This window comes from Thunnus albacares, chromosome 5, assembly GCF_914725855.1.
Source record: "Thunnus albacares chromosome 5, fThuAlb1.1, whole genome shotgun sequence".
Taxonomy (NCBI): domain Eukaryota; kingdom Metazoa; phylum Chordata; class Actinopteri; order Scombriformes; family Scombridae; genus Thunnus; species Thunnus albacares.
This window is the reverse complement of record NC_058110.1, coordinates 30,677,837-30,966,194: the sequence shown is the minus strand read 5'-3', so window position 1 is coordinate 30,966,194 and position 288,358 is coordinate 30,677,837. Positions and strand designations below refer to the sequence as shown.

General features: G+C 38.7%; 7 protein-coding genes and 3 long non-coding RNA genes across 21 annotated transcripts; 4 read left to right on the top strand and 6 right to left on the bottom strand.

The window, feature by feature from the left end:
• The first annotated feature begins 96,006 nt into the window (after positions 1–96,006).
• On the top strand, positions 96,007–109,800 carry xkr7 (XK, Kell blood group complex subunit-related family, member 7). Its single transcript, XM_044352799.1, has 3 exons — positions 96,007–96,202; positions 102,529–102,748; positions 104,391–109,800. Exons 1-3 carry the CDS (start codon positions 96,082–96,084, stop codon positions 105,202–105,204), a joined length of 1,155 nt encoding a protein of 384 aa, XP_044208734.1. The 5' UTR covers positions 96,007–96,081; the 3' UTR covers positions 105,205–109,800.
• A 10,570-nt stretch (positions 109,801–120,370) lies between these two features.
• On the top strand, positions 120,371–136,199 carry ccm2l (CCM2 like scaffold protein). 2 transcript variants are annotated; one of them, XM_044352983.1, is made up of 11 exons: positions 120,371–120,623; positions 123,356–123,523; positions 123,607–123,690; positions 124,557–124,740; positions 126,316–126,965; positions 128,512–128,641; positions 129,832–129,895; positions 130,674–130,830; positions 132,677–132,815; positions 134,663–134,810; positions 135,754–136,199. In XM_044352983.1, the coding sequence occupies exons 1-11, from the start codon at positions 120,594–120,596 to the stop codon at positions 135,887–135,889; spliced, it is 1,890 nt and encodes a 629-aa protein (XP_044208918.1). In that variant the 5' UTR covers positions 120,371–120,593; the 3' UTR covers positions 135,890–136,199. The 2 variants fall into 2 exon arrangements, with proteins under 2 accessions (XP_044208918.1, XP_044208919.1); XM_044352984.1 differs by having other exon boundaries at positions 120,372–120,623; positions 135,757–136,199.
• A 3,241-nt stretch (positions 136,200–139,440) lies between these two features.
• LOC122982001 (CDK5 and ABL1 enzyme substrate 2-like) lies at positions 139,441–174,711 on the top strand. The gene is made up of 10 exons (XM_044350927.1): positions 139,441–141,628; positions 160,012–160,107; positions 164,424–164,501; positions 165,340–165,448; positions 165,550–165,718; positions 167,203–167,300; positions 169,439–169,545; positions 169,653–169,772; positions 170,749–170,833; positions 171,885–174,711. The coding sequence occupies exons 1-10, from the start codon at positions 141,027–141,029 to the stop codon at positions 172,029–172,031; spliced, it is 1,611 nt and encodes a 536-aa protein (XP_044206862.1). The 5' UTR covers positions 139,441–141,026; the 3' UTR covers positions 172,032–174,711.
• Positions 174,712–178,294: 3,583 nt separating this feature from the next.
• Positions 178,295–186,332, bottom strand: LOC122982004. Of its 3 annotated transcripts, none has more exons than XM_044350934.1 (6): positions 185,997–186,332; positions 183,897–184,055; positions 182,938–183,036; positions 181,708–181,736; positions 181,433–181,597; positions 178,295–179,406 (listed from the first exon to the last, which is right to left on the bottom strand). In XM_044350934.1, the coding sequence occupies exons 1-6, from the start codon at positions 186,178–186,180 to the stop codon at positions 179,209–179,211; spliced, it is 834 nt and encodes a 277-aa protein (XP_044206869.1). In that variant the 5' UTR covers positions 186,181–186,332; the 3' UTR covers positions 178,295–179,208. The 3 variants fall into 3 exon arrangements, with proteins under 3 accessions (XP_044206869.1, XP_044206868.1, XP_044206870.1); XM_044350933.1 differs by having other exon boundaries at positions 181,699–181,736; positions 185,997–186,331; XM_044350935.1 differs by lacking the exon at positions 185,997–186,332 and adding an exon at positions 184,698–184,779 and having other exon boundaries at positions 178,306–179,406; positions 181,699–181,736.
• Positions 184,386–234,184, top strand: LOC122982006 (CDK5 and ABL1 enzyme substrate 2-like). Of its 6 annotated transcripts, none has more exons than XM_044350941.1 (4): positions 184,395–184,927; positions 188,971–189,079; positions 189,183–189,351; positions 208,257–209,207. In XM_044350941.1, the coding sequence occupies exons 2-4, from the start codon at positions 189,035–189,037 to the stop codon at positions 208,331–208,333; spliced, it is 291 nt and encodes a 96-aa protein (XP_044206876.1). In that variant the 5' UTR covers positions 184,395–184,927; positions 188,971–189,034; the 3' UTR covers positions 208,334–209,207. The 6 variants fall into 6 exon arrangements, with proteins under 6 accessions (XP_044206872.1, XP_044206876.1, XP_044206877.1 ...); XM_044350942.1 differs by lacking the exon at positions 208,257–209,207 and adding an exon at positions 233,932–234,184 and having other exon boundaries at positions 184,397–184,927; XM_044350940.1 differs by lacking the exon at positions 208,257–209,207 and adding an exon at positions 193,250–193,407 and having other exon boundaries at positions 184,400–184,927.
• LOC122982008 lies at positions 193,274–194,768 on the bottom strand. Its single transcript, XR_006403371.1, has 3 exons — positions 194,519–194,768; positions 194,178–194,262; positions 193,274–193,318 (listed from the first exon to the last, which is right to left on the bottom strand). It is a non-coding gene; the product is annotated as an uncharacterized LOC122982008 (long non-coding RNA).
• Positions 197,759–200,253, bottom strand: LOC122982009. The gene is made up of 4 exons (XR_006403372.1): positions 200,114–200,253; positions 199,126–199,224; positions 197,953–197,990; positions 197,759–197,851 (listed from the first exon to the last, which is right to left on the bottom strand). It is a non-coding gene; the product is annotated as an uncharacterized LOC122982009 (long non-coding RNA).
• Positions 211,268–230,089, bottom strand: LOC122982003 (hepatitis A virus cellular receptor 1 homolog). 3 transcript variants are annotated; one of them, XM_044350932.1, is made up of 8 exons: positions 222,352–222,402; positions 219,135–219,242; positions 217,129–217,476; positions 215,019–215,192; positions 214,253–214,351; positions 213,053–213,090; positions 212,787–212,951; positions 211,268–211,479 (listed from the first exon to the last, which is right to left on the bottom strand). In XM_044350932.1, the coding sequence occupies exons 2-8, from the start codon at positions 219,172–219,174 to the stop codon at positions 211,399–211,401; spliced, it is 945 nt and encodes a 314-aa protein (XP_044206867.1). In that variant the 5' UTR covers positions 219,175–219,242; positions 222,352–222,402; the 3' UTR covers positions 211,268–211,398. The 3 variants fall into 3 exon arrangements, with proteins under 3 accessions (XP_044206867.1, XP_044206866.1, XP_044206865.1); XM_044350931.1 differs by lacking the exons at positions 217,129–217,476; positions 219,135–219,242; positions 222,352–222,402 and adding exons at positions 228,072–228,413; positions 230,037–230,089; XM_044350930.1 differs by lacking the exon at positions 219,135–219,242 and having other exon boundaries at positions 222,248–222,514.
• On the bottom strand, positions 223,348–245,375 carry LOC122982002. Of its 2 annotated transcripts, none has more exons than XM_044350928.1 (7): positions 245,189–245,340; positions 240,974–241,309; positions 240,494–240,670; positions 226,645–226,743; positions 225,421–225,458; positions 225,155–225,319; positions 223,348–223,937 (listed from the first exon to the last, which is right to left on the bottom strand). In XM_044350928.1, exons 1-7 carry the CDS (start codon positions 245,223–245,225, stop codon positions 223,740–223,742), a joined length of 1,050 nt encoding a protein of 349 aa, XP_044206863.1. In that variant the 5' UTR covers positions 245,226–245,340; the 3' UTR covers positions 223,348–223,739. The 2 variants fall into 2 exon arrangements, with proteins under 2 accessions (XP_044206863.1, XP_044206864.1); XM_044350929.1 differs by lacking the exons at positions 223,348–223,937; positions 225,155–225,319; positions 225,421–225,458; positions 226,645–226,743 and adding exons at positions 236,807–237,198; positions 237,927–238,091; positions 238,193–238,230; positions 238,768–238,866 and having other exon boundaries at positions 245,189–245,375.
• Positions 233,889–235,191, bottom strand: LOC122982007. The gene is made up of 2 exons (XR_006403370.1): positions 234,808–235,191; positions 233,889–234,000 (listed from the first exon to the last, which is right to left on the bottom strand). It is a non-coding gene; the product is annotated as an uncharacterized LOC122982007 (long non-coding RNA).
• Positions 245,376–288,358: the final 42,983 nt, after the last annotated feature.

Here is a 288,358-nt window from a genome sequence, read left to right as displayed (position 1 = left end):
AGCTTATGTTGCGGTGGGGGTGGATCCCCCGCAAGGCGTGTGTGCTCACTCATGCATCATGGGCCTCTTCATGCCCCTTTATTTGGTTTTATCTGCGCGACTCGTCCGAGTCCTCCCTGACTCACTATGTATTGAACATGCTTTACAGCTGGTGACATGGAGGTGTTCCTCTAATTTCATCATCATGGATTACTGAGTTGTGCTGTCCTTTATCACCTGCTCTGCTCGCGTTGGGTTGGGTGCATAATGGTGCAGGTGTGTTGTGTGAAAGGAGTGTAAAGTTTTTCACTCTGACTTTTCACACAGGGCTTGGCATGGACAATGACAATGGCACAGTCTATGCTTTTTATGTTATTACGCACTCTGTGGGGTTGTGTGTGTATCTGCTTGTGAACTTTGGTGTCACAGTGGGGCTTTGACTATATCAGCTTTGCCCTTAACTCAACAGCGACAGCTCTTAAAGGATGACATAGGACATTAGTTACATATTGTAACTCCAGATTCTATGAGTATAGGCATAGCCCTCTAACATTCAGGCCAACTGCTCCACTGGCGTCAGCTGAAGAAAAAGCTAGTTATTGGGAGAAAAGCTCAGGTCACAATGGTATTATATTCCGGAGATGAGGACCTGAGGGGGGCAACTGTGCGGCTGCACATGCGCGCAGGAATAAACAGCAACAGCTCTTAGATGGCTACACCTATACTCATCGAATCCGGAGTTATGATACGGAACTAATTGTATCTTTAGCAAAAGATGGTCACTCACCAAGACAACCACTGGTTCCTTCACAACACAATTCAGTTTCTACCAGATAGCCTGTTCCTAGTCCCTTGGACACTTTGCAGATGCGGTACTGGGTACGCCAATCTAAAAGTTGATTTTTAAATGTTTGAACACAGCTGTCTTTTTTCTGATAGAAACGGTGTCTGTGTATTAGGATTCAAAATCTTGGAAAAGGTAATTTTTAAAACTCTTTTTTTTCAGATCTTGAATGTCTAAGCCATTTGTGTTTTTGTGAAGACATTAAGTATAAACCAGTAGCGATTATCTAATACTGGCCAACAGTATTGATACTTTTTTTCACAACAGGTCAGGTCAGTCATATCTTACATTGCTTAACATAACTTCACGCTACATTTATGGTATTCTACTACAGGGGCAAGACAGACGGGCAAACATAGAGTAGTTTCATGAACATCAAACATGGCTGTATTTTGTTGTTACCGATGCTGCAGTGAAGACCTGTCTCTTCAACTGGACAAATCACTCTCAAGCAGAAAGACTAGCATCATCCCTGTTCATACTAGGACTCAATGTCCTGACAGGCTGAAATTTGTGCAGTCTTAACAAATGGTAAAAATGCTGAAATTAAAAAAAGCTAGCAAAAAAAAAAAGAAGACTGACTTTTCCTACACTTAGCCAAACTGTTTTTGTTGACTACACTTAACCTAAGCCGTACTGGCAAATCAGAAAACAGTTAAGTCAAGTACAATAGTACAAGTGATCATTTGGGTAATTTTGGTATATGCCATTTAGGTACAAGTATTTTTCAGAAACACCAGTTAAACACCATTCTTGCTTAAAGGTGAAGATATGAGACCTATGTGCATGCTAATAGCAGCTAATGCTAATGCTGACAGTGCTAGTCACAGCTGCAAAATGCTACAGTTTAGATATTCAGGTAGGATACTCTGAAAGCCCTAGAAAGACTACCTGCATATATATGGCTGTATTACTCTGTCTATGTGTTTAAGAGACATTTAAAAAAATAGAATATGACAAATAAGGACATCAGACATTGTGTTCAAGTTCAAGGGAAATTAAAATTTTATAATGTTAACTTTTTGCCCATTTAGAGGAGAAATACATTACTTTACAGAAACTGTTGAAAACAGTGAAAATATTCAGTGTTGTCATCAAGAAAAAATGGGAAAACTACCAACCTGTATCCTGTTTAAGAAAATAAAGATATCAATTTGAGTTACCTCATGATCATTTAAGTTCATCAACATTTTCCTTGCCATGTCATGCAAATGAATAAAGATTGTCTTTTCCCTCTTATTTCACTGTATTCAGTCAGCAGACAATCAAACCTCAAAACTTCAGTAAACAAAGCCAAAACCATCAGCATGGCTATAAATACCACTAGGTGGGAAATGAGTTTTTGTAATTTATGTGAACAGACTCCTTAATTTGTTTTGTGATGGGTTTAACACAGAAATGCGACTATATTACCCAATTAAACAGGTATCCTTTAAAAGAAACATTTTACTATGATTTATTTGTGTACTGTGAACTATTTCATTAAAAAAAAAGTTTGAAATTGTGGATTTGAATCCAAACTGCTGATGAGAAATTCTCCAAAGAAGCCAAAAAGTATTGTAAGTATATATAACAGTAAAAATAGCCCTCCACCCTTCCAATCCTCCATCTTCTTCCTCTCCTCTCTCATCCTTCTTGTTGCAGGCCCATTAAAATCATAATGAGACTGTTGCCATTTTTGGAGACAGACACTGTAAGAGTAATTCATCCTCATTGCTGAAGCTAAATAATTGAAAGGATGAAGGAGTTTTGAGAAGGAGGCTGGGGTGGATGTTTGGGCTTCAGATGGTATACAGTTACACCGGTTTGGAGAGGATAGTTATTGTCATTCAAAAATGACATTTTTCTTCACTGTTCAAAGTTTCTGCAATGTGTACTAACAAAATAAACTTTAAAAGTTGTTGAAATGAATTAAAAGATGATGTTACCAAGGGTGTAAATCTCATGTCAGACTTACTGGAACAACCTGATCTCACAGAAATACGTGAAATGACGACGACCTCTTAACAACACAATATGTGGTGGTGGAACCTGAAGGGCCCTATCTTACGCTTGGTGCAAAGCGGCGCTAGGCACGACGCAAGTGACTTTGTTAGTTTAAGACAGACACAGTTGTTATTTTCCCGTCCAGCATCCACGTTGTTTAAATAGCAAATGCACTTGCACCCAAGGGCGTGTTGGTCTTAAAATGAGGTGTAGTTAGGCGCATTGTTGGCACATTGCTATCTTGAGGCAATAGAGAGAGCGATTGCACTATTAACCAACAAAAACCTGGTCTGAAGTCAATGGCGCAGTGTTTTACTGTTATTTTAAGGGTGCATTATCTATATTATTTGACCAAATCATAGCAATGCACAGAGGTATTTAAACAGACGGGCAACAACAGATCACACACAGATTGACTTTCCTGCTGCATCAATACATGATGACATGAGGAACATATGAGGAAATAAATGAGGTGACAACAATGATTAAACTAAAGAAGGAAATAAATCTGCACAGCTTCTAGCTGCTGCCAGCAGCAGGATCAGCACCTTGGAGAGCTGATCAAGTCCTGATAACTGTGTTAATTATTCTTTACATGATTAAAATGAATGATTTAATTATTGAACAATATTTAACAAATATTTTTTAACATTTTTGACAGTACAGTCATCAGGTTTTCATACTTTCAGCAATTAAAACCCTGCTGATTTGACCTGTTACTCCATGACTGAAGAAAATGATTTTAAAGAAACTGAAGAAAGCTGTAATAAAAAATAAACCTTTTCAAAAACCAAACGAAAATACATTTGCAAAAAATTAATGAACAGGATCTTAAACTGGTGGTCTGGGGCCCACGGGAAAGTCCAGGAGCAGCAGGGACCAATGTGCTCGTTATCCGTTTCCTCTATAGAGAAGTGTCCCTTCTTACTACTTGGCAAATGTGCCATCATAAGAGCAATCCGCCAAGATGCAAGTGCACCTGGCTTTTAAAGGGAATGGTAGATGACGCTCTGACTGGTTTATTGCGTGTTACGTCAAAAACACACCCATGATTAATTAGAATGAAGATGAGTTATTAAACTGGACTTTCACATTCCTCATTAAATCCCTGCACTTGTAAATATTTATATATTTAATCAAACTGGACTAATTCAAGTATTTATGCTTAAGTCACATTTTATCTTTGCTCTTTTCACCTTCATATATTTCATACACTTTCTTTGTCCATAGCACAGTCCATATGTCCTCTGTACAATCAATATTTCATTTCAAGTTTATTTCACTATTATTACCTCACTTTTGCATTTGTGGGAGCAAATGTCAAAACACATTCTTTGTATGCTTGCATTGGCTAATAAAACATATTCAGATTCTGATTGAATGGGCTATGTCATGCTGATATATAATCCCCAAACCAAGAGTCATAAAGATACAAAAAATCTCCAGTTTTGTGTGAATAGCCTATTCATACCTGTCAGAAGCCTACTGAGTATGCTTATATGCTTCAGCATCTTTGCAGCCTGGTTTCTTCCCTTAACAATAATTAAAATCATCATAATGCCTTACACACTGATACTGACGTTTCTAATTTGATAACATAGCCTATGGCATTTTGTTCACAACTGGCAAAGCAGGATAATAAAGTTCATAATAATAAATGATAGAAGTAAAGTCCATGTACAAATCATTCTTTCATCCTGCTTCTCTTTGTTTATTTGCACACAATTAGAATTAGAAGCACATATTGTATTCCAGATGTTTATAAAACAGGTTTGTCAGCGGTTCAGGCTTTACAGTACCCTTGAACCTCAGCCACCGTTGCTATGGAGAAGAAGCCAGTCCATAATGTGAAATGATCACTTTTAAGGTGAAATTATCTATATTATGGCATATTAGTACAGAGGACATGATTAAACCTAGAAATTCTCATATGTCACAACTGAGGTTGTCTTTTTAACCTGTATTGTGTTGTTATTGTCTTGGTCTGTACATGTGTTGTAGGATTACAGATAAATGTAGCATGTTGCTTATGAAACAAGATGTGAGAAGTACATTTGTATATTAATTGCACATATTGTGCACAGATGTTTATTAAAGAGTAGCACCATAACTGAAGGTCCTCAGCTAATAAAGTGACGGCAGCCATTGTTTGTAATTTGCTGTTTATAGCTTGTGTGCTCTGTGAGGTCACCTTTAATTATCTTCAAGGGAAGAAACCGTAATCTGCTGTTCTAACAGCCTCCACTTTTCTAGTTTCAGTCTTTACACTAGCCTTTTGAGCCTGGCTGGAGGGATTTGCTCCCATTCGGCCACATGAGCATTAGTGAGGCCAACCGCTGATGTTGGGTGATAAGGCCTCGGCTCTCAGACGGCGTTCCGGTTCAGGAACAAAGGTGTTGGATGAGGTCGAGGTCAGGGCTTTGTGCAGGTCAGTAAAGGGTCGCACCAAACTGACAAAAACATTTAGTAATGGACCTTAATACAGGGGGGATTTGTCATGTTGAAAAGGAAAAGCTTCCCCAAGCTGCTGCATGAAGCATAAAAATTTCCCTTACTCTGAATTAAGGGGCATAACCCAAATTACACCAGCTGCAGAACAAAAATACACAAAAAGTTTTAGGGAGATCTTACAAAACTGCCTGTAGTTTTGTCTAAAACATCCAAACTGCATGCTAACTCCATAATGACTGTGTGGACTTTAAAGCAGCACAATGTGATGAAATTAGCTCTGTGACACTTGTATTTATTAGTCACAATATCCTTTTTCTTGATATTGTTGATATGGGATGATTTACCTGACACACCCACCTAACTACAGTACATGCAAGCTGCCCAGTGGCTGGTAGTCCCTTAGCTATTGTTCTGAAGTTGCTGAGAAAGGTGTGTCCGGTTCATATTAGTTTAAATATTCACTACATGTAATCGTTTTTTCAGAGTTTGTGCCAATTTAACAACATTTTTAGGGCAGTAGTTGATGTAAAAGTCTATGTAAAGACATAGATTATCTCACAGTTGTCTCTCAAACAATGTTGAGAGAACAGAATGACGAGATGTTTACAGGGTATGCCTCAACATAAAAGCCTATTGGTAAGTTGACTCAAAAAGTCACAGAATAGACCTACTTTGCCTGTTTGAGGTGGCTATATAAAGCCACTTTGTCTACAAATGACTCTGACCTGATTGATTTGACAGCTGTGAAGTTTCTATTTGGTTTAGATATGACAATGTTGCAAGTTTGTCTCATCACTCCCTATCTTTTCTTACATCTCATTTCATTTTTAAGGAGTACATGAAGTGCTGTTGACAAAAGAGTGGGACTTAAATCATTTGTGGTGCAGTACAACAAGGCTGAAGAGTTTAATATGGGATCAGTGCTGTGAGCCAGCGGTGGCTCTCAATCACAGAGTTCCCCAGTGGAAACATCAATCAGCTTTTAGACATTGAATGATGGATGTAGTGAGAGTTTAGAGTTTACACAGACAAGCTGGGCCTAGATTTATTGAGTACAATGACAAAAGTTTGAGAGAAGGAATATACTAAAATATATTTCACTTTAATTGAATTTGTTAGTTGTCATCAGCAGCAGACTGGTTGCAGCTAAATAAGACATGTAACAAAATGAGTGAGAGAACGCCATTTGTCCCAATTTCTATTTCTTACAAATAACATAAATGGCCATGTGTGTTTGTTTGTAGGGCCACAATTCCATGTTTACTCTGTAGCAAACAAGTATTGTTCGATTTCAGTTATGCTAATTGTTTTAATCAGAGTTTTCATGAGCTAAATTCTAGGTTTTGCTTGCTCTAATTCATACTAATTTATAATTTATGTACTTACTTATGCTGCTTTGAGGAGGTAGAAGAGGCAGGAACCAAACAGTTTCTTCTTTTATGTCCTTGCTGATGTCATTGTCGATGTCAAGGTATAGACCAAATGTGTGAGAGGGGTAATAGATATGTTTATGATTTGGTTACTTTGTTTAACGTACAAAGTTCGCATGTAGTGTAAGTACTGAAATCTGTTGCTTATACTGATGATGTTTAAAGGCACAAATAAAAAAGAAAGGTGAGAAAGCTGTACACATCTGAGGGAAAGATGGTCCCACCGTGGCTAAATGTGCTCTGGATTGATGCTACATTCACATCGTATGGGATGGTTGGTGAAAGAGAGTCCCATGTTTACAATTTATAAGCGTTCTCATTACTGGACAACTCAAGACATTGTTGGTTGAGTGAGGGTTAAAAATACAGTAATTCATTTTTATGCACCTCTGTATTATGAAGCACCAAGTCGGATATATCTGAGCTTTTCGGGAAAAGTCTCCCAGTAATTATGGCTTGGATGTTGACGTGAACATGTACAACCCAGTCGCCAGAAGAAAATTGGCATTGAATGTTTCTGCAACATTTCTACAAACGTAGCATATTAACATTTCTACCTGTTGAATAATGATGTTTTATGGTGTGACAACGCTGTGGTTAAGGTCTGGTTAGGTTTAGGCACAAAGACCACTTGATTAGGGTTAGGGAAAGATCATGGTTTGGGTTAAAATAAAAATAAAAAATAAAATAAAAACGGCTGACGTCTCACTAAAAAAAGCTGGTTGTCTTGCCAGAAAAAAGGCTACAAATGTCCTGACATCTCACTAAAAACACCCGCTTTTGTCGGTTGAAACGGGAAGCGGACATTGGTTTCGAGGTGGTCTCGAACCGTGTTCTCTGCTGATTTCCAACTTGCTGCCAAGAAACTTACTAACCATCCACCTGCCCCTCCTCCTGCTATATAGGAAAGATCAACTCATATAGATCACATGTGAACTACATCACTGTAGAAATGTTGAGATGATACATTCTGTTGACATTTTGATATGCTACGTTTTGTTGAAATGTAGATATTCAACGTTTCTGTGGTTTGCTGAAACGTACACTGCCAACGTTTTATTCTGGCAACCAGGCTGACATGTAACTACGATACGATAGCTAATTATTTTAAAGAGGAAAAAATAAGCCCTCATCCATGGGTGGGGTGTGGAATAAAAAATCCAATTCAAGACACTCAAGTGGATAATTAAAAGTAAAAAGCCTATATTGAATATGAAACATATGTATCAGCACACTTGCCTCTCTGTTAAATTACTTTGATATGAGTTGAAGTTTTCTTTTAGTAAAACTTAAAAGCATCATGTTAAGTTTTTGACCACTCGCAGCACTATGGAGCAATGTTTTTATGAATGGTGACCTGTTTCGATTATATTGCATTTGAGGACGCACATGTGCACATGCATGTGATTCACATCCTGCCATTGGTTCCACGTTACTCTGCTGATCAACAGTTGGTGGCCATAATGTGCCAACAAATGCAGCAATACACCAACAAAAACCGCTGGCAAGCAAGCCTGGATGTAAATAATGCATATTTTAAAAAACAGTCAATACTAAATGTAAACATAAAAACCAAAACTGTTAGCCAAAAGAAACAAGAAGCACCATAGATTTGATAGATACTGCAGACTTGGGTGATTATCCAGCTTTCAGCTTTCACATTACACTTAGTCATTGGAGCAAATCAATGATTTAGCAGTTCATTAAAAACTAAATGAAAAATAAACAGTTTAAAATGTTGCTTAAAAAACGTAAAATTGTGAAGAACAATTCCAGGAGACATTTCAGCCATCATAGATATAAAGCATTTCTTTCTGCTGTATCCCCAGATTCTCTTTTTAAGGCTTTTTATAAACTCAAAAATCAATGTGTTCCTTCCTCTTTTATCTAATACTGTTGTATATTTACACCTACACACATAAAGGTACCCGCAGATATTCTGGCAAGACAGGCGCGATATCAAACACTCATTCAGCACTGTTCTGGGAGACTTCCAAGTATGAAAGTGTTAGTGTAGGAATGTAAAGCAAGGTGTTTCTGGAAAAAAAAAAGTGTCTCTATGCTTGATCAGCTTTTCTTTGAGATCAAAACATTTATGAGCAGTGTAAGTTGCTCCTTGTCTTTATGAGGTACCTCATGTTACCTTCTCCCCGGTGGATTAAACCTTTCTCCTCTGCACCTCTACATCCCCCCCGTCTCTTCCCACGCTAATTTTCTCCCAAGTCAAGAAGAAATTCCACTTTCCCAAGCTTCTTTTGACTGAAGATTTGTCAAAATTACTTTTTACAAATGGTGAAAAACAAGGATGCGTGGGCAAGGTTGCTGTTTGTGTTTGGAGAAAATATAACTTACATTGAAGTTGTGGTCATGTAGCACTGCAGTTCTGACTGGCAAAGGTCAATAGCGTTGCTTGGAGTCGTGTTTGCATCCATTTGTATTTGATGTAAATCCAGTATTCACTCTTTTCTTAGCTATTTTTGAGCTTGAGTTGCTCTTCATCAACTCCTGAAGGTGATATCTTGCTTCTTAGCTGCTAAATGCACCGCTGTGTTCACCAGCTAGACGCTAACTTTGTCTTTCTGCTGTTTGAGTCTGGGAAGTTAGTGTACTGTGGATTTATCAGAACTATACTTTTTACTCAAAATAGCTGCCTGCTGCATCTAAAAATGACACTGATGAAAGTGCTGCGAGTGAAACAAAACATTATACAACAGTATAAAAACCCAAACAATGAGCAGAAAGATTGTTAAGGCTAAGGTTGCGTTGGACGCAAAAGCAGACACAGAAACAGAGAGAGATGGATAAGAAACGATGGTTTTAATGAGCAAACTGGTTGTGGAGGGAAGAAGGAGGGAGGGGGTTGGGGGGAGGAGCGGGGTACCTCATGTTACCTTCTCCCTGGTGAGAGTCAGAGCACATCATTTACAATAAACATACCTGTTTCCATACAATTTTACAATTTTTCTCCTGATCACAGACTTGATTTTGATGGTCCTGATTCCAGACTTTAATATCAGACATGTTTAAAATAACATCAATCAAAAAAATGCATTCAATAGCCGCAGCAATCTTCATCCTCAAATCATATTTTCCATTCAAGTTCAAGTTTATTTCTATAGCACAGTATCATACAAAAGCAATCTGAAAGTGCTTTACAGAGCGCATAAACAAAGGCAGACACCCACACACACACACATGCACAGAACTTATTAAAAGCTAAATTAAAAAGAAATGTCTGGAGCTTATTTTAAGAGAAGATAGCGTCGGTGCAAACCTCAATTCAGCAAGTTCCAAGTTTTAGGTGAATAAACACTGAAAGTGCTATCGCCAGTTATTGATTGCATTCTGGGGCTTCTGAGGCAAAATTTGTCCTGTGACCTGAGAATTGTTGTTGGATATATAGTCTGGAACTAGACCATTCAGTGCTTTGTAGACCAGAAGCTTATAGTCAGTTCTGAACAGGTTGCATTTAATAGACTTAATCTATATAGCGCCTTTCTAGTTTTCCGACCACTCAAAGTGCAGTTGTTTAAGAATTGGGGTGATATGATTAAACTTTTTTGGTCCTAGTCAGGATACCGGCAGCTGTGTTGCAGCTTGAGCGGTGTAACAATGTGATTTCTGCTATAAACTGTAATGTTTTAATGTTATTGTAGTAGTAAATAACTGTAGTCTTGACTGAGAGCGTGCTGTGATAGACATAAAACAGATGATACTCTCTGCATCTTCCAAGCCATATTGTACGTTTTCTCTACTCGCTTTCTGTTCAAAGTAGAATTGTCAAATTTTACTTTATTGGACTTGTGAGTGCTGGAATCATACAGACAGTTTCATGAAGAAAGGGTGTGTAGTTCGATTTAATGCAACATACATTCATTTGTATAGTCTGCCAGCCTTATTGCCTCATCTTCCTAATCCTTTTCCTGCTCTGGAAATCCTTATTTTTACGCAGAATGTATATTATTTGCATTAATGTCATTGTGTCCATGTTACAAAATGTAGAAAAGACAGCCTCTGAAATCCATAATTCCCTGAGTGTGTAAACGCACCCGTTGTTTTGTCTTTGTGGATGTGTCTCTGTAGCTCTGCTCTTTAGTCCTCTCAGCCCTCCAGCGAGTCTCAGGAAGAACAAAATCCTAATGAAGGGCTGAGTAATTACTCCTCTTAATATAAACGTTATAATGGGATTAAAATGATCCCACATCCTCCCTCCCTCCCCCCCCCCCCATCCCCCCCCTGTAGACTCCCAGTCGTACTTCTCTCCGGAAGTCTCTCTCTCTCTCTTGTGTCCTCATGTGTTTCTCTACCTCGCTCTATCCTCTGTGTTTGTTGTTTATTTCAGGCTGTCTTTGTGAATCAGTTGTTGAGACAGTGAGCTCTCGAGGGCCAGTCAGCCGGACAGTATATGTGTGTGTGTGTGTGTGTGTGTGTGTGTGTGTGTGTGTGTGTGGTGTGTGTGTGCTTGTACCAAACAGTGTGTTTATAGTTTGTACAGTAGGTGATTGTATTTGAATGTTTCTCTCTCTCTCTTTTTCTCTACAGATTTTGTGTGTGGAGACTTGTTTTGTGTGTGTGTGTGTGTGTGTGTGTGTGTGTGTGTGTGTGTGTGTGTCGGTGCATGCATGCATGTGTGCAGGAGTGTGTGTGCATACATCTAAGGAGTGGGAGTTTGTGCAGCATGGCAGCTGCCATGTTCACTTTCTGTTGTTTAGTCACATGCTGCTCCAAGTGCACATATACACATAGACTCTAACACACACAAACGCACATACACATTTGTAATAACATACTTGTGAGGACCCTCATCGACATACCGCAGCACTGTCCTCCTTGTTCATCATTTGAACCTAGTTCTAACTAGTGCTAAAACAATAAATTGATGGATAGAAAAATAATCACCAACAACTCTAATAATCAATTTATTACTGAAAACATTTATCAAGTCAAACATTCTCTGGTTCCAGCTCCTGAAATTTAAGAATTTCCCGCTTTTCCCTCTTTCATGACTGAATATTTTTGGATTTTGGATTGTTGGTTGGACAAAACAAGTGAGATGTCCTCTGGGAAATGTTTATGGCACGTTTTCGCAACGTTCTGAGATTGTATTAAACAATTTGATTGTGAAAATTTGAGCTGAAACAATCAGCCGAATAATTGATTAGTTGATCAAGATCCAGCAGGTGAGCGTAGCCGTGGGGACAAAGGTTTCCATTCCACTTAGTGTCCTGCAGCCTGTGTCTTTATTGCAAAAATGCCAAACATGACCTGATTCCAAATGTAAGAATGTGCTGCTGTTTTTCACCAAATGAGATAGTGAACTGAATATTTGTGGGTTTTAGACTGTTTGTTAGACAAAATGAGCACCATGAAGATATAAACTCCAGCTTTAGGATATTGTTATGGGCATTTTTCACAATTTTCTGACATTACTTGATTCCAAATGTGAGAATTTGCTACTTTTGTTTGTCATATATGATAGTAAACTAAATATTTGTGGGTTTCGGACTGTTTGACAAAATTAGCAATTTGAAGGCGTAACCTTTAGCTTTAGGAAACTGAGCACTGGGCATTTATTATTTTCTGACATTTCATAGACCAAGGATTAATTGATCAACTAATCAAGAAAACATATAACAGATTAATCAGTTACAAAATGGTTAGGGTTAGCGTAATCATTAGGTTCAGTCCTAATTCTGATGTTAACAAGAACCAAGAACTCTAACATTTCTTTAAAATACTGATGATCAAACAAAACGTCCTCACTCTCCAAAAATGAGCTCATCAGGTCTAAAACTAAAACCTGTCCTCACAAAGATATAAAGACCTGAGCGCGCATACACACATAAACACTCTCAGAGGCTACTGTACTTGTGAGGACGCTGCTGTGCTGTACAATCAGCTCACCTCACTCAGCATGTCTAACCTTAACATTAACACTGTTACTGGGCTTCCTGTTCTCTCATCTGTAGCTGAGCATAATGAGCAGTGAAAGAGTGTAGTTGTCACTTCACAAAAAAACAAGACTAGGTCATAACCTAGTGTATGGCTAGTGTGTGAAATTGTGGCCAGCTGCTTGCAGGGACAGTCAATGGTAGTGTCTATAATGTGAATTCCCTGAATATTAAATCTGCAGTTTTATGTAGTGGTCCCAGTAATATTTGTTGTTAAAGTGTACTGAAGTAGCATATGATGTGAATCAAAAAGAAGGTTATAACTGCAGTTGTAAGAACGACACTTTCCACTAATATCTTGGGATGTTTGATTTGAATTTTAATTATAATTATAATTATTCTAATTATCTGTTAACTCCCTCTGCTCTTTCATCTGTTTCTATCCGCGAATGTCTCGTTTTTCTAAGACTTACTCCGTATTGACTGTTTCGTCAGAGTGATTGTTATTTGGAGAGCATGGAGAGCTGTTTTTCTCTCCCGCTCTGCTTGTTCCAGCTCGGATGCAGCCTGAGCCGCGCAAAACCAACATCGGAGGTTTTCTCGTGTACAGCAGCCCCAGGCGCACCACCGAGTGAGCTCCCGACATCATCCCGAGGAGCGACGTGACGCTCCCTGCCGGCACTGAGGCCGCAGACCTCACGCACCGGGTCAGCCGCAATAACGCCTCCACACGGTCCTCCGACAATTGTGCAATCATGGCGTGGGATTATCGAGACGAATCGTGACCCGAGGGAGGGCATCCTCTGGCTCGGCTACAGGGGTGATAGATTATGAATGAGCTGCAGACAGTTTAACTGCTGTAAACGCCCCCCCTGAGGACATAATAGTAAACTTAATTTTGCATTGGGGAAACCCCACCACTCGGCTGGCCAACCAATGGTGTAACTTCATCACTCAGTGAGTCAGTCAGTGACGGACAGACGTTTCCATGTGTAGGGCTGACTCCGCTGTTTGGCTGCGGTCCAGCCAAAAAAGGAAGTTATGGTGACGATTCTCTTTCACAGCTGTTACTTAAGGAAACATTACTTTCTGGTACAACAGCATTGGAAGTAATGGTGGAGCCGTGAAGGACACTGTGTTTGGTTTGATATGATCATAAAGTCTTAACTTTGAAGCCACTTGTGAAAACATTAAAGAGTAAAATAAGGTTTTAAGAGATTACCTGTCACTTCAATTGCTTTTTAATTTATTACCATGAAAATATTTTGTTTTTTTTAGTGATTGTTTTTGTCCTGATGTCATCAGATTGATCTGTCACCCCAACGTTTCCATCCATAGCAAGATATCTCAACATCCACTAGCTGGATCGACATGAAATTTGTTGTAAATATTCATGATACTCAGAGGATGCGTCCTTTTTTTAAAAATGATTTCCTGACTTTTTCCAACCACAACCATCAACGACAAACAAAATCATCCTTGTCTTCTTTGACAAGGCATTTAAAAAGCAATGGAAATTGCTGTGGATATTACTTTCCAGACAGAAGATAAACAATTTGGATTTTGATTACACCTCGGGTCAATTTAGACATATTTTGCTCTACTTCTGGTAAGGCTGTACAAATAGCTAAATCACCTTCACCTTATGTGTTCTCTTCAACGCTCTCACAGTCTGGATTGTAATGAAAGCTGCAGTCTTGAGGTGCAGCCATTAGAGAAGACTCAGACTGTTGGTATAGATAGATAGATATAGAACTTGCCATTAATTTATGGTAATACCTTTCATGGAATATTCACAACAAGTGAAATGATAAAACCAGAGTCATCATTCTAGATGTTGTCAACAGTCACAAGAACTAATCATTCTTTTATGTTACCGTTATACAAGAAGGAAATACAACACTTACTGTATACTGAATCATTAACTTCAGGTTTTATTTTGTTAAATGGATTCACCGTTTTAACTGTAATTGTTTGTTTATTTAACAGTGACAGCAGGTAGAGAGCATCAATTGGTGTTCTTGAAACCCATCTGTGTTCCCAGGACAGTTTCAGAGAAAACAATCACAGACTGAATCCCTCGAGATCCAGATTTCTTTCTGTCATTTCTATTCTCTTTCTTACATTGTCTACCTTTCTATCTTTCTTTCTTCGGTAGTCTTTATGTAAAAATCTGTGCTGTTGTCCTCTCAGTCTCTTCACACTCTGCTGTTTGCTGTGTCTTCTCTGTGTTGTTTCATCCACCTACGGCGCTCTGCCGTGAGAAATCATATTTATAACCCTGTTAAAAATTAAACGTTATTGCCTCCAGGATAGTGAAGTCAAGTACTTTTTCCACCACTAAATGATTTGTAGACCAGGAAATGTCTACATTGTAGTCATTGTGAATAAGTGTGTATTGACTGATTGCAGTCCTGCATTCATGCTCATATTTACGATGTTGTTTTTAGTCTGTTACCAGATGCATAAATGTAGTATTGTCCATTTGCCCCAAGGTATGTTGATGTTTGCTTGTGTTTGTGCATCCTTTCATGCATATTTAGGTGTAAACCTTTTGCATGTGTGTCTCTGTGTGCAACACAAGGTTAGTTAGAGTAAAGGTTACTATAAGTACAAAATGAGTTTGTTGTATGTTTGCTTTCCTTTCAATGTCTCTCCAACACCGTTCACCTCATTTTAGCACAGTTACTCTTTAGTTTTAGTTTGATTTAGGGGTCTGATGTGGAGTACCCGACACAATTCAATGTCTCTATATAAAGCAAGGAATCTCTGTCTGTCTTTTCCGTCCATATGTATGTTTGTCCTTTACATATCTTGAGAGCCATTCATCCAATTCACTTCACACTTGGCAGGTGTGTTGCTGGGGATACAAGGGAGTGAACTGTTGAAATTTGGTGCAATTTGGACACGCAACATGTTTAATATTAATAAACTTGGAATAAACAAGCAGCTGCAGGACGGGGCTTAACATTAAAAGTTAAGCTTTGTTGTGTGTTTCCTGACTCATTTTAAAAAAGACAAGAGAAAAAGAGAGAGAGAGAGCTGAGAGCACAAGCGAGTGACAGGCTGGTAAGCTTTCTCTGAGGGAGAGAAAGCCTGTGAATGACAGAAATACAATTATTTTCTTGATTGTTTCACAGCGGTTATGTTCTAAAGAAGAAATAAACAGCCATCAAACACTCAACAGGTGGTTTACTGTGGAGACAGATGCTCTTTTGGTGCAATTTGGACACATGACACTTTTAATATTAACAAACTTTGAATAAACAAGTGAACAGCCAGCTGCTCAGCTCCAGTGCAGTGTGAGAGTGCAGTGGGGGGCTGTTTGATATAAACTCCGTCACATCACAGCAGGGTGGAGCTTCTGGGCTATGACTTGCTGAGCAGAGCAAAGGCACGTGCCCCGTTCAGTTAAACTACCCGAGAGAAAAGAACAAGCACACACAGGAGACAAAAAAGAAGCAGAGGAAGTAAATCTAGCCAATAGAAGCGCAGTCACATTTGATTGGCAGCAGAATCAACCAATGGAAGGCCATAAACTGCATCTACGGTTCAACCTCAGTTTAGTCTCACTGGTGAAGTTTCTGCCTGGATTAAAACCATTTAATTTGGTAAATCCTAATTGTTTTAATTGATATGTTTGCAATTGATACATATATATGTGGTTCTTGAGAAATAATAAGCAATCGGCCTGTTCTGAACAGGCATGTTTTGAACCAGCACTGCACTACTTGAAACAAATGAAAAGACTTTTAGGCATCTTTCAACAAAAATTCAAATATGTAAAACTTTAGAAATAAAGGGCAACACATATTGGTGGTGTGTGACACACATCTACAAACCCTCACCCATTGTTTTCTATGGAAGCCCACATACACTGGCATCTTACTGTAATGCCGTCATTATGGGCTGACATGCCAACTTGTCGGGATATGCCACTGTCCTATTTCCCAGTACATTCAGCTACTGCACTTTGACTATATCCTCTGGCTTTATTATGCTTTTAGTGTGTGTTACACACTCTTGGTACACGTGAAATGGTGCAACAATTTATGACACCACTGCTGTGTGTTGTACTTAAGACTTTACCATCGGCAGAGGAGATGATGCAATGCCACAGCTTGTGATTGGCTAAATGGGGCAGAACCCATAAATGTGTCTGTTTTTATGCACATAAATTTGCACTTAAAAAACATGGAGTGGAAATGCAGGATATTTAAAAAAAAAAAAAAAAAGTTGAATTATTGCAAATTAAAACGTTTAGCTGAAGTGGAAAAGTTGATGTATCAAAAAAAGAAATGTAACAAAGTGCAATGAAACCAGACTTATCAAGTAAATCATGATTTACATAAAGTATGAAACTTAAATGTCACTGAAGCTGAGAAAAAAAAAACACATCAGATCTGTATGGAGTGATGAGGAGACTGTGATGTTCCTCAAATGAATAAATAAAACAAAAATAAATGTCATATGTCCATCATGTGTCTAGATTTTCTGGATATTTGGTTAAAATTGCGGCTACATTTGAATGGTTGTTGACAGCTGTTGAGGAGGTCATTTCCTTCCAGTCAACACTCAGGGAATTAAAGCCTCACAGTAAAACAATACCTGAGCCACCGGAGAATAAAGTAATAGAAATATAAAGGTTATGTTTAGTGCTGTTAGATAAAGCCTGGAACAAATATGCCTCTGTGTATGTGTATGTTAACCCACCAACCACCTTTATTTTATTGATTTTTTTTTTTTTTTTTTTTTTTTTGAGAAACCTTTAAAAGCAATTTTCTGTCTAACTGCTGTTCAAAAAGACTTGACTTTTGGCATGAAAAAAAACAAAAAAGAAAAAACCAGTCAGACTTTATTTAGTCATAGTTTGCAAAAAGTAGCAGGGACCAATCCCAAAAAGACACCCTAATGTTGAAATGTAATTTAGTTCTTTTAGGTTTGCAAGAAAAAGCTTACATTGTATGTTTGTTTGACGGAAACTAATAACATAAAAGCTATAAGAAGAGCAAGAAGAGGAGCCAGAAGCCTGCTCAGGATGTTCCCTGATGAGGAAGCAAAAAAAAAGTCTGGAGGATGGATTTATGAGGGTGAAGGGGCAGTAAAGAGCTAAGCTAGCTGATGGGGCTAATGGACAGCCCACCACTCAGCAGTTTATACAACATTCACATATTGCTGGCAGCTGGAAAGCACGTAACACAACCACCAGCAGCCGCATGCTGGAAAAACAGACTGCTTCATTTCATTAAAGAATATAGATTTTTTTTGCAGAATTGGAAGATTTGTATGATGGTTTATGAGTTGAGGTAAAGCTCACAACCAGTGAAACTTTTTTCCAAAGATTTTGAAATGTGCTCTAATATCTGTATCAACTTATCCTGTGCATGAGTCTGATGGTGGAGCCCCAACTGAACCCCAACTCTGACATCATATACTAATAAATGCTTTTGCCTTCTGTGTTTTAGAGGAGACATAATTGCAGCCTGGATTATATTGATGGTGTTTTGTTTTTTTTTCAGTCCAGGGTTTGTTATGTTCTTGCACCAAACAGAAGTCTTAGGGAAGTGGTCCAGGGAGGATGGGTGGAATTTTAACGGCAGAGGATGAGTTTTGTGCTACTGGCAATGGAAAGTGAACTTATCCTGTCTTGTGTTTCAAGTAACCAACTTTTTAATATTCTTTGCTACCATCTTGGTAAATAAAAGCATTAATCATGCTTTAGTTGCTCCAGTATGAGTGGATATGAAAACAAATGAAATTCATTGCCAGGTTTTCCAGACGTGTTCAGTGTTTGCAGATATGTTTATTAAAAACATTTCCTCGTTATATTAAAGATAAACGTTGTCCATGCAACATAATGTTTTTTTTCTGTTGTAAATTAATTGTATATAAATGATTTCCGGAGGTTGGGCTGTGAATCTTCAAAATCTGCCAGTTGAAATCAAATTTTACTTTTCTTGTTAAGTTGGAGGTGATATTTAATGTGTACAATTTTCGTTCACATTTAATTAACATGTGATTGCTTGCTTAACCTTAAGAAATATCCCCAGTTAAAGCAGCTTGATTTGCTAAAATATTTTTAGTTTAAGTGTTAGAATCTATTAGGGGTGTGCCCGAATACGAATATGTTATTCGGCAAAGCACAAATAGTGTTTTTTTTTTTTTTTTTTTTTTACGAATATTTGTTTCATACAAATATTTTAAAAATTATTTGTTTTCGGGAAGAAAAAATAAAACATGTTAAATACCAGCGTACAGGTTGGTTACATCACTATCTCAGTGTCTCTCCTCTGCTCCGCTGTTACTATCAGCAGGTCTCAATGAGGGGAGTCACATCCACCTGCTACATGACGCACATTTCCTCATTTGGACGTCACTCCCATAGTTGGGGGTGTTCCCCAGAGATAAAGCTGAGCTACTGATGCATTTGAAGTGCTCCCAAGGGAACACTTCATGAACGCTTATTGTAACACTTACATTTTCTAAAATTAAAAGCGTAATAAAAACAAAAACAGGATTTTTAAGCCTCTTTCCACTTTTATTTGAATACAAATACAAATAATTTTGATGCCTCAACAAATACAGATACAAATACAAATACTGGGCCCTCTGCACATCCCTAGAATCTATGTACAAGCCACATGGTACAAAGAAAGACCACTTTCTGTTCTTAAAAGGGCAGTTTTCGCTAATTTCCTACCATTACTTATGTTTTAATTAGTAGAACCATGGAGCCAAAATGTACACATGAATAATTTTAGTGTGTATGATAATCAGGAAGAGCTCAGGAAATCTGCATCTTCGCTGAGACTATAGAGTTATAGTTTTTGTTTTTTTTTTTTCTTCTGTTGAGACATGGTTTGATCAGTTTGGTTCACACAGAGCCTAAAGGCATTTAAACACACCAGTGACAGTGATGGGATTTCAAACATCCATGGTTAGAAATACAAAATGAAGCAATTTTGTGAGAAAGTTGACATTTTGGGATACTGGAGGATCTCTCAGATCAGTGAATAGGCTGCTCAACAGACTTTGTGTAATTCTCCATGTAATAAATCACTTTAAAGAACTGAGTTTTTATGGACTTGCTTTCCGTTAATGACTGTGAGGAAGTTTCTCTTTCCTCTTAATCCTCTGACTGATGTTGAAAGTGAAAGCTTTGGGCTCTTTAGTCTGCTTATCTGACCACAGAACCTTTACTGTTGGCTAATCAGCATGTGTGCTAAGTGTGTTGAGTTTTTTTTTCTGTCCATTTTCTTTGGTTTAAGCTTCCTATTTTCAAGATTTCTTATCTTTCTTTTAAGTTTTCAGAGGGTTTTTTTTTTTGCTCTCTTTCTTTCAGTCTCTTTATTTTCCATTTCTTTCCATTGAACTTTCTTTTAAATTGTATGTCAGGCTTTCTTTACCTCAAGATTTCATTCTTCTCAGCTGCTTTCTTCCATCTTCAGCTTTTCGTTTCAAGCTGTTCATCTTTCAAAGTTTCTTTTTTGAGAGGTTTATATCCCGCTTCTTTTCTCGTGAATTTCGAATTCAAATTTCAAATTTATTTTCTGGTCTGTGTATACAAATTCATTTTTTATTGATACATAAACACCTGAAAAAAGAAAGATACTTAAATAGAGCAGCTCAAAATAGCACAATAACTGCAGTCCGAAAAGAAAAGGTGTAGACTGAAGCTGCGGCTTATAATGCCGACGCTTTCAACACGTTATGTTTGATCTCAAAAGGTAACTTCAAACGACAAAAACAAAAATCAAAACAAGACATAAACAAAACTATCAGAACAAAACAATACAAATCAATAACACCTCACATATCCTGTATCCTGTGCTTCTATGCCGGTCTGTCTTTATCTGTTTATATGCTATTTTTAACCGTTTGTTTAAACTTACTAAGTGTTTTACATGTTTTCAGTTCCTCACTGCAGTTGTTCCATAAATTAACTCCTTTGACTGTAATACAATGATATTGTACATTAGTCCTTAATAATTGTTTTTTGAATATACAGATTCCTCTAAAGTCATGTTGACTTTCTCTCATTTGAACAACTTTTGGATAATTTCAGGTACTAATTAATTTTTAACTTTGTACATGATTTGAACCATTTTAAAGTTGACCAAATGTTTAAATTTCAGAGCGTTTAATTAATGAAGAGTGTGTTTATTGGTTCTCTAGGAGTGGTTTTGTTTACAATTGTTATGGCTCTCTTAAGAAGGATGTAGATTTTATTGGTGTTTGTTTTATATGTATTTCCCCAAACTTCCACACAGTTAGTTATATATGGGACTATGAAAGAACAGTATAAGGTGTATAACGAAGCTTGATTTAGAAGATCTTTAACTTAATAAAATATTGCAATGGACTTTGATATTTAATGGGTTTAATGGATTTAATGCACTGGGTAGTCCGATAGACTTGTATTGAGCTCCCACAACGTCTGAAATAGACGCTATGAGACCGATGATGTCTAAATAAGGTGACAAATTCCGGCCTGGTCGCCAGAATAAAATGTTGGCATTGTACGTTCCTGCAAACCACAGATACATTGAATATGTACATTTCAACACATGTAATACAGAGCATATTAACATTTCAATAATACATATCATATCAACATTTCTGAAGTGACGTAAGTTACTTCACATGACATCTATATAAGCTGACTTACTTTCTTATTAGGAGGTGGAGGCGTCGGTGGATGGCTTGTAATGTTGTTGGCACAGAGTCAGCACAGAGCACGGTTCGAGACCACCTTAACGTTTTTATTTTGTTTTTTATTTTAACCCAAACCATGATCTTTCACGAACCCTAACCAAGTGGTTTTTGTGCCTAAACCTAACCAGACCTTAACCACCGTGTTGTCACACCATAAAATATAATTATTTTTTAACAGAGACTACCGTGATACTGCGCGTTGAAAAACAACGCTAAAGGGGTAGCTTGGATATGTGACGAGTTAGGAGTGAGAACGTGTTGTAATAATCCATTTTGCTGCTTCTCCTAACACTTGCCAGTTTGTTTTTATATGCCTTAAATGTGTGTTCAACTTCTTTTGTTCTTTTCTTTAAAAATTCTTTATATAATACATTTTTCTTCTTGCATGCATTTTGAATGCCTTTAGTTAGCCATGGCTTTTCAGCAAATTTTTGTTTTACTACTTTCTTCACTAGGGAATTTTTTGTTTTTTTTTTGTAGAGAGTGGTTGTTATGGACAAAAACGTCTCATAGGCTTCCTTTACAAGCTTCACTCTCAAGCTTGTCTTCCTCTGACAGTCTTTAAATTGTGCTTTCTTTTCCAGCTTTGTTCAGTGTTTCTTTTGATCAAATGTTTCTTTTAGAGTGTTTCTGTTGAACTGTCTTGGTTGCAAGATTCAAGATTTTGTTCTTTTTTCAACTTTCTAGCATGTTCTTTGTGTCGTACTGTATGTATTTACATGTTCTGTAGCACATCTTCTGTGGCCCAGAAGTAAATAACAGAAAAAAAAAACTAAAGTATTAGAGAACTTTATATTTCGAGTAAGGAATGAGAAGATGAAGCAAAAAACTACTGTTTGTTCACTTAGCCTCTGGAACTGCCGGGAGTCTGCCGAGGGGCAGATTTCAGAAGCTGGCCAATCAGAACAGAGTGGGCTCATGAGACAAGAGCTAAAACAGCCAGTTTCAGACAGAGACTGAACTGTGGGGCTGCATAAAGGGCCAGTACAAGATAAATACGAAGTTTTTTTTGAACTGTGAATCATGCAAAGATATTCCAGTACAGACCAAGGATATAAACCTATATAGACCTGGAAATGTGCATGATACATAACATTTAAATGCACTTATTTTAAACTAAGTGTCTGCCAAATGAATGTAACAATGTAATGTAAAAAAAATAAAAAATACATTCATGAAAGACATTGGTATACAGCATCCTGGAAACTCAACAGACTCTAACTGTACCACAGAAGCATAAAGTTGCTGCTTTGAAACAAAGCACCGCTTTCATTATTCGACTCTCTCTCTCTCGTCTTTTCTGTCACTCTCCACTGGAAATTACAAAGCAATTCAAGATATACAAATCATTATTCTGAAAACAGTGGTGGACTGGTGCAGATGTTCTAAAAGTCCCTCTGAAGCTTCGGAGTCTGTGTGTATTCACCAAAGTGTATCACAGCAGCGGCAGCGCTGATCTGAGACCTCTAATTAGCTCCCTGTGCTCTCAAACTCATAATGACCCTCATTTGTCAGGAAATGTGCAGCTTGTGAATGATACACAGAGAGAGTGGGAGTTAAGGTGAAGCAGGAGGAAGAGAACTGCAACTGATGATGGCGCTAATTAAAGGTCAATTTTTTTTTTTTTTATAATTCAACATGATATCTCAAACACAGCAGGTTTGATTGGGGAAAAACTGGAGTGATGATGATATTTTACAGCTGATTTTTGATTTGAAGATATTACAGTAATAAGCCAGAAGGGGGCACTTTAAAAAAAAAATTCTGCTTATAATTCCTCTTATACATTTCCCTTAATCACCAATTTGGCTTTATACAGTTTTAATTAAAGTTAACGTTCATACATTTTTAAATCCAAATTGATTTCTCAGATACCACTGGGTGTCTGAAAAACTGGATGAATTTGGAAAAAAAAACCCCACCAGATCTATGGTAGTAGATGAAATAAAGAACATAGATGTTTGAATATAAAATAACCACAAGCTTAATGATTGGGATCTCTAATTAGCTCCCCTTAGTCTCAACTCATAATGGCCATCATTTATCAAAAAAATGATTCAGACAAATCTGTGTATTTCTAATATATGCTGTGAAACAAAAAACAAAACACTTCCAGCTTTGAATTATACAGCAGTGAGCCGTTAAAAACCATCTGGGAGTACAGTACTCCATTTAGGGTTTTTTTTGTTTGTTTCTTTGTTTTTTTGTCTCTGTTGTTTAGACCATTTCAATGTTTGAAATATGTGGATGTACAGATTTTTATCAGTAGCTGCTGTCCAATTAGAAGAAACCATGGTATGAAATTGAGCCTTTCACTAAACTGTCTCAAACATAGTAGGGTAGTCAGGGCTTCATCCCTCACTCATAAGTTAATAATGTATCTTTCAAATCTAGACTGTCCTCCCAAGAAAAACGACACAATACGTTGTAATGTCAGTTGCCACAAAAAAAACCAATATACAGTTGTGTGACGTGGAGGAGTGGCGCAGTTCAGATGCTGTATGTTGACAGTTTTCTTCATTCGGAGGAGGAGGGGTGGATGGAGGCATTAACCCGACAGTGGATTTTGCCACAGGAAACAGCTGTTCATTTCCTGTTTCCATCCACATGTCAGGACAGTTTTTTTTAAAAACCATGACTATAATCATCCCCTATTAGTGTATATTATTAGCCATGATGACAAAATCATTTTAACCAAGTAGTTTTTGTGCTTAAACCTAACAAGACCTTTACAATAGCACTAAAACATAAAACATCATTATTTTTTAACTGTAATTTGTAACAGATTCGGAAATTATGACAAATGATGTCCTGCCGATTACTGCCAGATTAGAAAATGGTCAAACAATGTATTTGATTGTTTAATTTGGAGGACTTGTTGCAAATTTAAAATAATCTGAAATTTCTAGATAAAGTTTTCATGATACGACAAGATTTTGAAAGTAGAGTTAGAGAGTTTCTATAATATGGCGTCTTGTCTCCATCTCAGGAGCTATCATGGCTCATCATGCATCTTCACCCATTAGCCAAATCATGTTAGTCTCCACATCAGGACCAAACAGCACCAGAACCCCAAACCACAGCAGATCAGACAGTGCAACGACAGCTTCAGATGAACAAACTGGGCTTTATATCCTGTTACACAGACATTTTGGATTGACCCCGGCTCCAATAAGCCCCGCTTGGCTCCAATGTGGAAACACGGTGGCTGATTAGTTTATTGAGAGCAGTGAAGCGCATAGCTGTAGCTAATTCACCAAAGAGTTTTATTGCCTATTCTGCTCAGAGTTTATGGGATCTTTTCAATTAGTATGGTCACTGTTGTAAACAGACCAGTTGCTCTGTGTCTTGTCAGCTTCATGCATCACTGCCTCGTTACAATCAGACAAATGCATTTTAAAGGCCCTGGTACTAAAACAGTGGCAGCCTATGTGGTTAGTGAGCTGCTGGTCCGAGACCAGCTGAGGAAGAAAATACTGTGAAATAATTTCCCCTCCTTTAACAACTGGTGCTGATGTTCTCTTAAAGAACAAGACTGGTGTTATTCTACATTTTTCTTATTGTTTTAAGACCAAAACCAACAGTGAACTGAGACAGGTATTACCTAAGACACCTAAGTACCTAAGACATGGATTGTCTGTCTGTCTAAAGCCTCATGTAGCTTATTCCACTGTCCCATAGAGCTCCATGGTGCCAAACTGAGTGACATGTTCCTCCATTAGTAGTTTATTTTGACTCAATCCCACACACACTGTCCCACTGCTAGAAATACTCTCTAGAGCACCAAATCTGTATTAATCCGCTGCTGAAAATAGTCCCCAAAAAATAGTACAGTTTCTTCCTGTTTGAGTAACGTTTGTTAAAAACAAGAGTGGCCAGATGTTTGAGGAAATTAGCAATCCTTCTTTAAGAATTAAACCATATATTTGTGAGCCAATTTTTCAGATTTTTCTTTAGTAGAAACTAATAGGAAGGTATAAGTTGGAAAGTATTAAGAGACTGAATAACACACACATATGGTACAATGAGAAAAATATAGATTAAGGTCAGTCTTCTCCCTTAAGCAGCTGGCCTTTAAAAGATAAATATTTGCACACCAAAAACTTCACAGACTCCAGTGATTAGTTGGATCGGTGTTTTCTAATGAGCTGTCATATTGAACACCTTCAGAATTATTTTTTCTCTGTGAAACTACATCATGTCAATGTTTCTTAATTTTTAAATAACCCTGGTAACCTGAAAAAGATAAAACTGCAGTATATCTACATTTGAGGCAAGAAAGAAACTTTCACAGGCAGATAAATGGAAGTAGTAGAAAGGCACTATGTGTTTGCCTGAGACTGAAAGGTTGAAATTGGTAATTGACCCCAGAAATAGGCCAGAAACATTTTTGTCTATTAAGTTTGTCTGATTTGTTTGACATTTATTCTACAATGCCACCAGCACGGACAATTTTAATGTCATATTGACCCTTAGGAAAAATCTTGTGTCATGATTTTAATGTTCCTAAAATAAATTGCTGATATATTTGCCTTCTTGATGTACAAAAAAAGATAATAATTACTATAACCTTAATCCTACCGACTGGGGTACCTGCAGACCCCAGAGGTATACTTTTTTGTCATATCTCACAGGTGTTTATTCTATCATTCCCATTATTCATGATTTGCCAATCAATTTTGTTTCTAATGACTTCATGTCATTCTTTTCTGTTTCTGTTTTAATTAATGCTTTTCAAAAACACCAATGTCTTGGGGTCCTGGGGGACCCTAGTCAAAAGCACCCAGTTCCACCTATGCAGTTTTAATAGATGGAACTATTTATTGAGTTCATGTTTGCCATGGGCCCTAATTTAAAGTATCACACACTATCAGGAGGGAAGGTGCATTCTGTCAGTCATTTTGAAGGAGACAGACACAGATGCAGCAGACAGATTTCCTGATGTTCTCTGGCAACGCCCCTAAATCCTGCTCTTCCCACGGGTGTCCTGGGAAAGGGTTAACCCTAACCCTAACCCTAACCTTAACCCTAAAATAATAATGATCTGTTTGTTTCATATGACATTAATTGTATAACTAATAATGTTTTGAGAAGAAATAAGTTAATGATGATGATTGTTTCTTACAGTTTATTGTTGGGGTCCACAGAGACTCCAGTCAGTAGTTCTTGTATGTTTAATATGTTGGTATGATGAGGGTTAAACACGTTTTCTTATCAGGATCTTCTGAACTTTCTTTTTTAATTCAAGTATAGTAAGCTACAATGTTATTCATGTCATTGCTCATCAAAATTCATACAGCACTGAAACACTTCTTATGTTTAATATAGATGAGTTCTTTCTATGTTTCTCATACTGGGCAAGCATGAACATGGAGACAACAGTTTCCTCTTCTGAAGAAAGGAAGGAAGAAAATGAGCCCTTTACATCTGGAACTATGCCGAGTGTGTGCAGAGGGAGAAGAACCCAGACTGTGATATCACTCTTTAACCTTTCTGCTCCAGTGAGACAGCAGAAGGTGGTTTTACTGAAGTGCTCGTATAAATTTATAGAACGGTCTGAATGTGAAGCAGCGAAACTCAAAACTGAAAAATATCACAGTGAGATTTTTATCAAGACTGCTAAATCTCACTTAGGAATACATTGCCTCACAAAGTTGCATATCTCTTACTAAAGGGTCATAATCACTGGGTAACCCTTTGAGTCTCTCCACAGAACATTTAATTTCGCCTGATATCAGACAGAATTGTCAAATTGACTTGGTGGAGTGGGCGGATTCAAAGGTCTGGACCCAGGCAACATTTAATTATTTCTTGTCTGGAGGGAGATTCATCGTGCAGGACCAGCACAGACAGCAGCGAACAGGATGCAAAACATTCACCAGTTTACAGCATTCATGTAAAATGATGAGTCTTCTCACTGCCAAGTCAGAAACTGATACTCAGCATGAGCAGCGTATAAAACCGCCTTAATATGAGTTTAACAACAGTCTTTTCATGTGCAGCAGACTGCTGCTGCTGCTGCTGCTGCTGCAGAAGAGACAGGCTCGTGTAACTGGGATAGATTTAATGATAGAAATGAAAAATAAAGACCCTGCAGGTTATAATTGTTTGCAGAATTGTCTTTCCGCACACTGTATGTCCTGAAAACATCGCGCTGGTGTCACGGTGTTAAAAGCGCTGTTAGTAATGATGCCTCACAATTAATTGGCTGATGATGAGGCTAGTTATGATGTAATCTCTCTCACTCTCTCTCTCCTGCACATAGCAAGCCCCCTCCCTTCTCTCTCTCCCTCTCTCTCCCGTTTCCCCACCTCTTTCTCTGTCTTTCTCTCCTATCCTAACCAACATGGCCGCTAAGTCGGATGGAGCAGTAGTGTCTGTGGAAGATGACAACACGCCCAGGAGCCTCTCGGAGCCGGGGAACCCCGCCGCCCGGCCCCGGTGCACCGCCGCCGGCGGGAAACCCTACACCCTGCTGGACTGCTGCTGGGTGCTCTGCGCCCTGCTCGTCTTTTTCTCCGACGGCGCGACCGACCTGTGGCTGGCCGCCGACTACTACCTGAGAGGCAACTTCTGGTGGTTCGGCTTGACGCTCGTCTTTGTCGTGGTGCCCTCCGCGGTCGTCCAGGTACTGAGTTTCAGGTGGTTCGTGTATGACTACTCGGATCTGAACGGCGGGGACGGAGCAGCGAGCGGAAGCGGGACCGGCGCGGCGGCGGCAGGCGCAGCAGGCGGAGCAGCCACGGCGGGCGACAACACTTTAAGCACCAAGGACAGCGACCAGCGCGGTGGGAGCGCGGCGGCGGGAAACGCCGCGAATGCTACCCCAGTTTACATGTCCTCTGCCCCGCCTGCGACGGCAGGGAGAGTCGGGGGCCCCCAGAGATGCTGCATCGTCTGCATGTGGGTCTTTCAAACCGTGCTTCACGTCCTGCAGCTCGGGCAGGTCTGGAGGTAGGACCGCTGGAGTGTTGTGGGGAACAAGAGGGGTGTGCGTGCGTGTGCGCGTGTGCATGCATGCTGATGTGTGTGTTTTGTATCTCATGTGAGCGCGGTGCACATGTGTGCCTGCCTCCCATCCCAACGCTATCCTGCTCTGGAGATGTGTGCGCGTGTGTACGTGCTTGCTGCGTGTGTGTGTCTGCCTGCGAGTGCGTCCGGGCCCGTTCATGTGCATGTGTGTGCGTTTATCCCCTGAAATATTACATTTCTTTCATTGTCTCTTGTGACAGAAATTTGCAGAAATCGACCATGAATGAGCTTCTTTTGCCACAAAGCCGAATTTGTAATATTCACTTTCACACAACAGTTATAACAGTAAAAGTGAAAATACTCACACAGGAGCCTTTTTATCCATCTGCCCGTCTTCTTCTGATTTTGACAGAAGGTGGACGGTTGTTCAGTCGCCTTTGCGTAAAGGTGCACTTTCTCTCCCTGATGCTTTTGTCTGTCATGGTCCTGATATGTTGACAGGAATATTATCAAGGCTCCGTGGCTCAGACCCCGCTGCTCCTCTCCGCTGGCTTCTTGTCATGTTAGTGGTCTTGAAACTGAAGCTTTTTCCCCCCCTCCACAGCGAAATTGATAAAATGTAAAATGAAAGGATGCATGGGCAAAATCTTTAAAGGAGCATTCCACCCACCACACATCCAAAACCAATGTCCTATCCTGTGCTTTGAACTGTGTGTATTCCCTGTTAGATATGTGCTTTTGCTTTGAAATTCCTCGCTCACTCGATGTGAAACAACATGCTGACTTGAATATGAAACTGTTGTAAAGCTTTAAGTTCCACAGCATCCCAAGACTCTAGAAATTAATCTCTTCTTCAAGCGTTATGAAGCATGATTCACGTCCTGCTTCTTCGGGTTGTCACATCAAGTTGTCAGTTTATCACAGGTGTTACGTATAATGAAATCACACAAAGATTAAACAGTTATTCAAAATTACAAGGGAGCTTCTCAACAGGCTTGCAACTAAAACAACATCTTGATGTACAAAAATGTTTACTAGTGTTTGCCATAATCACAAGAAATAGGTATGATATGCAGCACCAGGGCTGTAGTCCAGTCCACTCTAAGTCCAGGTCTGAGCAGTTTTTAAATTGAATTAAGAAAAAGTCAGAATGCGAGTCAAGTCAAGCCCGAAAACTGTAAAGTAACCTAAATCCTTTGGATTTAGACCTCTTAGATGGTTTCATTTAGGATCAAGGAGGAAACACTCCAATATTTCACTAAAAGAAACTAAGATTAGAGGAAATTAAAAAAAAAAAAAAAAGAACACAAATTTGTGTAGCAGAACTCATTTTTTTCACCTTTTTCATCCCATTGATCTTCTCTTGACCTCCACATTTATCTTGTGACCCTATAGAGGGGGGGTGACCCCTAGTTTGGGAACTACTGGATCACCATCTACAACAGTAAAATGCTGTTTGCACATTGATGCAACATTAACAGTCTAATAATTAAATAAAATATGAAATTTGAATGAGTCAATTTCCTGCTGAACCACTACTTTTACACTTTGCTTCTTTACTTTTACTCAAATTGCAGAACTTTTAGGTGTAATGGAGTATTTTTACAAAGCTGTTTTGATACCTTTACTGAAAAAGAATCTGAAGACTTCTTCCATCATTACAAGCTATCTATGATTACAAGCTATCTATGAAGTATGATATCTCTCCGCATACTAATACATATAACTACATATCTAAATTGAGGATGCTTACATTGCAAAGACACGCTAAAGAAAATCAGCTTTAAGCAGCAGACTGACAGTCCGCTATTAGAGCAGGAAAACCAAAACAAACGAAAAAGAAAAGAAAAGAAAAAAGCAAACTGGACTCAGTCAAGATGAAAGACTGCAAAGTAATATAAGTAATAAGTGAGACTGGAGGCTGAAACAAGTCAGAGTCATAACACTCATGAGACTGAGACAAGTCTGAGATAATTTAAAAAATGTCCCGAGGTCGGATTCGAGACTTGAGTACCGCGGCGCTAATATACAAGTGTTGCAAACATCATTGTAACATCCTGTTGTAACAGAGAAAAGCTTTCAAAAACACACACACACGCGCTCTGAAAATAGTTTTAAATCTTTGTTCTACCCTGCAGCGCCAGACAGAAAAATCTTGTGCAGTAATGAAAGAAACTTTTTATTGAATGCAGTATTTGCCAGCACCAATAAGACTCCTGGTTCACCAGTAAGCTTTTTTTTTTCTCCTTGTTCTTGTTGTGTTAATGTGGGAAGTTGTTGGAAGAAGTTGTGTGTTTGACCGCCCCACCCCTACTTCAACAAAGAGGTCAAAAGACACTTTAACAACAGACCACCTCTCAGTTTTCCCATGAGCAGAAAGGTGTGGTAGACTGAACCTGCTGAAGTGCCCTTAAGCACGGCGCCCCTTTAACTACCAGCTCCAGGGCTGCAGCTGACCTCTGACCTCACTGTCAAGGTAGAAGAAGGTAAGAAAAACAGGGAGAATTCAATCAAGATTCACATTGCATCAACTAATTCTGAGACAGAGTATGTGGGAATTCACACGAGTATAATTACATGCAGACTCAGTAATGAACTGCATTAATGAACAACAATAAGATGCTGAGAGCCGGAGAACGAGTTGGTTTTAATGTGATAGTTGCAGCCGGGAGAGATGGAGGAGGCTCGGTGTGACTTGTATTTGAGTCTGATTTCAAACTTGATGAGTTGAGATGTATTCAGTACATATGGAAATGGTTCACCTGCAGCTAAAAATTTCCATTTCAGATTTTTTTTTTTCCCCCCTTCCTGTGTGTGTTTCAGATCTGATCCTCGAATCAATGTGAGTGGTGAAAAGGTGCATGTTTTCTAAGTTCACATCTGGATATCACAGCGATTTGTTCTGCTAAATCAAATCCCGGTGTATGAAACCTGCACGTGACACGCATTTTAATTCTCAAAGATGGAGTTTGTCAGCTCGTGTCTCGTGTCAATCACCTGAGATTGTTTTCGTCTCTCTCTCAGCGCGGCGGCTTAGCGGAATCAGCGTGAGGAGAAGATAATAAGTCACACATGATGGAGAGAAAGAACAATAGCTGGAAGAAAGATCTGTTAATTTGACTTTGTTGTGCGGTAAAATAATAGGCTGCAACTTACATTTATTAGCAACATAACACAAGAGATTTCAGGTATTTTTTTTGTGACTTACCAATTATTTTCAGTTCACAATTTTCTGCCCTCTGTTCTGCCTGCCTTGTCCCTCGCTGCCTGCGGTTATTTTGTGTTTTGTGGAGTCTTTCCTCGCCACAAAACAACAGCTTTAGTCAAACGTGAAATACTTAAAATTACCTATGTTCAGGTTTTCTTGACATCTTGGAGTTGTGCCAATGACAGTTCTCTGTTAGAAGCAAAGGTGACATTGCTGAGGCATCACAAAAAGTATTATGGCGTGTAAAGTTTCTCACTTTTAAACCAGATACCGCCTTATAAAACCAGTTATAATGGTTGTTTGAAAGGCGTTGACACACATGTATGTCGACACCTGATTATCACAGCCATATGTTATAGTCGAGCATGTCTTTCCAAAACCATAGGCAGGAATCTGCTGCTGCTATAACAGCCTTCTGCTTTCAGACTTTCCACAATATTTTGTGACCTGGCTGCAGGGATTTGCTCCCATTCAGCTACAAGAGCATTAGTGAGGTCAGCAAGTGATGTCGGGCAATAAGGTCTGGTTCACAGTGGGCATTCAAGTTCATCCCAAAGGTGTTGGATGCGGGGTTGAGGTCAGGGCTTTGTACAGGCCGGTCAAGTTCTTCCACACCAAACTGAGAAAACCATTTCTTTCTTTAAGAGAGAAGAGACAAACACAGATTACCAACAACAAATTAGTTAGAATTAATTAGACCAAATGTACAATGAAGTATAGAGCGAAAAGCCCACAGTGTGACCAAAATGTTCCTGTGTCTCTGCAGTGTGACTGTAGTAAAGCTGACAGTTAAAGTATCAGATGCATCTTTAATCTCTATTTAACATTTCATTTCATCCAGAGGAGATGAGCAACACCTTGTGTTTCTGTCTGTCTACCTGCTGCCTTAAACAGGTTTTTAATATTCAGAGTGAATGCTGACCTTAAAGACTAAGAGTTCTTTGTAAAACTCCTCCAGGGTTTTGGCAATTTTTTTTTGATGAAATGAAATGAAATTAGTTTCTAAGTAAAGGGCTTCAGCAAACATCCACTAAACCATTGTTTTTTAGTTTTTAAATCAATGGATTAAGGGAAGATATCCTTTTGTGCTGACTTTATCTTTCTCTGTCTTTGTCTAGCTTTTTCTCTGTCAGACATTAAAGGATGTAAATCAGTCTAAATACAGATGGAAAAAACAGTAGAAGCTAGAGCCAATTTCAGTCTGTTTGGCATCTTTTTCTTCCTGAATATCATTATTGTTCACAGATATTTCCAGCAGCAGTTTGAGAGATTTTTCAATGATTTAAAGCATCAGGTTTTGGTGTCAGTCCCTTAGTTGCTGCAACAATAAACATGCAGGGAAACATCCATCTCAAAAGGGATTCAGATACCAGTATCCTCAACCACAAGAGCAGCACAGAGCCCAGAATGCATTGCAGTATGAAGACAGGTTGAGGTTTGAATCAAGGTCGATTCACCTTCTCTTGAATGGAGACTCTCGCTCCACTGTTGATATCGCTTTCGCCATCTACACATTTAAAATCCAAAGCTGAGAAGCAGCAAGGTCACACCTCTTTATCTGGGGTTTGTTGAAAGGCATTCTGGGAATTGTAGGAAATGAAGATAAGACACCGTAACATAAAATAACTCCTGATTTTGTTGAGCGTTATAAACTTATGATGTACAAAATGTTGACTGATGTTTTACTTGAAAGCTTTTTAACTGATTACAAAGAGATATTAATATGTTTGTGTGTTTTAATACATACATTTATACAAATAAAGATTATTACATATTGTTAACTATTGAATGGATTATTAAGAAATTTGACAGCACATATTCATGCCCCCGTCTGGATGAATTGTAATAATTTTGGTGATTTTGTAACTTTTCATCCATCGCCATCATCATCAGGTCAAAATTTGAATATGTACAATACTTTGGTTTATGGCCAAATACCTGCAAGACTAATGACATTCGTATCGGCTCTGCTCTGTGTTCAGTGCTAATTAGCAAATGTTTGTATGCTAACATGCTAAACTAAGATGGTGAACATGGTAAACATTACGCCTGCTAAACATCAACATGTTAGCATTGTCACTGTGAGCGTTAGCATTTAGCTCATAGCACTGCTGCATGCAAGTACATCTTCTTAACTTCTGATGTTACAATCTTTCTTGTCTCCTGGATTTTACTCTACTACATTTTTGCTTTTATTTGTAACCACATTTAGTAAGCTGTGTGTTTTTTAAAGAGTAAGAGTAAGCAATTCAGACATGACACTTTTCTTGGTATTTGGTATTTGAAGGTATATCTTCACACTTATGGTAAGGAGACAGATTTTATGGACAGACAGACTTCAGCTTCAGTCCTATTCTGAGTTCAACGGTCGACTAGCGTTGCAGTTTTTAGGACAATCCAATTGGTTCCTCTCTGTGCCAGACCAGATCAATCAATCTCAGAGAGAAGTAATTGAATTGGTTCCAAATGGTCACTCAGCTCAGGTGGTCTGACTGTTAGCCGTGTCTGTTCGGCCACAGCTGATAATCAGCCCGAAAGGCTAACTGGCAGCCTGAATGTAGCTCAATACGCTGAATCATTCAAACCTGTGTGTGTGTGTGTGTGTTTGTGCGTGTGTGTCTGCATGTGATTTTGTGTGTGTGTGTGTGTGTGTGTGTGTGTGTGTGTGTGCAAGAAGGGGTTGGCTCACTGTTCATTCACAAATGAAGTGACTCTCAGTGATTATTGCTCTTACTTTTCATTTTAATTTTGGGGCCTGTCACTCAGACTCTTTAAACAGTGGTTGCCGGGGGTAACAAGGGATTGGCAGACATGTTGGTAGAGAAACAATAAAAGGAGAAAATGTGAGCCGGTCCTTTTTTTCCAGATCTTTTACCCTCATAATCTGCAGCCTTCTGTAGATTTATGAAACATTTTTACAGACCTGGAACCTATTTTCTCTCTCATAGACGCAGGAAGATGAAGTGCTTTGGGGGCCTAAGACAAACAAGTGTGCGGGGCCTTCCTTATCATCTGTTCTTGTTCTTATCTATCCCTGTTTGTCTTAACATTAGCCCTTTTTACAGAGCCCTGCACCGCTAAATCAATTATCTGAATCTCTAATTTCACCCATTAGAAAAGAATCTGGTATCGGTGCTGAAGTTTGTGCTTCTCATCTACTCATTGTTTTTACAGATGACAGTTTTGATTCCCAGTCGAGACACTGATGATGAGAAACGTCCCAGTTCCAGATTCCATGCTAATTGTAAGCAGGTTTTCAGACTGTAGTGTGTTCCCACTGCAAACGTTACAAAATAAACTACACTCAAAAAAGCCAGTGAATCAAAAAAGAAAAAGAAAAAAAAGAAAAGTAAACAATTATTTCCTTTGCGTAATTCACTGACGGTAGCGACACAGCTCCAGTGAGATTCCAGACAACTAAAAATAAATACTAAATATTTTAAAAAACATTTATTTTGTGAAGTTTAACTGGCATTCCCAAGTCAGTTTGATTTATGTCTGTCTGTGCACATATTGCATTTCCCGCTGGCACAAAATGTTAAAGTACATTGATTTTTTGTAATCACATTACAAAAGTGCTATGATAATAAGTATAGTGCACATACAGTTCACCATATTATAATTTAATATGGAAATGGGAAGCTGTCTTAGTTTATTTTGTCAGAGCAGGGTGTGTGCAGGGAGATCTTGCAGGGTCAGAGATGACATCATAGTGGGGGAGGGGTCTGACTGTTAATTACCCGCTGATGCGACACACCTGGAGGGAGTCGGAGAGGTGGCTGGATGTCAGTGGAGCTGTTAAGAGTTTGTGCCACACTGAGATCATTGTCTTTGATTTGGAAAATTAGAAACTTTGTCATCTTTTATCTTCTGCCACTAAACAATACTTCAACTGACTGCAACGAGGAAGCGAGCAGGTTAGTCTAAAGTCAGGAACAGGCTTTCAGCATATGGGAGCAAATGGAAGAATAGGTATTTTTTAAATTTTTAATGCAGTCTTGCAATACGTATCATGTAATTAAGATTCTGATCTGGGATTTTGTTGTATGTCACTTTGCTTCCTCTGTTCTGTTTCTTTTCTCATTACTGGCTATTGTTAATATAAAGACCAAAAAGTCATTAGTAGAATAAAAATTGTTCCTACCTCGTTAGTACAGAAATACTTTTCATTTTTGGTTGGCTAGTCTTTTTTCATCTTCAAGAGAATCTCAGGGTTTACTGCATGTGAAACTGATTGAGCATTTGTTCTCTGTATTTCCAACTGTGACCCACTCCTTGACCCAAACAAAGATGGCAACAGGAAGTGAAGGCTGCTTTGTTTTCTGGTTGACAGTCAGGATCATGATGAATCTGAGCACCATCTTCGATGATTTGGCAGAAAATAGGAAATAGCTCCTGCTTCCATCTCTGCTGGGGAGACAATAGAAACACTATTGAGACAAGACAATGTAAGACAGACAGTAGGTTGTCAAGTAAATTTAACTCTGATACTATGTAGAGCATGCCTTTGACAGCATGGTTGTACAAAATGCACATTGATTCTTTGATGCTTATTTGCATTTTTTTTTTAACATTCATCTTTAGGTCTCGACTTACTGTGCTGTTCACAGTTTCCTTCGTAAAGTCATTTGCTCTGACAGCTTTGGAGAGTTTGCTTTACAGTTTTTCTGCATTTTATTTGCCCTTAAGGTAAGATCTTGCAGCATCCAACAGCCTGCAGGGAAACGGAACGAGTGATTCATGGAAGTCAGACAGAAACAGAATCACAGACAGACAGATGGTGTGATAGACTTTGTAGAGAGGCAGATAGACTCAGATGTAAGAAACCAAACCTCCTTTTCAAAGCATTTTTTTCCTGTGACCGATAATCCCACCACAACATTTTTCAAAAGCTGTCAGAGCTACAATCTAAACATTTTTCAATGTGACGTCATCTTTAATCCAAAATTTAGGGGACCTTGGATTCCTCTATCAGTCTAAAATCAAATTAAAATAGATCACTAACACTGAATATTTAAGTATTATGAACTTCTTCATATTTTTAAGGTGGAAAATGAGAATTCTGGCACTTTGAAGCTCAGTGAAGCAAACTGATATAAGCAAAATCTAAACCTCGTCTGCAAAACGTCCATTACCATCAGTTAAAATATGACGCTATTGTTAATATGTTTGTTTATTAATTCATATTTTATCAGAAGTGATAAACAAGATCCAAATATGCATTTTTTTTATCTAGTTACTCAAACAGACCCCAGTTTTCTGGGAAAATGCGGCCAACAGGTTTTTGCAAAAAAATGCAACACACTTTGCTAACATTTAAAAGTAGAAATATTGCAGGAAGAAAGACATACCCTGATGAAGGCCACAAGCTGAAATGCGTTGGTCAACTAATAAAGTTGTTCCTCATACTACAAGTGTTGTGGGAGTTCTAATCTTTCTAGACTTATTTCCCTTCTCTGTGCACCTTGGAAAGTAGGTGAAGTTGTGCCAGAGACCCTCACTCTGCATCTACAGGGAGAAAGACATAACCATAACATGTCAAAAATAATTTGTAGCTGGTGTTTTCAGATAACCATAATAATATGCAGCCTCAAATGCATTGAGCACCAAAGTGAATCCGAGCTTCAAACATGCAGTTAAACCAGCCTTTATTCAACACGGCAGTTTCCTGAGATGACTGTAATATTGGAAGGTAAATGTAAGCTTTTCACGGGCTCCTGTATAGTAATAGCTGGTGGTCTGTTTTGTTGGGACATTGTGCCCTCAATTCAGCCTGTCAGGGGGTGTTTACTCCTTGACTGCATGAGTACCGCTCTCAGCAAGCTCCATAAATTAAATGGTTTGTTGGAGATATTATGTTACTGATGGTTCAGTTTAGTTAGAAGTTAAAGTGACAGAGCTAGTTGGGCACGATAAGACAGCTTGGCAGTAATGGCTGCCTGAGAACCTGACTTTAAGGGGGAAAAAAATCAGTCATATGTTTGAATTGATTTCACTTGGAAAGTAACAGCAATTTTCAACTAGTGCAGTTTTTCAACATTTACAAGAACAGAACAGGTGTAATTCACCTTTATTATGTGTGCAGGAGTTTGTTACCAACTGCAGTAATTTGGCCAAACTGCAGCTTCTCAGCTGAGCAGTGCAGTATGTAAAAGTGATCCACCAAGAAAGAAAAGCACCTGCAGCTCAAGGCTTTTTCATGGTAAAAAAAACCTTGAGCCATAATCACTGCCCCTACCTGGAGGACTTTTACTGTGAAGCGGCAGCAGGATGCGGTTCAGCTCTGTGAAAAACAATGCACCGTATCTTTCAGATGGTAACAACCGCTGTTAGCTGATTCACCATTTTAACTGGTTGTAACACAGAAAACTACAAGCTGGTTTTTTGTTGATCTTGTATGTCAGAGTTGTAACTTTTCTCCCTCCTGGAGGCCAGCAGCAGGTGAAGAAACACCACTGAATTTCAAAACAGGTCTCTTTAAGAATTTAAAATCCCTGGACTTTAAATGCACATAGGTTTATGTAAAATTCAATAGAGTTATTGATTATGAATAAAAATATGCCTGAAGGGAAGTTTTGATGATCCACAGCCTTCTGCTTGTCTGTATGTCTCTCTGTCTGCCTGTCTCACTCTCCGTCTCTGACTGATGTTCCGTCTCTCTGTATGCACTCCTGTCTGTCGGTCCGTCAGACTGTGCTGAATAATTCACTACCGGCCTTGAGGGAGCTGTCAATCACATTCCCAGTGCGTGTCTATGTGTGTGTGTGTGTGTGTGTGTGTGTGTGTGTGATCCTGTGTGTATGTGTGAAGGGATCTAGCATTTCCTGCTAGCTTCGCTGTCAACCGATCTGTCCCTGTCACTTTCTCTCTCTCTCTGTCTTTGTTTATAGTCTCTCTGCTTTTGCTCTTAGTTGTTAAGCTAAAACCTATACAGAGGTTTGGGGGATGTGGTGGCCAGGTGGGGTTGGGGGGGTGGGGGGGGGGCGGGTTTGATTGATGTCGCATTTAAAAGTTTGAAAAGTCTGACATGTGCTTCTCATCCCCCTCTTCAGCCTCTGAATGTGTCTGTATGCTTTATGTAGGACAGCACATGCTCAGTTAGCTTTGCTGCAGTGATGCATGTTATTAGCATGTGCCCTGCAGGTGGGCACACACACACACACATATTGATGTGCCTATGTATAGATAATGAATTCACAGATTCAAAACGAAAGCATCCACACACACACCGAAGCTCATATATATATATATATATATAATTTTGGTTGTGTAACCAACCAACATCACATCAGTTCCTAAACCGAACCTGCACCCATTAAATTGACAGATTCTGTTGTTCCAGCACTAAATTAGATCTAAATTAAATTCCAAACAGCAGCCTACACACTTACCTACACGCTAGTCATTCTCATTTCATAATATGTAATCAGTTATTTGTTGCGTAATCACGGCAGGCAGTATAATTCATGTGACCCTATTGGTGCTTTCAGACGGTGAGCAGTTGCCATCACAGCCGCCGCCTGGCAACATTGATGTTCTGTATGTTCAATCGGCGGCAGAAGGGCACCGCAGCTCCTGGCTACCCCAATCATACCAGCCTGTAGGCTAAACCACAAGCTGCTGCTATCCACCCAATACAATCTCATCACACTGCTAAATAGAAAGGGTTGTGAATCAAAATAGAGAAAATGGTGAGCAATACAGGTTTTTCTAACTAGTATGATAAATGTCTCTCACACAGGATTATCAGACTTCAAATACTGTTTCTCTTCATTGATCTGTGTTTTACCTGCTAGTGAAGAGGGAGCCTACGTACTGTATATCATTCAGAGAACTCACATAGCTCCCGTATCATTTCCCAAACTGCAGGCTGCAGTGGCAACAGCTTGTTTTCTGAAAGCACCTTTAACCTCCTGAAACCATAGTTATCACCAGTGAGACCAAACAGCCTGTGTCCATGGTTGATATTTCACATAGAAACAAAAACAACTCAGCTGATAAGTTGCAATAAAGCAGAGTAAAGGCAGAGTTATTCTGTAAATATGAAATTATTTAACAGAGAATTCGATTTCAACCGTGTTCCAACTTTTTCCGCTGTTTTTCGCCAGAAAAACTCTGTAAAGCAATCAAAAGCAGAGTTGTGTGCAAAACAAATTGAAAAGCCAGACTAATAACACCGTGCACTTCTTTTATGAATTTTCTGTTTTTTTTTGGCTGTTAACAAAAGTCAGATAAGAAAGAAAAGCAGCAACATGACTGAAAAGTTATTAGTAGTGGTGGTCATTTAGCTTTAAACTAAATGTAGTGAGAAAAAGTTTGTAATCATCCTCAGCAGAGAAATGTACTGTAATATCTTCTATTTTCATAAGACACTAATCACAATGTGCAGATGTTTGTCTCTCTTGCTGCAGCAGGAATACAATTAAATACTGTACTGTTACATTTTAGGCATTTTCCTTATCGAGACTGACTTTCAACAATAATTATCATTCTTCTTCTGCTCACACTACAACCCAAATACTACACAGGTATAACACACATCTAGTCCACATAATCCTAACTCCCCATGACAATGTTTAGTGTACGAACATCCACAGCCGAGTTTTCAGCCTCCTGAACACTGAACCATCTCGTTGCTTGCTCTGAGGCTCGGAGTGGCTGTAATGACCCAGTTTCCCTTCAGGGATCAAGAAAGTTCATCTTGTTTTACAGCCCTTTGCTCTAAATTAACTTCTCAGTCAGAATATTTCCACTTAACCATTTGAATTAGATCTTCATCAGCTGATGGACAGGGAAAAGCAGATTGTGTTTTAACATTATTGCTGGTGAATGGAGGGTTATTGGGTTTTATGGTTTGAGTCAGTTAAACCAGACTGATGGAAAGTGACTCCGTCCCTCCTCAGTTTTTATGAGATTAGGGCTGGAGAGGTCCTGTGTGCTTTTTGCGCCAGTTTATGTGCTCTTTCATGCTCAGCTGCAAACCTTAACAACTAGTGTACATAATTGTGGCTGCCTTTTGCAATTTGGAAATTCACGGCTGCACCAACTTGGTGTGGATCCTTGCTGCTGATTAGTTCCTTCTCAATGGGTGGCGATTTAAGGGTCCATTTTAGGACATATGTAAAACAAATGGCACATTATTCTGTACCGGGCGATTAACGTCCAATGTCAACGTTCAATGCCGGCGCAGGAAGTCATGGGTCATTATTGTTTAGTGCGGTGGATGAGCATGTCTGTCATCACAGACCTGCAATTTATCTTTGCCTTTTTTGTGTTTTTAACCGCATCTGAGTATATGGATAGAAAATATACAGTATATATGTCAAAACAAACTGAAATATCATACTGGTGATGATAAGATGTGCAAGCTGCAATTTTGCTGATTGTTATGTTTACAAATGTCTCAAAATCAAATATATCAACTTTCTTCCCTTGTCTGGTGATTGGTTTGAAATAAACATGAAGTTGTATACTGGTTGAATTGTAGTAATTGACTCTTGGCGACCCAACTCTGGGAATTCATGCTGTCAGAAAATTATATCTTACATTTCAAAAGGCACTGAAGTGAACTTGGTTTTGTTTATTTAAACAACAGCACAAAGGAATCTATAAGTTTACCTAGTCAAAACTGGATTTATACTTGTGCGTGAGGGGGTTACAGATTAAATTATGAACACAGCTGTCATAGACTAGGCTGTAGCTAAGACACCTCTTCAAAAATATAACTACGCCTCACTGTGAGTGTAATTAAAGCACAACACGACCTGATCAGTATGTACATAAAGCATGGCAGTGGTGGCATCAGTGGTTAAAATCTGAGACTGAACTAAAAATCAAACCTTGCACCAAAGGTTTCAACAGCAAACTGCCATTTACTGCTTATGTCACGTTTGCGCAGTTGACAAATCTACAGCAAGGTTTATACTTTAGTGTCAGACTGCAATCAATACTAAAAGCTAAAACCAAATGCATCACCATTGTGCAGACAGACCTCTACTTATTTATACACCCATAACACAGAGACATGTAGAGAAGAACTTCAAAGGCAATTCTTGTTTTGCACTTTCCATTTACTGATTATTTTTTTGTAACCTCACTTTGTGGAAAGGAGAAGGGGAACAACAGGCTATGGAGAGTCCCTTGAAAGCACTTCGCTTGTGTCAGCAGCTCAGCTTTGTCTCTGAGGAACACCCTCAACTCCAGGAGTAATGTCCAAATAAGGAAATGTGCATCATGCAGCAGGTGGATGTGACAACCCCTCATTGAGACCTGCTGATATACATAACAGCGGAGCAGACTGAGATAGCGATATAACCGACCTGCATGCTGGTATTTGACATGTTTTTTTTTTTCTTCCCAAAAACAAATATTTAAAATATTTGTACGAAATAAGCGTTTGTAAAAGAAAACACTATTTGTGCTTTGCCGAATAAGGTATTTGTATTCGGGCACACCCCTAGTGGTGAGGTTGCATATTGCAACCAAATGAATACACCTCCTCTCACCTTCCCCTTCCAAGCGTGTAGGAGAATCTACAGTGGCCGCAAAACTTGCGAAAAACGTAAAAGGCATTTTCCAGAGCCAATGTTTGGTTTGTCTATTCTGGGCTACTGTAGAAACATGTCAGTGCAACATGGCGGCCTCTGTGGAAAGGGACATATTATATTCCATTTCTTCCAAGTCTGTTCCACTAGATGCCACTAAATCTTACTCACTGGTCCTTCAACTGAATTAAGTCAATCACTAATATATCCAAACTTCAATAGGACCATTGGCTAAATGGCAGTCGTGGCCATTCAGCCGTACATGGATGGATGGATGGATGGATGGATGGATGGATAGATAGAAGGTAGATAGATAGATAGATAGAGTAGAGTAATCTGGGACAGCACATGGATTCGGGCCTGCACAGGGTTTGTTAGTTTATCTCTGTGTGCGCTTCAGTGGTGCATGTTATTAGCGTGTACCCCGCAGGTGTACACACGCACACACACACACGCACACACACACACACACACACACACACAGATTCTTCTTTCTCTTTTGGTCTCTCTCCTCCTTTCGTTCATACAAACACATTCAGACACGTTCTCCTCGAGTGTGTGAACTTTATGTTCAAAGCCCAGAGGAACGGTTGTATCACTGTGGATTCTAGTTTTGTCTCTCTGAGCTCTCTGAACTCACACACTCTCTGATCTGTCTCTCTGGATTTTCCTCTATACAACTGTGTGTATGGCTTTGTGTGTGTGTGTGTGTGTGTGTGTGATTTTGAGAGGAAAATCCTCCAAGCGTGAGGACCTTTTGTCTTTCCATACTAAGACACATCAGGGACCATCCATGAAAGCATTTCCATTTGGTGCTCTAACACCCGCGGTCTGGTAACCGTTTCTGTGACCGTTTTATTTTTCACTCGGTGTGGAATATATCCCGCCTTCACGTGGATGTTTTGAGTTGTTTTTTGACATGGGAAATCAAGTATATGATACACTTGGTAGCCTTGGTAGCCTACAATTGATTAAACATGTGGGAACACTGTTGCTATGCAACTAAAGACATGGAAGCCATAAGATTCCCCAGTATTCTCTCTTAAAAATTGTGCTTTTCTTGTTTTGAGTAACAAGAGTAGATGAGGAGGGTAACTTCCATGAGTTCTGCCATTTTTTCTTAAAATTTTTTTCTTTCTCAAAATGTACTGCCTCCAGCCACACCTCTTTGTCCACCCTCAGCTACATTCGCTTTGATGTCACACAGAGTTGCCATAACTACCAGTTTCAGATTTGCCAACATTCAAGACATAATTCCAATTGGAAACCTCCTGAGAAAGCCCCAGTATACCTTAGTTGGTAACATGAAAAAGAGAAACAACCTAAAAAACATTGATATATACAGTATGACCTTGTGAGTTGTTAGGGAAAACGTGTGACTTACACATCCAGCAGATACTGAGCAACATTATTTTCCCATTTGAGTCATATTTGTGTCCACCTGATGAATGTAAGTCCAATATTCATTCTCATTTTGGCTCTGCTTTGGTCTCTACCAAATCCTGAGAAAAATATCTGGCTCTTAAAACACTAGACATGCTAATCGCTAATTTTGTCTGGTTTTATTTTCTTGTTTTATTATTATTATTTCTCCTTTATTTTCTGACTCTGCAGACTCAGATACAACACAGTCGCAGTTCATTTTATTGCTGCTGACTGACTGTCTGACATAAACAGGTACCATTTCAATATCACAATGAACCCCATAGCAGTAGCCCTAAATCACAGTTTGAACCAATCTGTTTCATTTTCTGGGTAATTACACATCGCTCTTGGTCTGCTGTGTTCAAAAGTATAGTAGACTGAGAAATAAGAGTTCTGCAGCCTGTTAAGCCTAACCTGTGGAACCCTGAACCATCTATTAGATTGCATAAGTTCTTATTTCCCAAATAAAACATGAGAGGGATCTGATGTAACACTACCAGCTAGATTCAAAGGTCTTTTTGTATATGCAGCCTGAAATTCTCACTCGAGTGTTTCGCCCGGAGTCTTTGAGCATATTCTTAACAGTCTAGACAATTTCGCTTTAAGCGCTGCAGAGAGGGAGTCGTATAAAATGGTGATCTGATTTTTGCATTACAACTGTATTATAGTTAAGAAGAAAAGAAACAAAATCTATCTGCCCCAAGTGACCTCCGTCTCTTGAGAAAATGAATCTGCTGTTGTATCTGGTTGTAGATGGAGTGCATACGGAGATTCCTACATTTTTATTGGAGGAAACATGTTTGATCTGAAAAAAATATCTTGTTTAAAAAGATTTACAGATTTCAGCTGCAGCAAAACTACAGCGTGTGGCTTTAGGAATGGTAATACGAGTCTGTCTGCCAGACATATCTCAACATCTATTGGAAGGATTTCTATGAAATTTTGTAGAGATATTCATGGAAACCAGAGGATGAATCCTCATGACTTTGGTGTTCCCCTGAATTTTCAAGTAGCCCTTCCAGCAAGTCAGAATTTTCAAATACTCTATCTAGTGAAATATTGTACAGTATATATCTCATAGATTGGTGATGCAAAAGCACATGTTTAACCACGATCGCAGGGCTTTTTCTGTGCTTCATATCGGCTACTTTATGGTGCTGATGTGCAGCAGTCTTTTGCCCATTAGCCTGGAGACTCCCTTCAAAAATCATGCAGTTTTTTAATTTTTTTGAGTTGGGAAAACTTTATGTTCTTATAACAAATTAAGTTAGTTATTTCTTCAGGGTAAAAAAAAAAACAAAAAAACATTTAGGCTAATCCTAAACTGCATACCAGGTGTTTTACAAAAAGCTTCAGCATGATATTTTCGTGACCTTAAGTAGGTTTTTATATGACAATAAAAAAAGTGAACTGCAGTAAAGCACACTCCCACATACAGTATAATTAGAACAGCTGGTTTCAGGCGCACTGGGTGAATGAAAATGTCCAGTGTCAATGATGGCAGCAAACGGTTTCAGCTTCCATCACTGCTCCTCTTGGTGGATAATGCATTGTTACTGGTTTCCACACATGACGTTAACAAGGTGGCGTCGCATTCATATGCAAACCAAGTACAGAGTAAGGATCAACCATGGATCTCTCATGGCCCAGCTGGCAATTTTAGACTACCTCTGTAAATGTCTACTGGCTGGACTGGTAAAAAATTTGGTATAGATATTCACGGCCTCCAGAAGATGAATCCTCATAACGTTTGTGATCTACTGACTTTCCACTATTTTTACTGCTGACATTTGCATTTTGCTCAAAGCACTGCTGGGCCTGCAGTAAGTGTTCTTACCCTTGTTATGACTTCTAATAGAGAGCTAATGAGTGAGAAGTGGTAGATATTAATTCATAATATGGAGAAATCGGTACCATTACTCTGTTTTAAGCTGATGTCTAAGTGAGGCAACAGTGCTTCTGTGGACAGAGACATCTGAACGCAGGTTGGAGTCGTTAAGTACAACACCGCCGCTCACTTCTCGCTTTCTATGATAATTCCCAGTGAAGTGTTAATTCTTGCAGAGAAAATGTGCAGGTTTTCTGTATTCTCAGGGGGTTGGTAAACTTGCAGTTCTGGTGCGGAGAAGCAATTTTTAGAAAATCTGATGCCATTAACACATGGTTATGAATAAGTTAAATATCAAGTCATTCTGATTGAAAGATACAAAACTTTAGAACATGAATGCTGCAGTGTCACTTCTAATACTTCCATTCAAAAAGTGACTTGTTCCTTATTTTGTTTTCTTTAGTAAGATGCAACACAAGAAGGATGTAAATCTAAATTAATCAAATTAATTAAAGTCTGTAGAAGGTTGCAAGCAAAGGACATGTCCGAGAGTGTGTTTATGTGTGTGCATTTAAGTGGGGCGGCTTGAAAATATTTTTACCCACAGAAGGGCGGCCCCGGCAGAAATAGTTTAGGAACCGCTGCACTAGTGCATGACAGGGTTGCTATTTGAGATACACAGGGAGTAAGAGTTTTCCAGGAGGGTAAATTGTTCATTTTTATTGCATTTTTAAATAATTTGGGAGTATTCTATTTTTATCTAAGCATTTTAATTCAGTGTCTAATTTGAGAATGAATTGATTGTTGCATGAAAGTCCTATTCTGACAATCATCTTTGTACATCAATTTGTACATTATTATTTCGTCTGACATCATGGTTATTTTAGGCAGGTAGTGTTATTTTGCTGTAGCAAGTGACGTATCTGCTCCACTGACACTGTTTTCGGTTGACACAAAGGCTGCGGTAGTGGTTGTTAGGAGCAGGAAACATTTTTCATGACACTTTAAGAAATATGTTGATTCAAGAGTTGTTATTTCTGTTAGACGCCATATAGAAACCTGCACAGCAGTGTTCAGAGATGTTGGAAGTAGGGGTGGGATTACATCTGTAGTGATAATGACTTGAAAAAGTTTAAGAGACTTGAGCTCTACTATTAAACTGTGTACTGTGAACAAAACTTGTACGTTCAAGACTGCAGGATGTCTCAGACAGGTTTTGAATGGGCACTGCAGTTCATCTAACTACAAAGCAAGGAATCTCTGTCTGTCTGTCTGTATGTATGTTTGTCCTTCGCATATCTCGAGAATTGTTCATCTCATCAACTTCACGCTCAGCGGGTGTATTGCTGGGGAACCAAGGACGTACAGTGTCAAATTTGGTACAATTTGGACAAGTTTAATATTAATAAGCTTTGAATAAACAAGCAAACAGTGAGCCACTCAGCTCTGTGTCTGACTGTTTTTATATAAATGCCGTCACATCACAGCGGGGCGGAGCCTCTGGGCTTCTGAGAAGAACGAGCATACACGGGAGAAAAAACAGAGGCGGAGGCAGTAAAACTAACCAATAAAAGCACTGACACATTTGATTGGCTGCAGAATCAACCAATGGAAGGCCGTAAACTGCTGCTATGGTTCAACCTCTGTTTAGTCTCACTGGTGAAGTTTCTGTCTGGATTAAAACCATTGAATTTATTAAATAAATATCGTTTTAACTGATACGTTTGTCAATTTATAGATACATATGCGGTTCTCAAGAAAAAATAAGCAATCGGCCTGTTCCAAACAGGCACGTTTGGAACAGGCACTGCACTAGTACAAAATAATGAATGAAACTGTCTGCAGTCAGTAAATCGTACATACTACTATGATGTGCATATACAGTCTGATGTGGTCACGTAGACGTGTACACACAGAGCAATTTTTGTATGTTAGAACTGTTAATGCGTGAGCACATTGACCAGGTTAGCGCCTGAGAGACAGAAATGACAGCTGACAATAAAAGTGCAGTTCTGAAAAATGCAAGGTTCCATGCACCAGCTGAGCTAACTGCAGGTACCTATTTTTCTATTTTCACCTACTGTCATTTGACCTCATGTTCTGTTTCATGCAATTTATTTATGAGATACATATATGACTACATGGAATAGCTAGCCTTCATTCAGAAGTGGTCTATCATTCAAAGGGATCATCACAGCTACAAATATTTGTACCTTCAAGGGCCTGTGATTTACCAAATGACTATTTTATTTTGCAGGATTTTATTAAGGTTTCATGATTGATATAAGCATGCATGACAGAGGCTATGTCTCTTTGATATGAACTATTTTTTTACTGTCATAATAACAAAGATACTTTGCCAACATCTAATTCTTACTTTCTACTTTTCTTAATAGCTGTATATGTCTTATTTGAAGTTAAAGCCTTGGGTTTGGCTCAGTAATAGCTCTGTTTAATTAGCACTGCTGTGTTAGGCAGCGCTATCCAGGGTGGGGTGCCATGAAAGAAGTGATAGCAGTGCAAAGGGTGAAGTAGCCTATGTGCGACAGGTGAAGCAGTTCGTGCCTCGTGCAGTTTTTCCTCTCACCATTTTCCTGGGTCTGATACAGGAAGATGATGTCCTCTTTCTTAATCCAGGCCACAAAGCACTGATTGGTTCAGTTGTCTTTTGTCGAACAAATCATAAATACTGGCAGCAACTCGGAAGCATAAAAAAGTATAAAACATAATACACATTTAATGAGCTACAGGCAGCGTAAACAGACTGTACACAAGTACAGTTATTTTCGCCTGCAGTCATGTGAACTGTACGCCTTTGTGTTTGTGATGGTGATGTACGGTCGCCTCTGATCAGCCCTCTCCTGTTTGTAGTGAGAAATGAGGCTCTAAGGGAACAGGCCTGATAAATCAATCACTAACCTACCCACAGTTCAAAGCCTCTGCTCTGTTCTGCCGTTGTTTCTCTCCTCACTCGCCGGGCCTCATCCTGCCCTCTATTCGCCTCGAGCATGACTATAAAGGAAAGAATAGATGTTAGGGGGTTTTTTCTTCAGGAGGGGAAATAATGAATTACACTGGATATGCCACATTTTATTTATTTCTACTTCATGGTGTTTGAATTTGTCTTGATGTTTTTATCATAGAACTCACTAGGATTGTAGTTGTCATACACCGTCTGCTTCTCACATTTTCTTCCCAATCAAACAGAAGAGTAATGAAAATTCTTAAGAGTCTATTTAAAGACAAATTAAGTTCAATGTTTAGCATTTTGTTTCCATTCTGGAAGGAAAACATTCATCAACCGTCATTCATCATCCAGAGTCTCTGAAGTAAATGTAATCCAGTGTGTAAAGTCTATTCAGCTCAGAGTCAAACAAGGACATATTTATACATTTCTTACTTTAATTTAAAAAGTATGTGACTTGTCAATTATTCAGGAGATTTAAGTGTTACTTTTAGTTTTTCTCGCCTTCTGAGAAGAAATTCTAGCCTCAGGTTTGACGTCTGAGCTGTTGGAAGTTTTTTAGATATTTAGTATGAACTTTTGACTCATGGTTTTATGGATTAGGGATTATTTATTTGATTTTCTGCTCAGATGACACTTATATCATAAATTATAGCAAACACTGCGCATTCACAATTCAGGCACCAAGGCCAAAAAGGCAGACTTCTACTTATTTCTAATCAGGGGAACTCTGCTGATGCTTCGATGCTCATCAAACTTAGAAAAATAGATGTTTTTATTGTCCAGTTACTAAAAACACAGCTAAACAGGATCCTTCGCAACCACCATGCACACGTTAAAGTGTACCCATGAACAAAGCCATAAAGGTCCATTAAGATATGGTTTTCTCAATTTGATGTGGAAAAACCTGACTGGCCTGCACAGAGCCCTGACCTTGACCCCACATCGAACACATTTGGGATGAACTGGAATGCAAACTGTGAGCCAGGCGTCATAGAGAGCCGAGGTCACGATGTCATGTCCAAGCTAACTTCTGTTCTAGTAGCTTCTGTATTTCTTTTTCTTTTTATCAGTCTTTCTAAAAAATAAAGCCTGTTCCTGAGGTTCAGTTTTCTAATTCTAGGATAAATTGACATCCACTACAGCACTTGTTATTAGAAGTTGAAACCTATAACTAAAGTTAAACAATTATTTTTTTGCACTCAAAAACAACACCTCCCATGAACATTCACTAGCATGACAGCACAGATACTCATGTCATGGTAACTTGGTTTGATCTGTATCAATACAATTCACAAACACTCTCATTTAAATTCAACTTTCCAACTTTTTAGCTGTAATCTCTGCTGTCTAAAAACTTCTGAACCATTCTCCTGTTATTACCTCATGCAGTTCGTTCATGGACTCGCCTCTTTTGCTGTCTAAGGCTTCTGGGAAAAATAGTTGATTAAAGGCCACTAAAAACAGAAATATAGATTTTTTTTTTAAGTACAGCCCTATTCTAAACATGTGGTGTGAACAACACAACATACTGTTGAATAAGGTATTCTAGGGCTGAATGTCTAGATACTTGCATTACTACAAATGTCAATTGGATTTTAAATTAGGGTTTTTTTTTATATACTTCTGGAGCAAGTTCCAGTTTCATTTTGGCTCTCTATCGTCCAACATCAGTGGCCAATCTCTCTAATGCTCTTGTGGCTGAATGGTAGCAAATTCCTGCAGCCGGGTTCCAAAATCTTGTGGAAAGCCTTCCCAAAAGAGTGGAAGCAGTTATCGCAGAAGATTAATCCCTGCCAATGGTTTTTGAGTGAGATGTTTAACATTCAGATAAGAGCGTAACGTTCAGGTTTCCACATACTTTAGCCATATACTATACAGTACATTTTTTAAATGGCTTTAACTCAGTGGTCATAAGTCTGACCTCAATTAATTTTTTTGGGTGATGTTCCAAGACTGTCACTGTGTGTCAACTGATGCAGATCAACAACGTTTCTATCAGTACAATTACACATTTAGAGGATTGTGCAGTCTCAGAGGAGGTTGAACTCTCTGCTTTCTAGTTTCTATTGTTTTGGCTGTTAAACAACAAGTTCCGCCCTCCCCTCCTGTCAATCAAAGCAGCCGTAGATTGGAAATCCTGACATGCAGACAATAACATCAAATCTGACATTTTCATTCTGTCTTGTTTTTTTTTTCTCCCTCTCTCTCTATCTACATGTCCATCTGCCTCTGACTCGCTCTCACCTCTGCCTCCCTCTCAATTTTTCTCTTCTTGTTCCCTCGTGTTTTGTACTTTGCTGGGTGAAAGAGAGAGAGGAGACACGTCTGCAATTGACAGACAAAATACTTCTGTTGAGATGTTCTCTCGAGAGTCCGTGTGTGTGTATGTGTGTGATTTCAGACATCCCTTCATTTAAAAGAGAGAGAGGTAAAAAAAAAAAAAAAAAAGAAAAATGTCGTGTGAATGTGTTGCTAATGAAGCCTTGTGTTAACGCTTTGTAAACGGGTGTTGGGGCTGGGGGATAAAAGAGAAAATGTTCATAATCATCAGTGGAAATGACTGTGGAAGAATGAAAAGAATGAAGAGTATAAGTATAAGAGTATATAAGGGAATATATAAGAGATAATATGAGAGGATATAAAGAGTATAAGTATAAAGAAAGAAGACAGAAAAGGCACAAAGACAAGAGAGCAGAGACTTGGACGTTTGATGTTCTCTTAAAGAAAAATCCCATAAAACAATGTTCCATTAGAACAAGAACAGAGACAGAGAGAGAGGAGGTAAAGAAAGAAAAAGTACAGAGGGATTGAGAGAGAAGACAAAAGAGTAATGAGACAGCAAGAAAGAGGAGAATATGCCCAAACTTAGGGCTTAACCTCTTTTTGGTTCGTCCCAATGCATAGCCTTCTCTGTCTCTCCATTTCTTTCTGTCTGGGGATTGTGCCTCACTTTAGAAAAGTTGCACTGATGTCATTAAAGGACAAAAATATCAAAAAACTACCATAAAAATATTATATATTAATATCATTTTCCACTTTCACTGAGATAAATCTTTTAACCAACTTCTGCACCGATCATCACTACCAAATATTCATTCACTTTCAGAATTTTAACCCTTCAAATGCCAGTTCTTGAGGGAGAGAGACTGGGGGGGGGGACTGTGACCTTCACTACCATATAATTTCTATCTCTTGCATACACATGCACAGGCACACACACTCACACACACTAATTTCTCCATGCAAAAACACACACACCACTCCCCGACATCTATATCAACACACACATCATTTTAGTTGCATACATTTGCTACGTTGGGCTGCAGTGCTGTAATAAAGCAGCAATGCCCCTAATGGAAACCAGGAAAATAGCATGTATTTGCACCATAAGGCAAATGTGAGAAAATGGCCCAATCTGGTGGAAAATAGTAAAAACTACAGATTTGAAGCCAGGGCTCTAGATTAAAAGCCTTATATAATAGAATGCATGGTTTTATGCTGTTATGGTCGTGGGATCAAAAATTATGGTTTTAATAAGTTTCAATGGGGACATTTTTGTCCATAAGGATATGAGTGTCTTTATTTTGGCTACAGAGTTTAGATTTATTACAGGAGCTGACGTTGAACTTCCCAAATTAAAAAAAAAAAAAAAAAAATCTACATCCATGTCAAGATGTGTGCCATTAACACAGCCTCACATCCATCCTCCCCCCCTTACCTTAAGCCTCACCAGGGATATTTTTGCTTTTTAATGTATGATTTTTTGATCATTTTGGTTAAGAAGATGAGATGCTAAATAGGAGACAATGTGAAAAAAGGGTAAGTGATGGGCATACAGAGGGACAGATAGGGTATGTTAATGGCAGTGTTGAAATTAAGTCACATTACTGAGAGTCTCATCCAGCTGGATTTGAGTTTGTACAACAGTGTTTTGTTTTGCTTTAAATGTTTACAGTCATTTATGAAGTCACAGCTATCAATAACAACTTATTCTCATATTGTAATGACATTTAGTGTGTTTACATGGACTATATCCTCGGTATGATCTGGTTTTGATAGTATCTCGGTTATGTCTTGCACATGCACATGTTCACATCATATCCTAAACCTTGATAAGCCCTGTTCATAATTAGCTCTCCTTCTTTAATTGTGATACGCCGTGGTGATGACTGTGGGATTAATGTCTGCCAGGTGCATTGAAATTATATAGTAAATCACAAAAAAGATCTACTGTATACACTAAAATAAAAGTATGACACCAGTTATGCAAGGGAAACATTTTATTGTCGCTCTTTTCTTATTTTCTCTCCGTTCCTCTCCTCTTCTCTCTCCTGTGTCCTCCTGCTGACAGCTTGGTTATTTCTTGCCCTTTTCCCGTCATTTCTCTTTTCTTTTTTGTCATTCCTCTTCCTCTTTTTCTCCTCCTCTCTTCAGGGACACAAAACAAGAAGAAATAGGTTTGAGCTTCCTTGCTCTTCTCACCTCTCCTCCTCCCTCCTGTTGCATCAATATTTCATATCTGCTTTTTTTTTTTTTTTTTTTCTCCTCTTGATTTGTTTTGGTCTTGTTGTAGTCGTGTCTCCTCTTGTTTTTTTAACTTGTGTCTGCAGGGATGTCCGCACAGAAACACTAAAACATGTTTGAGCTCGAGGCTTGTCTGTGTGTGTGTGTGTGTGCATGTGTGTGTCTATTTGTACGTAACATGTAGTGGTCAGTCTATTATTTACACACATATACAAACAATAAAAGAAGCCAATTACATTAAAGCATACCTGAATGCATATAAGCTCACTGATCCATGCAGCAATAGGGAATTCAGACACTCTCTCGCTCTCTCGCTTTCTCTCTCTCACACACACACACAGGTTAATATAAACCTGCTAACCTGTAATATTGATAGTCTCATAAATACAGACCACCAAACTTACAATCCCATAATCCCTCAAATCCATTTATAACACAAACAGAGTCAGATGCCTCATGAATTAAAGGCTCACTGCAAAAAAAAAAGTGTCTGCTCTACAAACCTGAAAACATCTCAGGGTGATACAGCAAGAGATCCAATGAATACAAATAAAAATATTAAATATCACCAAATATAAAAAACAAAACAAAATGAGCAAGAATATCAAATAAAACACCAAACTGTGGTTGGCAATGTAGCATTTCATTAAAAAAAATGTTATGTCTTTATTTGAAAGTGTTCAATTGCAACCAAAAACAAAACCAGAATAGAATCAAGTGAATCCACACAGAAATGAAGCATCAAGTTAATTAACAGCAGAGTTTAAATCCCTCCGTTTTGTGTTTGGATCAAAATCAGATGCGCAGATAATTAACTGGGAGACAAATAACAGCTACTGTTGCTGCAGTAAAAAGTAAGCTGACAAACTTTAAGCCAAATTTAACAAATACTAAATACAACTCACAGGCTTAAAGCTATTAAATGCTGAAAACTGGTATTGATTGATTAACTGTAGATCGATCAATCAAGTCATTGCTTCAGCCCTGTATTACATTGAATTAGAGCTATATTTGAAACATGCAAGCTACAACTTGCAAGTAGAGATCATTTCCTCTGGCGTTAATTTTGACACGTTGAACTAATCTAAATCAACATCATACTTCCTCTGCACGCATGAGCATGCAAAATGTAATTTGACGATCATTTGTGAGACAAGGTTCTGGCACTATTTGCGATCTGTTTGTAAGCAGTGCTTGCAAATGGCTTTTGTGAAACGGGGCCTTGAATCGCCACCAACATCTCCACTTTGTTCAATAATTCAAATGTGTCTGGTGTTGTGCTCATTGATGGCTGTTCTGCTGGTTTGAGAAACAATCCACTGATGACTAGAACTGCAATAAATTCTCCAACCTAAACAACAAAATACTGTATGTTGTTTGTCATGACCTCCCAAATGACCCATGTTAGTGTTTTCTGATCGGCTGCCCCTCGCAGGTCTGTACTTTCCCAAATGTATGTGACCCTAACAAACATATTTCATAACTGTTTCCTGATTCTAAAACTTCTTTTTTTAAACTAATAATTTATTTCTCTTAAAGTATTCATAGCAGTTTGCAAAAATGATCTTATGAATGAGACAAAAACAAGCAAAGCAGAACAAACTTGGGCTATGCAAATATTGTAGGCATGGTTAAAAGTCTCAGGAGTGAATACTGACCAGTCTCTCAATTTGGAAAGAATCTGTTTTTCCTTGGCTCCACTCTAACCTTACCAAGTCAAGGGGATTTACATTTTGCTTTTTGTAAATTGTCTTTAAAGGGGACATTTCCCGGTCCATATTTATATTCTGGGGCTCTGCTGGAATATCTTTGCAGATTTACAGTTTAAAAAACTCATTATTTATCTTATACTGGTCTTCTATGTAGCCCCTCAGTTCAGCCTCTGTCTGAAACAGGCTCCTGTCTCTTTAAGGCCCCTTCTGATGAGCCTGCTCTGTTCTGATTGGACAGCCTCTGGACGTTGCCCCATGGCAGATGCAGATGAAGAGTAGTAGTCAGACTTCACTTATTTTTCTCATTCTTTACTCAAAATATCAATTTCTCATGTATGCGTGTATGTTACAGGTTTGAGCCCGAATCTGATCTGAAGTATGCAAGCGGTCAACATGAACAACCGATTGCGCAACCGTAGCAACAAAGGTTTGCTGGCATGCGAAAACAATCTGATGTCATCATGAGGAGGAGGTGGAGAGCAGGCTAAACATCTGGCTTTTAATGTTCAGGGAGCATTTCTACAGATGTTCACCTCAAGTTTTGGACCTTCGACCATGTTTAACACAGACATCCAACATTATAACTACGGTTGAGTTGAATACTTGGATGAAACGAGTATCCGGTACTTTTTACGAGTGCGAGTATCATCCCAGTAAAATGTGTCAATATCCACAGTTCCTTCCCTACACAGAGCCTGTACAAAGTACTGCTGCTGCACCACACAACACAATCTTGCCATTGTCACAACCACTCTGTCCACAGGGATTAACAGCTCTCAACTTTCACTGCCTCTACACCTGTTACTCATGCATTTGACTTCATACTTCTGTGGGCAACCAGCCATCAGAATCACATCACCGCCCACCTGTCAAGAGTTAATTCATGTTTTCCCACAGTTAACACCCACAATCTTCCAATAATCCAATCACAGCCCCCCCAAAAAACCCGCGCAGTGTGAAATCAACCTCCAGGAAATCTATCAGCGTGTCTCAGAGCTGCCAGTGTTTTTGGTCAGCGGAGGAGAGATACACCAGCTTTACCCTCGACATCAGATCTTGTTGTAAAGTCTGCGTGATCGTAGCCAACTCGTGGTGAATCATAAGCCTTTTCTCTGGAGACTGTCAGGAGGAGGAATAATCTGGTGGATGTGTGTATTTCCCAGTCGGAGTTTCTCCAGGAGTTGCCCATCTTGGCAGAGCTAAGGCAGACTCTGCAAACTGATAGACTACTGACAGACTGAGTGTAAATAATCACTATTACTGAAGTACGAATACAGACGCTGCTATATCATTTTGATTTCCTGGTTTGTTTTGTTTTGTGGGGACAAAATCCGGAACGGTTGGCTTTCTTTTATGTTTGTGAAACTGGGTTGACCTGAATATATCGACCAATTGCTTGCTTGGTTTAATACACCTATTGAAAACTGAAATGAGTTGTGGTCTATCTGTTTTTTGGTGACATATATTTCATTACTACTTGCTATCCGCTTTATGGTTTTGTGTGGTTTGACGGAGGTATTTTCTATTTTATGATTATTTGTCAGATGTTCTCTTACTCTTGTGATCAAAAACATTGATCTGAGGCTCAATTCTAAGGCTGTTCTGTAAATAGTTTTCTAATAAACAATAAATATAGCATCTTCTGATCAACCTATGTCCATTTCAGGCTTAAAATACCACTGCCCACATCTGGTTTAAGCCCCGCCCATTCCGAGTACAGATACAGATACAGATCGTTAATTGGTTGAACAGATACAGATAATAATGTACTCGCTAATCTCTAATTATAACAGTATAAAAATAACAGAAAATCATCAAAAGCATGATATGTCCCCTTTAAACTTGCCCAACATTTGCATTTTCTGACATTCTTCGTCATAAAAAATTCATTATGCTTTATTCCTCATAATCAAAATGCCACCAAATGTTCCCGACCATGTAACACCTGCTGCTTTCATGAGTTGAATATTTCACATCCTTTAAATGAAAGCATCCAAAGTGGGAGGCATTTAGGCGAAGTTTCCTTTATTTCCTTGCTGCAGTAGTTGTTGGTATAACTGAACCCCGCTGGGAGTGCGCGCTGAAAGGGAAACAAAGGTCTCCGCAATTTCCTCTTATTTTTTATCCTACTGCTCTGTTCTCTTTTTATATACACTCCTTACAATAAAACCGGTGCTGATAATACAGCTGGCAGGGAGTCCAGGCTGACTGTGTCCTCCTGTGGGCAGAGCAATTAAGATAGGAAACGAGGGATGACGGTGAGGATGAGGAGGAGGAGGAGAGAGAGAGAGATGGATGAAGGGAAGAGAGGGAGACACAGAGAAGTGGAAATGGTGAAATAATTAAGATAGGGAGTGAGGGATGGATGGGATATGAGGAAACAGGAAGAAGAGGGAGAGAAAAGGGAACAGGAAGAAAAGACGGGAGATGAGAGGGATGACAGACAAAGAGGAGACAAGAGTAAGGACAGGAGGGTGAGAAAAGAAGACAGATAAAGAGATGATTGAAGCAGAAACAATAAAATGTCCCAATTTCCCATAATCCCTTGCAGTTGTAAGTGCCCACAGAGTGATACGAGCCAGTAAGACTTTGGTCTGTGCGCTGCGGGTCCCGATGTTCCCATTTCTTCTTTCTCCTCTGTTCACTCGGAGCTGAGATAACAGAGCAGCAGGCAGCCTGAGCCTGCAGCCTGCAACTGAGGGCGACAGCAGCCCAAAGGTCAAGGTCACAGGTTCAAATCCCCAGAGCGGCGCTGGGAAGAAGAATGAGTAATGCTGGGCAACTGCCCCGGAGAAAGACAATTAAAGTGATGTTGAACTGTGGGTTGTACATCTTCGTGGACGTGAAATCAGAGCAAATATTGTCAGTTGTCTTTATCAGCTGCTCGTATGCAACATTAGACAGAAATACGCTCATTGTGCAGCGAAACAGGTCAAAAACATACTTTCTGTATGTGAATGAGGGGAGAAGAAGTGTTGTCTTCCAATATAAAGTGTACTAATACATTTTCGGTAGAGCGAAATGGCTCTTATGTTGTATTACGAGTCTGTCCTCCCCAGAAAAATGTTCAAGTGATAAGGAATACAAAAGGAAATCAGATGATGTTACATAGCGGCAAAGTCGGCGTGGATGGATCGCTGTTCATTTCCCCTTTCCAACTGTGAGTCAACCTTGTTTTTTAAAAGCCGTGATCACAACAGTCACCTTACTTAAACCACATGGTTCTTCTTGTAGCCATGACGACGAACCTTTCTTAAACTTAGGACGTTGCACTTTTAACCCAAACCATGATGTATCATTAAACCTAACCAAGTGGTTTTTGTGCCTAAATATAACCAGACATTAAAGGATTTTCTTATTGTCAACAAATCTCATGTGCAGAGAACCAAACCAGCAATGAATCAATCTACTTACAAGTATTATGTGTGTATCCGAAGCCTGATATATCTTATTCCTCTGTGCTGCTGTGCTTGTCGTGCTACATATCACAGCCTCTTGTTATTTACTACGTACAACGCAGTACAAGTCAAGAGGCTGTGATATGTGGTCTGCCTTACATGGAACTACTCTCCTGAGACTGAAAACATGGTTGCTGTTATTAGTGTAATGTGTCCAAATTCTTCACAGCAACAAGGAACATGTCATCCAATGCCACGGTGCGGCTCATGTTGCATGTCATGGTGTGCACATGTTTTTAATAGTATTTGGACAATAACTGAGCTCTACGGCATAGAGGATTAAGATATATCAGACTTTGGATATACGCATGATACTTGTAAGTAGATAAACTCTTCTGGTTTGAGATTTTTTGACAAAAAATATAGTTTCTACAGTGTTGTCACATCATAAAAAGTATTTTTCAACAGTTATTTTTAATGGTTTTGGAAGGCACAGACAAACAACGCATTTTGACGTTTGAAAAATCTTTAGATCCTCCACTAGTGGATTAAAAAAATGTAAAGTTTGTCCTGAGGGCAACTAATTCTAATTCAAAGTGTAATACACAACAAATCCTCCATATTATCCATCCAATATTGCTGTTTGCTGTTGTAATTAATGTTACAGCCTCATGGGGGCGCTATTGTGGATAGTAGTCTTGATTCATATACAGAAACTAACACTACACACACAAACACACTCGTACACGCACATACACAGAAGGATGGTTGTTGTTGGCGACATCACAATATTCCCAGTGGAGTGCTCTCTTCCCTCTCTCCTCCCTGGGCTGTTTGCTGTTTAAGCACTTTTACATCTCTGACACACACACACTTCACTGTTATTTCCTTTTTTTTTTTGGACACAGTGCTTACACTCGTGCACGCTACTCCTGACAACACACACACACACACACACACAGAGGAAATGATTCCTGAAGCATCTATATCACTCAGTTGTAAGATGTCAAAGGTTTGGCTCACACACTCTGCTCTCTCTTTTTCATTATCTCTCGTTCTCTCTCTGTGAGTTTATTGGACCGTCAGCATGAAAACATCCTTACACCTTAAAGCTTTCTCTCTCTCTCTTTCCATCTGTCTGTTGTATCCTCTCTCTCTCTCTCTCCTCTGTAATTGCTGCCCTTCTGAGCCCACTCACTGGTTCTGTATCAATCAGTGAACAGATAAAGGCACCGACACTGCCTGAAGGTTGTGGGTTCGATATCCAGTTTGGACAGGAGCATCTCCTGTGGCCGAACTTTATCTCAGCTACATGTTGCACCAAGCCCTGATAAGAGATACAATGACGAGAATCATCCCATCAATAAAATCGTCAATGCTTAAGTGGTTATACACACTCGTTGGTGACATAAATGCTGCTAATTAGCGTCACTGGCTATAAAGCTCAACAGAGAGATTCAAGTCTCTCTGTTTCCTTTAGGTCCCTCATAAAGTTTAAGTATCATAAAACTTACTTTTGTCATGCCTTATTAGGTTTTTATCAGGTGTCGAATCTATTTCTTTCCACGTTTTATTTCACCTCAAACACAACTGTCACATCCTGCCTGGATTTTATTTATTTTTTGGACTCTCTGTGTTTTTGTGTTCTTTGGGGTTTCCTGTGTTACACTTCTGTTGTCAAGTCCTTCTGGTCATATGATTTTGCTTGTTATGATTTGGGTGGTGAGTTTAGAGGAGTTTATGTAATTCTGGGATGGTTTGATTTATGCTGGGTTGTGATTTAGAGTATTGGGTTTTTTGGGGTTTTGGTTTTCTGTTACTCTGTGTTTCCCTTGTGTGTTCTTGTACTCCTCTTTACACCTGCCCTGCATTCGCCCTCATTAGCCCTGCCCTTGTCTCAGTGTTCTTCCCCAGTCTGCTGTCACCTTCACACCTGCCCTATATCGGTCTCGTCAGCTCTGCCCTGCTCTAAGTGTCTTCCCAGTCTATCAGCTCCCAGCCCGCCCCTGTGTCTAGTCACCTGTTCCCCAAATCCTTATTAGTTCAGTTAGTATTTAAGTCTTGGTTTGGGAAGCAGTCTTTGTGGGATCATTTGTTCTGTTTGGCCCTGTTCTGTCCTGACCATCGCAAGAATAAAGAAGGTTTTCGCCAACCTTGCGTGTCAGTCTCTGCGTTTGGGTCCATTCCTGCTGCTCCACATGACAACAACAGTTTAAACCACCTCAACTGTCAGTTTAAAGTTGATCAATTCAATTCAGTTCAGTTTCATTTATGTATAGCCACAGAGAAGCAGAATAATAACAACAATAATAATAATAAAGATATGACTAGCAATAACAAATAGGACACCGACAGGACCGCGCCACCATCCCTGCACCATTCCCACGGCGAAGGCCCACAGTTTGAATTCTGGGGTTTCCTGTGAGATGAGAGAGCACAAAAAACTCCAGGGAAGAAGCCAAGTTAGTAACATGCCTTAATGGTACATGAATGCATACAGATGGAGAGGAGGAGGAGGAGGAGAGGAGGAGCTCAGTGCATCATTGGAAGTCCCCTGGCAGTCTAGGCCTATAGCAGCATAACCAAGGGCTGATCTAATGCGAGCCTGGTCCGCCCTAACTATTAGCTTCATCAAAAAGGAAAGTTTTAAGCCTACTCTTAAATGTAGAGAGAGTGTCTGCCCCATGGACTGAATCTGGAAGATGTTTCCACAGGAGAGAAGCCTGATAGGAAGCCAATGCAGTGAAGCTAAAATGGGAGAAATATTATCTCTTTTTCTAGTTTTAGTCAGTACACGTGCAGCTGCATTCTGAACCAGCTGGAGAGTCTTTAGAGACTTGTTAGGGCAGCCTGATAATAAGGAACTGCAATAATCCAGCCTAGAAGTAACAAATGTGTTGTGTTTGTGTGTGTTTTATGTGGGAGTTAAAGGACATATCTTGATCAAAGATAACTCCTTACAGTGGAGCTGGAGGCCAGGGTAATGCCATCCAGAGTAGCTATATCATTAGATAATGTGTTTCTAAGGTGTTTAGGGCCAAGCACAATAACTTCAGTTTTATCTGAGTTTGGTAGTAGAAAATTGCAGGTCATCCAGGTCCTTATGTCTTCAATGATCATAGTTTTCGAGTGATGAGGCTGGTCTCAAACTGAGATTTAAAGATTTGTTTCACTGTCATTCTGTCGACTTCAAAACCAGATTCAAAGCTTGGGAGCTTTACAAACATAAATCGATCCAGGTCCGCAGTTAATCCAAATTGTTCGTACTGAAAATAAATGTCAGTCTCCATTTCAGATCACTTTTATAAGTTGACTTTAATGGAAACTGTCCTTTTTATTCTTTGGCTCAGATTTATAAAGTTCAGTAAAAGTCATGACAATAAATCTGAAAACAGCACCGAGACCATGTGCCACAGTAACCGGAGCTATTAAAACTGAAGCCTTAGACTGGAACACCATAAACCAACAGTGACTCCAAAACAGCATCATTGAACTCAAAACCAATTGACAGAAAAAACTGTGAAATAGCTGAGACATTCAACGACGCGTTACTTGAAGAAATAGTTGAATATTTTGGGAAATGCACTAATTTGCTTTCTTTCTGGGAGTTAGATTAGAAGATTGATACCGCTCTTGTCTATGTGATAAATATGGACCTGGACCTAGACCGAGACTAAACCAGGAGCCTGGCTCTGTTTAAATTTCAAAGAGACACATACCAAGTACTAACAACACTAAAGCTCACTAATTAACATGATGTATCTTGTAGGGGTGTGCCCGAATACAAATACATTATTTGTTAAAGCACAACTAGTGTTTTGTTTTGTTTTTTTTTTAAGAATATTTGTTTCATACAAATATTTTAAAAATTATTTGTTTTTGGAAAGAAAAAAAAAAAAAGACATGTCAAATACCAGCGCTCAGGTCAGTTACGTCGTTATCTCAGTGTCTCTCCTCTGCTCCGCTGTGACGTCTATCAGCAGGTCTCAATGAGGGGAGTCACATCCACCCGCTACATGACGCACATTTTCGTATTTGGACATCACTCCTGGAGTTGGAGGTGTTCATCAGAGATAAAGCTGAGCTACTGACATAAGCGAAGTGCTCCCAAACCTGTTGTTCCCCTTCTCCTTTCCACAAAGTTAGGTTGTAAAAAAATAGGCAATAAATGAAAAGTGCAAAGCGCAGTCATCTATGATATGGAAGACTCCATTTCGAGACCCGTTGTAAGGTAGTTTATTCATGAACACTTTATTGTATATTATTGTAACACTTTAATTTTCTATAATTAATTTGTATTCAAATGCAAATACAAATAATTTTGGTGCCTCAACAAATACAGATACAATACAAATACTGGGCTCTCTGCACATCCCTAGTATCTTGTTTGTTTCATCTGTACACAAACAGAAATGTAAAAATGACAATTTGTGTGTTTTGGCATTGGGGGAGGATTATAAATTTACATGGTGAGTTGTGACAGAGAGGGAGCGTCCAATGTAATAGATAATAGATACTGACATATTTCACAGAAAACTTTGACCTACTGGATTGTATCCTGTTGCGACAACAAAAATGTTCTTAAATTTCTTGTCAATCCATCCTCTGAACCACAAATGTCAGCCTCATGTTGGCGCAAGAGGAAAAATCAGAAGATCACTAAAATCATAAGAATATATCTTGTAGGGACCTTGAATATCTGTTTTAAATTTCATGGCAATCCATCCTATAGTTGTTGTGATATTTCATTCTGAACCATGAATGTCAGCCTCATGTTAGTGCTGGAGGAGAAGTCACCAAAGTCAGTGGGATCCACCCTCTGGGGACAATGAATATCTGTGTAAAATTTCATATCTATCCATTTTATAATTGTTGAGATAGTCAGTCTGGACCAAAGGGGGTGGGCTTACCGACTGACTGAACCGTTGCCATCCCTCAAGCGATGCCGCTAGCATGGCCAAAGAGCAAACATTAATTGCAGAGCTGTAAAGGGATATGATCTATATTCTCATGCATTAGAGTCAGATTCACTTTATGATCCACCATTTTCCGCCTTGCTACATAAGGGACTACTTTATTTCCCGCAGCTCTTTAATTCCTTGGACTTTGGTGAAAAAAAAAAAACTCGTATGATGATGTGATGTGAGCACAGTGACTTTTCTCTTTGGGTGGAAGCCCTGAGAGCAGTCCAGGGAAACCCCTTTGATTCTGACCTGAGGCTTTATTAAAGCCAGTATTGTCATGTTCGCTCTGAAGCCCATCTTCCCCTGCAGAAACACGACCTGACATTTACATTTCCCTCATCAAACCCAGCCGTCTGCTCGTTGATCAGAGGAAGAGAGGGAGGGAGGGTAACATGATGAAGATGAAGAATAAAATAATAGTGGAAAAGAGGGATTACAAAAGCCAGAAAAGAGAGCGACTGAGGTCGATGGAACAAATAGAAAAGGAGAAAAAGAGAGGGAGAGGAGAAAAAAAAAAGAAGAGATTGAGAGGGAGATACATCCAGAATACAAAGCAGGAGATCAAACAGGAAGATGAATAAAAAGACAGCAAGGAGCAGGACGGGAAACGAGCGTACGTGATTCACAGAACGACATAAAAAAAGTGGAAGTGAAGAGATAGATGAGTGAGAAGTGAGGAGAGATAAAGTGAGGACAGGAAAATAAAGCAGGAAGATGGACTATAAAGAAGACGAGAGATGAGAGAGTGCATGAAAGAATGTGTGTGTGTGTGTGTGTGAGAGAGAGATGAAAAAGAGCGGAAGGGAGAATATAAAACAGAAGTAAATAAAAGATATGGTCGACAGTAGAGTGATAGAGGGAGTGTATGTGTGTGTGTGTGTGTGTTTGTGTAACACATGTGTGTGTCCGTATACTGTATATGAACATGTGTCTTGAATGAATATGAAGTGTGTGTGTGTGTTGCAGGGTCAAAGAGTGACATTTTCAGTAAGGATGTGACTCCTGGCTACAAATACTCTACTGTCAGCAGTATCGCACACATGGTGACACACATACAGCATTCCACCCCGGCCTATGTATTATATGTACTACTTTTTACACACATTTTTTACTTTTACACGCACACACATCTCACCTAAAGAATAAATAACAATGAATCTTACATCTACATCTGTAGTGTTGCATTGCATTTGCCTGTAAAGTGTCTCCAGTATTATGTGCTATGTACATAAATACATAAATTTAAGATTCCAATAAATCATTTCCAAAGCAGAATTTTTAACCAAAAACTGAACAAATACTTACTGTAATGAATGAACCATCCACAGCAAGTTTCAGGTATCTGCAAGCGGAAATGAACTGAAACCAAACAAACAGTGCATCAAATGACAGTGTTTAATGTCAGAGGTGTCATTTGTAGTGATGAAACCACAAGAATTATCACCTCCGCAGCTCCCTACGAGCTTTATAGTGAGTTTCAGCTCATTGTTTAGCTGTCTGGTTGCAACTTAACTGTTTTGATTCACTCTCAGCGTTTTCATAGTGTCGTTTTCAGCCGCAGCAGGTAGCCATTTTCAGAGAAAAAAAAAGCTCTTAAAAACCCACTGTACGCTACCTGCTCAGCACCAAACAGCAAACAGACACAGTTAGTGATTAGCTGGTGAACATAGTGGAGCATTTAGAAGTTAAAGAGCCAGATACTTCCCACAGGAGTCGGTAGAGCTAAAAGAGAGTGAATATTGGATTTACATTCACCAGGTGGAAAGAAACACGACTCCAACTGAATGATAATGTCGCTCCTTAACTGCTAGGTGTGGAAATAAGCAACCGTTTGCTAACAAGCTCAAAATATCAACTTATGTCAGTGTGTCCAAAACCAGTTTCCAGCCTTGTTTCCCCTAATGTGGCCAAAAAAACAGTTAATGCAGGCCATTATTTTTATATTAACACTGGATCAAATGACTGTGTAATGTGAAAGGTGTCACCCGTAATGACAAAGCTACAGAGAATTATCACCCGACTCTGCAGGTCCCCGCTGCTCTTCGCAGCCTTTTAATCTTTTTTGGATCATTGCTTTACTCATCCGGCCTGCAAGTGTGCTTTCATCAACCTCATTTCAAGCAGCAAGAGGGCGGCTGCATTTGGCTAAAAAGCTGTAAAAACCCACTGAACAATACCTTCCTTCTCAGCACCGCTGTCTCTGACGTATTTTGTGTTTTATATGAGCTTGCCGGCGGGGTTTTTAGCGTAATATCTTTACACATTTAGCAATATGGTTTATTTTCATGTTTGTGTTTTACCCGGCTGCAAGATAAATTCCCTCTTGGTGAAAATGAAAGTTAAAGTTGAAGGTTAAAGTTTAAGGTGCAAGACATTTCTCTTGAGGAGTTGGTGGTGACAAAAACCAAGACAAAAAAGTGTAAATATTAGACTTACAGCACATTTGTTAAGTGGCCAGAAACACGACTTCAGATGAATGCTAATGTTGTTCTGTGACTGCAGGATGTGGAAATAGGTAGCCATTTGCTAATATGTTCACCATTATGTTGATAAGGTGAGAAGTTGTCTTTTTCAGCTTTTTCTGCAGCCCCCCAAGTAGCCAAAAATCAATTAATGCAGCTTTAAAGATGCTTTAATTTACTTTTTTGGCCACTAAGGCAAAGACACACAGCCCTGACATATTATCACCTTATGGCTTGATGGTACAACATCCAGTTGACACAGCATGAAAGTTCATTCTTGATCTTGGGATTAGTGTCTATAAGTGCCAAATTCCCTCTCTTTTAGCTCTGGTTTGGTCTCTATTGAGAGACTCCTTTCACATTGAATGTAGTCATTTGATTGTTGAAACCGTCCCCTTCTTTTCTGTATGATCAACATTGTTTCATTTCACCACATTAATAAACACATTTATTCAGATTCATCTGTAGCTTTGCGGTGAAGAGATGCAAACACCAACCCACCCATCAAACTGTCAGTCATCACAAAGAATTTCAACCCACTTCACTGAGTTAAAAATGTCTGCAGAGAGCTCTGAACAAACAGGACGCCTCAAATATACAAATGTATATACGCACACACACACACACACACACACTCACACACACGCACTCGCACACATCAGGGAGTTGAGTCATAGGAGGGGAGGAGTGACTGTCAGAAAGATGGATGGATGAAACAATGAAAATCAATGAACTGTGTGTGTTTATGTGTGTGTGTGTGTGTGTGTGTGTGCAAGAGAGAGACATGTTGCATCCATACAAGTGTATATGACAGATGAAGAATTGCAAAGTGAGACAGAAGTATGTGTGTGTGTGTGTGCATGTGTGTGTGTGTGAGAGAGAGAAAGAGAAAGAACAGAGCCTGAAAATAGGGTGGGCGTGTCTCACTCTTAGCAAGTTTTTCTTTTTAATTACCATCGTTTGACCACGGTTTGTTTCCTGGGAACACAGCCAGAAAAACCCTTAATACACTCACACACACTCAGAGGAATACCACATTTGGTGATTGGATGTAGGTGGACTGTGAATTTCCTCTTATTTAAGCTTATAAAAACCATTTTCATTCATGTATTTACCACAAAGTTCTTTTCTGCTCGATCCATCAACTTTAATATCTTCCACCCGATTTTCATTTTGTGAAACTTCAGTTTTACGAGTTTTTCTTCATGTTCTTTATTCTCTGTTTGCATAATCCTGTTGTTAACGGTGTCAGTCTCACTCTCCCGGGTTCTGTGAGATGTTGGTGAAAGTCAAACCCTGCATTAACACTGAGAGCAACCTGATAACCCAGTTGGCACGAGTCTGTTTGTTTGTTTCCTCTGTCGATGTGAGGAGGAAGCCTCAGAAAAACTTTTCATGATCATCAACTGTCAAATGTCAATTTCAGATTTCTGCCAGTCTACAGCAGTGTTTGCTCAGAGCTAGAATTACCTCTAGACTTAATATGATTTAGGAATTTACCTTTTACTATTGTGCTGCCAGAGCAAAGTTGAGTAGTGTGGAGGCAACACACACACAAAACTCCACCTCAAATCAATTTTTTTGAGTATCAAATACTCACTGAACTCCCACAAGGGAGGAAACAACAAACCAAAGACACATTTCTACATTACTTCACATTAGCAACACTTTAGAGCAATGAAAAGGCAATAAAGTGACACAAAACATAATGTAGCTCTATAGGGTGTGGGACAATCTGACGTAAACCAACAATGAACTGATCTACTTACAAGTACTAGATGTGCATCCAAAGCCTGATTTATCTTACTCTGCTGTGCCGTAGATCTCCCTTGTAGTCCAAAAACTATTAAAAACACATCAGTGAGCCATATCGTTGCACTGGGTGACATGTTCCTTCATTGCAAGAGTTTGAAACGTCTCCAAAGGCAGTGAGCGCATTTTCGGTGTAGTTCTGTATAAGGTAGACGCTACCGCCTATGTGTGGGAACATGGTTACTAAAGTTATTTACAATGTAAAAGGTAGTGCGAAGTCAAGAGGTTGTGATAGATAGCACAACCATAGACTGTATAAAAATATGGATGCAGTTACCGTGACGACACCCATTGATTTCTGAAGAGCGGTTTTGAAGCTCAAAGCGAGCCGCTTCGGCCGTCGCCATCTTGACAGTGTGTGACTCTGCCTAACTCCCAGCCAATCAAAAATGGGCAAAGAGGCGGGCCGAATGGCTGAAACAAGCCACCTAGCGGCTGGCGGACCTGTCACTCAAAGCAGCTATGTCCTTCATTATGCATAACTTTATGGCTTAATAAAATTTAAAGTTGTCAGTTGTCATGAAAGGGGAAATTTGCTATAGAGACCAAAACCGTTTTTTGTACCAGGCTGTAAACATGTTTATTTCTGCTGTAAAGTTGGGCATTTTAACATGGGGGTCTATGGGGAATGAATCGCTTTTGGAGCCTCAAGTGGCCATACAACGAACTGCATTGGATACTTCTACTACTACTGCATACTTCCACATTGGCTTCATTTTACAGTCCCGGAGGTTGCTGCTTGAGCACAACAAGCAAACAAAGCTCTGCAGAACTACTCTCCAGTGACTGAAGTTGGAGAAGTTTCTAAACAAACTACTGTGACCATTATCTTCATGGAACATGTCACCCAATGCAGCGGTGTGGCTCATTGATGTGTTTTTAATAGGTTTTGGACTATAACGGAGCTCTGAGGCTCAGAGGAATAAGAAATATCAGGCTTTGGATACACACATAATACTTGTAAGTAGGATCAGTTCATTGTTGGTTTGGCTCTGCACGTGAAATATGTAGATAAGGAGAAATATATAGAAAACCATCAGCCTTAGCCTTTAAATCTCTCATATCAGAGGTGGATGAGTGGTTGATGGTTGTGATATTTCATTAAAGTTTTTATCCTGAACATGTAACACTGGAGGCAAGAACGTCAGCAAAAGGAAGGATTCGGTTAATGACTTTTTTTTCCATGATAATTATGAACCAGAGAGGAAAACCAGACTGAGTACGGTTCATGTTGCCTTAGTCTTCTTTTTTTTCATCATCCATCTTTGCATTTAGAGCTTTAAATTGGTCTCTTACATAACAGGTCAATGAATAATTTTGGGGTTTTGAATCAATAAGTGCTTTTTTTCAGATTTAAATGCGTTTCCTGTAAAGTTAATTTCAGCATCTCTCTCTCTCTCTCGCTCTCTCTCTCTCTTTCCCCCCTTCCTTTTAGTCGTCTCTCTCTCTCTTTCTCTGATTACTAATTGTGTTTATTCATACAGGAAAACACGCGCACACACAAATGCAGCATTCACAATGACGCACAACGACACACTTGCACACACAAACATACATTTACAGCATTGCATCCTGGCCTATTTATTGTGTGTGCTACTTTTTACACACACACACACACACACACAGTCTCATCCCGGTCTATTCACGGTGTGTATTCCTCATTAGCGTTATTCAGAGTTATTATAATGATATGAATGGAGTGGCAGCTGCTGCAGCGATAAGTACTCTTTCCGGCTCATTCGCTTACCCAAGTGTGTGTTTTTTGTGCATGTGTGTTATCAAGTGAGGACGAGTATGAGTTTGGGGGTATTTTTTTTTTGTGCATGAGTGGATGGAGAGGAAAAGGGTGAGGAACGAGGGAGCGGGAGAACAGTGTTCCTGCAAAAGGTTCGTTATCGTTCCTTCTCTCGCATTCCTTTGCATCTGTCGTCTTTTTTGTTTTTACACCGAGTCGTCCTCTCATTTGGTTTTCTTCACCTGTTTCTCCACAAGATCCTTTTTCATTCATTTTGCCTCTCAAATTAGAAACCCCTCCTCCTCACACAGCACTCCGCTCCTTCCTTCAGACACGTGCCCCCATTTCTCATCTTCCCTCCCTACCTCCCTACCATCCTGCATCTATCCATCCTTTTATCTCGCCATGTAAAAAATCTAATTCTGTAATTTTTTTTGGGGAGACAGCGTTTACCTCCAGCTGTGATCTGGCCATATTTCAGATGCAGCACAGACAGCCTTGTGGTTGTGAAGGAGCTGCAGCGGGAACGGCTGAACACAACAAGACATGGAGAAAAAAAAATGCACATAGTTGATTCTAACTGATGTTCTTTTCTGAGATCTTTGTGATCATGCCGGTGAAAGGATATTTCTGTTTTGCTTACAACTTAATGAACATATTTTTGTGGGTTTGGACATCATCTCTATCAGTTATGATCAGTTCGCTTCTATCAGTTATTATCAGTTATGAACTTCTATTGGTTTTGAACATTTTGCTCCCCAGAATAATAGCTGAGATTATGGAAGATGACAACATACAACTAAGTCTGACAGTACCAGAAATTCAAAATGTAGAGTGTAGACAAGCCAACAGTTTATCCATATTATATAAACCTTTTTATTTTCAGTTAAACTGTGAGCATCCCCAAAATGTTGCTGATTGAAACTGGAAAACTATGTGTGCACAACTACGATAAAAAAACAGCAGGTCAAAGTTTTAGCTGGACTAATAAATTATTTTACAGTTTACACCTTTGTTTTCATTTATATAAGTTTGATTAATTCTCTGCAGTCGTATTGGTGAATACAAAGCATAGACCGTATATAAAGATGGACGTAGCGAGGTGTGATGTCACCCATTGGTTTGCATCAGAGCCAGTTTGAAACTCAGAGTTGCAGCTGATGGTCAGTGCCATCTTTTCCATGTGGAGCCAGGACCCAAATAAGGAGTTTGTGGTGTTGCCTGTCATGCTCTGGAAGCACGCCCGGCTACCTCAGGTGGACACAAACGCTAGCTTACCTGGACTTAGCTACTTTGGCAAAATTATGCTAACATGGCAGGTATCGTTAGCAAGTAACATTAAACGTAATGAAATATTGCAACAACAGTCCGATTCAGTGCGAGATGAATGCACTGTCAATCACAGCTGTCAATCAACGCCAACACGACAGACATCAAAGCCGCTATAAGTCTTCAAATCTTAACAATGGCGCAATAATTTCCAAAATGACCACCAGCACACTTATAAGAGGGTCTGAACTTAGCAATTATAACCATAACGACTCTGTGAAAAAGATGATTGACTTAGTATTTCTAGAGAGAAGTTGACACTTTTTGAATGGGAGTCTACTGGAGCATCTAGTGGCTGTTTGTGGTATTGCACTTTAAGGGACAACCGCATTTACTTCAGCCTCAAGATGTGGTAGTTTACTGCTTGGTACAGTGTTATTATTACTGATACACTATGAACAATACTTGCCAAAATTACAAAAATGAGACCCAAGTTGTAATAAATTGGAATTGAAAAAAACATGCATCATCCAGTTCATTCTGCTTTTCATTGAGTAACTGCCTCCATCCATAATAAGTTGTGCTGTATGGTTGTATTGTTCAGAATGTTGAATGCTGAGGAGAAGCTGACGGCCAGTGATTTCATTATATAACTGACATCTCTCAAGGTAAGTTCAGTACTAAATAGTATCAGATACAGCCTTATATATATATACGCATATAACACCAGATGTTAGATATGTATATACAAGGCTGTATCTGATACTTGTATTGAACTCACCTTGAGAGAGTGTGGTTGAATGTCAGTTATATAATAAAATCATTGGAGTTTAGTGTGTATATGATACTGTAACTTGGATTGTACCTCATTTGTATGTCGCTTTGGACAAAAGCACCAAATGAATAAATGTAAATATGCCATTGCCATGACCAATACCTAGTTTTGGTGTGCATGTACCAGACAATTGCTGATTTCAGGATGTCAGTTGCACCATTTCAAGCAAATACTCACAAGAGCAAAGCTTGTCGGGCAGATTGTGGTAAAGATATGATTGTGACCACTGATCGGATCAAGTTGGATCCTGTCTGTGTTGACAGTCAGCAGATAAAATCATATAGTGTTGTGTTGTTGATTGATTTTAGTCATTAGCCTTCTCATTTAGTTTCTACCCATCCTTCTCATGATTGTTTTCAATATGTTTGATTTTTTTCGTCTGGAAACTGGAACATCGATATCACGTGTGAGCAGGAGACTGAAAAACGTTGCGTAAATGGTAGAGAAATGAGAGAATATTACTTCATGATCCAGTTCATCAGGTTTGAGGTCAAAGCCACTGTTCATTTTAAGTTCTCTCTCCTCCACTTCTCTACGCAGTTTATCGTCCTTGTTAACCTCATCTCACCATTCACCATCTTATCCTGATGTAGCATTTTTCCATCGGCATGAATAAGCGAGGCCGACCGTTTATGGTAGAAGTGTTTTTCATCCTTGGCGCACACAATCACAAAAGATTTCTGTGTTGTCTCTGGATTTTGAGGGGTTGCCCAGCAACAGATCTTTAATTATGATCTACCTGTCACCCAGTTTGTTGTCATCTTCAACATGTTCTCTCTACTGTCAAGACTTCAATGTCTGTGCACGTTGGTGGAAAAAAAAATGTTATATGTGGGCTGTCTGGTCTCGGTGTGTTGCCATCAGTTAAATTAAGGGTCTCAATACTGGAACAGTATGTTTCTACCACATCTTAAAAGCAATAAAGGTGAGGCAACTTAGACTATTAATGGATAAAAACTGACGGATTGCTTCGAGACATCATGTTTGCACACAGTGAAAAGGATGCAACATTAGGTGAGAGGTGGAAGGAGAGGCCTCACATACCCGATAAGTTGATTGATCTGTTACCGCAACCGTCGCTAGTGAGGCATAATGTTCAACATCCAGTTGGCCGGAAAAAACACACAGCGGCACAAATGTGAACAAACATTCAGACCGAAGCAGAACAACACGGCAACACATAGGAGATGAGCAGAGATAATCAGCAGGCTGTTAATGGTTTAATGACATCTTATATCACTGGACTGTGTTTACTGTTGGAACCGAGAGAGATGATTATTGTGTGTGTGCAGGCGTGTGTGTGCGTGTGTGTGTGTGTGTGGAGGGTTTAGCTAAAGAGGGATATTTGTTTGTAAAGAGGTGGGTGTCATAAAGATTTAAAACTGTGTGTTAGATCCAAAGATGTTTCACAAATATGCAGATTCTCATCTCATCTCAGTGTGTCTCCAATGTGAAATATGGAACTTAATCTGTCTTCAGCCGTTTTCTTCCTCTTTTTTTTTTTTTTTTTTTTTTGAAAGAACCAAATCACTCCATGAAGCCACGAGAACGCCTCCGCTAATCCTGGCTGAACATTTCACGAGTTTGTTTCCAAAATGAAACCGAAAAGAAAGTGAAAAAAGCGACACCTGCTGAATAACAACAAAAAACTTATTGTAACACACACATTCAGTAAGGGGATAGGTGTGAAAACTTCAGGCGCAACATTTAATTTATTTATGGAACCACAAAACACACGATAACATGTTAAAGTGAGAAAAAAATATCTCACACATGGTCACAATATGTTAAACGACTGATACAAAAACATGAACATAAAAATAATTTCATCAGTACAAACTCACTCAAAGGTTCGACTCATTCATCCATAAAAGCATGAAAATCACAACTAATGCTTACTATCAAAATGCAGGAAATAAATTCCCACATGTAAACCATCAAAATAAATGCATCTAAACAATATCAAAGTAAAATAGGTTAAAATCCCAATTTACTGTTGTATTTCCTGTTGGAGTAAAGAGACAGAATACTGAGAGAGAACAGAGTAAGTTATTAATGTTAGCTCTTTAATACAGAGGCCAAGCTGGGCCTATCTCTGCCTTAATTTGTATTGTTCTGTTAAATGCTTCATAACACCACATGAGAACATCAGAGCTCCACAGATAAACTAGATAGATAATGGCTTAAACTGTACCATTAAATGTATTAACTTTAATCTTTTATCATTACCATGTATATGAGGGGGCAGTAAACACACAGATATCTTGGAAATAAAAGAGAAAATAAAATTTTACATGACATCACATAATAATAATAATAATAATAACAACAATAATAGCTCGGCAAACCTCCAGAGACGGACCTCTAGAGACCAATCGTCAGCTCCTCGCGTGTAAGCCGGAGCTCGGCTACAAACGGCGAGGGAGGCTGTGCCAGCTCTGCCAGCCAGAGTGATTTGGGAATACAAGTACACTGTGCATCTCTCACGTCACTGCAGCCTGCCAGGCTACAGTGACACGAGAGATGTACAGTGCATTTTATATTCTTGTATCGCTCTGACCGGCGGAGCCACGGAGCTCTGGAGGCCGTGGACACCGGTCAGAAAAGCAGAAATGCCAAACTACCCACACAACCCCTACATCTACTGATTTCATTCAAATAACTTTTCAGCTATTCAGAGGCCTTTTGCTCATGCATCACCAATGTATAAGTTTATAATTAATATGTATTATTATTATTACACTCCTTGTTATGAACCTAATGTAATAAGCTAATGTTCTCCTGTGGTTTGGTGCAGATTATCTCAAGATACAAGCATCAAACACACATACACACCTGCGCACAAAATCATTACCATTCTGTCTCATCACTTATAGTTATCTGATCGCTGAAAATTAATGAACTGCAGCAGGTGTGAACAAACTTTTATTTCTAGCCATCCAATAAACTTTTGTGACATTTCAGACTCGTACACTTTCTCCCCGACGCCCAGATGCTGCAGGTTCAGGTTGGTGAGGATTTATTTGAGGTGAATGTAAATGAGAAGCAGATCTCAATGTTGGCTGAAATGTGGGTCAGTATCCATGGCGACTGTTTTAGGGAGGAAAAAAAAAAAAAAAAAATGACATTTCGTGATGCTTAAAGTGTTGCTGAACTGGGTGGGTGCGAGTTTGGGTTTCTGTGTGTGTGTATGAGAATGTCTTCTTCTTTTAAATATGATATCAGGATGCTGCAGATGTGTCTATTTATGCTGTGTATATTGTATAGATGTATTCACTTGAGTGTTGTTGAGGTATTTAAGGTGCTGTATCTTCATCTGTGTGCCTCATCTCCATAGTTGTATTTTTATATTAATGGACACAATGAAAATGTGCCGAGAAGTGTGTTTCGAGATAAGAAATGTGACTACAGTTTGAATACAACAGTCTTCCTGAGTGTATATTTACATATTTAACACATCATCCATCTGCTTTCAAACGGTCTCCCTCTGGTGCTGCTGAGCATTAGCCTCAGAACGATTAATTGACTGTTTCCTCTTCTTCACTCTTGCATCTTTTATAGCCTCATTCAAGACTCATACCAGTTTTTTTTTTTTTTTTTTTTTTTTTCTGGTAGTCTCATCTCTTTTATTACTCATCATTAGAAAAGTCTGCTTCAGGCTGGTTGTGTTTTTGACACCTGTTGTGCTGCGGTGCGTTCATGGTCTGTGGGAATGTAGATTTTAGAAGGGGAAACCAAATTTATATAATGCTTCTTTAAAAAAAAAAACATGTTGTTGTTTGTTTTAAAGGTTTACTGCAGTGAATTAGGCTGTTCGGTAGCTGAGGTTTTTTGGATATTTCTGGAGCTTCCTACAAGCACTTGAAGGCACCACACATGCACATACCCTTACAGATTTTGGTTTCAGTTAAATGCTAATGAAGTGACACATTTTTTCCCCAACCTTACTACTATAATAATAAAACATTTATACAGCGCTTTTAAAGGCACTCAAAGATACTTTACATAGATAAACAAATAAGCAAAAATAAGTTACACACAACAACAACAACAACAACAACGACAGAGCAGCAGGAAAGACCCAGTGTTAGAAGTCAAAAACAAATGCAGACAAATAGAATAACAGAGAATATATAATAATAAGACAAAAAAGACATACTGTCATTTAAAAGTATCACACTAAGGGTTGAGCGTTAGTTAAAAGCAGCTTTAAAAAGGTGAATTTTGAGAGCGTGGTGTTTTGAGTGCCTAAACATAACCTTAAACATTAATATTGCTTTAGTTGCTACGAGTGTTGTCAGTGAACGTTTTGCAGATTACTCATTACTCATAAAAAATGTCTCCTCATTATGTTGTTGAGAAATGTAATTCAGGTGGCAAAATATGTTTATGAAGCGGTTTCATGAAGCCGGCTGGAATACGAACACATTTGCCGCTCAAGTGGAAACATTTTGAACTTGAACTTTAGGCTGAGTACCACAGACAGGGTAGGGATAGGGTAGGAAAGTGTTGAAATAATGTAATAATATATTGTTGGTTTTGGTCATTTCATGGGAGAAAATAGTCAATAGAATAATGCTAAAATCACTGCAGTTGCAAGAAAAAAGTGCTCACTAAAAGCACTCTTAGTTTTTCACAACAGGGTTAACAAAGAGATGTAGTTGAATCTGAGCATGCAAATTTTCTGGACCAAAGGGGTCTGAATTTAATAGAAGGAAACTGAAAGTGGACATTCATTCTTACACATCTTCTAGACATTTAACCAAACTGGACAGATCAGATTTCCTTATGAAAAAGCTGTTTTCAGGGGGAGAAATATATATATTTTTTGCTGTTTCTTGAATATTTTCAGTATTTTCTTCTCAGTTACTGGATGTTTTGGATTTAAAATCTCTAAGGGAAGCTTTTTTTTCATTCCTTTTTTCATTTTTAAAAAACTGTACTGATTGGCCTGAGGGGGCGCCACAATTACTGGTTTAATTGACATTATGTCGAGCAGTTTATCTGAAACTTCAGAATGTCTTTAGCCTCGTTCTGACTTCCTTCCGGCTTTCCTAAAGCTGCTCTGATTGGCCTGAGGGTGGCGCTGCGTTTGTTTACTCGTTACTGATTGGCCCAAGGGTTGCCTGCATCATTCGCAGGGGACGAAATGTTTATTCTGACACACACACACACACACACACACACACACACACACACACACACACACACACAAATATGCATTGCAAAACACTCACACTTCCCCTAACACACACACACACACACACAACACACTATTTCTTCTTCTCCCTGGATTTCTACTGGCTTAAAATAACACTTTTCCTCTCTTTCGCTCACATACACACACACACACACACACACACACTCTCTCCTAACACACACACACACATACACACGCACACACACACAGAAACTGACACACAGCTCAGTTGAGTGGCTATGTGGGACAGCAGCTTGGGGATAGACAACTGATTCACTTTGAGTGGCACATGGATATTTATAGCTGACGTGTATGTGTGTGTCTCTGTGTGTGTGTGTGTGTGTGTGCGTGTGTGTATATGTGTGCATGAGACAGCAGGTGATGGGTGCTGACCCAATATGAGCTGTATATTTCAGTGTATACTTTATGAGTGTTTGTGTCAGTCTTTACATCTTTGTCTATGACAAGTAAATGTATTTCCAAAGAGTATTTGTGTGTGTGTGTGTGTGTGTGTGTGTGTGTGTGTGTGTGTGAGAGAGAGAGAGAGAGATAGACAGATAGACATAGAGAGAGAGAGAAAGAGAAACAGCAAACAGCCAGGTGATCAGCAGTGAGTATGCTCAAATGTCTCTCTGTTTGTTTCCGTGGCGCCTCATATTCGTGTGTAACCATGGTAGCGGCGTGTTGGGAAAAGCTATATTGGACAGTGAGTCCTAGACACCACACACACGCACGCAAGCACACACACACACACACACACACACACATGACAGTTTCTGATTGGTGAGCAACCTACCATTTTTATTTCTTCTTCTGTCTGAACGGCCTCTGTACGTCATTTTCAGCAGCAAAACACTTCAACCTGCAGTCACATCATTTTAAACAAATCTACTAGTTTTTTTAGTACAATCTAATGAAAAAAAAAAAAAAACATAAATGGGTGTGTTCACAATGCAGTAACCACCATAGTGGTGATAATGCTGAAGTCTTCTAAGCTGCAGCTCAACTAGATGCTGCTCCAGGAAAACATGAGCGACCCGCCTCCAAGCAGGTTGCAGTGACGTCTCGCTGGCAGGGTCGACGACGGCCGACCCGTGATGACACCCTTCTCCCCCTCAAACAAGCCAGTGTTACGAGACTGAAGAGAAGGCTTTATGCATCCTTAACGTTAGCGTACAGAAGCTCCAGGTTGTCCTCTCTGGTTGGACATCTCACATACTGGGTGAAGTTGGGCAGGGTTGTTGCCATGATGACACGGTTGAAGTCACCTGAGACTGTGATGAGGGCGCTGTGGTGTTTAGTGTGGAGTCGAGCTATGTGTCAATGACGTAACACACCGACGTCGGCTTGGCAGAGGGGGAATGTAAACAGCCACCACAATGTCATGTGAAATTTCCCTGGGCAAATAATATGTCTGGAGCAACAGATACGTTCCATGATCGTAATGTGACCAGGATTGCACCATCTGTTTTTAAGTACAACAGCAAGGCCGCCGCCTTTATGCTTACCGCTCTCAGTGCAATCCCTGTCAGCCCGAACAGTGTGAAAGCCATCAATGAAAACGTTGCGGTCAGGGATATCCTGGTGTAGCCATGTTTCAGTAAAGCACATGATACTACACTACCAGAGCTCCCTCTGACACCTGGCTAGCGCCATTAGCTTGTCCATCTTATTCACCAGCAATCTCATCATGCTGAGAGAGGGGAGATATGGCTTATATCTCCTTCTCTCCCACAATGCCTCTGCCTTGACCTCCCTCCCTTATCCCGTCATCCCTGAAACTTTCTCCTAATCTCCTCTGGGATTTGGTGAGTTTGGCGGGCCATGCCGTTCAAGAAGATAGAAAGAGATATTCAGGAAAAAGTGTGAAAAGAACAAGAGTAGCTGCAACAAGTGGCCGTCCTGGTCGACGCCTGCGTACCAATACCGCCTGTGCATTAATAACTCTTTCTTTTACAAACCGTGGTAACTTCTAGCTAGATTATCAGGCTAGATTGGTGCATAGAAATACCTGACATCACCTTTTCCCCACACAGCCATGTCCACTTCAAACCAGTCAGAAGAGCCTAGACAAAAACACAAATACAGAAATAACCAGTGTGGTTCCAACTTCCCAGCAAATGTCGTGTCCCTGACCAAAAATAGTTCCAGTCAGACGCCAAAAACAGCAACATAAAACATAAAACATAAATCATGAAACTCAAGTAAAGTTGCTTTTTTAGCAGACATGTGCACATATTTGGAATAGCAATATGTATGTGTAAGTGTCAATTTCTGCTTCTACTGAATATCAGGTCTGGTTTTGGTTTGAACTGTGGTGAGCAGACTGTTGCAAACTGTTGTGTCGTCCTTTTTTAACGTTCAATAAAGCTCCACTAGGACCTTACTTCAAAAACACTTTGAATACTTCTCAAGGTTTAGTTGTGCAACACATCTATGAGTGTTGTGTTTTGTATTTTACCTAAAAAAAACCCTGTTTTTTATTCTTTACTTGCTTGATTGTCCAAGGGGGACGTCATCTCTCCGTAGAATCAACGTCATTGTGCATTACATGTTTAGCAATGATGTGAGCTTTATCTGGATTAATAAAAGTTATGAAGGGTTTATTCTTGAGTTACATATTTTCATCATGGATGTATTATCTTCATACTTTGGGTAATTCAAGTTTGATATGAGGGGAGAGTTGAAAGCTGAGGATGAACTGCTCGCTGAGTTTGAAAAGCAAGATGAGGACAGAAACGGTGCAGAAATAATGCTGTTGGGTAAGTTTGCTTTTACGTAGGTATATATATTCTTTAATGCTCATGATGATGAAGAGTTCAGTGATTTAGAGCCTCTATTTTTCTCACAGAGTTCAGACGAGGACTGTTGGCAGCTGTTTACATCCTGGGGTTAGCATTATCATTAGCCTGCAGCGCTCGATGGAAACTGGAGAAAAGTGCATCACATGGAAATAAGAGTTAAGAATTCAAATTGATATATTATCTAATGGTCAAATAAACAGAAACATCATGCAAACATATACATAAAATTACATATACATACACGCATGTAAACATACTGTACAAACATGTTGTGTTCATTTAAGAAAATGCTTGAATGAAAAGGTCTGTAGTTTGGTTTTTAAAGAACACAGTGTTGGAGCAAGTCTAAGTTCAGCAGGCAAACTGTTCCTTTCTTTAGGTGCATAAATACTAAATGTCATCTTACCAGACTTTGAAAGTGCTCTAGGCACATGGAGGAGTTTTCCACCTTGTGACTGGAGAGATCTGCTGGGGTTATAAACTGACAGCATATCTGAAATGTACTGTGGAGCCAGACCAACAAGTGCTTTGCAAACCCAAAGAAGGATTTTGAATTGTATTCTTAAAACGAAAGGTAGCAATGTTCCAGAGGACTGGAGCTATATGGTCAGATGTTTTTCTCCTGGTTAAAACTCATGTGGCTGAGTTCTGGATAGATTGTGATCTATGGATTGTTTTGTTTGGAAGACCCATGAACACAGAGTTGCAATAATCCAGCCTGCTCATGACAAATGCATGCATGAGTTTCTCTGAGTCAGATTGAGAAAGAAAGCCTCTGATTCTGGAAATGTTTCTGAGTTGGAAAAAGGCAACCTTGGTGATGCTGTTAATATGATCCTTAATGCTAAGTTCACCATCATTGGTTACGCCTAGGTTTTTAATCTGGTCTCTTGTTTTTGGTGATCTAGACTCCAGGTACTTGCAGACAAATTGCCTCTGGGCTTTTCTCCCTGTTCTGCTGTAGGAAGTTTGCTGTCATCCAGTGGCATCATGATGATTGATTGATGATTATTATCAGGATTATCTTGAAAGTGACACGTTGTTAAGATGTATAACAGATGTCCGGGTCAGACAGGATGTTGGTTAGACCATTTCAGTGTGTGTAGCATATTAAATTGTTAATCTGGACGTATAAAGCCACAGAATGTACACTGTATACATAAACTTTAGCAGAATAGCTGAATAGGCCCATTTGTGGTGACGACATATTTCAACAGCTGATGTCCAGGTAACGTCCTGGATGTCGGCACAAACTTGAACCGTAATGGGACGCCTTGATTGGACGCTCAAACAACGGTAATTCAACCTCTCAATGTTTGCTGGGTTTGGCCTACAAAATCCCCCAACAAGATGCATGAATTTAAGCTGTCTGTTTCTTGAAAGACAGATGCTTCTTCATTCTGAGAGACTGACACCAAAATCTGACATTTACTGTTGATGTTTTAGATCTCTGAACCATTTCCCCCTGTCAGAAACCGTCACTGTAACTGCTGGAAAACTCTGAATACCAGCAGTGTTCAATAAAACAAACCGAGGCGAGGTTGAGCACAAAAAGCTGATTCAATAACAGAGTTTAGGTGCTTTCAGGTAAAATTCCCTCCGTGAGGATTTAATGATTATCAATGTGTGTTTGTTTTGGGGGAAAAACTGTGAGAGAGCCAAGAAAAATTAAACATATTTAAAGATTAGAGCAGGTTTATATAATCAAACACTTTCAGCATTAAGACTACGTTTGTGAAAGACAAATTAGCATCATGGTTTAAATCTTACTTTTTAAAAAAACAGCTTTTTTATTTAAAGTAATTTGTCTTGCTTTCTTATTCCCCAACTCTTAATTTAATGCTTTATCTTTTTAATTCTTTTGGACCCATGTGAGATTAATTTAATTTATTTAGTTCCATTCCTTCTCCTTTCATGTGATGCACTTTGTACACTCAGCTTTTAGATAAATGCGATTAAAAAGGAAAAAAAAAAAAAAAAAGGACTATTACAGCAGCCCTCAGCTCGAGTAACGCCGCGCTCAGCTCAGTGAGCCGCAGAGGCTGGACGTGCTGAACGGGAGCAGCGGTTATGACTGCTGAGATTTTTTAGGTTGACCCTCAGCTGCAGGAGGCCGAGCAGAAATTCAGTTTCCTACTGTGATCAAATGTTCTGAAAGTAACGACCTTCAAAATCTGTGGAGATATGAGGAGGAGAGAGGGAGGGACAGCGCCTTGTTCCAACAAGATTATATGATATTACGTCATTATACCTAAAACAAAGATAATAAAAAGAAAAGAAAGAAAAGAAAGACAGAAAAAAGACTGGAAAGACAGATCACTAAGGCAAGATCTCAGATTTATCTTGCACCTAAAGCAAAGTGGAGAAAGATAATAGAAAAGAAAGAATCAAAGAAAGAAAGATGAAAAAGAAGAATAGAGGAGGAGATAGTAAATAGAAAGAAAAAGACAAAAAAAAAATCCAGATAATGATGCTCATGTTAGCTAGCTTCTGTTTTGGAGGGTTATTTAGTGTTATTTTGTCCCCAACCAATCAGTCTACGCCATTTTCAGTTGACAGAAAATCTCCAGTTACGGTTGCAAGGAGCAGTTAAAGGAGCATTTCACAGATTCTCTCAGATCAGTTAACTGATTATAGTGAGTACAGCAGTAAAAAAAAAACTGCTTCTGAAGGACTTCAAGATTTCAAATCTAATTTATAACAGAGTACTTGAGTAAGTACAGTCTAACAAAAGATGTTCTAGAAATGCATTGTGGGAAGTAGGAGCTTGACTCAGACTAGAGACTGAAGACAGATTTATGGTCGATGCAGGTGTTTTGACAGCAGAAGAACCTGTGGCGTAATTTTTTATTTATTAGGGTAATCAGAAGTGAAGTCTTTATAACATAACGTAACATGTAATAACTGTCACTATGAGGTTTTAGAACATTAAAGACCATTATTTATGTTACCTTTTTTAGGTCTTCTTTATACCAATAAAACAAAGGCAACTCCTTTGAACAATTGTCGCCTCAACCTAGTATTTTACTTTGAAATCTAGTTGGCCAAACGTGCCCCCAACTAAACTCAGCTTTTTTCCAAATCCAAAAGTTATGTAAGCTCATGTTAGTTATTGACTTCAAGGTCAAGTTGGCTCAGCTCACACTCAACTCATGTTAGTTATTGACTCTTAACTTCAAGGTCAAGTCGGTCCAACTTTTCTGCGAGTTAAAATATTCAGTTAACTGAACGCATTTAGTCGTTGGATCGAGTCAATACATATCGATCGCATCAACAAAAACAGTTCAATGAAACACTTGAATTTATCATTTGAACTTTAGTCTAAAAAGCAAAACATCTACTTCAATAAAACAAATTTCCAGGTTGATAAAAAGCCCAGTTTCACAAAGCTCAGATGCAAATTATTCCTTTATTGAATTTTTTTTTTATCTCCACTCTTTTTTTTTATTAGCATTAAAAGAGCAAATTTGCAAAACCTTCAGGTAGTAGTACATTTAAGCTATGAAACCTCTGCAGGATGTTTCGGCCTCCGCTGCATCGATTTTGGACCGTTCTCTTTCCAATCTGTCTCTAACAATCCACCCCGAATGAATTGAAGTGGCAAACTAAATTACTGAAGTGCCCCTTTTAACTTTTGTTTCAATTAGTTGAAGATAAGTTCATTTAGGAGCTATTTCTGTAAGCTGACTTCCAATAACCTGTACAGCTCTATCGATCATGTCCAAACTTTTTTTTTTTTTTTTTTTCTGTCGCCGTTTTTCCGTCACCGGAGAGACGACGTGTCCGTTCTTTACCTTACAAAGGATTAAATCTACCGAGCTTTGATTGGCTCGCTTCTATTCAGGGTAAAGAGCTGTCAATGAGACCTATTTGAATCCTATTCAGAGCTCTGGGATCTGGCTAAAAGAAAGATGGAAGGAAGCAAAAAAAAACAGCCAAAGAAACGAGAGAGAAGAATAAAGGATGATGAATGAAAGGAGACAAATAAAAAGAGGGAAAATAGAAAAGGGGAACGACAGAAAGTATCTGACTTGCAGCATCCATCTCTCTTTCACAGCCCCATTATCATTTATTCCTCTCTCTCCGTAATAAATATCTTTCCCGCTCCATCCATCCATCCTGCGCGCTCTCTCTCTCTCTCTCTCTCTCTCTCTCTCTCTCCCTCTCTCTCTCTGATTGTTCCATAAACAGTGATTGATCAGCGCAGGCAGCGGCCCACTGATCATCTCCTCCTCCATTCCTCTTTTCTCTCTCCCTCCATTACCTTTTCTTCTCTCCCTTCATTACCTTTTCTTTTCGCCATAAATCTCACCTCTCCTCGCCTCCCCCCCTTTTTCCCCCCTCTCCTCGTCTCCCCTACTGTTCCTCCTCACCTCTTCTCACCTCTCTTTATCACCTCCTCACCTTTTTTCTTTACGTTTTTTTTTTTTGTCCTTACAGCCTCTTCGTGCTTTTGTCCTCCTTCCTCCTCTTCTTTCTTCTCCCTCCTTTGCCTCTGAGATCATCTCCTCTTCGTTTTTTTTTCTCTCACTTCTCACTCGTTTCCTCTGTGTTGCCTTTGAGTTACTGTTTCCTTATTTCGTTTTCTCCAAACTCTATTATTCATTCTTTTCCCCAAATCCTCTCCTGTGTTTTTCTTTCTTTTTGTCAATGTTCCTCATTCTTCCTATTTTCTCTCTTCTCCCTCTTCCTCTCCTTCCTTAGCTCCCTTCTTGTTTTTTTACTTTCTTCTTCTTCTCCTCTCTGCATTCTTTCCTCCTCATTAACCTCTTTCGATTACTTTCCCCCATAACCTGTATATCTCCCTCTCCTCCCTTCTGCTCCTGTTTCCTCATCCTCCTCCTCTTCTTCCTCCTCCTTGTTTTCTCCTTGAAGTCGTTACACAGCAGAAGGATGGCTCTGGATTTTTGACGGATGTGTGTGTGTGTGTGTGTGTGTGTGAGAGAGACAGAGAGAGAGAGAGAGAGAGAAAGCAGCGGAGAGATGAAAGATCAAACTTGAGCCCTTGAGTTAAGTGATAACATCACCCGCTTCACACACACACGCACACACACAATTCCCAATTAAACACTTCAGCGCTCAGCGTGATCTTATCTGATCAGCAGCTTGGCAGCTTTAGCAGCAGCGATCAATGCTCGTCACCTCTGTCATGCACACACACACACACACACACGCACGCACACACGCGTAGAACACACAAAACATCATGTCCTCTCTTGCCGTCACTTTCCCTCCGTCTTTCTTTCACTTTCTCCTCCTTCTCGTCTTCTCTGCTTTTACTGTTTTATACATTTCCCCCCCCCCCCATCTCTCCTTCCCTCTTCTCCTTTTCTTTTTCTTTCCTCCCATCACACATAATCTCATACAGACAGCATGACGTTTCTCTCCCTCTCCTCCTCTCATCTTGCCTCTTTCCTTTCCTTTCCAGCTTGGTTCTTCTTCTTCTCTCTGTATTTTTTCTGCGCCTCTGCATCTCCTTCTTTGCCTTTTCTTCCCTTTTTTTTTTTTTTTTTTTACTGTCTCTCCTCCCCTCACTCTCTCTCTCTCTCCATAATCTCACATCCTCTTCTCTGCGCTGGGTTTCTCAGTGTGGCAGTCTAAGTAGGTCGGTGTTGACAGCTGAGCTCTACACAGACAGAGAGGAAACATTATTTCTGCTCTGTGTGGGCTTCCATAGAAACGCTCACTCACTGTTTGTTTCTCAACCTCGCTGCTCTCTACAGACGCGGTATACAGATCTATGGCCAGATCTAAATCCCCCCCCCCCCCCCCTAAAAACCAGACGTCCCTATGAACTATATCAGGTCCACACTTTGTAGCCCACATCAGCCTGACCTCTACGGGTCTTGACATCTATGCAACAGTTTGCAGGGACCTAACAGGACCTGTCTTTAATGTGTACTCCAATGTCACATACAGTGTCTTAGTGGGGTCTGCAGGACCACAACAGCAACACTTTTTTTGTTTTACAGGATCAGTATAGTCTGATAAAAGAAGCAACTCACATTGCACTACATCTGTATCCAGCCAATCAAAATGCAGCAACACATCTGTCATGTCAGAGTCTGTTACTTAAAGGATATTGCTGGCGATTTCCTATATTTTTCTTACTCCCAACAAATCTCATGTGCAGAGCCAAACCAACAATGAACTACTTACATGTATTGTGTTTGTTTCCAAAGCCTGATAAATCTTAATCTCTCTGTGCCGTAGACCTCTGTTGTTGTCCAAAAACTATTAAAAACATGAGTCAGGTGACATGTTCCTTCACCACGAAAAGTTTTGTCACGTTAATTTGTTTAGAAACGGCTCCAAAAACTAATAACAGTGATCACGTTTTCAGTCTCCAGAGAGTAGTTCTGTGTAAGGCGGACGCTACTGAGCATGTGCGGGAACAAGGTTCTGTTTACAGAGCTTCACCAGCTTGTTGTGCTTCATATCACAACCTCATATCACATCTTATTTGGGGAACTCATTGAAAGGACAGATTTTGTGTTTTTTCTTGGGAGCACAGTCTCTGTAAGTCAGTTTGCAAGCAATATGCAGGCTGGAAAATGAGGGTGAATTTAGAGAGCTGCCAGATAAGAAAAATAACCTAAAAATTGTGCACACTACATATACAGTAATGCCAAGCGTTTAGTGAACAGTTTACATAGTATGGATGCACTGCGAGTTCCAAACTAAAACCATTTAAATGTTTATCGACACATTTAAAAGCAGAGCAGTAACACAGCAGCAGAAACGGCAGATAAGATAGATGTTTGTGAGTGTTTATTTATCTCCATGTATAAATGGACCTGTATGGGATTATATTTGGTTGTGTGTCTGTCTTCATATATGTGTGTGTGTGTGCTGCAGAGTGGAGTAGAGCCCAGGGCTGTCCTGTGTGTATTCAATGTGTTTAATTTTGAGCTTTTTGACAGCTGCATTATTCACTGACTAGCAGGAGGCTGACTGTTCTAACCTCCAACCACCCACTGCAGGAGGCTTTTCATCTCTGCTGGGGGGGGAAACTGCTCGTGCTGCCGTGATGCTGATACAGTAACGTATGCTTGTGTGGCTCCATATCACCAATGCATTTTTAAATATTCGCTAAACTTAAACTGCTTTATGTGATTGTATGAGACAAACGTACCATAAATAACAAAGTACGGCTGCAAACACGTCCCAATCCCCTTACTAATTAATTTGTACGTTTGCCTAACTTGTCTGAATTAAATGTTCACATCATTTGGTGTGTTATGTGCACACGAGAGACAAAGTGAAACTTAACCATGTATCAATTGGCTCCAGTGCTGCATGCTAACTGTAAAGCATGTATTACAACTCAATACAGGAGTGTGTCCCAACACCATTTTATATGCTAACATTTAAAGGTATATACTATACAGGCCCACTAGAGGGGATATTAGGGATTAAAACAACAAAAAACCTTAAATGCATGACTGTAAATTATGAAAAAGAGCAGCTTTATGACTTGTATTTGTATGGATGTGTTATAATGTAATTCATAAATAGGAAATCTTGAATCCAGGCTCCAAGATCAGGCTTTGGCACCATGTATGGTTTAGGTTTATATGTAGGTTTTCAACACATTTAAAAAATCATGGTGGATCACAATATTTGCCACAATATCAGAACAAAACAATATTTGCTTAAAAGGCTGACATGCTAATATGAAAAAACGGTAAACATGCTTAAAATCACCATTGTGAGCAGCTAGCATCAGCACGGTAGCACCCTAATGTGAACATGCTTAAAGGTTCATGCTAATGCCAGCATCATGCTAATGTTGGCATGCTAACATCAGCAGTCAGCTCAAAGATAGTGGAGATAAAGTACAGTTTGACAATAGTTGTGCCAGTGTAGAACTTTCAGAAACCAAAGAAACCAACATTTATGCTACAAGAGAGAACGTGAACAAGGTCTCTCATGTCAAAGTCAATTTGTTGACCCAACCATCCACCCTAACGTTCTCCGTAAACGATTGTGTGGCACTAATAAAAATGTAATGCTACTTCCACCTTTGCTACTCAGAGGATATTCACCAGACAAAGATGGTGCTTGTCAGGTTAGCATAAACATGAGAACAAACAAGAGATGCTGGTGTTTTTCTTGTTGAGGACAGTCTTTTGTTTCAGCCTCACTGGGACACTAGCATGGTTACAAATTTGACTTGTAGTATAGTTTTAAAAGAGCTTGTTTTTTGGTTGTCCATATGTCCATACAACCACCTGTCCCATTCTCGTGAACGTGATATCTCTGGAACGCCTTGAGGGAATTTCTTCAAATTTGGCACAAATGTCCACTTGAACTCAAGGATGAACTGATCAGAATTTGGTGGTCAAATGTCACTGTGACCTCACAAAACACATTTTTTGGCCATAACTCAAGAATTCATACACCAATTACGTAAAAGTTTCACACAAATGTTTAATAGGATAAAATGATGAAATGATGACATTTTATATCCAATTAATAAAAGGTCAACTTCACTGTGACATCATAATATTCTGCAAAAACACTTTTCTGGCCATTTAACTCAGGAACACAAGGGGAGATTGTGACCATATTTTACATTTGGTCGGATACTGATTTGGTGACACTAATCTTGGGTGCCCACCTTGAAACCGTGGTGATTAGTTGAAGATGAGTGTGAATCATCCACATTTTAGAATTTGTAGTTTCTTTGCAGCAACATCCATATCTGAAGCTTTGTCTACAGCTTTGTGTTCTCTTGGAATCAGCTTTATTGGTCAAGTATGTGAACACATACAAGGGAGATACACCTTTTATTAAATTCCTTCAAAGTCTTCGCTACAAATATGATGAGTCTGGACAGACATGGATGTAAACAGCAACTCGACTGGTTGGCAGAGGCATATACCTGTGAGGCGGTATATCTAGTTTTTTCCATGCATTCTTCTTCCTTGTCAAAATCTGGCGCCTACATTACCCATAAGGCAACTTGACTGCTGACAGCCCAGTAAGAGATTCAGATGTGCTTTGCTAGAAACAGCTGATGTAGCCCGGAGCTGTTAGCCTCCAGGATGGAAGGATGTGTGCACATAATAGTAAAAGTAGACTGTCATGGTTACAAAACTTTTTCTAACTTCAGCTTGGCAGCATCCATGCAGCAGACTAAACATAGCGCCATATAACCCAGAGCGAGCTGCTGGTCTGAGGCCACGTTCTGAGGAAAGGAAGTGAAACGAAAAACGCCACATCTTCCAGCCGGCCTGGAACACAGCCAAACGCTCCGCAACATTTATTTATATATTTATTGCACAACAGCTTCCAATGTGACTCAGCCAATCAAAAAGGGGGAACCAGCACTGTGTGTTTCATAAGAGGCATTTGATCATGGAGTGTGTACTGTATGAACACACACACACACACACGCACACATACAGAGGCAATAAATGCCACTGATTGCTGGAGTGATAATGAGCAGGTTGAGAGTCTCTTCAGACAAGTAATGAAGGTTAAAGAGCGCTCAGTTTCTTTTTCTTTCTGTCTTCTGTTAACTGCTTAAAGATTTGCAGGATATATAGAAATTTGCTGTGTGTGTGTGTGTGTGTGTGTGTGTGTGTGTGTGTGTGTGTGTGTGTGTGTGTGTGTGTGTGTGTGTGTGTGAGTGAAGCTAATAGATCAGCAGCTCGTTAAAAGCCTGGTGCTGGTACCAATTTATCGCCGTGGAGACTGACGAGAAGGCGGGTCAGAATTCCAGTCGAGTCTTTGATCAAATGCAGAGAAGAGTTATTAATAAACACTAGTTTTCCTCTCTTCTCCCTCTTGTTTCTATTTCCTACAGTCGTTACCCCGCTCCCCTTTCTCTCTCAACTCATTTTCTTTGTGAGTGGATGGAGGATTTACAGTAATGGCCTGACTGTCAGTGATGTCACTGTGGTTAAGATGTAGAGTTATGGCATCAGGAACCATACAGGAATGTGATTAGTGTCATATCCGGTAGATATAAAATCAATCAATGATTTAATATTCCTGGTGGCCTCCTGGTGCCAATTACTCACTCACTATTATCATTGTTGTTATTATTACTCTCATTTGTTCCTTCAGGTAAACAAATCATTAATTACTACTGACTCTAATATATGTTTCCTGACCTTTGTTTATTGCCTCGCATTGCGTCTTCAGATCAATTTCAAGTCAATGAGCCGTAATGATGAGACATTAGCAGCCTGTGAATTGATGCCTTAGCAGGGACAATGACTTTTATAATAACGATCATAATTATAAAAAAGGAAATGCTCACAAGTCATCATTTAAAGTGTTGGACAGTCTGTTAATGATAACAAGATAACTTTTTTACAGCCTCATGATGTCTTCTTATTTGGCTGTTTGGTTTATAGGAAGTGGTTACATTTATAATACCATTATATTCAAAAAATACGTATATATAAGGCTCACAGAAGGAAAACGACATGGTCAAAAGTATGTGCACAACTGAAGATTATGACTATATGTGATTGTTGTACATCTCATTCTAAAACCATGGCCATGAATCTCTACTGGTTTCAGCCTTCCCACAAGCTTTCCGAACCCGGAAGCAGGGATTTGCTCCCCTTTCAGCCACAAGACCAATCACTGATGTTGGGAGATAAGGCCTGGCTTGCAGTCAGCATTCCAGTTCATCTTAAAATAAGTGTGTGTCAAGTTCTTCCACACCAAACTGGGAAAACCATTTCTTCACGTACCTGGCTTTTTGTTGCACGAGGGCATTGTTATGTTGGAACAGGAAAAGGGGCTCTCTTTCTTAAGTCTGTTACATGGTTCGTGTATCTTTCTGTTCTTGCACATGCATCCGCAAACCTCTGCAATTATGCAATAATTTAAAATGTTGCAGTCTGCAGCAGAAGATCACAGCAGCACACATTAATTGTTGTGGACAGTGTGCACACAGCCGCAGAGGAGATGGCAGGGGGTTTGGTGCGTGGATGCTGAGACATTCTTGACGTGCTGTAATAACATCACACTGCGACCACCTTTGCTCCTGGCAGACAACAGTCATAATAAGCAATTAGTTGTAAAATGATTATAAAATTAAATGTAAATGTGACGCCTGAAAACTCAGCTCCTCTGCGAACACCTCGACGCTTCAGCCCCTTTAACATTTTCGCACTTTGTTGATTGTTGCACTACTTTCTTGTTGTTCATGGTATTTCTTATGCACTTGTCTACTTCTAGTCGTTTCTTACTTTCTTTCTCACCTGGTCCTGGTCAGCTACTTGAGATCTTTTGAGTCACTGTCCTTTAATGGTTGATTGTCTTGCCTTGCTTGTAAGTCACTTTGGATAAAAGACAGAACATGTAAAATGTAAATGTAAGCATGGACATCAGAGGTCCATTTCAGGAAAATGTTAACATATTAGACATTTGAACAACAAAAGATGTGGTTATTCTTGCAAGGACAGTCTGTACTGTTACTATAACTACCAGTGCTACTAATGACACTACAGCTGCTGCTGCTTAGTCATTTATACCCTAAAACCACAACTACTACAACTACTACTGTACCAGCGCTAAATCTGCTACTGCTATAACTGCTTCTATTGCCAGTTGGAATTTACAATCCTGTTATCTCAAGAATTATCACAAATTCATGCACTTACTGCACTATTAGCTTTATGTAATCCTTGTAATATTTCCATCAAATCTGATTAAATCACGATCTTGCAGATTTTTCCCAAACACTGCTGTGTAATCCATAAAATAATCAAAGTCCTCAAACCTCCACTTCAACAAGCCAACTTTCTTGCACTATGATTTTCTCTCGGCCTTGTCTTTTTTCGACAGAATCAAGGTTGTGCGTCGCTCCCATTAAGCTGCACCGATTTAACCTCAGCGAACTGTTTTTAACCTTCTACCCAAACAAAACCATCTCTTACTGTCTTATTTGTGGAGCTCGTTGGAAGCGCTGCGCGACCTGGGATCAAACTCTATCTGACAGAGCAAATTCAGGGCAAAAATAGTCCTTGAAAAACATTGAAAGGGTTAGTTCACAGACAGGTAGTTCATTGAACAAACCAGTTAAAATACAACTAATTCTGTTACTGGAACTATTCATAAACTATGAATAGTTCTTAGATAAATGGTTAATTTTCTTTCTGACTTCATTGCAGTTTCTTGTAAAATAAATTGGTTTTATTGTTTCACCAAAAAAAGACACACACGTTTTTGGAACAACACTGCAAATTCTTTAATTTTAGGAGACATGATAATCACAACAATTTCAGTGGCATCATTATGGGATTGTGCTGATGCTAAAAGTGCAGCTGCTGCTTCTGCAGTAAATTATAAATCTCTGCCTCTGTCTCCTTTTTTTTTTGCTGCTGATTGCTGCGTTTCATCCCTTGACCTGTAATATTCACTTAAACAAGATTTAAATGAAGTGTGCGCAACTGTTTAATTCCCCTGCGTGTGAATCTCTCTCCTCGGGTTCATTCTTGGTTCACCGTCAGACTTGGCAGCAATTTCTGTAAGACTCTACACACACACACACACACACACACACACACACACACTTACTTCACAAAGTTCAGTTCAGAGTCTCAGCAGTCCAACTGTGGTCTTGTAGATAGTAGAGTTTTTGGCAAAGAGGAGAGGATAGGAGGGAGGAAGGAGGATAAAGAAGAGAAAAGAATACAAGGGGAGGAGAAAAGAGGAGTGATAGGATAGAAGGAGAGGATTCGTATAGATTTGATAGATTGGAAGCTCGAGGCAAAGAGAACGCCTGAGGGAAGAACAAAATAAATTGGACGGAGAGAGACAGAGAGAGAGAGAGAGTGAAAAAAATGAGAGAGAAAGACAATAGCTGCATGAAATTGGATTGAGAGGGAAACAAAATGAGAGATAACAAGCAAAGGAAAGGAGGCAGAAAAAGAGCGATAGAGACAAACACCAGAGAAAGAGGAAGATACATTGACAGAGAGAAGGCGAAGAAACACAGAGAGACAGACGGAGGATGAAAGAGATACTGAAAAAGTAGGTGAAATGGAAAGTGAGCGGCAGAAAAAAAAGAGGAAGAGTAAACAAAAGCAAGAAGACAAAGAAACGTATCAGCGCGCATACAAAGAGAATGGTAAAGGATTAAACACATACAGTACTTTGCAGAAGTTTTAGACACTAAAAGTGAAGTGAGGACTCTTTCAAAAATAATGCCACGAATACTCTTTATTTATCAGTTAACTCCACACAAAGTTCAGTAAACAGAAAACCTAAATCAAATCAATATTTGCTGTGAGCAGCTTCGCCTTTAAAACAGCAGCAGCAGTTCTCCTCGGTTCACCTGCGCACAGTTAGTTTTTCAGGCAGGTCGGATGTTCCTGCGTCTGGGAGAAGTTGCCACAGTTCTTCTGTAGATTTCGGCGTCTCAGCTGCTTTTGTCTCTTCGTGTTAATCCCAGACTGACTCCATGATGTTGAGATCAGGGCTCTGTGGGGGCCATAACATTTGCAGATCTCCATCTTCTTGTCACTAAAGATAGTTCTTTATGACTCTGGCTGTATGTTTGGGGTCATTGTGATGCTACAGAATAAATTTGGGGACCGATCAGACGCCTCCCTGATGGTGTTGCATTATGGATAAGCATCAAAACATCTAAAGTGCCTCAAACTTTTGCACAGTATGACTATTTTAAAAACTGAGAAAAGGGTTAAGATCTAGACAACAGCTGCGCACAATTCTAAGAAAAAGAAGAGAAACAAAAGAAAGAAATGGGAAAGCAACACCTAAATATTTTTGCTAATGAGCATTAAACACAAAGTACAACTTAGACGAATGGGAATGTTTTGCATATAAACCAAAGTATTGGATAAATCAAAATGTTGACATGATGTCGCTAGATTAAAAGTTAGGGGATCACTAAAGTAATTACAATTAATCTCGTCCACAAAATTTTATGACAATTAATCTAACAATTGTTGAGACATTTCTCTCAAAACTACAAAATTCAGCCTCGTTGTGGTGCTAGAGGAAAAGTTAGATCACCAAAATCACAAGGATACATTGTCTGGGAACCATGAACCAAATTTTGTGCCAATCCACTCGATAGTTGTTGAGATATTTCAGTCTGGACCAAACTGGTGGAATTACCCACCCACTGACGTTACCATCGCCCAAAAAAAAAAAAAAACTGCAGAAAAGAGCAAGATAAACAGAAAGGGCAGATAAATAAAGCGATCAAATATAAGAGAGTGAAAGACAAAAACAGAAACAGGCAAATAGAGTTACAGAAGGAGACAGAGAGAGAGAGAGAGAGAGAGAGAGAGAGAGAGAGACGTAGCGACTGAATGGAGGAGCGCCAGCAGTGCTTGGCCAGCAAATTATTTGCAGAGCTACAGATTTCCAGGCTGCCTCGTTGGCCTTCCTGCCTGTCTGTTACTGTGTGTGTGTGTGTGTGTGAACGTGCACATGAGAGACGTACGGTGTATGTGTGTGTTTTAGGTTTGTGGGAATGTTGTTTGTTGCGCTTGCACATCCACATACGCACGTGTATCTGCGCTTGTCAGTATTTGCAGGCTTGAACATCGTCATATATGCTGACGTGTGTGTGTGTGTGTGTGTGTGTGTGCGTGTGTGTGCTTGCATGTGTGTGTGTGTGCACGTATACTCCTGGGTTATTTTTACCCCTCTATTTAAAATCTGCTTGGGAATGCAGAAGCAGAGGAAGTGAGTGTCGTCTCACTTTTCCTCCAGCTAGCTTCATTTCTCCTCCACAACCCGTCTGTCCTGCCGTATTACTACTACTGCTGTCTGTCGACCTCTTCCCCCATGATGCATCAGTCCCTCCCTCCCTTACAGACGGACACCAGATGCACTTCTGCCACGTTTTCTAGTCGCCCATCCAAGGAAACAAATACACTTCAGTTTTAACTGACACCAGTGGAACTAAAAAAAAGAAATTCTTTACAGCACATATGTACATACATAATGCTATATTTTTCTGTGAGCATTTCATTAATTACTTATCTTTAATTAGTGGTAACTTCTGTAATGCAGGAAATTACTTAATTATATATCAGTGCCTTTACTCATACTTTATGTTCACTTAAAGATCCCCTCCAGACATATTTTATAGGTATGTAAAGTACTCTGCTTTGAATAATTATTTGTGTCTCATATAGTTTTTCCACCAAAAAAGTTAAATTATCTTGTTAAAATCCATAAAATTACATCTGTTCCTTCCTGTATCCCTCATTAAAAATTCCAGAAACTTTAAATATGCAAATGTATTTCATTTCAGAAGTCTAACTTTTGCACACAAGATGTCTCCTATTTCACTCTAAAGTATATTCTCAATGTTTGTGCACTGGAGGTTTCAAGTTTGCCAGTTTTCCACATCACACATGTGTAAGTTGAATATTGGACCAGAATTGGCTTCCAAAGTATTTGTGATGTCACAAATCATACTCACTGACCCGCCCCTTAAAATTGTGATTTTTGGTGAGCGCAGACAAACTTTCCACTTTCAGTAGCTGAATGTGAAAACAGCCTTATAATGTCAAACTCTGCACATACATCATCCTGCACAATGAAGCTCAAACATCCAACTGTAGGAACAAAAACACATTTTTGAATAGAGGGGTACTTTAAATGTTTAAAACATTTCCCAAGTCATAATTTGTACCTGTTTTCCAAAAAGTTTTCTTGTGTTTTTCTATCAAACTCCACTGCTGTTCCTTACTGAAAGTGATGTCTCTTTCATTCAGACCTCTTGCTGCACCAACAGGTAAAAATAGCTGCTAAAGAAAACAGAAGAGTCTGATATTTTTGAACGGTCCTGCTCCTCCTCCCCTCACATCAATATTTGGCTCTGGATTTTTTTTTTTAAACCGGGCAACTCTCCAGCGTGTGCCAGGTGACCTGTTGCAACCTGGTGACCAAGACCATCACTGACACAAAAAAAACAACCAAATAAAAGCGTGTTAGAGTCGAACAGTGACAGGTGAGGGTAAAGGTGTTTCCCTGGAGAAACACACGGCGCTGTGGTGGGTTTTTTTTTTCCCAGGAGAACAGCACGATGAGGGTGCACATTTGACACTGAAGGATGTTTATAGAGGCCTATATATTATGTATATTTAGAAGTCTAGCATTATCACACCAGGTGTATTAATATCATACTGTATTGTCCAAAACTTGAGGTGCACGTATGCGAAAATACTCCCTGAAAGTCATAAACCGTGGCTTCAACCTGCTCTGAACGCTCTGTTTGCAAAGTTACCTCTACTTCTCCATCAAACCGACGTCAGATTGTTTGTGCATGCCCGCAAACAGCCATCCATTGGTAGCCTTTGTCGCTACGGTTGTTTCATGGATTGTTTGCAATGTCTATTCGCATATTTCAGATCAGATTTGGGCTCAAACATGTGCGGATGTATTTGAACAAGAAAAAGAAGTGAAATCCTAATACTACTGTTTGTTTATATGGCCTCCGCAGCCGGCACAAGTCTGCTGAGAGGCAGCTTTTGGAAGCTAACCAATCACAACAGAGTGGGCTCATCGGGAGGGGGGGGCTGTCTGAAACAGCCTGTTTCAGACAGAGGCTGAACTGAGGGGCTGCATAAAGAGCCAGTATAAGATAAATAAGGAGTTTTTGAACTGTATATCATGCAAAGATATTTCAGTCAAGCCCCAGAATATATAGACCTGAAATTGTGAATGATATTGACTGATACTGCTTTGTGATCACTCCTGTGTTAGGTCACATAGTGCAAAAGAAATAAAAGTTCCCATGTGTCCTACAAAACCTAGAAATTTGCTATTTAGTTTTCTATTCCTAGAAAATTAAAAACTTGCAAAATGTGAGAATTCTTTAGTAATTCTCTAAAAAAAAAAAGAATTGCATTGAGAAGAACATACAGTGTTAGAGGGTCATCCATTCAAACCATGTAATACCAACCTTGAAAATACCTTCGACGATAAGAAGAAAAGCATAGAAAAGAATCTACTGAAAAATGTGGACAAGCAGGTTTGATGAGGAAAGCAACAACTAGCGTTTTTCTAAACCTATGTCTCTTTTGCCTTCAGGTACATCCACGCCCTCTACCTGGGCGCCCAGAGCCGTTGGCACAGCAACGGTCCCCGCCGCCATTTCCACTGGCGGCTGATGTTTGAGAGCGCTGACATCACCATGCTCCGCCTGCTGGAGGCCTTCCTGAAGTCTGCGCCGCAGCTCGTCCTCCAGCTGAGCATCATGATCCACGGAAACACGGTCCTCCCCCTGCAAGGTGAGAGAGCCGCAGTTCTTCCGTCACGGTGAAAAATTGTGACACAAACAAGAAAAATACTTTGTAACATTTGATTTCCTCGTTTCTCAGATGAACTGAAGGAATTCAAGGAAAATTCTGGTTATTAAAAGTTGGGTTTTATTCTCATAGTTTTGGCCATCATCCCAATCCAATCCTCCAAATGACAGAATAGGTTGTTGGTCCATGCCCCCTACAGAACAACACATATAATTGTGTTTCATAATTATTTAGGCAAAAAAACAATTTAGGTTTGGGAAAAGATGATAGTTTGGGTTAAAAAATCTACTTTGTTATGGTTAGGGTACCTTCGTAGTTATATATACAGACAAGAAGAAGACTAGACTAGATAGTTATTTTATTAGACTTCATTGTTTCTGCAGAGAGAGTAAGGTTTAATGATGGGTGTGTGTGTGTGTGTGTGTGTGTGTGTGTGTGTGTGTGTGTGTGTGTGTTGAAGACAGATATCAGTAGGACAGTCTATGCTTTATTCATGCACCTGTTACAAGAAGCAGATTGGTCTTTGATGAATAAAACAAAACATACAGTACGTTTTCTCTCTCTCTCTTTCTCTCTCTCTCTCAGACTCACACACACACACACACACATATACTATACACACTCTCAGCGTTCACACATACACACCTGGCAGCACAGAAGTTAAGTGTCGGACACATATTTAAATTTTACAAAACATATAGTAGAGGGACAGACTCATGAAACACACATAAATACACACAGGAGCAACAGAAAAGCTCACAGACTAAGTGATTCACACATTTGAATATCTTTAAACACACACATCTGTACTCTTAATGTGATATCTCACCTTTTGCTCTAACCTCAACATAAAATTTCACTGCTGCTTAATTCTCTTTCTATCACAAACAATAAAAAGCAACTGATTCTTATATCATTATAGAAATATAATTGATGAAACCCTTTATATGAGGTTATATGAATTGCCTTCTTATGTCTTTCCTCATCATAAGTGTTTATTTATTCATTTAATTATTTACTTTTTAACTCAATATTTTTTGTCTTTCATTTCACTAATTTTTTATATTTTTATATTTTTACTATATTTTCAAATAGGTTATCAGCACTCTGGTATTGTTTTGTGCACATATTCTGAACTTGGTGTAATATGTACTGTTATTTTTTTTTTTTTGAAAAGTTCTGTAAAAACAAAACAAAAACAAACCTTAATCTAGATCTAATTCTAGCCTTTAACCATTAAACCCAGTCTTAAACCTGGACTGGAAAGAGTGTCCTCACTCTCATAAATTAAAACTTAAAGTTCTCACAAAGATACAAGTACCACACACACACACACACACACACACACACACACACACACACACACACACACACACATTTCTGTCTATTTTGGTTACCACCATCTGCTCATAAGCATTCATGTTTTTAAATGTGTGCACTTACACAGACTCTCTCACACAGCCTCAATTATATTAGTGCTGATTAGGCTCATTGATTATTCTGTTAGTGAATCAATCAATTAATTCAACTATCAACATTGCCAATTAGTCTTCCAAGTCATCTGTTCAGTACAAATCCCAAACATTTGCTAGTTCCAGTTTCCCAAATGTGAGGATTTGCTGGGTTTTCAAAGCATAAGCACGAGTTTCTTTCTACCCACAATCCCCCTGAGGAAGGAAAAGCCTGAGGAAGCCAAAAAACAGTATATCCAGGACTGAATGAAGAAACTGATTTCAGTACAATTTTTGTTATATTGTATGTTTGTTTGTTTTCCCCTTTGAGTCAATAACCATGTTTGCCCTTGTTTTCTGCCTCAGATTTTTTGTTTTTTGGGGAGTTTTCATTTTTTGAGTTAAAATCTTGAAAGTAATTTCCTGCTGACGCTTATTATCTCACACCTGTTATCACAATTACCCAATTAGGACACACCCCTGAATGAATGTATAAAAGGGCCCGGCTTAGGTATTGTCTTTTCATTTGAAACCCTGATGAAGACTTATCAAGGTCTAAATTGGGTGGTCTGAAGAGAGGTTTGAGTGCTTGAAGTTTGCTCTTTTGCACGTTTGAAGATTTCAGCCCTTTGTCTTCAACAGCACCAGCGTTTTTTTGAGTGCATCTCAAGATTTAACAACTAAGCACACCACTATCTTTTTGGACTCATTTAAAAAAGTCTTTAAAAGACAGAAACCCCCTGGAACACATGGTGTTATTTCAACACTGTCAGACTCCAACAGTGACCAGTTTTAATTAAGGGAAAAAAAAATGTTTTAACAAAAGAATTTAAATGTCCAGAGAAACTTCTCAAACTTCTTCATTGTCCCTTCATTATGGATGCAATGTGTTGAAGAAATTTCTGCCAAATATGTTGAATATTTTCTCCATTTGGGGTTAACACCTGGAGCCTCAAGGACATCAACATCATGACACAGCACAGGTGTATTTCACCATATTTTGCCACAGCTAAGAGTATACTGATTATACAGATGGACAATGGTGGATTGTGCTGCGTATTTTGTTGTCAGAACTTGTTCCCTTTAGAATCAATCACAATTGATTGAATTCAGCACATCCACTAATTTTGATCAGTGAGGTCACTACAAACTTTTTACAACCAATTAATGGTTGTGAAAATTCAACTCTTGAACTTGGAAACATTGGTTGAGAAAAGGCTGTTCTGGAGCTTTTAATCACATCACATAATCATGATCAACAGATGGAGTTTCAACAGTTGTCATGAAATTGTAGATTTACATTTTTTTCTAAGCACTTCAAGGACTTCCTGTCCATGTTGGTTTAAAAGCTGAGGTTCACTTAATGTGTATTCTTGATCTTGGAAACAGCAGTTAACAAAACAAATATGTCCACAAGGTCCATTCAGCATAAGGAGAGTGTTTGATACTCAAAAGATACCATCTATAATTCATTACTGAGTAAAAAATTCTCTTTTTGATAAATCATGTTAAGCTTTTAAACCTAAGTCTTTACAAGCTTATGCTGAGCAGCCAAACATTGTTGTTTGAATTCTACTAGAGATACTGAAGTTTCTAAAGATGCCAAAGTTGCTAGACTGAATTTTGGTGAACTGTCAAACATGTCTTCGATTTGAATATTCCACCAAGTGTAAACATCATATAGATTCAGTAAGGAGCTGGAACAAGCTGATAATAAGAATATATATATATATATATATATATATGTATATACCTTAAAGCAACTTAAGGAGAAATAAAAGGGGAAACTGGTTTGTGAAGTGTTTAAGTTTGGAGAGACATTCAAAACAATTACCAGCTCCTCCTTATATATCACCTTTCTATGTTGACGGGAATGTGTTAAGTTGGAAATATGTAGAAACTTTCTGCATCCAACTTCATCCACAAACCAGCATCACTCCTAACAAAGACAAATGCTAACATTTTCAGAGACTTATTTGGCTTTACTAAAGGTCAAATAGCATCATTCTCACCTGGACAAACAACGTTACGGAACGAAACCCCGGAGAGCTTCAATGAGTAGTTCAGAACTTACCTGGTGAGAAAGTACCACTTAACGTCTTCCCACACAGGCCACATACATTTTCCCTAATCAAGTCAGTTGGAACAGTTGCACCCACTGACATTTTTTTGTTTTGACAGTGACAAGATGAATCCAACAAAAGATATTTCAATCACAACAATGGTGTCGTCCTCCGTGGTGACGAGTTCACTTTAGGCAACATCAGAAGAAGTCAGGCAGTTGCTGTCAGCTCACTAAGCCACAAGTCATCCAACATGAGTTTTTCTTAATTTAAAGCAGGTTCACATTCATTTTTGTTAGGTAAGACTGGCCAAGCATCAAGTAAAATAAATACACAAAAGTTACAGAAGAAAAAGGACATAATAGAAGAAGCAAGTATAGAACAAAATCTGAAAGCTAAAAGTTTGCTTCTGATATCAGTCATACATCAAATTGTAGCAGCCAGGGGAGCTGCTGTTTGAGTCCAGACTATAAAAATCCTCTTCTAGTATTTATCTGGTGAAGACATCAAAAAATGTTCTCTTTTCTTATTGTGGATTAAATAATCACTTTAGGCAGTAAATGATTGGCAGCTCTCTCTCTATCCAACATAAACCTTCTCTACACCTGACTGGACAAACACATCCTTCACTGGGCTGTCACTGATTTAGCTTTTGAACAAAAAACCTGGAAAATAAAAATGGTTAAGCTCATCTGGAAAAACAGCTGGCTTGTTCACAACTTGTCGGATCATCTGACTGCCCTTGTTTCTTGACCCATTGGACCTATTTTTAGCAATGTCATGGCCGTACCATCTGTTGCAGGACTTCTTGTTCTTCTGAAGATAGTTCTTTATGGCGCCGGCTGTGTGTTTAGGGTCGTTGTCATGCTGCAGAATAAATTTGGGGCCAATCAGAGGCCTCCCTGATGGTATTGCATTATGGATAAGAATCTAAGCATCTAAATGCCTAAAACTTTTGCATAGTGCTGTAGATTCAACAAAAGTGGAAAACCTAGTTGATAGGTTTCATAGACATTGATGGGTGATTTCTTTGAGAAGGAAAATAGGAGACTTTATAAGATCTGGACGGGGTGCAAACAAACACATTTCCAGAAACTAGAAGATATCATTTGTCAAATGAAGCCTAATACATTCATCATGGCCTTACAGTTCTTCTGTTATAAGCTTTTCCATTTAGGTATGCCAAATAGGCGAAAATTCTATAAAAAGGGTGGATGTTAAGGGGTTAAAACTACTTTGTACAAAACAAAAGTTTTTTTTCAAAAAAGCCCTTTTCAAATTCAAAAGTTTGAGTTTGAGCATTGATATATGAATAAAGTTATTAAAATGCCATCCAATAAAAGGGAGTTTCAAGAAAGGATTTTATGAAAGAAGTTGATCTTTGAGAAAGTTTACTGATAAAATAAAGCTGGTCTGCACTGCAGTATCGAGCTGCAGTGGGACTGCTGATTGGGCAGATCCAGACTGAAACAAGATGTCACGTTAACCCTTAAGAATGCAAAGAGACACTTTTGTTATTTGACTTTATCAATCTTGAATTAATTTAATTAATTTTACTTTTGGTTGTATAAATATCTAAATCAAATGTGTCTCCACATGAGAACAATATTCTAGTTTTCCCTTCTTTCATAAAAAAAAAATATCAAAATTACATTAAAATGCAAAGCCAGTTCAGCTCTTTCTCTGCTCAAATTTTAATGCCCTCTCAGTAAGATTCATGGCTAATTTGAGACAAGACTGCATGATTAACACACATGAATGTTTAATGTGTTAAACTGCGCTCTGGGCGGCTTGCTGCGGGCTTCACTGTTACGTGTGTGGGCTAATGATCGTTTGACTTAACTAGAAACTGGTTCAGGTCCATTTGAATCTGAAGGAAAACATACATTATTTAGTGTGTTCGTAGGTAATGGTCTACTTTGATTTACTTTGCTGCTTATCAACATTTCTCACTAGTTAGCCTTTGTAAAGGTGATATATGAACTATATTAATAGTCCATTCGTTTACCTTGAGACATTTTGCCATCTGCTGGTTGCTCAGAAAGACCGTGAATCATAAGTCACTCTCCAATAGTTTGATTTATATCGTTCAGCTCGTCAAACACTTTGGTCCACGGCACAATATCTTGACAAATATTTGGTATTGGTCATTAAATTTAATGTAGACATTTAAATTTGATACATGAGGAGGAACCCAAAAATTCTCAGAAGCCACCAATAGCATAGTTATCAGATTTGCTCCTAGGCTTACAGCTTAAACTTAAACTGAGATTGAAAGGTAGAAGATTCGTCACTGTTGAATCACAGGCGCATGCACTTGGAGAGTATATTGCATCTGAAGGATTTGAGGGGGATTTGAAACTTAACTACTGAAAGATTTCTAATGATAGTTTTGTTTTTCTTAACAATTCCTGGAGTTTTCCCCTCATATTTACGAGACCATTACTGAACGTGTCTCTGTCAGCTGCTCTGGGCCATTGGGTAAAACCAAAAGGCAACAAAACTGAATTTAGCAGTCTTTGTTTTTGCAATACAAAATATCACATTTGGGATGTTCACAGTTATCACAGTTAATTAGACAAATACTCTATTTTGGTTTTTGAAATGTTATTATCAGGGTGTTATTTTTCATGTTCTTGCATAGGTTATCTCTTACTATCTCTCTTTTTCTTTACATCTTTTGCCAGTAATCTGCCTCTCTTTTATTTACTCCCTTTCCCACCTTCATTGCCCAAATATCTATCTTTTACACTTCTGTCCCCTCTTATTTTTCTCTCCTCATGTGTTTCTCCAGGTCTCTCAGCCTCGGCCTCCCTGGTCTCTCTGGCCTGGATGATCGCCTCCTACCAGAAGGTTCTGCGAGACTCCCGCGACGACAAGCTGCCCATGTCCTACAAGGCCGTGATCGCCCAGATGCTGTGGCACTTCTTCACCATCGGGGCGAGGACTGTGGCTTTCGCCCTCTTCGCCTCCGTCTTCCAGCTCTACTTTGGCATATTCATCGTCAGCCACTGGTGCGACATATGTAACCTGACGCAAAAAAGTCAATTCTCAAAATAAGACACCTAACATTTGACGCTTAGAAAATGATTAATTATGACATATTGTTTACTAATAGTTATTAGTAGAAAACTCTGAGTCCTAGAACAGAAGGTAAATTATTCAAGCAGAGCCTTTAGAAAGTGATACAACAATGTATTTTCTGCACAATGTTTTATAAATAGCTTTCTTAAAGGCAGAATGAGGAGGATTTGTTGGTTGTGGTTTGTAAACACAACATTAAAAGTTGGCCCATCCTCACCGGCTCGACATTGGAAGCATTATGCTGCAGTGCATCGCTATGTCGCTACATTTTTATGGAGTCCTGCCCTCACAACGTGCGCGCTGTTATTAGCTGGTGGCTACACACCCACTGCCTAAAGGTTGACGCCCAGAAATGTCCTGAACACAGCAAAATAATAAGAAAATACAGGCAGAAGACAGAGCGTCTGTAGATGCATACACCACCACACACACTTGGGTCATGGGTGATGCAAAATCTAAAAGCTACTTCCTCTGGAGAGAGTGAATCAGCAAATATCAGGTCAATCTCCTCATTAGATTTTGATATTTCTTAAGTACCAGTGAAGATTGTGGCCTGATGGTGGCACTAGAGGAAAGTCCTTAGGAATCATCCTCTTGGGATTATGAATATCATTCGCTCTGGACCAAACCACTTGACAGATAATACCATTTATATGCAAAAATACCTTACCAGGACTTATGAGGCCTCTTTGATTATTTGAAAAGTATATTCAAGAATACACATGATGTTCAGTCGGGTTAAAAGAGTACTCCACTGATTTAGCATTGCACTCTATTAATATTTTCTGTCCCGAGATGGACAGTTTTGTTTTTCTTTTTAAACTATTCAAATCTATGCAGCAGAACCTGAGATGTTCGCTTTTTTATTGCATGAATTCTTCTGCCCTGTCAAAACATGGTGCCTACATTTCCCACAATGCAAATGCTGACAGTTCGGTCAGAGATTTAGGTATGTTATGCTATTAGCGGCTAATGTAGCCTGGAGCTACTAGCCTCAAGCAGAGATGAGGAGCAGGGTATATAGGTCTGTTAACCTCAATTCTTTCTAACCCCAAACCCCCATTTTTTTCATTTTCAAACTTGTAGTCTTCAGTCCCAACCAATACTGACTCAAGTGACATCATTTGAGACAGTTTCTCAGATTTCACACAGCTCCCTCTGGAGCATCATACAACTTTTTTCACATACACAGTAGTATTCCCCAATGCCTCGAAACACACTTTGATGTGGAAAATTGGTGTCCACCTCCAATTCCTCCTTTCACTGCCCCAACTTTGCACTGACAACTATAGCTCTCTTTTGTTTCTTTGATAAGGTGGTGTCATTGTCCAATGTTGTTTTTTGTAGTAGGAGAATGTGTAGCTGTAGTAATGATATGAATTACAGTAGTAATTGTGTAGAAATTTTAAAAATGCATGTTGATATTATTGGAAAATGGGTGTTCCCAATTAGAAAACAGAAATGCCTAGCCATTATTGTCAAGTCTTTTTAAAGTTGTACATCTAAGTCATCAGATTATTCTTACTAGCCGTCATCACAATGTTCACAGCTGTATTATTTATTGTCTTTCAGGTGTATCATGACCTTCTGGATCATCCAAGGTGAGACTGACTTCTGTATGTCCAAGTGGGAGGAGATTATCTACAACATGGTGGTGGGCATTATCTACATCTTCTGCTGGTTCAATGTCAAGGAGGGCCCCAGCCGTTTCCGCATGACCGTCTACTACTCTGTGACGCTGGCTGAGAATGTGGCACTGACAGCCGCTTGGTACACCTACCGCGGCCAGCTCACCTCTGACTCCTACGCCCTGGTGGTGGTGTGCTTGGTGGCCTGCAGTTTTGCCCTGGGAACCTTCTTCATGTTGGTGTACTACTGCTGGCTGCACCCGGATGGGCCTGTTCTGGGCTCACAGTGGGGAGGATGTGTGGATGAGGGTGTGGTGGGTGCAGGAGGCGTGGTGGGAGTGATTGATGCTTGCCTCACCCCATCCCAAGGGTCCCAAACGGACATGGTCATTACCAGCCCTCCCAGGACTCTCCCCAGGACTAAAGACACGGGGGAGCCCGTCCCTGGGGAGCGAGACAGGGACAGGGAGAGGGACAGGGACAGCTGCCTGCCTGTCTTCCAGGTACGTCCCTCCCCTTCCTCCTCTCCAGCACTCCTTCACAGGACCTCCTCCTCATGCCGTGCACAGGAGGGCCCTGTGATCCGGATCGACCTCCCCAGAAAGCGATATCCAGCCTGGGATGCCCACTTTATCGATCGGCGCCTGCGCAAGACCATCCTTGTTCTGGAGTCCTCTTCAGTCATCAGCCCCAGGATACAGTACAGGAGTAGCATGATGGGCAGCAAAGAGGTATTAGAATATGAAACAACTGTCTAAGGCAACAGAGGCTCTTAAACTTTGAAATGCAGTCTGGGACCAAGGCACAGCCTGAGATCAGTTCTCATCCCTGGACTCCTTATGCCAGGAGAAGCATGGAAAGGAGACATGAAGTGTCAGGCAACTCTTTTAAAGGAAAGAGTTTATCAAAACTTGATTGTAAAATGTGAAGCGCAATCTGGGACCAAGGCTCTCCCCTTAGGACACAGTTCAGGAGTTAGTAGCATGACTGAGCCGTGGGAAGTTAATGGAGTAACACTGAACCGGGATAATCTTCATCTTTTCTAAATGCTTGGAGGTGAGAAATTTAATCTCCCATCCTGGGACCAAGGAGTGTTAGATTTAGTTTCCTCCTGCATGGCCAGTACAAGAAGTAAAAGGATTTCAGAGTAATGAAATTGTGGAGATTGAGATAATTGAGAAAGAGTCTGCTGCATGAACTTGAGCCTCGGACCCTGGAGACCCAACAGACACTTAACAGGGAACGTTTAGAGACTGCTTGCTAAAGTTTGCGCAGGATATGTGATCATTTTGGTTCTGGAGCAAAATCAGACACTGACAGAAAATGGGGACATACTACCCAATTAATATCACTGTGGTGATTTGCAGATCAAAAGCAAAAGACATTTAGATGTTTAGGTCAAAACTGGGCCAAATTATGTTGAAAGGTGATGTCTTTTTTTTTTAAATCTAGTTTTTTTGTGGGTTTTTTTTTTTTTTAAATCTAGGTTATGTATAGCTGTTGTTTCAGCAGCACTTAAATTTGTATATTTCACTGTGAAGCAAGACATAACTACAGGATGAAATGTATTCACTAAAACGTGAATAAAACAATGCCCATTTATGACATAGACGTGTCACTTTTTAAACCAAATTTAGCCCAGTTTTAACCAAGATGATTAGACTTCTTTTAATCCTCCAAATCACCAATTCACTGCTAACTGGGTATGCTTCATATTGTAAGAAATGCAATGAGTTTGAAGAAGACAAATATAGTAAGAAGCCTTTTTTTTTCTTGTTTAAGCAAGAATTGATAGAAGTAAACATTTTTCAGGTTTGTCCCATCATGCTTCCAAAAGGTTGCATGTCCCTCACAACCTTCAGTAACCATCCTCTAAGCATTCTGTCAGTGGTGTCTGAAGACAAATATAGTCTCATACATTGGGCTCCAATCTCATGAGGACAGAAGGACCCTCCTAATGTAGGCTCACAACAGATGGTATATGAAATGTAGGCCTGAGCTACAAGTGATAACAGTCATCCATCCATATGTGATACAAAAGCAGCCATCGCACAAGTCTCACTGTTTACATCACAGCTGAAAGGACCTGTTTGGAAAAATCAGTTAGGACTGGACGTAAGGATGTAAAGTGGACGACTTTTGCAATGGCTACCACCATATGGCATGCAGTAACTCACCACAAACAGGCCTGTGATGTACAGTTGAATAAATACAGATGTCAGATATAAGCTATTATAATAAGCTGTAGTTAGGTAATGAATGAATTTTGGGTGAAGAAGATTCATTAACTCGTAAGAGTCTAAATGTCGTCCAGAGTCGTCCACTTTTCTTGGAATACATAACATGTAGGAGTATGAAGGGTATCATGAGCAACCTCATTACGCTATGAAAACAATTTCCAGTGTTTGTTTTTTGGGGAGAACAGTAGCTGAAGAGAAGTGTCTTTTAATCAACAGGCTGCAAAGAATTATAGAAGGGTTTGTTCAAATGTGAAAACCCTTCAACACATCGGGTAAGCAGTTAATGCAAGTAACAAAAGATATGCTCAAAGCAAATTGATAACAAAAAGAACTGCAAAGTAATGATGTTTTTTGTAGGCTAGCTATTTAGAAATAGATGCTGTCTCATGTTACAAATAGAATGTGGACAAGGGTTGAACTTTTTTAAAGGCAGTGTTGTTTACAAAATGAAACCATGTACAGGCCTTTGATTCAAAATAGATTTTGGTAGATTTAGGTTTGGGTTGGTAAATGACATCATCACAGACTGGTGGGAAAAGATGAAATTGTAAGACTTGATGAGAAATCCTTGTGCTGAAGCAAGGAGCTACAACTAAAACAAATTCAGTGGAACTGAGCAGTAACCAATTTCAGAGGTTGAAGTTTAAAACTCACGAGTGTGAGTGACTGTTACTTTTAATTAGAAGCAGCTGGATGCTGAGAAAGTCAAGCATGGTCAGCAACAGTACCTGAAGGAAGAACAGTTAAAAAAACACTTGCATCAAAGCTAACTTATGTCCTCTCTCATATTACACAACAGATTTCTCTTTGACAGGCTCTCTTTGAAGTTCTTTTCAAAGACATTTTTCTTTAGGGTTAGACTGTGCATTTATGGTGATCTGATTTGTTACAAAGTCAGAGTTCTTAAAGTCCATCCCAGAGGGTGTTAGCATTTTTATCAATGCTACTAGTCAAATACACTTAAAAGCCTTTATCTAAAAATATTACTTTTACTATGTGATCCTAATGCATCTCAAAAAACATGGTCATCAAAACACTTTGAAGATGCATTTAAGATACTGTATGGTGACAAAGGCTCCCAGTTCATGTAGTTTACCTGGTTTGGTAAAATTAAAGCTGTAACAGAAAGATTTTATGTTACAACCCAACAAGTATTTAGAACACACCAATGTTCAGAAGCTCACCAAGTCAGGGTTGACTGACACAAGCACAAAAAACTAAATTATGGCACAGTAGAGCCCATATTGAACTGCTATGAACTTGTGTCAAAGATATTTAGATTCTAGTTTTTACAAAACAGGACAAGCGGCAGTTCTGAATGACTAAAGATGACATCTCAACTTTAATTTTCAAACTTGGTGCAGCCTGTTGTATTAACATCTACATTTTACATTTTACATTTATATGTGTAAAAACTGAGAATGTCTACTTAACAACAAGTGTTTCATCCAGAGCTGTTGAACATGTATGAAGCAGTTCACCATCTCCACCCTCATGGACAATAAGAAAATATTTACTGTAGATTGGAGCGGTGTACTGTTTATTTTTGGGGATAGTAAAGTCTTGTTGCAGTATCCAGTGCTGCTTTAATAGTCACCTTTATGCTGATGTTGCATGTGTATATGTTGAGGTGTGAAGGGACTCCCAGGGGTACTATTCCCAAGCTTGTGTACTTAAGACCAATGGTTAGAGCAAGTCACTAAGACTGGCTTATATACTTGCTTTTGAACAATGGGTTTACATAGATAAGTGGCTGTAATGCAAGCAGCATTGTCGCCTCCGTACTTTGTGTCTACCAAGAGGATTAAAAAGTATATCCATAAAGGGGCAGATCAGGGTCAAATTAAACCAGTTTGACAACAGAATAAAAACATTCAACATTCAAGGGTGTTGCCCAATGTTGAGATCAAGATAGAAAAAGTGGCAGAAATGTCATATAAATGTGAGTAATTGCGGACAAGTTCTCTTAGTTTTATTGTTCGAAACTTTCCACCATTGTTGTCGTTTCTGTTCTCTGCTGCTGACCTTACTTCACTGCCCGTACTGTTCATGTGTCTAATTGCATCTTGTGGATGGGTTACGTTCATTTTTTTGACAACGTGAACAATCAAAGCTCTGAAGGATCACAGGATCGGACTCATATGTGTTGTTAAAAGCAAGCACATAAGCGCTCTGAACCTAACAAATTGTGGTTGTATTCCTTAATGATGACACCCAAGGGAAAATTTTCCACATAAACTCACTTTGGACGTATGTGTGTCTCCTCTACAGAGAAGCTGTCATTTTAACTCTGGTGGGTCGTGATGGGAAAATCTAAAATCAGGAATGCCAATTGAACACCAATATTGGTAATAATTTGGTAATAATACAGTTTTATTATCCCAACAGTGTTGTGTCTTACCTGAATTTGTGGATGTTGGTACAGTCACGGCAATGTTTATGGTGCTGAAAACAACAACTCTATATCAACCATGATCATGTCATGTTAAACATGATAGGCTAATGTACAGATGATGCATACTTCAACCACCCAATCATGGGCTGAGGGCGAGGCTTCGCTTTCTCTGATTGGGTAATGAACCAATCCTTTGTTGTCGAGGTAAAATAACAGTTGTGGTGCGCTGATTATATATCAACTTGAACAAAAACATGTTAAAAAGTGAACAGTGAGTTAAAAAAACAAAAAAACAAACTCAAATCATCTTTTATTAATTGATGCAAGTATTTATGTTTATTTATTTTTGTATTTGTTTTATATCTATTTATCTATTGTTTACTCACTCGGTGGCCATGTCTTTGGTATGACTCTTATATTAAGATGTAAAAACTGAAAATAGATTTTTTTTTTACTCATTCTATATATCTGTATATACCAGAGTGGCGCTATACTAGGAAGTATGTGTATGAGTGTGTGTGCTTTGGTTTGTATGTATTGTATGTATAGTATGTATGTATGTAAGGATGTGCTGTAAGTTTTTTTGATAATGCTGCTTAAACATCCTCTGAGTGAACGAGCAGAAAAATAAACCAGTGGTGAAAATATCTATGATGATGTTAAAAAAGAACTCAACAAGCTGTGCTGATAGCTGTAGATGGGAACAATACTGTAGTAAACATGGCTGAACAGCCGTCAAAATAAACTCCCTGGGTGTGTCTGTGTCTTCTTTTATGGCAACAGATGTAGAAAGTCGTTTATTTACTCATATAGTATACTTTGGTACAATTTTTATGGTAATTGTACTTGAATATGTCCAACGTTATGGCCCCCTGCTGGCCATTAGAGGGAATGCAGGTTTTTAGCACTTCCGCATTGGCTTCATTTTTCAGCCCTGGAGGTTGCCGCTTGAGTACAGTACAGTACTACCAAATATCGCTCATTTCAAAAGTTTAACTGTTGGACACAAGTTGTCTCCTACTTCTTGTCGTCCATTCTCGTGTAGGAAGCTTAAGGTTTCCATATTCCACTTGTATAAGTTGTATACTGGATCATGATTGGCCCAAAGCTAGTTGTGAGGTCACAAATCATGCTTGTAGATACATGTGTTAAACTCTGGTTTAAGATGAGCTCAGAGAAACTTTCCACTTTCAGCAAATAAGCAGTCTGCTAGTGTCAAACTGCACAGTGAAGCTCAAACATCTGCAAGAAGGGACAATAAGCAAAAAACATTTCTGTGTCCCCCATCCAACTTATCAACATTTTGCAAAAATATAGCTATTTTGTGACCAGTTTTTAAGATGGCTCCTAACTTTTGTTATTGTCATGAGGCAACATCAATTAGGTTTAGGACATTTAATTAACCCTTTCATACTGTTCATATCCTGGCATTTTTGACCCAGCTCAAATATCCCTTTATAATTAGCCTATACTAAATTTTGAACCATATATATTTACCAATATATTTTGCATCCATAGATCTCTTATCTCTTATCAGTCATTAATAAATGGTTGATTTATGCTTTATTAATGTTTCAGAGAGCAGAGAGAGTTTTCTTTATTGACACTATTCGTTTATAGAAAAAATATGTTCATGTATCACTATATTATGATCTCATGTTTACTACAACAGGAGAACAAAAAAGCCATAATGGAAAGTTTTTTATGGAAAGTGAAGGATGCAACAACATTCTTAAATGGTAGGTTTCATTATAACCATCAAAACCATCATTCTACACTGCCCACAGACCATATGCCCTCCTTTTCTGTCAATTGTACACAATCAACTCTGCATTGAGTGTATAAATCATGAAACAAAACAACAAACTGGTTTGTAAATTTCAAACAAACATGAGCAGTTCTTGTTCCCTGTGAAGCTCTGTCTCCACTGCCCCAGTGACAAAAATACACAGACATGCCAATCGATAGTTTCACCGTTTGAAGATTCCACCATCCTTAACCTTGATTTGAACCCCTCTAGTGACTTTAAAATCCCTTTGAATAAATGTGGATCAAATTTGACCCAGAACACCCTCCATGTACAAATATTCATTCCAGCTGCACAAATATAAGTTATTTTGAAATATTTCCATTTTGTATATTCTGGGCCAGTTTAGGAAAAGTCCTAAAATTTTAGTCTCAAAGAATGTCATTTAGGGTGTCTTAACTGCTTTCATGTGTCAAAATGGGTCAAATTTGACCCGAACAGTATTTACGGGTTAATCTTCTCACAAATAATATTTCCTTTTTAATTAATAATTATTTTACAGATTATTATATTTAAATTGTGGAGCTTGGTTGCTTTGACTGATAAGTGTCTCATCCTGTTGTACTTAGGTATGGTGCTACAGTAGTTTGAGGGAAGAATTTTCTCACATGATAAACCAAGTTCTTCTGTCATTATGTTATTTAAAATGATTTTAAATACTACAGTATCCACTAACCTCTGCAGCTCTGTGTTACAATCGGGAACAAAACACTGCACAACGAATTTATCCAAAATTGATTTTATTCAACATACTGAATTTATCTAACGGTCAATAATGCTCTACTTTACCCCCCCATTAGGTCCACGATAACATGATTTGAAGCTCTCTGATTGGCCGTTTCTTACTGACTGTGGTTATTCTCTATATTTGGATCATACTGAAGGTTTTCCAGGTGTGAAACCAGAATGAGGCGGAGCTGAAACCAAAGCTGGAGCTCCACCAAACTCTCTCTCCTGAATCTTCCCGCCCTATTTCTCTTGTTTCCTCTGAGCTCTCCTCCATCTTCCCTCTCGAGGCGGCAACAAAATCTCTCCCTCAAACCAATATCCTTTGATCTCTCCATCTCACTCTCACATCAGCATCCCTCCATCCTGAGGATTTGTTGTTTATTTGGTCGGCGTCTCCAGAGATCCAGCGACCAAACAACGATACCTCATTTTTCCTCTCTTTCTCTTCAAGTCTAAACTGCACTGTTTATGTCAATTTTCTGTTTTTTTTTCTCTGTTTTCATTCCAATTCCTTTTCTTCCTTTTTTTCATTTACCTCTCAGCAGACACAAGGAGGACGGGGTGAGTAGTCCTCCTTCTTTTTTGTCCTTTTTGCCTCCTCTTTCTCTTCTTTCCCTCCTCCATTTTGTCTCGTTTTTTTGATCTTCTGCATCTTTTCCCCTTCTCTCCCGCTTTCTTTTATCTTACTCCTTGCATTCTTCCGTCCTTTGTTCTTCCTTTTTTTCATTTTTATATCATCAGTCCTCCACCTTGTCCTTCCTTTTCTGCATTCTTCCATTTTCCCTTTTTGTCTCCACACTATATGGGTTGCCTCATTCCTTTTTCTCATCCCTCTTCTCAATCTTTTATTCCTTTCTTCCTATTTGCTCCTCTTCTTCTGATTGTCATTTGGTATTGATTTATTTGTTCCTTCCTTCTTTCTCTGTCCTCTTTGTTCTCTTTTTCTTGCCTTCTCTCCGCCTTTTCCCTTTCAGTCTATCCTCTATTACCATTTTTCTTTTCCATCCCCCCTTCTCATTTCCTTTCTTCCATCACCATTTTCTTGTATTCATTATTGCCTTCCCATTCTTCAGTTATTACTCTTTCTTCTGTCCCTTAACACCTTCCCTTGCCATCTCCTTTCTAACCTTCCCTCCTTTGTAGTTGTCATTTCTCTTTTACCTGCCTGTCATTTCCTCCTCACCTGTCTACTCCCTATCTTTGTTCTTTATCTTACCATATACCCTCTCCTTCTTTCAACTTTTCCTCCCCATTTTTACCTGTCTTCCTCCCTCTCTACCTCCTTCTTTTTAATCATCCCTCTTTCCATCATTCTCCATCCCTTTCTCCTCTCCCTCTTCTCCCTCATGTGTATTTTCTCCATTTTCATTCCTCTCCTCTTGCGTCAGACCTCATGTGTTTGAAGCATGAGGTCTTTTAAGGATGCTGCTTTTTTTGATATCACTGGTGCACACACACACACACACACACACATACACATACAAATGTACATGCATGAATTCACACATAATGCACCCAAATACAGATTTTCACACCAGCTTGCAGAAACACACACACATTTTCAGAGATATAGAGTTGATGTAGCACCAAACATATCAAGGTCTGACATACTTTGAAGTTCACAGCAGAATGATTGATGTGTATGTGTGTGTCAAAGAGAGAAAGAACTTCAAGAGCAGGTAAGCACATGTGTATACTATATGTACATATATTTTGAGTATGCAATGTACTGCGTGTGTGCGTATGTGTGGCCAAATTAAATTTTAAAAAGCAGATAGAGCAAAACTGTTACAGAAGTTAACTTCATGTTCTTTATCATTTACTTTTAGAGTGATACTGTAACCTTGAAAAGTAAAGCTGGATTTATACTTCTGTGTTAAGGGGTTACATATCATACCTAACAACCTACCTACATGCGTGGGCTCCGAGGATATATTATAGGCCACACCGTAGGCAGATATGCACGTTGTGTCGGCAACTGGAAGTTGCTAAAGGTCCTCCTGATCAGATTCTTCATATATGTTCAATCTATTTATATTTCTGTAATTTTGCTATCTGGTCTATTCTGTACACACAACGTCTATTACATGCCTCCTCTGCTGCTCTTCCTGAGGTTTCTTCCATTTTTATCCTGTTATGGTTGTTTTTCTTTAAATAGAGGGTCTAAGGATAGAGGATTGCTGTGCGGATTGTGAAAGTCCCCTGATGCAAATTTGTCATTTTTAATATTATACAAATAAAAACTGACTGGAACTTCTAAAAAAAGCCATCGTTGCCATTGCAGCGACGGAGATACCACATGGAGACCTCAAGAACTGTGACTGGCTGCTTCAGTTTTCTGCTTTCTGATGCTGCTTGTGATTGTTGAGAGTGAAGACAACATTAAGGGAGTTAATTTTAGAGAAGACAGTAGTCTTCTCCTTTTGTGCACGACGTACCGATACTCAGCAGGCACAGGTAACATGAATGAAAAGTAAGTGGGAAGCAGTGCAGTTTGCACGCTAGGCTAACTAGCTTTGACTTTCCAAGTGGGATAAAAACCTGACTTATTGTAAAAGATTGAAAATGTTATTCATCAACAGTCATAGCTTGTACATTTTCATAATCTCCAGTCAGTAGCGCATCACAGAAGTTGACAGTTCGTTTCCTCACAACACTGGCTCTGTGCTGCCAAGGCCAAGCTCAAGGCTCAGAGGCTCCAGGCATAGATGCTAAAGACTGTTTTATCCTCTTTTGAAAAATTGAAAATTAAGCACAATAGCCGTAGTACACACGTTTTGTTTGATCTATCATTTAGAGGTCATGGAAACCTTAGTTTGGTGTGAAACTTTAGACTTGTCCTCTGTTCATTTTGACACAGTTAAGCCCCCACCAGGGCTCAAAGCAAGAGAGACAGAGAGAAAGAGAGAGATCTGGACAAGAAAAAAAAAGCACTCAAAAGATAAATGCCCCATCTTTATCTCTCGTTGCCTAGGTAACTGGACGATCGTTAAGCCGTTAGCCCCCCAGTCACCATGGAGTGGTTACCCTGACAATAGGTGTGTGCGTGTGTGTGTGTGTGTGTGTGTGTGTGTGTGTGTGTGTGTCTATGCATGTGTGTCCATGCTCAAACCAGAGGACAAGTTCAAGCAGTATTTATTGTATCTGTTGTCGTGACAATTTACCTCTTGCACTTGACTTCAATAAGGAAAGAATTAATTTCTCAATACAGTATTGTCACACTTTCTTTAATGCTCACAGGATGGCTCATTCTCACTCAATACAGACATACAAGCTGCTGCAGAGGAGTGAGACTCGAAGTGTGGGGTGAATACTCCTTTATCTCTTTCACATCAACCTCTACAAGTTGTTGTGATGTGGTTATACCCATACAGACATGGTGGGATATGCTTCAGCATGAATAGATGTTCTTTGTTTCCTTTCACACAGGAACATATTGTTCAGACGCACAAACATGGTTTCTATGACTGTCACTAAGCATTTCAGAAGTCCACACAAGCATTTATACATATTCATACAATAACGTCCCTCACATTTCCCCCCTTTTGATTATTCTTTATCAAATCAGAAATTATTGTAGGCTGCGTTCATAAGAAATAATGTTAAAGCAAATAAAACACACATCAGTTGACGTGTGCTGCAGCAAAATCAATGGGATGCAGGTTCAAGCAGCATGATTAGGTCAAATTACCCACAAAATACATAATACTAATACCACAACAATATAAAAATGACCATCACCAGATTTGACGGCAAGTTAAACTCTGACGTTGTCATTCCTCTTCCAGTGGTAGCACCTTCCTGCCAACACATCCTCATAATTTAATGACCACATAGGTCGATTGTACCCGCACTCCGCAACAACCCATAGGAGCATTTTTAGACAACAACAACCCAGAGTAATATGCCGCTTTCCAAAACCATTACAAATGTTAAAAATAATTATGTTTTATAGTGCGATAACGCTGTGGTTAAGATCTGGTCAGGCTTAGGCACAAAAACCAAATGGTTAGAGTTAGGGAAAGATCATGATTTGGGCTAAAATGATCACTTGAAACATGGTTTTTACTTCCTTAAAGTTATGCAACCTTTGTTGTCATGGCAACAGTAAACACCACTTTGGAAACATACACTCATGGTTGGAAACAGGAAGTTAACAGTGGTCACCTGCAGCTAAGTCTGCACTCTTTTTGCCATCTAACTATCTAGCCATCTACCCAACATGCCACCTCCTAATGAGGCAAATTTTCACCTCATATTTATATCATCTGAATTTTTCCGAGTCATAATCATTACAGCCACTAGATGGTGTAAATGTAACTATTGGTCATTTTTGCCCGCTGAATTTTATTTTCACATTTTTCTTATGAGGACGGGTGTTCCTGCAGTGGCTGGTTTGAAACCAGCTGCTTCGTCCCTCTACCATGATGGCTGCAGGCGTGGTCAGCAGAATCTTATGAAGTCCTGTCCACCTGGGTTTCCTCCAGTGTTTCCTCTTTGCGTAGAGGCCCCTTGGTTGGTTTCAGGAGAGCTGCTTTCACCTGTGTGTGGATAGAGCTCAACATTTTGTTTAGCTGCACACAGTTATTAAGCATCACATCGTCCATTAGTTCTGGGCTCAAAGCTTTATGCTGTTGGGAAAACTTCAGCCTATTATTGACATGTCGACCATTACAAGACAATGTTTCTTCTCTATGCATGGTGTTAGTTCAATGAAATCCATCCGCAAGTGATTGAAGGGTTGGCCAGGGGCTGAATGACTGGAGGCTTGTGTTTCATATCCTCTTATTACATTTTGAGCAAAAAAATATTATATATATTTTTCATTTTGGTAATTTGTGAAGCTTCTAGTGAACCAGTGTTTGTTTTCTGCATCCACCTTCCCCCTTTTGACACACGGTCCTTCCCATGCGCCAACCTAGCTAGAAGGGAAACAAACATTTAGGCAAGAATGGTAATTTTGTCTTCTTTATTTATTGAGGCCATGTACATTGTTAAACATAAATGTTACCATTTGATGTACTGTAACAGCGTTAGCTTATGGTTAATTTTCATCTAATAGAACAGCACAATAACAAACAGTATAAAGCAAAACACACACAGGACACATAATACAAAATACAAAGCTCCACACAAAATGACTAATGTATGCTTGTCAAGTTTAAAGCAAGATTATTTGCGTTCATGAGAAGACCATGAGATAAAATGTAGAGTCAGTGGTTACGGAGCTGAGTAGCTTTTAGCAGACTTTCTAACTGCAGCTCTTCATATCATCAGTTAGGGCATTCCACTGAGTTGTGGCTTTCACAGAGAAAGCTGACTGCCCAGATGCAGTGTGACAAAATGGTATGGTACAATCTCACATGGAGGATATTCTGGAAGAGCTGATAAAACTTAATGAGCAAGTGTACACAAAGTCACATAGTGGAGGAGGGGCCAATTCATTTAAAATTTTGTAAACCAGGCAAATGCATTGGAAATGCATTGAATTTTCATCTAGAGTTTTTAGAGTTTGTTTGTATAAGGACTCAAGAGGTCTTATGGCTGTTTCTCCAGCCTGCCCCAAACATGTAATGCAATAAGACATGTGGGAAAGAATCATAGCATGCATAAATATCTTGGATGCATCCAAAGAGAGACATTCTTTAATATGCTTAAAAATTTGTTAAGTTGCACTTCATGGCTTTCACTGTTTCTTAAATTTAAAATTTGGATTCAGTTTTACAGTTGTGTTTACAACATCCCTGATCAAAATAAACCTTCAGCAGCATCTAAATATTTTCTTAAAAATTGATTAAGTCCTGTCCTGTTTTCAGTTAAATCATTTTTTGTCTATATTTGGATTGTGCCTTTAGGTCATTGAATGTTTGTTATACTGTTGAAACAAACTGGGTTGCATTTGTAAACTAATTCACCTTAATTCTACATATAACAAGGATTTCAATGACGTCTCATTTAGTCATTTAATGTCTCATTTAGTTGTCTGATTATGAAATAATACAGTCAGACAGTAATAATTTCTTAGTTTATAATTTGTTATAATAATTTCTTCCTCTCCCACAATAAACCAGCAAGGGTTCCTGTAAATGCAGTTTCCCTAAGTATCTGCTATTTTTAAGTCAAATATGTACTGAGTGTTTATTTATGTCATGTAGTTTCCTTTCTGGTCAAAAGTCTAAGTAAAAGGTTTGTTTGGGGCTGGCAGTCCTAAAGTAGGTGGGGATGTGAGGGCTTGCTTCAGGCGAATGAAGGCATGCGAATGCTGTCTCCGAGTCTGGGGTCCAAGTCACTGGGTCAGTCAGTTTGAGGCCATGGCCATGTTTTATGGCTGGGAGTGGAGCCTCCAGTGAGGCATAATCAAAATTCCACTGTCTGCAGTAGCCTGTCATGCCTCAAAATGACACAAATTGATGTTTAGTTTTTGATTATGAAATTTGTAGGATAGCCTCCACTCTTTTAGGGCTCAGGCATTTGGGATTTTTTCTCTGAGATCTCATGCCCAAGGAATGTCACTGTGGGTAATACAAACTGCAATTTAGATAGGCTAGCCTTGCGACCTTGTTCAGTGAAATATTTCAACAGTGTCACTGTATCAGTTTTTGCAGTCTTCCTGGCTAAGGTGAACAGATCACTAGGTCATCTAGTCTATACTGTGTTGAAACATTACCTGCAGGGAAACTCAGACCCGCCATCTTTACCTTTTTGAGTTGAAAAATATGGTTTCTGACAAGTGAGTTAGAACATAGCACAGTCACTCCAGCTGATAGCAAAACAATTGAACACTGGTGTGATTCCCTCAACGGCTTCCAGTTTCAGTGGATATTGTTGTTGACATGGTTGGTAAGTGTTTTTAGGTGTCACTCGGAGGGGCTGCACCCCCTTCACTAGCCCTACCTCATATTTACCATTAGCCCACAGACTGTTCAGTACAGTACTGTTTATTTATTGTCAGCTGGGAAAACACAGGTTTGAATTTGAGGATATTTCTCTGACTTGAATGTACAGATCTCACCCCAGTCAATGAACTGACAAATGGGCGTCTGTATGTTTTCAGCAAGGGTGAGTATTGCACTCCGTCTGCCTTGTTTATCCATTTGAGCTCAGACAAGCACTCCAATAGAGGAGATTTGGCCAGTGACACATGTGTATGGTCACACTTTCTTTAATGCTCAGAGCATTGCTCACTCACACTCGATACAGACATACAAGCTCTGCATACAAGTTGCAGAGGAGTGAGCCCCGAACAGTTGGGTGAATACTCCTTGATCTCTTTCACACCAACCCCTAGAAGGTGTTGTGACTACTCTATGCTTCAGCATGAACAGATGTTCTTTGTTTCTCTTTCACACAGGAACATACTGTTCAGACGCACAAACATGGTATCTATGACTGTCAGTAAGCAATTTGAACCTTTTAGAAGTTTACACAAGCATTTACACATATTCACACTATAATTTCCCTCACACTGTCTATGTGACTCTGTATGTGTTTGTGTTTGTGTGTGTGTGTGGGTGGGCAGGTGTGTGTGTGTGTGTTTCTGATAGGTCACAGGTTTGATGTTGTCTCTTCTGTCTCCATCAGTGTCCTGCTGAGAAGAAATATGTGTTACCTTCCTTCCTCTCCCCCCTCCTCCTCCTCCTCCTCCTCTTTTTCCTGCTTCACAGTTAGTCTTTGACACAGCGCTGCCTCCCTGTGGCCAAACCTGCTCACTGCGGCTGAAGACACCATCCTAAATGTAATCCAGTACCTTGTGTCCTGAAAACTGTGAAAAGATGACAATTATTTAAGTAAACTCTTGATTTTCCTCTTAATTTCACCCTTGTTTCTTTTTTTAAATCAACGCTAAAAGTAGCACACATGTATACTGTAATCTGCTAGATAATACCATTCATTGAAACTATTTGATGTTTACAGTGATGTACTTTATGTTTGCTATCTCCTCACATATTCAAAATATCGTTCTACAACTTAGTTTAACCTCTGAAAACATGGTGTTAAATCTCTGTTTCTCTATAACATAAAACAATCATCACTACATATGCAAAAATCAAAGTATGTTTGAAAAAAACTGTTTTTTAACACTCAGAACCTCAGCTTCAGCATGTGGGTATGGATTTGATCAGATTTGACTGACAGTGCTGGCAACATCAGCAAACTCCACAATGATGCAATTGATGCGAGTAAATATGTGACACCTTTTTGCAGCTGAGCCTTGCCAACTTCAAAGATGAGAAAAGCAATGAAAAAAACAGAAATGAAGATATCTCTCATGTGAAATAACCAAATCTGTTCTAATTTAGACAGAAAATTTGTGTTTCTGACCAATTTTCGCTGATAGTTATGGAAGATGAGCTCCACATTCTTAATCCTGCATAGAAAGTCATCAATTGGCAAAACACCTATTTGAATCAGTGAACAAATTGCAAATAATTTGATAATAATTTGATTGCAAATAATGGACGGGCAGTTATGTAAGGGGCAGGTTTTATTAAAGGTTAATTGTGTGTGTGTGTGTGTGTGTGTGTGTGTGTGTGTGTGTGTGTGTGTGTGTGTGTGTGTGTGTGTGTGTGTCCAGTCAAATCAAATTTTATTATTATTTTTTGTGTTATCAGTGCAGAGAGAATGGGCCTTATCAGCCTTTGGTGGAGTTTCCTCTCGGACAGGAAGTGGGCTTCCTCTGCTTCCTGTTCTGTCCTCCTTTGTGTGTGTGTGTGTGTGTGTGTGTGTGTGTGTGTGTAGCCCCCTGAGAGGACTCAAAAGAACAATCAGTGTAGAAAGAGAAAGAACAAGCTGAGATGCAGAGGCTAAAATAACTCGAACAGGGAAAGACAGACACAGAAGGAGCGATGGAAAAAACAACTGAGAGACAGATGCAGCAGCAACAAAAGACAAACTGAAAAAAATACAGTCAGGAAAAGTGTGAACAGGACTCAGCTGACCCAGTAAAGGACCAGTACAGAGGTGGACTGAATCACGATGGACTATGAACCCAAGAAATCCAAGAAGGTACGGTAGCTTCAGTTCTGTCTCTGACTTTCATTTAATCTCATTCAAGTTATAATTTGGATGAGGAAGATTTGTTTCTGAAGCTTCTCCAGAGCTTCTTTTGTCACATTTCATCATCTAACTGGAACATAGTACTCCATTATTTTTGTGTCAAAGAAGTGTTGTCTCAGTTCCCAATGACAAACCAACAAGCTTGATTACAGACACACAGTAGGTGACGAACTCAAGCCTTCAGGCCCAGGTCACACCAGCATTTAAAAAATTCGGATACAAAAAAATTTGGAGCAAAATCAAGTAATTTCAATGGAATTGCTGTGAAGTGAAGTGAATACATGTAAATCTTTCCAATCAAGTTCAAATTTGTTAAACTCTGACAACCATTAGCAAACCATGTTGACAGTGCTGACCTTTGTGGTATTGGGGAATGGAGAAGTCCAAAATGGAGAAAGATATTGCATTAAATTTGAATAAACTGTATAAGCCAATTTAATGAGTTTATAACTGACAGTTAGCAAACTAGCTAGCTCTTCAAAATTCTTTATTGAATGAAATGTTGTATAATCCAGACAACACAATGCCTACATACATTGTATAAACAGCATAGCAGAGAGAACAACATCTGCTAGTAGAAACTACAGCAATATGAAACTCTTTATGGTTATGTTTACACAATAATTGGCTAAGGCTAGGGAAAGATTATGGTTATGGTTATTATGACGATCTCTCACTAACCCTAATCAAAGTGCTTTTGTTGCTTAAACCTAACCACACACAGGACTCAGGGTGCCAACACCAATCTTTGGTGTTAAGAGTCCTGCGTCTTGTGCAAACTTCAGAGCGCTATATGAATGTAAAACTTCATAAATTAAAAAAAAAAACAACATATCCCACATTATCATAATCCAGGCAGCAATTACATTTGCTAACACAACATGATTGGTGAAACAATTTCTGAACGTACTTTCTAGGAGACAGGGTTGGATTTTGAAAACCAGCCAAAAACTGTAAGTCGATTTACAGTAACTTAAATGATGTGATTCTTTAAAAACATGATCTCTGTAATAATGGGCATCTTCTAGACAGCTGTCTGTCTGTCTTCTAAAGCTCAAAAGAAAACTGTATTAAAAATTGAGAAATATCTCTTAAAGTTTTGGAAAATGTGACACCGAGCAAAAAACCCCTCTAACTAACTCCATCACCTTGGTCTGACCTGTGCAGGTTGTTACATTAACCACATTCATTACTAAACCCAATTATTTCTTCTTTCTGTCTCCTCAAAGAAACTCTAGAACAAGAGGAAGAACAAAACTCATTATAACCATCCTCGGTCTTTGTCCTTACGATTAAATTCAGCTGACAGCAGAGATGTTCATCAAAAATCTGCCTCATTCTGATATGTAGAGATCTTTCCTTGTTATTATTCAGAAAGAAACACAAGAGAGGTTTCTGACTCTAAAACAAGCTGATTTTCTCTCTCTATTCTGTGTGTGTGTGTGTGTGTGTATGTGTTATGTCCATTCGTCTTGTGCCTTCAAGCCACAGTATATTAATGTGTGTTTGTGTGTGTGTGTGTCAGTGGGTGTCTAACAGTGTGTGCTGTGTTATAAGTGAGTCTCAGCAGGGAGCTGTCAAAGATCACTACTCACCTGTCAATCACAGCTGGGACAGCTAAGGGGAGATGTACTACATTAACACACATGCACACACACACACACACACACTGAGGCATGTATGAACACACAAATGAACCTTCTTACATGAAATCCTTGTTCAAATTCAAAACCCAAAACAACCTACCAGTGACCAGAGACTGCTGTATTAATTACAGCCTAATTTGCTGGACAAAATAAACAACATACTGATGATAACTTATTAGTTGAGCTAATAATGTAGTTTGTCCTAAAGGATGGCACTACAGCTATTGGGTCACTAAAATCAAAAGGATTTTTTGTGTAAAGTTTGACCTGATGGTGGTGCAAGAGGAAAGATCATGGGATCACAAAAATTATTTGGATTCCTCCTCTTGGGACCATGAATATACACAGCTAGAGTTCCAAAACATGAGGTAAAGGTATGTAAAAATGCTCCCTGCAAGACAAAAACCAGGGCTTCAGTCTGCCCTGAACACTCTGTTTGCAAAGTTACCTCTACTTCCTCATTGAGATGACATCACATCGTTTGCTAATGCCCACAAACGGCCTTCTGTTCCGTAGCCTTTGTTACTAAGGCTGTTGCTATGGTTGTTCCATATTTTGGATCAGATTCTCAAATGTCTTTGAGAAGATGCCATTTCAAGTAAAGAATGAGAAAAATCAGTGAAAACCTACTACTTTTGTTTGTTTACATAGCTTCCAGAGCTGGTGGAAGTCTGCCAGGGGACTTTTTCCAAGAGCAGGCCAATCAGAACAGAGTGGACTCATTGGAATGGGGACATTAAAGAGACAGGAGCTAAAACAGGCTGTTTCAGACAGAGGCTGAACTGAGGGGCTGCATAAACGGCCAATATAAGACAAATAAGGAGTTTTTTGAACTGTGAATCATACAAAGATATTCCAGTACTCCCATAACAAAAATATAGACCTGGAAATGCGCATGATATGTCCCCTGCAAGATATATTGCTCTTAACCAAAGTGCTGTTTATTTTTTAAATAATTCCTCTTATCAGTCATGTATCTATCTATCTCTCTCTCTCTCTCTCTCCCTTTCTCTCATCCTTTCTCTCCCTCCCCAGGGTTTTGTCTCTCCCATTAAGCGGCTGGTCTGGTCCAAATCTGGTCGCAGGCAGGCGGACCGAGCCAGTGTTTACCGCCGCCCGCTGCACACTGTCCCCCTCTACCCCCCTGACTACCTCATCCACCCTGAAAGACTCATCTTTGACTATGTGGAGAAGGAGGTTAAGGTAGAACTCAGAGTATAGGAGAGTCTCGATTGACTTCATAACCATATGATCCAGTTGCTTGAACTTTGACTCTTTCTTGTTAGTTCCTTGGCCACCTAACCTGGGTGTCAGTTTCCCTGAACCCCTCCAGCCGAGACGAGCTGCTACAACTACTGGACACAGCCAGGGTTAGTAATCAATAACCTCTCTATAACTAATCACCACTGATTTTGGTAACTCATAATTTATCTATAATAAATCTCCAATGAGGTAAGAAATCTATAAGGTGGATGTTGATAATCAGTAACGTTCTTGTTGTCTCTTCACGTCAGCCAGGAGTGTAACAGCCAGCTAGTAACAGCCAGGGTTAGTAATCAATAATGAACCTATGACTAATCACAGTCTCAGTACTCAGTCTATTAACAATCACTGTTGTAGTTAGTGATAAATAACATCTATAATTAATCATTGTTGTGGTCAGTAATCAATAATCAATCTATAACTAATCACAACCAGAGTTAGCAATCGATAACTTGTTTAATCCTAATCACTGAGTTCAGTAAATCAGTCTATAAACAATCACTTTTGTAGCTAATGATGAATAACATCTGTATCTAAATGTTGTTGGTGATCAATAACCAATCTATAACTAGTCAGTGTTGGGGTTATTCATCAATAATTACTCATTGCTAAGGTTAGTAATCAATAACTAATTATCCTTTGGGATATTCATCAACTCATCTATAACTAACTACCTAATCGCTGCTGGGATTGTTAATCAATTGTCTTTACATAATTGATTTCAGACAAGATCAGGAATCAATAACTGTAATCTTGGGTTTAGTGGTCAATAAGCAGTAACTAGGTTGATCAAACAATTATTTATATATCACTAATTTCAGCATTCAAATGATCATATCAGAACACTATAACTAATCACTGTTGGGGATAGTAATCAATTGCGGTCTGTGATTGTTCATCCGTCTGCAATTCAACACTATCTGACTCATTAATCAATAATCTATAATCAGTTTACCTGTGTGTTTGTCAGTAGCAGTTGAAGGTGTTGCCACTGAAGACCAGCGTGGATCAGGACTGTATTCTGAGTCTGTCCGCTCGTTGTCTGCTGCTGACGTGGAGAGACAACGAGAAGCTGCTGATGAGGATCCCAACGCATGAGATCGCTGCTGCCTCCTACCTGAGAGACGATGCACTGCACCTGCTGGTCCTCAAGACAGGTGAGAACACACCTGTGGATCAGGCACTGTCAGTCAATGAATGACTTACGAAAAATGATGTGTTTTTTTAATGATGCTTTCCTTCTCAATTGATAAAAAGAGAATACTAGAGACTCTCGAGGGATGGCTAAAACATGCAAGATGAACAATGGTCAACGTAGGTAGACAATAAACTGTATGTAAAGATGGGTGTAGCGGAGGTGTGACATGGCCCGGTTACTGAGCGGTGCACACTTGGGCTAACATTAGATACTTTAGCTAAATGATGCTAACATGGCAGGAATCATTATCAAGTAACATTAAATTTACCGAAATATTGCGACAATAGTCCAGTTGATTGCCACATCCAGAGCCGGGTAGAGCAGCAGGTGAGCCAACTGTCAATCACAGCTGTCAATCAACACCCACCCATCAAAGCTGCTAAAAGTCTTCGAATCTTACACATGTAAGTGTGCTGGTGGTCATTTTGGAAATTATTGCTCCATTAATAAGATTTGAAGACTTATACTAGCTTTGATGTCTGACATGTTGGCGTTGATTGACAGCTGTGATTGACAGTTGGCTCACTTGTTGCTCTCCCCGGCTCTGGGACTCGAACTGAGTTGGACTGTTGTCGCAATATTTTGGTAACATTAATGCTACTTGATTACCATACCTGATTACTACACCCAGAGCCGGGAAGAGCAGCAGGTGAGCCAACTGTCAATCACAGCTGTCAATCAACACTCACCCATCAAAGCTGCTATAAGTCTTCAAATCTTATCAACGGAGCAATAATTTCCAAAATGACCACCAGCACACACATGTAAGTGTGCTGGTGATCATTTATACGACTTATGCTAGCTTTGATGTCTGCCATGTTGGCATTGATTGACAGTCGGCTCACCTGCTGCTTTTCCCGGCTCCAGGACTCGAATTGACTGTTGTCGCAATATTTTGGTAACATTAATGCTACTTGATTACCATACCTGCCCTGTTTGTACAGTTTAACTAAAATAGCAAATGTTAGCCCATGTGTGCACTTCTCAGTGTTCCCAGTAAGCTAGCACTAGCTTCAGTCCAAGGCCTGTTTCCAGATCATGAAAATCAACTCCCCGCACTTCTTATTTGAAAGGTTCTGGCTCCAAATGGAAAAGATGGCCCCATCAGCTGCAACTCTGGGCTTCTGTGGGTGACATCACATCTCGCTACATCCATCTTTATATACAGTCTATGGGGTGTACCTGTATTAATATTCATGGAAAGTGTGGGGTAATTTAGTATCTCTGAGGGACATGGCTACCAGTCTTTACAGTGTTTGTGACTTGGTGGTTGCCATGCATGTCTTTTCTCATTATGTTCATAAAAAAACCTAATTCAGTGTCATATTTCTCTCAAAACAAAATGTGGTAAATGATGTGTTATGTTGTATATACTGATTGACCAAATAGGGCACTATAACTACAGGTAGGGAAAAATCAAACTGATGAATGTTTTTTTCTTTTTTTGTTCATGTGGCAGTGAAAGTTGGGAGAATGGACCATTTCTACTGTTGAATATGACAAGTGAACATTTTTTTTAACCCTCATCCCACAGGTCTGAACGTAGACACTGTGGTTGCTGGGGACGACAGCCTGGACAGGAAAAAGCCAACTGGAATCGATGGCAGACGTCAAACCATGAGCTGTAACGCTGACCCACGACCTGCAGGGGGGACGATGGAACGACGACACACCATCTGTGGAGTCGACTGGAGGCCTTCACTGTCCAGGAGTAACCATGACAAAAACCAGAATGTGGAGAGAGGAGGAGGAGGAGGAGGAGGAGGAGGAGGAGGGGGAGGGGGAGAGAGAGGGGGAGGAGGGAGTTTAGAGAGGAAGAGAGTGGGAGGGAGCTGGGAGAGGAGACAGCCAACACGTAAACCAGGAGGGAGCTGGGAGAACCGCAGGGCAAGGCCCATGAGCGGGAGTTGGGGTGTGGGTGTAGGAGGGGGAGGGAGCTGGGAGAGGAGGCATGGAGGAGGGGGAGGAGGTGGTGGAGGAGGAGGGAGCTGGGAGAGGAGAGGAGGAGGTGGTGGAGGAGGTGGCGGTGGGGGAGGAAGCTGGGAGCGACGGCAGGCCTGCACGGGGAGCTGGGAGCGGGGGAAGAGCTACGGCAGCTGGGAGAGGAGGAACCACAACCCGCTGGAGCCGACACCTTGCCCCGACGCCTACTGTAACCTGGTCATCCTGGCTGTGGAGAACAGGGTGGGTCACCTGATCTGCTCCGAGAAGATACTTCACAAACTACTTACTCGACCTCTTTATTCTCAAACAAACAAAATTTTTGATTTTGTATAAAATATCACAGTATACTGCTGAATGTTTCATAGGTTTGATTGCTTGGGTAATTCTGAAATTCTGGGCATATTCTGGCCCTGTTGTTATGAGAGACATGTCTGAACTAACCATGACCCCTCGGCTCGAAGACTGAAAAAAACAGAAATATCGAATAATTAGCGATATTAGATTGTTTGTTTTTTTTAATTACCATCCATGTCTAACCAAGTAAATAGCACAAGATACTGTTGAGAAAGGCTGGATACCGTGGCAGAATTTTTTGTTATTTACCACGAAAGTCAATGGGATTTTAAATGAGGTTTTCTTACCTCTGGAACAGAAGCTTTCCTCCTTTGTGGAGAAACTTTCATATAAAAGTGGATGGTGTAACACAGCTAACAGGCTAGGATAGCTTCCTCTTTGTTCCCTCAGAGGTCAGTACTGTCTAGACAGTTTGTCCAATAGGTCAGCAACACGGATGATACATGTCAAAGTTCACCTAGACTGACGTAAGTGTGGCAATTCCATTAAAATGAAGTTCCTCTAAAATTTCAGCTGCGTCTTTAGCATTAACCTCAAAATACAGTAGACAGGAATTTGGTCTTTTGTTGTTTGTTTGTTAGTTTTGGACAAGCAGAAATTTTACACTGTTGGTGGTGTTAGGCTATATGAAAAATCAACGACTTATTCAAATTTTAAATTTTATAGAAATAGGCCTACCAATGGTGGTTGAAATACAGTATTTAACTATGGACTAGGGGACCGAACAAAATCACACACCAACAGTTAATGTGTGTGCTTAGAGTTGATAACTTGTAAATATCAGTGTGGACATTCAGTCAAGTCTGATATTCAAGACTCAAGAAACAACGAGATGCAAGGAAATAGAAATAGAACATTGTAATGAGTTTTTCCACTAGGGTTCAATAATGCTGCTCATGTTGGAGAAGTGGAAAGTAGGGCAATACTGTTCATGATCATTCACACACACACACACACATACACATTCATAACATTCATACTGAGACTGTTTTGTTGCATAACCTGAAACATTACATCACAGCTGCAGCAGAGTGGCCGTGTCATTGGATTTGTGTGTGTGTGTGTGTGTGGTGATAAGGTATCCTCGGTCATTGTTAACCTCATCCCCGGAGCAATAATTTGTTTGGATTGGCTGCATTAGTGTGTCATTGTTCAGTCAGTTGGCTTAGATAAAACTCACAGACTCCAGTTGAGTTTCATTGCAAAAACAGATTGCGGTCTTGGCTCAGGGTGGTTTCTGGTTCAAATCCTACAACTTATTACTGTGCATGTGCCGTTGAGTAAGGCACCAATACAGATAACTGTAACAGTCGAAGTTGTTCAGAACGATCAGCAAAAGGGAAAATCTGAGGGGAAATTTGGTTTTCAGAGATCAGGGTTATATTGATGTGACAATTAATTCACTGTAATAATGATTTCTGTGTGTGTTTAGGATGCTGCAGAGGAGTACTGTTCCCTGATCTGTCAGATGTTCCAGGTCATTTACGGTCATCAGACCATCGAGTGTGTTGACAGGGCAGGGTTCCACTACACCATGCCAGACCGATACTGGCTGCAGAGGAGTGAGTGACACATAGACTTTCCATATGTCAAAAATAAAACAAAAACAATGTAATTTGAAGACACTTTAAAAGTAACTTTTATTTTTTATTTTTTCGTGTATGATGATGAATTGTAAATCTAGTGAAATCACAGAAAGTCTTTGTTACACAGTAATTTTTCAGATAACACTAGCTTAAAGATACTGATGTTTGTTAACTCTTTAACATCCAGCGGGTCGCCGGCGACCCGCTTAAGCCAGTTGTAAGCGGTAACATCACACAGTAATGAGTCAAAGCAGTTGGCGCTATTTGGCCAATTGGAGATGATTGGAGAGGTTCAGGGACGCCAGTGACACCACAAACTAAAAACTCCCTATAAGGTTCGGCCTAGAGGTCTGGAATATTATACAAGTTGAAAAGATGAAGAGGGTATATGGTGTTCTGCGTAGTTCTGGCATAAAGCATGTCCTAATTATGTTATTCAAATATAACTCATTATAGACGAGGACCAAAAACACTTTTTCAAGCCTTATTTGAACTGATGTAGTTTTGTTTGTGTTTTAGCCACATGCTAAACAAACACATTTCCAGAAACTAGAAGATGCCATTTGTCAAATGAAGGCTAATACATGCATCATGGCCTTACAGTTCTTCTGTTATAAGCTTTTCCATTTGGGTGTGCCAAATAGGCAAAAATTCTATAAAAAGGGTGGATGTTAAGTGCAGCCTTAACAAGGGAACACCCATCAGAACAACCATACCTTTGTTTTTGTGGAGTATTCTGATGTGTTGCAATGACTCATGTCAACATGTTACAGGATACACCACTGTCCTTTTGCCCAGCATTGACGCATGTCAAAGCTCCAGAATAACCGAGAAGTTTACAGATCCTGTTTCTGCTCCCCAGTGGATGAACCCTTTAATTTTTTATGACACCGTGACCTTTCCTCCAGCATCACCCTCAGGAAAAACCTTTTTTTTTATCTGTAGCTACTACTACGACTACTGCTATAGCTCTAGGAATAACTAAATTATCAATATTGTATGTTGTTTATTCTGTCCAACACTTTTTGAATTGTGAGTCGTAATGAATACTGCAGAGACTATAAACATAGACAAACCTCTTGGTCTCTGTTTGATAGTAGATTGTGTGAACACTATAACTTTTAAATGTACTTAATGTCTCTCTGTCTCTGTTTGTCTCTGTGCAGGTGACAGCTGTCTGTCTGACATGTCCTACAGTTATGATCCAGAGTTTAGCTGCTGCAGCTCATAGTGAGTCACATTTTGCCCCAACTGAAACTATCCAGATAAATACCGTGTTTTATCTATTTACAACTTTTCCTTAATATTTAGGAAAAAGTTTTCTAACAGAGTTTTCTGAGCTAACAGCTTTACTATGTTAAATATTCTCCTCACCAGCTCTTCCTCAATGAGTTTTGGCCATGATAGCGATAACAGAAAGCATTTTCAACACTGCGGCAGAGATTAAATTTTGACTTCCCAAATAATGACCCACTTCTTATACATTTTACATAGAGTATCAAAAAAAGAGGGAGAGATCCTAAGACAACAAACACACAAAATAAAAGCAGAAAAACAAGCTCAACCTCATTCTCTTAATATCTTGTGAGCCTGATGTAGATAAAACATAAATGAGCATCAGAATCAAGTACACTCCTCTATCCTCACATCTGAAACATGAACATTTTGATCAGATCACAAAGTTCTTGGTCTTCTTATCAGTCTATGCAGATTCTGGGCTCATTATTATCATTGAACCCTCTAACTATTACCAATTTAAAGTCTGGGATTTTATTTACTCAAAGCTTGTAATATGGTTGTGATTTGGGTTAATTTATTCTTTCTATTCCTTTTATATCCTTGTAGCCGGTACAGTAAATAACAGCTGATTGACAGCTACGGTTGGTGAACAGCAACTGCATACTAGCCCAACAAATCTATCCATCTGTTTGTCATTGGTCTGTCTATGTTAGTGGATAGTTATATTCTGTTGATGTGATAGTTAAGTTTGTCTCTAACTCTCTCTCAGTGATGGTTCCCAGGATGCCTTTGAGCTCTACTACAGTGAGACATACAGTGAGAGTTCGTCTCTGTCCCTGCGGGACTCCCATCGCAGTCTGGCTTCAGTCAGTGATGGAGGAGACAGCAACCCCGCCCTGATGCTGATGCAGGAGTACATGATCACTGTGAGTGTGTATTGTGGGTGTGTGTGTGAATGTGGGTTCCACACTTTCAATATTTGGCTGGTTGAGGCCATGTGATTGTGTGATTGCAGTCCAAAACAGGAAATTATTACAAATATTTGTAATAACGGCAACATTTTACATTTATATACTGTATGTAATATAAAGTGATTTAATGAAACATCTATGCATAATTAAATGTATATTGTATTCCCATAGAAAAAGCAGTTTCGATTCATAATCCCCATGGTTTGTTAGCTGGCGAGTGAGCTGGCTCTTTCATGCTGTGCTCTGCTGGCGGGGCTGCATCACTGCGGATGATGAAACACGATCAATAAGATGATCAGAAAGGCTGGCTCAGTTATTGGCCTTACCCCAAACTCACTTGAGGTCACTGCAGAAAAAAAGAACAATGGCCAAACTAAAAACAGTTCTGTATTTTGAAGGCCATCCATCCATTACACAGTGTTTATAACGGATTCAGAAGCTCATTCAGTGAGCGACTAGTGTTGCTCACTGAATGCCTCAGTGTTCTACTGAAAGACTCGGAAGGTCTTTTTTTGTTTTATTACATGTGGTCTCGATAGCACCTTTCAGCTGGTTTATGGTGTTATTTATTGTTGTACTGTGTATTTGTATTTGTTGTGTACTGTGAATGCAATGTCTATATTGTTTGTTGTCTGTCTGACAAATGACTTTCTCCATTGGGGATTAATGAAGTTTTCTAATCTAATCTAACAGCAACCAATAAATCTAACAGATGTTACCTATAGCAACAGAGGGTGTGCGTGACAGCTTTGAACCACCAGAATACACTTTGTGCCTCATGGTTGAACTAAAATTAGTTAGCTCACAAGCTAACTATAATGTTAGAATATTATTGCCCTAATTATTGAAAGTGGCATTAAAGGGTCGGTTCACAATTCTTCAAGTCTGTCTTATAACAATAGTCAGGTACCCATATGAATACTGAAACATTTCCTTGCTGCAATCATTCCTCCTGTTCTGCTGCAAATGCACTTATAATGTAAGTGATGGAGGACAAAATCCACAGTCCTCCTTCTATGCAAAAATATATTTGTCTGAACTTCTCTATTTTCTCTTTACTGGGCCATTAACTCCCTCTGGCATCTTGTTCTCAAGATTTTACATCATTTTATTTAATAAACATTTATTGAAAGAGGAGAAAAACAGCCCTTTAGAAAACTTGTTAGCTAACAGGACAATAAGTTCACACAGTTTATTTAAAAGATGTTTTTGTACTATGGACTCCAGTCTCATAATTATCTGCAAACCATTCCTCTTTTGTGGAGCAGTTTTTATTCTAATCAGGGCAACCATCAACCATTCTGGACTCTCTGGCTTCCCCTCCAATTAGCTATCTATTGGCCAAAAGTGCGAATTGGCTTGTCAAAGTTCACCACTGTTGAAGCAGATTTACTTCACCTCCATAAGCGAATTGAGTGATCGCTGTGATTGCATAGGAATTAATCAAGTTTGCCAAAAAATGTAGCAGAGTGACTGGACCTTAACTGTAGCTTGCAGCTTTGGCAGCTTGCAGCTACCTTTCTCTGTTGCTGGTTCGTTAATTCTCACAGACCTAAATGGATGTAATGTTATTTGTCAACTAACTAAAATCATTTATTCTTTTTGTTTTTAGCTTTGTTGTTAGTTGTGCCGGTTGAGCAGACTGCAGGCAGGAACAATCACTTAGCAGCATGGTGACTACATCAAAACAAATGAAGAAAAACTATTGTCTGTATGTTTGGATGCTCTTCTGACTCTCTCTCTCTCTCTCTGCATGTGCGTATGTGTGTGCATGTGCGTGTGTGTGTGTCTGTGTGTGTAGCTGCGTAATAAACTGAGTCCGGTGGAGTTGCAGCAGTTTGCTGTGTTGCTGAGAGAATATAGACTGGGATCAAACATCGACCATTTCTGCTCCGAGCTGCTGCAGCTGTACGGAGACAACCGCAAGTTCCTGCTGCTGGGTGAGAGACACAGAGACAGACAGAGCGAGAGAGAGAAACACACACACACACAAACACACACAAAGCTCATTAACTGAAACTCTGCGGCAAACCACAACCTACTATTTATACAGTTTCATGGTAGTACTGCAGAGGAAGGAGAGGAGTGTTAGCTGTGTGCTGTATCTTACGCTCTGTGTGTGCGTGTATGTACATGAGTATACTGTATGTGTGAGTGTATTTAGCATGTGTGTGTTTACCGCAACAAATTCCACCCCAACCCACTTCCACTGAGGAAACCACAACTTCCTGTAAAGAGAGAGAGAGAGAGAGAGAGTTGACCTGTTAATGCTCAGTGTGTCGGTGTATAATCATCATTATGAAACGTTTGCTGTGAAGGAGGACATCAGACAACAAACAGTGCAGACGTTTTCAGTCCTGCCTCTTAAAAGTGAAGCACACAAACCGAATTTAAACCCCAGTGTTCCTACTAGTTCCCTTAAAATTTGCAGCGTTCACACGGTGTTTCCTCAAGTAGCATCACAGTTGGGTGACGCATCTGTCACGTCAGCCAGTGAAACCCATAGCTGCACTAATACAGTAAACAGAAAATTCAAGATCAAATCAAGTTGTTGTGCATCATCTATCATACATTTCTCAGTAGAGGAAGAAAGACAGTTTAAATAAAGATAGTTTAAGGTCATACACTCTGCCCTGGGTCCTCCAAGCCTCTCCCAGTATGGTGCCTCAAGGGACCAATACAGTGAAAATGACGAGGGTGGACCCATGTGGCCAAAGTCAAGTTTAGGCTACTTTTCAGCATCTTTTCAGAGGCCTTAATGTGATATCATTTTCACCACAATGGCAGTCAAATAGTGGCCCATGAGCCAGATCTGGTCCACCAAGAAAAATATTTGGCTCCCTAACAAAGGCTGAAGTTTTCCTTGTTATAGATTATATAAAATCTTTTACATCACTCTTCATTAATCCACACAGTAGTATGTGTTGTAGTATTTGTAACATCTTAAAAACTGCATAACTCAGCTACATAACATAATTTGGAATGAAGTAAATGAAGCGGGCCACTGTTTATTGTATGTGGATAAGATATCAATTAAATTTCTAGTTAGCCCCCCAATAAACAGTGCTGAAAAAACTGGCCCATGGTTGAACTTACTTGGTGTACACCTTCTTAGCCTAGCTTGTTAACATGCTAACATTTAATATTTAGGACTAAAAACAAAGTACAGCTGAGATTAATGGAAAGGTATTGGACGAATTAAAACTTTGACCTGATGGTGGGACTAGACAAAAACAATTTATCCAGAAGAGGACATGAATATGTGTACAAATCTCATGGCAATCAATCCAATAATTGTTGTCTCATGCTGTTTCAACCTCATGGTGGTGCCAGAGGTCAGGGCAAAGTCATGTTTTTATTTTTGTCTTCAGGGAACTGTGAATGTCTGCAGAGGATACCATGGCAACGCATTCAATAGTTGTTTAGATATTTCAATTTGGATGAAAGTGGTGGATCGACCAACAGACATGACTTTTAACAAACACAGAAGAATGGTTAGACCATAAATTCACTGGAAGCACATTGGATTCTGTCAACAAACTGCAAAATTTTGTAACTTTTTTTTTGTAACTATTAACCAATTTGGTTTTGGGTACTTGGGTACTAATGTACAAGTAGGTTCAGGGAAATAACTATAAGAAAACTGGTAGCCCTTTATTTCTTCTTGTATTATAATTACAAATGTTTTGCTTATTGAAGATGATAATGAAGAGGGCATCAAAATAAAAAGACAACAAAAGTAATTTTAATTAACAAAAGTGTTTACCTTGTGTCCTGTCTTTCCCAGGCATGCGTTCGTTCATCCCAGACAAGGACGTTGGGGTGTTTGAGAGTTTCTTGGAGAGTATTGGGATCCGGGAGGGTGGAATTTTAACCGACAGCTTTGGACGCATCAAACGCAGCATGAGCAACACTTCAGCCACAGCAATGAGAGGGTACGTAGGTCAAGAGGAGGTGTACAATGTCCTTTGTCATTGCAGGGGGCTCATGAGGTAAAGCGGGTCGTCCACTAATCAGAAGGTCGGTGGTTCGATCCCCAACTCCTCCTGTCCGCATGTCGAATTGTCCTTGGGCAAGATACTGAACCCCAAATTGGTCCTGATGGTTGTGCCAGCACCCTGCGTGGTAGCTTGCCACCATCAGTGTAATGTATGAGTGTGTGTGTTAATGGGTGAGTGAACAGCATGAAACACATTGTAAAGCACTTTAGATTAAAGCGCTATATAAATGCAGCCATTTATCATTTCTGATCAAAGCTTGGTTGGTGAGTAAGTTCTCATTGGCCTTTGAAGTTTCATGTTGGTTCTTGTCAGGATAACAGGTTTTGCTCATATTATCACATCTCACTGATACAGTTCAGGTATTTTATTATTGTGGTCAACAAGAAAACCTTATTTTGGGGGGTTGAGATCATGCTTATGAAAGAAATTGTAGAGTTAGGGTGGATTTTGATCATTGTTCTCTTTACTTTGATGCAACTAGCCCAGGTTTAGTCCACTTTTAGTATACAAAAAGACATTTCCTTTCTTAGAAAATAAGTGTGAATTAAAATGAAATCTGACTCATTCTCAGCAGGACATTTGAAAGCAGCTAATTAGCCTCTTACCAGGCAATCCATCTTTGTACACAAGCCTGAAAATAATGTACCCAAAATAAGATGGTTACTGTTCTTCAATCTTTTTGATTACAGTCATAACCCTGGTCTTATTTACAAGGTAAATCTTTAAATTTTACAACAAAAAAGTCTGAGTATAACTGATCCTGGAAATAATGCCACCAAGGTTAAAGTGTCCCACGGGTGGGGCAGTGTTGCTTAACAGGTTAAGGAGAAAGTAAGAGAGATTACATAGCATTTAGACAAACTGCTTGTTTTCCCAGCAGGTACGACAGCTGCTCTCTGGCCTCAGGATCCCAGGAATTCAACCGACGGATCACTGACATCACCCATGACATCCAGGCGCTCGGCTTCCAGGACACACACGGAGACATTGAGGAGGAAGACTACTACCTCTGATGGAGGGATGGAAGAAGAGAAAGAATTTCAGTTCTGGTTTAACTCCTACTGCCAATCAGTGTCTGAACTCTGAAGCTGCCCGAATGTCCATGTGCGAGAGCATTGTTCATAAATAGATCATTTTCTATTAATTACTAGACACATTACCTGTAAATATTAATTGTATATATTGACTGGAGCAGCCCTTTTAATATTGATGGGCAACAGGTGAATAGTATAACACAATCATAAAATGTTATTTTTGAGACCAAAGACCAAACATCATCAACTCAACTCATTAAATCAGAATAATTTCTTCCTCAGTGTATCATACTTTTAAAAAAAAAAATTCAATGAAACTGACATTCCACTGGCACATTTTATTTTCATAAATTTATTTAAATATGGAAATTGTAGCCACATATAGCAATTAATCTAAGATATAAATGAATGAAATTTCAATCTGATCATCTCATCATTACAAAGACATTTTCAGTTGAAACTGTACAGTTATTACTATATTTCAGTTTTTAATGTGTAATCACTGATACTGAAGATTCAGCAGTTCTGAAAAAAGGTTGTGAGTATGTAAATTATATATTTATATGTTTTACATTTAATAAATCGGCAAGAAAAACCTAAATGAAACAGATGATGATGTTGTCAAGGGGAAATTTGTCTTGCAGAAAGGTAAAACATTGAATGCACACAGACTAATATATATAAAACCTACAAAAAACATTTGAAAATACATTCAACTGTGTACATCAAGTGACAACATAAAACCTTGAGTCTGTCATCACCACCCAGCAGTGACATGGGGAACTCATTAGGAGCGGAGGCATGTAACTGTTTATTCAGCTTTGAATTAAGTCTACTGTATGTTGTGATTCAATTTGCATTAATTTGTTAAGAGAGAGAAATAATTTACAAGGCCGCTGTAGAATGAGATTTTCTGGAGGGACTGTAATACCTGTCACCACCACATGGAGGCAACTGAGGATAAAAAAAGCTGCTGTACATCCATGCTGCTGAGCTTAAGGTTCAATTGTTGGGCTGACATTACTGTTTTTACTGGTTTTAAAAGCTTTAACAGCTTTCATAACTGGAAATAGATAGATAGACAAATGGAAGGACAACAAAAATTGAGAAAAAGATTAAAAAAGAGGAGCCTCATCCTATATTCTACCCTATAGTGTAACATAATGAAAGAAAAAGACACAAAGAAAGAATGAGAAGATATAACAGAACAACTGAATATAATGTTAATAATGAAAACCATAAATAGAAAATGTAAAATATGTTTGTGTGTGTCTCTCTCTTTCTCTCTCTGTCTCTCCATGCTGCATTGACCCGTTACCCTGGTGGCAGCATCATGACCTTCCCATGGTGCACTGCTTCCCTGCCCCCCGGTCCTCTCCTCTGCCAGCTTCGCTAAACATCAGAGAGAAAAACATAGAGTCAGAACACCCACAGGCCCTACCCGAGTCATTACTCTCCTCAACCTCATTATGTAATAGACTGACGCCGTGTGCATTTATTTTTCAAATTATTTATCATAAACAGAGTGACTATTATCAGCAGTAGCGATAAACATGACTGTAAATGTACTAGAGTTAGCCAAAAGGCTGGTTTATATCTCTTGACCCTGAATAGATGGTATGCTGGCACTGCAAGCAAATTACATAATAAAGATACACACAATTATTTAAAAAGGATGCATGTATGAGGAGTAGTGAGTGTTATAGGTGGAGAGAGAGAGATTAATTTATAGGTGAAGTAGGTCACAGGTTGAAATCACAGAAAATATCAGAGGAAAGTATCTGTAACCACAGACCGACTGGACAATGTACATCCCCATACAACCAAAACACTAACTAACACTCTTCCAGGCTTCATGACTGTGTAAGATAATGAAAAGCTTACTATTCTGTTGAGGAAGACATGTTTGAGTTCACTGCAGGCAAACAGCCATACTGTCACCACTGTATGTATGTCTTCAGCTGCTTCATAATGTCAGAAGTCAAGATTCATATCAGTCAAAATGATACCAGAAAATTCAAGGTGATGATGTTCAGTTCTGTTATCATGACAAGAGATAAACCTTGAGGTCATTTCTGTCAGTTTGACTGCAGTCTTTGGGCCATGTTTGTGTGTGTGTGTGTCAGTGTGTGTGTGTGTGTGTGTGTCAGTGTGTGTCAGTGTGTGTGTGTGTCAGGGACAGCAGACACGCATTGTATAAATGCGATCCTCATCATCGGATTATAGCGCCGTAATCTCTGCAATCTTCCATGTGGCGGCATTTACCATCATACCATCATCATCATCCTACTGACACACACACACACACACACACACACACACAATGCTCTCCTCTATTACTTGTCATACGCAGCCCTGCAGAATCATGGATACACCGTTTAGCATCAAATATTTCTTGTTCTCTCCTAAAGTATATCTTTTCCTTTTCTTTTTATGAGTGCAATTAGACATGGGATGAAAAAATGATAAATTAGGCAGACATATGGACATCGGTGTAAGAAAATATACAGACAATTACATTATAAACAATACAATAACAATAAAACAGTACAAAAACAGTAAGACTTAACAGCAGAGGTTATGAGTTGGTGAAGAGCTGAAGCTGAACCACATATTTGACATTTTGTATTAGTATATGTTTCTGTACATGTATGAATATGTGTGACCACTTATACATACAGTATATCTGACATTCACTATTTAGTGTGTGGTTTGTGACATTTCTAAACATTTGTTCCTGTGTAATTAAAATGCTGCCACACATTGTTAGTGCTAAGCTTACATCGTATTTTGATCAACACATGGACGGTCATGGGTTAACGGCATGGTGTCTGCATCCTGTCTGTTTTAACACCCCCCTGGTTGAGCCCCCAGCCCACTCAAATAAACATGTAGACATGATGTCATACAAATAAAAAATTATTTCCAGGGGGGATTAGTCTGAATTAAATGATGTCAGTTTTGGAATGTCATCCTGTTGTTGTTCCAGCTGAGCTGGAAGGTCACTTGTAGTTCATTTGTTGGTCTGTAGCTGCAGGGGATCAGGGGGTGAGTGTGTGATAACAAACTCCCATCCTGCAGGGATTTACAGTGTGATGTGTCCTGCAGGGTATATTTAGCAGGCTACCAGTCAGTCATACTACACAGTATGGTCGTCCTGCTGAGCTGACCAGATTCACTCAGCTCAGTGTTGGTGTCACTGCGGGGATCAGTGCAGAGAAAATCCACTGTGGTTCCATAACAAAGTGCCAACAGCCAATCAAAGCTGCTGTCAGGCAGAGCTGCAGTGACAGCTCAGTTAATGCCTCAGCAGCCCTGATACCCCTGAGATGGGCTGAGGAATTACATAGGCACTGCAGGGAAGAGTAACACCCCTTAAATAAAAAAAGAGAAGAAAATGCATAAAATTAAACCATAGTACCCAGCATGAGACTGTATGCCTTCTATGGCATAATAATACCATAAGAGTGTTTCATTCATTTTTCCATTCATTTTATTTTTTTATTTAATACAATTCACATATTGTATCAGGTAGATAACAGCTCATTTTCATCTGTGGTAACTGGGCAGAGTCCTGCAGTGATGTGTAGGTTCACACATTAAAAGCTTTAGCAGTAACAGACAGTTCCAGTTATTGTAATTAACAAAAAAACACAATAATACATCATTATTATGAGAAAAATTAAAAAAAACAGACACTAGTTCTCATAGTTCCCAAATAGCCGCCATAACATCTGCAATCTAAAGCAGTGGTTCCCAAACTTTTTGTCACATGTTCCCCTACAGCCCTATCAGATGAGCTCAAATACCCCTGCACTGCACTCTAATGATTAATGGGATGGCTTCATGCAATAATTTGATAGCATTTCACCACAGAGAAACACAATGGTTGCGGTTGATTCATGTTGTATGTCTTTTTTATCTTCTTTAGTAGTCAGTCAAGTTTGCATTGGACACTGAAATCACTTCACTCAGTCGCTTTTAGCTTTTTGCTGGGTGTATTTCATGCACTCAATCCCAAAACTTGGTGGAAAAGTGTTGTAGCTGACTCAGGTCGACTGTTTGCGACTATAAATGTACTATACTGTACTTGTAATGCTAAATGTGTGTTTCATTTACTCCCTAAACATAATTTCTACACCACAAATCTTTCCATGTATCCCTTGGTAACTGCCCCAAAGGATATGTACCCCTAAAATCAAACAAACAAATCAAACACACTTACTATCAATGCAGTCTTTAACAGTGGCCAACACAAACAGTGTAGTTTAGCACAGTCACTGTCCTATCCTTCATACATAAAAAAGTAGATTTCAAATTTCTAAAAGCTCCCTGATACTAAGTGGTGAAGAATTCAGCATTCTGGCTGTGCACACTTTTTACTTTTTACTGACTCTTTAACCTTCATTTATTCAGGGAAGTTTCACTGAGAGGAAGCCTCACTTTTGCAGCAACGCCCTGATCACATTCACACAGTTACACACCTGGAAGCTGCCCAGTACAACCACTGACTAATCTGCTGGCCACTGTGCAACGTCATTGGAGCGGTTAGGGTGAAGGGCCTTGCTCAAGGGCACCTCTGTGGTGGTGGAGAAGGGAGGGGCAAGTGCAGCTTTTCCACTTTTCCTCACCCAGATTTTTCCAGGGACTGTTCTGACGACGTTTCAGCCACATGCTTGCTTCTCTAACCTTTAAGCCACCACTGTTTATTATAGGTATGGACACACTGCATAACTTAAATTGTCATTCACCACTGTATACAGCAAGAGTTCAATCTTTTTCCAAATCCTTTTAAATGAAGGTTTTTATTGCTTAATGTGTAACAAACAGAAAAAATGGTGAGCGTGCCTTTCAAAGTAAATTATATACACTTGTTTTAATCCACCATATGAGACAGTGTTGTGTTATTTATGATGGTACTTTCTAATCTAGTGTGTACAGTTTCGAACGTAATCTACTCCCCGAAGAGTCTGGCAGTAAACGTCATGACGTGGTCCCGTCTGAGCCAATGAGAGCGCAGGAAGGTGTAAAGCGGTCTCGCGCCGGGTAAAAGGGATTTGACAGTTGCGGGTCTCGAGCTGATTCTCCAGTTGACTTCCTCAGTGGGACAGAGACCATGGCGGCTGCTGCTGCCTGCGGCCAGCACAGCGCTGCGATAACGGTCGCTGTTAGCGGCAAAAAACCGCATAGTAACAGGGAGCACAGTCGGAGGAACAGGGAAAACTCTCGCCGGAGACAAGCAGCTCTTTTGTTTCTCAGTAACATCTCCCTGGACGGACGGCCAGTCCAGAGTAATGAAGCCGAGAATGGAGGAAGCCGACACCACAAAGAGACCGACTTGGAGGGAGCTGACTCCGGCTCTGCGGCGGTGGCAGCGGCCGGGCTGTTCCCGGATAGCTACGGGACATTCCCCAGTTTGTCAGCGTCCGTGAGTTGCGGGAACGTAAATCCTTCCCCGGCACCGAGGACAGGAACGGGACTTCTCACTGTACCGCCCATCCTCGTCCTGCCGTCGGACACGGGGTTCAACGATGCGGGGAGCGCGGAGGTGCTACTCGGGTGCCGCAGAGGCTCGTTCCCTTCGCCGGGGAACAGTAACCTGCTCTCGCCGTCTCCGTCCAACACCAGTCTGCTGCCGTCGCCGCTGGGACCGCGGAAGTCTTCCACGCTGTTATCGGTACAAAGCTGTAGCTCAGTGTCCTCAGAGCCGCGACAAAGGTGAGAGAAACACGGCTGTGTTTTTGTTCTGTCATCTGCTGAGCATGTGTGTCACTGCAGCCAATAACACAGTCGAATCTGCATATTTGTTGGCTGGTTTTCCCCCTTCAAACCGCTACGGTTAGCTTTACTGTCTCAACGTTACCTGAAAGTTGAGGGAGGGGATTGTTGTCATCGGCTCACACACACACACACATAACTCCATAGGTATGCTGTTGCAGGACTGTGATGTAATTCCACAGTGGCTCAGAGTATGTACACTCATTTTCTCAAGCTGAGAATGTTTGATTTTGTTTTGCGCAATGGATTTCATGCTTTTAAGTCCGTGGGTCTTTTTGTTGTTTGTGGTCTGCCTCCAGTGGCTCCCCTGTGAAATTAAGGACTGTTTTATTTCACAATCCTTTCACTCACTGTCATTTATAGGAAGTTTAAGAGGTTATTGTTGATGTGATGCAAGTTTCCGCTTAGACACGGTTGCTTCCCTGCCTGGAGGTAAAGGGACATTCAGGTTGTTGTTTTCACATGTAAGCCTACTGAGTCATGTCTTACAACACTCAGGTGTGTGTGAGGAACAAAATCTTATGAATTACATGACTAATTCCAGTTGACTTTGAGAGGTGGTAGCAGGGCCGGTCTTGCCTGTGTTGGTGCCTTAGGTGACTTTTTATAATCATAAGGGACATTGACAAGGGATTTTGAACACAAGAATTGAACAAAATGCTACAGTAGTACCTGCAGTCCTTGTAAGGGCTGCATGATAACAGTCAAAATGATAATCACGACTGTTTCGCTCAATATTGCGATCATGATTATTCTGCTACTTCAGGTCAAAACATTTCTATTGCATTCCAACCATGTTGTTGCACACACAGAAGCTTCACACATGAATCACACATAAAATAAAATGCAACAACAGTTCCTTCAGCCCCAGACAAATTCCTCCCAGTCCTCCCAGACAAAAAGGCGAGTGGAGGTCATATAATGGCGTTTGGTGGTGACTAACTGGTAAGGCTTTGAAAAACAAACCAGATGAAAACACATGCAAGTCAATAGGGGAGGAAGAGGAAAAAATGTTACAAACAAAAGGACGTCCCCCTCATTTGGCGCCCCAGGTGGCTGCCCAGGTGGTGGCGTTGATTATTAAAAGTTTAGAGCCACTTTTATCTTGTTAAAGCTACAAGACATATTCCATTGTTCAGGTCAGTTTTTGTGAAAGAGGACTTTGTTGGCTCGTGCTTACTAATTACTAGATTTCCATCGAAGCTGTTCTCACAAAATAAGAGAGTAACGTGTTAAACCACTGGGAATGGAACCTACATACTTAGAGGCTGAATCCTGTCCAAAGCGCCGGATATAGAAAACTTTCAAGTAAGTCGGCACCGAATGCTCGGTCAGATTCTTTCGGACTTGTTTACTTATTGTGTTCAAACGGTGTCTCATTTGAATCATGATTTTGTTCATATGTATTTTGTTAAGACGAAGCCCAGCCAACAATTATTATAATGATACTCAGATTCGTAGCATCCAAAGTGGCGTCTTCAAACCGCTTCTTGCGCTCTCCAAAACCCAAAGATATTCAGTTTACAGTAATATAAAACAGATAGAAGCTAGAAATCTTCACATCTGAGAAGCTGGAACCAGAGAATGTGTTGCATTCTTGCATATTAATAAATGTTGATAAATGAGTCATTTATTAAAAGTGTTGTTGACTAATTTTCTGTTGACTGACTTAATTGTTTCAGCACGACTGTCAAACTTGGCACCAAGTGTTTAGTCAGATTCTTTCAGTGTTGTTTATGATGAGATATTTTCTGATATGAATTACATTTCAACTTTATAGTAAGGGTGTGCCCGAATACAAATACATTATTAGGCAAAGCACAAATAATGGGTTTTTTTTACGATTATTTGTTAGTTAGAGGTCTGTCTGCAATGAGGCGATGAGTAAACTTTTAGCTCAGTAGTAAGCGCAGTCGTCTACGAACTAGGAGACTCCGGTTTCAGACGCGGTGTGGGGACCTCCTTCGTAAGGTCGTTTATTTATGAATGATCACTTTATATTTCTAAAATCAAAAGTGTAATAAAAACAAAAACAGGATTTTTAAGCCTCTTTCCACTTTTATTCAAATACAAATAATTTTGCTGCCTCAACAAATACAGATACAAATACAAATACTGGGCCTTCTGCACATCCCTACGTTATTGTCGATTTTGTTCAGGTTAAGTCCCTCTATGTCAGTAATAAGACACAATTATTAAGCACACTTATTTTTAGGTTTACACTTAAGGCTCTAAACTAACAAGCACATGTGAGCTGTTTTTTTTTTTTTTTTTTTTTAAAGACATCCAGATGTCTCTCTAAGTTTATCTTACTGTATATTACATAACATCAAAATAACATCTGTGTTTGATGAGGAAGTTGAACAGAACGCTATCTGCAGGTCTGACTCTGAATGTGACGAGCCTTTACAAACCAACACACACACACAAGCTTGTCTTTTTGTGTTATCTCCTATGAAATAACACAATCTTTCAAATCTTTAACATGCATTAAATTCATATATTAACTTTGCCAGTAAGTTTGAGCTTGGTTGCATTTGCAGTTTTAATTGTAAACATCATTTCAAAAGTAGTAGTAGTAGTAGTCTGATGGAGAAGCTGGTGGTGGCTTTTTAGAGGGGAAGTGAACTCGAGGGCGGATAAAAAAACCACTAACAGACAACATGCAGTCAAGCTGCTTTCTGTGGTTCACTTAACCCAGAATCGTTTTCGGTTTGGTTTTTACTACTATAACCCAGAATAAGTTTGGATTTCCTCTGCTGAGAGAAGGAGAAGCTCAGACAGACAGACAGACGGATAGAGAGAAAGAGAGAGAGACATGGAAATGGGCTGGATGAAAACACAAAGATGCAGTAAGAGATGAATGTCTTGATATGTAAATGTGTTTTTTTTTTTTTTTCTATAAGGAAGTGAGAGACTGTGTTTATGTCGCTTACTTATCTGGCTGTGGTTCACACATGCTGCGCCGCCGTGAGCGCTGATGGATAGATCAACTCCGTCACTGTATTGGCAGCATATCAAACCCGGAGAATGTCGGCCCTGCAGCCATAAACACTGCTTAACCTATTTACACCTAACAACAGGGCTGGGAAATTACCAGCACATAACAGCTTGTCAGTCAGTCAGACCGCTGCACCAACCACCAACTGTCATCTGCAGCTCAGCTGTGTGGCTTGATTTTATTTAGTTACTGTGATGCTGCACATATTTTACAGTATTTCAGTGTAACTAATGAGGAGTGTAGTATTATTTGTGACAGGTAGACGCATTTTAAACATGGATGTAAACAATGCATGATTTAAAATAGGGCTACAACCAATCTGGGGATTATTTTCTTTGATTAATCGATTAGTTGTTCAGCCTATAAAATGTCAGAAAATAGTGAAAAACGTTGCTCCCAAAGCCCAAGATGCAACCTAAAATGTCTTGTTTTGTCCCATCTGATAGTCCGCAACTCAAAGATATTGAGTTTATTATAATAGAAGACTAAAGAAAGCAGAAAATATGTACATTTAAGAAGAGAGACAAGAGAATTTGGGCTTTTTTTTCTTAATAAATGGCTCAAAATGATGAATCGGTTATCAAAACAGTTGGCGATTAACCGCCTAATTGCTGCAGGTCTAATTTAATATAAAAAAATCAACTCTGCAAATGTTTTATGAGGAAGGAAACGTGTTTAACATGTTTGCCAGGCCTCAAAGATACCCACAATGCATTTTTGCAACTTTGTTCTGGTACAAGAAAACTCCACAGGTCACCTTTTGATGCTGTATTTATCGATATTGAATGTGACACCCGAAACCCTCCCTGCGTTCAGACACGTACAGCGATGACGTTGGTGACGCTGATTCCAAGTCTGTGAGGGTTCACTGTTGAGGGGCTTTGGGGAGGGTGTGTGGGGGTGGGGGGGGGACAGGACATTGGAAGGAACGGGGGGCTGTGTTGAGTTTCCTGTGCTGACTGCCAGCTGGCACTGAAGCGGTTGAATTTAAAGGCAGCCGTCACCTCATCTACACACTTCCCGGCGTGATGGAAGCTGGACGTCGTGAGATACGATCATCAGTCACGCTCTGTTTAGCCTCTCTGTCTGTAACCAGGCTCAGCGTGTGAAGTCCTGCCAGACAGCTAACCGACCAGCCAGCCAACCACTTCATTAGCCTGCTGAGTGAACACACACACACACACACACACTCTGACTCACTCACTCAATGACACATATCAACACTTTAGATGTTTGACGCGTTTATATACAGTGAGCGAGGACACATGGCTACAGCTCTGATTCCAGATCTTCCACTTCTGGTGAAAAGCTTCGCCTCAGTTTAGTGTTTGCTTCCATTCATGTGTCTTCATTTTCTGCTGATTCAGGTTTATTCTTTTTAGACCGACTGCATCCACAGTTAAGACGTCAGGTTTGGATCCTCAGTAATCAGCCTGTGTGCGAGCGTCAGCTGTATTTAGCCGCTGTGTGACCAAACTGACTGTGATGCCGCTGAGAATTCCCGAGACACACTTGCACTCACTTACCTTAATACACGCCGCTATTCTCGGCTAGCTAACGGGATCCCAGCTCATTCACAGGTAAAGCTTCTACTGATACGGCTAATGCTGATCATTGCATAACTCACTGAACATGTAAGGCATGAATCAATCAAAAAAAAAAGCCTCTAAAACGTGAGGACTTCTCTGTTCCTTGTAAAATTCAATTTTCTATGAATCAAGGTGTCGGTCAGACAAAATGAGCAGTTGAAAAAATAATCAAAGGATTAATAGATAATAGAAATAATCATCAATCGAAGCCTTTCAGTCGACACAAGTCGCTGCAAGATGAACAAGATGAGAAAATTTTTCACCCTAAAATTGGAGTCAGAATAGTAACAGTTTGTGTGTGTAAACTGTTTAAGGTTAAAGGCATTTCTTGGCTCTGTGATGGCATATTTCTAACTTAATTGTGGTGTTAAGTTCGCATGGTGTGTAAACATCCGTCCAATTATTCACTTGATTAATCCAGAGCTGAGAAATCTGTGATCCAAATGCAAACAAAAAGGATTTTTACAGCAAAAAATTGAAAAACACTTCATTTGTTAAATGTTTGCATCAGTAAAGATGATGATGTGATCGTGCAATAGTACAAATATTAGATTGGTACTGTTGCATCAGATACTTTAATTCTATGTGACTTGGGTCAGGGTAGAGGGTTCGTGCATTGTGGGTTCGTATCTAATATTCTGTAGTTGTGGTGATAATGTGATTAACTGCTGTAGTGTCTTAATGAAAAAAAAACAGAGGAAACACGGAAGGTTGTTTGTATCAGCGGAAGGTTAATCTCTGACTGACGCAGCAGGTCAGTCGCCGTGCCAGAAGGAGACACTAAAACTCTGTCGACCTACCTGCCAGTCAGGTGAGGACACTCACTCACTCTCTCTCTCTCTCTCAGGCCGGTTTGGCTGAATTTCCCCCGAATGACCTCATGAAGCCGGTGACACACACTGTCGAAGACTCCACACCGACCGACGAGGGCCGGTTCCTGGTTTAAATTAAGATTTGGCCGTTTCCCTTGATGACATAAGGCCCTGAAGCCTCCGTGGGCAAATTAGATTAGATGTAACGTTTTAGCTTCTTTGCATCAAGGTTCATCAAACAATCTCTAAGGTTCTTTTTATTGTCTGGAGGAAATGAAACATAAGAGCAGTTTTTTGGCTGATAACGCTGAAAAAGAGGAAGAAGCTCTGTTCACATGAGTGATGTCTTACAGGGGGAAGCTGCGATCGTGTTATTCTAATCCTGTCTTTATTAGTCGCAGCTCGACCCCGGTTAAATGGCCAATAAGAACAATGTTTTACCCCATGAACTCAACTGATATTAACCCCAAACTTGAAAAATGTGTAACTTATGCACTCAAACCTGCAGGGAGACATGCTCTACCCCAAAATACATCCTGATGAACATTATTCAGCGTAAAAGTACAATAATAACTTGAAAAAAAGAAAAGAAGCAGGATTCATCTTTCAATATTTTCTTCATTTGAGAAGTTGAAAACAGCACATTTTTGACATTTTTGCTTAAAAACGGATAAAAGGAATAATCAGTTATCAAAATAGTTGCAGATTAATTTTCAGTCACTTGACCAGATGATTAATTGATAAATGGTAGCAGCTCTAAAGCAGGAACACTTTAAAATGACTGATATGCAGTGTAGACTTTATTCTACTTTATTCTGCTCTCTATACAACTTCAAGTACAACCTCAAAAATGACCACCAGGTTGAGAGAGAACAGTCATATTGGAATTCATGCGACTTTTATGTCACTCACCTGAACCGAGTGTTTTGCCACGAGAGTCTTGTAGAAAAGTGCTTACAGATGTAGCTAAAAGTAGCATTTGATAGTCTCAGTTTTTGATCTGTTTCTGTGAAGCCGTTCACATGTCTCTCTTTTTCTCCTCTCATCCTCATCCTCCTCATCATCTGCTCATGAATTCACTGACTTCCTCAACTTATAAATGAAACCGTAAACGCTGACTTCAGTGGCCTCCGTGTTTACTTCTGTACGACAGCGCGCCGCGGATGACGTCTTTTCTTTTGCGCATGCGGGTCAGTTCAGGACCGTGACCTGTTAACGCTGGGATCTGATATTGGCCTCATTTAAAAAAATAATGTGAACAGCCAAACAAAAAAATCGGATTTGAGCAATAAATCCAAATTGAGCGCTAATGATTGCAGCATGAACGTAGCCTTAGATTTATCTCAGATTATTAGAGCTTATGAGAAAAGGTACAAATTGTAGGAAATGGTTTATAAACCACAGTGCTCTCCCTCATTACTTGTCATCTCTCTACTCTCTGTAAAAATACCATAAATACATAAGTCAAAAGGTTATATTTGTTTCTAGCTCTTTCTGTGTCCCTCCCTTGTTTTTTTTTCTCCCAGCAGAGCAGAGTTTCCCATAATTAATTTTCTACTTCTGGAGCTGCACACCCAAACAGACGTGGACACACCTGCACCGACTCGTTCTCTCCCCCCTCCCCACCCCCCCCCCAACCCCCCCCAACCCCAAAACCCGCCGCACACAAACAAACAGCCTCCTCTGAGCTTTAACCCTACAGTCACGTCACACCATCTATGCTTCAGAGGTGCGGTCGCTGCTATCTCCGCTTAAAACACATAAACACTTAAAGATTGTGTATTATTTTCTTAAACTCCTTCCCACCTTTCACACACACACACACACACACACACACACACACACACACACACACACACGCACACAAATCGACTCCATTTTTTTTTTTGGTAGAAATGAGCTGCTTTGTTCCTGTAACTCAATTTGTTGCCTGCAGCAGAAAACTTATCAGATTCAGCAGGAACTCTGATTAGTTGAGAGTTAGACACACCCTCTGGACTAACACACACACACACACACACACACACAGGGTTGCACATTGAACTATGAGAATGAACAAACTCAGAGAGGGGATGGAATCCGACTGACATCATCTGTATGTCTTGGTGTGTGTGTGTGTGTGTTTGTCTAAACATGCATGGCTCTCTAGTGAAAACAGAGCTGAAGCCCTTCTCCCCCTCCCCTCCACACCCTCAACACACATGATTTCTCTCTTTCTTTCTTTCTTTCTTTCTTTCTTCCAGCTTTCCTTCAGACTACGTGCTCGCTAATGTGGGTAGAGTAGAAAACGCCCTTCACCCTAACAACAAGCCGCTCGTGATTCTATCTGAACAAAACCTTTTCAGGTTCTAAAACCTCTTCGTCCGCACTGAAACACCAAAAACACTAAAGGCGTCGTTATTGTCAGCCTCATTCTTTAGATATCTTCTACGTTCTCCTCCGTCGGTCGGCAAAATCATTCAGTAAGGAAGTGTGATTGGCTGAAAGGTCGATCAAGACAAATATAGCTGCGTGTTCTTCTTCGTCTCAGCAGGTTAAAGGTCCAGTCCGTCCACTCTGACCCTCTGTGGATGTGTTGAAAACCGGTGCCACAACGAACCACGACCCCGTCCGTGAAGGCTGACGATCATACCGCACGTCGGTGACTGTCCACGCTACATACAACATGAGCGTCGTCGTCGTTGTCGCGTTTTAAAGGTGGAAGAAGAGTGTTTTCAAGTCCCGTTTGCGATGATAGGATAGATAGAGAGCTCTAGTGCTTCCTTAATGCGGTTTTAAGATGATCAGCATCATGTTAACCTCGCCTCAGTCTTCCTGTGACCCTTTGTTTGTTTGTGTTTGTGTAAGAAGTACTGTGATGAGCATCTGTCCTTTACAAGGCCATAAAACACACACACACACACACACACAGTCTTATCAGTCACATCCAGTTTGCAGAAGTCTGTTCTCTGAAAACAGTTTAGACTTCGCAGCAGGCTGATAAAGTCACATTCCACTTCTGCTCTTAGACTCGCGTCGTGTTATCAAAACATTTCGGGGTTATTTAGGAAGTTAAGAGCAGCTCAATGTACACGTCGCTCTCGAAAAGACTCCCTGTGTGACGTTCATACGTAGCGCAAATGCATAAACTTCAACCAGGATGTATTAAGATTAGAATCAGACCATGTTAACGGAGCTGGATTTTGGATATTGCACATCCCTCACAGTTAGGCTAAAGCATTATGGCCTGTTGCAGATGAAACACACATATGGATTAGTGGACTGCAAGATTGAGAAGAAGAAGAAGAAGAAGAAGAAGGATAAGAAATGGAAGGATGAGTGTTTTTGGTAAATCAAGCAGAAGGGGAAGCAGGAGGAGTCTGTTAATCTGGTGATGTAAGACGCGCAACAGGCCTGCTGAGTGACCCTGTGTGTGTGTGTGTGTGTGTGTGTTGCTCAGTCAGAGGTCCGTGTAATCTGCGGAACGTCCAGTGTCCGTCAGTCCATGTCAGTCCATGTCGGATGTGTGGACAGATTGTTCTTACACACTGCTGCCTGCTCTGTGTATGTGTGTGTGTATGTGTCTGTGTGGGATGAGGATTTAAACAACAGGACATTTAATCTATGGCTGGTGGTTGGTCAGTGACACTGTGTGTGTGTGTGTGTGTGTTAAGGATTTAGTGGGGGGGGGGGGGGGGGGGGGGTATTTAAGTAAGGCTGTGTGTGTGTATGGAAGAGTCAAGACAGACAGACAGAGAGAGAGAGAGATTTTAAAGTCTCTGATCCCTCTTATGCATGCACGCACACACACACACACACACACACACACACACACACAGACAGACAGACAAAAAGCGAGGTAGAGAGACATTTATAGATTTATAGTCACTTCCTTTTTTTTGTCGGTTATTCACCAGATAAGTCGATGTCTAGCAAAACTCTTGCATCTCTGAATGTCAGCGGTGGAGGTGGGGAGTGAAATATTTAAAAATGACCTTCAAAACTATGAAAACCAAGTCATCCGTGTGCACCGCAGAATATAAACCACACATTTGGATCAACAGAGCTGTAAGAACGGAGGAAAATCAATGTCGTTATGAGTCATATTTTTTTTGTAGAAATATGTACTCATAGGGTGGTTTCTCACTGGCTGGCAGTTGTTGAATGTTGAAACTGTATAACCGACATCCCCAAACAAGTTCTGGTCAACAGTTAAACAGCCTTTCTAAGGGCTGAGTTATACTGGAATAAATCTAGTTTTTATGACACGTTGTTGGACCTTATTGGCAAATAAAATGTGTTTATAGTTGATCCGAATGGCCAGAGAGATGAAGACGACATTTTTTTTTTTGTCTGTCTCTCCTGAAAGGCTTTCATAGTTTGAGACTGTTGGTCACATGATTGGACAAGACATTTGACTATATGAACATAGACTGTGGAACAGACTTTTTTCACTATTTCCTGACATTTTACAGACCAAACGATTGAGAATATAATCGACATATTAATCAATACATGACATAATGGGTGACCTTAAGAAATGAGATCTGTCAGTGTGTGCTGATATAAGCCAGCTGTGTGTGTGTGTGTGTGTGTGTGTGTGTGTGTGTGTGTGTGTGTGTGTGTGTGTGTGTGTGTCTATTCTAAGCTAACCTATCTCACATCTTGTATGTGATGAGAACACAGCCTACAATGTTCAGTACAACAACAACCTGCGATCACATGCTGTGATGCTCACTCGGCCATTTTTATGATACAGGGTCAGTTATTGTCCAAGTCTGGTTATTTCACTACCTTGACACCTGTACTGTTCTCTGATTAGTCGTTTAATTGAGGAAATAACCAGCAGATTAATAAACGATGAAAATAAGCAGCTGTAAGAACATATATGAAGGTATCTGCGATGCCTATAATGAACTCCGCCGTAATGTTGGAATGAAAGCAGATATTTTTAGAGCCATGAAAAGGAGGCAGTGATGAAGAGAATAAAAAAAAAAAAAAAGTTGGGAGTTAAAAGTGACACTGGTGTAGATGAGAAGATTATAGCTGTCTTTATACTTCCTGGATAATCTGACATTTTCTTTGTAGCGATGTGACAGTCTGGTCACAGCTCAAAGCGCAGAGAGAAAGAGATCATACAGAGTTGAATTCACGTCATGCATTTACAGTATAGCTATATTTAAATTGTTCTCTGCTGTAGTTTAGTCTGTTTGCTAAGAAGAAAACATAAAACGATGGAGAATTAAGACTTAGCGTTGAATTTTTCATGGATGTTGATTCCCTTTTAAGCTGCAATGTGGGGATAGTAAGAAAAAAAAGGAAATTTGTACTAAAAAGGCTTTAACTTTGGAAGATATCCTCTTGAATTTGGATGGATGAAGCCTCATATAAGCTGCAGATAAACTTTTAAATACATTTTAAACCAGCGTCTGGTACAAAAGTAGTTAAGCTGACTTTACCCCCATTCAAACGAGTCGCATTGCACTGTGTTTCCATCACCCTTCATTCTTTATTTCAGGTGAAGTTAGTTTTGTAGTGAGGTCATTTTGAGACAAGGCTCAGTTTACAAAAGTATACAGCCTGTCATGCTGGTACTCTGTGTCGTTCTGTTTACAATGACGCAGCAAAAAAAAAGCAGTGGTTCAGCTGAAAAAAAAAAAAGAGACTCATCCTAATTTTATTGCTGTAGAGTTATTACTGCCCGTCACTGATGCAAGTAAAAAAAAAACAAAAAAAACCCCAGAATATAAAGAATAAAAAGGCTCCCTGATTAAAAACATCACATAAAATATGTGGACAGAGGAAACAGATCCATTCATACAAATAATAAAACTATAGGCTATTGCTTGTATAAATGAGCAACAGAACTACGGTGGAGACAGTCACACGGACAGGAAGTACGTGAGTGAAGGAAGAAAAAAAGCGAGTAGAAGAAGAAAACAGAAATAAAACAACAGACAGAATGAGCACAAGATAAAAAAAAAAAACATCCGGCGACTGTGTGTGTGTTTTTTTTTTTTTTTTAATTCTATTTTAAGAATTCAGCATTCTGACATTGAGTGTGTTTGCGCTGGTTTATTTTGAGATAAAAATGACACCAGCTATTATTAGTGTGACTCTGGTGGTGTTCATGACTAAAATTGAATAAGTGACCCGATGTCCCAGACACATCCCCTTCAGTACAGTCCCCCCCAAAAAAAAAAAAAAAGAAGAGGCCTGCAGCTAGTCCTGAGCTTTGACCTGCAGAGTCTCTGTTTCCTGTGAGATTTAATGGATTGTTGGTGGGTTTGAATTTCACATCGGACAAGAGTTCTCAAAAATACAACAGATACTCTTTAAGTACTTCAATTCAGAGTCTACTCACTCGTGTACACTTCAGATTTCATCTTACCAGTCGAATTATCCGCCTGTTTTGCTGCATCGTTTCACACGAAACACCACAGAAAGGCATCATGGCAGACCAGAAGGTCGTCTTCTCCATGACTTCACTAATGACTCGAATGCTAAATTAACTGTGATTATAAATAGAGAACTATGATGTAAAAGCAAAGCAGAGCAGTATGATGAGGGTTCTTGTTTATTCAACCTAGTTTGTGATCACGTCTCTGATGATGTTCCCAGCTCCGGTGCTGAATACTACAGTAGCAATATTACAGTACAGTAGTAGTATGTTAGCTAAACTAATCATATGCCAGACCAGACACCCATACTGCTTCCTCTATTGCTGTCCAATGAGATCAACACTTCAGTTGACAGCGCTGTAAAGAGCCAATCAGGAAAGACTCTCCACAGTGTGTAAGGACTTTATTACTATACCAAGTAATTATACAGTATTTCTACTAAAAAATGCGTCAGTGCCTCAGTGATAATGTGAGTATTTTTTATAATTTTATCACAAAATAATAATCATCTCAGCTTATGTCATCTGACTTTTTTAACACAGGTTACAAAGTGCTTTACATTGACATTGGGGACATAAAGAAAATAGGACACAAAAACCATGAAAGACACATTCAAGAACACATACAGAGCACACACTTGAATTTATGAAATGTTATGAGAAAGCCGTTCTTAAAAAAAGGTGGTGTTTTTTTGAAACATTCAACAGATTTTAGCTGATCTGATGGAAGTGGGGAGATTGTTCCAAAGTCTTGGTGCCATGGCAACAAAAGCACAGTCGCCTTTGGTTTTTTAGTTTGGCACGTGGTACGGCCAACAGGTTTTTGGTTGGAAGACCTAAGTGACCGCTCGGTAGTAGATGAAGAGAATCTTGAAATCAATCCTGAACTTCACTGGCAGCCGATGCAGTGAGGCTAAAACAGGAGTGATGTGAAAGATATTCAATGTTAAAATGTTTTTGTATATTTGATTGATATTAAACAATGACAGCAAAGTTTCAGCAATACTTGTTACCCAATACCCTGTTACAAAATCACTGAGGGTGTAATTGTTCTTATTGTTATTGTTTCTCTAGCAGAGTCTTGTGTTCTTGGTGGCGTAATCACTGTAGGAATGAAAGAATCAATGACCTTTATTGTCTTCTCACCACAGTTACATTTATACTTTTACAGTTAAAATGCTAATGATAGTGTGTTTCCAGGGCTTGATGAAAAGCTAGCATGAATGCCAAATGTAACAGATATTAAAATTTTTGAGGAATTTCAAAGTAAGGTTTAAAAACAGAGTGTAAAGAATCTAGTGTGCGAGGTTGAATTGATACAAGCATTGAAAAACTTGTGGATCGAAGGTGTCCCGATACCCTGCAGCAAGCCCCCTCCCGTCTCAGTACAATCAATGGTTCATTCAGTTATTTATGAATATATCACACATGAACTCATTTATTTATTCATCGTTGCATAGCAGCATAAATGTTTTCAGAAACACAGAAGCCCTTACCCGATCCAACATTGTTAAGTTTCTGTTTAGAAAAGGAACATACAAAATTAATGTGACTGTTATGTAAAAAAAAAAAAAAAAAGCTTTGCTGTCTAGTTTTGGCTGATTGTGCTATAGTTAAGTGGCACAGAAAATAAATTATTAACATTTAACTACAAATTCAGAAAATCTTCCCATAATATCTTAAAGTGCATAAAGGCTAAACAGCTCTTTTCGCTAGTATTTTGTGGAAAATAAGGGATGAGTAATAGACAGGCTTGTATTGTAAAGGTTACAAGTTTAGTGTCTCGGCAGAATGTGACATTAAAATTCATCCATTAGTTGATTAGTTGATTAATTGTTTAGTCAATGAAATGTCAAAAAATGGCGTAACTTCTCAGAGGCCACGGTGACGTCTTCAATTTCCTGTTTTGTCTGACCGACATTCTGAAATGTTCAATATTCTGTCATATTAGACAAGGAAAGACAGCGAATCTTCAATGTTTCGGTGTCATCAACATCATCATCAACATCAACATCATCCTCATCCTCATCCTCAGCAGTAGGGGAAACAGCGGACCGGGATTTTTCCGTTCCCACAGAATGGAAACTTTCCACAACATCCCAGAGAGATGAAGCAGGCTGGTTCTCATGGAAGTGGGCCGCTGGTCAGACTGTTGTGATAATGAGGCTGCAGATCCACAGCTCAGATACTGGGACGGATTTAGAAAGACTGGGAGAGCGGTGGCGTCATCTATCACACTCTTTATGAATATACTGTTGATGTTTATGACTGCAGTGTTTGCTCACAGCCTCCAAGCTGAGAAAATAATTTAGAGATAACCGACAAGGCTATTTATTATGACAGTAGCGTCGGCTATAATAATAACCCATCCTGTTAAAAGGTCAGTCACACTTCTGCTGAAGAACTTTGTCATTATGATTGTGTGGGTTTGTTTGCGGTCTGTCAAAATGAGATGTCACGTTCTCAGATGTTATTTGTAGCTGCCAATCATGAGGTTAGTTAGCTGCTGTCATTACTGCAGCGCTCAATAACTGCTCATTATTCAGCCATGTTACCATGTGAACAGACTGGGTGTCAAACTTCAACAGTATTTTCCTACAGACCAACATGTGTGTGTGTAGAATCGGTTATCTAAATCTGGCAAACAATATCTCCTCAGATTAGAAAAACGTGATAATGATACATAAACAACAGTCTTGATAGGGATCAAGATACTATTGTGACATGTATGTACTGTCATGTATGACAAACTAAAGCACTAAGTCATCATGTTTGAGGACCTGAAACCAGCAAATATTTGAGATTTTTGCGTTAAAAAAATGACTGAAACTATTATTCGATTATCAAAAAAGTTGCAGATTAATTTCTGTCAGTCAGTTAATCAACTGATCAATGGCACTCTACTCGTGTTGCTTTGTTTTCAAAGTATGAACTGAACATGTCATAGGAATTAAACATTTTAAAAGTTGTTATTCGCTTTTTTATATCAGAGCTTCGATATGTTTTTTCTGCCAGAAAACTTTGAACCTTTATGTTGTTTCTCCTAAAGAACTTAAGTGTCCCATTTGAAGTTCTCAGTACTACTAATACCAAAGATTCCAGCCACTATAAAGCATTCAGGAATTAGTCTTCATCCGAGAGACCGTACAGTCATATAGAAGGTCAGGGTGTGGTGCCCTGCTCAAAGGCACCTCCAGTAGAGACCAGTGTGTTGGTTCTAATAAGGATCAAACTACAAGTGTACAAGTTCATTATTTTCAATGGAGACACACGACAATCGCACTCAAAACCTAAAGCAATGCTGTCGCAGCGCACACTCATTGCACCGAAATGGAAAAATCTCAACTTTTTGCGAATGGAGCAAGTGTACCACAGGTCATGTGACAAGAATCAACCAATCAGCTCCACAGGACTTGGCTTGTCACAACATCTGGTTTAAAGTTCAGCCAACGCCGCCATTAAAAACCAATAACATACAAGTTGTTTTGGTTGCTTACCAGGTGTGACAGTAGCGCAACCTCCCAAACACCTTGGATAAAAGGATGAAAGCGGCACTGCTGGCGTTTTCCACACATTTTTAGACCCAACATCTGAAAAGCCCCCGCTGTGGGTGGCCATATTTGTCTATGTCATCGTGGATGATACCACCACCACCACCACCAGCACCAGCAGGCTCTTTCCATTCCCACACAATGGAAACATTCCACAACATCCCGGAATGCTGTGGAATGACGGTTCCCGTGGAAATGGAAGGCTTAGAAAATTCCATCATGTGACCACGGTTACAGTAAATACCAAAGATAGAATAATCAGAAATAGAGTTTTTGGTTTATTAATACTTGAGAGCTGAGACTGCTGTGGTTCTGGATATTTTTACTTTTTAATCTTTATTTATATTCAGAGGAAACTGACTAAGCAGCAGCTTCACTGGAACTCTTGAAAGAAAGCTGCATTTTGATATTTAAAAATTGTTGACATCATCATCAATGCTTCCCAGTGTAGTGTTTGAATCAACTTATGTGCTGTGATCATTTTCCATCAGCATATTTACTCTTAATTCAATTTTACATATTTCCCAGAATGCTGACACCAACCCACAGAGAATCAGGGTTGTTACTGCTTATATTTAGGGAACGAGAGCAGTTTTCTAAACATGTTTTTTCAGTTATTGATAAAAAAGATGATGCAGTAGTGACTTTCCAGGTTACCACAATACCAATGACCACTAAGATGAAAACTACAACTGCAATGTTGTGACTGGTTTAACTGGTGTCAGAAAGAAGTCCTCACCCTTTGATTCAGAAGGACCAAAATTAGACACTTACATGCCAATGTTTTAGACTAGAGCCTCAATGATTAGTCGATTAATCAATTAGTTGATGGACAGATAATTAATACAATTTAAAACTTGGTATATTCAGGATTTGGAGTGCTGATCAGACAAAACAAGACATTTAAAGATGTAGCTTTTGACTCTGTGAAATTATAGTGGTCACTTTTCACTATTTTCACACGTTATTTTGTGGACAAAACGATCAATCAAGACTAATCATAATAATGAAAATAATCCTTAGTTGCAGCCCTACTTCAGTCGATTGCCATTTGATGGGAAAGGAAGGTTACTGAAGCTCTGGTCCACCCTGGAGGTCTTGTGAAGAGTTTGTCTGTGGATTGGTTAACAGTATCTGTGGCCTGTTTAGACCAGCCTATGTTAGCTCATCCTGCAAAGCACAACAGTGAACTGAAACGCTGCAGTGCTTGTGCATCTAAAAAAAAAAGCAGCTGTCTGCAAATTTTCTATGCAGGAGAAGAAACTGATTCTCAATCTCTCCTTAAAAATGTATGAATTTAGTGAATTCTAACACTAATTCCAACAACTATGTGCAGCCATAGTTAAAATATAAAATAAATGGCTGTTTTTTTAAAAAAGTAAATTGTTTTAAGGTGGAATTTCCTTTATAAATATTTGTATTGCAAAGAAATTTGTGAAATGTGTATTTGGGGTGGAATGTTAAGCCTGAAACTCAACGTGACTGAATGTAGAGACGCATCCAACAAACACACACACACACACACACACACACACACACACACACACACACACAGAAACATCTGCTTTACCTTGTTAAAAGTACTGAGGAATGACAGTAGAAAGTTATGTAAGTGTGTGTGTGTGTGTGTGTGAGTCACATAGTGAGCAGCAGTGATAGCAGCGTTTTAAACTCCATGTGGTGTGGAATCACCAGGTCAGCCGTAAAAAAACAGTAACAGATGCTCTGTGTGTGTGTGTGTGTGTGTGTCTCTCAGTATCGATGTGTGTGAGCATGTGTGTTCATGTATGTGTGTGTGTGTGTGTTCACACTCACAGTTGTGTAACACTTCTGTCTCTCAGCAGAAGGTCTTAGCGTTGTGGTTTTCTTCCGGTGGCTCGGGATTCAATCTGCTTCGTGTTTGTGTGTTGTTCTGTTTAAAACTGTATGTTATGTTGTCATACTGTTGTTCTCACAGAACTGGGTAATACATCAATAACAGTGTTTCTTCCTATAATTGAACTGGCGAGCCGCCAGACTAACAAGAACCCCTGCCAGGTCAAAAAAAAAAAAATTTTAAATGCCAAAAATAACAATAAATATCCATTCATTCGGAAGTTAAAAGTGTTTGGGAGACTCTGTGCAGCGCTGTTGTGAAACGTGAGTCAACCTCCATGTTGTTGCCTGGGAAACTGTTGGTAGCGTAACTCCTATTAATGAACAGGGCAGTGCGTAATGTGTGTGTGTGTGTAGGGAGTGTGACAGCGCAAGCAGCAGAAAAGTGATGTGAGCGGAGCAGAGGAAAAGGTGAATTGTGGATCTGGAAGTAAATGTACAGTACAGGCTAATAAATGCTGCAGCATCTCAAGCTAAGCTCCAAAGTTAGCAACAACAGGTTAGCCTAACCTGACGACGCTAAATGGAGAACGATGGAGAAACGTGTGGCTGCTGAGTCTTCTCAATGCTTTGTTATGCTATTATATTATCATATCGATGGCATAAAATGGTCTTAAAATGATAATAATAATGTTTATCGCAATTATTTCTGGGACAACATATATATATCGTCCAACAAAAGTAGTAATGGTGACAGGCCTAAACGCTGATGCCAGCAGTGATGTTATGTAACCGCTGTGATGTCAGCGAGCTGATCTCCTTGGCCCGCTTTCATGACGAGGTCTGTTTTTAATCCACGAGGTCGACACAGTGATACAACCTGGCTCATAACCTGACCTTCAGCAGACACACACACACACACACACACACACACACACACACACACACAGAGAGGCAGACAGACAGACACTTAGCTTCAATTTTGTCCTGTTTTTGGCTCAGCGTTTTTTTAAGCAGTCAAGGATTTAATATGATATGTTTTGGCCAGGCTGCTACAATTGAATGCAAAACTGTCTATTTAGATTTTGACATGAACTGCAGCATGTTGATTTAAACTAACTGCTATATAAACTGATGTATTTATTCATCGCCGTCTCTCTCTCTCTGTCCATCCAGGACCCGTAACCTCTCCGGCGGTTCTCCCAGACCTCGACACACCAAGAAGATCCACTTCATCAAAAACATGAAACAGTACGACACAAGAGGCAGCAGGTGGGACACGCGCAAACACATACGCATGCACACACAGCATCCAAACATTCCATCATCATCATTCCCGTCTTGTGACCAACTGTAACTCACATCATCAACTGTTCCTCTGCTACCGGCCAAATCTTCGTCTGGGTGTAGATAACGTTTAGAAGCGTGTTGATCCCTGCTGTTCACAGCGTGTTGAGTTACAGAATGACACCAAAACACGCAGCGAGGTTAGGGCAGTGGGCTTAGGCTTTGATCCAGAGACTTGTGTTGTTAGAGGCAAAAAGCTCCTGCAAGGAAAATAGTGAGGTACCACAGGAATACAAGATAGTGAGACCTTTGCTGTTAGCCGTACTGAGAGCTATATTCTCTGCAATAAGTCAATCCACCGTAGTACAGCGATAGTAGACTGAGGTGAGGTATAGGTAGTTTAGCATCTTGTGGAGTTATTCTGAACACATACAGCTGAAAAAATCCCCCCAAAGTCTGTAAACTAAGACCACAAACTGTAAAGAGCATAAAGGTTAGAGAAGCAAAGTTCAATCCCTAGACCAGTATGATAAATCTGGGTCCATTACCACCACTTGGGTGCTGTTGAGCGAAGGCCAGCAGATCAGACTGTGGTTGTACTGGGCAGCTTCCAGGTGTAAATGTGAGTAAAGTGTGTTCAGGAAGTCCCTGCAAAAGCGAGGCTGCCTCTCAGCAGAAACTTCCTTGAAGAAGAATAACAGAAAAAAAAAAATCTATACTTATGTTAGTTTGTGGTGTCTTGCTGAAGGTCACAGGTTTCACAACTTTCTATTACGGCTCAGTCTCTCAACCAGTAACCTTTTATCCACTCTGCTGACACGCAGCGTTTACTCGACCGCAGGAGGGGAAACCGAGCCGTCGCTTTGTCTCTCGTGGACAGTGTCATTCTGCTCAGCTCAGTTCTTCCTCTATTGTATTCTATTCTAGTCCTTCCTTTCAGGGCTGCATAAATCAGACCTCTGGGTCAAAAAGAACACAGAGCAAATCTACTCATCAGATAATAATAGACCGAGGGGCTGATTGTTTTAAAAATAGATTCAGCTAAGAGCGGCGGAGGAGACCTGTTGTTTGTATTTCTGCCGTGCAGTCACACAGAGAGGGGGACGGAGTTTACGGATGAGAGTGAATGTAAAACGTGCTCTCCTCCTGCGGGTCATGGGAGATTTTAAACGGGTCACCAATTTTAAAAAAAGAATCTAAATGTCAGTTAAAGAGCTTCCAACGAGCCTCCCGCTGTGCCGCAGCTCTTCATCGTCATAGTTACAGTTAATAAAGGAGAACGATCGTAAAGATTAAATGTTGAGCTATTTAGCATCTATAAGCATCATGCAAACATTTAAGTAACGCTTTATAATAAACATTTAAGGGCTCGTTGTCATGCTGCAGAATAAATTTGCGACCAATCAGACGCCTCCTTAATGGTGTTGCATAATTGGATAAGAATTTAAACATCTAAAGTGCCTTAAACTTTTGCACAGTGCTGTATATTTTCTTGAATGTTCTTTTTTTAAATATAATATAAGGTTGGCTGTGTGTTGTCTGGAAAAACAATTTGCATCTTGCATTAAAAAAAATCATTCTCATTGTCATAAATAAGTCGATGTCAAACACATATGACTTAATGAGTGGAAGGAAAGTCATGAACATCAGCTTTGTATGGAGTAAACCTGTGCTAGAACACCACTAATATACAATTTGGTGGTATTTCTGAATAGCTTAACACATTCTGACAATGACAAAATGATAATATATTGCACGCCAAGTTAAGACATGTAGTGACTCTGCCATAATCCTGTCAATAAAGGGAGTAAACACTGTACTTTCATTCAGATAATTAAAAGTTAATAGTGTTTTCTGTATGGTTGTAGCGATAATTTTTTTCAAAAATAGCAGAATTGTCCACAAAATTAGGATGTTAAAAATAAAATCTGGCTAATTCTTCGTGTAGCTCAGTAGTAACGACTCCCAGGTCAGGAGTTGAGCTCTCAGTGGGATCACACTGCTGTTTTTATTTGAGGTGATTATGGAATAATTTGCCCCCAGTTTTATGAAATGGGTTGTAATAAATGAATATGTGTGTGTGTGTGTGTGTGTGTGTGTGTGTGTGTGTGTGTGTGTGTGTGTGTGTGTGTGTGTGTGTGTGTGTGTGTGTGTGTGTGTGTGTGTGTGTGTAGTCACATTTCCAGCAGCAGCAGCAGCACTGTTGTGATGCTTCTGCTGTTTCCACTGAACTCCCTGGTGACTTCCTGCTCTTGACTTTCCCATGCATCATAGGGAACACCGTGTGTGTGTGTGTGTGTGTGTGTGTGTGTGTGTCTCAATGGTACACACAACCAACAACAGCGTCAAATTCAGACTCATAATCTGTCTCGTGGGATGGACGGAGAGGAGGAGGGGGAGGGAGTGAGAAGTCAGGACGGTCAGTTTTTCACATTGCAGGACACTAATGATTTACTCACAGCTAAATCCTTTATATTTATAATATACTACATATTTATCTCATGTGAGAACTAAACTATGAAGCCTTTAGTTCCCCTTTTTCTTCCCTTTTTGAATGATGAATCACTTCATAAAACAGTTTTACTTCCAGAAATAACCAATGACAACCACAGGATGAGATCACTTTGTATTCTGGGTTCAGTTTGGTCCTGATTTTAAAAATGTACACTATGTTTAACCAGGATTATGTCGTACTTATAAAAATAATCAGTGTTTGGATTAACTTCTATTCTTCATTTCAAGTTTATCCCTATAAACACACAACTGTATATACAACCGTACTGTAGCAAAGTAGCAGATGTGAGTTTGAATCTTTGGAGAGATCACATACCATCCTGTCGTCTGATGTCAAAGACCAACTTCACATCATAAATTCACTGGTTAAGAAAACACAGAAAGAAACTCCAGGAAATCCCCTCTGCGGGAGTTAACTGTATTTACTTATAACTTTATCATCCCTAAGCTAAAATTACAATGTTTGACAACAGTTTTCTAACTTGGAGTCAGATGAGAAAGTGTGCACATGACCAAGAACCAGTAGCTTGAAGACTGGTCCTGGATCTGACCAGTATCCACCTCCAGCACAGTGCAGGTTTCCCCACCAGAAGATACTTCTGATCAATCGATATGTCTGTCAGACTGCACATGTGAAGATTGTGAAGTAACTCCACTCATTTTAAAATAAAAAAAATATGATTTGTTAAAAAAAAACAACCCTACATGTGTTTCTTCAAGAAAATAAACACAAATAAGATTATAAACATTTATTTTCCCATGTGCCCCAGAGCCCACTGAGCCCTCACACTTGACCTTAGGAGGCCCTTTCTGGTTGATCACACACACACACACACACACACACACACAAACACACACAAACACACACACACACACAAATGACCAAACCTACTGAAAAAAACCAACTTAAATGTAAAGAATTTCAGGACACTTGTGTGTCTCGTGTGACAAAGTAATTACACAACATCCACTTTTATATAATTATAACCATTGCGAGTAGTGTTGGAGATGGGTTACATGAGGTCAAAAGATAAAATTACTCATCATAAACATGTCGAACTCAGAGATAAGTACGTGTACGTTTTCACATACTGTGAATCTTTTTCCAGTCTCTTCGGTTCCTGAGCCGAACATAATGACTGTAAACATTTTCCTCCGAGACACAAACCAGGCGACAACACTTGCTCCGTAGGGCTTTACTCTCCGGAGGAACCGCAATAAATACACACACACACACCGTTCCAGCGAAACAGTCCTAGTTGCAGGTAGAAGACACGGGTTAGTTATGAAAGAGTCAAGTGTGTGTGTGTTCGTGTCGCCGTAACATTCAAGTACCCGCTGAGGAGCAGAGCCATCGTCTTCAAAACATCTTAAACTCATCAGTTTTTAATTGATTTGATTTTTTTTTTACCCGACTAAATGTTGATGATGTCTTGTCGAGGATTTTATTCTCTCCTACCAAAAATACGTGTCCAAAACATGTTGGAGTCCAGTCCAACCCTACTCGAACTGACATGATCCCTGTTTTAATTACTAAGAGGCCCAAACCACTGCAGCATTTAATGAGATTAAACCTTAAACAACCAGATAAATCCCAGATTCTTACTGTTAACCTGACTTGCTATTAGAAATATTCTAAATAACACATTTTTTATTTGTCAAACAGACCTCTGTTTGTTTGAGATTACAGGCGTCATGTAAGTTTATTACATGTTATATAGTGTAAAAGGCTCAGAATAAAATCTCGCTCGATGCTCATGTGTTTTGTTTTTTTTTGTGTTTTTCAGGATCGTGCTGATCTGCGCTAAGAGGTCTCTGTGCGCTGCCTTCTCTGTTCTGCCGTACGGAGAAAGCTTCTACCTCAGGTAATCAACACACATATATACACACCTGCACGCACACACACACACACACACCTCGTGTTTTAGTGTCTGATAGGATAAAATAATAGGAGAGGAGTTTGAGATGGAGAACGGGTCACAGAATGAAGAAGGATGTGATTTCTAGGAGAGAGAGGAAGGAGGAGAGGAGGAGGAGGAGAGGTTCGTGACAATTTTCCCATGTGCCCCAGAGCCCCTTGAGCCCCCTAGATTTGACCTTAGACCTTTCTGGCTGATCACACACACACACACACACACACACACACACACACACGCACACTGTTTGAAAACACAGATACAGAGTAACCGTCATGTCAAGTTATCTTAAGCCCTTCCTCTGTATCACAGTCACACACAAACACACAAACAGTCTTTTAGATAGAAATCTACAGCAGCAGCCCTTATACGTGCTTATCATCACATCACACACACACACAGTGAGCACACAAGCACACACACACACATACCAAACACACAGCTGTACGCAAGGAAACAAGGATCTGCTCGGATACACGGATTAGTAGAAACATCACACTTACATAGACTTACACAAATACCATATGCAACATTCACACATACACAAACACAGTTGTGGAGGCAAAGTGAGTAACACCAGTCTTCTTCTTTGGTATTTTGTCACTCGCAGAGGAAGTGAGCTCAAACATCACATTTCCAGTTTTAGCTCGTAGCTCTATGAAACCATGACAGTGTGTTCTTGTGGTTGTGGGTTTTTTTTACATTTCAGTCATAGAAATGTTTCTGAATCACAAGCTGTTAAGAACTACTCTGTTCACCTTAACTCCCACTCTCTCTTTATCACTAGTGACCCAACATTAAACCACCCCAGGAGGAGACACTCGTCCGGGAACATCTCCACCACCCTGGAGATGCTACCGGGGCTGGAGGGCTTCCAGCTGGACACCTACGGCAGGGTAGATAAACACACACGAGGGTAGATGTTGTTATGATCACTGAGTGTTGTTCAGATCCTCCTCATTCCCTCTCTCTCTCTCTCTCTCTCTTCCTGTCTCAGTCGGTGTCGTACGCTCAGTTCCTGTACCCCACTAACGCTCTAGTGAGACAGAAGCCGTCGTCCACCAGCGACCTGACGCTGCAGATTCCCGTCTCCAGGAGCACACACAGCATGCCGGGCAGGAGCTTCCCTCCCAGTCGACTGAACAGCACTGTGGGACTGGACCTGGGTAATACCTACACACACACACACACACACACACACACACACACACACACACACACACACACACACACACACATACACACACATAGGATGGTGAGGGAAGCAGGCTGCTTGTTTTCGCACCTCAGGGTGTCTGTGATGTCACCTTCATGAAAGTAAACTTTAAAGATGACATCTGGAGCCTGATCAATACTGGATTTGTGTCACTGAATTTTGAATAATTGATCCAGCAAGTAAAGTAACGACTGCAGGGAGACAAAGAACAAAAATACAAAAGCGGAAGAAGAAGAATGAAGAGGGAGGAAGAGAAAACAAACGCAGGATGGAGGGATGGAGAGATGAAAAGTGTTGCTGCAGCTGTGCGGGGGTGTTGTCCTCTTTATATGTTAAACACATATGTACACACTATGTGTCACATGTCACATGCTCTACACACACACACACACACACACACACACACACACACACCCCTGTATTAGCCTCTAAACCTCTATCTCTAATTCAGAACCGCTCATTAACACAACAGAGCTGTGTGTGTGTGTGTGTGTGTGTGTGTGTGTGTGTGTGTGTGTGTGTGTGTGTGTTCACTGATTGCAGATTTATATTTTTAGTCCTCTTGTGACGCATATCTTCAGTCTCTCAATCCTCAATCACGTTTACACATCACACCGTTAACTAGTCACTAAAACGTCCAACAATCATTAAGTTTCGTTTAGAGGTCGGAAACCGTGACGCGGTCGACTTCACCCGCGTCACCGCTCCCAGCTGTTTGTCAGTAAACAGCTGCGGTGTGTAAGCTAGCCGCCGCTAAATAACAATGACTAAAACATCATGGAGGCGACTTTGGTATCTGTCGTCTTATCAGGAAAGAAAGCGAACAAGGATAGGGCTTATCGATTAATCAACTAGTCGTTTGGTTTATAAAATGTCAGAAAAAGGTGAAAAATGTTTCCTGAAGCCCAAGATGCAACCAAGAATGTTTTGTTTTGTTCCGATCAACAGTCCACAATCTGAAAATATTCAGTTTACTGTCATAGAGGACTAAATAAACCAGAAATATTCATATTTAAGTATCTGTAACTAGAGAATGTTACAGAAAAATGACTCACGACGATTATTTGATAATCAAATAGTTGGCGATTAATATTCTGTTGATTGACTAATCGACTTAATGTTCTTCTACTCATCATTAGAGGACAGGTCTGCTACTTGTGTCCATCAGCTTCAGGCAGCGTTACAAGTTGTGTTTTTTGTACTTTAACTTTTTATCGTCATCTTGAAGAAAAACAGAAATAAAAGCAAACTTTGTGGCAACATAAATGACAAAGAAAAAACTGCATACTAGTCAATACATCATATATCCAACTGATATAAACAAACTCTCACACAAACAAACACAACATACAGTCCACTTCCTCACGTCAGGCTTTTACAAAACAGAATGATTTCTGATTTCATTTTTTAAACTTGTGTGTGTTTGTTGTCCAGGTGTAGAAGATGTGACGGACTACGACCCTAACCTCCTCAGTGACCCCCAGTGGCCTTGTGGGAAACACAAGCGAGTGCTGATCTTTGCCTCCTACATGGTAAAACACTTTTTTTTTTTTTTTTTTTTTTTTTTTACTACTAACGTAAATGAGAAATCAAAGCTGGAAGAGATTATTTGGGAATGTTATGGTTTCCCAGTGAGTTATAGGATGCTGTTATGTCTCTCTGGAAACAGGAACAACAACCCACTATGACAGCATGACCTAAATTCATCTATTATAGGGCGTCTGCTCCGCTATAATATTCCTTTGTGCGTCTGTCTGAGTCAGTCTGTTGTAATTAACCTCTAAACAAACATACAGTCACTCTCGCCGCCGATCGATAGACCTCTGACGCATCACAGAGCTTTGTTTTGTGTAAACCTTTTTCCGACTGAGTGTGACGGTATGCAGAACTGTTACACTCGACTGCTATCGCTAGGTAGCCCGATGTAATATTATCCTCTGCCACACAAGTTTCTAAGAAACGAGAGTGAACGAGCGGAGAGAAAAGCTGAAGGAGAGGCAGGCAGAGAGCAAATAAAGAAGAGATGACACAGAAGCACAGAGGAAGAAGGATCGAGGATTATAAAACTCTGAGAACTGGGAATAATCGCTGCGCACACACACACACACACACACACGCACGGCTCTTTTACATCAACATAATTATCCTATAGGCATCAGCTTCGTTTTATCCCTCCGCTGAGATGAATTAAAAACGATGAACACACACACTCTTATCATAACTGTTTAATCCATCAGAGAGGATTATTACTGAGGTGGGCTGCTTTGTCACTGATCCTCTGTGTGTGTGTGTATGTGTGTGTGTGTGTGTGTGTGTGTGTGTGTGTGCGTTAGCCTTACACAGTGTCATCTCACCACCCACCGAGTGTCAACTCTCTGACCTAAACTGGAAACACACACACTGCCTCACTGTACGCCTTAACTATGACCCAACACTCACACACCCTGTAAACACACATACTGACATGAAGTGATACTTACCATGAAGTAGAAATATAAACTTCACGTTTACCTCGTGTGCAAACATACTGAGGCCTTAGAAGCTCATGTACTGTGACAGAATATCACGGATTATACTAAACTGACTTCAATTTAAGCCAGAATCAGATTACAGTACAAAACATCAGGAAATCTGCTTCTATCATTCACATAAATAGAAAATAAAGATTTTATTCTCTCCATCTTAAACAGCAGTTTATTGTCTCTTTATAGTTGTTAAAAGATAAAACTGGTGATTTTCTATATTTTTCTTCCAGCCAAACTAACAATGAACTCATCCTACTCACAAATATTGTGTTTGTATTTAAAACCTGATATATCTCTATATTCCACTACGCTGTAGAACTCTGTTGTTTACCAAAAAACTATTAGAAACATGTCAGTGAGCCACACTGTTGCACTGGGTGACATGTTCCTTCATTACAAAGACTGGATTGATTGTAGATACACACACAATACTTGTAATTAGATCAGTTTATTGTCAGTTTGGTTTTTAATTAATTGGATTATCTAAAAACAGACATTTCCATCTGGCTATTTTAACACGTCACATTTTGACGCTTTTTCAGAAGATTTTACAAAAACTACTATATCACAATATATATTATCACTGTTCATATTCACCTCTTCTGATGGCAGGATGAATCTGGGTTAATTTCGCCCAACATTTCTGTACCCCTCCCACATTTAATGTGTAATAATTTCAGTTTTTCCATCTTTTAAGAAGTTGAAAACAAAGGGTTTTTTCCTATTTTTTCAGACATGTTATCAGTTATTTTCTTATTCACAATGTGGCCAATTGTGTGTGTGTTTTTTTTTTATTGCCAGCATAAGAATAAATAATTACCACTTCAAATTAGGAAAGCATCTCTGCAAATTAGCTCAGCAGCCCTTTTCTCCCCCCAAATATCTAAATAATACTGTACATGCTCTCCCACCGTTCTCCACACTCTCAATGTCAAGCAATGTCTTGAATACTTTCAATAGTAATTAATTCACATCTGTGACGCAGGCTTCAACCAGCGCATACACAGCTATTAAAGTATTAATCAATGTCAGATATGTAATAAAATACAAATAAAGGCGCATAGATACAAGGACCTGACTGTACTGTTGCCAGTGTGCTCAGAGTGAAGCAGCGGATGACCGAACTTTCCTCTTTTATCCTCCAGACAACAGTCATAGAATACGTCAAACCGTCCGACCTGAAGAAAGACATGAACGAGACGTTTAAGGAGAAATATCCTCACATTAAACTCACCCTCAGCAAGATCCGCAGGTAACGTCTTCGCACAGAAATAACTTTTAAAGGACTCACAGTAACACACACTTTATCATCTACAAAGCTTTCTACCATATTATAAACTGTTTGACTTTGTGTCTCAGTCTGAAGAGAGAGATGAAAGTATTCGGGGAGGACTGCGGCCTGCAGCCCGTCACCATAGCGATGGCGTTCGTCTACTTTGAGAAGTTGGTGCTGCAGGGTCGACTCAACAAACAGAACAGGTACGTAAACACCTGATCCTCGTATAACACAACGGCTGTGTTTAGTCTCTGTAATGCTATTTGATACCACGGAAGGCACAGAACTTCACATCGTTGCCCGGTTACGCTGAACAGGGACGTTATTTAGCAGGTTATATAAAAACTCTTCCCACATTTAGTCACAAGGGCGATATCAGCTTGGTCCAATACTCTGAAGTCTCTGAGTATTTGACCAGTACTCATATTCAGCGGTGCTGATTGGTTGATTTATCTGCAGTAACTCCGATATTGAAGGGAACCACATGAACATCTGTTCAGATTAAATCTTGTTTTTTTTTTTTAATGCAGATTTTCTATGATTGAACTGTCCAAAAAAAAAAAAACAACAAAAATGAGCACAATGTCCAACAAAAACAAAACAAAAACAACATGTTGTCCTATGAGGTTTGACAAAAATCCGTCTGTTGAGAAATGAACATCAACAATGTGGATTTCCCAGCATGCTGCTGTGTGGAGTCCACAGTGCAGGATGTAGGTGTGGCTCCCTCTTGTGTTTGTTTTTAGTAATTCTGATAACGGCAGCAAAAAAAACCCCATTCAAACTGTCCTAACACTGTTTATATGATCTATCAATCCTTGTTCCGTCTCTGTTTGTAACTCACTGGAGGACACAGACTAGTGAAAACTCTTCAGTGCAACATAAACCACATAAAGCAACATCAGTCTCATGTCCATCCACTACTGGGATCTTGTCTCCTCAAGATAAACAGTTGATGGTGTTTATTCTCCAGTCTGGTGCCATTATAACATAAGAGGGCAAATTTCAAACAATGGAAAACTGTTTTGTGGAGATTTGGGGATTTACTTTAGATTTTACTTGTCATTTATGTGACACGTCGTGGTTTTATGAGTCCGACCTGTCCCTGGTCCGTCAGTAATTCTCACTGCAGCAGGACGTGCTGCCAGTTTAAACTGTTGTTGTTGTTGTTTGTTACAGGAAGTTGGTGTCAGCTGCCTGCCTCCTACTGGCTGCTAAGATCAGCAGTGACCTCAAGAAACAGGAGGTCAAACACCTCATCGATGTAAGACACACACACACACACACACACACACACACACACACACACACACACACACACACACACTCAGATCACAGCGGTGACCTCTGCCTGTCATTCATATCATGTTGCTCTCGCTCAGGTGTTTGTGAAGCTGATCTACCTGAGCAGGTGGAAAACAACCTGCAGGGTCTCTGTGCTGCATTCATGACTCCCCTCACACACACACATACACACACACACGCAGAGAGAGAGAGAGTGAAAATCAAACCTCAGCAGTGTTGTTGTCACGGATACATCAGCACGATCAATGCTATCAGGCCAGTTTTAGCTTATCACAGTCATATCTGTATCAGCGTACATGTCAGTAAATATCAAAGATATGTTTGAAGTAGTTTAGAAACTGGTTCTCTGTTACATAGTTTGTCCACCAGAGAGCACTGACAAGTCACATATCTTTGTTAAGTTTCCTTAATAACAACATTTAAAGGATCCTTATCAAAAAAAGATCAGTTGATTAGTCAGAAAGTTAATCTCCAACATTTTTGATAATCAGTTCAAAGCCAAATATCAAACATATGTTAATTCCAGCTTCTCCATTGTGAAGATTTGCATCTTTCCTGTTTCATATCATTATAAACTGAATATTTTGTAGTTTTAGACTGTTGGTCAGACAAAACAAGTTATCTGAAGATGTCAGATGTTAGATTACCAGATGTTAGACGAGTGTCTTCAAACAACTTATTCTGAAACAAAAAATGAGGTTTAATTTGAAATAAAATGCAAGCAAATCTGCATATTTGACTCCAACGTTCATAACAAATAACTTAAACCTCATTACTCAATACTTTTGAATCAGTCGGCTCAGTATTTTGTTGATTTTAGCAAAACTTCACAAGCGATGAAATCTGACAAAACACAGAAATCAAATAAACATTTCACAAAACCAGCGCATTTTAACATCAAATGTACAAAATCCTGAATTTTATCAGCCAATAAGAAAGAAAAGATGAAATAAAAACAGAAAACACATAAAAGATGTTAACATGTGTGTGTGTCGCTCTGTGTCCTGTAGAAGCTGGAGGAGCGCTTCAGGATCAGCAGGAGGGAGCTGATTTCATTTGAGTTCACCATCCTGGTCGCCCTGGAGATGGCGCTCTACCTCCCCGAGAGTAAAGTCATGCCTCATTACAGACGGTTAGTGCAGCAGCAGCAGTTATAGCAGCACATCGATCCCTTCCCTCCAGGGACTAACAGCACCTTCCAGCTCCACACTATGACGGACGGATCCTCATCACACGCCGAGGAATCATCCTCCTCTCCACTCACGAGGCGGACACCAAAGTTCGGCCGCACCGTGACGAGACGGCAGGCCCGACAGAGAGAGAGCGTCATCACCTTCTTCTCTCCTCCACCGAAACACCAAAGCGACGACACACTGTGATCGACGGCTCATCTCAAACCCTCAAAATCACGTCTCTCTTAAAAGGAATATTTAATTTTTTTCACTTCCTGTGAAAAATAATCATATCTTTGTCCATCTTTCCTGTAAAAAAAAAAACAATCTATTTACTCACCGGCTCCTTGGCAGAGACTTTACTTTCTAAGGAATATTTTTTTTAAACTTGCATGGCAGGTTTTGGTTACATTTAAGGTTTTGAAGGAAAAAGTCCTCTTTTGTAAAATCTCTGCAGTGGAGCAGGTGAGTAACAAGTTGGCCAAAACTTTGTAAAGAACAACCAGACGTTCACAAACCAGCCTCACCTCGAGGTTTCATTTAACTTTTAAGTGAACAAGAACAAGAAATCCTGTCATGCAACGCTCAGAAAATATTCGATCATGTGATATGACGGAAGGCTCCAAAACTAAACGACCAAATAGACCTCGAGGTGAGGCCGGTTTGTCGCCTTTTGTTTCCAACTGTGAAGCTGAAGCCTGTTTTCTGTCAGGTTTTTCCATTGCACCTGTATCCTGTTCACACAGCTCTGGATCTGACATGACTCTTTGGTTTTCCACTGGAATCATTAACATTTCATACAGTATGTGTCACTGCTACCTGAATGTACCAGCTCAACCTTTTGAAAAACAAATCCACCCTCACATGCTGGATTTGACAAAACGTGAGAGCTCGTATAAGACAAAATACTGCTGCAATGGAAAAACCTTTTAACTGACGGGTAAAACGTCTGACAGTGATTCCTGTCAGGCTACAAACAAAGTGAAATCTGGTGTGTTCACTCGCAAAGTGGTCAGCTTGTCACAGAAATCTAGAAATTTAAGGGTGAAGTTGGGTTACTTAAGAGGAGAAAGAGTCCAGAAACATTACAAGCTCACAGCTGTAATTAAACAGCTGTCTTTAATGCTTCCCAATTTTTTTTTTTTGGTGAGTTTACTGTACTGTAGGACAAAACGTACTTTTAAAGTCGTTGCTCTAAAACAGTTTGGAGATTGTTGCCTTTGTAGCACACTGGTCTCCAAGAGCTAAAATGCTAAGAAATATTGAAGACGGTTTCTAAGATGACACTTTGGTTATTTTTGCTTTAAAGCTGTTGACAGTCACTAACCGTAATCATGGGTCTTGTGCATCCGACAATCATTTTACTGCACTTCAGTTTTAACTGAAGCAGTCATTGTTGAATCATGTCTTCCTTTTAACAGGTTTTTAAGCCATAAGAGAAATTATGTCAGTACCGTGGTAGCATTAGCTCCCATATCAAACGGAGAAATTTGTTTCTCTGATGTCATACCTTCCGTTCATTTTTTATGAAGTGTGGTTTCATCGTAGTGTCACATTGTTCCGACTCTAATGTCAGCACTTTTCTTTCTTCTTTTTTTTTTGAAGATATTTACACTCACTAGCTTCGCTGCTCCTTCTGCATTCTTTCATTTACTGAACGAATCAGCGGGTCTCTTACATTTCTAAGCATCAGCAAGCTTTACAATCACTCTCACTGAGCTGCTGTCAGAAGCTCCGCTGCAGGAGTTTAAGGGTTTAAGTGCCTTGCCTAAGGGCACCTGAAGTGTCGTTGTTCAAGAAGAGGAAAGTTGTTTCAAAATTCTTCCCCTTGGAACCCAGGGATTCAAGCCGGCAACTTTTTAGTCACAGGCCTCCTGGTTTCTCTCGATGTATTATTATCTGTATTGTGGTCTCTGTCCTGTTCTCGTGTTGTCACCCTTCCTCTTTTCTGACAGCTTGTTGTCACCGTCAAAAGGTCTTCAAGAGGAAATAACACAGTGACTTCCTGGAAGATTAGTATACTTCCCCATCTCGTGTGCTTCTTTGAGGTCACACTGAAATACGTGATAACGGGTCACAACAAGGCCTGTCTTGTTCCAAATGCTTCTTTTAGACGCAACTTCTCCAAATTCGGGGGACACAAACGGACTTTCCTTTTGCGGTCTTTAATGCTCCCGAGAGGTGGAAAACAGAAGTCACATCACAGCAGAGGCAGGCTGATTTGGTTGATATATGGGGTTAGTCGTTTTCATTTGACGTTTTGTGCAGCAGAGCTGACTAGCGTTAGCGCTCGAGGTGAAGAGACGCAAAACACGGCGGCTTTAAAACCCCTGAAACCGACACATCAGCACACTTTCGGTACAATAATCCTGTAAAGACACTGAAACACAAAGTAACTGTAAAGACTCGTGTTAAGTGGAACTCACTGTGGTCGCAGACGGCCTCGTACTTTCTGCACTGTAACAGGAACAGGTTACAACACATGTTGTAACAGGAAGATCACAACTACCAAAAAGACCTTTCTGTTCATGAACTACCTTAGAAAAACATTTCATTTCATGTGTCAAAAGTCAGTCGATGTTATTTATTCAGTTCTCACTGTATCATAAAAAGGGACAAACATTTAACCAAGCGGAGGCCTCTAACAGGATGTTTAAGCAGTAAACTGGTGTCAGGACTTAATGGAACATTTTACTTGAGCATTTAAAATGTTGTTTTGTGTTTTTTTTTTAGTGGTTACTAGCAGCCATGTTGGAAAACGACTGCACAAACACTCCCTATAAGGCCTCTGTTGTTTTTGCACTTTGCCTTTTTGCTTCACAATCCTGATTTTTTTTTTTTTTAATTCACTAAGTAACAAGTGTAATAATATTTTTCTACATGTGAAGTATCTTATTGTATTGTTGTATATTGAAAACTGACCGAGTCACTGAACTTTATTTATTGCTAATAATACTCCAGATGAAGAATCGTGTTTTAAACGATCAAAGAGACGATGCAAAGTATCGTCACACCCGTTCATTTTAATTTCAACTTTTGGATTTAAAACACTTTTCTTCATCTCGAGGTTTCACGTCAATGTTCTTCCACTGGTGTTATTTCTCTAGTGTGTTAAAAAGGGAACTTTGTATTTCGGAGTCTGGGTTCATCTCCACGTAAATGTTGGAGCAGGAGATCTGATCACGTTCGCTTTAGATTTAAAAAGCTCCGTTACACGATCGAAACAACGCAACAGGTCACGACTAAGCATCTGTTTTTTTTTGGTCAGATGTGTAAAGCTTCTTGTTTGAGTTTGGTTAATATCAAATATACTTTATGTGTATTATGTAGGTCGTAGTGGGTGGCGGTGGTGGTGTACTGGAGTACATTATATTGAAAGTGTTCCTAATATTTTGCCCCCTTCATGATGGAGCCCCCTTCAATATAATGCACTCCACTACACCACCATCACCACCCACTGTGACCTCAATAATAAACATAAAGTAAAATTATCACCTTTCTGACAATGTCAAGAAAAACTGAAAACGTATAAGCTTCGTAAAAAAAGTAAAATTTATGGCAGAGCTGTTGTATTGGATTGTGCTCGGTGAGTGTGTATCAGGCTTTGGATACACACACACACACACACACACACACACACACAATACTTGTAATTAGGATCAATTCATTGCTGGTTTTGATTTTCTTCGGGAATTTCCTGACGATAAGAAAACTTTTCCTTTAAAAGGGCCGTACCAGTTACTTGTCATGTTTCGCCTTCCATACCAATGTTTCCCATTCGAAAATCTCATAGTAGACTCTTTAAGTTGTATGAAGCATCACAGTGCACGTCAAGTCTACGTATTTTGTTTATGTTATGTAATTGTCAATCTGGAGTTAAAGCGCACTGACACGTAACTGAAAAAGACACTGTAGACTTGATGTTCACTGTGACAAATTACACACACGTGTTTCAAGACAAGGCTAGTTGATTTTGCAGAAGTGAAAGCAGTGGCTGCCTGAAAGTTGAGAAATCATGTTTGAAAATATGAAATTCTGCAACACACTTTGGAAATTGGAAGCTAAAGCTAAGTCTGGAAGCTAAGGCTTGTTAAAACACTGGTGTGGTCCTTTAAAGACAGGAGGCCAGTTTTTTTTTTTTTTTTAATGTTCTCTCCTGTTCTGACAAAAGTGGTGAAGAATCCTCACGCCACGGTTTGCACTGAGACACTTCAGAGCAGAGTCGTATATTTAAACTGTTGTCGTAGTTAAAAAAAAAAAAAAACGATGAAAGAGGGGAAAAAGTAATTTTGGCAATAAATACAAAAGATGCTAAAATCAGCATTTCAATAGACAACTTGTTAACTACAGGACTCTGCTTGAGAGTAGAAACGGCACACGGTCTTCCAAAGTCGTCTTCTCTACATTAGAGATTCGTGATATTGATTCTATGCAGCTTTTATTCTCTCAGTTGACCTTCATCCTCCTCCTCCTCCTCCTCCTCCTCAGTGTGTTTACCTGTAACGTGCCACAGCGTTTTCACCTAATACTCCTTTATTTAAACCTCACACCCACATGTTGTATTTAGTTTGTTTCTTTTGTGTCAAATAGATATTTTATTCTTCTTTGAGCACCGTAAGGCTGAAAAGGGAAATATTTACCAAGTGTTTGTCTTCCATTTATAATTTGATTTTACATTTTAAGTTAATTCTAAGTTAAATTTATTTGACTTTTGCATTATGTTTTTTTTTTTTTTTTTTTGACTATACGGACGAGCCATTCAGCAGTTTGGCAAAATTTCAGTTAAGGCATTACAATCCGTGTTAATATTATTTATGTTAGTTTGGGTTCAGCTGTTGTTGCCTCTTTTCTACACAACACATGTAGTGAGCCGGATGGAAACAGATTAAGGACACCACAAATTAAGATTTAACAAGAGTAGTTTGTATTTTTATGTAATGTGACATTAACCTTCAACAATATCAACCTGCTTTCAGTGTCTTGTACTAACTACACTGTTAACAGCAGCTGTTTACTGTGTAGTTACATTACAGGACAGTTAGTCTTGAATGCAAAATTGGAGATTAATAGATGACGATATTTATAAAAAAAAAAATATTTTGTAAAAGATAAAGACCATATGCTGTTACAACTGCCAATGTACAATACATGTTAAGTTTATTTTCATTAAAAATATGTGATTTAAAGCTTTTCTTCGAGTGATTCTTTTACTAAATTCATTTTCTTTCACTTCAATTAGATGCTGTTTGTGTCCTAACGAGGTTGGAGAGTAAAGGGGAGGAAGCTGTGATAATAATAATATTCTTGTACGGAGGCCAGGAGGGGCCAAGGAAGAAAAAAAAAAAAAAATGTGTGCCCTCGATTTAATAATTGATATGCATGGAGTATCTAATTAGTGCTGTTGATTTATCTGTTTTGCCTGATCCCCAGAGGACACCAAATGCATTCAGTCAGCCGGAGCTTCGAAGGAAGACGATTGGTTGATTGATTTACTTCAGGTACGCTTAAGGGGACATAACACAGTGTTGTGTTTACAAGTATACAAGTGCCTGAGCAATGGAGCAAGTGGAGCATCCTCATTATTCAATTAGTGGGAGCAAAGTTATGGTTTTGCTACCCCACTTTTTGTCTCTTTAAAATAAACTTATCATCATACAGTCCTCGCAATCAGGTGATTACATTTAAGCAGCCTTTATCAATGATCATTTTTCTATTTTCAGCAACTGACAAAAACAAGTAGTGAAAAAATCTGACGTTTTCAGATCACCATTTGAGTTCAGTCCAACCCGTAGTGAGAGTGAGACAGACAGCGGAGCTTTTCCTCACAGCGACAAAGTGTCTGAATTAGTAACTTGTTTAGACTTCTGCAAAACACTCTGCTTTAGTTTCAGTTTTAGTCAGAGTTTGGACAGAATTATTTTTAAATATGATGACGCATCACTCCGTCTTCTGCGCTGTGCTTCCATTATCATGATCATTCTCTCGTTTTCTCATACACGTTTAAGTGGAAGTAAGGTTTAGTCTTCAACTAAAACGGCCCTTTTAAGTCTTGAGGAGCAAAAATCACCTGCTGAGTTGTGCATTAAAATAGTCCTTGATTTGAGATAACGTAGGTTAAAATAATCTGCTTTTGAAGTTATGATTATTTATTCCTGTATAACATTACAACTGCATCAGCTAGCTCCCACTAGAACCTGTTTGTGGGATTGGAAAGAATCAGGAACTGAAGTTTTATCCTCATGGTGCATCAATTATTGATATTTATTTCACAATATTCTTCCATCATCCACAAATGAAGCTTGTTTCACACAGCAGTGAAGCATCCATACATACACATCAAACTGCAATAACAAAAAATATATCACATATATATTTGTACAGTTACATGACAGAAGAGCTTATAGATATAACTGTTCTTACTGTTAGCTTTGTTAAACCATGTTAATATATTTTTGCTTATTTGCCAGCAGTGACCAAAATAATTTCAGTTCACCTAAACGACTAAAGCACTAACTATCCCTCCTGGAATCTCAGGAGAAAAGATCAGTTTTCAATCTAAACTTTTTTTAATAACCAAAGTATAACTGCCAGCTGATTTTAGGTGCAGAAGGAGGTGAATAAGAGGAATTACGGTGAACTGGAAGCGAACAAATTGCACAACATCACCGCAAGCTTGCATCATTAGCAAACATTATGTAAGCAAGTAAGCGACCTACGACGACGTTCTGCCAAGCAAAACTCTTTCAGTTTGGATCTGTAATTCTGGAGGCATGAAACATAGAAAAGAGAGATACCAGGAGCTAAAGTAATGATCTTCTCCTTCACAGATATGTATCCACATCTAAAGGCTGAACTTCCTGTTCCACCACTACATTACTTTTTCCTTGTCTGTTTTCAATATACCTTACAATAACTGACAAAAATAACTTATCTTTAAGAAAATAACTTACTTTAATAATACTTTAAAAACTTAACAGGATTTAAGATAGGCTTAGCTAAAAACAGAAGTAGCTAAAGTGACTCTTAACCTGAAGCAAACTGTTATTATGAATGACTTCTTATAAGATGTCACTGAGAGAAAAAACTTTTTCTGTGTGAGTGATACTCATCCAAACAACCATCTGTTCACGTGTTGGCCACTGAGGGAGTAAACAGGGTGTCACTACTGCTGAGAGAAATTAACATTGGAGTACAAAGACTCTGAAACATCTTTGGCATCAGTTTGTGCTTCAGTGTGTATGCGAGGTGCAGAGTAGATAACATTATCAGCATGACCACGGGGGGCGCTGCTGTGTGAGGAGGCAGCACCGCTGGAAAGATCTACCTGAGTGTAGACGAGTTCACTCGAGTTGTCTTCAGTCTGGAAGAAAACAAAGAGCTCAAGGTTTATAACTTATTGACTGTTTTAGTCTTAATAGCCACTTAAATCTTCTATTTTAGTTTGTAACTGAATTACATTTTCTTTTCTTTAAATATACATAACCAACAGAACTCTAAAGTTCCAAAAGATTACTTTTTTTTTTATCTTGAGTGCGCAAATTACTATCATGTGCTAATCCCACTTTTGTCAGTTGTTTGGAACAAGAAAAACTAATTTTTGGGACTGAAGGTGATGCAGCTGATGTGGGACGAGCAGAGAGCAACCACCAAAGACCGTTATTGGCTGAGATATCTGTCAATCATTCAAACACGGCCCAAAACAGGCTCCTCTTTATCTTAAAAGTGAGAAGCTGCTGCCTACAGTATATGTTTTCTATTGGACTTTGCTAATAAAAAGAGAGAGAGAAAAGATAAAAGGTTTGTTGAGAGATTTGTTCTGGTTCAATCGATCTGGTTATTTTTGCCGAACATGAACAGGATCCAAAATGGAATCAGCTATCAGAACCCATCTCTAAGTACGAAGTAAGAAGCTATTCCTGGCACAGGAGTAAGGTGTAGTTATCGGATTTGCTGCTAGGTACTGTATGCCTTCAGTTTGGTAAAACTGAAACTGGGGCTGAAAGGGAGAAGATTCACTTTAGAGTTTCTTCTCGTTCCTACAGTTGGATGTTTGAGTTTCACTGTGCAGAATCATGTATATGCAGAGTTTGACACTAGAAGGATGTTTTCACATTCATCTGCTGAAAGTGGAAAGTTTCTCTGTGCTCATTGAAAATCTGATTTTAAGGGACGAGCCTGATTTGTGACATTACAACTAGTTTGGATGCCATTTTAGGATTTTAACATGGCAACCTTAAGACTCACTTTTATCTCCGGCTTTTAATTGTGTTTAATCTGTTTTTATTTCTATCTGATTTATTTGGGTTTAAATTTGCATTTAAACTTGTTTCTATTTTAACCTTGCTCTATTTTTCACAATCATCTGTTATACACATATATGTCCTCATGCTTGTATGTGTACACATTTGTCTTTGTGAAGCACTTTGGTGTAAAACCTGTTTGCTTTTTAAAGTGCTATAAACTTGAAACTTTACTTGAGTAAAAGTACCACAATATAAAAATACTCCATTACAAGTAAAGGTCCTGCATGAAAAATCCTACTTTAGTAAAAGTTCAAAAGAAGTTAAAGTATTGCAGTAAAAGTAGTGGTTTGGTCCCTCTGACTGATATATTATTATATATGACATCATTAGATTATTAATACTGAATCATCAGTGTTAGAGCAGCATGTTACTGTTGTAGTTGCTGGAGGTGGAGCTAGTTTACACTACTTTATATACAGTTAGCTAGTTCAGTCCAGTGGTTCCCAACCTAGGGGTTGTGCCCTCCAAAGGGTCACCAGATAAATCTGAGGGGTCGTGAGATGATTAATGGGAGAGGAAAGAAGAAAAAACAAAGTTCTGATACACAAATCTGTTTGGACTTTTTCTCTAACCTTTGACTTTTGGTGAAATATTGGATCATTTGAACATTTATTGAAATGAAAGAATGTGAGAAGTTTATAGGGAAAAATCACTATTTGGTGGAGCTGTTAACAACTCATAGACATGTGAAATGTGACCCCGACTACACACTGCTTTTTGTAAGACGTCAGAAATTAAAAAGGTTGGAAACCGCTGGTTTCATCTTTAACAATGTGTTGTATTTTAAAAGCTTGTTATATTATCCATTGTGTCAAATCTTCATCTGAAAAGTAACTAAAGCTGTCAAATAAATGTAGTGGAGAAGCTGCTGATTGAAGCAGAGCAGAGTTAGCAGGTAGTGAATGTTCTCTTAAAGCTACAGTTTGTCAGTAAAAAAACTACTGTAGCTACAACTTCGACCCTGGAGAAGAAAACAAAGTCTCCCCTGTGCCTCCCGACCATGATGTGGATGCTGATGCAGGAATGGTTAACACTACTGTTTTCTAACCACAAAGCTAAAATGCTGTGATAGTCTTTTCTTACTTTGTTCAGAGGACGGGATGCTGTGGCAGCGGTGAAGCTGTAGTCATCTGAGGTCTCGACTCCACTTGGTTTGGTGAATTTGGCAGAGTAAATTGAAGAGATTTCCACAGGAGGAGATCTGCTCTGTCTGCCGTCCTCTCTGGTCTCCTCGTACACTCGGTTGGCCTGCAGCAGAAGAAGAAGAGGAGGGGTTTGGTTTGGATTAATATCAGCTGGTTTCACAAACACTAACAATGCTCAGATGTCACAAATTCACTCAAACTCACCCGTGTGACATCAGCATATTCTGTTTCCACAAGAGGTTCTGAAAAACAAGATTAAGATTCAAGATTAAGTAAACTGTTAAAATATCTGTCAAAGAGAAACTTTAGTCCTTTCTGATCAAAATCTTCCAGGAACTACTGTTGCCCATTCCTGTTTGAGCATCTGAAGAACTCTGATGACAAGTTTAAAAACAACAGTAGTAATATTCACACATTAAAGACACAGTCATCACTTTGTTCTGTGTCTTTCCTGTTGTATGATTCTGATGTTTGAGTTGAATGTAATGAATGTATGAAAAGGAGATTGAAAACTGAAAACTGTATATTGTGTTTGTTTTTCAGTTATTTGCTCCTTTAAGCCATTACTCCATAACCAACAGTAGCTAGAAAGATAGCTTTTAGTTAGCTAAAGCTTGCTAACCCAAACTTTAAAGATGTGTTTTAGCAGAAATGTGAAGCAAATTTACTCCTGACTTTATTTATGTGAATTTGGCAGTTGGACAGTTTGTGGTAAATGAACACACAAACTGCACAACTTAGACAATAACCAACATGGACTGTTCCAAACTTATCAGCAACTCAAAATCTATTTTCCTTTTGTCTCTGTTAACTCACGAAGTCCAACAGTTGCAGGAAATGTGAATTTTCACTCAGAGTTTTTACTCAAGTTGTAAATGTAAGTCCAACAGATTTGTCTGTTTACCTGCATCTTATAAACTTAGTATTTAACTTTGTGATTAATCTGTGTGATAGTTTTAAATAGTTGAACTGTGACAATATTTAATGTAAAATGAAACCAGCAGTGGTGACATGTAATATAACTTTCCCCTGTAGATTAATATCATGTGGTCATATCTCTGTGTCATCACAGAAGTCTGGAGAATATCTTGGTGAAAACAGACAAAACAAGATTCAGAAATGTTGAAGCTGCCATAAGATTAAATGTTTTTTAACACCTGCTGACAGAAGAGGTACAAGAGTTGGTTTATGGTGTCGTTAAAGTCCACCTGAGCATAATTTGGTCAGTTTTAAACTCTTGTGAAGGCACACTGTGTTTCTGCCTGGATCATTATGCATTCATTTACCTAGTTGTTACCTCGTAAATAAACTGTACCTTTGAAAAGTTTGTCTTGAAACAATACACTGAAAATGGACCAGCTGAGTACAAATTGCACATTGTTTGTGAGAATATTTGTTTCACATGTGAAAGTTAGTTTGTTAGAAATAGTTTCAGATGTTCACCTTTGGGTTTAGAGGCTCTTTTCTTGCAGTACATCAGCACAGCCACAGAGAACAGGAGCAGTATGACGACCAGAGTCAGACCCACGTACAGCAGCACATCTGTTGTAGTTTGAACAGTAGAACAGGTTTATGGTTTACACCGATGCTTGTTGTTCAGTTTTACATTGCATATAAAATACCAGTCAAAAGTTTGGGCACGCCTCCTCATTCAAGAGTTTTTATTTATTTCTATTATTTTCTACATTGTAGAACAATACTGGAAACATCAAAACTATGAAATAACACATATGGAATGAAGTAGTAAGCAAAGAAAGTGTAAAAAAGTTTAGATTCCTCAAAAAAAGCCACCTTTTTTGTTTGCTACATAATTCAATGTGTGTTATTTCATAGTTATTTCAGTATTCTACAATGTAGAAAATAGTAAAAAAAAAAATAAAAAAAAAACAAGAAAAAAACCTTGAATGAGTAGGTGCTTTTGACTTGTACTGTTGTATCTGGGAACATGCATAAATGGACTCTGAACTAATAGCAACACCTGCAGTATTACCAACTGAGCTTTACTACTGACATTATAACAACACTGAAATAAAAAAAAGTAACATGCAAATAAACAAATTCATGTACTTGCACATGTAACATTAAACTTAGTCACAGAAATCTTTCTGATTGTCTGGCAGGTGTTGGTTAAAGAGTATGTACACCCTCAACTTCTGTCTGGCTGCCTCATGCCAGAATATTTAAAAATGTGATGTAGAGAGTGAAGTGGAGGCTTGGCAATGTGGTACGTGCAGGGGGACAAGAGACAGATTTACACACTGACCATCACACTGGCCTAGAAATACTAGGCTGGTTTAGCAGCTTTGGAGGGTTTTGTTTTTGCTGGAAAAAATAATCTGTAACTTATCTAGGAGAGTCCTCTGTCTCTGTGAGTAAAAGTAAAGTTCCAAAGGTAAATGTACCTGAACCTCCAGCTGGTGTCTCAGTTTGCTGCTCTTCAGACTGGTTGGGCGTTTCAGTGGAGCTCCTTCTCAAACTCTGTGTTGTTGTTGGTGTGGAGGCTGATTGAATTGACGTTAAAGAAGGTCTGAGAGTTAAGTTTGGTTTTGAAGTGGGTGGAGCTGTTAACAACAAAAAAGAAACAAGAAAACTGATACAAAAGAAATCCTGATGAGAGAAATAAATGGTCCTTTAGCTGATCAGCTGCTTAAAAACTGATGGCGACATTTAAATGAAATAATCAGTTCATTATTTTTATTCCTGAAAACACTGATGCAGTAAATGGACACTTACTGTATCAATCATCCCATTGATTTGCTAGACCAAATAGCAGGTTATTAAAATATCAGCTGCAGTCAGAAAAACGTGAAAACTTTCCTCTGACCAAAGCCGGGATTATGCTGGGGGCCTCCAACCTCTAAAACCCACCCTCCAAACCCCCACCAACTGTGGCCTCTTCCTGGCTTTCCTTTTCTTTTTTTTGAAAATCAAATAAATTAGTGTGTGTGCTGAAATACAAACCAATCAATGCAGTTACTTTATTTGCAAATAAGAAAAAAATATGATTGGTTTGCTGGCTGTGTCTGTATCATGATGATGACGATGAGTCAGGTCAGGTTAGATGGTGACTGTGGGAATTGAGCTGACAGCGTGTGAAACATCTTCAAATACTTCAAACATCATGGACAACAAACGTTGGAGCAGCAACGAGAAGGACAAAAAAGAAAAGGATATCAAAGACATTGAACTTTGGAAAAACATACCATCCATCTCCACTGTTTTCAAAAGTCGGCTTGCTAGAAAAGAGCCTGGAGAGGACAATGCTAACAGCGAAGAGGAGGAGCAGCAGCTAGTTCAGCTGAGCATAAGCATGAAATTGAGACAGAAGGCAGAGAACCACAGCCCTGCGATAGCAGGGCCACCTGTCCAACTGCTCCACCCTCATCTCCACCTGAGCCCGACACTGATGCGGATGGCAGAGACCTGGTGGCGGGTAGGTTAACAATTTAGAAGCCCCACAATTTATCTTTTACTTTTTACCTATTTCAACCATACTTTTAGCTAACTATGTCAACCATTCAGGCGCCATAATGAAGTGACTGAGAGGACTGTTAAAAATTGTGCTGGGGTATTTTTTCATAAGATAAAATTCATTGATTTAACCACATGGCTAAATGACAACAACACAGGGGCATGTGACATATAGCGTCTTGCTCTGTCAGAACAGTGATAGCAGGGTGCTGGGGAGCGTGGTGAGAGAAAAACCTCTCGCCTCTCACCGCACACGCACGTCAAGTTCATCCCAGCGCCCAGCGTTCATCCCTAAGTCTACTGTTTCAAAATCAAAGAATACATTTATTAATCTGACAACTCACAAAATAAGGTCTGTCTGTCTGTTTATATCCTGTTTAAGCCTTAAAAACTGAGAAAATCCATAGACATAGGTTGGCCATTTTATGGTATAGTATTTTATTTACTTGATATGTTTTTCTATATTCGTGTCCTTAAATCTGTGTTGCATGGCTTGTGTGTTAAGTGTAAATTACCATTTTACTAACCCATAACTGCATCTTTAACATTTTTATCAAGATCAACATAATGATTATTGTGTTTGACCTATATGTACTGTTTATTGCTGCTCCACATGTCTGCATGTATCAAAAGATGGTTGTGGTCAGTATTGCTGGCTGTGTTTTGTTGCTTCATGTTGCTTGTGTATGCCATTGAGCTACACACTGTATGCTAATGTGTTGATATTGTTGCTGTTGGCCCGGGAACGTATTGCTGCAGTCATGTGTTGTAAATCCTGTATGATAGAAGATATCTACAGGTGTTCATAGGCTGTAGCCTGTTAGTGTAAATCCTGTATAACATACAGGTGTTTCCAACCGATAGTAGCCTACGCTGAAAACCTATCATTCAAAACCTGTATTGCACATGTGTGGAGCGGTGGGGGGGCCTCCAGGATTTTGTGCCCAGGGGCCTCTGCATTCTTAATCTGTGCCTGCTCTGACCTCCAGAAACATGAAGAAACATTTTCATGACTTTCAGTAGAAACTCACCATCTGTGACGTTGATCTTAAACTCCCTGTATTTGTCAAACCAGAAAGGTTTGTCCAAACCACACACGTAACGTCCAGAGTCAGATTTGGTCAGCTGTGTGATGGTCACATCCAGACGACGTCCTTCAGGTGTTTCTTTATATTCCATGATGTATCTGCCTATTCGATCTCTGACATCATACATTTCAAAAATGTATTTGTCACATATGTTCACATACTTTACAGTACAGAGGTACTTCCTTTCTCCAGTGTTGGTATAGGGACATTGAACTGTGATATTTTGTCCTTCAGTTCTTGTAAAACTGTGGATTTCTGAATTGATGAGACCAATGTTTCCATCCTGCAGTGCTGTTGAAAAAAAATCAATAGTCAATAATTCACATTTACACTGATCCACAGAGTCACACTGGGAGCTGCCCAGTTCAACCAGTCTGTAATTTAACGTGATTTAGTCTCTGTCAGGAAGGACTCGATGGATGCAGCATAAATTGTCACATATTTCCAATGATTTGATTTGATTTGATTCCATTTGAATGTTTTAAATTACATCTTTGTCCTCATTAATTTGTTTTCTTTTAACTACTGTCTTTTATTACCTCGGTTTCTTTTTATGAAGTTTTGTGTTTCTTTCACATTTTGTCTTGATGCTTTTTTATGTTTTATGTGAAACACTTTGAATTGTCTAGTTGTTGAAATGTACTATACAAATAAACTTGCCTTGCCTGTATAATCACTTTCCTTCTATTTCAGTAAAAAAGGACTGATCTACATAAGAACATAATAAGTTTCACCTACAGAACAGAGACAAAGTAAACAAACTGCTGTAGCTACAAGTCATGGACAGACAGTGTGTCGCTAACAAGGATTTTGAAGAACAATAATGAAACCAGCATCTAACAGTCTGAAGTGATATTTTCAGCTGTGTTAACATGTTGTTTAATGTGCTGCAGTTTAGCAGGTAATTACCTATCTATCCTGCTAACTCACTTTTCTCCAGTGAATGTTTGTTTGGTGGCTCGTTCAACAAGCTAAGGTACAAAACAAGACGTGTCTTCATGCTTGTAAGTTAGATAAGAAGGAGACTTAATGTGGGTTGTTGCTTGAGTCTGTGGCTCAGCAGTTGACTGCTGTTAATTGCATGTCAAACCAGGGTTTTTCCACATGACAAAACAGTTGTATTCACACACTGTGTTCTTGAAATGACATCGATTTACTTCGGCTGCTACTCATATGTTTCTCTGGTTCTTTAAGAAGTAATATTTTTTTGCAGAATGTACCAGGAAGGTAGTTTGTAATGCAGTTAAGCTAAAACAGTCAGGCTGAAGCAACAGAACACACATTTAGTTATGAGTATGTTAAATAAAATACAACAAAAAGAAACTGAATTTTGTTTTGTATAAAACACAGTTAGAACAAAAGTTGATTTTAGATAAATGTGAACATTTTTTTTAAAAAGGATGATTTCTGGGTGTGTCCTGGTAGCTCACTGACCAAGACACATGCTACATAACCACAACATCCGCGGTTTGATTCTGGCAGCACTTTGTCACCTCCTAGTCTCTCTCTCCCCCTTGTTTCCTGTCTACTCTCTACTGTTGCTGTAATAAACTCTTACAATGACAGACTGTCAACTGAACTGAACAAAACTCGTTTGCATGCAAAAATGTAAAAAAGTCAGTTACTGAAAATTCTCAGTGAGTAAACCCTTCAATGTTACTGATTAAAGGATCATTTTGAGGAAGTAACAAGTACTGGTAACGACTTACATTTTAAAGTGACTCTGGTCATCATGTTTAACCACAGAAACATGAGAAACTGCTAATTTATCACTCAGAATATAACGTAATAAAGAGAAACAGAAATAGAAAGTGAATGTACTCACTGAGGAAGAAGAAGAAGATCAAAGTGTGACGAACTTTCATATTGAGGCTCTGATGGTTTAATTCAGCCTCTCTTCCTTCTTCACTGGCAAACCAGGAACTTCTCACTTCTTTAAATGATGGAGTCCCTCCCCCAAACACACACACACACACACACACACAAACACACACACACACACACACACACACACAGCTCACCATCAGTTTCTCTTTCTACTGCAGGTCTGAGTTGACCTGCAAATACATGCAAGATTTTAGAGCTGTAATGATTAGTGCAACTATTTTCATAATCAAATAATCATTTTAGTCATTTTGTTCAGCAGAAATGACAAATGTGCTGGTTGCAGCTTCTAAAATGTGAGAATTTGATGCTTTCTGTGTCATACATGATGTTAAATTTCTAAGTTTCTTTGGATTTTGGACTGTTGATCGGACAAAACAAGACATTTTAATATATCACTATGGGATATTTTCTGACATTTTATAGACGAAATAAGAGAATAATCAGCGGATCAACTGTTTATGAAATTAATCTTTAGTTGCAGCCCTACAAGGTTTAATATTTCAAAAATAGGAAAACAACACACACACAGTCTTTTAGATAGAAATGTACAGCAGCAGCCCTTATACGTGCTTACCATCACGTCACACACACACACCGAGCACACACACACACACACACACACACACACACACACACACACACACACACACACCAAGCACACACACACACACACCAAGCACACAGCTGTACGCAAGGAAACAAGGATCTGCTCGGATACACGGATTAGTAGAAACATCACACTTACATAGACTTACACAAATACCATGTTCAATATTCACACATACACACACACAGTTGTGGAGGCAAAGCGAGTAACACCAGTCTTCTTCTTTGGTATTTTGTCACTCGCAGAGGAAGTGAGCTCAAACATCACATTTCCAGTTTTAGCTCGTAGCTCTATGAAACCGTGAAAGTGTGTTCTTGTGGTTGTGGGTTTTTTTTTACATTTCAGTCATAGAAATGTTTCTGAATCACAAGCTGTTAAGAACTACTCTGTTCACCTTAACTCCCACTCTCTCTTTATCTCTAGTGACCCAACATTAAACCACCCCAGGAGGAGACACTCGTCCGGGAACATCTCCACCACCCTGGAGATGCTACCGGGGCTGGAGGGCTTCCAACTGGACACCAACGGCAGGGTAGATAAACACACATGAGGGTAGATGTTGTTATGATCGCAGAGCGTTTCATGTGTTCAGATCCTCCTCATTCCCTCTCTTTCTCTCTCTCTTCCCGTCTCAGTCGGTGTCGTACGCTCAGTTCCTGTACCCCACTAACGCTCTGGTGAGACAGAAGCCGTCGTCCACCAGCGACCTGACGCTGCAGATTCCCGTCTCCAGGAGCACACACAGCATGCCGGGCAGGAGCTTCCCTCCCAGTCGACTGAACAGCACTGTGGGACTGGACCTGGGTAATACCTACACACACACACACACACACACACACACACACACACACACACACACACACACACACACACACACATACACACACACACACACACACACACACACACACACACCTCTGCTCTCCTCACTATCAGTTTCTCTTTCTACTGCAGGTCTGAGTTGACCTGCAAATACATGCAAGACTTAAGAGCTGTAATGATTAGTGCAACTATTTTCATCATAAAATAATCATTTTAGTCATTTTGTTCAGCAGAAATGACAAATGTGCTGGTTGCAGCTTCTCAAATGTGCGAATTTGATGCTTTTCTGTGTCATACATGATGGTAAATTTCTAAGTTTCTTTGGATTTTGGACAGTTGATCGGACAAAACAAGACATTTTAATATATCACCATGGGATATTTTCTGACATTTTATAGACGAAATAAGAGAATAATTAGCGGATCAACTTTAAATGAAATTAATCTTTAGTTGCAGCCCTACAAGGTTTATATTTCAAAAATAGGAAAACAGCACATTCATAACTCTGATGCAGTTTGCAGAAACATTGACCCTTTATTGCTACTTTGTGCTACTTCCTCATATCTTTTTATGTCTACATGTGAGTCAGCACCTCATAAGAACAAGTACACAAGAGTTGTTCGATTTCACATAAAGTTGTTTGTCTTCAAACACTTCTCTACTAAAAGAAGAGTGTTTGGAGCTTATTAACATAATCATCATTATAGATGATCAACTGCACTGAGAACGTTGAGTAACTGATCAGAGGGTCTGAGGGCTCGATCAGAAATGTAGGCTGGTGCCAAACCATTCATAGCTTTAAAGGGGACATATTATGTACATTTCCAGGTCTATATTATATTCTGGCTCTATTGTAATACATTTGCAAGATTTACAATTCAAGAAACTCCTTATTTATCTTATGCTGGCTCTTTATGCAGCCTTTCAGTTCAGCCTCTGTCTGAAACAGGCCATTTTATCTCCTGTCTCTATAAGATCCCCCTCCTGATGAGCCCAGTAGAAAACGTCACAAAGAGTTCAGAGCAAGTTGGAGCATTTCTACATACATTAACTTCACGTTTTGGAACTTTAACCACGTTTAAGATAGATATCTGACATCATAACAGTATATAAAGAACAGAAAACCACAGAAAGCACAATATGTTCCCTTTAAAAATTAATAAAGAATCTTAAAATCTATTCTATATTTCACTGGTAACCAGTGGAGGGAGGCCAGTATCGGGGAGATGTGGTCTCTCTTGGTACCAGTGAGGAATCTCACTGCTGCATTTTGAACCAGCTGCAGGTGAGACTGAGAAGACTGACCGACTTCCAAATAACAGGAGTTGCAGGAGTTGAGACCCGAGATAAACAAAGCATGTAAAACATTCTCCAGATGTCTAAGAGAAAGAAAATGTTTGAGGAGCATTTAAATAACATCTCTAACTGCAGAATACACCCCAAGACTGTTTCCAGTAACATCTTCTTAAAACAATGTTACTCTAAAGCTGAATTGGAAATTATTGTTATACATTGTGAGTTAAATAGTGGAAATACTGTGTTCACATTACAAAGTTCTGCCTCAGCCCTCTGCATGGGCACTCCCATTACTGATGTCAGTCTGAGTGACATTGTCAAAGGGTGTCGCACCAACTAAGTCATAAAACTGCGCATGTACATCTAAACTTGATCATCATTATTATGTAATGGATGTAGCTAACACCTCAGAGAAAGCTGTAGACTAGCTGGTGAACATAGTGGAGCATTTAGCAGCTAAAGAGCCAGATATTTCCCTCAGGAGTTGGTAGAGAGCAAAAACAGAGCTAAAGGAGAGTGAATATTGGACTTACATTCACCAGGTGGATAGAAACACATCTTCAGATGAATGATAATGTTGTTCCGTAACTGCTGGATGTGGAAATAAGCAACTGTTTGTCAACAAGTTCAACGGATCAACTTAAAAAATGATAATATGTCAGTGTTGTGTTCACTACTTGTTTCTGCTGCCCCCAAGAGGCCAAAAGATTAGTTAATGCAGGTTTAAAGGTTCTATATATAAGAGTTATGAAGCAACTTACAATTTATTAATCATGCCAATGAGTGAACAGGTTGTAACTGTACTTAAAAAATTGAGAACTTCTCCGACTTTGGTATATCAGCCTGTGGACTGATTTCTATGCGAGGGACCTGGGCAGGATTTTCCGGAGGAGCATCTATGGTGTGTAAGACCGGCGTGACCTGAGTTCAGCTCTCTCTTTTCCTTCAGCATGTGATGCAGTAACCTGATGCCAGATGGACTTCTCAGATGGTTTATTAGACAGAACCATCTGAGAAGTCATCCAAGGAAACTATTCGGAAAAGGGCAGGCACTTTCAAAAAACATACTTGGCAGGAGATTGGATGAACCATCTGTGTATCACCATCTATCACCATCTTACCTTGCGAGGCAGCTGGATTCACAACGCTGATTGGTCCGAACCAACGGTACTACGGACACAAGCTCATAACTTGAAGCCTGACATGATAGATTCTAGCATGATCTTGCGAATCCAGCTGCCTCGCAAGGTAAGTGATGGAGTCAACTGTGAAGGAAAAAAGACATAAATTCTACTCATTGTCCTGCCGGTGGGGTCCGTCTCTGTCCTTCCTGCCAAGCCGGTCACATCATGGATTACAACCTCCAGCAACCACCTGTCAATAAAGAGAAGTTTTCCTAATGATCAGTTTGCTTTTCTCTCCACTGAGCATTCAGCAGCTGTTTCTGTAGAGTCACTCCTGTTCCCCTCATACGTTATCAAAAGCGGGGATAAATTCTCGTCTCAAGTTGGCACAACAGTCCATCCATGCTCTCTCTCCACCTCTTTGTGGCCTCCAGACTTCTCAATCATCAGTGTGAGTTAGTGGAGGTTTTCTCTCTGCATGTGGCATGAGTCAGATTCACAATGAAAATGTTTTGATGTTTTCCACTGACACAAGCCACAAGTCTGAGAGCATGAGTTGGTTTGAATCCCTTTAAATCTCATAACTTGACAGACTGCAGAGTTATAAGCTCTGAGATGAAGCACAGAGTTTTCATGCAAGACTGCAGGAAGTTACTGCTACAGGTCAAGAAAGACACTAACTGCCATGAAACCACAGCATGTCGTTTTCACTGTTTGCCATTTTTGATTTAAAAGTTGCTGAACCGATTATTCCACTACTACAATTTTAAATTCTTATACCTAAATGACCAAATGTTATTTTTCATGTCCTCCAGAAGACTCATGAGTGTATTCTGATCTGCTACCTCTTTAATTAAATGTCTGACGCAGTATAGGAAACAAAAACTACTCTGTTGTTAGAAAGATATAAAAAGAAGTAACGCTGGCTGAAATGTGTGAGAGCGATGAATGTGTAAAAATAGTAAGTTCTGCTTTCACGTGTGAACATGAACTTACTGTCATTTGAACAAACAATGCTGCTGCTGTTTCTCTGCAGACTTCAGAGGTGTGATGTCTGACCTCCTCTCAGGAAGTTCAGACCTCAGTGTCAAGTGTTCACATTACTGGACAGTTGAGTCACAAACTGACTGATAAAACAGCATGATGTTTATAGGTCTTTGTATCTGTGTGCATGCATGTAGTCTTTATGAGTATGTACAGTATGTATGTTTGTCTATGTGTGTCTGTTCCTCTATCTGTGTGTACATGTCCGTGTGCATGTGAGTGTGCACAAGTACATGATCAGTGATCGCGGTTTGGTTTTGTTTCAGCTAATGTTTCAGACGTTGCCCTCATGTGGCCAAATTAGATCATTACATCATGAAAACCAAACCAAACCTTTACTTTCATGAACTTTAGGGAAACAAAACTACAATAATTTAAAACTGACCAAAGTTTGTTTTTATTTCATATGTCTGCAGGAGTGTGGAGGTCCAATCAGAGTGCAGAGACTGAGAGGAAACTGAACCAATCAGAGGAGGGGGACAGCTCTGTGTAGGAACAATAAACATCAGCTTGTTATTGCTGTTAAATAATGTTTGGTGAAGGTTTGATGCCCTGAAAGAACAACTGAAAGAGTTCATTCTAAATGCTAAAGCTCAAATTTATATTTCTCAAACTCAACATGGAGATAAAATTCACAAACAGCTTTTACAATACATTTGTTAGTTTTTTGGGTTTCAATAAAAAGAAACATCATAAATAACAAATGAAATCACATTTAATTATCCCTGTTTGCGGTCAAAAATAATGGCAACATGTTTATTAAAATATATTGTTAGTAGTTTTGTATTATTAGAATGAGGAAAAAAGGAGGAAATATCAGAAATGCTCCTTTTTGCCCAGTCAGCTTGGGGTTGTGTCAGTGTTTGATTGACATTAGCTGGCAGTCTACTGGTGGTCATAAAGAACATAAAGTATTTTGGACTGTTGATTGGACAAAACAAGACATCTGAAGACGTCACCAGTGAATCTTAGAGATTATAACAAGACCGACAAGATTTTGTTCTAATATTTACTTTTGTATAGAAAACATCTTCCACCATCCAACTGTTCACTCATTCAATCCACCCTTGACTACAAAATGGCTAAATTATGCAACAGCAACGGTTGAATGCAACGCACAAGTCCAGTTTGATGAAATATATAAAAGTGATAAAGTGATAAGTGCAGGGATTAAAAGAAGGGATATGAAATACAGTTCAGCTATTACGTTGAGCAGCAGCTTCTGGAAAGAAGGCACATAAGTGTTTTGGAGTGCGTTTCCCGAGTCCTCATGTGTCTCGTGACCAGGACTGTGACTCCACCGGTGACAAGAATGTTCAAATAGTCCAGTGATTAAATATGTACCACATCAGATGTTCTGTGAGCCAATGCCACCATGATCACTTTAGTTTTTTTTTAAGCAGTTTGCTGAAATGTTGATCTTCATTTGCTGAAATAAATTATTTATGAGTTTGTTGCTTTCCCACATCTTTTTATGTCTACCTGTGAGCCAGCACTGCACAAGAAAAGGTGCGCAGGAGTTGTTCAATTTCACCTAAAGTCATTTAGTTTCCAGACCTTGGTTTAGAATTTATTTGTTAGCATCCGTGACACCACATTGATTTATAAATTAAGCATGCACATTTAGTTTACATAGTTTTTAACTATTACTAGTTTGTTTAAGTTACATTAATTCATCGACTTACCTGACTGTCAAGTTCTCTTCCTGGTCTGGCAAAAGTTGTGGCTGCAGGTGGAGCCTGGTTATATGGAGAGGCCCAAGCCAAGGACCATACCAAGAGCTCTGAAAGCTTGGGGGGGATCAGGGTTTCTTTGTGTTGAGTTCTGATTATTGTCTATGTTCACTTCCCCTGTGTGAATATTAGTTTGATCAGCCAGTATATATGTTTCCCTCATGTCTCCTTCTGTTAGGTCTGTTATACCCTTTTTACACCAAAATTAATGCATATATGTAGGTTTTTTAAATGTGGGTGAACCTACTAAGAATAGGCTGTTGACTCCTTTCCCATTGCTGGTAGACAAGTGAAAGAAAGGGGGCAAAAATTAGTGTGTCCACCCAGGTATGCTTCCATCACTGCTGATCGGAGCTGGAGCCAATAAATACCTGTGACTACTGTAGAGTCATTTGACTCGGGAATGGATGCTGATTGTACCTTTTCCCACTGAAGACAAAAGCCAGATATTAGTGGGTGTTAGTGGGTTTTTTGTCCAGTGTGAAAGGGGCTTTAGCTGTGTTAATATCTTGTTTTGTTAGCCTTTTTGTTCAGTAGAGTTATGTTTTGTTGACCTCTTTTTAAGTGACCTCCAACTTATTTAATTCAGTTACCTCCATTTATTTGTGTTTGTTCAATCTTTTTGGGAAAATAAACCACAATTTTGAACCCTGTGTTTCTTTGTGCTTGAGCGCTTGGTCCACTTCACTGATTTGCAAAGGTTGGTGAAACAAGTCACGAGAAGTCAAATTTATTTACAGAGCACATTTAAAAACATGTTGACCAAAGTGCTTTACAGACAAATGTAAAATACAGTTGAATAATCAAAACAAATAAATAGATGAGTAACTGTAAAAGACAAAATTAATACAATTTTATCATTATATTAAAAAAATAAGGGAAGAAAGGAGTAACTGATTAGAGGATCTGAGGGGTCTGGATACAGATATGAACTGAGGACATCGGAGATGTAGGCTGGTGTCAAACCATGCATAGCTTTAAAAAACAAATAAAAGATTTTTAAAATCTATTTATATTTCACTGATCACCAGTAGAGGGAGGCCAGTATCAGGGAGATGTGGTCTCTTTTATTGGTAGACAGTGAGGAGCCTCCCTGCTGCATTTGGGCCCAGCTGCAGGTGAAACCAAGAAGACTTACTCACTTAAATAGCATCTCTAATTGCAGAATACATCCCAAGACTGTTTTCATTAACACACCCTCTTAAAACAATGTTACTCTAAAGCTGAATTGCTAAAACCTTAGAAACACTGTGTTCACGATACTTGCTTTGCACCCCCGGTACTAATGTCAGTCTGAACGAAGCCTAACTAGATGCAATAAACAGAAGAGCTTATAGAAACATCTGTTCTTATGGTTAACATTGTTAAACCATGTTGATATATTTTTACTTATTTAGCAGCAGTTTTAGCTGTTTGGTGTTGCCTTACAACATTTGAAAACCTTTTCCAAACCATTTTAACCATAACTGAAATACCCTGCTGTTCATTTAACCAAAATAATTTCAGTTCACCCAAACAACTAAAACACCACCTTTGACTCCTGGAATCTACTCATGCAGATAGTTTTGGTTTTATTTGACCTGACAGAGTTTTCTTTCTTCACTTTATTAATAAACAAAGTATGACTGCTAGCTGATTATAGGTGCAGTTGAGTACAGAGGCTGTGAATCATCTTTGGCATCAGTGCCCCTGTCAGTGTGTATCTGAGGCGCAGAGTAGACAACTTTATCGGCATGACCACGGGGGGCGCTGCTGGGTGAGGCGGCGGCACCGAGTGTAGACGAGTTCACTCCAGTCATCTTCAGTCTGGAAGAAAACAAAGAGCTCAAGGTTTATAACTTATTGACTGTTTTAGTCTTAATAGCAACTTAAAGCTTTTATTTTAGTTTGCAATTAAATTACATGTTCTTTTCTTTCGATGTTGCTTGAAAGTCTTTGAACTCTTCAGAATTTTCTCTATTTCTGCATAAATATGAAACATGATCAGATTTTCAAGTCCTAAAACTAGATAAAGGGAATCCAATTGACCAAATGAGACAAAAACATTAAACTTATGAATTTATTTATTGAAAATTATCCAATCTTACATATTTGTGTGAGGTAAAAGTATGTGAAATCTTGCTCTCAGTAACTGGCATGACCCCCTTTTGCAGCAATAAATTCAACTAAACATTTCCGTTAGCTGTTTTTTTAGACAATCTGCCTGACAGTCGGCTGGTGGAGTCCAAACTCTTCAGAAATGGTTCTGTAACCCTTTCCAGCAACTCTTGTTTTAAGATGCTCAGAAATCTTTTTTGTTCGAGCCATGACACACTTCCACAAACCTGTGTTGTGAAGCTCAGACTTTCATAGAGAAAACCCAGATTTCTCTTCTTAAAATAAGGCAAGGCCTCCCAGACTCACCAGGTAGTACTAAATATCATAAATATCCTGGTTCTGGATCTGAATGTTGTGTTTTCCAGGCCTGGAGAAGTAATAGAAAATGATAAAAGCCAAAAAGCTCTTGAAATATTGATACTTTTCCTGATTATCTCAGTCCCAGGTAATTACTGTAGAAAGCCACAACACCGGGGCTATAGATGTGTTGTATTTTATAAGCTTATTATATTTCCCTTCATGTAAAATTTTAATCTAAAAGGTAATAACTAAAGTTGTCAAATGAATGTAGTATAATATTTCTCCTCCAAAAATGTAGCAGAGTAGTATTAAGTACAAGTAATTCAAAATTGTACATGAGTTCAGAACTTGAGTAAATGTATTTAGTTACCACTGGTGTTTAGTGTGTGTGACAGTGTGGCTGCACTCAGAGCAGGAGGGTGCTGCCGATTGAAGCAGAGTCGAGTTAGCAGGTAGTGAATGTACTCTTAAAGCAACAGCTTGTAAGTAAAAAAATGCTACAGCATCTCAAGACCCAAGCCAAGTCCCTGTGTCTTGCTTGTCAACTGCTGAGTAAAGTGAAGATTAACACAGAAGTTACTGTAACTCCAAATTCAATCCCGGAGGAAAAAACAAAGTCTCCCCTGTGCTTCCCGACCATGATGTGGATGCTGATGCAGGAATGGTTAACACTACTGTTTTCTAACCACAAAGCTAAAATGCTGCCGCAGTTCTTTTTTTTACTTTGTTCAGAGGACGGGATGCTGTGGCAGCGGCGAAGCTGTAGTCATCTGAGGTTTTGACACCATTTGGCTTGTAAATTGCGACAGTGTAAATTGAAGAGATTTCCACAGGAGGAGATCTGCTCTGTCTGCCGTCCTCTCTGGTCTCCTCGTACACTCGTTTGGCCTGCAGCAGAAGAAGAAGAGGAGGGGTTTGGTTTGTATTAATATCAGCTAATTTCACAAAAACTAACAATGCTCAGATGTCACAAATTCACTCAAACTCACCCGTGTGACATTAGCATGCTCTATTTCCACAGGATGTTCTGAAAAGCATGCAGTTCAGAAGATTAAATAAACTGTTAAAATATCTGTCAAAGAGACACTTTAGTCCTTCATTCCTGTTTGAGCATCTAAAGAACTCTGAAGATTAGGCAAATTAGACTGATGATGAGTTGAAAAAAAACAACAGTAGTAATTTTCAAACATAAAGACACAGTCATCACTTTGTTCTGTGTCTTTCCTGTTGTATGATTCTGATGTTTGAGTTGAATGTAATGAATGAATGAATGAAAAGGAGATTGAAAACTGAAAACTGTATATTGTGTTTGTTTTTCAGTTATTTGCTCCTTTAAGCCACTTGTCCATAACTAACAGTAGCTAGAAAAATAGCTTTTATAGTTAGCTAAAGCTTGCTAACCCAAACTTTAAAAGTGTGTTCAGCAGAAATATGAATCAAATTTACTCCTGGCCTTATTTATGTGAATTTGGCAGTTGGACAGTTTGTGGTAAATGAACACACAAACTGTCCAACTGAGACAATAACCAACATGGACTGCTCCAAACTTATCAGGAACTCAAAATCTATTTTCCTTTTGTCTCTGTTCACTCACAAAGTCCAACAGTTTCAGGAAATGTGCATTTTCACTCAGAGTTTTTACTCAAGTTGTAAATGTAAGTCCAACAGATTTGTCTGTTTACCTGCATCTTATAAAGTTAGTATTTAACTTTGTGATTAATCTGTGTGATAGTTTTAAACACTTGAACTGTGACAACAAACCAGCAGTGGTGACATGTAATATAACTTTCCCCTGTAGATTAATATCATGTGGTCATATCTCTGTGTCATCACAGAAGTCTGGAGAATATCTTGGTGAAAACAGACAAAACAAGATTCAGAAATGTTGAAGCTGCCATAAGATGAAATATTTTTAACACCTGCTGACAGAAGAGGTACAAGAGTTGGTTTATGGTGTCGTTAAAGTCCACCTGAGCATAATTTGGTCAGTTTTGTCTCTGCCTGGATCATTATGCATTCATTTACCTAGTTGTCACCTTTGAAAAGTTTGTCTTGAAACAATACACTAAGCTGACCAGCTGAGTACAAACTGCACATAGTTTATGAGAATATTTGTTTCACATGTGAAAGCTTGTTTGTTAGAAATAGTTTCAGATGTTCACCTTTGGGTTTAGAGGCTCTTTTCTTGCAGTACATCAGCACAGCTACAGGGAACAGGAGCAGCATGATGACCAGAGTCAGACCCACGTACAGCAGCACACCTGTTGTAGTTTGAACAGTAGAAAAGGTTTATGGTCTACACTGACGCTTGTTGTTCAGTTTTACATTGTGTATGCAGTAAAAAGTTTGGGCACGCCTCCTCATTCAAGAGTTTTTATTTATTTCTATTATTTTCTACATTGTAGAACAATACTGGAAACATCAAAACTATGAAATAACACATATGGAATTATGTAGTAAACAAAGAAAGTGTAATCAAAGAAAATTAAATTTTAAAGTTTAGATTCCTCAAAAAAGCCACCTTTTTGTTTGCTACATAATTCAATGTGTGTTATTTCATAGTTATTTCATAGATCATTTCAGTATTCTATAATGTAGAAAATAGTAAAAAACAAAAACAACAAGAAAAAAACCTTGAATGAGTAGGTACTTTTGACTTGTACTGTTGTATCTGGCAACATGCATAAATGGACTCCGAACTAATAACAACACCTGCAGTATTACCAACCAAGCTTTACTACTGACATTATAACAACACTGAAATAAAAAAAAAACATGCAAATAAACAAATTCATGTACTTGCACATGTAACATTAAACTTAGTCACAGAAATCTTTCTGATTGTCTGGCAGGTGTTGGTTAAAGAGTATGTACACCCTCAACTTCTGCCTGGCTGCTTCAAGCCAGAATATTTAAAAATGTGATGTAGAGAGTGAAGTGGAGGCTTGGCAATGTGGTACGTGCAGGGGGACAAGAGACTGATTTACACACTGACCATCACACTGGCCTAGACATACTAGGCTGGTTTAGCAGCTTTGGAGGGTTTTGTTTTTGCACACAGTGTGTACTGATGGAAAAAATCATCTGTAACTCATCTAGGAGAGTCCTCTGTCTCTGTGAGTAAAAGTAAAGTTCCAAAGGTAAATGTACCTGAACCTCCAGCTGTTGTCTCAGTTTGCTCCTCTTCAGACTGGTTGGTGGTTTCAGTGGAGCTCCTTCTGAAACTCTGTGTTGTTGTTGGTGTGGAGGCTGATTGGACTGATGTTAAAGAAGGTCTGAGAGTTAAGTTTGTTTTTTGAAGTGGATGGAGCTGTTAACAACAAAAAAGAAACAAGAACACATTGATAGAAAAGAAATCCTGATGAAAGAAATAAAATGCTCCTTTAGCTGATCAGCTGCTTAAAAACTGATGGCGACATTTAAATGAAATAGTCAGTTTATTATTTTTATTCCTGAAAACACTGATGCAGTAAATGGACACTTACTGTATCGATCATCCCATTGATTTGCTAGACCAAATATCAGGTTATTAAAATATCAGCTGCAGTCAGAAAAATGTGAAAACTTTCCTCTGACCAAAGCCCGGATTATGCTGGGGGCCTCCAACCTCTAAAACCCACCCTCCAAACTCCCACCAACTGTGGCCTCTTCCTGGCTTTCCTTTTTCTTTTTTTGAAAATCAAATAAATTAGTGTGTGTGTGTTGAAATACAAATCAATCAATGCAGTTACTTTATTTGCAAATAAGAAAAAAATATGATTGGTTTGCTGGCTGTGTCTGTATCATGATGATGACGATGAGTCAGGTCAGGTTAGATGGTGACTGTGGGAATTGAGCTGACAGCGTGTGAAACATCTTCAAATACTTCAAACATCATGGACAACAAACGTTGGAGCAGCAACGAGAAGGACAAAAAAGAAAAGGATATCAAAGACATTGAACTTTGGAAAAACATACCATCCATCTCCACTGTTTTCAAAAGTCGGCTTGCTAGAAAAGAGCCTGGAGAGGACAACGCTAACAGCGAAGATGAGGAGCAGCAGCTAGTTCAGCTGAGCATAAGCATGAAATTGAGACAGAAGGCAGAGAACCACAGCCCTGCGATAGCAGGGCCACCTGTCCAACTGCTCCACCCTCATCTCCACCTGAGCCCGACACTGATGCGGATGGCAGAGACCTGGTGGCGGGTAGGTTACCAATTTAGAAGCCCCACAATTTATCTTTTACTTTTTACCTATTTCAACCATACTTTTAGCTAACTATGTCAACCATTCAGGCGCCATAATGAAGTGACTGAGGGGACTGTTAAAAATCGTGCGGGGGTATTTTTTCATAAGATAAAATCAATTGATTTAACCACATGGCTAAATGACAACAACACAGGGGCATGTGACATATAGCGTCTTGCTCTGTCAGAACAGTGATAGCAGGGTGCTGGGGAGCGTGGTGAGAGAAAAAACTCTCGCCTCTCAACGCACACGTACGTCAAGTTCATCCCAGCGCCCAGCGTTCATCCCTAAGGCTACTGTTTCAAAATCAAAGAATACATTTATTAATCTGACAACTCACAAAATAAGGTCTGTCTGTCTGTTTATATCCTGTTTAAGCCTTAAAAACTGAGAAAATCCGTAGACATAGGTCGGCCATTTTATGGTATAGTATTTTATTTACTTGATATGTTTTTCTATATTCGTGTCCTTAAATCTGTGTTGCATGGCTTGTGTGTTAAGTGCAAATTACCATTTTACTAACCTATACTTGCATCTTTAATATTTTTATCAAGATCAACATAATGATTATTGTATTTGACCTATATGTACTGTTTATTGCTGCTCCACATGTCTGCATGTATCAAAAGATGGTTGTGGTCAGTATTGCTGGCTGTGTTTTGTTGCTTCATGTTGCTTGTGTATGCCCTTGAGCTACACACTGTATGCTAACGTGTTGATATTGTTGCTGTTGACCCGGGAACGTATTGCTGCAGTCATGTGTTGTAAATCCTATATGATAGAAGATATCTACAGGTGTTCATAGGCTATAGCCTGTTAGTGTAAATCCTGTATAAGATACAGGTGTTTCCAACAGATAGTAGCCTACGCTGAAAACCTATAATTCAAAACCTGGATTGCACATGTGTGGAGCTGTGGGGGGGCCTCCAGGATTTTGTGCCCAGGGGCCTCTGCATTCTTAATCTGTGCCTGCTCTGACCTCCAGAAACATGAAGAAACATTTTCATGACTTTCAGTAGAAACTCACCATCTAGGACGTTGATATTAAAGTCCCAGTATGGATCTATTGCTGCACGTATATCCAAACCACACCTGTAACGTCCGGAGTCAGATTTGGTCAGCTGTGTGATGGTCACATCCAGACGACTTCCTTCAGGTGTTTCTTTATATTCCATGATGTATCTGCCTCTTTGAGCTCTGTTATTATTCATTTTAAGAATGTATTCTTCACATTCGTCCTTACAGAAGTACGTCCCTCTTCCAGTCTTTCTAAAGTGACATGGAACTGTGATACTTTGTCCTTCAGTTCCTGTAAAACTGTGGATTTCTGCATTGATGAGACCAATGTTTCCATCCTGCAGTGCTGTTAAAAAAAAAAATCAATAGTCAATAATTCACATTTACACTGATCCACAGAGTCACACTGGGAGCTGCCCAGTTCAACCAGTTTTGATTTGACTTGATTTAGTCTCTGTCAGGAAGGACTCGATGGATGCAGCATAAATTGTCACATATTTCCAATGATTTGATTTGATTTGATTCCATTTGAATGTTTTAAATTACATCTTTGTCCTCATTAATTTGTTTTCTTTTAGCTACTGTCTTTTATTACTCTGGTTTCTTTTTATGAAGTTTTGTGTTTCTTTTACATTTTGTCTTGATGCTTTTTTATGTTTTATGTGAAACACTTTGAATTGCCTTGTTGTTGAAATGTAAATACAAATAAATTTGCCTTGCCTGTATAATCACTTTCCTTCTATTTCAGTAAAAAAGGACTGATCTACATAAGAACATAATAAGTTTCACCTACAGAACAGAGACAAAGTAAACAAACTGCTGTAGCTACAAGTCATGGACAGACAGTGTGTCGCTAACAAGGATTTTGAAGAACAATAATGAAACAAGCATCTAACAGTCTGAAGTGATATTTTCAGCTGTGTTAACATGTTGTTCAATGTGCTGCAGTTGAGCAGCTAATTACCTATCTATCCTGCTAACTCACTTTTCTCCAGTGAATGTTTGTTTGGTGGCTCATTCAACAAGCTAAGGTGCAAAACAAGACGTGTCTTCATGCTTGTAAGTTAGATAAGAAGGAGACTTAATGTGGGTTGTTGCTTGAGTCTGTGGCTCAGCAGTTGACTGCTGTTAATTGCATGTCAAATGTTCACGTTAATGGAAACTTTAAAGAATCACAAACTATCATATGATGTCAAAATTAAAGAAGTACAAAGAACCACATAGAATATAAATTGGTAAATTATTTTTTGTATAACAACCAGGGTTTTTCCACATGACAAAACAGTTGTATTCACACACTGTGTTCTTGAAATGACATTGATTTACTTGGCTGCTACTCATATGTTTCTCTGGTTCTGTAAGAAGTAATATTTTTTTGCAGAATGTACCAGGAAGGTAGTTTGTAATGCAGTTAAGCTAAAACAGTCAGGCTGAAGCAACAGAGCACACATTTTATTATGAGTATGTTAAAAAAAATACAACAAAAAGGAACTGAATTTTGTTTTGTATAAAACACAGTTAGAACAAAAGTTGATTTTAGATAAATGTGAACATTTTTTTAAAAGGATGATTTCTGGGTGTGTCCTGGTAGCTCACTGACCAAGACACATGCTACATGACCACAACGTCCGCGGTTTGATTCTGGCGGCGCCTTGTCACCTCCTAGTCTCTCTCTCTCCCCCTTGTTTCCTGTCTACTCTCTACTGTTGCTGTAATAAACTCTTACAATGACAGACTGTCAACTGAACTGAACAAAACTCATTTGCATGCAAAAATAAAAAAAAGTCAGTTACTGAAAATTCTCAGTGAGTAAACCCTTCAATGTTACTGATTAAAGGATAATTTTGAGGAAGTAACAAGTACTGGTAACGACTTACATTTTAAAGTGACTCTGATCATCATGTTTAACCACAGAAACATGAGAAACTGCTAATTTATCACCCACCAACTCTAAATAATTAAAGAATACAACGTAATAAAGAGAAACAGAAATAGAAAGTGAATGTACTCACTGAGGAAGAAGAAGCAGATCAAAGTGTGACAAACTTTCATGTTGAGGCTCTGATGGTTTAATTCAGCCTCTCTTCTTTCTTCACCGCCTAACCAGGAAGAAAGAAGGAAAGAAGAAACAACCCCCCCCCCCCCCCCCCCCCCCCCCCCCACACACACACACACACACACACACACACACACACACACACACACACACAGCTCTGCTCTCCTCACCATCAGTTTCTCTTTCTACTGCAGGTCTGAGTTAATCTGCAAATACATGCAAGGTTTTAGAGCTACAACGATTAGTGCAACTATTTTCATAATCAAATAATCACTTTAGTCATTTTGTTCAGCAGAAATGACAAATGTGCTGGTTGCAGCTTCTCAAATGTGAGGATTTGATGCTTTTCTGTGTCATACATGATGTTAAATTTTTAAGTTTCTTTGGATTTTGGACTGTTGATCGGACAAAACAAGACATTTGTTATATCACCATGGGATATTTTCTGACATTTTATAGATGAAATAAGAGAATAATCAGCGGATCAACTGTTAATGAAATTAATCTTTAGTTGCAGCCCTACAAGGTTTAATATTTCAAAAATAGGAAAACAGCACACTCATAACTCTGATGCACTTTGCAGAAACATTGATCCTTCATTTGTTATGACTGTGCTGCTTTCTCATATCTTTTTATGTCTACATGTGAGTCAACACCTCACAAGAACAAGTTCACAGGAGTTGTTCAATTTCACATAAAGTCATTTGGCTTCCAGAGATTCAAACACTTCTCTACTGAAAAAGAGTGTTTGGAGCTTATTAACATAACAATCATCATCACTGATGATCCACCGCACTGATTTGTGTCATTATGTTAGAAGTTTGGTGAAGCCAATCAAATCAAATTTATTTACAGAGAACATTCAAAAATGTTGATGACCAAAGTGCTTTACAGAGAAATTTAAGATACAGTTAATTAAAAGCAAAATAAACAGATAAATAACTAACAGACCAAATTAAAACAATTTTATCACTATATTAAAGATGAAGGGGAAACAAAGGTGTTTGTATAAAGGTGGGTCTTTAGCAAGGATTTAAAAGTGGTGATTGTTGGGGGAAGATCTGACAGTGAAGATCAAACTGTTCAGGGAAAAAGTAGAAAATGTCGCAAACAAAGAGTTCAGAGCAGGTTGAAGCATTTCTACATACATTAACTTCACGTTTTGGAACTTCAACCACGTTTAAGATAGATATCTGACATCATAACAGTATATAAATAACAGAAAACCGCAAAAAGCACAATATGTTTCCTTTAAAATTAATAAAGAATCTTAAAATCTATTCTATATTTCACTGGTAACCAGTGGAGGGAGGCCAGAATCGGGGAGATGTGGTCTCTCTTGGTACCAGTGAGGAGTCTCACTGCTGCATTTTGAACCAGCTGCAGGTGAGACTGAGAAGACTGACCGACTTCCACATAACAGGAGTTGCAGGAGTTGAGACCCGAGATAAACAAAGCATGTGAAACATTCTCCAGATGTCTAAGAGAAAGAAAATGTTTGAGAAGCATTTAAATAACATCTCTAACTGCAGAATACACCCCAAGACTGTTTCCAATAACTTCCTCTTAAAAGAATGTTACTCTAAAGCTGAATTAGAAATTATTGTTATACATTGTGAGTTAAATAGTGGAAATACTGTGTTCACATTACAAAGTTCTGCCTCAGCCCTCTGCATGGGCACTCCCATTACTGATGTCAGTCTGAGTGACATTGTCAAAGGGCATTGCACCAACTAAGTATAAAACCGCGCATGTACATCTAAACTTGATCATCATCATTATTATGTAATGGATGTAGCTAACACCTCAGAGAAAGCTTTAGAGTAGCTCGTGAACATAGTGGAGCATTTAGCAGCTAAAGAGCCAGATATTTCCCTCAGGAGTTGGTGGAGAGCAAAAACAGAGCTAAAGGAGAGTGAATATTTGACTTACATTCACCAGGTGGACAGAAACACATCTCCAGATGAATGATAATGTTGTTCCGTAACTTCTGGATGTGGAAATAAGCAACTGTTTGTCAACAAGTTCAACGGATCAACTTAAAAGATGATAATATGTCAGTGTTGTGTTCACTACTTGTTTCTGCTGCCCCCAAGAGGCCAAAAGATTAGTTAATGCAGGTTTAAAGGTTCTATATATAAGAATTATGAAGCAACTTACAATTTATTAATCATGCCAATGAGTGAACAGGTTGTAACTGTACTTAAAAAATTGAGAACTTCTCCGACTTTGGTATATCAGCCTGTGGACTGATTTCTATGCGAGGGACCTGGGCCGGATTTTCCGACTAACTAGAAGAGAAGCATCTATGGTGCATAAGACCGGCGTGACCTGAGTTCAGCTCCCTCTTTTCCTTCAGCATGTGATGCAGTAACATGATGCCAGGTGGACTTCTCAGAGGGTTTATTAGACAGAACCATCTGAGAAGTCGTCCAAGGAAACTATTTGGAAAAGGGCAGGCACTTTCAAAAACATACTTGGCAGGAGATTGGATGAACCATCTGTGTATCACCATCTATCACCATCTTACCTTGCGAGGCAGCTGGATTCACAACACTGATTGGTCCGAACCACCGGTACTGCGGACACAAGCTCATAACTTGAAGCCTGACATGATAGATTCTAGCATGATCTTGCGAATCCAGCTGCCTCGCAAGGTAAGTGATGGAGTCAACTGTGAAGAAAAACAGACAAATTCTACTCATTGTCCTGCCGGTGGGGTCTGTCTCTGTCCTTCCTGCCAAGCCGGTCACATCATGGATTACAACCTCCAGCAACCACCTGTCAATAAAGACAAGTTTTCCTAATGATCAGTTTGCTTTTCTCTCCACTGAGCATTCAGCAGCTGTTTCTGTAGAGTCACTCCTGTTCCCCTCATACGTTATCACAAGCAGGGATAAATTCTCATCTCAAGTTGGCACAACAGTCCATCCATGCTCTCTCTCCACCTCTTTGTGGCCTCCAGACTTCTCAATCATCAGTGTGAGTTAGTGGAGGTTTTCTCTCTGCATGTGGCATGAGTCAGATTCACAATGAAAATGTTTTGATGTTTTCCACTGACACAAGCCACAAGTCTGAGAGCATGAGTTGGTTTGAATCCCTTTAAATCTCATAACTTGACAGACTGCAGAGTTATAAGCTCTGAGATGAAGCACAGAGTTTTCATGCAAGACTGCAGGAAGTTACTGCTACAGGTCAAGAAAGACACTAACTGCCATGAAACCACAGCATGTCGTTTTCACTGTTTGCCATTTTTGATTTAAAAGTTGCTGAACCGATTATTCCACTACTACAATTTTAAATTCTTATACCTAAATGACCAAATGTTATTTTTCATGTCCTCCAGAAGACTCATGAGTGTCTTCTGATCTGCTACCTCTTTAATTAAATGTCTGACGCAGTATAGGAAACAAAAACTACTCTGTTGTTAGAAAGATATAAAAAGAAGTAACGCTGGCTGAAATGTGTGAGAGCGATGAATGTGTAAAAATAGTAAGTTCTGCTTTCACGTGTGAACATGAACTTACTGTCATTTGAACAAACAATGCTGCTGCTGTTTCTCTGCAGACTTCAGAGGTGTGATGTCTGACCTCCTCTCAGGAAGTTCAGACCTCAGTGTGAAGTGTTCACATTACTGGACAGTTGAGTCACAAACTGACTGATAAAACAGCATAATGTTTATAGGTGTGTGTGTCTGTATGCATGCATGTAGTCTTTATGAGTATGTACAGTATGTATGTTTGTCTATGTGTGTCTGTTCCTCTATCTGTGTGTACATGTCCGTGTGCATGTGAGTGTGCACAAGTACATGATCAGTGATCGCGGTTTGGTTTTGTTTCAGCAAGTGTTTCAGACGTCGCCCTCATGTGGCCAAATTGAATCATTACTTCATGAAAACCAAACCAAACCTTTACTTTCATGAACTTTAGGGCAACAAAACTACAATAATTTAAAACTGACCAAAGTTTGTTTTTATTTCATATGTCTGCAGGAGTGTGGAGGTCCGATCAGAGTGCAGAGACTGACAGGAGGCTGAACCAATCAGAGGAGGGGGACAGCTCTGTGTAGGAACAATAAACATCAGCTTGTTATTGCTGTTAAATAATGTTTGGTCAAAGTTTGATGCCCTGAAAGAACAACTGAAAGAGTTCATTCTACAATCTAAATGCTAAAGCTCAAATTTATATTTCTCAGACTCAACATGGAGATAAAATTCACAAACAGCTTTTACAATACATTTGTTAGTGTTGGGTTTCAATAAAAAGAAACATCATAAATACCAACTGAAATCACATTTAATTATCCCTGTTTGCGGTCAAAAATAATGGCAACATGTTTATTAAAATATATTGTTAGTAGTTTTGTATTATTAGAATGAGGAAAAAAGGAGGAAATATCAGAAATGCTCCTTTTTGCCCAGTCAGCTTGGGGTCGTGTCAGTGTTCGATTGACATTAGCTGGCAGTCTACTGGTGGTCATAAAGAACATAAAGTATTTTGGATTGTTGATTGGACAAAACAAGACATTTGAAGACGTCACCAGTGAATCTTAGAGATTATAACGAGACCGACAAGATTTTGTTCTAATATTTACTTTTGTATAGAAAACATCTTCCACCATCCAACTGTTCACCCATTCAATCCACCCTTGACTACAAAACGGCTAAATTATGCAACAGCAACGGTTGAATGCAATGCACAAGTCCAGTTTGATGAAATATATTAAAGTGATAAAGTGATAAGTGAAAGTGGATTAAAAGGAGGGATATGAAATGTAAAGTCAAGTTTGATAACAGTACAGTTCAGCTATTAAGTTGAGCAGCAGCTTCTGGAAAGAAGGCACAAAAGTGTTTTGGAGTGCGTTTCCTGAGTCCTCATGTGTCTCGTGACCAGGACTGTGACTCCACCGGCGACAAGAATATTCAAATAGTCCAGTGATTAAATTTGTACCACATCAGATGTTCTGTGAGCCAATGCCACCAAGATCACTATAGGTTTTTTTTAAGCAGTTTGCTGAAACGTTGATCTTCATTTGCTGAAATAAATTATTTATGAGTTTGTTGCTTTCCCACATCTTTTTATGTCTACCTGTGAGCCAGCACTGCACAAGAAAAGGTGCGCAGGAGTTGTTCAATTTCACCTAAAGTCATTTAGTTTCCAGACCTTGGTTTAGAATTTATTTATTAGCATCTGTGACACCACATTGTTTTATAAATTAAGCATGCCCATTTAGTTTACATAGTTTTTAACTATTACTAGTTTGTTTAAGTTATATTAATTCATTGACTTACCTGACTGTCAAGTTCTCTTCCTGGTCTGGCAAAAGTTGTGGCTGCAGGTGGAGCCTGGTTATATGGAGAGGCCCAAGCCAAGGACCATACCAAGAGCTCTGACAGCTTGGGGGGGATCAGGGTTTCTTTGTGTTGAGTTTTGATTATTGTCTATGTTCACTTCCTCTGTGTGAATATTAGTTTGATCAGCCAGTATATATGTTTCCCTCATGTCTCCTTCTGTTAGGTCTGTTATACCCTTTTACACCAAAATTAGTGCATATATGTTGGTTTTTTAAATGTGGGTGAACCTACTAAGAATAGGCTGTTTACTCCTTTCCCATTGCTGGTAGACAAGTGAAAGAAAGGGGGCAAAAAATAGTGTGTCCACCCAGGTATCATGCTTCCATCACTGCTGATCGAAGCTGGAGCCAATAAATACCCGTGACTACTGTAGAGTCATTTGACTCGGGAATGGATGCTGATTGTACCTTTTCCCACTGAAGACAAAAGCCAGATATTGATGGGTGTTAGTGGGTTTTTTGTCCAGTGTGAAAGGGGCTTTAGCTGTGTTAATATCTTGTTTTGTTAGCCTTTTTGTTCAGTAGAGTTATGTTTTGTTGACCTCTTTTTAAGTGACCTCCAACTTACTTAATTCAGTTACCTCCATTTATTTGTATTCGTTCAATCTTTTTGGGAAAATAAACCACAATTTTGAAACCTGTGTTTCTTTGTGCTTGAGCGCTTGGTCCACTTCACTGATTTGCAAAGGTTGGTGAAACAAGTCAAGTGAAGTCAAATTTATTTACAGAGCACATTTAAAAACGTGTTGACCAAAGTGCTTTACAGACAAATGTAAAATACAGTTGAATAATCAAAACAAATAAACAGATGAGTAACTGTAACAGACAAAATTAATACAATTTTATCATAAGAAGAAAGGAGTAACTGATTAGAGGATCTGAGGGGTCTGGATATAGATATGAACTGAGGATATCGGAGATGTAGGCTGGTGTCAAACCATGCATAGCTTTAAAAAACAAATAAAAGATTCTTAAAATCTATTTATATTTCACTGATCACCAGTAGAGGGAGGCCAGTATCAGGGAGATGTGGTCTCTCTTATTGATAGTCAGTGAGGAGCCTCCCTGCTGCATTTTGGACCAGCTGCAGGTGAAACCAAGAAGACTTACTGACTCCTACATAATGGGAGTTGCAGAAGTAGAGATGTGAGGTAATACAAGCAATTAAATGTTCTCCAGATCTCCAGTCTGACCAGCACTTCAATAGCATCTCTAATTGCAGAATACATCCCAAGACTGTTTTCATTAACACACCCTCTTAAACCAATGTTACTCTGAAGCTGAATTGCTAAAACCTTACAAATACTGTGTTCACGTTACTTGCTTTGCACCCCCGGTACTAATGTCAGTCTGAATGAAGCCTAACTAGATGCGCTAAACAGAAGAGCTTATAGAAACATCTGTTCTTACGGTTAGCATTGTTAAACCATGTTGATATATTTTTACTTATTTACCAGCAGTTTCAGCCGTTTGGTGTTGCCTTACAACATTTGAAAACATTTTTCAAACCATTTTAACCATAACTGAAATATCCTGCTGTTCATTTAACCAAAATAATTTCAGCTCACCCAAACAACTAAAACACCACCTTTGACTCCTGGAATCTACTCATGCGGATAATTTTGGTTTTATTTGACCGACAGAGTTTTCTTTCTTCACTTTATTAATAAACAAAGTATGACTGCTAGCTGATTACAGGTGCAGTTGAGTACAGAGGCTGTGAAACATCTTTGGCATCAGTGCCCATCTCAGTGTGTATCTGAGGCGCAGAGTAGACAACTTTATCGGCATGACCACGGGGGGCGCTGCTGGGTGAGGCGGCGGCACCGAGTGTAGACGAGTTCACTCCAGTCATCTTCAGTCTGGAGGAAAACAAAGAGCTCAAGGTTTATAACTTATTGACTGTTTTAGTCTTAATAGCAACTTAAAGCTTTTATTTTAGTTTGCAATTAAATTACATGTTCTTTTTTTTGATGGTGCTTGAAAGTCTTTCTGCATAAATATGAAACATGATCAGATTTTCACATAAGTCCTAAAACTAGATAAAGGGATCCAATTAACCAAATGAACAAATTAACAAAAACAACAAAACTTATGAATTTATTTATTGAAAATTATCCAATCTTACATATTTGTCTGAGGTAAAAGTATGTGAAATCTTGTTCTCAGTAACTAGCGTGACCCCCTTTTGCAGCAATAAATTCAACTAAACATTTCCGTTAGCTGTTGTTTTAGACAATCTGCCTGACAGTCGGCTGGTGGAGTCCAAACTCTTCAGAAATGGTTCTGTAACCCTTTCCAGCAACTCTTGTTTTAAGATGCTCAGAAATCTTTTTTGCTCGAGCCATGACACACTTCCACAAACCTGTGTTGTGAAGCTCAGACTTTCATAGAGAAAACCCAGATTTCTCTTCTTAAAATAAGGCAAGGCCTCCCAGACTCACCAGGTAGTACTAAATATCATAAATATCCTGGTTCTGGATCTGAATGTTGTGTTTTCCAGGCCTGGAGAAGTTATAGAAAATGATAAAAGCCAAAAAGCTCTTGAAATATTGATACTTTTCCTGATTATCTCAGTCCCAGGTAATTACTGTAGAAAGCCACAACACCGGGGCTATAGATGTGTTGTATTTTATAAGCTTATTATATTTCCCTTCATGTAAAATTTTAATCTAAAAGGTAATAACTAAAGTTGTCAAATGAATGTAGTATAATATTTCTCCTCCAAAAATGTAGCAGAGTAGTATTAAGTACAAGTAATTCAAAATTGTACATGAGTTCAGAACTTGAGTAAATGTATTTAGTTACCACTGGTGTTTAGTGTGTGTGTGTGTGTGACAGTGTGGCTGCACTCAGAGCAGGAGGGTGCTGCCGATTGAAGCAGAGCAGAGTTAGCAGGTAGTGAATGTTCTCTTAAAGCAACAGCTTGTCAGTAAAAAAATGCTACAGCATCTCAAGACCCAAGCCAAGTCCCTGTGTCTTGCTTGTCAACTGCTGAGTAAAGTGAAGATTAACACTGAAGTTACTGTAGCTACAACTTCGACCCTGAGGAGAAAACAAAGTCTCCCCTGTGCTTCCTGACCATGATGTGGATGCTGATGCAGGAATGGTTAACACTACTGTTTTCTGACCACAAAGCTAAAATGCTGCCGCAGTTTTTTTTTTTTACTTTGTTCAGAGGACGGGATGCTGTGGCAGCGGCGAAGCTGTAGTCATCTGAGGTTTTGACTCCATTTGGCTTGTAAATTGCGACAGTGTAAATTGAAGAGATTTCCACAGGAGGAGATCTGCTCTGTCTGCCGTCCTCTCTGGTCTCCTCGTACACTCGTTTGGCCTGCAGTAGAAGAAGAAGAGGAGGGGTTTGGTTTGTATTAATATCAGCTAATTTCACAAAAACTAACAATGCTCAGATGTCACAAATTCACTCAAACTCACCTGTGTGACATTAGCATGCTCTATTTCCACAGGATGTTCTGAAAAACATGCAGTTCAGAAGATTAAACTGTTAAAATATCTGTCAAAGAGACACTTAAGTCATTCCTGTTTGAGCATCTAAAGAAAGATGAACTTACTACAAATTAGACTGATGAGTTGAAAAAAAACAACAAAAAAGTAGTAATTTTCAAACATAAAGACACAGTCATCGCTTTGTTCTGTGTCTTTCCTGTTGTATGATTCTGATGTTTGAGTTGAATGTAATGAATGAATGAATGAAAAGGAGATTGAAAACTGAAAACTGTATATTGTGTTTGTTTTTCAGTTATTTGCTCCTTTAAGCCACTTGTCCATAACTAACAGTAGCTAGAAAGATAACTTTTATAGTTAGCTAAAGCTTGCTAACCCAAACTTTAAAAGTGTGTTCAGCAGAAATATGAATCAAATTTACTCCTGGCTTTATCTATGTGAATTTGGCAGTTGGACAGTTTGTGGTAAATGAACACACAAACTGTCCAACTTAGACAATAACCAACATGGACTGCTCCAAACTTATCAGGAACTCAAAATCTATTTTTCTTTTGTCTCTGTTCACTCACAAAGTCCAACAGTTTCAGGAAATGTGCATTTTCACTCAGAGTTTTTACTCAAGTTGTAAATGTAAGTCCCACAGATTTGTCTGTTTACGTGCATCTTATAAAGTTAGTATTTAACTTTGTGATTAATCTGTGTGATAGTTTTAAACACTTGAACTGTGACAACATTTAATGTAAAATGAAACCAGCAGTGATGACATGTAATATAACTTTCCCCTGTAGATTAATATCATGTTGTCATATCTCTGTGTCATCACAGAAGTCTGGAGAATATCTTGGTGAAAACAGACAAAACAAGATTCAGAAATGTTGAAGCTGCCATAAGATGAAATATTTTTAACACCTGCTGACAGAAGAGGTACAAGAGTTGGTTTATGGTGTCGTTAAAGTCCACCTGAGCATAATTTGGTCAGTTTTGTCTCTGCCTGGATCAATATGCATTCATTTACCTAGTTGTCACCTTGTAAATAAACTCTACCTTTGAAAAGTTTGTCTTGAAACAATACACTAAGCTGACCAGCTGAGTACAAACTGCATATAGTTTATGAGAATATTTGTTTTACATGTGAAAGCTTGTCTGTTAGAAATAGTTTCAAATGTTTACCTTTGGGTTTAGAGGCTCTTTTCTTGCAGTACATCAGCACAGCCACAGGGAACAGGAGCAGCATGACGACCAGAGTCAGACCCACGTACAGCAGCACACCTGTTGTAGTTTGAACAGTAGAACAGGTTTATGGTCTACACTGACACTTGTTGTTCAGTTTTACATTGTATATGCAGTAACAGTAAAAAGTTTAGACATGCCTCCTCATTCAAGGGTTTTTATTTATTTCTGTTATTTTCTACATTGTAGAACAATACTGGAAACATCAAAACTATGAAATAACACATATGGAATTATGTAGTAAACAAAGAAAGTGTAAAAAAGTTTAGATTCCTCAAAACCAGAGCTTTACTACTGACATTATAACAACACTGAAATAAAAAAAAGTAACATGCAAATAAACAAATTCATGTACTTGCACATGTAACATTAAACTTAGTCACAGAAATCTTTCTGATTGTCTGGCAGGTGTTGGTTAAAGAGTATGTACACCCTCAACTTCTGCCTGGCTGCTTCATGCCAGAATATTTAAAAATGTGATGTAGAGAGTGAAGTGGAGGCTTGGCAATGTGGTACGTGCAGGGGGACAAGAGACTGATTTACACACTGACCATCACACCGGCCTAGACATACTAGGCTGGTTTAGCAGCTTTGGAGGGTTTTGTTTTTGCACACAGTGTGTACTGCTGGAAAAAATCATCTGTAACTCATCTAGGAGAGTCCTCTGTCTCTGTGAGTAAAAGTAAAGTTCCAAAGGTAAATGTACCTGAACCTCCAGCTGGTGTCTCAGTTTGCTCCTCTTCAGACTGGTTGGTGGTTTCAGCACAAAATGAAGTTGTGGAGCTTCTTCTGAAACTCTGTGTTGTTGTTGGTGTGGAGGCTGATTGAATTGATGTTAAAGAAGGTCTGAGAGTCAAGTTAGGTTTTGAAGTGGATGGAGCTGTTAACAACAAAAAGAAACAAGAACACTGATACAAAAGAAATCCTGATGAGAGAAATAAATGCTCCTTTAGCTGATCAGCTGCTTAAAAACTGATGGCGACATTTAAATGAAATAGTCAGTTTATTATTTTTATTCCTGAAAACACTGATGCAGTAAATGGACACTTACTGTATCGATCATCCCAGTGATTTGCTAGACCAAATATCAGGTTATTAAAATATCAACTGCAGTCAGAAAAATGTGAAAACTTTCCTCTGACCAAATCCCGGATTATGCTGGGGGCCTCCAACCTCTAAAACCCACCCTCCAAACCCTCACCAACTGTGGCCTCTTCCTGGCTTTCCTTTTTCTTTTTTTGAAAATCAAATAAATTAGTGTGCTGAAATACAAACCAATCAATGCAGTTACTTTATTTGCAAATAAGAAAAAAATATGATTGGTTTGCTGGCTGTGTCTGTATCATGATGATGACGATGAGTCAGGTCAGGTTAGATGGTGACTGTGGGAATTGAGCTGACAGCGTGTGAAACATCTTCAAATACTTCAAACATCATGGACAACAAACGTTGGAGCAGCAACGAGAAGGACAAAAAAGAAAAGGATATCAAAGACATTGAACTTTGGAAAAACATACCATCCATCTCCACTGTTTTCAAAAGTAGGCTTGCTAGAAAAGAGCCTGGAGAGGACAATGCTAACAGCAAAGAGGAGGAGCAGCAGCTAGTTCAGCTGAGCATAAGCATGAAATTGAGACAGAAGGCAGAGAACCACAGCCCTGCGATAGCAGGGCCACCTGTCCAACTGCTCCACCTTCATCTCCACCTGAGCCCGACACTGATGCGGATGGCAGAGACCTGGTGGCGGGTGGGTTACCAATTTAGAAGCCCCACAATTTATCTTTTACTTTTTACCTATTTCAACCATACTTTTAGCTAACTATGTCAACCATTCAGGCGCCATAATGAAGTGACTGAGGGGACTGTTAAAAATTGTGCGGGGGTATTTTTTCATAAGATAAAATCAATTGATTTAACCACATGGCTAAATGACAACAACACAGGGGCATGTGATATATAGCGTCTTGCTCTGTCAGAACAGTGATAGCAGGGTGCTGGGGAGCGTGGTGAGAGAAAAACCTCTCGCCTCTCACTGCACACGCACGTCAAGTTCATCCCAGCGCCCAGCGTTCATCCCTAAGGCTACTGTTTCAAAATCAAAGAATACATTTATTAATCTGACAACTCACAAAATAAGGTCTGTCTGTCTGTTTATATCCTGTTTAAGCCTTAAAAACTGAGAAAATCCATAGACATAGGTCGGCCATTTTATGGTATAGTATTTTATTTACTTGATATGTTTTTCTATATTCGTGTCCTTAAATCTGTGTTGCATGGCTTGTGTGTTAAGTGTAAATTACCATTTTACTAACCCATAACTGCATCTTTAATATTTTTATCAAGATCAACATAATGATTATTGTATTTGACCTATATGTACTGTTTATTGCTGATTCACATGTCTGCATGTATCAAAAGATGGTTGTGGTCAGTATTGCTGGCTGTGTTTTGTTGCTTCATGTTGCTTGTGTATGCCCTTGAGTTACACACTGCATGCTAATGTGTTGATATTGTTGCTGTTGGCCCGGGAACGTATTGCTGCAGTCATGTGTTGTAAATCCTGTATGATAGAAGATATCTACAGGTGTTCATAGGCTGTAGCCTGTTAGTGTAAATCCTGTATAAGATACAGGTGTTTCCAACAGATAGTAGCCTACGCTGAAAACCTATCATTCAAAACCTGGATTGCACATGTGTGGAGCGGTGGGGGGGCCTCCAGGATTTTGTGCCCAGGGGCCTCTGCATTCTTAATCTGTGCCTGCTCTGACCTCCAGAAACATGAAGAAACATTTTCATGACTTTCAGTAGAAACTCACCATCTTTGACAATGATCTGAAACTCCATGTATGGATCAAACCAGAAAGGTATGTCCAAACCACACCTGTAATGTCCGGAGTCAGATTTGGTCAGCTGTGTGATGGTCACATACAGACGACTTCCTGCACGTGTGTTTTTATATTCCATGATGTATCTGCCTCTTTGAGCTCTGTTATTATTCATTTTAAGAATGTATTCTTCACATTCGTCCTCATACAGTACAGTACAGAAGTACTTCCTGTCTCCAGTCCTGGTAAAGGGACATTCAACTGTGATATTTTGTCCTTCAGTTCCTGTAAAACTGTGGATTTCTGCATTGATGAGACCAATGTTTCCATCCTGCAGTGCTGTTGAAAAAAAAAATCAATAGTTTATAATTCACATTTACACTGATCCACAGAGTCACACTGGGAGCTGCCCAGTTCAACCAGTCTGTGATTTAACTTGATTTAGTGTCTGTCAGGAAGGACTCGATGGATGCAGCATAAATTCTCACATTTTTCCAATGATTTGATTTGATTCCATTTGAATGTTTTAAATTACATCTTTGTCCTCATTAATTTGTTTTCTTTTAGCTACTGTCTTTTATTACTCCGGATTCTTTTTATGAAGTTTTGTGTTTCTTTTACATTTTGTCTTGATGCTTCTTATGTTTTATGTGAAGCACTTTGAATTGTCTTGTTGTTGAAATGTGCTATACAAATAAACTTGCCTTGCCTGTATAATCACTTTCCTTCTATTTCAGTAAAAAAGGACTGATCTACATAAGAACATAATAAGTTTCACCTACAGAACAGAGACAAAGTAAACAAACTGCTGTAGCTACAAGTCATGGACAGACAGTGTGTCGCTAACAAGGATTTTGAAGAACAATAATGAAACAAGCATCTAACAGTCTGAAGTGATATTTTCAGCTGTGTTAACATGTTGTTCAATGTGCTGCAGTTGAGCAGCTAATTACCTATCTATCCTGCTAACTCACTTTTCTCCAGTGAATGTTTGTTTGGTGGCTCATTCAACAAGCTAAGGTGCAAAACAAGACGTGTCTTCATGCTTGTAAGTTAGATAAGGAGACTTTATGTGGGTTGTTGCTTAAGTCTGTGGCTCAGCAGTTGACTGCTGTTAATTGCATGTCAAATGTTCACGTTAATGGAAACTTTAAAGAATCACAAACTATCATATGATGTCAAAATTAAAGAAGTACAAAGAACCACATAGAATATAAATTGGTAAATTATTTTTTGTATAACAACCAGGGTTTTTCCACATGACAAAACAGTTGTATTCACACACTGTGTTATTGAAATGACATCGATTTACTTCGGCTGCTACTCATATGTTTCTCTGGTTTTGTAAGAATATTTTTTTGCAGAATGTACCAGGAAGGTAGTTTGTAATGCAGTTAAGCTAAAACAGTCAGGCTGAAGCAACAGAACACACATTTTATTATGAGTATGTTAAATAAAATACAACAAAAAGGAACTGAATTGTGTTTTGTATAAAACACAGTTAGAACAAAAGTTGATTTTAGATAAATGTGAACATTTCTTAAAAAGGATGATTTCTGGGTGTGTCCTGGTAGCTCACTGACCAAGACACATGCTACATAACCACAACGTCCACGGTTTGATTCTGGCAGCACTTTGTCACCTCCTAGTCTCTCTCTCTCTCCCCCTTGTTTCCTGTCTACTCTCTACTGTTGCTGTAATAAACTCTTACAATGACAGACTGTCAACTGAACTGAACAAAACTCATTTACATGCAAAAATAAAATAAAGTCAGTTACTGAAAATTCTCAGTGAGTAAACCCTTCAATGTAACTGATTAAAGGATAATTTTGAGGAAGTAACAAGTACTGTTAACGACTTACATTTTAAAGTGACTCTGGTCATCATGTTTAATCACAGAAACATGAGAAACTGCTAATTTGTCACCCACCAACTCTAAATAAATAAAGAATATAACGTAATAAAGAGAAACAGAAATAGAAAGTGAATGTACTCACTGAGGAAGAAGAAGCAGATCAAAGTGTGACAAACTTTCATGTTGAGGCTCTGATGGTTTAATTCAGCCTCTCTTCCTTCTTCACTGGCAAACCAGGAACTTCTCACTTCTTTAAATGATGGAGTCCCTCCCCCAAACACACACACACACACACACACACACACACACACACACACACACACACACACACACACACACACACACACACACACACAGCTCTGCTCTCCTCACCATCAGTTTCTCTTTCTACTGCAGATCTGAGTTGACCTGCAAATACATGCAAGATTTTAGAGCTGCAATGATTAGTGCAACTCTTTTCATAATCAAATAATCATTTTAGTCATTTTGTTCAGCAGAAATGACAAATGTGCTGGTTGCAGCTTCTCAAATGTGCGAATTTGATGCTTTTCATTGTCATACATGATGGTAAACTCAATTTCTTTGGATTTTGGACTGTTGATCGGTCATTTTAATATATCACCATGGGATATTTTCTGACATTTTATAGACAAAATGAGAGAATAATCAGCGGATCAACTGTTAATGAAATTAATCTTTAGTTGCAGCCCTACAAGGTTTAGGGAAAGCAGCACTCTCATAACTCTGATGCAGTTTGCAGAAACATTGATCCTTCACTTGTTATGACTGTGCTGCTTTCTCATATCTTTTTATGTCTACATGTGAGTCAGCACCTCACAAGAACAGGTACACAGTAGTCGTTCAATTTCACATAAAGTCATTTGGCTTCCAGAGATTCAAACACTTCTCTACTGAAGAAGAGTGTTTGGAGCTTATTAACATAACAATCATCATTATTGATGATCCATGACACTGATTTGTGTCATTATGTTAGAAGTTTGGTGAAGCAAGTCAAATCAAATTTATTTACAGAGAACATTCAAAAATGTTGATGACCAAAGTGCTTTACAGAGAAATTTAAGATACAGTTAATTAAAAGCAAAATAAATAGATAAATAACTAACAGACCAAATTAAAACAATTTTATCACTATATTAAAGATGAAGGGGAAACAAAGGCGTTTGTATAAAGGTGGGTCTTTGGCAAGGATTTAAAAGTGGTGATTGTTGGGGGAAGATCTGACAGTGAAGATCAAACTGTTCAGGGAAAAAGTTGCGTCACCTTTGGATCTTGACTGAGAACGTGGAGTAACTGATCAGAGGGTCTGAGGGCTCTATCAGAAATGTAGGCTGGTGCCAAACCATTCATAGCTTTAAAGGGGACATATTATGCACATTTCTAGGTCTATGTTTATATTCTGGCTCAACTGTAATATCTTTGCATGATTTACAATTCAAGAAACTCCTTATTTATCTTATACCGGCTCTTTATGCAGCCCCTCAGTTCATCCTCTGTCTGAAACAGGCCATTTTGTCTCCTCTCTCTTTAAGATCCCCCTCCTGATGAGCCCAGTAGAAAATGTTGCAAACAAAAAGTTCAGTGCAGGTTAAAGCTCTCGCTTTTGACTTACAGGATGCATTTCTACATACATTAACTTCTAGTTTTGAAATTTTAACCATGTTTAAGACAGATATCTGACATCATAACAGTATATAAATAACAGAAAACCACAAAAAGCACAATATGTTCCCTTTAAAAATAATAAAGAATCTTAAAATCTATTCTATTTTTCACTGGTAACCAGTGGAGGGAGGCCAGAATCGGGGAGATGTGGTCTCTCTTGGTACCAGTGAGGAGTCTCACTGCTGCATTTTGAACCAGCTGCAGGTGAGACTGAGAAGACTGACCGACTTCCAAATAACAGGAGTTGCATAAGTTGAGACCCGAGATAAACAAAGCATGTAAAACGTTCTCCAGATGTCCAAGAGAATGAAAATGTTTGAGGAGCATTTAAATAACATCTCTTACTGCAGAATACACCCCAAGACTGTTTCCAGTAACATCTTCTTAAAACAATGTTACTCTAAAGCTGAATTGGTAGAGTGGGATGTCCACTAATCGGAAGATTGGTGGTTCGATTCCTGGCTCCTCCAGTCCGCATATCAATGTGTCCTTGGGCAAGATACTTAACCCTAAATTGCCCCTGATAGCTGTGTCATCAGTGTGTGAATGGATAGACTTCCTCTGATGGTCAGGTTGGGACCTTGCATGGCTATTGCTCTATCTGTGTGGACAAGTGCATGATCAGTGAGCAATGATAACAGGTTTGGTTTAGATTCAGCAAGTGTTTCAGACATCGCCCTCATGTGGCCAAATTAGATCATTACATCATGAAAACCAAACAAAACCTTTACTTTGATGAACTTTAAAGAAACAAAACTGCAATCATTTAAAACTGATAAAAGTTTAGCTCTTGTGTTATGTAGCAGGATGCTATCAGGCTCAGTGTGACTGTCAGCTCTGCCTATGATAGAACACCATATTATTGCTTAATTCAAGATTTGATTTGCTTCATCAAAATCAAGACTCCAGCAATGCACAATCAGTTTCACCAAACACATCCTGTTTCAATACACAAAGGAATAATCCCTATTCTTCACTAATATCAATTTTTATTCTATGATTGTATTTTGTTTCTTATAAAACAAACACAGTAGAACAAGAGTTGATTGTAGATACATTTGAATTTTTTTCACATTTCCAAATATAAAAGAAACCAAACAGAAACAAACTGGATGGAACAAAACATACTTGCTGCTAATGCCGTACTCCACTATCTCCACGCGCACGTACACGTACGCACATGCACACACCTCCACAACATCTAACTACAACAAGGATCACAATGGAAACAAGTCCTGTGACTTTTTTGTGTTATCCTTGATGCTCTTTTATTTGTTCATGTACATGGTGTTGCAACCATGTAATCTGTCCTTTAAAGTGAATTGTCAAATAAATAAACTAAACTAAAAACTGCATGAAAATATGAAATTTTGTTGGTTGCACCTCAGTTTTATCTAAGTCAGCTGAAAGAAATGGTGAATAAACCCTTAAATGCTGATTAAGAGGTTATATTGAGGGAGTAACAAGTACTGGTAATGACCTACTCTGATAATTGTATTTAACCACAGAAACTTTTGGAAAAACTCACCAACTCTAAATAAATAAAGAGAAATAGACAGTGAACATACTCACTGAGGAAGAAGAAGCAGATCAAAGCGTGGCAGACTTTCATGTTGAGGCTCCGATGGTTTAATTCGGCCTCTTTTCTTCACTGGCAAACCAGAAACTTCTCACTCCTGTAAATGATGGACTCCCTCCTCCAAACAAACAAACACACAGCTCTGCTCTCCTTCTTCACCATCAGTCTCTCTTTCCACTGCATGGTCCGAGTCTATCTGCCATGCAAGGTTTTAGAGCTGCAATGATTCAAACTACAATAAAGTTGTAGAAGAGAAGGGGGACTGCACTAGAAGCTTTAAAAACAAATAATTTTAAAATCTATTTATGTTTCACTTGTCACCAGTAGAGGGAGGCCAGTATCAGGGAGATGCTGTCTCTCTTCTTGGTAGTCAGTGAGGAGTCTCGCTGCTGCATTTTGAACCAGCTGCAGGTGAGACCAAGAAGACTTACTGACTCCTACATAACGGCAGTTGCAGTCTGACCAGCACTTAAATAGCATCTCTAATTGCAGAATTTATCCCAAGACTGTTTTTTAAAAAAAAATTATTGTTACACATTGGGAGTTAAACCTTACAAACACTGTGTTCACGTTACTTGCTTTGCACCCCCGGTACCAATGACAGTTTGAACGCAGCCTAACTAGATGCAATAAACAGAAGAGCTTATATTAACATCTGTTCTTACAGTTAGCATTGTTAAACCATGTTGATATATTTTTACTTATTTACCAGCAGTTTCTGTTGTTTGGTGTTGCCTTACAACATTTGAAAACATTTGAAAACCATTTTAACTGAAATATCCTGCTGTTCATTTAACCAAAATAATTTCAGTTCACCCAAACAACTAAAACACCACCTTTGACTCCTGGAATCTACTCATGCAGACAGTTTTATTATTATTTATTGGACAAAGTCTTCAGACCTGACATATCAGTTTTCTTTCTTAACTTTATTAATAACCAAGTATAACTGCTAGCTGATTATAGGTGCAGAAGGGGGTCAGTAAGAAGAATTACGATGAACTGGAAGCAAAGAAATCACACATCACTGCAAACTCGCATTGTTAGCAAACATTATGGAAGTAAGCAATCTACAAAAATTGTTTTGTTTGTATCTGTTTTTCAATACATACAAAAGAGGGATCCCAGGAGCTACAGTAATGATCTTCTTCATAGACGTGTATCCACATCTAAAGACTGAACTTCCTGTTTCACCACATTGACAAAAATAATTTATCTTAAAACAAATAACTTACTTCAATATAATTTAATAATAGTATTTTATAATACTTTAATACTTAAACCAAACTATTTAAGATAGGCTTAGCTAAAAACAGAAGTAGCAAAAGTGACTCTTAACCTGAAGCAAACTGTTATTATGAATGACTTCTTATAAGATGTCACTGAGAGAAAAAACTTTTTCTATGTGAGTGATACTCATCCAAACCACCGTCTGTTCACCTGTTGGCCACTGAGGGAGTAAACAGGGTGTCAGCAGCATTTATGCTACTGCTGAAAGAAATTAACAGTTGAGTACAAAGACTGTGAAACATCTTTGGCATCAGTTCGTGTTTCAGTGTGTATGCGAGGTGCAGAGTAGATAACATTATCAGCATGACCACGGGGGGCGCTGCTGTGTGAGGAGGCAGCACCGCTGGAAAGATCTACCTGAGTGTAGACGAGTTCACTTGAGTTGTCTTCAGTCTGGAAGAAAACAAAGAGCTCAAGGTTTATAACTTATTGACTGTTTTAGTTAAATTTGCATTTAAACCTGTTTCTATTTTAACCTTGCTCTATTTTTCACAATCATCTGTTATGCACATATATGTCTTTATATTTGTATGTGTAGACATTTGTCTTGTGAAGCACTTTGGTGTAAAACCTGTTTGCTTTTTAAAGTGCTATAAACTTGAAACTTTACTTGAGTAAAAGTACCACAATATAAAAATACTCCATTACAAGTAAAGGTCCTGCATGAAAAATCCTACTTCAGTAAAAGTACAAAAGTTAAAGTACTGCAGTAAAAGTAGTGGTTTTGTCCCTCTGACTGATATATTATTATATATGACATCATTAGATTATTAATATTGAAGCATCAGTGTTAGAGCAGCATGTTACTGTTGTAGCTGCTGGATGTGGAGCTAGTTTACACTACTTTATATACAGTTAGCTAGTTCGGTCCAGTGGTTCCCAACCTAGGGGTCGTGCCCTCCAAAGGGTCACCAGATAAATCTGAGGGGTCGTGAGATGATTAATGGGAGAGGAAAGAAGAAAAAACTGATACACAAAAAGTTCTGATACACAAATCTGTTTGGAATTTTTTTGTAATCTTTGATTTTTGCTGAAATATTGGATCATTTGAACATTTATTGAAATGAAAGAATGTGAGAAGTTTAGAGGGAAAAATCACCATTTGGTGGAGCTGTTAACAACTCATAGACATGTGAAATGTGACCCCGACTACACACTGCTTTTTGTAAGACATCAGAAATTAAAAAGGTTGGAAACCACTGGTTTCATCTTTAACAATGTGTTGTATTTTAAAAGCTTGTTATATTATCCATTGTGTCAGATCTTCATCTGAAAAGTAACTAAAGCTGTTAAATAAATGTAGTGGAGAAGCTGCCGATTGAAGCAGAGCAGAGTTAGCAGGTAGTGAATGTTCTCTTAAAGCTACAGTTTTTCAGTAAAAAAATGCTACAGCATCTCAAGACCCAAGCCAAGTCCCTGTGTCTTGCTTGTCAACTGCTGAGTAAAGTGAAGACTAACATTGAAGTTACTGTAACTACAACTTCGACCCTGGAGAAGAAAACAAAGTCTCCCCTGTTCCTCCCGACCATGATGTGGATGCTGATGCAGGAATGGTTAACACTACTGTTTTCTAACAACAAAGCTAAAATGCTGCCATAGTTTTTTCTTACTTTGTTCAGAGGATGGGATGCTGTGGCAGTGATGAAGCTGTAGTCATCTGAGGTCTCGACTCCACTTGGTTTGGTGAATTTGGCAGAGTAAGTTGAAGAGATTTCCACAGGAGGAGATCTGCTCTGTCTGCCGTCCTCTCCGATCTCCTCGTACACTCGGTTGGCCTGCAGCAGAAGAAGAAGAGGAGGGGTTTGGTTTGTGTTAATATCAGCTGGTTTCACAAACACTAACAATGCTCAGATGTCACAAATTCACTCAAACTCACCTCTGTGACATTAGCATGTTCTGTTTCCACAGGATGTTCTGAAGAACAAGATTAAGATTCAAGATTAAGTAAACTGTTAAAACATCTGTCAAAGAGACACTTTAGTCCTTTCTGACCAAAATGTTCCAGGAACTACTGTTGCCCATTCCTGTTTGAGCATCTGAAGAACTCTGATGACAAGTTTAAAAACAACAGTAGTAATATTCACACATAAAGACACAGTCATTGCTTTGTTCTGTGTCTTTCCTGTTGTATGACTCTGATGTTTGAGTTGAATGTAATGAATGAATGAAAAGGAGATTGAAAACTGAAAACTGTATATTGTGTTTGTTTTTCAGTTATTTGCTCCTTTAAGCCACTAGTCCATAACTAACAGTGCTAGAAAGATAGCTTTTATAGTTAGCTAGAGCTTGCTAACCCAAACTTTAAAAGTGTGTTCAGCAGAAATGTGAAGCAAATTTGCTTCTGGCTTTATTTATGTGAATTTGGCAGTTGGACAGTTTGTGGTAAATGAACACACAAACTGTCCAACTTAGACAGTAACCAACATGGACTGTTCCAAACTTATCAGGAACTCAAAATCTATGTTCCTTTTGTCTCTGTTCACTCACAAAGTCCAACAGTTTCAGGAAATGTGCATTTTCACTCAGAGTTTTTACTCAAGTTGTAAAATGTAAGTCCAACAGATTTGTCTGTTTACCTGCATCTTATAAAGTTAGTATTTAACTTTGTGATTAATCTGTGTGATAGTTTTAAATAGTTGAACTGTGACAACAAACCAGCAGTGATGACATGTAATATAACTTTCCCCTGTAGATTAGTATCATGTGGTCATATCTCTGTGTCATCACAGAAGTCTGGAGAATATCTTGGTGAAAACAGACAAAACAAGATTCAGAAATGTTGAAGCTGCCATAAGATTAAATGTTTTTTAACACCTGCTGACAGAAGAGGTACAAGAGTTGGTTTATGGTGTCGTTAAAGTCCACCTGAGCATAATTTGGTCAGTTTTAAACTCTTGTGAAGGCACACTGTGTTTCTGCCTGGATCATTATACATTCATTTACCTAGTTGTTACCTAGTAAATAAACTGTACCTTTGAAAAGTTTGTCTTGAAACAATACACTGAAAATGGACCAGCTGAGTACAAATTGCACATAGTTTGTGAGAATATTTGTTTCACATGTGAAAGCTTGTTTGTTAGAAATAGTTTCAGATGTTCACCTTTGGGTTTAGAGGCTCTTTTCTTGCAGAATATCAGCACAGCCACGGAGAACAGGAGCAGCATGACGACCAGAGTCAGACCCACGTACAGCAGCACACCTGGTGTAGTTTGAACAGTAGAACAGGTTTATGGTCTACACCGATGCTTGTTGTTCAGTTTTACATTGCATATAAAATACCAGTCAAAAGTTTGGACACGCCTTCTCATTCAAGAGTTTTTATTTATTATTTTCTACATTGTAGAACAATACTGGAAACATCAAAACTATGAAATAACACATATGGAATTATGTAGTAAACAAAGAAAGTGTAAAAAGTTTAGATTCCTCAAAAAAAGCCACCTTTTTTGTTTGCTACATAATTCAATGTGTGTTATTTCAGTATTGTACAATGTAGAAAATAGTAAAAAAAAGAAAGAAAAAAACCTTGAATGAGTAGGTACTTTTGACTTGTACTGTTGTATCTGGCAACATGCATAAATGGACTCTGAACTAATAGCAACACCTGCAGTATTACCAACTGAGTTTTACTACTGACATTATAACAACACTGAAATAAAAAAAAGAAACATGCAAATAAACAAATTCATGTACTTGCACATATTACATTGTACCTAGTCACAGAAAATCTTTCTGATTGTCTGGCAGGTGTTGGTTAAAGAGTATGTACACCCTCAACTTCTGTCTGGCTGCTTCATGACAGAATATTTAAAAATGTGATGCAGAGAGTGAAGTGGAGGCTTGGCAATGTGGTACGTGCAGGGGGACAAGAGACAGATTTACACACTGACCATCACACCGGCCTAGACATGCTGGAAACTCACGAGGTTTAGCAGCTTTGGAGAGTTTTGTTTTTGCACACAATGTGCGTACTGATGGAAAAAATCATCTGTAACTCATCTAGGAGAGTCCTCTGTCTCTGAGAGTAAAAGTAAAGTTCCAAAGGTAAATGTACCTGAACCTCCAGCTGGTGTCTCAGTTTGCTGCTCTTCAGACTGGTTGGTGGTTTCAGTGGAGCTTCTTCTGAAACTCTGTGTTGTTGTTGGTGTGGAGGCTGATTGGACTGATGTTGAAGAAGGTCTGAGAGTTAAGTTTGTTTTTGAAGTGGATGGAGCTGTGAACAACAAAAAAGAAACAAGAACACAGTGATACAAAAGAAATCCTGATGAGAGAAATAAAATCCTCCTTTAGTTGATCAGCTGCTTAAAAACTGATGGCGACATTGAAATGAAATAGTCAGTTTATTATTTTTATTACTAAAAACACTAATGCAGTAAATGGACACTTACTGTATCAATCTATCCAGTGTTTTGTTAGACCAAATATCAGGTTATTAAAATATCAGCTACATTCAGAAAAATGTGAAAACTTTCCTCTGACCTCCAGAAACATGAAGAAACATTTTCATGACTTTCAGTAGAAACTCACCATCTATGACGTTGATCTGAAACTCCATGTATTGATCAGGCCAGAAATATTTCTCCAAACCACACCAGTAACGTCCAGAGTCAGATTTGGTCAGCTGTGTGATGGTCACATCCAGACGACTTCCTGCAGATGTGTTTTTATATTCCATGATGTATCTGCCACTTTGAGCTCTGACATTATACATTTCAACAAGAATGTCTTTCTCCTTACATCCGTCCTTACAGAAGTACTTCCTTTCTTCAGTGTTGGTATAGGGACATTCAACTGTGATATTTTGTCCTTCAGTTCCTGTAGAAATGGGGATTTCTGCATTGATGAGACCAATGTTTCCATCCTGCAGTGCTGTTGAAAAAAAAATCAATAGTCAATAATTCACATTTACACTGATCCACAGAGTCACACTGGGAGCTGCCCAGTTCAACCAGTCTGTGATTTTACTTGATTTGATGTCTGTCAGGAAGGACTCGATGGATGCAACAAAAATTGTCATATTTCCAGTGATTTGATTTGATTCCATTTGAATGTTTTAAATTACATCCTTGTCCTCATTAATTTGTTTTCTTTTAACTACTGTCTTTTATTACTCCGGTTTCTTTTTATGAAGTTTTGTGTTTCTTTAACATTTTGTCTTGATGCTTTTTATGTTTTATATAAAGCACTTTGAATTGTCTTGTTGTTGAAATGTACTATACAAATAAACTTGCCTTGCCTGTATAATCACTTTCCTTCTATTTCAGTAAAAAAGGACTGATCTACATAAGAACATAATAAGTTTCACCTACAGAACACAGACAAAGTAAACAAACTGCTGTAACTACAAGTCATGGACAGACAGTGTGTCGCTAACATGGATTTTGAAGAACAATAATGAAACCAGCATCTAACAGTCTGAAGTGATATTTTCAGCTGTGTTAACATGCTGTTTAATGTGCTGCAGTTCAGCAGCTAATTACCTATCTATCCTACTAACTCACTTTTCTCCAGTGAATGTTTGTTTGGTGGCTCGTTCAACAAGCTAAGGTGCAAAACAAGACGTGTCTTCATGCTTGTAAGTTAGATAAGAAGGAGACTTAATGTGGGTTGTTGCTTGAGTCTGTGGCTCAGCAGTTGACTGCTGTTAATTGCATGTCAAATGTTTGCGTTAATAGAAACTTTAAAGAATCACAAACTATCATATGATGTCATAATTAAAGAAGTACAAAGAACCACATAGAATATAAATTGGTAAATTATTTTTTGTATAACAACCAGGGTTTTTCCACATGACAAAACAGTTGTATTCACACACTTGATTATTTCATTTATTGAAATGAAATTGATTTGGCTGCTACTCATATGTTTCTCTGGTTCTTTAAGAAGTAATATTTTTTTGCAGAATGTACCAGGAAGGTAGTTTGTAATGCAGTTAAGCTAAAACAATCAGGCTGAAGCAACAGAGCACACATTTTGTTAGGAGTGTGTTCAACACACAGTTCGAACAAGAGTTGATTTTAGATAAATGTGAACATTTCTTAAAAAGAATAATTTCTGGGTGTGTCCTGGTAGCTCACTGACTAAGACGCATGCTACATAACCACAATGTCCGCGGTTTGATTCTGGCAGCTCCTTGTCACCTCCTAGTCTCTCTCTCTCCCCCTTGTTTCCTGTCTACTCTCTACTGTTGCTGTAATAAACTTTTACAATGACAGACTGTCAACTGACCTGAATAAAACCTGATTACATGCAAAAATAGAAAAAAGTCAGTTACTGAAAATTCTCAGTGAGTAAACCCTTCAATGTTACTGATTAAAGGATTATTTTTTTGTAACAAGTACTGGTAACGACTTACATTTTAAAGTGACTCTGATCATCATGTTTAACCACAGAAACATGAGAAACTGCTAATTCATCACTCACGAACTCTAAATAAATAAAGAATATAACGTAATAAAGAGAAACACAGAAATAGTAAGTGAATGTACTCACTGAGGAAGAAGAAGCAGATCAAAGTGTGACAAACTTTCATGTTGAGGCTCTGATAGCTTAATTCAGCCTCTCTTCCTTCTTCACTTCTCTAAATGATGGAGTCCCTCCTCCACACGCACGCACGCACACACACACACACACACACACACACACACACACACACACACACACACACACACACCTCTACTCTACTCCCCTCACCATCAGTTTCTCTTTCTACTGCAGGTCTGAGTTAATCTGCATATACATGCAAGATTTTAGAGCTGTAATGATTAGTGCAACTATCTTCATCATAAAATAATCATTTTAGTCATTTTGTTCAGCAGAAATGACAAATGTGCTGGTTGCAGCTTCTAAAATGTGAGGATTTGATGCTTTTCAGTGTCATACATGACAGTAAACTCAATTTCTTCAGAGTTTGGACTGTTGATCGGACAAAACGAGACATTTTAATATATCACCACAGTATATTTTCTGGTATTTTATGGACAAAATGAGAAAATAATTAGCATATTGTAATGAAGTTAATTTTTAGTTGCAGCCCTACAAGGTTTAATATTTAAAAAAATGGGAAAGCAGCACACTCATAACTCTTTATATGTCTACATGTGAGTCAGCACCTCATAAGAACAAGTACACAAGAGTTGTTCAATTTCACATAAAGTCATTTGGCTTCCAGAGATTCAAACACTTCTCTACTAAAAGAAGAGTGTTTGGAGCTTATTAACATAATGATCATTATAGATGATCAACTACACTGAGAACGTTGAGTAACTGATCAGAGGGTCTGAGGGCTCTATCAGAAATGTAGGCTGGTGCCAAACCATTCATAGCTTTAAAGGGGACATATTATGTACATTTCTAGGTCTATATTTATATTCTGGCTCAACTGTAATATCTTTGCATGATTTACAATTCAAGAAACTCCTTATTTATCTTATGCTGGCTCTTTATGCAGCCTCTCAGTTCAGCCTGTGTCTGAAACAGGCCATTTTGTCTCCTATCTCTTTAAGATCCCCCTCCTGATGAGCCCAGTAGAAAACGTCGCAAACAAAGAGTTCAGAGCAGGTTGAAGCATTTCTACATATATTAACTTCAAGTTTTGAAACTTTAACCATGTTTAAGATAGATATCCAACATCATAACAGTATATAAACAACAGAAAACCACAAAAAGCATAATATGTTCCCTTTTAAAGTAATAAAGGATCTTAAAATCTATTCTATATTTCACTGGTAACCAGTGGAGGGAGGCCAGTATCGGGGAGATGTGGTCTCTCTTGGTACCAGTGAGGAGTCTCATTGCTGCATTTTGAACCAGCTGCAGGTGAGACTGAGAAGACTGACCGACTTCCAAATAACAGGAGTTGCAGAAGTTGAGACCCGAGGTAAACAAAGCATGTAAAACGGTGTCCAGATGTCCAAGAGAAAGAAAATGTTTGAGGAGCATTTAAATAACATCTCTAACTGCAGAATACACCCCAAGACTGTTTCCAGTAACATCCTCTTAAAACAATGTTACTCTAAAGCTGAATTGGAAATTATTGTTATACATTGTGAGTTAAATAGTGGAAATACTGTGTTCACATTACAAAGTTCTGCCTGAGCCCTCTGCATAGGTACTCCCATTACTGATGTCAGTCTGAGTGACATTGTCAAAGGGCGTTGCACCAACTAAGTCATAAAACTGCGCATGTATATCTAAACTTGATCATCATCATTATTATCTAAGGGATGTAGCTAACACCTCAGAGAAAGCTGTAGACTAGCTGGTGAACATAGTGGAGCATTTAGCAGCTAAAGAGCCAGATATTTCCCTCAGGAGTTGGTAGAGAGCAAAAACAGAGCGAAAAGAGAGTGAATATTGGACTTACATTCACCAGGTGGACAGAAACACAACTCTGTAACTGCTGGATGTGGAAATAAGCAACTGTTTGTCAACAAGTTCAACGGATCAACTTAAAAGATGATAATGTCAGTGTTGTGTTCACTACTTTATTCTGCTGCCCCAAGAGGCCAAAAGATTAGTTAATGCAGGTTTAAAGGTTCTATATGTAAGAGTTATGACGCAACTTACAATTTATTAATCATGCCAGTGAGTGAACAGGTTGTAACTGTACTTAAAAAATGAGAGCTTCTCCGACTTTGGTATATCAGCCTGTGGACTGATTTCTATGCAAGGGACCTGGGCCGGATTTTCCGACTAACTAGAAGAAAAGCATCTATGGTGTATAAGACCGGCGTGACCTGAGTTCAGCTCCCTCTTTTCCTTCAGCGTGTTATACAGTAACCTGATGCCAGGTGGACTTCTCAGATGGTTTATTAGACAGAACCATCTGAGAAGTCGTCCAAGGAAACTATTTGGAAACGGGCAGGCACTTTCAAAAAACATACTTGGCAGGAGATTGGATGAACCATCTGTGTATCACCATCTATCACCATCTTACCTTGCGAGGCAGCTGGATTCACAATGCCGATTGGTCCGAACCACCGGTACTGCGGACACAAGCTCATAACTTGAAGCCTGACATGATAGATTCTAGCATGATCTTGCGAATCCAGCTGCCTCGCAAGGTAAGTGATGGAGTCAACTGTGAAGGAAAAAAGACAAATTCTACTCATTGTCCTGCCGGTGAGGTCCATCTCTGTCCTTCCTGCCAAGCCGGTCACATCATGGATTACAACCTCCAGCAACCACCTGTCAATAAAGAGAAGTTTTCCTAATGATCAGTTTGCTTTTCTCTCCACTGAGCATTCAGCAGCTGTTTCTGTAGAGTCACTCCTGTTCTCCTCATACGTTATCACAAGCAGGGATAAATTCTCGTCTCAAGTTGGCACAACAGTCCATCCATGCTCTCTCTCCACTTCTTTGTGGCCTCCAGACTTCTCAATCATCAGTGTGAGTTAGTGGAGGTTTTTTCTCTGCATGTGGCATGAGTCAGATTCACAATCAGAATGTTTTGATGTTTTCCACTGACACAAGCCACAAGTCTGAGAGCATGAGTTGGTTTGAATCCCTTTAAATCTCATAACTTGACAGACTGCAGAGTTATAAGCTCTGAGATGAAGCACAGAGTTTTCATGCAAGACTGCAGGAAGTTACTGCTACAGGTCAACAAAGACACTAACTGCCATGAAACCACAGCATGTCGTTTTCACTTTTTGCCATTTTTAATTTAAAAATTGCTGAAATGATTATTCCATTACTACAATTTTAAATTCTTATACCTAAATGACCAAATGTTATTTTTCATGTCCTCCAGAAGACGCATGAGTGTCTTCTGATCTGCTACCTCTTTAATTAAATGTCTGACGCAGTATAGGAAACAAAAACTACTCTGTTGTTAGAAAGATATAAAAGAAGTAACGCTGGCTGAAATGTGTGAGAGCGATGAATGTGTGAAAATAGTAACTTCTGCTTTCACGTGTGAACATGAACTTACTGTCATTTGAACAAACAATGCTGCTGCTGTTTCTCTGCAGACTTCAGAGGTGTGATGTCTGACCTGTTCAGACCTCAGTGTGAAGTGTTCACATTACTGGACAGTTGAGTCACAAACTGACTGATAAAACAGCATAATGTTTATAGGTGTGTGTGTCTGTATGCATGCATGTAGTCTTTATGAGTATGTACAGTATGTATGTTTGTCTATGTGTGTCTGTTCCTCTATCTGTGTGTACATGTCCGTGTGCATGTGAGTGTGCACAAGTACATGATCAGTGATCGCGGTTTGGTTTTGTTTCAGCTAATGTTTCAGACGTCGCCCTCATGTGGCCAAATTAGATCATTACATCATGAAAACCAAACCAAACTTTTACTTTTTTGAACTTTCAGGGAACAAAACTACAATCATTTAAAACTGACCAAAGTTTGTTTTTATTTCACATGTCTGCAGGAGTGTGGAGGTCCAATCAGAGTGCAGAGACTGACAGGAGGCTGAACCAATCAGAGGAGGGGGACAGCTCTGTGTAGGAACAATAAACATCAGCTTGTTATTGCTGTTAAATAATGTTTGGTGAAGGTTTGATGCCCTGAAAGAACAACTGAAAGAGTTCATTCTACAATCTAAAAGCTAAAGCTCAAATTTATATTTCTCAAACTCAACATGGAGATAAAATTCACAAACAGCTTTTACAGTACATTTGTTAGTTTTTCGGGTTTCAATAAAAATAAACATCATAAATACCAACTGAAATCACATTTAATTATCCCTGTTTGCAGTCAAAAATAATGGCAACATGTTTATTAAAATATATTAGTAGTTTTGTATTATTAGAATGAGGAAAAAAGGAGGAAATATCAGAAATGCTCCTTTTTGTCCAGTCAGCTTGGGGTCGTATCAGTGTTTGATTGACATTAGCTGGCAGTCTACTGGTGTTACACCATAAAGAACAGAGACAAAGGAAACTGCTGTAGCTACAAGTCATGGAAAGACAAGTGAGTCACTAACAGGGATTTCTTTTTCTGTCCTTTAAAATTGAATTGTCATATAAATAAAAACTGCATGAAAATATTAAATGTTGTTGGTTGCACCTCAGTTTTACCTAAGTCAGCTGAAAGTAACTGAAAATTCTCACAGTGAATAAAGCCTTAAATGTTGTTACTGATTAGGAGGTTATTTTGAGGAGGTAACAAATACTGGTAATGAACTACATATTAAGGTGACTCTGATCACCATGTTTAAACACAGAAACTTTTGGAAAAACTTGTGCATATTTAGCACTCACCAACTCTAAATAAATAAAGAGAAACAGACAGTGAACATACTCACTTAGGAAGAAGAAGCAGATCAAAGCGTGGCAGACTTTCATGTTGAGGCTCTGATGGTTTCATTCTGCCTCTCTTCTTCACTGGCAAATCAGAAACTTCTCACTTCTATAAATGATGGACTCCCTCCTCCAAACAAACAAACACACAGCTCTGCTTTCCTTCCCTCACCATCAGTCTCTCTTTCCACTGCATAGTCCGAGTCTATCTGCCATTCAAGGTTTTAGAGATGCAATGATTCAAACTACAATAAAATTGTTTTGGTCATTATGTTGAGCAAAAATGCCAAACATTTGCTAGTTGCAGCTTCTCAAATGAATTTCTTTATATTTTGGACTGTTGATTGGACAAAACAAGACATTTGAAGACGTCACCAGTGAATCTTAGAGATTATAATGAGACCGACAAGATTTTGTTCTCATATTTCCTTTGGTATAGAAAACATCCTCCACCATCCAACTGTTCACCCATTCAATACACCCTTGACTACAGTACGGCTGAATTATGTAACAGCGACGGTTGAATGCAACGCACAAGTCCAGTTTGATGAAATATATAAAAGTGATAAAGTGATAAGTGCAGGGATTAAAAGAAGGGATATGAAATGTAAAGTCTAGTTTGATAACAGTTCTCATGTGTCTCGTGACCAGGACTGTGACTCCACCGGCGACAAGAATATTCAAATAGTCCAGTGAATAAGAAATTAAATATGTACCACATCAGATGTTCTGTGAGCTAATGCCACCACGATCACTATAGTTTTCTTTTCAGGAGTTTGCTGAAATAAATTACTGTGTGTTGCTTTCCCACATCTTTTATGTCTACCTGTGAGCCAGAACTGCACAAGAAAAGGTGCGCAGGAGTTGTTCAATTTCACCTAAAGTTATTTAGTTTCCAGAGCTTGGTTTAGAAATTGTTTATTAGCATCCGTGACACCACATTGTTTTATAAATTAAGCATGCACATTTAGTTTACATAGTTTTGTCATGTTACTAGTTTGTTTATGTTATATTAATTCATTTTTCTTTGACAAGTTTGCCTTTCTGTTTTTTTCTGGTATGTCACCTTTGACATCACGGCAAGCAGCTAGTTAGCATGGCTAGCATTGTTAATATAATTGTGCCATACTGTGTGTGCGCCCCCCGCTAGGCCTAACCACTCAACTTAGGGGAAACACTGTGCAGGCAACCACAAACAAAAAACTATTATCTTGTATGTGTATACCCTTTGGTAGTCGCCAAGATATTATCTTGTGCGCCTATACTCTTGGGTAGAGGGGTATGACGCCATTGACAGGCGACCAAATGAAACGGACCGTTACCTTGATTAAAATTACAGATTTCTCTGGGTTTGAAAATTGTTGGAAACATTTGGGATAATGTAAGTACACAACTCAACAAAGTATATAACATAGGTCTAGTTGTTTTTAGACATTTTAATGCAGAATAGTTATATTTCATAGCTTTAATACAGGCTTAGCTAAAAACAGGAGATATGCATGTGGATAGTTTTGGTTTTATTTGACCTGACAGAGTTTTCTTTCCTAACTTTATTAATAACCAAAGTATAACTGCTAGCTAATTATAGGTGCAGTAGGAGGTGAATAAGAAGAATTACAGTGAACTGGAGGTGAACAAATTGCACAACATCATCACAAGCTTGCATCATTAGCAAACATTATGGAAGTCAGCAACATACAACATTTTATGTGACATTTTGTAAAGCAAAACTTTTTTTTGTTTATATCTGTTATTCAATACATACAAAAGAGGGATCCCAGGAGCTACAGTAATGATCTTCTCCTTCATAGACATCTAAAGACTGAACTTCCTGTTCCACCTCTACATTACTTTTTCTTTGTCTGTTTTCAATAAACCTTACAATAATTAACAAAAATAATTTATCTTAACTAAAATAACTTACTTTAATATACTTTAATAATAGTACTTTAATAATACTTTAATACTGTACTGTAAAACTGTACTTTAATACTTTAAAAAAAACAAAATTATTTAAGATAGGCTTAGCTAAAAACAGAAGTAGTAGAAGTAACTCTTAACCTGAAACAAACTGTCAGTATGAATGACTTCTTATAAGCTGTCACAGAGGAAAAAACTTTTTCTGTGTGAGTTATACACGTCCAGCGTGTTCACCTGTTGGCCACTGAGGAGTAAACAGTGTGTCAGCAGCATTGAAGCTACTGCTGAGATAAAGTAACATTGGAGTACGGAGGCTGTGAAACTTCTTTGGCATCAGTGTCCATCTCATTGTGTATGTGAGGCACAGAGTAGATAACATCATCAGCATGACCACGGTGGGCGCTGCTGGGTGAGGCGGCAGCACCGCTCGAAAAATCTACCTGAGTGTAGACGAGTTCATTCGAGTCGTCTTCAGTCTGGAAGAAAACAAAGAGCTAGAGGTTTATAACTAATTGACTGTTTTAGTCTTGATAGCAACTCAAAACTTCACTCTTACACTGTGTAGTGTCCCCAAAATCACTTGCTGGTTATACTACAACACTTAGTTTGGAAAAAAAGAGTTAGAGGTTATTGAATATTGTTTGAAGTATCGCTTTTCGTTGTTGCACTTTTTAGACGGTCCCTGTGCATTTGCCTCACAGCCGGCTGTACATAGAGAACAATGTTATTAGTCCAGCTCAGAGGACGCTTGTTTTGGTGAAAATAAGGTTGTAGCTCATTGTCTACCTTACTACGGCATTTGTGTTTTAACAATGTTTCGCTTGTTGTCATAATGTCCTCTGGAAACACTTCCGTTGTTGTTTTCTGTTATGTGTTGTGTTATTTGCAGCGTGTTTTCTAAATGCTGTGTATGTGTTGTCAAATTGATGACGATGTATTATTAATTTGCTAGTGTTTTGTCTATTTGCATGTGTTTTCTCAAGTTGCAGCATCTCAAGACCCAAGCCAAGTCCCTGTGTTTTGCTTGTCAACTGCTGAGTAAAGCGAAGATTAACACTGAAGTTACTGTAGCTACAACTTCGACCCTGAAGAAGAAAAAGTCTCCACTGTGCCTCCCGACCATGATGTGGACGCTGGTGCAGGAATGGTTAACACTACTGTTTTCTGACAACAAAGCTAAAATCCCGCCATAGTTTTTTCTTACTTTGTTCAGAGGACGGGATGCTGTGGCAGCAGTGAAGCTGTAGTCATCTGAGGTCTCGACTCCACTTGGTTTGGTGAATTTGGCAGAGTAAGTTGAAGAGATTTCCACAGGAGGAGATCTGCTCTGTCTGCCCTCCTCTCCGATCTCCTCATACACTCGGTTGGCCTGCAGCAGTAGAAGAAGAGGAGGGGTTTGGTTTGTATTAATATCAGCTTGTTTCACAAATACTAACGGTGCTCAAATGTCACATATTCACTCAAACTCACCCATGTGACATCAGCATATTCTGTTTCCACAGGATGTTCTGAAAAACGTGCAGTTTAGAAGATTAAGTAAACTGTTAAAACATCAGTCAAAGAGACACTTTAGTCCTTTCTGACCAAAATGTTCCAAACTACTGTTGCCCATTCCTGTTTGAGCATCTGAAGAATTGTGAAGATTAGGCAAATTAGACTGATGACAGATTAAAAAAACAACAGTGGCATGTTTCACACATAAAGACACAGTCACTGCTTTGTTCTGTGAGTTGGATGGAATGAATGGATGAAAAGGAGACTGAACACTGAATACTGTATATTTTGTTTGTTTTTCAGCTATTTGCTCCTTTAAGCCACTTGTCCATAACTAGGAGTAGCTAGAAAGATAGCTTTTATAGTTAGCTAGAGCTTGCCAACCCAAACTTTAAAGGTCGGTTCAGCACAAATGTGAGGCAAATTTACACCTGAGTTCAAATTTCACGTAGTTTGTGAGAATATTTGTTTCAAATGTAAAAGCTTGTTTGAGGCAAATCAACAGGTGAGACTGTTTTTTATATTTATTAGAAATGGTTTTAGATGTTCACCTTTGGGTTTAGAGGCTCTTTTCTTGCAGAATATCAGCACAGCCACAGAGAACAGGAGCACTACGATGACCAGAATCAGACAAACGAACAGCAGCACACCTGTTTTAGTTTGAACAGTACAACAGGTTTATGGTCTACACTGACACTTGTTGTTCAGTTTTACATTGTATTTGCAGTAACAGTAAAAAGTTTGGATTTTCTACATTGTAGAACAATACTGGAAACATCAAAACTATGAAATAACACATATGGAATTATGCAGCAAACAAAGAAAGTGTAATCAAAGAAAAATATGTGTTAAATTTTAGATTCCTCAAAAAAGCCATCTTTTGCTTTGATGAAAACTTTACACACTCTTTATTCTCTCAGCCAGCTTCATAAGGGAGACACCTGAGATGCTTTTTTCCCCCTTCACTCCGCGGTCCAACTCATCCCAAACCATCTCAACTGTGTTCAGGTCGGGTGATTGCGGAGACCAGATTATCTGATGCAGCACTCAGGAGCTTCAAGGTGGGAACCACACATGCAGATATCATCCATTCACCTTCTCTGCATCTCACAAAGACACAGCAGTTGGAACCAAACTTCTCATATTTGGACTCAGACCAAAGTACAGATTTCCACTGGTCTAATGTCCATTCCTTGTGTTTCTGGCTCTAATCAGAGGTGCTGTTAATTGGCGATTAATTAGGCTAGTAATTAAAAAAATTATCCTCTGCAGCAGATGTTTTCCTTTCCTGAGGTCCTCATGAGAGCAATTTTCTGGATTGACTGACCTTCATGTCTTAAAGTAATGATGGACTGTTGTTTCTGTTTACTTAGTTTAATGATTCTTGTCATAATACAGATTAATACAGTAGTTGAATAGGGCCATTTGCTGTATACCAAAACTACCTCGGCACAACACAACTGATGGTCTCAAATGTATTAAAAAGGCAAGAAATTCCACCAATTAACTTTTGACGAGGCTCACCTGTTTATTGAAAACAATTCCAGCCTCATGAAGCTGGTTAAGATATCACCAAGAGTGAGCAAAGCTGTCATCAAGGCAAACAATGGCAACTGTGAGGAACCTAAAATATGAAATACATTTTTTTTTAACACTTTTTGTTTACTACATAATTTCATATGTGTTATTTCATAGTTTTGATGTTTCCAGTATTGTTCTACAATGTAGAAAATAGTGAAAAAAAGAAAAAACCCTTGAATGAGCAGGTGTGTCCAAACCTTTGACTTGTACTGTGGTACCCAGCAGCATGCTAACTAATAGCATCACCTGGATAATTGCAGTATTACCAAACAAGATTTACTACTACCATTATAACAACATTATGTTCATACATGCAAACAAACAAATTCATGTACTTGCACATATGACATTATACTCAGTCACAGAAAATCTTTCTGATTGTCTTGCAGGTGTTGGTTAAAGAGTATGTACACCCTCGACTTCTGCCTGGCTGCTTCATGCCAGAATGTTTAAAAATGTGATGTAGAGAGTGAAGTGGAGGTTTGGCAATGTGGTACGTGCAGGGGGACAAGAGACAGATTTACACACTGACCATCACACTGGCCTAGACATGCTGAAAACTCACAAGGTTTAGCAGCTTTGGAGGGTTTTATTTTTGCCAACAATGTGTGTACTGATGGAAAAAATTACCTGTAACTTATCTAGGAGAGTCCTCTGTCTCTGTGAGTAAAAGTAAAGTTCCAAAGGTAAATGTACCTGAACCTCCAGCTGTTGTTTTATTTTGCTGCTGTTCAGACTGGTTGGTGGTTTTAGCAGAAGATGATGAAGTTGTGGAGCTTCTTCTGAAACTCTGTGTTGTTGTTGGTGTGGAGGCTGATTGGACTGATGTTAAAGAAGGTCTGAGAGTCACTTTTGGTTTTGAAATGGATGGAGCTGTTAACAACAAAAAAAGAAACAAGAACACAGTGATAGAAAATAAATCCTGATGAGAGAAATAAAATGGTCCTTTAGCTGATCAGCTGCTTAAAAAAAATTAAATGAAATAGTCAGTTTATTATTTTTATTATTAAAAACACGGATGCAGTAAATGGACACTTACTGTATCAATCTATCCAGTTTGTTAGACCAAATATCAGGTTATTAAAATATCAGCTACATTCAGAAAAATGTGAAAACTTTTCCTCTGACCTCCAGAAACATGAAAAAACATTTTCATGACTTTCAGTAGAAACTCACCATTTGTGACGATGATCTTAAACTCCTCGTATGGATCTCGTGAGAAATGTTTGTCCAAACCACACCTGTAACGTCCAGAGTCAGATTTGGTCAGCTGTGTGATGGTCACATGCAGACGTCTTCCTGCACGTGTGTTTTTATATTCCATGATGTATCTGCCTCTTTGAGCTCTAATATAATACATTTCCAGAATGTATTTTTCACATTCGTCCTTACAGAAGTACGTCCTTTCTCCAGTGTTGGTAAAGGGACATATAACTGTGATACTTTGTCCTTCAGTTCTTGTAAAAATGGGGATTTCTGCATTGATGAGACCAATGTTTCCATCCTGAAGTGCTGTTGAAAAAAAAAAAAAATCAATAGTCAATAGTTCACATTTACACTGATCCACAGAGTCATGCTGGGAGCTGCCCAGTTCAACCAGTTTGTGATTTAACTTTATTTAGTCTCTGTCAGGAAGGACTCGATGGATGCAGCATAAATTCTCTCATTTTTCCAATAATTTGGTTTGATTCCATTTGAATGTTTTAAATTACATCTTTGTCATTAATTTGTTTTCTTTTAGCTTCTGTCTTTTATTTCCCTGATGTCATTTTATGAAGTTTTGTGTTTCTTTTACATTTTGTCTTGATACCTTTTATGTTTTATGTAAAGCACTTTGAATTGTCTTGTTGTTGAAATGTGCTACACAGATAAACTTGCCTTGCCTGTATAATCACTTTCCTTTTGTTTCAGTAAAAGAGGGACTGATCTACATAAAACATTCCCACAAACAGCTTTTACAACTAATGTGAACATGTTATATTGTTAGTCGTTTTGCATTATTAGAATGAAGAAAAACGAGGAAAATATTAGAAATGCTCCTTTTTATCCCTTTTTAGCTTGGGGGTTGATCTGTGTTTGATTGACATTAGCTGGGAGTCCACTGGTGTTACACCTACAGAACAGAAACAAAGTACACAAAGTCATGGATAGACAGACAGCAATCTTGCCTGCTAACTGATGTTAGGGGTGCACTTTTCCTCAGTTTGTTTGGTGGCTCATTCAACAAGCTGAGGTGCAAAACAAGACGTGTGTTCATGTTTGTAAGTTAGATAAGAAGGAAACTTAATGTTAGTTGTTGCTCAGAGTCAGTTGCTCCTTGTGGCACCTCATAGTTTCATTCAAGATTTATTTGCTGAATTGAAAGAAGGACTCCAGCTGGGCAATATATCAATATTATATCAATATCACGAAATAAAACTAGATATCATCTTAGATTCTGGATATTGTAATATTGTGATATGGCGTAAGTGTTGTCTTTTCCTGGTTTTAAAGGCTGCATTGCAGTGAAGTGATGTCATTTTCTAAACTTAACAAGTTTATTCTAGCTGTTCCATTATTTGCTTTCACCCACTTAGTTATTATATCCACATTACTGATGATTATTTATCAAAAATCTCATTGTGTAAATATGTTGTGAAAGCACCATTAGTCATCCCTACAATATTGCCACTATATCAATATCAAGGCATTTGGTCAAAAGTATCATGATATTTGATTTTATTGATGTTGTTCAGCCCTACTCCAGCTGAAGAAGTGGATGATGGAACAATATTTAATTGAAATCATGTAAACTTGTAGGCGTCATCATGAAATCAAATACATTAAAATTTAAATTTCTCCCTTTTTCCCTGACTTTTTTCTCAAAAGAGAAATTTACAGAGCAGATGTTTATGCTGTAGCATAATGCAATTTAATTTCAGTTGTACTTTAATCTGATATTGATCTACTTTAATTACTCCTCACTTCTCAAATTGATGCGGTTGTTTTCCCAAAAACAATGACTCCACAAGGGCAGATGGATGTAAAAACTGTTCAAAGCAAATTCACTTTTTGATTTGTTTCCTTGAATTTTCATTTGAAAATAACTGAAATTGTGGACATTTACCTGTTAAACTAAAAGGTTGTTTTTTTTTTGTCTTTTCATAAGGTTAACCCCTTCTGTCAGGGTGAACATAACTGTTTATCTCCTTATTGTAACAACTTCCAAGTGCTGCACCAGAAATTAAAGAACAAAATAAATAAATACCCACGTAGGATCAACAATATTAAATATTAGCCATTAACTAAAGGTTTGCCTCCTACATTAGTCCCTAACTAAGCAAATAATATCTGCCAATGTAAAAGCTCTATATTCAAATCAACATTTTAGTTTGTCCAGATCACTGATCCAAATCATTTTCATGTGTTCATTTCTCTTAAACACTTTCACACAGCTGGAGGTAAAAGGAATAAAATACAACTAAATGAAACGCATCACCAAACACATCCTGTTTCAACACACAAGGGAAGAACCTCTGATCTAAATTTAACATTTTTTTTTTTTACGTCTTTTCTTATGAATCTGTGGTTTGTAACATTTATCTTCTCAACATTTTCTCTGACATTCAATTAACATTAGATCTCATATTGTAGTAACATTTTCTCTCTTGTTTTGAAACAGACAATCTTATTAATTGCTGTTGACTGCTGTTAATTGCATCGTCAAAAGTTCAACTCTGGTTAATGGAAACTTTTTCTTATGAATCACAAACTATAATATGATGTCAAAATGAAAAAGTACAAAAGAACTGCATATCATTTACAGAAATTAGAATACAAATTGGTAAATTGTTTTTCTGTTTAACAACCAGAGTTTTTTCCACATTCCATTATTTACTGGTTGAATTTTTTTCTCAGCTCCAAGAAGGCTAACAGAATGGTTCAACTACCATCAAATGGACAAAAAAAAAGCTGTATTCACACACTCTGTGGTCTTGAAATGCTGATTCACTTTGGCTGCTACTCGTGTTTCGCTGGTACTCTGTATGACGTAATATTGATTTTGCAAAATGTACCAAGAAGGTCATTTCAAATGCAGTTACGCAAAAAGAGTCAGGCTGAAGCAATAGAACACACACTTTATTATAAGTATGGTCAAAAAAATACTAGGGCTGTAGTCTCCTGGTCAACTGGTCGATTAGTTGGTCGATATGCTCTTGTCCGCCCAAATTCTCATTGGTCAAATAATCACTGTGTAACTTACATTGGGAGAAAAGTGCTACAACAATAGCTTTCAAGGATTAATCCATTACTTCCTGTGGCAGGAGGGACAGACTTACAAATTACCTGTGAAAACTACCCGGGGGTGTATCCAAAACACTCCTGTTGTCTTCACAACTTTGAACTTACCCAACATAACTGCTAGGAGACTGCTAGGTCTAACTGTACTCAACGTTTACTGACCATTTACTGAATCAGTGTTTCTCCTATAATTATAACAACAAGAACCCACACCAGGCCAAACAAATATTTTTTATTGCCAAAAATAACGTCAAATATCCATTCATTCGGAAATCAACAGAGTTTGGGAGCCTCCGTGCAGTGCTGTTCTGAAACGTGAGTTGTGTTACCTAGGAAACTATTAGTAGCATAACTCCATTAAGGAATAGCACATTGCATAATATGTTTGCGTAGCAAGTGGGAAAGAACAATCGGCAGGAAAGTGACGGTGGATGTGAGCGGAGCAGAGGAAAGGGTTAGTAGTAAGTTGTCAGTCTGGAGTAAATGTACAGTACAGACTACAGTGTAACAGTTAATAAATGCTAAAAAGTCACGTCTGTTGTTTCCCCACATGCTGGAAAAGTGAAGGGGGTTAGCTCCATAGTTATCAAAACAGAGAAATAGAGAACAGAAAAAATGTGTGGCTGCTGAGTTCACTGTGCACTGTGTCCTGTTACATCAACCCCCCCAATTTTCAGGCACACACCCGTTAGCCCACTGGCCAAGACGCATGCTACATAACCACAACATCCACGGTTTGATTCTGGCTGTGAACCTTTATTGCATGTCACCACCTAGTCTCTCTCTCTCCCCCTTATTTCCTGTCTACTCTCTACTGTTGCTGTAATAAAGGCTTACAGTTACAGACTGTCAACTGAGATGAACATGCAATAATAAATAAATCAGTTACTGAAAATTCTCAGTGAGTAAACCCTTCAATGTTACTGATTAAAAGATTATTTTGAGGAAGTAACAAGTACTGGTAAGGATTTACATTTTAAAGTGACTCTGGTCATCATGTTTAATCACAGAAACATGAGAAACTGCTAATTTGTCACCCACCAACTCTAAATAAATAAAGAATATTACGTAATAAAGAGAAACACAGAAATAGAAAGTGAATGTACTCACTGAGGAAGAAGAAGATCAAAGTGTGATGAACTTTCATGTTGAGGCTCTGATAGTTTAATTCGGCCTCTCTTCCTTCTTCACTGGCAAACCAGGAACTTCTCACTTCTCTAAATGATGGAGTCCCTCCCCCAAACACACACACACACACACACACACACACACACACACACACACACACACACACACACACACACAGCTCTGCTCTCCTGCCCTCACCATCAGTCTCTCTTTCTACTGCAGGTCCATTCTTACTCTTCAAGCTACTTTTAGGTTAATTGATATTTGTGTGAATTGTTGATTGTGAGTGTATAAAACCCCCTTTTTTGTGTTATCTTGTTCTGATGTTTCTAAAAGTACAAAAATTAGAAAGAAAAGAAAAAGACAGACACTGCTGCTACTTTACCACAACTTCTGAGGCTACCTCTTCCACAACCACTCAGTGGTGGAAAGTAACTAAGTACAAGTTCTGTACTTCAGTACAATTTTGAGGTACTTCTACTTTACTTCATTTTATCCATTTTTGCTACTTTTTAATTTTACTTTATTAATTTTAGAGGGAAATATTATTGGAAGTATATTATACCCTTTACTCCACTACATTTATTTGATAGCTGTATTTATAAATTACTTTGCAGATTAAGATTTGACATTCATATGATACAATCATCTGTTAAAATGTGATGAATTGTTATAGAATAAAATACACAACAACAGTAATTAAATAGTATAATATATAATAATACAACATTGACACCATTCTGCTACGTAAGGAGTAGTTTTACTTGTGATACTTAGGCTGTATTTTGCTGATAATACGTCTCTACTTTTACTTAAAGCGCTATAATCAATATTTTTCATAATAATGTATCAAATGACAGTGTGTAATGTGTTGGTCGTGGCTCGTAGTGATGAACTTACAGAGAATTATCAGCCACTCTACAGCTCCCCTCAGCTTTACGGGGCTTTATAATGAGATTCAGCTCATTGTTTAGCTGTCTGGATGCAACTTTACTGTTTTGGTTCACTCTCAGTGCTCTCATAGCATTGTCTTCAGCCACAGTTGGCAGCTGTTTTCAGGGAAAAAGCTCTAAAAAAGCCACTGTGCACTACTTGCTCAGCACCAAATAGCAACAGACACAGTTAGCTGTAGACTAGCTGGTGAACATAGTGGAGCATTTAGCAGCTTAGGAGCCAGATATTTCCCTCAGGAGTTGGTAGAGAGTAAAAACAGAGCTAAAAGAGAGTGAATATTGGACTTACATTCACCAGGTGGACAGAAACACGACTCCAGATGAATCATAATGTTGCTCCATAACTGCTGGATGTGGAAATAAGCAACAGTTTGCTAACAAGTTCAACAGATCAACTTAAATGGTGATGATATGTCAGTGTTGTGTTCATTACTTGTTTCTGCTGCCTTCTAGTGCCCAAAAATCAATCAATGAAGTTTCCCTGAATGATCTCATGGAGTCAGTGACATAGACTGTTGAAGACTCCACACCAACTGATGAGGGCTGTTCCTAGTTTAAATTAAGATTTGGCATTTCCCCTGATGACATCAGGCCCTGAAGACTCCATGGGCAAATTTGCTTATATGTAATGTTCAAGGATGCACCGATCCGATACTAATGTCAGATATCGGGTCTGATACTAACTCAAATAGCTGGATCAGGTATCGATGACATGGGGTAGATCTCAACTAATATATTGTCTAGAAAGTGAGACACACCAGAGGGGCCCGTGGTGCTGTTAGACGCTTTTCTCCTGCCGGAGCTGGGTTGCTGCTGTTGTTTCAGCATTGTGAGGCACAAGGCTTAACAGACAGTATAAAGTGTACACTAATTTATAACACTATGTGAAGTTGTTTTGCATGCTATCTTTAGTAAAGAGCAGCTGTAAATAAAAGCATATAAACATATTTATTTGTTACATCTTGTTTTACAGAGTTAGGGAAGCAATGTCAGGAATGCAAAGTCAAGTCTGATGTTGCCTTACACAGAAAAGAATGATCCCAGTCTCTTCCACACAGTGAGGAATTCAGCTTATTAATTAAACACTGCCACTTTCCTAGAGGAAATTACATGTAAGAGTGGTTTTCGGCTGACAAACCTGAAAATGAGGAAGTGGACAAACAAGTCTGGGTCAGCATGACTCAGTAGATTTCTCAGTAAATAACCACCGCATGAGAAACTGGAGCTCTGTTCACACAAGTGAAGTTTTACAGGGGAAGCTGCATTTTAATCCTGTCTTAATTAATCACAGCGTTAATTTTTACCGACAGTGAGCTTGACCCCAGCGTCTTACCCGTTGTTAAATGATTAATTCTCAGTCAATTGACTAGTTGATTAATTGATTAATCGTGTCAACTCTACAGCAGGAGCACTTTAAGATGACTGATATGCAGTGTAGACTTTATTCTACTAGGTGATATTTTGTCAGCATGTTTAATAAAACTTCAATAAGAAACATATACAACAATTTCTCTATACAACTTCAAGTACAACCTCAAAAATGACCACCGGGTTGAGAGAACTGTTCTGTGTCACAGTGTGAACAGAAACTGATCATCACAAGCTTCACATGAGCAGGACTGACTGCTCAGACTTGGATTTATCTCAGATTAGTAGATCTTGTAAGAAAAAAGGTACAAATTGAAGGAAATGGTTTTTAAACCGCAGCATCTATGATTCAAGTCCAGCCGGGGACCTTGTTGCAATTCTCTCTCCCTCATTTTTTGTCATCTCTCTGCTTTTTGTTAGAAAGGCATAAAAATACCATCAATACATACGTCAAAAGGTTATATTTGTTGCTAGTTTATTGGTAAAGTCTTTTGCTCTTTCTGTGCGTTCATTTTGTGTGTATTTTTCCTTGTGGTGTCCCTCTCTTGTTTTCTTCCGGCAGAGTAAGAGAGCAAAGGCAATAATAACAAATGGTTAAAATGTGGAAGAAGAAATATGAACAAGCTATTTTGTTATAGTGACCACAAATCCTAAAATGTCCTCTTAGTTTGTTTTGATTACAAAAAGTCAGATGAAAATCAGAAATACAACTTTTTTCATTCCAAGTAGCCCCATTGTCTTTTCCTACTGTCTTTGCAGAAAAAATGCATACATTTTGGGTGAATGAAGATATAAAATCTGAGTGAAAACTATTGAATCATTCACTGTTACTGTGTAATTTAAAAGGAGCTATGTGACCTTTAGCATTGTTATACTGTAGAACACAAAATTGGAAGTCTTGATGTTTTAAGGCCGTACAAAATAAGATCTGTCTGGAATGATTATGGTCAGGTGCCACCATAACCAAAACAAGTTGGGAACACCACTCCACCTATAACCTCGTGATCCTTTCTGGCTTACTATTTTTTACTAATATTAGTATAAGACAGTGGACACTAACCTCATCACAGAGTTTTCTTCATCACAGAGTGATCGATTAGATTACACTGATGAGCTTCTTACAGTAACTTCTTATAGACTTATAGTAGCTTTGATGTCTGGCATGTGGGCCTAGAAGTGCATTAGAGGCCAAATTATGCATATACAACATTGATGTGACTAGAAAAATCTAAATTGAAGAGGTATATTTATATGAACATCACGTAAGTGCAAAGCTTTTCAAATAGTAGCATCAATGATAAAAGTAGTTGTCTATTTGAATAAATTTTGTGGCTTGGAGTCAGTGTGCAGGCGTTTCTTTTTTCATCATTTCAAAACCAACTGTAGAGTTCTCACTAAACTGGACCCAGTCAAACCCGGTTCCTCATTAAAAATGGTCCCCCCAGCATTTTGTACTGTTAAGTTGGATGACTTGCAAGAGGCAGATTTAAAAAAGACAGCAGCAGAGGCAGAGATATTCTGATTGGATTCTTAGCCCTTTATATGACCCAATATGTCCCTAGATCCTATATTTCCCATTATGCACCAATATTTTTCATTAAATCCTCCCTGCCTGGTAAACAGCCACATCTTTCATGCCACACAGTATCACTGAACACAGCTTGGTCCTAGAAAACTCTGATGTCAAACTTCAAAAAACAAAAGCAACTTTTACTCATTATTCCTTTCCATGATTTGCATCTACAACAAACTCTACTTGTTTTTCCTGTTTTCTGATATTATTCCTTAGCGCCCTCTGTTGGATAGTTAAGAACGATGCAATGTCAGCCCCTTTACTGAATCCATGACGTGTTGAATTCATGAGGAGTTACACACCTATGGCAGACTGTCATGGGAGCAGTTTGAGGTTTTGCTGAACTGAACCACGTTGTGATTATGAAGGTAAACCTTATAATATTATATAAAAATCTTATCCAATAATTCATAAGACACTCCTGTTAAACTGCAACCTTTGACAATCACTGGATCCCCCGTAGAGATTATCAGTAGTGTCCAATATCTTGGAACTGTGATCGATAGCCACCTTAATTTCACAGAGAATAATGACTACATTGTTAAGAAAGCCACACAGACTGTATCTACATAGAGAGTTAAAGGATTTTAATGTTGATAGACAAACTATTTATTTTATTCTTCATTATTATTATTATTATGTGGAAAAAAAATTGGAACTTTGGGAATAAACTCAAACTGCAGAGAAAAGTAAATTCATCCAGCAAATTTATAGGGAAGACTCAGACGTCATCGAGTGGGAAATATTAATTAAATAAAAAGACTAAATCTTCCCAGATTATAAAGATCTTTCTCAAGTAACTACTGGATGACTCACTCAAACACCCGAGTAAAATCATCAAGATGGTTTTTCATAACCAAGTCAAGCATTAAATTTTAAGATAAATATCACTGATATGTTTCTTTCTCAACTGCTTTACCTGCCACCAACATTTCAGATTTTTTTTTTTTTTTTTTTTTGCAACAGTGCAGATCCCTGCATCTTTTTAACCCCATACACATTTTCTCTCTCTCTCCTTTTCGCCTCTTTCCTCTTCCGTCTCTCACTCAGCTCATTCCTTGGTTGTGAAAGTATGTGTGACAGTGGACAGTGTTGCATTACTGGCAGTTTTGTTATATTTGCTACTTACAAATGGAAGACAAAGAGGAACACTGATGGTGAGTGACCTTTCCACATGATCTGTGCTTCATTCAAACACACACATACAGTAAACATATGAAAGGGTTGCCATTTATGGTCCACATGTTTGAACATCAGGGCAAACTCTCAGAGCACAAATAAAGAAGTGACTTTCTTTTTATTCTTTATATCTCTGCTTACTCTCACCATTAGTGTCTGAAATGGCTTCTACTACACTGTAAAAATAAATCAAAACAGTAAAAGATGATAGCACAGGCTGCAAAACTATTATACTTTTATAATTATAATCCAGAACACTAGATTCAGGTGCTGTCTCTCCCTACAAAATTACCATGAAGCATGCTTGCCGTGGCAGCCTTAAAGGACGGGTTCACAATTTTTCAGTCAGGTTTTTCTTGCTTTGATCATTCCTCCTGTTCATACTGACCATTAGAAGATCCCATCATAATGTACTTACAATATAGGTAATGGGGAACAAAATCCACAGTCCTTCTGTGCAAAAATCTATTTAAAAGTTCATCTGAAGCTATTATGAAGCTTCAGCGTCCAAATGAGCCAAACCAAGTAGTAATCTTTTAACTTTACAGTCTTTTTAGTGCCAAAGTTTTAAGTTTATATTTAGTCATTTTCGTCTCTTATCTTTGTTTCTATTATGGGTTCATGTTATAAAATAAAAAATATTGCCCGATATATTGCTATCAGCATTATGGCTCTGATGGTATTTGTGTATTTATACTGTCACGTAAATTAGGTTGTTTTGTCTTGTTTTTTTAATCAGTTTGTTACCTATGAAAACCATGGTGCTGTTTGGAATTGGGGAGTTTAGTTGTTGAATAGACAATTTAAAAGCATTTAAAAATACTTTTTTTTTTTTAAATCTTTCATCTGATGCACCTTCTGCTGAAAGACGAAGCTGAATGAGACGAAGAGCAGGGAGGGATCATTCGCAAGTTTAAACCAATCAGATATCCATTATTAATCAGATATTAGATAGCAGTTTGAAGTGATGATAGAGGCTCAAGGACAGGATGGTTTACAAAACTGCTAGTTAACATATAACACATAATAGCATAGGGGCACATAACGATATGAAAACAGCACACAGCCATGACATCTATACTGTATGTCTAGATAGATGATATTCCTCATTGACAGAGGATAACGTCACTTGCACATATGGTTAAAAATACAGAACTGACAGGACCTTGTGTTTTTATTTACTTATAGGCCATCATTTATTGTAAACTGCTCAGCTTTAACAGCACACTGTGACAGACAACTGACTTTAATAGATGTAAACGCACAAAGTTGGATAAAGTCCAGTTGTTTAAGGATAAGGCTGTTTTTTAAAAAAAATATTTTTCCTATTATCAACAAATCTCATGTGCAGAGCCAAACCAACAATGAATTGATCACCGTACAAGTATTGTGTGTGTATCCAAAGCCTGATATGTCATATTCCTCTGTGCCATAGACCCCTGTTGTTGTCCAAAAACATGTCAATGAGCCACTACATTGTTAAGAACTTTAATATAAACTAAAGAGGTTGTGATATGTAGCACAGCAAGCTAGTGAAGCTCTGTAAGCAGAACCACGTTCCCATGTGATTGACGTCTTTTTTTAACAAAGTGCCGTGACCATAATCTTCATGGAGAAGGAACATGTCACCCGGTGTAGCGGTGTGTCTCATTGACATAGTTTTTATAGTTTTTGGACAACAATGGAAGTCTTCTGCAGCAGTTCATTGTTGGTTTGGCTCTTCATATGGAATTGGTTGATTAGTTATATAATTTTTGAAATGACCGAGTAGCTCTACTTGTTGGTTCAGTTTCGCGGCCTCTCCGGGCTTTCATTTTTTATGCAGTCACTGAACAATATGATGCATCTCCTGCTCTCTCAGCTGTTTTTCTTTCTTGCTTTCACCAAAATAACCTGTTACCTACAACATACAAACAATCTGCAAGCCAAGTAATTTACTGAAAGCCTCAGCATTATATTTTTGGGAAGGCCTCCCCTAACCTCTTAATAGTGCGGCCTATGCACCACTTCAACCAGCCCTTTGCCAATTAACATTGCTGCACTTATACAAACCAAAGAAGCAGCAGAGCCTGCAGACACCCAAGCAGTCCATGTGGCCAAGACACACTTCACACTTGTCATTGAATGTGCACAATTAAAATAGGACATTTAATTTCCAGACACAATAAAAAGTTGCCATTTTGCATTTACTATTTACAGGAAGGAAACAAGTTTTTTTTGTCCTCAGTTTTCAGGTCTGAGAATGAGAGCGTGAGTTGGTGAGAGAGCAGGAAACCATGTTGAAATGAAAACTTGCATCTTCATAGAGTAATGCGGAACTTAAAGTGAGGAACTATACAACATTGCATATACTGTATATTAGGCAGAAGATATTGAAGTCAGAGAGGCAGTTTTCCTGCAGTTTAAAGATTTTTCTTCATCAGAAACAAGATAGAATGAATATCCACCCTGTTCTGCTCTTCTGCTTCTTATCAGGTGAGGACTGATTACTCAACTGTCTCTTCAGTGCTGCAGCACACTGTTTTGTGCATATCGAAGTGGGTAACCCTTCCTGTTACAGTTCCTTAATTACTAAATATATGGTAAAGATATGGTAAATCATAGTATATTATTGGGTAATTACCACTGGTAAATAAGTAAGTAAATACAGAGAAACTGCAGCTGAAATAATAAGAAACACCTCCAGTATTACTCATCAACTCAACTAAGTACTGTGTTGTTGTGACCGGTTTAGGTTTGTAATAACTCTGATATAATAACATACTTCTTAGGAAAGTAGGAAACCAATGCTTAGAAACACCTCCTCTGTTACCCATCAATTTAAAATACAATTGTAGTTATCCAAGATTTAAGTTGGTAAAACATAACAAGTTTAATTATGTGCTATCTAGAAATTAAGATAGTACTTTCCAATAAATTACTTTTTCTTTTGTAGTTATTATTCATGGCTTCACCTATTTATAAAAAGGGATTATTAAAGCTGATTTATGGTGGGTCGTTTGACACTTTTGGTAAGTGTCACTCAACAGAAATCAAAGAGTTGCGAGACATTTTCAATTTATGCTTCGGCAAAAGGTTTCAGTCATCTCCATTGTAATCAGATGGAAAGTGTCAGGTGAAACTTTTTTCTGTTGAAAATACGTCATTTCTGTCGAGCAACACTTATCAAAAGTGCTCAGAGACCTACCATAAATCAGCCTTTAGATTTATCTTAGAAACTATGAAATTGGTTTTTTTTTTCTTAAGCTGAAAAATTGCATCAATAATTATCTGCTGACAAACTCCAAGGGAACAGTTTCCTCTAGTGTCATGGTAAATCTTCTTAGATACCGCGTACGTTCTTGCAGATGATTTTACAATTTACTCAGTAAGTAAGCGTCCCCACATCAGGTCTCAAACTTGAGTCTCCCAGATCGCAGATGACTGTGCTGACTACTGAGCTAAACCAAATACATCACTGATACACAGACAGACCTCTACTTATTTATACACCCATAACACAGAGACAGTACAGCATGTAACGTGTTGAGAACTTCAAAAAGGTGATTATTGCTTTGCACTTTCTATTTATTGCCTATTTTTTCACAGCCTAACCCTGTGGAAAGGAGAAGAGAAATAAGAGGTTTTGGAGAGTCCCTTGAAAGCACTGCACTTGTGTCAGTAGCTCAGTTTTACATCTAGGGAACACCCCCGACTCCGGGAGTAATGTCCAATTAAGGAAATATGCATTATGTAGCAGGTGGATGTGACTCCCCTCACTGAGACCTGAGGAGAGAGACTGAGATAGCGATGTAAACGGCCTGCGCGCACTAGTATTGGACATGTTTTTTTTGTTTTTTGGGGTTTTTTTGAACGAAAACAAATAATTTTTAAAATATCTGTATATATTATACATACGTATTATAACGTATTTGTATTCGGGCACACCCCTAGTGTGTGCGTGTGTGACTGGTGTTCTTCATCCTGTGAGCAACCTTCTAAAACTGCTACATAAAACTGCTTAAGAACAATTTAAGCTTTGTGTTGGTACATATTGTTACATTGTATTACCACATTTAATGATCCTTATATCACATGCACACTTTCTTTTAGTACCATGTAACTACCATGTCATTAAGCATTACTTTCTTGACAGTTCTCCTGTTTCAGCTTACTTATTCAATAAAATGTCATGTTTTACTTAGTAACTCTATGGAACAAGTTTATCTATATTGCATGAGAAAAGAAACCATTCATAAAGATTTGAACATTGGTTTCTTTTGCAGTACAGTTTCAGTTCACTTACTTTGTAAATTGTAATGTCTCAGTACTGTTGCAGATCACACATGGTAAAATGTTTGTAGTTGGAAAAGGGAATGACCTAGCTTTGCATGGTCAGACCAATTCACAAATGTGAATTATTCTGGAACCTCTCATTTCTGATTTCCAAGGGGCTTTATCAAAAAGGCACAGACCGAAATGCCTCTCGATGCAACTGGATAGACCTACAACCAATCAGAGCAATGAAATATATGACATAGCGCTGAGTGACGGAAAAATGTAAACATACTGCTTAACAAATCCTGTCGGTATGGCAAACATATCTTTCTTATCAACGAAAGCTTTCAGTGCAGTTTTTTTGTTCTTTTTTTTTTTTTTTTTTTTTTTTTTTTTAGAGAAAATATACCCCACTTTGTTTAATATTGTTGCAAAAGTGGACCGTTCCATATCAGCAGCAGCCATCTTTGTTTACGAAAATGTACCGTCATCGTAAAAAACCCACCCCATATTAGATAAACAGTGTGATTAATGAGGACAAAAGGACAATGATGTAATTTTAAAACATTTAAAATTGAATCGAATCAAATCAAATCATTGGAAAAAATATGAGAATTTTTGCTGCATCCATTGAGTCCTTCCTGACAGAGACTAAATCAAGTCAAATCACAGACTGGTTGAACTGGGCAGCTCCCAATGTGACTCTGTGGATCAGTGTAAATGTGAATTATTGACTATTGATATTTTTTTTTTTTTTTCCAACAGCACTGCAGGATGGAAACATTGGTCTCATCAATGCAGAAATTCCCATTTTTACAGGAACTGAAGGACAAAATATAACAGTTCCATGTCCCTTTCCCTACATTGGGAGCAGGAAGTACTTCTGTAAGGACGAATGTAAAAAAGACATTCTTGAAATTAATGATGTCAGAGCTCAAAGTGGAAGATACATCATGGAATATAAAAACACATCTGCAGGAAGTCGTCTGTATGTGACCATCACACAGCTGACCAAATCTGACTCGGGCCGTTACAGGTGTGGTTTGGACAAATTTCTCTCAAAAGATCCATACATGGAGTTTAAGATCATCGTCACAGATGGTGAGTTTCTACTGAAAGTCATGAAAATGTTTCATGTTTCTGGAGGTCAGAGGAAAGTTTTCACATTTTTCTGACTGCAGCTGACATTTTAATAACCTGGGGTCTCATTTATAACTGTTGCGTACACACAAAATGGGGCTTGAAAGAGACGTACGCCACTTCCCACAAAAAAGTTGGGATTTATAAAAACAAACTTGACAGGAGAATGTGTGCACCTGTATTTAAACTCTGACCCTTGAATATGAACATTTTGGAGACGGCCTCATATATGTATCTGTATAGATGCCTAACAAACACCAAGTGGTGAGCTTCGGTGTCCCTGTGCTCCCATTAGTCCGTACCCTGACAGTGTGTAGCAATACACTACTTCGCATCTGACCACTTTGTTTAATTTCGGGAATTGTTCCATTTGTTTTACCGACTGCATCAACAGCTGCTTCTTTTTTGTTGTTCAAAGCTCCATCCACTTCAAAACCAAACTTGACTCTCAGACCTTCTTTAACATCAGTCCAATCGGCCTCCACACAAACAACAACACAGGGTTTCATAAGAAGCTCCACAACGTCATCTTCTGCTAAAATCACCATCCAGTCTGAAAAGCAGCAAACTTCAGCTTCAGGTACATTTACCTTTGGACTTTTACTTTTAAGGATAACCTCACAGAGATGGAGGACTCTCCTAGATAAATTACAGGTGCTTTTTTCCAGCAGTACACACACTGTGTGCAAAAACAATGCTTGATGACAGCTTTGCACACTATTGGCAATGTCTTAACTAGCTTCATGAGGTTGTCACCTGGAATGGTTTTCAATTAACATGTGTGCCCTCTTAAAAGTTAATTGGTGGAATTTCTTCCACCAAGCAGTTTTCTATCAGTTACATTTGTAAATATGTTATCTATTAATATCGCACTGTTGTTATTCTACTTGGTTTTATAATGATGGGATATAGACTAGTGCTGAACTCTGCGTTAGTAAAGTCTTATGTCTTTTTCTGACCATTTGGGTTTAACAAATCGATATTGATTGTACAAGGAGAGCGGAGCAGTTGGATCCAAATGCAGAGTCTGCAAGCTGCTTGAGGCTGAAGAAATATCTTTATTTAACGCTCATGAAAGCAAAAACCAAAAACTGGCTGGGCTGAGCTGAGCTGAGCTGAGCTGAGCTGAGCACAGGTAAAAACTGAACAGATTGGCACAAACTCACAAAACAGAACAGACAACTCAATGAAGACTGAACTGAAAACTGGACTTAAATACAAATTTAACTAATCAGACAACAAGGAACAGGTGGCAAGACACAAAGACAGGCTGGGAGCTGACAGGCTGGGGAAGACACTGGGAGCAGGGCAAGGCTGACGAGGATGAATGCAGGGCAGGTGTGAGGAGGAGTACATGAACACAGGAGGAAAAACACAGGGCAAACAGAAAACCAAAAACCCAGAAACACAATGAATACAGCCTAACCAATAAAGGCAACTTAAATGATATAATGCCAGAAGTCTTTAAAGATAAAACTCAAAACAGATTTCTCCCACTCAGTCCAGTCCAAGAAAAAAGGGAGAAAAGCCTGAGGGCCTCTGGAGGACTAGTGGAGAATGGCAGCTAAGGAATGTAGAGACAGACTCTCAAGAGTCTCTAGAGTCAGTGACAGAACCATGACAATTGAAATCCCCACATAAAAATATCACCTTATTATCATTTAGCTTATCATAAATACAGCTATCTTTTCCTTAACTTGATCAATGTCTGATCCTAGTGTTCTATATACACAGCTTTTAATTATATATTTTTGAAACTTTGCATTTGAGGTCTGTATCAACATATACAGGGCAACTCCCCCTCCCCTTTTGTTGGTCCTATTAACACAAAACATCTCATATCCATGCAATTCAACATCAGTATCTTTGTTATCACTAAGCCAAGTCTCAGATATTGCAATTACATTGAACCTCTTATCAAATTGCCTCAAATAGTCTTTGATTTTTTTCAAAGTGAATTAGTGACAATAATACTCCTTCGAGTTTCACGTTACGGTTGAACTGTTCTTCAGTATAATACTCACAGTTGTTTTTGTTTTAGAAATGGTTCACTGGGTCAATGCCATCTTGAATATTATACAGTTTATTCTCTGTACAGTCAAAAGTCTTAAAGCTTAATTGTTTATATTTATGTAGGCTGTGCAAACTTTCCCCCACATCATTTGAATTAGTGTCTATAAATTCCTCATTCTCAATGACAGATAATCAGTGTCACATCCTGCCATCTATTCGTTGGTAATATTCCTATGATCCATTTAATGCAATGTCTGCCATCCTATCCTGTACTATCAGAATGTTTAGTCGTCTGTATTGATCCAAGTCTTTCAGTTCTCTCTCCACGATCACTTTTGCCTTCAGTCTTATCAGTACTTTACAATTCCTTGTCCATGTTGCTTTTTCAGGCTTCAAGCTTCAGCTTTCTGTCCTGCTTCAATAGTTTTGTGTTTTCTATTCACAAACGGAATTATGATTGTTAGCTTTGCTTTGATATTTTTCCGAGGAAGAATGTGACAATCCCCGATGTTTTTGCTTTGGATAGTCATGTCTTTACTGTCAAAGAAATTAATGATCTGTTGTGCAACCCACTTCGTGGGGAATCCTCCTCCCCTTCTTTGTCTCCAACTGTAGTCCTGGCATAGATTCAGTGTGTGGTTTCTAATCCACTAATGATCAGTTAATCTATGCTTGTTCCATATCATCAACTCTCCGTTCCAAGTCTTCGATGCATCTCTTCCACTAGTTCAAGTAAATTCACTCTGTGAAATCTGATGCAGCTGCAGCAGCAGTGTCTCAGCTGACTCTCGTTGTTGTTCATCTTTTGTACTGATGGGAGAGTTTTAATACAGATCCAAGCCGTACAAGAGCTCAAAGCATGAGTCACATAACATTGTCTATGGGGAAAAAAGAAAGAGATTTTTGGTGCCCAAAATAACTCCTCCCACTTCACACAGACAAAAGTTAACAAGACTGACTGGAGCCAAACACACTGTAGTTCCTTTAAATGTAAATGAGTCAACGTTTTACCGCTGAAAAGAGGAAACACACTCTCAAGACTTTCATAATTGTTTTTCTCAGGGCAAAGACAACCTGTTACCAATTTTGCAATTTAGTTGGGAGCAAAAAAAAAAGGTAAACCACTTCCTCTTTTCTCTCTTAAACTTTGTTTCAGTGGGAAAATATTGCAAAAACATTGAAATATTGCAGATTTAGAGATAAAGGATAATTTCACAGTTTAAAACATCTGTGTTAAAACAACACTCACTTGACATTACTGTGTACATTGAAAATATTTTTGGTCAATTATTCCACCTGTCCACATTGGCTTTTTAAAGATTTCTTCTCTAAGTTTAACAGATGGGTGACAAAATTAATAGTTGTCTTCCTCATCTGAAGCTGATATGAGGCTTCAACAATGTGATGGGAATTTTTCACATTTTCAGGCCTTTCAGTACAAAATCTACTGTTCAGTCTGTTCAATCTACCGACAGTTTTCCGTGCTAAGGTATGAAGGAGGGACAGTAACACAAGAGGGAATTTGGCACTTAAAAAGACTGAACTTTGGAAAATATCCACTTGATTTTTCTAAATTAGATTGTTAAACCTCATATTAGCTTCAGCTGAACTTTAGAATTTATTTTCTACAGAAACAGGACTGTGGATTTTGTCCCCCATTACTTACACTGAAATCACTTTAGAGTTCTTTTTCATGGCCAGTATGAAGAGTAGGGACAATTACGGCTACCAAAAACTTTTTCAGTGTATATATTGGCATGAGAATATTGTTTTGAAAAAAAGTGAATCCTTTAATACTGAAAATATTGTTTAATAGAGCTTTAAAGCCCCTATGAGTAGAGTCTGTATGTCATACTAGTGTCTTTCAAATGGTTCTGAATGGCGTACTATAGCTGCTCTGTCCACAGGTCATAGAAAAAGTAAGCAGAAAGCTAGGGTGTAGTTACTCTGGGAGTTTACAACCTGTCTGACTGCTCATGTTTCTTGAGTGATCAGACTTCTTTTTTAGTCATGTCACCATGTTCCCAGATTTCAGCAAGTAACTTTAAGAGTACAATGTTATTATAACTAAAAGGACTGATGAACTTTGCTACCAAAGGGGGAAATATCACAATCTAATGCTACTTGAAAGCAGCTGAATGAAACAAGAAGTTCCTATGCAAGGGGAAATGTGAATAAGCTCTCATCAAAACCAATGATGTCAGTGGATCCTTAAATGTGACCATCACACAGCTGACCAAGTCTGACTTGGGACACTACAGGTGTGGTGTAGGATGACAAACATCACTAAATTCATGCCAGGGGTTTGTGATCGCAGTAACAGATGGTTAGTTCCATCTGTTGTTTAAATAATGTGATGTGTTTAGTGTAACAACCATATCCCTACTTGTTGGTATGACTTTTGGCAGCCTCTTATGTTTCCTCTATAGCCAAACCACAGCAAGTCCTCCAAATTAAACCACCAAATACATTGTTTGACCATGCACTCCAGAATCACACATGGGAGCATTTTCTAATCTATCAGCCCCATCTGTTAAGGTCTGGTTAGTTTAGGCACAAAATGACTTTGGTTTAAAATGATCACTTTGTTAAGGTTGAACTTGTGACTGTCATCATGTCATCAATAACCATGGGGTTAAGGTTAGGGGCCGATCATATTCATGGTTTAAAAAAACTGTCCCGACTCGCAGTTGGAAACAGGAAATGAACAGTGTAACTCCCCTTCTACAGCAGTTTGAACTTCTTTGAACACTGTGTCTCTCTCATCCAGGTTATGTCTTGCCTGTGGTTGTTTCCGTGACTGTGGTTGTTGTGCTGTTGGCTGTTTTTGTACCTCTCCTTTACAAATGGAAGAAAAGAAGAAGCTCTAATTGTGAGTTACCTTCCTATTCTCACTCTTTCAATAATTATAAATGAAGAAGAATGAAAACACCTTTGTTGTACTTTGTCTTCCACAGATTTGAATGGCAGGGCCCCCTTAACCAGCACAAACATGGAGGTGAATTTTTTCCAACTCTCTGTTTTCCTTTTTTACTTTACATCATGGTATCTGTGCTCAAAATGTTTAAATACCTGAAGAGTATCTGGGCTGTTAAAATGGTTATGTATCTCATGTATGTTATCATTCCTTGTAACCTTGGTAAATTGTACTGTTGTTTTATCAGTCTGTCTTCTTTGAGAATTCTGCTCCAGTCTCCACATTGGAAGACTACGAGAACGTCAATCCATCCTTCATCTACGAGACTCTCAATCCAATCACTATGGATGACCAGACGTACTGCACACTCAATCATGATGCACAATCGTGCCCACAACAGAAATAGTTGTGGTTTATTTTGAGGACATCTTCCGTCTTTGATCTAAAATATCTCAATCTATTATTTGCCCGTGCTCTATGCCATTTTACATTTTTATTAATATTTTTCTGATTTACCCTGCATATTTTTTTAATTTCTGTACTGTGTTCTTGTTGTTTCCGTTATTGATTTGTATTAACTGGCACATGCATCATTGTTTTAATGCTATGTTCTATACCTACTGCAAATTCATATATAGCACTGCTGTTAGGTTATGGTTCTTTTTGCAGTCTGACTGTGTCCTCACCTGCCATTCTCCACCGGTCCTCCAGAGGCCCTCAGACTTTTCTCCCTTTTTGTTTGGACTGGAATGAGAGGGAGAAAGCTGATTTGAGTTGTGTTTTTAAAAGACTATTCAATTCAAATAAGCTTTATTGGCATGACAGATCAGATACCTATATTGCCAAAGCAGTACAGAAAATTATAAACATTGACAGATGATTAATAATTATACAATAATATGCAAATATAAACAATAATATCAAATACAACATAATAAAAGATTTTTTTACAGATGTAATCACACAGAAACATTTACTGCAGAGCTTGTTTTTCTCAGATTATGACAAGATTTAATATATTTAGCAGCTGTTACTGCACATTTACTTTTCTCCCCACATAGATAGGACCGAATCTGATCAGGGATCAGAAACGGTCCAAATGATCAGGGAGGTGGATAAATTCAGGATATATGTGATTTATTTTTTCAAAGAAAACCTCTCTCAAATCCTTATATTTATGACAGTATAATAGGAAGTGAGATTCTGTCTCAACTTCTCCTTTTACTATCTTGCATGATGATTATTTGGGTTGCCTATATTGGTTGGTCTGTCTTGCACAGCACAGCCTTGCACAGCATAAACCTCGTGTCTTAGTCCCTCCCACCTGAGATGCGAGTGGAGGAGGCAAGGAAGAGGCATTTAACAAAATGAGACATTCTCACTTCGGATCCGTCAAGTCAATTAAATATAACAAGCAGCAAAGCTGCATCATCTGTCCATTGTTTTGTCACAGCCTACCGCTGTATTTTATGATCTCTGACAGATGAGCATAACAGCGTCCATGGCAACTTATATATTTACTTTCAATTAAAATCACAATGTGGCATAATATGACAAGAATGTACGGATGCCATACATTGTTATATTTTATTTAACATACATACACATATATAAATCCCCCTCTCACCCCCCTCCCATGGGCGTGGTGGTGTGTCTTCCTCAAGCTCGGGTCCTCTACCAGAGGCCTGGGAGTTTGAGGGTTCTGTGCAGTATCTTAGCTGTTCCTAGGACTGTGCTCTTCTGGACAGAGACCTCAGATGTTGTACCTGGAATCTGCTGGAGCCATTCTCCCAGTTTGTGGGTCACAGCCCTCAGTGCTCCAATTACCACTGGCGTCACTGTTGCCTTTACTCCCCACATCTTTTCTAGCTCCTCTTTCAGCCGTTTGTATTTTTCGATTTTCTTGTGTTCCTTCTTCCTGATGTTGCTGTTGCTTGGGATTGCTATGTCTATCACCACTGCCACCATTATGACCCTGGGACCTCCAACCCATACTCAGTGCAGATGTTCCTGTACACTATGCCAGTCACTTGGTTATGGCATTCCATGTACGCTGTTCCTGCTTGTATCTTACACTCAGCTAAATGTGCTGAACTGTCTCAGGAGCATCTTTGCACAGCCTGCACCTGGGGTCCTGTCTGGTGTGGTAGATCCCCACCTCTATTGATCTTGCACTGAGTGCCTGTGTTTGTGCTGCCATGATCAGTGCTTCTGTGCTGTCCTTCAGTCCAGCCCTTTCCAGCCACTGGTAGGATGTCTTGATATCAGCCACTTCTTCTATGTGTTGGTGGTACATGCTGTGTAGAGGCTTGTCCCTCCATGATGGTACCTCCTCTTCCTCTGCATCATTTGGTTTCTGCTGCCTGAGGTATTCACTTAGCAGTCCATCTTTGGGAGCCATCTTCCTGATATATTCCTGGATCTTGGTTGATTTGTCCTGGACAGTGGCTCTGATGCTCACCAGTCCTCGGCCTCCCTCATTCCGCTTGGTGTATAGTCTCAGGGTGCTGCACTTGGGATGAAACGCTCCATACATTGTGAGGAGCATCCTTGCCTTGATATCAATGGGCTCTATCTCCTCCTTTGGCCAGCTTATTATACCAGCGGGGTATCTGATGACTGGCAGGGCGCACGTGTTGATGGCTCATATCTTGTCTTGCTCGTATCTTGTGTCTGAATGGGAAGCCATTCAGCCGACTTTTCAGGACCTGCCTTACTCTGTGTAGGTATTTGGCTGTGGCTGACTTCCTTGCGGCCTCCTCAAGGTTCCCATTTACCTGCGGGATCCCAAGATATTTGTAGCTGTCCTGAACATCTGCAATGCTGCCTTCTGGTAGTTCAGCCCCCTTGGTTCTGATTATCTTCCCTCTCTTCGATACTATCCGACCACGCTTATCTTGTCCGAATGACATTCCGATGTCGTTGCTGTAGATCCTGGTGAGGTGGATCAGTGAGTCGATGTCTCGCTCATTCCTTGCATACAGTTTGATGTCATCCATGTAGAGGAGGTGACTGATGGTTGTTCCACTTCGGAACCAGTACCCATAGCCACTCTTTGAGATGATCTGGCTGAGGTGGTTCAGGCCTATGCAGAACAGCAGCGGGGATAGTACATCACCTTGGTATATGCCGCACTTGATGGTAACTTGTGCAATTGCCTTTGAGTTGGCCTCCAGCATTGTTTTCCACAGTCCCATTGAGTTCTTGATGAAGGCTCTTAGTGTCCTGTTGATGTTGTACATTTCCAAGCATTCCAGTATCCATGTGTGTGGCATTGAGTCATAGGCTTTCTTGTAGTCAGTCCAGGTGGTGCACAGGTTGGTCTGCCTGGTCTTGTAGTCTTGGGTGACTGCTCTATCGATCGGTAGCTGGTGCTTAGCACCCCTGGTATTACTACCGATTCCTTTCTGATGCCTGACAGGAGCTTCCATGTTGTACAGAGGCAGGTTATTGGTAGTTGGATGGGATCATTCCCTTCTGGGGGTCCTTCATGATCAGGACTGTCCAACTTTGGGTTAACCATTCTGGATGGGCAGATATTTCCACGTCTTCTGTATTTACATTCATTTAGCAGACGTTCTCATCCAGAGACTGACAGGTGTTTGTTCAATCGTTGGACACTCTTTAACTCATCCTCAACACATTATGAAAAGAATTTGTTTGGCATTTGTTTCTGTAGAATTGAGTGATTTGCATTTGCAGCCTCTGTGTGCCATGTTTGAGGAGCTGCATCATCAGATTGTAGATAAGAGTTTACTGGTTGTGGTGTGCCTGTGTGTTTAAGTTGTATTTGTGTGTTCTTGGACAGGTTTATGTATGTTGGTTGATCATGATGAGGATTGTGTTTTCTGTTTTCTTGGTTTTCTTCTGCTCTGGGTTTTCCTCCTGTGTCTCTGTTCTGCTTTTCTCTCCACACCTGCTCTGCTCCCTGGGTCTTCTCCAGCCAATCAGCTCCCAGCCTGCCATTATGTCTTGCCACAGGTTCCTTGTTTCATTAATTCAGTTTGTATTTAAGACCTGTTGTCAGTTCAGTGTCAGTTCTGTCTCGTTAGGTTTCTCCAGTCCAGTTCTGCGTTCTGCATTTGAGTCCATCTCTTGTTACTCTACATGACAAAGTCAAGTCAAGCTTTATTGTCATTCCACAGTATACACAGCACATACAGAGGAGTGAAATTTCATTTGGTGTAACATACTGCATATAGACAAGTGTGCACTATAAATATAGATTATGAAATATACATAAAAATATAAAAAATACAAAAATGTTCACATCATAAATAATAAATACAAAAATGTTCACATTAAAGTGCATACCATTATACATAAAATGCAAGATGTAGGGTTTACCGTAGTGTAAAGTCAGACTCTAGACTTCATTATCTGTATTTAGTGTAATTCATGCAACTTACCATTAATGTGAACACTGAGGCAATATGACCATGGCAATTAGAAATATTGTCAAGGCAGCAGGTAAATGTATAATTGGTGAAAAGCAGCCTTCTCTGTCAGACATGGATAGCAGACAAATCACATGGAAAGTTAAATCCAACATATCAAATCCAGATAGACCATTGTCTCTTTAACAAATTTGACATCCTTAAATTAGATGCAACAGGTTCAAGCTTTCATTTATCCCATGTGCAATAAATGCTCTTAATTCTAACACATTATAAACTGATTTTTGGTTCCTCATTTTGTTTTTCATATCTTTATTCTCTTTTGCTGTTTTCCTTTGTTTTTAACATGCATCCTTTATTCTAAAATGTGAGTATGGTAGCACCAATTTGAATGTATTCAGTTGTCTTATAGTTTCATTATTGTGTTTATGTTTCATGTGTTTGTGTTTTGATGCTGCTTTTGTGGGGCAATAAAGATCTGAACTGAACTGAACAGTATCTTCAATACTGTAAATAAAACAAAAGTTATTCTTATTCTGCATCATTTGAAATACTAACATCTGCATAAATTGCACATCTTTGCCATTGTGAGCAGTATAACCTTGAGGAGATTACCATTGCAGGCACTGTTTTTATGAGAAGTAGTTAGTAGACAGAACAGCATACAACAGCAGTCATGGATTATTATGACGTTTCATAATCACACATCCTGATCATGTCTTCATATTAGGAAATAGACACTATTTGCTGCTATGTGCATGTAAATCGTTTCATGTCAGTTTCTCTTTCTATGATCATTTACCTTTGGGGGACACCAAATATTACAAGCAAAGCATTTCACCTATTAGTCATGGAAATAAAAACAATATGGTATCTGGCTACAACATGTCTCCATACACCACTGATGATCACTTCTGAGTTTTGCTCTATAAATACAGCTTCTCTTTTTCTGTTGTAACACCACAATAAGGAAGCAACTAATTGTGAAAGAGGCACCTGATCTGTGTTTGATCTTTTATTAGATCACGGCCCTGAACAAGTTTGCAGTAACAGCCTGAAAAATGCTGCTGAAGGAGACTTTGGCGCTGATGTTTATCAGATGCATGTGAAAAAATTAAAGAAATTCCAAACTAAAGTGGTTGTAACAGTTGTCAGTGTCTTTAAAAATCCTTTAAAATACTTTAAAATTGCAAATCTTCAGTCATTTTAAACAAGAGAAGCAAAGTAAAAGTTCAGTGAATGTCAACAGCCTCGACCAGTTTAAATTCAAAGCTGAGAAAAATGCATCAGGCCATTAAAAGATGTCACTTTTGTGTAAAATGGTGTTCTGATTAAAAAGAAGTGACTTAAATCATATTTATTTCTTTAGCACCTCAATGCAGTTACAGTGTAAAAGAGGCTTACAGCAATGTCATGATACCACAGATGTTCAAACAAGTTCACATGCTTCTGTCGCTCAGCATCATTTTCATCATCATATTGTGGGTGTTGATAAATGCAAATTTGATCAGGGCCGTGATCTAAAAAGAGATCAAATACAGATCAAGTGTGTGTCCAAACCAAAGAGTGGGAGGGATAAATTAAATCGAGCATCTTCAGCTTCCTGATTGATCAGACGGACAGAGACTGGAAGGAGTGAAGTGACATAGGCAGTTCTTCTGCAGTTTAATGATTTTTTCTCCATCAGAATCAAATCCAGCATGAATATCCACCATGCTTTCTTCTTCTGCTTCTTATCAGGTGAGGACTGATTACTGGACTGTCAAAAATCTTTGAAGTGTTGATCATGACTGTTTTGTTGCTTCTTGTTTAAATATCTGATTGTTGTCTGATGAATTGTGTTACTATGACGCAGGGTCTCTATAATATAATGGAATCTACTCCTAATCTATCAAATCTGATTTAACTGTGGTGCCGCCCCATGTTGACATTCAGATACAGTGATAATCTCCTAACCCCAACTCTAAGTCAACATTACAGAAAGTGCTGACCATCATTATTGACTGTTCATTATTTCAACAGCACTGTGTGATGGAAACACTGGTCTCGTCAATGCAACAGTACTCGTCCACACTGAAGGAGGAAGTATCACAGCTGCATGTCCCTTCACTTTCTCTGGAAGAAGAAAGTTCCTCTGTAAGGGGGAATGTAGAGATGAAGACATTCTGGTTCAAACAGATGGCGACAGAGCTCAGAGGGGCAGATACAGCATCATATATAAAGAGGGAACTTTTCCAGTGTCTTCTTCAGTTCTGTTTGTGGGCATCATACAGCTGACCAAGTCGGACTCAGGACGGTACTGGTGCGTTTTGGAAAGACCTTTCTTTCCAGATTCATACAGAGAGTTTGAGATCAGAGTTACAGATGGTGAGTTTCTTTATAATCTGTGTACATTCTGTTCAGTCAAGCTCAGTTTTAATTCCTTTGAAAATTTGAAAACCTGATAATTAAGAAATATTTGATTTGATATTTGATTATATTAAGTGTCCCAAACACAGATCTGCTGCAGCATCTCCAGGGTTAGACGAGGTTAAGTTTGGTAACTTAGTAAGCATTCATTTGGTGTCAGAACTTTAAAGTTGAAACTGAGCTACTGCAGGTTTCATAATGTTCCAACAGCATTTAAATGATTATATTTTCATATATCCTAATATTGACTGCTTACTGTTTAAAGAAACATATATAAATCTCCAATATGAACTCAGTTTCTACTGTAGGGATGCTGATCTTAACTACACATTTAAATATAGTTGTTTACATACAAAGAAACTTAAACCTTAATGTTTTAACATTAATGTTCTAATACAGAGTATCTACAGGTGACATATATATATAAAAACACAGTAACCGGTGGTGGTCAAATCTGGCTCAAACTCCACTTGCCTAGTCTTCTTTCATTTCTATTTTCTGGTGACTGGACACAAAGTTTTCACAGTTCACTGACAGCTGCTGTTGTTTTAAATATCCTATATTTAGTTTATATTTACCACAGCACATTTTAATTCCTGCAAATGTTTGCAAACGCAATATGATGACCTAAATGGTTATTTCTACAGAAAAAATTAAGTTGAGCATGTTGCACATAATAATAATAATGATGATGATGATGATGATAATTATAAAAAATAATGATGATGACAACAACAACAACAACAACAACAACGACAATAATAATAATAATATAGTTGAATTAACTCAGTGTTGACAGTGTCAACAGAAACTGGACATTATAAGCTTCATAAAGGCAGGATTTGTTACAAGGTTGTTGTATTGGATTGTATAAAACACAGATCTTCATGATATTGTGTCCACCAAATAAACTGACTAAACTGTGACAACACACTGCAACTAATTTGAATATTATTGCTCAACAATGATTTACTGACTATGTTAATTTTTATATTTCAGTTGAATATCATTGCTGATTTAATAGAAATTGCTTGTGTGCAACAAGATGAGCAGCATCTCGTTCTTTTCATCACTATTAGTGCATGTATGTGATTGATTTTCATTGTGTTTTTTTTGTCAATCACAGCCACTTTCCCTGAAAACCTGAAGTTGCCTGTGCAGCAGCAGAATGAGGAGATAACAGCTGCAGCTGCAGCTCACAGAATTAAAGGTTCAAACACCAAAATCAGTGGGATTCATCTTCTGGACAATATGAATGTGTGAACAAAATTTCATGTCAGTGTTTCCAATAGTTGAGATGTTTCAGTCTGGACCAAAGTGGTGGACTGACAGACTGACATTTCCATCACCAGAGCCACGGCACTAGCTAAAAACTCAAGCATGAGACACTATATGTTTACTTTATTAACATTTAACCACATAACCACACATTTAACCACATAAAACCACAATCGTTCACTGAACCAAAGTGTTTCTGTAGCCTAAGCCTGCAACCACACTTGGATCTCAGAATTCAAATCGTGGTCTCCTGTGTCAAAGTCCTGCTTATATGACGATCATCCACCCCGACCACCTCCCTATGACTTGCACAGAGTTTCCATTAAAGCATATCAAAGGAAAACAAATGTGTAGTATATAAACGTAAAGTCTAGGAGCCAGGGTTGTCTAATTTAATGAAACCAATGTCAGTAATATTTTTCTCATTTATTACTATTGAGTTCAAGTACCATAAGTTCCTATTTTTGACCCTGTATACTCACCTCTTCTCTCCTCCTTTTCTTTCTTTTTCCCCACTCTTGTTAAAAGTCTCTCATCCAGGTTACATCCTACCTCTGGTTGTAAGTGTCACTATGGGTGTGCTATTTGCTATTGTTGTCTTCTTGTTCCTGAACAAATGGAAGAAAACGAAGGATGGTGAGTTATCCTACAGCCCAATATTTATAAATATTCAGTAAAACCAAAAACAGAAACGTGATCATTGTACTTTGTGCTCCACAGGTTTGACCACCAGGGGGCAGTCTCACAGAAGAAACATGAAGGTGACTTACTTCACCTCACTTGATGTATTTCAATTCAGATTTTGGATCCAGATTCATGTGTACTGTCTTCATCTCCATGATAAAACACTTTTTTCCCCCAGTTTTCCACCAGTGATGAATGTACAGACTCCACTTCTCCAGCTGTAGATGCATCCAGCAGGAATCAGGACAAAATCTACTGTAACCTCTAATCTTTATTTTTTTTGCAGTAAAAATCTTTAAATTTTAACTTTTACTTAAATGTATTTTGCATAAATATACTTTGAAGTAAAGTATTTTAGTTATATTTTTAAATTATGGTAAAACAACAGCATATACTATAATTGGCAGCGTTTTAGTTTTTTGTTGTTGTTGTTTTCTTTTCTTTTTTTTTGCTTTGTTTTACATATGTTATTCTTCTGAAATGACTGCAAACATGAACTGTAAATTGTTAAATTACATTACATCTTAGAATTGAAAACTAGTTTTCTCTCATTTTAATTTTGCATTTTAAACTTCTTAGAAGCATATTCATTAATATTCTTATCATGTTCTTATAATGTTCCCAATAGTATATATATTAAATATATTTGTATGATTTACTTTGTTTGTACTTTGAAAAGAACATTTTCTAATTTATATTTTATTTTCAAAAATAAACATTTTCCATCGTGATTAAACCATTTACAGTATTCGTACTTCTTTCTTATAAGAATTTATATGACAACTGCATTTAATTTATGTTTTAACATTGTTATTGATTCATATTAAGAGTCTAGATTCAAAAAGAATATTTGCACTTATAAGTTAAGTCAAGTAAGTAGTCTGTAAGAGCAATTAACGCTTTCTGTCTCTCTACCTCTGGTAAACCTACTGTGGTGGCTCTGTGTAGGCAAGAGATTTGCATTTTTATTTTTATTTTTGTTTTGAGTAGGTCATCTTAGGTGGATTAATATAAACTTCTTCAAAGTATATTCATGAATATATGTTCCTAGCATATTCCCAGTAGTATATATTTAAACATATTCATATGAAGTACTTTATTTGCACTTTGAAATTAACATTATATAATTTATATTTTATTTACAACAATAAATGAACTCCATCTTGATTAAACCATTTACAATATATGTACTTCTTTCTTACATATAATTTATTATATTGCATCTGCATTAAATTTGTTTAACATGTTATTGATGTGTATTAAGACAATCTAGATTTTAAAAAGTCTACTCGCACTTTTTAAAAAAATATATATTATTATAGTTATTTTAAAAAATGGTTTTCTTTTAGCTTAACTGAAATACTATTTGACATTATTTAATTTTACAAGTATACTATTAATTGGAACAACTAGTGGTATTTGTGAAGAGCTTATTTCACCATAAGTTATCACATTTTCTTAATACTTTAATTCCAGCAGGTTTTATTTCAGTTACATTATATTATATACAGTATATTTGGTACAACAAGAAGCACTTTTTCTTTTTTTTAGAGTCTGGTTCTGTTCGAAATTTCTTCCCATTTAAGGGAAGTTTTTCCTTGCCGCTGTCACCAAGTGCTTGATCATGTTGGGTCTCTGTAAATCAAAGAGTATGGTGTAGACCTGCTCTGTATGAACAGTGCCCTGAGATAACTTCTGTTGTTGTTTGGCACTATATAAATAAAATGGACTTGACTTGACTATTGTATTTTGTGAAGCACCTTGTAACTCTGGTTTTGAAAGGCGCTATAGAAATCAAGTTTACTTATTTACTTACTTACAATACATCTGCAAATCACCACATCAGTACTTAAGGAGACACTGTTACAGCAAAGTTAAAGAGTGTGTTCTCTCAACAAGTGGTGAGGGGACTGATTGTTGCAGCACACAGAGCAAAAAAAGTTAAATAAAGTTTTTATCAAGTGACTGTATTCAGGAAGCTGTGGCTATGACTTGCGTCTGCTCATATTTCCTCATCATTACAATTCCTCTCTATAATGACTCTGAGTGTGTGTGTGTGTGTGTGTGTGTGTGTGTGTGTGTGTGTGTGTGTGTGCGTGTGTGTATGTGTGTGTGTGTGTGTGTGTGTGTGTGTGTGTGTGTGTGTGTGTGTGTGTGACTGTGTGCAAGTATGTGTATGTCTATGCATATGTCTATACATTTGTGTACAAGTAATTTTACTTGCATTTGAGTAAAATGTATTTGAAGTAACTTGAAGTACTGTCTGAAGTACTTTCACTTGAGTAAAATATTCTTCCACTTTCTCCACCCTGCTGGTCTGTGGGAAAACCATGAGACTCCCAGGAACCACCAGCAACAAGGAATTACAGCCCTTTAAATATGTATTAATTTTTTGGGACGTTAAGGCTTCTAGGAGGGTTAACAGTGACTAAATTAATCAACATAAGATGACCTGCTCAAAACAAAAATAAAAAAGCACAAATCTCTTGACTATAAACTAAAGCAGTTGTGATATGTAGCACAACAAGCCAGTGAAGCACTGACAACAGAACCACGTTCCCACACATGCTTATACAGAACTACTCTCCAGAGACTGAAAATGTGATTGTCGTCTTTGGAGCCATTTCGAAACAAAGTGCCGTGACCATAATATTCATGGAAAAGGAACATAACACCCAGTGAAGCAGTGTGTCTCATTGTCATGTTTTTTATAGTTTTTGGAAAACAATGGAAGTCTTCGGCAGCAGTTCATTATTGGTTTGACTCTTCACATGGGATTTGTTGTTCGGATTTGTAATTTTTGGAATGACTGAGTTGCTCTACTTGTTGGTTAATTTTTTACACAGTCGCTGAACAATATGATGCATCTCCTGCTCTCTCAGCTGTTTTTCTCGCTTGTTGAGTATGTATCATTCATGTAGAGCTCAGTTCTGAGAATGAGAGCGTCAGTTGGTGAGAGAGCAGGAAACCATGTTGAAATGAAAACTTCAACTTCATAGAGTAATGCGGAACTTAAAGTGAGGAACTATACAAGACTGCATATGCTGTAAATTAGACAGAAGTTATTGAAGTCATAGTGGCAGTTTCCCTGTCGTTTAAAGATTTTTTCTTCATCAGAAACAAGTTCAGAATGAATATCCACCCTGTTCTGCTCTTCTGCTTCTTATCAGGTGAGGACTGATTACTCAACTGTCTCTTTAATGTTGCAGCACACACTGCTTTTTACATATTTTCTTGCTTACATTTGTTTTGTGCATACAGAAGTGAGTACCCCTTCCTGTTACAGTTCCTTAATTACTAAGTATATGGTAAATATATAGTATATTGTTGGGTAATTACCACTGGTAAATAAGTAGGTAAATACAGAGAAACTACAGCTGAAATAATAAGAAAAACTTCCACTATTACTCATCAACTCAACTAAGTACCGTGTTGTTGTGACCGGTTTAGGTTCGTAATAACTCTGATATAATTGCGTACTTCTTAGGAAAGTAGGAAACCAATTCTTAGAAACACCTCCTCTATCAACCATCAATTCAAAATATAATTGTGGTTCTAATTGACGAGGTTTACGTTGTTAAAAGCCCAAGTTTCATTATGTACTATTTAGAAATTGAGATAGTACTTTCCAGCAAATTACTTTTTCTTTTACAGTTATTGTTCATGGCTTCACCCATTTATAAAGAGTTTATTAAAGCTGATTTATGGGGAGTCGTTCAACACTTGATAAGTGTCACTCAACAGAAATTAAAGAGTTGTGTAACATTTTCAATTTATGCTTCGGCGAAAGGTTTCAGTCGTCTCCACGATAACCAGACGCTATCCTCCAGCCGGCTTGTTTTATTTTATATCATCCTTACCAGGACTAATTAAACAAGGATGTTACAAGTTATCTAAAGTTACAGACCAAAATGTCAATAAGGAAGTTCAGTGAAAACTACAATATCCATGGTGACGTTAGTAACACTACCCAATCACATTAGGCAACAAAATATAACGGTAGCTGCAACATAACAAAATACTCCAGATGTGCAACATGAAAGGAAAGTGTCAAGCAACACTTTTTTTCTGTCAAAAATGTGTCATTTCTGTCAAGTGATACATATCAAAAATGTTGAGAGACCTACCATAAATCAGCCTTTAGATTTATCTTAGAAACTATGAAATTGTTTTAATATAAGCTGAAAAATTACATCAATACTTATCTGGTAACAACCTCCACAGGAACAGTTTCCTCTAGTGTCATAGTACATCTTCTTAAATACTAGGTACGTTCTTTCAGATGTTTTTACGATTTACTTAGTAAGTGAGCTGAAACTATAATGTAAAAGGAAGCCTTGTTTGTTTCAATGGTATGACCATGTTCTTACCATATCCTTTGTAACTGGTTATTCCCTTTTCCATGCAATACATAAACATTTACCATGTGTACTAAGTGTTACTAAGTAAGACATTACAATTTACAGAGTAAGTAAACTGAAACTTTACTGTAAAAGAAAGCAATGTTTAATCCGATGGTACCACAGAGTCCTTATCACATCCTGGCAGAGAATATTACACACAGTATTCACTGCCATACAGTCAAAATTTCTGTATATCGCCATCCTAATGTTGAATGAATGTATATGTCTTCATAGTTAGTTTACCTGTTGTAGCAGTGGGGGCTTTAACTCATGACACACAAAAGATGCATGAGTGACGTAGCTGCAAATTCCCTCCAGAAGTTGGACAGCTTTTATGCTGATAAGATGTGCTGTGATGCTCTCTCTCCCTTGGTTAAGATATTTATTGAAAAGTCATTTATTCTGGTTTACCTGTATTTAAATGTCCTTTCATTGTATTTAAATGTCTTTTTATGGTGTGCTTCTTTTGCACTTTATCTCGATGCTTTTAATGTTTTATGTAAAGCACCTTTAATTGCCTTGTTGCTGAAATTTGCTATATAAATAAACTTGCCTTTCCTTAAACTGCATGGAAATGTAACAATAGATAATTTCTAACTTGTCTCTGAGTTTTGCCATTGGTTTTGGTCAGCAAAAACGGCTGTTATGTCTGTTAAATCTGTTATATACTTATTCAATAAAGTGTCATATTTTAGTTAGTATAACTATGGAACTTATGGTACAAGTTTATCTATATTGCATGAGAAAGGAAACCATCCATTCTGATGAAACGATGTGGTAAGGACTCTGTAATACCATGGTATTCGAACATTGGTTTCTTTAACAATACATTTTCACTTCACTTACTCTGTAAATTGTAATGTCTTACTTAGTAACATTGCAGAACATTTGTGGTAAAGGTTTGTGGATATTGCATGGAAAAGGGAATAACCTAGCCTTGCATTGCCAGACCAATTCACAAATGCGAATTATTCTGGAACTTGTCAGTTCATTTTTTATTTCCAAGGAGCTTTATCAACAGGCACAGACCAAAATGCTTCTGATTGAATTTAGATAGAACTACAGCCAATCAGAGCAATGAAACGTGTGACGTAGCGCTGAGTGATGAAAACATGTAAACAGACTACTTACCAAATCCTGTTGGTACAGCAAACACATATTTCTTATCAACAAAAGCTTTGAGTGCAGTTGTTTGTTCTTAGAGAAAATATACCATCCACTTTGTTTAATACTGTTGCAATAGTGGATTCAACAGACCATTCCACATCAGCAGCAGCCATCTTTGTTTACGAAAATGCCTCAACAGCGCTCCTCTGTAGTCATCATATAGAACCTGACCCATATTAGATAAACAATGTGATTAATGAGGAAGGAAACAATGTAATTTAAAAACATTCAAAATGAATCAAATCAAATCATTGGAAAAATGTGAGAATTTTGCTGCATCCATCGAGTCCTTCCTGACAGAGACTAAATCAAGTCAAATCACAAACTGGTTGAACTGGGTAGCTCCGACTATGACTCTGTGGATCAGTGTAAATGTGAACTATTGACCATTGATTTTTCTTTAAACAGCACTGCAGGATGGAAACATTGGTCTCATCAATGCAGAAATCCACAGTTTTACAAGAACTGAAGGACAAAGTATCACAGTTCCATGTTCCTTTACCAAGACTGGAAGAAGGATGTACTTCTGTAAGGACAAATGTGAAGAAGACATTCTTGAAATGTATGATGTCAGAGCTCAAAGAGACAGATACATCATGGAATATAAAAACACATCTGCAGGAAGTCGTCTGGATGTGACCATCACACAGCTGACCAAATCTGACTCTGGACGTTACGGGTGTGGTTTGGATATACGTTTCTCAATAGATCCATACATGGAGTTTCAGATCATTGTCAAAGATGGTGAGTTTCTACTGAAAGTCATGAAAATGTTTCTTCATGTTTCTGGAGGTCAGAGGAAATTTTTCACATTTTTCTGACTGCAGCTGATATTTTAATAACCTGGGGTCTCATTTATAACCGTTGTATATACACAAAATGGGGCTTGAAAGAGGCGCACGCCACTTCCCATGAAAAAGTTGGGATTTATAAAAATACAAACTTGACGGGAGAATGTGTGCACCTGAATGTAAACTCTGACTCATGAGTATGAACATTTTGGAGACAGGGGAAACTGGCAATGCAGATGGTGAGGTGGTGAATGGAAGACAGATTGTATAATGATTTCTCTCACATTTCATTTCACTTCATATCACATGTTAATGATAGATCCACTTTATCATAAACATTCAAACCAGCAGTGTTATTTGTGTTTGTGCTAGTGAACCAAAACTATTCCATAAGCACCTTTCAATTTTAAAAGATATAATTGAACTCAAATCTCAAATGAAATTCCAATCAATATTTCATCAACGCTGTCTCACCGACACATTTCCCAACCCCAGAGCACAGAGGAGAGGCCTGGACTGTCTGCTAGGCCTACTTACACTCGCGGTCAGTTGTGGAGCAGCACAGTGCTGCTGAAATGCCAGGATGATGCCAGGATGTGGCAGGATCCTGGAAAGTCTGGGTTGCCTCTCCCCAATGTTAAGCGTGAATATAAATGTTTTATAAATGAGGCCCCAGATATTTGGTCTAACAAATCACTGGGAAGATTGATACAGTAAGTGTCCATTTACTGCATCAGTGTTTTTAGGAATGAAAATAATAAACTGACCATTTCATTTAATTTTTTAAGCAGTTGATCAACTAAAGGAGGATTGTATTTCTCTCATCAGGATTTATTTTCTATCACTGTGTTCTTGTTTCTTTTTTGTTGTTCACAGCTCCATCCACTTCAAAACCAAACTTGACTCTCAGACCTTCGTTAACATCAGTCCAATCAGCCTCCACACCACCAACAACACAGAGTTTCAGAAGAAGCTCCACAACTTCATTTTCTGCTGAAACCACCAACCAGTCTGAAGAGCAGCAAACCGAGACACCAGCTGGAGGTTCAGGTACATTTACCTTTGGAACTTTACTTTTAAAGATAACCTCACAGAGACAGAAGACTCTCCTAGATGAGTTACAGATGATTTTTTTCATCAGTACACACGTTGTGTGCAAAAATAAAACCCTCCAAAGCTGCTAAACCAGCCTAGTATGTCTGGGCCAGTGTGATGGTCAGTGTGTAAATCTGTCTCTTGTCCCCCTGCACGTACCACATTGCCAAGCCTCCACTTCACTCTCTACATCACATTTTTAAATATTCTGGCTTGAAGCAGCCAGGCAGAAGTCGAGGGTGTACATACTCTTTAACCAACACCTGCCAGACAATCAGAAAGATTTCTATGACTAAGTATATTGTCATGTGTGCAAGTACATGAATGTGTTTGCATGTATGAATATTAATGTTTTTATTACAATGTTGTTATAATGTCAGAAGTAAAGCTCGGTTGGTAACACTGAAATTACCCAGATGTTGCATTTAGTTTGGAGTCCATTTATACATGCTGCTGGGTACAACAGTACAAGTCAAAAGTTTGGACACACCCACTCATTCAAGGGTTTTTCTTTATTTTACATCTTTTACAACTTTTACAAAATAGTCATTGAATTCATCAGCAACCTCTTTTCTGTTATTTATATTACATTTTGATTATTAACAAAAAAAACTAATCTGCTTTCCCAATACTTTTTGGATTATGTTGTTGAGCACTTTCCATGTTCCCTGAATATTACTTTTATTTTCCTCCAACAACTTGCTATAATACTCCTTTTTGTTACATCTCATAATGTTTATTGATTTATCTTTACATCTCATTTACTTACATTTTCTTTAGTTCTACACTTTAGGAATTCCTTGTAGAGTGTATTTTTCTTCTTGCATGCATTCTGCAGCCCCTCAGTAATCTATGGTTTATCCACATATTTATGCTTCCCTCTGGATTTTTTGAATTGGAAAATTTCCTCATAGAGTTCTGTTAATGTAGCCAGGAATGCATTGAGGGCTTTGTCTGTTTCATCAACATCAACCTCTCTCCAGTCTTGTTTCATTAAGTCTTCCTTAAATACATTGATGAATGCATCAATGTTTTACTGCTGAAAAGAGGAAACACACTCTCAAGACTTTCATAACTGTTTTGCTCAGGACAAAGACAACCTGTTACCAATTTTGCTATTTAGGTTGCAACAAAAGAAAAGAAAAAAAAAGATAAACCACTTCCTCCTTCCTTTTTTAAACTTTAGATCAGATATCTTCCTTGATTAATTTCATTGCAAGAAATTGGTAACACAATTCACTGTTGTCTTTCTCATCTGAAGCTGATATAAGGCTTTAGCAACCTGAGTTAGACAAATCAAATGGGAACCCTCTGCATTTTCAGTCCGATCAGTACAAAATCTACTCTGTGTTTCTCTTGATGGTTTTCTGTGCTAAGTTATGAAGGAGGGACAGAAACACAAGAGGGAATTTGGCACTTAAAAAGACTGAACTTTGGAAAATATCCACTTGATTTTTGTTGTGATTGTATCTTGAAATGGTTTGCATCAATCAAATCACAAGAATCTTGGCTTTCCAAAGATGTGTCGCATGAGTACTCACTTAAAGACAAGGAGTTGTGTTCTTACCATAGTTGTGTGTATTATATGCACAATATTATTATATGTGTATTATTAACATGATATCAATATTTCGTTTTTTAAATACCACAGTTATGTCAGTACCGGTAATACCGGTCAATACCAGTATATTGCGATACCCCTAATTGGGACATACATCCAGCCAAAGATGTCTACAGGCTGGTTAGAGTGTTTGATCCTAGGCAGGCTCCAGCCATGGAAAAGCAAATTGAAGTCTACACACTTGGTTTGGATCTTGTTGAATACTGGAGGGGCCTGAGTGTGAGATTCCGAGGGTTGCGGAGCTGGCAGTGCCCTACATCTACTCACCCAGTCAGCTCAGTCGACTGTTAGAGGAGTTTCAGCAAATACAAGACTCTACAAGCGAGAGGCACTCACTAAGCTGAACACAAAGAGGCTGACAATCATGTACTTCGATGGAGATGTCTGTGAAAGATGGAAGATTGCAACAACAGATTTTTACTGTTTTTTAATTTATAATGTGAATTTATTCTGTGAAGATCAGAATATTTTGTTTTATAATTATAAATATTAATATTAATAAATATAATATATTGAAGCACTTTCTTTGATATTCATTAAATTTTGAATGTTTTCTCATTGAACTGTTAAAAATTGAAATTATTCACCCACCACATGATAAGACACTCTTTTTGATGACAAAATGTGTTTAAATCGTAAAACACAAAATTCAGAAAAATTAAAACGGAAAACACGGAATTTGCAAAAAAATAAAATGGAACCTGAAAGAAATTAAAATGGATTTCATATGGCCCTAATTTTCATTATATATTTTTATTTATATATCTATCTTTCGTGGTAGGACAACACCAAGGCAAATTCCTTGTATGTGTAAACCTACTTGGCAATAAACCTGTTTCTGATTCTGACTTAATAAACCGCAGCAACTCCCCTTCTACAGCAGTGTGAACTACTTTGAACACTGTGTGTCTCTCATCCAGGTCACCTCCTCATCGTCTTTCCTCTGGTTGTTTCTGTGACTGTGGTTGTTGTGCTGTTGGCTGTTTTTCTACCGCTCCTACACAAGTGGAAGAAAAGAGGAAGCTCTAATTGTGAGTTACCTTCCTATTCTCACTCTTTCAATAATTACAAATGAAGAAGATTGAAAACACCTTTGTTGTACTTTGTCTTCCACAGATGTGAACAGCAGGGCCCCCTTAACCAGCACAAACATGGAGGTGACTTTTTTCAACTCTTTGTTTTCCTTTTTTACTTTACATCAAGGTATCTGTGCTCTAAATGTTTAGTTAAAAGAAGAATATCTAGGCTGTTAAAATGGTTATGTATCTCATGTACATTATCATTCCTTGTCACCTTGGTAAATTGTACTGTTGTTTTTTCAGCCTGTCTATGAGAATTCTGCTCCAGTCTCCACATTGGAAGACTACGAGAACGTCAATCCATCCTTCATCTACGAGACCCTCAATCCAATCACTATGGATGACCAGACGTACAGCACACTCAATCGTGCCACACAGGAATAGTTGTGGTTTATTTTGAGGACATCTTCCTTCTGTGATCTAAAATATCTCAATCTATTATTTGCCTGTTCTCTGTACTGTTTTACATTTTTGTTAATACTTTTTCTGATTTACGCTGCATATTTTTTTAAATTTCTGTACTGTGTTCTCGTTGTTTCCGTTATTGATTTGTATTAACTGGCACATGCACCATTGAATTTGTCTACTGCAAATTCATATATTACACTGCTGTTTATGTTATGGTTCTTTTTGCAGTCTGACTGTGTCCCTAGCTGCCATTCTCCACCAGTCCTCCAGAGGCCCTCAGACTTTTCTCCCTTTTTGTTTGGACTGGACTGAGTGGGAGAAAGCTGATTTGAGTTGTGTCTTTAAAAGACTATCTTGCATGATGATTATTTGGGTTGTCTATACTGGTTGGTCTGTCTTTGTTTTCATTCTTGTCTGAACTTGCACATCATAAACCTTGCGTCTTAGTCCCTCCCACATGAGATGAGATATATATATATATATATATATATATATATATATATATATATATATATATATATATATATATATATATATAAGGAAGTATTTTGGGGGCAACACCGTAGATAGCAAGATTACCAACAAAGATAAAGCTGCTTGCCAACTTTGTAAAAAGCAGCTGTCTTACTCTACAATGATAACAAATCTGAGGACTCACGATTTAGTGTGGGAGGCAGCAGACATCAAACGAGCAGAACAACGTCAACCTTACAACCTGATCTGATAGTGCATCAGTTCAGTCATCTTAATGCCTTCTATGAATGTCAAGTCTGGCATGGTTTTGTCCCAGTCTGGTTTGGTGTCCCTCCACCAATACACCAGTTCTCATCCAGAGACTGACAGGTGTTTGTTCAATGGCTGGACTCTCTGTAATCAACACATTATGAAAAGAGTTTGATTGGCATTTTTTTCTGTAGATTTGAGTGATTTGCCTCTGTGCGCCATGTTTGAGGAGCTGCATCATTATAAGATTGTAGATAAGAGTTTACTGGTTGTGGTGTGCCTGTGTTTAAGTTGTATTCATGTGTTCTTGGACAGGTTTATGTATGTTGGTTGATCATGATGAGGATTGTGTTTTCTGTTTTCTGGTTTTATTCTGCTTTGAGTTTTCCTACTGTGTCTTTTTTCTGCTTTTCCCTCCACACCTGCCCTGCTCCCTGGGTCAGCTCTCAGCATGCGCTTATGTCTTGCTACCAGTTCCTTGTTGTTTCATTAATTCAGTTTGTATTTAAGACCTGTTTTCAGTTCAGTTTCAGTTCTGTCTCGTTAGGTTTCTCCAGTCCAGTTCTGCGTTCTGCATTTGAGTCCATCTCTTGTTACTCTACATGACAAAGTCAAGTCAAGCTTTATTGTCATTCCACAGTATGCACAGCACATACAGAGGAGTGAAATTTCATTTGGTGTAACATACTGCATACAGACCAGAGACAAGTGTGCACCATAAATACAGAGTATAGAATATACATAATATATATAAAAAATACAAAAATGTTCAAATTAAGGTATGTACCATTATACATAAAATGCAAGATGTAGGGTTTACTGTAAAGTCAGACTCTAGACTTCATTATCTGTATTTAGTGTAATTCATGCAACTGAGCTTTGATGTGAACACTGAGGCAATATGACCATGGCAATTAGAAATATTGTCAAGGCAGCAGGTAAATGTATAATTGGTGAAAAGCAGCCTTCTCTGTCAGACATGGATAACAGTCAAATCACATGGAAAGTTAAATCAAACATATCAAATTTGACAACTAAAATCAGATGCATCAGGTTCAAGCTTTCATTTATCCCATGTGCAATAAGTGCTCTTAACTCTAATACATTATAAACTGATTTTTGGTTCCTCATATTGATTTTCATAACTTCATTCTCCTTTGCTGTTTTCCTTTGTTTCAAACATGCGTCCTTTATTCTAATATGTGACTATAGCAGCCCTGAACAAGTTTGCAGTAACAGCCTGGAAAATGCTGCTGAAGGAGACTTTGGCACTGATGTTTGTCAGATGCATGTGAAAAAAATAAAGAAATTTCAAACTAAAGTGGTTGTAACAGTTGTAAGTGTCTTTAAAAATCCTTAAAAACCCTTTAAAATACTTTAAAATTACAAATCTTCAGTCATTTTAAAGTAAGAGAAGCAAAGTAAAAGTTCAGTAAATGTCAACAGCCTCGACCAATTTAGATTGAAAGCTGAGAAAATGCATCAGGCCATTAAAAGATGTCACTTTTGTGTAAAATGGTGTCCTGATTAAAAGGAAGTGACTTAAATCATGTTTATTTCTTTAGCACCTCAATGCAGTTACAGTGTAACTGCACTTTCTCTGGAAGAAGAAAGTTCCTCTGTAAGGGGGAATGTAGAGATGAAGATGTTCTGGTTCAAACAGATGGCGACAGAGCTCAGAGGGGCAGATACAGCATCATATATAAAGAGGGAACTTTTCCAGTGTCTTCTTCAGTTCTGTTTGTGGGCATCACACAGCTGACCGTCGGACTCAGGACGGTACTGGTGCGTTTTGGAAAGACCTTTCTTTCCGGATTCATACAGCGAGTTTGAGATCAGAGTTACAGATGGTGAGTTTCTTTATAATCTGTGTATATTCTGCTCAGTCATCAGTTCACTGATAGCTGCTGTTGTTTTAAATATCCTATATTTAGTTTATATTTACCACAGCACACTTTAATTCCTGCAAATGTTTGCAAACGCCTAGTTATGACCAAATATGATGACCTAAATGGTTATTTCTACAGAAAAAATTAAGTTGAGCATGTTGCACATAATAATAATAATAATGATGATGATGATGATAATTATAAAAAATAATGATGATGACAACAACAACAACAACAATAATAATAATACTATAGTTGAATTAACTCAGTGTTGACAGTGTCAACAGAAACTGGACATTATAAGCTTCATAAAGGCAGGATTTGTTACAAGGTTGTTGTATTGGATTGTATAAAACACAGATCTTCATGATATTGTGTCCACCAAATAAACTGACTAAACTGTGACAACACACTGCAACTAATTTGAATATTATTGCTCAACAATGATTTACTGACTGTGTTAATTTTTATATTTCAGTTGAATATCATTGCTGTTTTAATAGAAATTTCTTGTGTGCAACAAGATGAGCAGCATCTCGTTCTTTTCATCACTATTAGTGCATGTATGTGATTGATTTTCATTGTGTTTTTTTGTCAATCACAGCTCCGGCCACTTTCCCTGAAAACCTGAAGCTGCCTGAGCAGCAGCAGAATGAGGAGATAACAGCTGCAGCTGCAGCTCACAGAATTAAAGGTTCAAACACCAAAATCAGTGGGATTCATCACAGCTGACCGTCGGACTCAGGACGGTACTGGTGCGTTTTGGAAAGACCTTTCTTTCCGGATTCATACAGCGAGTTTGAGATCAGAGTTACAGATGGTGAGTTTCTTTATAATCTGTGTATATTCTGTTCAGTCATCAGTTCACTGATAGCTGCTGTTGTTTTAAATATCCTATATTTAGTTTATATTTACCACAGCACACTTTAATTCCTGCAAATGTTTGCAAACGCCTAGTTATGACCAAATATGATGACCTAAATGGTTATTTCTACAGAAAAAATTAAGTTGAGCATGTTGCACATAATAATAATAATAATGATGATGATGATGATGATAATTATAAAAAATAATGATGATGACAACAACAACAACAACAATAATAATAATACTATAGTTGAATTAACTCAGTGTTGACAGTGTCAACAGAAACTGGACATTATAAGCTTCATAAAGGCAGGATTTGTTACAAGGTTGTTGTATTGGATTGTATAAAACACAGATCTTCATGATATTGTGTCCACCAAATAAACTGACTAAACTGTGACAACACACTGCAACTAATTTGAATATTATTGCTCAACAATGATTTACTGACTGTGTTAATTTTTATATTTCAGTTGAATATCATTGCTGTTTTAATAGAAATTTCTTGTGTGCAACAAGATGAGCAGCATCTCGTTCTTTTCATCACTATTAGTGCATGTATGTGATTGATTTTCATTGTGTTTTTTTGTCAATCACAGCTCCGGCCACTTTCCCTGAAAACCTGAAGCTGCCTGAGCAGCAGCAGAATGAGGAGATAACAGCTGCAGCTGCAGCTCACAGAATTAAAGGTTCAAACACCAAAATCAGTGGGATTCATCTTCTGGACAATATGAATGTGTGAACAAAATTTCATATCAATGTTTCCAATAGTTGAAATGTTTCAATCTGGACCAAAGTGGTGGACTGACAGACTGACATTTCCATCACCAGAGCCACGGCACTAGCTAAAAACTCAGCCATGAGACACTATATGTTTACTTTATTAACATTTAACCAAAACCACAATCGTTCACTGAACCAAAGTGTTTCTGTAGCCTAAACCTGCAACCACACTTGGATCTCAGAATTCAAATCCTGGTCTCCTGTGTCAAAGTCCTGCTTATATGATGATCATCCACGCCGACCACCTCCCTATGACTTGCACAGAGTATAACAGTGTAGCACTTTTTTTTTTTTCTTTTTACAAGGAAAAACATTGCCAGCGGATATAATCAAATTTTTCCATTAAAGCATATCAAAGGAAAACAAATGTGTAGTATATAAACATAAAGTCCAGGAGCCAGGGTTGTTTAATTTAATCGAACCAATGTCGGTAACATTTTTCTCATTTATTACTATTGAGTTCAAGTACCATAAGTTCCTATTTTTGACCCTGTGTACTCACCTCTTCTCTCCTCCCTCTCTCTCTTTTTCCCCACTCTTGTTCAAAGTCTCTCATCCAGGTTACATCCTGCCTCTGGTTGTAAGTGTCACTATGGGTGTGCTATTTGCTTTTGTTGTCTTCTTGTTCCTGAACAAATGGAAGAAAACGAAGGATGGTGAGTTATCCTACAGCCCAATATTAATAAATATTCAGTAGAACCAAAAACAGAAACATGATCATTGTACTTTGTGCTCCACAGGTTTGACCACCAGGGGGCAGTCTCACAATAGAAACATGAAGGTGAATCAGGACAAAATCTACTGTAACCTGTAATCTTTATTTTTTTAAGTCTTTAAATTTTAACTTTTACTTAAATGTATTTTGCATAAATATACTTTGAAGTAAAATATTTTAGTTATATTTTTAAATTATGGTAAAACAACAGCATATACTATAATTGGCAGCGTTTTAGTTTTTTGTTGTTGTTGTTGTTTTCTTTTCTTTTTTTTGTTTTGTTTTACATATGTTATTCTTCTGAAATGACTGCAAACATGAACTGTAAATTGTTAAATTACACCACATCTTAGAATTGAAAACCTTCTTGATTGTGTTTTATGATACAATCATATTTTTCCAGCATTTTTCTGATTATTTTTAAAAACACATTTAGTTTTCTCTCATTTTAATTTTGCATTTTAAACTTCTTAGAAGCATATTCATTAATATTCTTATCATGTTCTTATAATGTTCCCAATAGTACATATATTAAATATATTTGTATGATTTACTTTATTTGTACTTTGAAAAGAACATTTTCTAATTTATATTTTATTTTCAAAAATAAACGTTTGCCATCGTGATTAAACCATTTACCGTATTCGTACTTCTTTCTTATAAGAATTTATATTACAACTGCATTTAATTTATGTTTTAACATTGTTATTGATTCATATTAAGAGTCTAGATTCAAAAAGAATATTCACACTTATAAGTTAAGTCAAGTAAGTAGTCTGTAAGAGCAATTAACGCTTTCTGTCTCTCTACCTCTGTTAAACCTCCTGTGGTGGCTCTGTGTAGGCAAGAGATTTGCATTTTTATTTTTATTTTTGTTTTGAATAGGTCATCTTAGGTGGATTAATATAAACTTCTTTAAAGTATATTCATGAATATATGTTCCTAGCATATTCCCAGTAGTATATATTTAAATATATTCATATGATGTACTTTATTTGCACTTTGAAATTAACATTATATAATTTATATTTTATTTACAACAATAAATGAACTCTGTTGGGACTACATGTGGACCACAGTTTACCACATGTTTCAAGACTCCAAGAAACCTGAGCCCTGGGGGTTCGCACCCAAAGTGTGAAGCTCCACCCATGGATCCAGGTTATCAAAACTAGAGATTCCCCTCTTATCTCTCTCTTTTCTCCACGAGCTGCAGCAGGAGCAGCTCCTTGCTCTCTTTCACACCTCCAGCAGCTGCTGGAGCAGCTCTCTGCTCTCTTGTGTGGCCTGCTCACAGCAGACACACACAGTCTTCTTTACGGCAGAAGACGCGAGAGCCTGCCTAAGACTCAGAAACTAAGTTTCCTTGTGCCAGCAGCTAACACACAAGTCTGCTGGCCAGTTTAACAAGTACAGGAGCCGCGAAATGGAGTTAGCTTGCCGCTAACTCTACACCAAGGAGTGACCTGGGCCCTCTGCACGACTGGAGTGCTGTCTGCCCAGCAACGCCTGCATCTTTCAGCTTAAGAGCCAAAGCCTTTCTCAGCCTGACTCACCCACGGATTCACCGGCTACAAAGCAGGACACCACAAAGCATCTCTTCCTTCATGGACTGGTAACAACTGGGCATAGCCTAGCAACACAGTGAAGCATAGTACGGCTAAGCAAGAATATTTAACTCAAACAATGTACTGTACGTGTATTGATTTGGTTAAGGTTATACATTGAACTGTTGTTGTGATGTCCTTGTTGCCTATAGTCCGGTTACTGCATAGCCACACCGCTAGGTTAATGTTAGCATGCTTAACACATGTTACATCCAGTAACTAGGCCTAGCATGCAACTAACGTCGTTTTAACCTGGCACCTTTAGCATACACCAATTGGCCTTGAATAGAGAACCACACAGTTAAGAGGTTAAAACCTAGTTTGGCAAACTTTGGTTCAGGCAGCACATGTGGTTCAAGACACCACATGGTCTGGCCTTTTATCCCTGTAGTTCCCTTTATCAGCCAAAGTGTCAGCATGCCATGTGCTCAGTCACCAGGTGACTGCAGCCATCTTGCTATTGTCTTCCCTACACACACACACACACACACACACACACACACTCACACATTCACACTTGTATATAGATACACTTAGCTAGATTAGTATTGTGTGTTGCTTTTACCCTTTTGTTAAATAAATGCTTTTGGATATACCTGTTGTCTGTTTTAATGTTGCACAAGAATGAGTTTTGCCAACCTCTGCTCTGTAAAGAACTCCAAATCCTTCAACCTTTACTAGCTATTGATATGGTGATTTTGTTTATAGTTATTAAATTAATTATTAATCAAAGTCCCAAATTCATAGATTAGTACACTTTGAGACTGAATTGGCTATCTTTTTCCCTGAGTCCAGGGTGGTGCCCCGTTATTATTAATTCTTATTAATAATTTTATTGATTTTAATAATTAACAATTATCTTTGATAATCATTAATTATTGCTGATAGCCAAACTTGTAGCCACGGCCCAACAACTCCATCTTGATTAAACCATTTACAATATATGTACTTCTTTCTTACATATAATTTATTATATTGCATCTGCATTAAATTTGTTTAACATGTTATTGATGTGTATTAAGACAGTCTAAATTTTAAAAAGTCTACTTGCACTTTTTAAAAAAATATATATTATTATAGTTATTTTAAAAAATGGTTTTCTTTTAGCTTACCTGAAATACTATTTGACATTATTTAATTTTACAAGTATACTATTAATTGGAACAACTAGTAGTATTTGTATGAAGAGCTTATTTCATCATAAGTTATCACAATTTCTTAATACTTTAATTCCAGCAGGTTTTATTTCAGTTATATTATATTATATACAGTATGTTAGGTATACGTTATATTAGGTGTAATCTCCCCTCAGAAAGATGCTTAACAAGCTGCAGATAATACCCGGCCAGACTTTCATTTCCAGGACTTTGATTGCATTTAAAAGAATTACAATCAAGCATCTCAGTCCCTTTCAGTACAGATTGTGAGAGCAATTAACTAGGGGCGTGCCTGAATACAAATATGTTATTCCGCAAAGCACAAATAGTGGGTTTTTTATTTCGTACAAATATTTTAAAAATAATCTGTTTTCGAGAAGAAAAATGACCTTGTGTCAAATACCAGCGCAGGTCGGTTTCATCACTATCTCAGTCTCTCTCCTCTGCTCCGGTGTTATGTCTATCAGCAGGTCTCTCAGTGAGGGGAGTCTCATCCACCTGCTACATGACACACATTTCCTCATTCCTCATTTCCCCCAACTGTCAGAGTTGGGGGTGTTCCCCAGAAATAAAGCTGAGCTACTGACACAAGTGAAGTGCTCTCAAGGGACTCTCCATAACCTGCTGTTCCCCTTCTCCTTTCCACAAAGTTAGATTGTAAAAAATAGGCAATAAATGA

Excerpts from the sequence above, each read along its gene's own strand:
- xkr7 (XM_044352799.1), top strand. The coding sequence starts at position 96,082 with ATGTTTGAGAGCGCTGACATCACCATGCTCCGCCTGCTGGAGGCCTTC. Across the intron at positions 96,203-102,528 it reads CACGGTCCTCCCCCTGCAAG|GTCTCTCAGCCTCGGCCTCC; the intron begins GTGAGAGAGCCG and ends GTGTTTCTCCAG. Across the intron at positions 102,749-104,390 it reads ATATTCATCGTCAGCCACTG|GTGTATCATGACCTTCTGGA; the intron begins GTGCGACATATG and ends ATTGTCTTTCAG.
- ccm2l (XM_044352983.1), top strand. The coding sequence starts at position 120,594 with ATGGACTATGAACCCAAGAAATCCAAGAAG. Across the intron at positions 124,741-126,315 it reads CCTGCTGGTCCTCAAGACAG|GTCTGAACGTAGACACTGTG; the intron begins GTGAGAACACAC and ends CTCATCCCACAG. Across the intron at positions 129,896-130,673 it reads TTTAGCTGCTGCAGCTCATA|TGATGGTTCCCAGGATGCCT; the intron begins GTGAGTCACATT and ends ACTCTCTCTCAG.
- LOC122982001 (XM_044350927.1), top strand. The coding sequence starts at position 141,027 with ATGGCGGCTGCTGCTGCCTGCGGCCAGCACAGCGCTGCGATAACGGTC. Across the intron at positions 141,629-160,011 it reads TCCTCAGAGCCGCGACAAAG|GACCCGTAACCTCTCCGGCG; the intron begins GTGAGAGAAACA and ends CTGTCCATCCAG. Across the intron at positions 169,546-169,652 it reads ACCCTCAGCAAGATCCGCAG|TCTGAAGAGAGAGATGAAAG; the intron begins GTAACGTCTTCG and ends TTTGTGTCTCAG.
- LOC122982004 (XM_044350933.1), bottom strand. The coding sequence starts at position 186,180 with ATGTATGATGTCAGAGATCGAATAGGCAGATACATCATGGAATATAAA. Across the intron at positions 181,737-182,937 it reads AAGAGCCTCTAAACCCAAAG|AACCTCTTGTGGAAACAGAA; the intron begins GTGAACATCTGA and ends CTTGTTTTTCAG. Across the intron at positions 181,598-181,698 it reads AATATGCTGATGTCACACGG|GCCAACCGAGTGTACGAGGA; the intron begins GTGAGTTTGAGT and ends CTTCTGCTGCAG.
- LOC122982006 (XM_044350938.1), top strand. The coding sequence starts at position 215,688 with ATGGTGACTGTGGGAATTGAGCTGACAGCGTGTGAAACATCTTCAAAT. Across the intron at positions 216,060-233,931 it reads TGGCAGAGACCTGGTGGCGG|GAGTGTGGAGGTCCAATCAG; the intron begins GTGGGTTACCAA and ends ACATGTCTGCAG.
- LOC122982003 (XM_044350930.1), bottom strand. The coding sequence starts at position 222,287 with ATGAAAGTCTGCCACGCTTTGATCTGCTTCTTCTTCCTCA. Across the intron at positions 217,477-222,247 it reads GATCTGCTTCTTCTTCCTCA|CACTGCAGGATGGAAACATT; the intron begins GTGAGTATGTTC and ends TTTTTTCAACAG. Across the intron at positions 213,091-214,252 it reads AAGAGCCTCTAAACCCAAAG|AACATCCTGTGGAAATAGAG; the intron begins GTAAACATTTGA and ends CATGTTTTTCAG.
- LOC122982002 (XM_044350929.1), bottom strand. The coding sequence starts at position 245,225 with ATGAAAGTTCATCACACTTTGATCTTCTTCTTCCTCA. Across the intron at positions 240,671-240,973 it reads TAAGATCATCGTCACAAATG|CTCCATCCATTTCAAAACCA; the intron begins GTGAGTTTCTAC and ends TGTTGTTAACAG. Across the intron at positions 238,867-240,493 it reads AACAACAGCTGGAGGTTCAG|GTGTGCTGCTGTTCGTTTGT; the intron begins GTACATTTACCT and ends AAACTAAAACAG.